The sequence below is a fragment of the Neofelis nebulosa genome, chromosome 12 (genome assembly GCF_028018385.1).
Source record: "Neofelis nebulosa isolate mNeoNeb1 chromosome 12, mNeoNeb1.pri, whole genome shotgun sequence".
NCBI lineage: Eukaryota > Metazoa > Chordata > Mammalia > Carnivora > Felidae > Neofelis > Neofelis nebulosa.
The window spans coordinates 22,048,869-22,337,226 of NC_080793.1; the positions used below are offsets into that span (position 1 = coordinate 22,048,869).

Consider the following 288,358-nt stretch of genomic DNA (forward strand, 5'->3'; position numbering starts at 1 on the left):
CAAAAGACAGCTGATAAAGGTCTGTTTTCCAAAATACACAAAGTACTCTTAAATTGCAACAATAAGAAAACAACTCAATTTAAAAATGGGCCAAAGACCTCGGGGCGCCTGGGTGGCGCAGTCGGTTAAGCGTCCGACTTCGGCCAGGTCATGATCTCGCAGTCCGTGGGTTCGAGCCCCGCGTCAGGCTCTGGGCTGATGGCTCGGAGCCTGGAGCCTGCTTCCGATTCTGTGTCTCCCTCTCTCTCTGCCCCTCCCCCGTTCATGCTCTGTCTCTCTCTGTCCCAAAAATAAATTAAAAACGTTGAAAAAAAAATTTTAAAAATGGGCCAAAGACCTTAATAGACACCTTATTAAAGAAGATAGAGAGGCAAGGAAGCATATGAAAAGATGTTCAGCATTGCAAACTAAAATGAGATACCATTACACACCTGTTAGAATGGCCAAAATCCGGGGCGGCTGGTCCGACTTTGGCTCAGGTCATGATCTTGCGGTCCGTGAGTTTGAGCTCCCCGTCGGGCTCTGTGCTGACAGCTCAGAGCCTGGAGCCTGTTTCGGATTCTGTGTCTCCCTCTCTCTCTGCCCCTCCACTATTCACGCTCTGTCTCTCTCTGTCTCAAAAATAAATAAACGTTAAAAAAAAAAAAATGGCCAAAATCCACAACATTGACCATACCAAATACTGAAGAGGATGTAGAAAACAGGAACACTAATTCATTGCCAGTGGGAATGCAAAATGGTACAGCCACTTTGGAAAACAGTTTGGCGGTTTCTTTTTTTTTTTTTAAGTTTATTTTTTTTTTTGAGAGAGAGAGGCAGAGAATCCCAAGCAGGCTCTGCACTGTTAGCTCAGAACCCAACTCAGAGCTCAAACTCACCAACTGTCAGTGAGATCATTAGTTGGGTCAAAATCAAAAGTCGGATGCCACCTATGCACCCCTTGGCAGTTTCTTATAAAACTAAACTTGCTACCATGTATTTTCTTTTGCACAATTTGCCACCCTAGAAACTCATTTTTTTTTGGTATTATTTCTCTAAAAATGTATTTTCTTTTGTTAAGATGTTATATAAGCTCCAGTTCTAACCACCCCTTTGAGTTACTCATGTCTGAATACTCCCACATGTATTTGTAATGCACTTTTTAAAAAATATAATTTATTGTCAAATTGTGTAACGTACATGTTAATACACTTCTCTTTCTTTTTCTCTTAAGCTATCTTTTGTTAATCTAATTTACAAGGCTCCAACTGAGAACTTGATAGGCAGAGGAAAAAAAGACATTTTTCCTTCTGCTTAAGAGGTTCTTTATAAGAGGATTTGTTGAAATATAGGATTACTAGCAACAAGCCATCTTCAAAATGTCTAAGGAACTTCACTCAATTACTCACAAGCCCAGTGACCTTGATTTCCCTCCAAACCTTTTAATTTCAGAAATAGGGTTCAACTGGTTGCTGGACAACACACAATATGGCCATTCAAAACTTATGGGAGGTTCCACAACTTCAATGCAGCTGATGGGTAAGAACCAAAAAAAGTTAACAGGTGAATTCATCAAGGCATCTGGCGGATGTGGCAGAAGAAGGCTTCAGGAATCTAGGTGTGGCCACCTTTATTTCTGACACAATACTGCAGGTGGCTCAGAACTTCTTAGTAATAATGAGCACAAAGGGGCTGCAGATGACCTAACCCAACTTCCTCAATTAGAGATGTGAATACCAGGGCCCTTGTGAAAATACTTTTTCCTAATGTTCTAAAGCCTCAGTAAGCAAGTTCATGTTTGAGTGATCAGAACCCAGAATTCTTAACTCACTAGATTTTCTACTTTTTATTTTCCCAAAGCTTTGAGACACTTAGGAGAAGGCACAGAAAAAAGAAGTCTTTAATAAGCTTCAGTAAAGGGGCGCCCGAGTGGCTCAATCGGTTAAGCCTCTGACTTCAGCTCAGGTCATAATCTCTCGGTTCCAGCCCTGCATCAGGCTCTGTGCAGACAGCTCAGAGCCTGGACCCTGCTTCAGACTCTGTCTCCTTCTCGCTCTCTGCCCCTCCCCCACTCACATTGTCTCTCTCTCTCTCTCCCTCAAAATGAACATCAAAAAAAATTCAGCAGAAAACGAGCCTGCTGGCAACATCTGACCGGGATCTTCATGTAGCTAGAAATGACTGGCAGATGTAAAGGCAGTTGTGAGGCTGCCACCCCAAAGGCAATCCATCTGGGCTTCCTGAATGAGGAGGCAGTCTTCAGGTTCTATTCAACGATAATACCCTAGGAGGTTTTCATTGGATAGGGACTGTTAATTTTGGCTTTGGGCTAGTCTATTCCCATCTCTGATCAGGTTTCCTCATTTGTACTATACAGATAAATGCTTTTTAATATTATGATTCTATGGAATGCCAGAATTAAGCTCAGTAATACTAGAGAATGTAAAATGAGAAGTAAAAGAATTACACCAAGCAAGTTTTTTTTTTTTTAAGTTTACTTATTTTGAGAGAGAGAGAAAGAGCCCAAGTGGAGGAGAGAAAGAAAGGGAGAGAGAGAGAGAATCCCAAGTAGGCTCTGTGCTGTCAGCACAGAGCCAGATGTGGGGCTTGAACTCACAAACCATGAGATCATGACCTGAGCTGAGACCAAGAGTCAGACGCTTAATCAATTGAGCCACCCAGGCATCTCTGAGCAAGAATTTTTAACATATGAAATGAAAGGAAAGGGTTGTTTCTTGTTGTTGTTTTTTTTTTATCCTTAGCTTTTTAAAAAAAGAAAAACAAATCATTATATTAGTTTGCTAGGGCTACGATAACAAAATACCACAGACCGGGTGGCTAAACCAACAGAAATCTTACAGTTCTGGAGAGCAGGAGTCTTGGTAGAATGGCTTCTTCTGAGGCTTCTCTCCTTGGTTTACAGATGACTGCCTTTTTGCTGTTCCTCACATGGTCATTACTCTGTGTGTATGTCCCTGGTCTTTTATCTCCAAATTTCCTCTTCTTATAAGGAACCCAGTCAGACTGAATTAGAGCCCACCCTAAAAGTCTCATTCTAACTTAATCACTTCTTTAAAGGCCTTATCTCCAAGTACAGTCACATTCTGAGGTACTGGGGTTAGGAATTTAACAAATGAGTTTGGAGCATGCAGTTCAGCCAGTAACAACCAACTATTCTAATGTTCTCATTTTAAAAGCTTTTATTTATTTTTAAGTAATTTCTACACCCAATGTGGGGTTCGAACTCATGATCCCAAGATCAAGAGTCACGTGCTCCTCAGACTGAGTCAGCAAGGCATCCCTAATGTTCACTGTAAAATGCTGTGACCAAACGCATACTTCTGGGGAGAAATTATTTTATTTTAGGACATTATTACCTACTTTAAAAAGAAAATACATACTATAATTACTTGAATTACATTAATAATATTTTACTATAGGTAACATACCTAGAAATCTAGTTAAAATGAAAAACTTTTTGTTTCATTAGTCTTCACAAATAGTATTATTAAGTAGTTTATGTGATTTCTGTGAAAATGCACTGTAGATGATCTTCTTCAAAAAAGTATATAAAAATCTAAAATATCATTCAGATTCCATTAGTATACAATCCAAAACTGAAAAGTTTAAAAGAGATTAGTCTCCTTTTATAAGGGAAAAAGTGTTGAAAAGAGCTAATTTTACTGCTGGGACCTGATTAGTTGCTCATAATAACTTTCCTAGAAAATAGTGAATGAAATATAGAGCTCAGAGGGCAAAACTCACTAAATACAAAAGGCAGACTGTCTTAGAATTCCATGTAATGAAACTTATGTTAGCTAGCTGTTTTAATTACAATTTCAAGTCTTATAGATACAGAAATTCTATTTTTTCCAGAACAAACATGCATATCCTTATAACATGACAGAGAAGAAAACAGACAGATTTTTAACTGTTGAGCCCTTTTACTTTTTAAGCTTGGCAGTCGACAATTTTTTTCCCTTTTCCTTCACAGCCTGGCATTCATCTGATTCATTAACTTCTCCAATTTGATTGCTAGGGCCATGTTTCCTTTAATCTTCAATTTCCCTGACATGAATGCCATTGTTGGTTTTAGTTTCCCTAAAATGAGAAAATGAGAGAAGGAAAAGCATCCATTAGTGCCCTTAGGGATATACCACTTCAAGAACACACATGATAAAAAGAATCTCCTTGAGTTCTATAAATCTCGGAAGCACACAATTTCTATTCCATAATTTTTTTTATCAGTACCTTGGGAATCCCGATTCCTAGGCTTAGACGTTAAAAATATATTATAGTATGAGAGATAATGTAAAAACAACAATCAGCAAAAGATTATATCAAAAAGCTGAAGATGCAATATTTATATACAAGTTACAGTACATTAAAGGTACATCGCCCTCAGATGAATTATAGTAAACAAATCTACATACTTTAGTTGATTTTCCAATCTACTAGTTCGTTAAACTTTAGCATTTCAGGTTTATATTTAAAAAAAATCAAATGTTGTAAATACATATGATATTCTTAAGAAATTATCATTAAAAATATAGGGTAGGGACAACAAAAGTGTTAGCAATATTTTAACCACAGGAATGCCAGGATGTAAAACCTGAGTATTAAAATGGAATTGTAGTTAATAACAACATAAAATAAACTGAAGCTCCACAGAGGGAGTAAATTTTTATTTGCTACTCTTATTCCAGGGTTAGTACATGTAGGGTCTGGCACATAGTGGAGTTAATGAGGAAACTGAGGCTCTGAGAGGATTTTGACTTCCCCAATGTCACATAGCGTGTATATAATGGTATTGTAATTCAAAGCCAGGTGTTTCTGATTCTCATTTATAGTTTTCTGACCTATAGCATGCCAATTTATATATAGATCACATCTCCAGCAGGCACAATATATGTCTGGTACATTAGTAGACTTCTACTGGGCCACACACAGACAGGATCTTTGTGTGGGTTAATGTATTTATATATATTGACATATTAAATACCTTTATATTCTTCTTTTTAAAAATTAGAAAGCATATATTTATTTTAGAGAGAGCATGGACACACAAGCTGGGAAGAGGGTAAGAGGGAGGAAGGGAGGGCAGGGGAAGAGGGAGAGGGAGGGGGGAGAGGGGGAGAGAGGGAGAGAGGGGGAGACAGGGAGAGGGGGAGAGGGGGAGAGGGGGAGAGAGGAGAGGGAGAAGAGGGAGAAGAGGGAGAAGAGGGAGAAGAGGGAGAGGGGGAGAGAGGGAGAGAGAGAATCTTAAGCAGGCTCCATGCTCAGGGCAGAGCCTGATGTGGCACTAGATCCCACAACCCTGGGACTCATGATTTTGGCCAAAATCAAGAGTCAGATGCTCGACTGACAGAGCCACAGGCATACCAAAACACCTTTAAATTATTCTATGTAGGGGTTGTAACACAATATTATAGATTGCTTAGGGATAGAAAGAATCAAGTCTAATTCTTTTACTTTAATGAATAAACTGAGCTGTGCAACCTTCTATGGAAATGTGATGTTAAAATACCAACATTTACAAATAAGTAAATAAAGGGTAATTTTTATATTTACATTGAGGATACTGGAAAATCTGGGTTTTTTTTAATGTTTATTTATTTTTGAGAGAGAGAGCCCAAGCAGGGGAAGGGAAAAGGGAGGGGGACAGAGGATCCGAAGCAGGCTCTGTGCTGACAGCAGAGAGCCCGATGTGCGGCTCGAACTCACAAACTGTGAGATCATGACTTGAGCCTGAAGTCAGACGCTTAACTGACTGAGCCACCAAGGCGCCCCGATCTTTGTTCTTTAAGGGAACAGAACAGGGGCGCCTGGGTGGCTCAGTCGGTTAAGCGGCCAACTTCTGCTCAGGTTATGATCTTGCGGTCCGTGAGTTCGAGCTCCGCGTTGGGCTCTGTGCTGACAGCTCAGAGCCTGGAGCCTCTTTCAGATTCTGTGTCTCCCTCTCTCTGACCCTCCCCTGTTCATGCTCTGTCTCTCCCTGTCTCAAAAACAAAAACAAAAACAAAAGCAAAAACAAACAAACAAACAAACAAACAAAAAAACGTTAAAAAATAAATAAATAAATGAACAGAACAGCTCTTTGGAAACCTACAATCACTGACATCTAGGTGCCCTTCAGCTAAAAAATTGGCTCCCTGTTCTGTCACCCTCCAGTGGAACCTACTAGTCCTCAAGCCCTACTCACACATACGCAGCTTCCAACCAGCTTTATGGAGACTTGCCTACAAAGATGAATAGACATCATTAAAAAAAAATTAAAGGGGCGCCTGGGTGGCTCAGTTGGTTGAGCATCCGACTTCAATTCAGGTCATGATCTCATGGCTTGTGAGTTCAAGCCCCGCATCAGGCTCTGTGCTGACCGCTCAGAGCCTGGAGCCTGCTTTGGATTCTGTGTCTCCCTCTCTCTCTGCCCCTCCCCCACTCATGCTCTGTCTCTCTCTCTCAAAAATAAATAAACATTTAAAAAAAAAAAAAAAGGAGCGCCTGGGTGGCTCAGTCAGTTGGGTGTCCAACTTCGGCTCAGGTCACGATCTCACGGTCTGTGCTGACGCTTTGGATTCTGCGTCTCCCTCTCTCTGACCCTCCCCAGCTCACACTGTCTAATCTCTCTCTCAAAAATAAATAAACATTAAAAACAATTAAATAAAAAAGAATGGACATCAAGTGGAGACAACAAAACACACAGGTAAAAGCCATCTGGAGGAAACAGTGAGGCACTGAAGAAAACTCAAACAAAGTAAATGAAAAATAAAAAATTCCATAATTCATGTCCTTATTGTTAAGAGAAGACATAACAACAATATATTAAGAACAGAATACTAGAGAAAGGGGGAAGAACAAAGCACAGGAGAGAGGGAAAAAAAGAGGAAGCAACTTAAAGGGGTAGGGGAGGAAAATGAGAAGGAAGGAAGAGAAGCAGCAGCAGAAGGCGAACAAAATGGGATTGAGTGAGTAGGAAGGGGACGGTAAGAGAAGAAACAATGACTGGAATTTAAGAAGCAAAACAGGTGAACATATGAGAAAGGGGGGAAAATAAAAGAGAGGGAAACAAACCATAAGAGACTCTTAATGATAGAGAACAAACTGACGTTGATGGAGGGAGGTGGGGAGAGGATGGGGTAGACTGGTGATGGGCATTAAGAAGGGCACTTGTTGGATGAGCACTGGGTGTTGTGAGTGACGAATCACTCCTGAATACTACTCCCGAAACCAATACTGCACTGTATGTTAACTAACTAGAATTTAAATTAAAATTTGAAAAGAAAAAATTAATGAAATTAAAAAAAAAATGACAACAAAGGTGAATGCCTGGAAATTAAAAAGTTGACAGATAATACTAAAGTACAATAGGAAAGAGGCACTTGCAGATCTCTGGTCACAGAAGTCAACTCTCTATTGCAACCATCCCCCTCCCACTGCAAAAGTCTCTCTCCATGCACCACCCCCAAAAACAGTCTTTCCAAATTAAGTTTCTCCTTACTATATAAAAAAAGAAAATAGTTCAAAATAGGAAGGTGAATCAATTTCCCAAAAAATAAAAAGGTAATACAAAGAGAGATGTGCAACCGAAGAAAGAGATGATGAAAGATCAAACGTTTTCTCCAGAAAGTGAGAACTGAGAGATCAAAGAGATAAGACACATTCCCAGGGGCCCACCAAATACCCAGGAAAATGAAAAAAAAAAAAAAGAAAAAGAAAAAAGACCACACGACCCTGCATCATTGTGAAATTTCAAACCACTACAGAGAAAGAGAGCATTCTGATTCCAAAGCTTTTAGAAAGAAGAGGGGGTAGACGCAAAAGATTAAGAACAACAATAGTACCAAATTCTCAATGGTAATCTTAGAAGATGGAGCAATGGCTTCACAATTCTGAAGAAAAATGAATTTCAACCCAGAAATCTCTACCCAGCCAAACAATGTGTTGGGGGGATACATGTAGTTTTAGACACTCACAAAATACTACCTCTTCTGTATCCTTTCTCATGAAGCTACTGGAGAATGTGTGCCAGCCACCAAAAGAGGATGTAAGCCAAGAAAAAACATGAGACACGGGAAAAAAGAGGTTCAGTGCTGGAGAGAGTTAAAAATTTCTAGGATCACAGCTGCGTGGCAGGCTTAATGGGCCTATCTGTCTATTATAACAAGACAAAGGGCTCCAGGAAAAAAGTAGACTGACAGGTAATCCGACACAACTGGCACAGTGGAAAAGTGTATCAAAAGGTTGTGGGAAGAGAGCATAGGAAGATTTTGCTCAGTTTCTTTACACCTATTCTAATGGGGAAAAATAGGGCAATTATTATGTCCAGGAAAAAGAAAAGTTCTGAGAGGAAACATAATAATAGTATACTATTTGACTCAGCAGGAAGCTACATCAGAATCATAATTATTTCAACAAACAGAGTATTGACTTAAGCAAAAATGGTGATATAATTAATTGGGAGGATGGGAGAGGGGGAGGTAAAGCAAAATCAAGGTGCTATAAAGAGAACTTAAATCCCACCTGCCAGTCTTTACTGAATCTAAACAAAACGGCATTAAGTATACATCTAACATTGAGAAATGTGATCGCATTGAAAAATGTGGAGTTAGATAATGAAAGAAATACCAAAAATACCTGAAGGTGATCACCTCTGTGGAGAAAAAGGGGGAAAGGCCAAAGAAAACTTTTTGAAAATATATACTTTGGAGGCGCCTGGTGGCTTAGTTGGTTAAGCATCTAACTTCGGCTCAGGTCATGATCTCGAGGTTCCTGGGCAAGCCCCATGTCAGGCTTGCTGCTGTCAGCAAAAAGTCTGCTTCAGATCCTCTCTTTCCCTCTCTCTCTGCCTCTCCCCCACTCTCACGTGCTCTCTCGCTCTCTCAAAAAAAAAAAAAAAATACACATACACTTTGGGGCACCTGTCTCAGTTGGTGGAGCATGCAACTTTTCGATCTTGGGGTCATGAGTTCAAGCCCCATGTTAATTTTTTTTTAAATTAAACATTTTTTAATTAAAAAAATAAAAATACATACTTTTAAAAACTGAGGTGAAATTCAGAGGATATAAAATTAACCCTTTTATTATTTTTAAAAAAATTTTAATGTTTATTTATTTTTGAGAGAGAGAGAGAAACAGAGTGTGAGTGGGGGAGAGGCAAAGAGAGAGAGGGACACAGAATCAGAAGCCGGCTCCAGGCTCCAAGCTGTCAGCACAGAGCCCATTGCGGGGCTCAAACTCCTGGATAGCGAGATAATGATCTGAGCTGAAGTCAGCCACGTAACCAACTGAGCCATCTATGCACCCCAAAATTAATCCTTTTAAAGTGAACAATTCAAGGGAGGTGGGTGGGAGATGGGCTAGATGGGTGATGGGTACTAAGCAGGGCACTTGTGACAAACACTGGGTGTTTTATGTAAGTGATGAATCACTGAATTCTATTCCTGAAACCAATACTGCACTGTATGTTTAACAGAAATTTAAATTAAAAAAAGAAAAAAATAAAGTGAACAATTCAGCATTTAAGTACAGTCACAGTGTTGTACAACCACCACCTCTATCTAGTCCCAAAACATTTCTATCACCCCAAAAGGAAACCTACATCCATTATGCATTCACAGTTCCCCTTCCTTCTAGGCCCTGGCAACCACCAATCAGCTTTCTGTCTCCATGGATTTACCTATTCCAGTGTATTATATAAAAGGATTCATATAATATGTGATCTTTTGTGTCTGGCTTCTTTCACTTATTTAAGTTTTCAAGGTTCATCCACATTCTACAATGAATCAGTACTTCATCTCTTTTTATGGCTGAATAATATTTGTTTATCCATTCATCTGTTAATGGACATCTGGGTAGTTTCCAACTTTTGGCTACTGTGAATAGAGCTGATATGAACATGAGTACACACGTACTTGAGAGTCTATTTTCTTTTGAATATAGGCGTGGAAATGCTGGGTCATATGGTAATTCTTAGTTTTGTTTTAATGTTTATTTATTTTTGAGAGAGAGAGAGAGCGTGAGCAGAGGAGGGACAGAGAGAGAGGAAGACACAGAATCCGAAGCAGGCTCCAGGCTCTGAGCTGTCAGCACAGGGTGCAACGTGGGGCTGGAAGCCACAAACTGTGAGATCATGACCTGAACTGAAGTCAGATGCTCTACCAACTGAGCCACCCAGGCACCCCATACGGTAATTCTATATTAATTTTACCAGTACATCTATGGTCAACTAATCTTTAACAAGGTTGCCAAGACCATTCAATGGGAAAAGAATAGTCCATTTAACAAATGGTGCTGGGAAAACTGGATATCCACACGTAAGCAAATGAAGTTGGGCTCCTACTTCACACCATACATAAATATTAACTCAAAATGGATTGGAGGCCTTGGGGAGCCTACATGGCTCAGTCGGTTAAGCGTCCTACTTTGGCTCAGGTCACAATATCGTGGTCTGTGAGTTCAAGCCCCGCCTCAGGCTCAGTCCTGACAGCTGGAGCCTGCTTCGGATTCTGTGTCTCCCTGTTTCTCTGCCCCTACCCTGCTCGCGTTCTGTTTGTCTCTCTCTCTCAAATGAATAAAACATTTAAAAAAATGGATTGGAGGTTTAAATATGAGAGCTAAATCTAAAAACCCTCAGGGATGCTTGCGTGGCTCAGGCCTCAGGCATTTAAGTGACTAACGCATGGTTTCAGCTCAAGTCATGATCTCACAGTTTTTATGTTTGGGCCCTGTGTTGGGCTCTGTGCTGACAGCATGGAGCCTGCTTGGGATTCTCTGTCTCCCACTCTCTGCCCATCCTCTGCTTATACTCTCTCTCTCTCTCAAAAATAAATAAACATTAAAAAAAAGTGATAAGATAACTCCCCAAAATTGGGAGAACATATCTGCAAATAATGTATTTCATAAACAATATCTTCTTTATACCTGGAATGTATAGAGAATACTTATTTTTAATAGAGAAGGTCTTTTTTTGTTGTTGCTTTTTTTTTAATGTTTATTTATTTTGAGAGAGAGAGAGAGAGAGAGAGACAGAGAGACAGAGAGAAAGAGCACTTGAGCAGGGGGGAGAGAGAGAGAGAGAGAGAGAAAGAGACAGAGAATCCCAAGCAGACTCCATGCTGTCAGTGCAGAGCCTGATGCGGGCTCAAACTCACAAATCACAAGATTATGACCTGAGCCAAAATCAAGAGTCAGATGCTGAACCGAATGAGCCACCCAGGTACCCCTGGAATATATAAAGAATCCTTAAAACACAGTAAAAAAAAAATAGGGGGGGCGGCGTTCCTGGGTGGCTCAGTGGGTTGAATGTCTGACTCTTGATTTCGGCCCAGGTCATGATCCCCGGGTCATGGGATCGAGTCCCACATCAGGCTCTGTGCTGAGCATGGAGTCCGTTTAAGGTTCTCTTTCTCTCTCCCCCTACCCCTCTCCCCCACTTGTGTTCTCTCTGTCTCTAGGATGGAAAAAAATAATAATAAAAACCAACTAAAAAAAAAAAAGACACCAATTAAAATGTGCAAAGGACCTGAAGAGACATTTCTTCAAGGAAGATGAACATATAACCAATAAGCACATGAAAAAATGCTGAACATCATTAGTCATTAGGAAACTGCAAATCAAAACCACAACGTGGTATCACTTCACACCCACCAGGATGGCTATTAAAACAAAAACAAAAACAACAAGTGCTGGTAAGGGCAAGAATGCAAAGAAACAGAAGCCTTCATAACACTGCTAGTAGGAATGTAAATGGTACAGCTGCTGTGGAAAACAGTTTGGCAGTTCTTCAGAGAGTTAAACATAGAATTACCACATGACCCAGCAATACAAGAGAAATGAAAACGTAAGTCCACTCAGACACTTGGCCGCATATGTTTATAGCAGCATTACTCATAACAGCCAAACAGTAGAAACAACCCAAACGTCTGTTAACAGTGAAAGGATAAACTAGTTACGGCGTATCTCTATGATGGAATACTATTCGGTCATAAAAAGCAATGAAGTATTGATATAAGCCACAACTTAGATGAACCTTGAAAACATTATGCTAAGTGAAAGAAGCTACACACAAAGGTTACCTGTTGCATGATCCCATTTATGTGAACTATCCAGAATAGGCAAATCCATAGAGAGCAAGAGAGAAAGCATTATTAGTGGTTGCTAGGGGATGGAGAAGGCTGGAATGAAAAGTGTTACTTAAATGGTATGGAGTGTTCTTCTGGGGTGATGAATAAGCTTTGAAACTAAAGGGGGGCGCCTGGGTGGCTCAGTCGGTTAAGCGTCTGACTTCGGCTCAGGTCATGATCTCGCGGTCCGTGAGTTCGAGCCCCGCGTCGGGCTCTGTACTGACCGCTCAGAGCCTGGAGCCTGTTCCGGATTCTGTGTCTCCCTCTCTCTCTGACCCTACCCCGTTCATGCTCTGTCTCTCTCTGTCTCAAAAATAAATAAACGTGAAAAAAAAACTAAAAAAAAAAAAAAAGAAACTAAAGGGAAATGCTGGTTGCACAGCATTGTGTATTCACTAAATTAAATGCCACTGAACTGTACACTTTAAAATGGTTAACTGTATTTCAAATGAATTTCATCTCCACTAAAGAAAAGAGAAAGTACTGATACGTGCTACATCAAGAATGAAATTTGAGGGGCACCTGTGTGGCTCAGTCAGTTAAGCATCCAACTTCAGCTCAGGTCATGATCTCACGGTTCGTGAGTTCGAGCCCTGCGTTGGGCTCTGTGCCGACAGCTTGGAGCCTGGGGTCTGTTTCGGATTCTGTGCCTCCCTCTCTCTCTGCCCCTCCCTGACTTGCACTCTGTCTCTCTCAAAAATAAATAAACATTAAAAAAAATTGTTTTTAAATTAAACTCGAACACATGCTAAAAGGAAAAACATGCTGAAAGAAGCCAGTCACAAGCAAATCAACATTATACTATTCTGTTCATATGAAAGTTTGGATTAGAAATCTATAGAGACAAAAAGTAGATTAGTGGTTGCTTAGGAGTGAAGGTAGGTAGATGGGGATATGGGGTTAACAGCTAATGGGAATGGGGTTTCTTTTTGAGGTGATGAAAATGTTCTGAAAGTAACTGTGGTGATGGTTGCAAATATCTGTGACTATGCTAAAAACTATTTAACTGTACACTTTAAATGGATGAATTGTACAGTATGTGCATTATTCCTCAATAAAGCTATTAAAAAATAAAAGCTATTGTTATATATAACAATAAATTGAATTAATAATTTAAAATTTTCCCACAAAAAATCCCAGGGCTAAATGGCTACACTGGTTTTTCACAGGATATAAAATTAATACACAAAATTAATTATATTTATGTACAGTAGGAACAGATCATTCAAAAATAAAATTAAAGACAATAATTCCATTCACAACAGCATAAAGAAGAATGAAATACTTTGAAAAAAAAGCACGAACCGTAAAAGAAAGAAATGATGGATTAGACTTTATCAAAACTAACAAACTTTTGTAATTCACAAGACACCATTAAGAAAATGAAAAGAAAACTCAGACTGAGAGAAAATATTGGCAAATCACATGCATCTAGGATTTATAAAAAAATTTTAACAATCTAACAATAAAAGGATAAGTCAATTCAAAGACGAGCAAAAGTTTTGTTTTTTTAATTTTTTTTAATGTTTATTTATTTTTGAGACAGAGAGAGACAGAGCATCAATGGGGGAGGGTCAGAGAGAGGGAGACACAGAATCTGAAGCAGGCTCCAGGCTCTGAGCTGTCAGCACAGAGCCCGACGTGGGGCTCAAACTCACGGACCGTGAGATCATGACCTGAGCCGAAGTCGGACACTTAACCGACTGAGCCACCCAGGCGCCCCTGCAAAAGTTCATCAAATGTATATATCCATTAAGCAGATGGAAAGATGCTCAACATTAAGAAAATACAAAATAAGGTCAGAAAGATGTACCACCACACACTTACTAGAATGGCTATAGTATCGAAGACAGGGCCATGTGTAACAACACAGATAAACCTAAACATAGAAAGACAAATACGGATCTCACTTATATGTGGAACCCAGAAGCAGAGAATAAAATGGTGGTTGGCAGGGGTTGGGAGTAAGAGAAATAGGGAGATGTCGGTCAAAGAGTACAAACTTTCAGTTACAAGATGAATAATTCCTGGGGATCCAATGTATAGCATGATGACTACAGTTAATAAAACTGCATTGTATATATGTGAAATTTGCTAAGAGTAGATCTAAGAGTAGATCTTTTTTTTTTTTTTTTAAGTATGCTTCACACCCCGTGTGAGCCCAATGCAGGGCTTGAACTCACGACCCCGAGATCAAGACCTGAGCTAAGATCAAGAGTTGGATGCTTACCTGTTGGGATGAGCACTGGGTGTTGTATGGAAACCAATCTGACAATAAATATCATATTAAAAAAAAAAAGAAAAAAAGAGTTGGATGCTTAACCAACTAAGCCACCCTGGCACCCCACTAAGGGTAGATCTTAAGTGTTCTCACTACACACACAAGGAAGTTAACCGTGTAAGATGATCAATGTGTTAATTAGCTTGAGTATAGTAACTTAACAATGTGTGTGTGTGTGTATATATAAAAAATCACCCTGTTTTATACCTTAAATAGTCTTTGTCAAGTATACCTCAATAAAGCTGTAAAAGAAAAAAAGCCACTAATAAGCATTGGTGAGGATTTGGAGAAACTGGAGCCTTCACACATTGCTAATGAGAATGTAAAATTGGTGCGGCTACTTTAGCAAACAGTCTGGTAGTTTTTGAAAAAGTTTTATATACAGAAACTTTAACAGTTCCACTCTTAGGAATCTATCTAAGAGAAATGAAAATATATATCCACCCAAATACATGTATGACAATATTTGGAGCAGCATTATTCACAAAAGGCAAAAACTTGAAGTAACCCAAATGTCCACCAGCTGGTGAGCAGACAAACAATATGTAGTACAGCCATACAGCAGAATGTTATTCAGCAATAAAAAGGAACTGAACTATTGATAAATACTATGACATGAATGGATGAATCTCAAAAGCCTTATGGTAAGTGAAATAAGCCAGATACAAAAGGCTCTATATACTGTTTGATTTCATTTAATATCTAGAAACAGCAAATCTGTAGAGACAGAAAGCAAATCACTGGTTGGCTAGCTGGGAGTAAAAATGGGGACTGACTACAAAGAGACATGAGAGAATTTTCTGGGGTGATGAAAATGTTCTCAAACTGGATTATTAGTGATGGTTGTACAGCTCTATGAATCTACTAAAAACTACATACTACACTCATACTGGGTGGATTTAATGATATATAAAGTATATTTCAATAATACTGTTTATAAAAATAACTTTTAAAAAATTGCTAGTAAGCACAATATCCTATATAGAATCTCTCTTCCCATATATTAATCAGGTAATCTTGTACAACTTATTTCCTTTCTATTATAATGTTTTACCATACAGTGGCCTCTACTGGCCAAAAGAAGAGATTTTGATTAGTTGCTTAAAAATCACTAGTTGCTTAAAGTTTTTATATTTATAATGTATCTGCTATATAAATTAGGTCAGGAATGGCTATGGTTTCTTAAAAGAGAAACCATACTAAGATATAAGGGCTGGGGCACCTGGGTGGCTCAGTGGGTTAAGCATCCAACTTCAGCTCAGGTCATGATCTCACAGTTCACAAGTTCAAGCCCTTCCTCCAGCTCTCTGTTGTCAACACAGAGCCCACTTTGGATCCTCTGTCTGTCTCTCTCTGCCCCTCCCTTGTTGTTCCCCACCCCCCAATTAAATAAATAAATAAATAAATAAACTTAAAAAACCAAAGATATAAGGTCTAAATTGTGCCCAAAGGAAAGCAGATGGGATAGAGTAGGAATGAAAGGACATAAGAAGCAGAAGCAAACTCACTGTTGCTATAAAAGAAACCTTGTAAGAATACTTTTTTTTTTAACTTATTTATCTGACTGATCTTTCCTAGTCAATCCAAAGACACATTCACAGAAAGATAAACGGAAAGCCCATTATTACAGGTTTATGATACATAAATAAAATGTAAATTAAAGTCGCCGCCTGACTCTTTCACCTTTGGAAGGCAGAGTAACATGATGATTAAAAGAGCATGAGTAAAGAGTTAGCCTGGATTCAAATTTCAGCTTCAACATCTCCTCACTATGTGACTTTGGGTTTATTATTTAATTCATCAATGCCTCAGTCTCCATTTTTATAAAATGGAGAAAATATTTTATCTCAAAGCATTTTTCGGAGTATTGCTCATCTCATAGTAACCATACAATGCATATCATGCATATAATTATTGTTATTTAAATTTAGAAATTGACAGTAAATTTTTTTTTAATTTTAACATTTATTTATTTTTGAGACAGAGAGAGACAGAGCATGAGCAGGCGAGGGTCAGAGAAAGAGGGAGACACAGAATCCGAAACAGGCTCCGGGCTTTGAGCTGTCAGCCCACAGCCCGATGCAGGGCTCGAACTCACGGACTGCAAGATCATGACCTGAGCTGAAGTCGGATGCCCAACCGACTAAGCCACCCAGGGGCCCCAATAGTAAATTTTTAAATGATCTTTAAGTTCAAAATATTACTTATTTATAAGATGCAAATTTGCCAACATTTACTGATCATCTAGTATGTACAAAGCACTTTAAGTTTTATAAGGAAATAGCTGTTGGAATACTAAAACACTAAAAACACTATTGAAAATGACTAAAGAGAGGGGTGCCTGGGTGGCTCAGTCGGTTAAGCGTCCGACTTCGGCTCAGGTCATGATCTCACGGTTTGTCAGTTTGAGGCTCCATGGCAGGCTCTGTGCTGACATCTCAGAGCCTGGAGTCCGATTCAGATTCTGTATCTCCCTCTCTCTCTGCCCCTCCCCCACTCGCACTCTCTCTCAAAAATAAATATTTAAAAAAATAAAAATAAATAAAAGAAAATGACTAAAGACATAACTATTCATTAACACTGAAAGATGTTATATTAGTGAAAAAGATTACCAAACAGTAGTAATGCTATAATCCTGTTTTTATAAGCACATATGTGTATTTATTTTTTATTTTTGAAAACACAATTTTTCTTTAAATGTTTATTTATTTTTGAGAGAGACAGAGACAGAACGCAAGTGGGTTAGGGGCAGAGAGAGAGGGAGACACAGAATCCGAAGCAGGCTCCAGGCTCCGAGCTGTCAGCACAGAACCCAACACGGGGCTCTAACTCACGAGCTGTGAGATCATGACCTGAGCCAAAGTCAGATGCTCAACCGACTGAGCCACCCAGGCACCCCGAAAAACACGATTTTTTTAAAAACGTTTATTTATTTATTTTTGAGAGTGAGAGACAGCAAGTGCAAAGCGGGGGGAAGGCAGAAAGAGACACAGAATGTGATGCATGCTCCAGGCTCTGACCTGTCAGCACAGAGCCAGATGCAGGGCTTGAACCCACGAACCGAGACATCATGACCTGAGCTGAAGTTGGATGCTTAACGAACTGAGCCACCCAGGGGACCCATGTGTATTTATATACTCACTCACAGAAATATATATGACTCTAAATCAAAATCAACTGATGGTCATTTCTTAGTAGTGTGATAAAGAAGTATTTTTATTTTGCTTTTTCTTAAGTGTATTTTCTGATTTTTGTACCATGGATATTTACTACTACTGTAAAAAAAAAAAAAAAAAAAGGAAAAGTTGAAGGGACCTCAACCATTAGTAATACACACAGATTGGCTCATAAAGTATGTAGGCCATTAGCACCCTGGATTGGAGATGGAAAGCAAGACCTAGAAGGCACGGAGTATGCACAGTGATCTTCAATTTATGAAGATTAAAAAAGAGCAAAGAATGAATAACACTTATAGATCATTAAGTGAATCTTTTTGATTAGAATGTTGTAACGGTTTAAAGTGTTGTTTCTAAAAAATACATGTGATAATTACTGTTTGGAGTAGCGTTCTAAGAGTAGAAAATTGAAAAAATACCCTTAAAGTTTTCTGGCACTGTTAAGAGGTACACTAGCAGAGTAGAAAACTACAAAGAAGATTCTCCTGGTTAGGGATGCCACAGAAAGCAGGCTCATGGGGCCATGGGAGAGGGCCACTGTTGCCTATTACAGTCACGGCAAGATTGAAATATGACCTTACTCTCAACAAATGGGCTGCAGCTGAGTGCAGCACCTTTGGTGTCCCAGGTGTTCTCGGAAAGGGTTTCTTAGTTCAACTAGTACAAATAAAGCCCACCTAAAAGTCCTCTTGAATTACGTCTCTGTTCCTAATATTATCTTTGGGCTTCTCAGCCATGAAAAAAGAAAATTCTGACTTCTACTTCCCACTTGTTGGCTGAAGTAGAAGGGGCAGGAGAGGTTAGTCGTAAGAGTAGGTACCAAACAGTAAGAATCACCTTCTGCAACCCATAACCAGCGAAGAAATTGAATCGGTTATCAAAAATCTCCCAACAAATAAGAGTCCAGGACCAGATGGCTTCCCAGGGGAGTTCTACCAGACGTTTAAAGCAGAGATAATACCTATCCTTCTCAAGCTATTCCAAGAAATAGAAAGGGAAGGAAAACTTCCAGACTCATTCTATGAAGCCAGTATTACTTTGATTCCTAAACCAGACAGAGACCCAGTAAAAAAAGAGAACTACAGGCCAATATCTCTGATGAATATGGATGCAAAAATTCTCAATAAGATACTAGCAAATCGAATTCAACAGCATATAAAAAGAATTATTCACCATGATCAAGTGGGATTCATTCCTGGGATGCAGGGCTGGTTCAACATTCGCAAATCGATCAACGTGATACATCACATTAACAAAAAAAAAGAGAAGAACCATATGATCCTGTCAATCGATGCAGAAAAGGCCTTTGACAAAATCCAGCACCCTTTCTTAATAAAAACCCTTGAGAAAGTCGGGATAGAAGGAACATACTTAAAGATCATAAAAGCCATTTATGAAAAGCCCACAGCTAACATCATCCTCAATGGGGAAAAACTGAGAGCTTTTTCCCTGAGATCAGGAACACGACAGGGATGCCCACTCTCACCGCTGCTGTTTAATATAGTGCTGGAAGTTCTAGCATCAGCAATCAGACAACAAAAGGAAATCAAAGGCATCCAAATTGGCAAAGATGAAGTCAAGCTTTCGCTTTTTGCAGATGACATGATATTATACATGGAAAATCCGATAGACTCCACCAAAAGTCTGCTAGAACTGATACATGAATTCAGCAAAGTTGCCGGATACAAAATCAATGTACAGAAATCAGTTGCATTCTTATACACTAACAATGAAGCAACAGAAAGACAAATAAAGAAACTGATCCCATTCACAATTGCACCAAGAAGCATAAAATACCTAGGAATAAATCTAACCAAAGATGTAAAAGATCTGTATGCTGAAAACTATAGAAAGCTTATGCAGGTAATTGAAGAAGATATAAAGAAATGGAAAGACATTCCCTGCTCATGGATTGGAAGAATAAATATTGTCAAAATGTCAATACTACCCAAAGCTATCTACACATTCAATGCAATCCCAATCAAAATTGCACCAGCATTCTTCTCGAAACTAGAACAAGCAATCCTAAAATTCATATGGAACCACAAAAGGCCCCGAATAGCCAAAGTAATTTTGAAGAAGAAGACCAAAGCAGGAGGCATCACAATCCCAGACTTTAGCCTCTACTACAAAGCTGTCATCATCAAGACAGCATGGTATTGGCATAAAAACAGACACATAGACCAATGGAATCGAATAGAAACCCCAGAACTAGACCCACAAACGTATGGCCAACTCATTTTTGACAAAGCAGGAAAGAACATCCAATGGAAAAAAGACAGTCTCTTTAACAAATGGTGCTGGGAGAACTGGACAGCAACATGCAGAAGGTTGAAACTAGACCACTTTCTCACACCATTCACAAAAATAAACTCAAAATGGATAAAGGACCTGAATGTGAGACAGGAAACCATCAAAACCTTAGAGGAGAAAGCAGGAAAAGACCTCTCTGACCTCAGCCGTAGCAATCTCTTACTCGGCACATCCCCAAAGGCAAGGGAATTAAAAGCAAAAGTGAATTACTGGGACCTTATGAAGATAAAAAGCTTCTGCACAGCAAAGGAAACAACCAACAAAACTAAAAGGCAACCAACGGAATGGGAAAAGATATTTGCAAATGACACATCGGACAAAGGGCTAGTATCCAAAATCTATAAAGAGCTCATCAAACTCCACACCCGAAAAACAAATAACCCAGTGAAGAAATGGGCAGAAAACATGAATAGACACTTCTCTAAAGAAGACATCCGGATGGCCAACAGGCACATGAAAAGATGTTCAACGTCGCTCCTCATCAGGGAAATACAAATCAAAACCACACTCAGATACCACCTCACGCCAGTCAGAGTGGCCAAAATGAAGAAATCAGGAGACTATAGATGCTGGAGAGGATGTGGAGAGACGGGAACCCTCTTGCACTGTTGGTGGGAATGCAAATTGGTGCAGCCGCTCTGGAAAGCAGTGTGGAGGTTCCTCAAAAAATTAAAAATAGACCTACCCTATGACCCAGCAATAGCACTGCTAGGAATTTATCCAAGGGATACAGGAGTACTGATGCATAGGGGCACTTGTACCCCAATGTTTATAGCAGCACTCTCAACAATCGCCAAATTATGGAAAGAGCCTAAATGTCCATCAACTGATGAATGGATAAAGAAATTGTGGTTTATATACACAATGGAATACTACGTGGCAATGAGAAAGAATGAAATATGGCCTTTTGTAGCAACGTGGATGGAACTGGAGAGTGTGATGCTAAGTGAAATAAGCCATACAGAGAAAGACAGATACCATATGGTTTCACTCTTATGTGGATCCTGAGAAACGTAACAGAAACCCATGGGGGAGGGGAAGGGAAAAAAAAAAAAAAAAGAGGTTAGAGTGGGAGAGAGCCAAAGCATAAGAGACTGTTAAAAACTGAGAACAAACTGAGGGTTGACGGGGGGTGGGAGGGAGGGCAGGGTGGGTGATGGGTATTGAGGAGGGCACCTTTTGGGATGAGCACTGGGTGTTGTATGGAAACCAATTTGACAGTAAATTTCATATATTAAAAAATAAATAAATAAATAAATAAATAATAAATAAATAAATAAATAAATAAAACATTAAAAAAAAAAAAAAAAAAAAGAATCACCTTCTGCAGACTATGTGCTCTTCAACATCAATAGTCGCTAAGGGTCCGCAGCTACAAAAACAAGTCTTGATTATTTGGAAAGGAATCAAGTTGGAACTAAAGTCTCCTTAAACACTCAGTAAATTCATAAAATTGAAAACTCACCTGAAAACATTTTTACAAAATCATCAGTAGACATACTCATCACCACATCTGCCTGATGAGAGGGCTCTCCATATCCAACGTTCCCACCTTTGCTTTTAAGATCAAGAAACCACGTTCCACCATCTTCACCTACACAAAATATAAAGATGTAAAAATAAATGCCCAAGTAGCTCTGTTCTTCTTAAACTTAATAACTGCTACAGTTAAAATAAATGCTCTTTTCCAGGTTAAAACCCTCAGGCCTCTCTCAAATTCAGCAAATATCCATTAAGTAGTCACATGCCAGGCACTAGGCTAGGCTCTGAATACTCCGCAGTAACATGGTTCTTACACAAGAAGAAGTGGAAGGTTAATGTGGAGTCGGGCAAGACCAGCGGAAGGTGAGATTTAAAAGTCAGGTAAGCGGGTGCCTAGGTGGCTCAGTCAGTTAAGTATCCAGCTCAGGTCATGATCTCACAGTTCATGAGATCGAGCCCTGTGTCAGGCTCCATGCTGAGTGTGGAGCCTGCTCGGGATTCTCTCTCTCCCTCTGTCTCCACCCCTCCACCTGGTTATGCTTTCTCTCTCTCAAAGTAAATAAGTAAACACTTTAAAATGAGTAAGAGTCAGGTAAGAATTAGCTAGATGAGGAACTGAAAAACGTATACTGGGACTGAAGGTAGAAAGAGAATGAAGAGTGGCATCAGATGAGCTCATGAAGTGGTCCAGATCCGGGGGGGGGGGGGGCAGTGAGCCATGTAAAAGATTCACTGACTTCATCCTAAAGGGATAGGCTACGGAAGGAGAATGACATAAGGCTGGTATTTTCAATAAATCACCCTAAAAGCAGTGCAGAGAATATACCGGAGAGGGATGAAGAGGATGCAAAAGGCAAGTTAGGATGGTGTTGGGGTAGTTTGGGAACTTGAGGACGTATGCCCGGACCGGAACTGTGACAAAGGGAATACGGGAAAGTAGGCTTATTTGAGAATTTCAAATAAGAAACACAAGATTGGGTAAATGAATATGATGAGGAAAGGTATGGAGAGTGCATAAAAATGATTTGCTAATTTTTGGCTCAGGATACTGGGTAAAACTGGTGTATTTTTTACTGAGAGATGACTACTGAAGAAAAACAGATTGAATAGGTAGTATCTGAGACAGGTGTTGGGAATGGTGTGCTGTTTTAGGCATTTTCAGATTGTTGAGGCATTTTTGTGACAGCCAAGGGAAAATGTCAAATGAAGTCTGACTAGCCTAGAAATATAGATACACAAATAATCATTTCCTCTTTTTTTTTAATGTTTATTTTTTGAGAGAGAGAGAGAGAGAGAGAGACAGAGAAAGAGAGTGAGTATGGGAGAGGGGCAGAGAGAGAGAGGGAGACACAGAATCCGAAGCAGGCTCCAAGCTCCAAGCTGCTAGCACCGAGCCCGATGCGGGGCTCAAACTCACAAGCTGTGAGATCATGACCTGAGCCGAAGTCAGACGCCCAACCGACTGAGCCACCCAGGCTCCCCTGAGTAATCATTTCCTATGGTCATTGAAGCCATTTGAGTGACTGAGGTTTTCTAGGGCAAGTCTGTAACTGGCAACGATGATTACAGACAGGGGAAGGAAGCGAGGAGAGGGGCTATCAGCGAAGTCAAGGAAGGGAGTATTTCCAGAAGGAAAGAGTGGTCAACAGTTTCAGATGCTGTAGAGTGGTGACAAGGTAAGAATGACAAAGGCCCACTGACGATATAGAAGTCACTGGGGACTTTGGTGACAGCAAATTCAATGGAATGGAGAAATATACCAGAGCAGAGTGAAGTGCACATGGAAATATGTTTGGCTCTTAAAAGGGAGAAGAATGGTGGAGGCAGAAGTGGGGCTGGGGGTTGTGTTTTGATTTGAAAATGGTATGGACTTTGAGAATGTTAAAATACCACCAGAGAGTAGGCTGTAGGATGAGCAGGTCAGAGAGAGGGCATAATTACCAGCACAATGTCCCTCAGGAGGTCACAGGACATGGCATCTACAGCTTTGCTACTCAAAGTGTGATCTGTGGGGGTGCCTATGTGGCTCAGTGGTTAAGCATCCGACTTTGGCTCAGGTCATGATCTTGCGGTCCATGGGTTCGAGCCCCGTGTCAGGCTCTGTGCTGACAGCTCAGAGCCTGCTTCAGATTCTGTGTCTCCCTCTCTCTCTCCCTTTCCCCCACTTGTGCACACTCTCTCTCATAAATAAACATTAAAAAAAAGAAGAAAAGAAATGCAGAATTCAGACTCTGCTGGAGACAGGCTAAATCAGATTCTGCATGTTAACATGATCCCAGGTGATCAATATGAACATAAAAGCTTGAGATACATGAATCTAGAGATGAACTCTGTTCTACTGGGAAGGAAGAAAGAATGATGCTCATAATGGCTGATTTGATATCAGATGGCAGGAAGCTGAAGCAATTTGTCTGCAAGTTTCTATTATCTCTGTGAAAGAGGAGGTGGGATTATCTGCTGACACTGGCAGGGATGTGGTGAAGGGAGAGCTGGGAGATTTGTGGAACACTGAGAAGGTTAAAAATAATTACCGTAGTGCTTTCAACAATATCCAAAATTATGGAACGAGCCTAAATATCTATCAACTGGATGGATCTATCAATGGATAAAGAAGATGTGGTTTACATATACAATGGAATATTACTTGGCAATGAGAAAAAATGAAGTGATGCCATTTGCAGCAACGTGGATGGAACTGGAGAGTATTATGCTAAATGAAGTAAGTCAGCCAAAGAAAGACAGATATCATGTTTTCACTCCTATGTGGAACTTGAGAAACTTTAAGAGAAGACCATGGGGGAAGGGAAGGGAAAAAAAGTTACAAACAGAGAGGGAGAGAAGCAAACCATAAGGAACTCTTAAATAAAGAGAACAAACTGAGGGTTGATGGCAGCAGAGCAGGGGAGAGAGGAAAATGGGTGATGAGCACCGAGGAGGGCACTTGTTGAGATGAGCACTGGGTGTTGTATGTAAGTGATGAATCACGGGAATCTACCCCCAACACCAACAGCACACTGTATACACTGTATGTTAGCCAACTTGACAATAAATTATATTTAAAAAAGTTAGGGGGCGCCTGGGTGGCGCAGTCGGTTAAGCGTCCGACTTCAGCCAGGTCACGATCTCGCGGTCCGTGAGTTCGAGCCCCGCGTCAGGCTCTGGGCTGATGGCTCGGAGCCTGGAGCCTGTTTCCGATTCTGTGTCTCCCTCTCTCTCTGCCCCTCCCCCGTTCATGCTCTGTCTCTCTCTGTCCCAAAAATAAAAAACGTTGAAAAAAAAATTAAAAAAAAAAAAAAGTTAGAAAAAAAATAATAAAATAAAATAAAATAAAATAATTACTGTGAAAAATGAGGCAGTAAGCTTGACTACAGAAATAGAGAATTCTCAGGCACTGCTTAGACCCCAGTTGAAGAAGGGCAATGATGAATTTCTTTACTTTTTTTTAAAGAACTTTTTTTTTATATGTTTATTAATTTTGAGGGAGAGACAGAGAGCCCACACGTGTAGGGGAGGGGCACAGAGACAGGGAAAGAGAGAATCCAAGCTCTGACAGTGCAGAGCCTGATGGGGGGCTTGATCTCATGATCCGTAACATCATGACCTGAGCTGAAATCAAGAGTCAGATGCTTAACTGACTGAGCCACCCAGGTGCCCCAGTGATGAATTTCTACTGGTACAGATCCACCGGGTGGTGTGATGGGTTTTTTCCATTTCTCCAGAAGGACTTGGCAGCCTGGGTGCAACTGTGGGGCAGTCACATAACGTGATTTATCCAGGATTAGGCTTTTGACAGATGGTGACATAAGCACAAAAAGTTCAGGAAATTTAGGACACAGGCAAGAGAGTGATTAAAGCAATGGACCATGGGTTCTAAAGGGTAAAAAGGAAGAAGAGATGAAACAGGGGAGGCAAAGGATAAAAGAACTGATAATGTCAAAGTTTGCATTCAATGGGACTAAAGTAGCTAGTTCTCAAAACTATCATTAATACGTGTTAATACTATGTTGAGAAGAAAACTACTGAGAAGTTTGAAAAAACTGACTACATGTAGACTGACCTAAATAATTCCAAAGATAAAAATGGTAAGGTGCTACGGCTAATGATAAATTACTGTATTACACTGGCTGTCATGATCCACATGCCCTCCTAAACAGGATTTTCTCTCAATTACATATGCCAAAAATGTATTCAACACTGACAGTATAGGTAATGAAATTTTATGTTTATTTATTTTTGAGAGAGAGAGAGAGAAAGAGTACAGTCGGGGAGGGGCAGAGAGAGAGGGAGACACAGAATCTAAAGCAGGCTCCAGGCTCTGAGGTGGCAGCACAGAGACTGACGCGGAGCTCGAACTCACGGTTTGCCAAAGTCAGACGCTTAACCAACTGAGCCACCCAGGCACCCTGCTATTCTTGAATGTCTACATTCTAGGGTTAAGGGTTCTGGATACAGCCAACTATCAAGGTGATTACTACTGGAGGCTGATTTTCTGCCAAGGGACATACCCTACTTTGTTTCACAAAAGTGCCAAATTACTAGATATGATTTTTACCTGAGAGTTCAAACTGATAGATTGCTTGAGTGGCTTTAACGATGTCATCAGTGAGAGAGTCCTTAACAATTCTAAATGTTTCTTCCACAGCTCCAGAACGTGGTTTTGGTGGTGGCTGTGGTTTCTCTTCTTTGAGTTCCGGAACAGCACCTATAAAACATTATTGATATAAATGTCTTTAAAGCCTAGGCAGTGTAAGGCCCCACACAGAATTAAATAATTAGCAAAAGAGACTTGCCACCAATTAGACCTGTTTGACCAAAATGACTTTAAATATATTTGGTGACAAAGTGTTAAGTCAACCTGATGAAATAATATCCAAATACATCAGTTACACATCAGTTGGTTTATATTCTCCAGGTAAAAGGCTGACTCTCAGATTACGTTGAAAAAAAACAAACCATTACTAAACAATAGTGTTTTAGGAGTAATAATCACCCCTTTATCATCCGCTCCGAGTTCTAAAACCAAATGAGAAAAGACACTAGAGTAAGTACCATGGAGATCAGAACATCAACCATGTAAACAGCAGAGCTGAACTGGAGATTGTAGCTTGAATTAAAAGCCAAGTGAACTTCCTAGTAACTTTGTTTCTAAATTTGACTTAGTTCCTTCACCCCTGGATTGAATTTGCCTCCTCCCATCAGGGCTTAGAAATGCCTCTAAAAGTACAGGTCATGTGAAAACTGGGGACAACCTGCTCAGACAGAAAGAACCTTCACAAGAGTCTAAACCACACAAAATTAGTTCCTCTTCCAGTTTCATCAGACTGGTCCCCCCCGCCCCTTTGGATGAAGATGGAGATCAGACTACAAGCCTCATGAAAGCCCCCCCCCCCCCCCCCCCCCCCCGCCTAGAAATATAAGGCCAGGGGAATGGAGGTTATAGTGTTTTTAAACTTGTATCCATGTAACCCATTGGCCGTAACCATTCAGCGTATAACGAGCCAGTAGATGTGCATGCAGTCCATAGGACTGTTCAATTGCCAAAGCATGAAGCTGTCCTCCAAAACCAACCTCTATTCCTTTATTTTTCCTCCCGGAATCACTTGTGGGCAGTTTAGCAGTTGCCCCCAGAAACAGGTGAGAACAATTCATTAATTAAATTAATTCCAAGGCCAATCTGTGCTCTAGGCTAAAAATGAACTCTCCATCTACTTTCCGACTCAAATTACACCCAGCCATATAACTCACCAAAGGTTATTAAATGAAATATAATTGGCAGCACAAAAATATTCCATAGTACAACAGAAGCAATATAAAAGTATCCCAAATTTGCTGGATATAGATTACCCTCCACTATAATGATTCCAGAGACAAAAACACCCAAGTAAACAAGAAAATCCTTCTCTTCTTACAAGTTAAAATCCAAACAGATATTAAAGATGAAATTCTCAAGATCCAATGGAGCAAAGATACACACTTTTAAATAAACTTTTAGTTTCTTACTATTTTTAAATTCATTAGAGAGTGAACCTCTTTATTGCCTACACCCATGGCAAACAACTCCGACTGCCTTGCCCTTGCTTTTTATTCATGGATAACATGCATGAATAATGATCGTAAGTATATAGCTCAAAAAGTTACCAAAGGGGTTGGAGGATGTGTAAAAAGGGGTGAAGGGGAGTAAGAGGCATAGGCTTTCAGTTATGGAATGAGTAAGTCATGGGGATAAAAGGTATGGCACAGGAAATACAGTCAGTGGTATTGTAGTAATGTTGTATGGTGACAGATGGTAGCTACACTTGTGATATGCACAGCATAAGGTATAGACCTGTGGAATCACTATGAAACAAATGTAATATTCTGTGTCAACTATACTTCAATAATTTTTTAAAACTTATCAATAAGTGGATATACTGTGTCATCATCACCTAGGTCAAGAAAGAAGATAGGGGTGCCTGGGTGGCTCAGTTGGTTAAGCATACGACTTCAGCTCAGGTCATGATCTCACAGTTCATGGGTTCGACCCCCGTGTCGGGCTCTGTGCTGACAGCTCAGAGCCTGGAGCCTGCTTCAGATTCTGTGTCTCCTTCTCTCTCTCTGCCCCTCCCCGCTCACGCTTTGTCTCACTGTTTCTCAAAAATAAATAAATGTAAAAAAAAAAATTTAAAAGAAAGAAGATATGACAAGTCCCCCAGAAGCCTGTGGTGGCAGACTGTAGCAAAAACTTTAGTGTAGCCCCAAAAGACATTTGCCAAGTGATAAATTGCATAATTTGATCATCTGGACTATTTAGACATGGCGTGATGACTTTGCGCAAGAGAATAAAACTTCAGGGGACAAAAAACAAATCAGTAATATATTTGAAAGGTACAATCAGTAGACTAGAAATATGTAAGCTTTAATGAGAAAGAACATTTTGGTTACTTAAAAAAAAAAGAGGGCGGTGCAAAAACAGATACTCAGATCAATGGTACAGAATAGAGAACCCAGAAATGGTCCCACAAACGTATGGCCAACTAATCTTTGACAAAGCAGGGAAGAATATCCAATGGAATAAAGACAGTCTCTTTAGCAAGTGGTGCTGGGAAAACTGGACAGTGACATGAACCTGGACCACTTTCTTACACCATACACAAAAACAAACTCAAAATGGATGAAAGACATAAATGTAAGACAGGAAGCCATCAAAATCCTCGAGGAGAAAGCAGGCAAAAACCTCTTTGACCTTGGCCACAGCAACTTCTTACTCAACACATCTCCAGAGGCAAGGGAAACAAAAGCAAACTACTGGGACCTCATCAAAATAAAAAGCTTCTGCACAGCAAAGGAAACAACCAGCAAAACTAAAAGGCAACCGATAGAATGGGAGAAGGTATTTGCAAATGACATATCAGATAAAGGGTTAATATCCAAAATCTATAAAGAACTTCTCAAACTCAACACCCAAAAAACAAATAATCCAGTGAAGACATGAGCGAAAGACATGAATAGACACTTCTCCAAAGAAGATATCCAGATGGCCAACCAAGACATGAAAAAAATGCTCTACACTGCTCATCATAAGGGAAATACAAATCACAACCACAATGAGATACCACCTCACCCCTGTCAGAATGGCTAATATAGGGGTACCTGGGTGGCTCAGTTGGTTAAGCGTCCGACTTCGGCTCAGGTCATGATCTCACGGTTCGTGAGTTCAAGCCCCGCATCGGGCTCTGGGCTGATAGCTCAGAGCCTGGAGCCTGTTTCGGATTCTGTGTCTCCCTCTCTCTCTCTGACCCTCCCCCGTTCATGCTCTGTCTCTCTCTGTCTCAAAAATAAATAAACGTTAAAAAAAAATAAAAAAAATAAAAAAGAATGGTTAATATCAACAACTCAGGGAACAATAGATGTTGGCAAAGATGCAGACAGGATCTCTTTTGCATTGCTGGTAGGAATGCAAACTGGTGCAGTCACTCTGGAAAACGCTATAGAGATTCCTCAAAAAATTAAACATAGAACTACCTTATGACCCAGCAATTGTACTATTAGGTATTTATCCAAGGGATACAGGTATGCTGTTTTGAAGGGACACATGCACCCCCATGTTTATAGTGGCACTATCAACAAAAGCCAAAGTATGGAAAGAGCCCAAATGCCCATCGATGGATGAATGGATAAAGAAGATGTGGTATATACATATACGATGGAGTATTACTCGTCAATCAAAAAGAATGAAATCTTGCCATTTGCAACTACGTGTATGGAACTGGAGGGTATTATGCTAAAGAAAGATAAAAGAGAAAGATAAAAATCATATGACTTCCAGAGAAAGATAAAAATCATATGACTTCACTCATATGTGGACTTTAAGATACAAAACAGATGAACCTAAGGGAAGCAAAGCAAAAATAATATAAAAACAGGGAGGGGGACAAAAACATAAGAGACTCTTAAATATGGAGAACAAACAGAGGGTTACTGGAGAGATTGTGGGAGGGGGGTAAGGGGCATTAAGGAATCTACTCCTGATCATTGTTGTGCTATGTGCTAACTAATTTGGATGTAAATTAAAAAGATAAATTAAATAAAAAAAAAAAGAGGGGTGACCAGCTGGCTCAGTTGGTGGAGCATGCGACTCTTCATATCAAGGTCGTGAGTTCAAGTCCCATGCTGAGTGTGGAGATTACTTTAAAAATAAAACCTTAAAAAAAAAAAAAAAAGATAATGACTAGCAGCCCCCATCACACCCTAACTCCATACTTACATAAACATGTAAAAAAATTACTAAACATCACCTAGACTCACAAACAATCACTGTCAGAATCCAGGAACAAATGTTCAATAACTCTAAGGTAGACAGAGTCAGCCTAAGAAACACGGAACTGCCTGTGCTTTGCCTCATGAAAGATCTCAGAGAAAGAATAGCTCTACTAACCTAAACAAAGAAGACAGGTTTTCATATTTTTAAACCACTGGACCAGACTCTGGGCTTGTTTCAACTAGAAGACTAGGATCTGTACCTCTGTTCTACAATGCTGCCTTTTAAGAACGCCTCCATCTTTCAAATCCAATTTCAAAGCTTGTAGCTCCCAAATATCAGAGGAGCAGACAGTAGGGGGAGCCCTTGTAGTGAGGCACCCTGGGAAGTACACGCCCCAAAGCAATACTGATAAAAATGGGGAGGGAAGAACCTTGGGAGCAGGGCATGAAGGGGACAGTAGGAGGTAAAAGAAGTTCCCACGTCAGCCTTGCACACAGGCACTAGCTATGTGCCTAACAGGTACCACAACAGAAACTATAGCTCTGAGAATGCAATTCTACCAGAAGGACAAGGAACAAAGCCAGAAGCAATCTATACATCCCTGTCATTTGACTCTACTAGCTCTAGAGATATTTCCTAATATGAAGATAAATTAGCAGTGGGGAAAAATAACCTGGTGCCTATGAGAAACAACATACCACAAGAGTAATGGAAAATTATTCTGAAGAGAAAAAAAATCTACCTCTAAAAATAATTTACTATGAAACCCACAAGAATTCCTCCACATGAAAACTATATGAAACGGGGGCACAAAGTCATATATAACTGGCTGGAATGAAAAGACAATGGAATAAAATGGACAAGGAAAGAGGGAACATGAGAAATGAAACATATAATAAAATTAAAATAAACATTACAGTCCAAAGGGAACAGAGATGAAAGTGTCAAAAGTCTTTTTTTTTTTTAATGTTTGTTTATTTTGAGAGAAAGCGAGAGCGCAAGTGTGCGTGCAAGCAGGGGAGGGGCAGAGAGCGAGAGCGAGAATCCCAAGCAGGCTCTGCACTGTCAGCACAGAGCCCAATGTGGGGCTCCATCTCACAACTGTGAGATCATCACCTGAGCCAATATTGAGTTGGATGCTTAATGAACTAAGCCACTCAAGTGCCCCAAAAGTCTTTGTTTTTTAAAGTAGGCTCCACGCCCAATGTGGGGCTTGAAGTCCAACCCCAAGATGAAGAGTCGCATGCTTTACCAACCAAGCCAGCCAGGTGCCCCATCAAAAGTCTTATCGGTAATTTACAGTACAAACTTGAGCAGGTATCCCAGAATGCAGAAGAAAAGAACAGTAAGATAGAAATAATAAAAGATGGTGACAACTACAGGGGAAAGGAAAAGGACAACAGGCTAAGAATAAGTGTTTCTGAGGAGAATCCAGAGCAACTGGAACAGAAGCAATAAAAAGTATAACTAAAGGAAAAAAAACAAAAATAAACTGAACAGACAAAAAAGACTATGGGTTCCCTGTGTTGTAATGGGAGGAGGGAGATCAATGAAGAAATGACAGTAGTGCTTTTAATATGAGAAAAAACACTTAAAATTATGAACATAATCTACAATATACTTCATAATTACAAATACACTATATAAAACAAATATACATAGCACAAATAACCAGAAAAGGTACAATCAAACGTTAATAGAAAGGTGAGCTGCTCCCCCTTGGGAAATAAGGGATACACACTGACCTCTGAGAGAGAGGATGTGGATAGGGACTAACCAATCACCTGAAAGATGTTAGATTCTAAGCCAGATATACTGGACTATATGAATATATTAAGGTATGTACAGAAAATGTTAAGTACAATTGCAGTAGACTGAACAAGGAAGAAGAGGGAATAAAAAAAGAGAGCTACAGTAGCAAACGCTCTCTCCAGCAGCATATGGGGAAGAAAAGCTTCAGCCAAAGGAATTTGAGTATTGTGACCTCAAGGCTGAGGGCATCCCTCATGTGGAGATGATATATGGATTGTAGTCAATGCACGTGACACATTCTGATCCCATAGGCAAAATCATTCCTATCAAAATTTGATGCCAGTAAACATTTATCTTACATTTTACTCATCTAACCTCCCTTGTTCTGATTCCACGGTCATGAAACAACCTTCTGATCGTGATTCTGTTCCCTATGTAATTAGGACCCAAGGGAGAGAATGGGCTCATCATAGCAACTGTATGCCTAGTCCATGAGATGGCAACTCATTATAAATTAATAAATTGGATTACTGGGGGGAAAATATGCTAATTTAAAGGACTTTAAGTATTCAGGAGTTAGAAAAGCAATTTAAATTTACTGGTTAAAGTTACGGGCTTAGCAATCAGAGAAATACAAATTTAAATCCTGGCTCTGCCACCTGCCATGATCTCAGATGTAAAATGAAGATAATAATACTTGTCTTGCAGGCTCGTGTTAACTGTGACAATGCATACAAAGCACCTGGCTTAGTGTCTGATGCACAGTAGTGCCCAATAAATATGTGGTGAAAAACAAAATGAATATACACGATCGATAAGTGGTTCTTATTATTTAAACTTGGAATTTAGAGAAGCTCAGATCAAAGGTTAGGGTGCTGCACAAAAATCAGGATTTTGCTCTTGCCTGGCCTTAAGCCTAGACTCTTTTTAGACTTTGATAAGATGTGTTTTCAAGTTTTCCATGCTACAAATGAAAAGTTGCCATTTTTATTAAGTAATTTTTAAGACTATCTCCAAAAATTTAGACAAAGATAAGGTAAAGGTAGAAAAGATTAAGCCAGAAAAAAGGTGGCACTAAAATGCACTGTGGTATAAGATTCTATAAATTTGCTATAAAGGTATAGAGGAAATTTGTTCTTAAATTTTCTAGCAGCCATCTAAAGAATCTGTGATCACTTAGGAGATTCACACTGCCTGTGAGATAAAATAAAGTAAGGGTCCAGGAGAAGCACAGCCATTCTTGTTAATAAACCATGAGAGAAATTCTTCTCATGGGTATTTGTTAAACAGTGTTTCTTCTGAAATCTTTCAGTAAGCTAGTGACACAATGCCAGAACACAAAAACTAAAACGTAAACTCTGGACCAATTAAGGGAGGCTATTGTTTCTGAATTATAAAAGCAAAATAAAGTAAAACCAAAATCTCCTTTGAAGTGAATTTCTCCAATAAAGCAGTCACACAGCACAAACTCTGAGAATGCTGTTAGGTATACTTTGATGTGACACATTTTTCCTCAAAGTAAAATAACACATCAACATGAAATACCTAAACACAGTGCGAAGGAAAAGAAATAAAAATCTTAAAAAAGGGTCTGTTTTCTTTTTAAGATTTTTTTTTTGAGTCAAATGAAAAGCATATATTAAGAACTTCTTACTGGTGGAAGGAAAAGACAACCTTCTTGAATTAACAAGACCACATATTACTCTCTAGTTTAAATTACAATGGATCAAAACCAGAAGGCAGCAATGTCCAATTTTATATTCTGAAAGAAATATGTAAGTTAGTATCTTTATTTTCCTACGTAAAGTATGGTCTACATCTTACCACGTGATTCCACTTTCTTGATAATTGTATCTGGGTGTTCATCTAAGAAGAAATCTGGTAACAAAGGATGGCCTGAAAAATGACCCCAAAAATAATCAGGTTACTAAGACAACTTAAATATATTAAGACTCCTAACACCTGTTTAATGAACATTATATCTGTTTTTATTGTAATAATCATTCTTGTGCAATGGAAAAGACTCCCATGAGAACTGTTAAACTACTTGACTTTCACAAAGCTAAAATACTTTTCCCATAACCCAGTTATCCTCCTCTCCAATGGCAAATTTCATCACTAAGATCCAAACAGAGTCACCTGTTACATTAAGCTCCTAGCTGCCCTCCCAGGAGGCTCTGCCCCCTTCTCATCTATCCATGCAACCTTCTGTCCTACATCCCTCCGAAGTACTCAGGACTCGTTTCTTACCTAGCCCCCTGAGAAAAGGGGGTTCCTTATTAAGAAACTTGTTTCCCATCTCTGTCTCTGTCTCTCCCTCTCAGAAGATTAAGAAAACTGGAGGTCAGGAAGGCATTTGTCTTTATTATATCCTAATACTTATCATAGTACGTATTCATCTTAAGCTCTCAACACTTGATAGGATTTTTTTTAATGTTTATTTATTTTTGAGAGAGGGAGCGTGACTTGGGTAGGGACAGAGAGAGAGGGGGACAGAGGATCCGAAGCAGGCTCTGTGCTGACAGCAGACAGCCCGATGTGGGGCTTGAAATCACAAACCATGAGATCATGACCTGAGCTGAAGTCAGAAGCTTAATTGACTGAGCCACCCAGGTGCCCCGATTGTGCACAGAATTTTACATTTAAGATTAAAAATCGTATCAAGTGGGGCGCCTGGGCGGCTCAGTCGGTTAAGCATCTGACTTCAGCTCAGGTCATGATCTCACAGTTCATGAGTTTGAGCCCCACGTCAGGCTCTGTGCTGACAGCTCAGAGCCTGGAGCCTGCTTTAGATTCTGTGTCTTTCTCTCTCTCTGCCCCTTCCCCTGCTCTCTCTCTCTCTCTCTCTCAAAACTAAATAAACATTAAAAAAAAGAGTACATTAAAAAAAATTTTTGTGTGCACAATGACCCTGTGCCTTTCAAACCTAAAGTGATAATTACATTGTACCAGGACCTAGGACACCTCAATCTGGTTCAGGTTCTGCCACTTATTAGCTGACTGCTCCTAGGCAAAGACTAAGCTCTTTAAGCCTGTTTTCCTACTGTAAATATTAACTACTGAATACTACAATTGTATCATATGTCAGGCACTGTGACACACACATTACACACATTATTGCACTTAGTTCTTACAAAAATCCTGCATGGAAGCTATTATTCCCCTAATTTTACCAATAAGGTAAAATTAGTGAAGCTCAGAGAAAGTGGGTGATATGCCTAAGTCACACAGCTAGTGAGCAGCTGAACTAGAATCTGAACCTGGGTTTCTTCTCTCAAACTCCATGCTTTTAATCCCTAAACAATACTGCTTCTCTCACAGGATTGCTGTGAAGATTAAATAGATAATGTATATAAAACTGCCTTGTAAGGGTACTTGGGGGGCTCAGTCAGTTAAGTGTCTTGATTTTGGTTCAGGTCATGATCTTGTGAGATTTAGCCCCACATTGGGCTCTGTGCTAACAGCAAGGAGCTCACTGGGGAGTCTCTCCCTCTCTGCCCCTCTGCTGCTCACAGGTACTCTCTCTCTCAAAATAAATAAATAGGGGTGCCTGGGTGGCTCAGTTGGTTAAGCATCAGACTTTGGCTCAGGTCATGATCTTGCAGTTTGTGAGTTTGAGCCCCACGTTGGGCTCTCTGCTTTCAGTGCAGAGCCCGCCTCAGATTCTCTGTCTCCCCCCACCCCCACCTCTCCCACGCTTGTGTTCTCTGTCTCTCTCAAAAACAAATAAACATTAAAAAAATTGTTTTTAAAAATTAAAACTAAATAAATAAACTTTAAAAAATGGCTTTGTTAAACTGTAAAGAGTTATTTAATTCAGTTCAAACCGAACAGACAGGGATGACGTGGAAGCTCAACCTACTGAATAATATTTAAAATACACTTTATTTTTATCTTTTAATGTTTTATTTATTCTTGAGAGAGAGAGAGAGAGAGAGAGAGAGACAGAGCATGAGCGAGGGAGAGGCATGGCGAGAGAGGGACACAGAATCCAAAGCAGACTCCAGGCTCTGAGCTGTCAGCACAGAGCCCGACATGGGGCTCGAACTCACGAGTTGTGAGATCGTGACCTGAGCCGAAGTCAGACACTTAACAGACTGAGCCACCCAGGTGCCCCTATTTAAAATACACTTTAGCACAAGTAAATAGACCCCTCGCTTATGGCTATGTTGTCTATTATTTAAATTTTTTTAATGTTTATTCAGTTTTGAGAGACAGAGCACAAGCGGGGGAGGGGCAGAGAGAGGAGACACAGAATCTGAAGAGGCTCCAGGCTCCGAGCTGGCAGCACAGAGCCCGACACGGGGCTTGAACTCACAAACCATGAGACCATGCCCTGAGCCGAAGTCAGCTGCTTAACTGACTGAGCTACCTAGTCACCCCTATATTGTCTATTATTTAACATATATTATGTTTTAGGGGTACCTGGGTGGCTCAATTGGTTGGACATTCAATATCAGCTCAGGTTATGATCTCAGAGATTGTGAGTTTGAGCCCCACATTGGGGTTGCAGCTCTCAGTGCATAGACTGCTTCAGATCTTCTGTTCCCCTCTCTGTGTCCCTCCCCAACTTGTACTGTCACTCTCAAAAGTAAATAAAACATCAAAACATATATATAATATTTTACACATACAGTCAGAATTCATTTTCACCACCAGCATCTACAATTTTGGAAAGAATGATCTTTGAACAAGGGGGCCTTGAGAACTTCTCAAATCATACCCTTGTACCAAGGACAGATTGTGTTTACTCATCTTCACCATCTATCAGTGAGTTACTCTAAGAGACTGCACTTAAGAGACAAACATTTGGGGGAGTCTGGGGAGCTCAGCTGATTAAGTGTCTGACTTCAGCTCAAGTCATGATCTCACGGTTTATGGGTTTCAGGCCCTTGTCCATGCTGGCAGTGCAAAGCCTGCTTGGGATTCTGTCTTCCTCTCTCTCCCTCTGTCTCTTTTTTAATTTAGAGAGAGAGAGAGAGAGAGACAAATATTTGGAAGGAGTCCATATATTTTTTTTAAGTATTTGAGAGAGAGAACAGGGGAAGGGCAGAGAGAGGGAGAGACAGAATCCCAAGCAGGCTCCACATGGTCAGCGCAGAGCCTGACACAGGGCTCAATCCCACTAACTGCGAGACCATGACCTGAGCCAAAATCAAGTCCGACACTTAACTGACTGAGCCACCCAGCGTTTTGTAAAAAACTCACTCCTGTATCATCTGTTTCCACGTCCTTGAACAAAGTCTTTCCTCTGATTTTAAGGCCAACTTTAAAAACCAATTTTCATTTTTGGTTTCTTTCAAGATTTGGAAATGGCTAATAGCTGATATGCCTTCCATATCTGCATATCATTTTAAAAGCCCTCAACTCACTTCTATTTTTCCTTTCTCTCTTTTAAGTCCTACCCTTCATCAGGAGGACGGCTTTTAAAAGAACATATTAATTTTATAATGACTCAAACGTGCACACAAAACGGAGGTGTGTTCCTTGCAGGAAATGCAGAAACAGACATCACTACTTTTAAAAACTGTAAGCACTGGGGCGCCTGGGTGGCTCAGTTGGTTGGGCGGCCGACTTCACCTCGGGTCATGATCTCGCGCTCCGTGGGTTCGAGCCCCGTGTCGGGCTCTGTGCTGACAGCTCGGAGCCTGGAGCCTGTTTCGGATTCTGTGTCTCCCTCTCTCTGACCATCCCCCATTCATGCTCTGTCTCTCTCTGTCTCAAAAATAAATAAATGTTAAAAAAAAATTTTTTTGGGGCGCCTGGGTGGCGCAGTCGGTTAAGCGTCCGACTTCAGCCAGGTCACGATCTCGCGGTCCGTGAGTTCGAGCCCCGCGTCAGGCTCTGGGCTGATGGCTCGGAGCCTGGAGCCTGTTTCCGATTCTGTGTCTCCCTCTCTCTCTGCCCCTCCCCCGTTCATGCTCTGTCTCTCTCTGTCCCAAAAATAAATAAAAAAACGTTGAAAAAAAAATTTTTTTTAAAAAAACAAAAAACTGTAAACATTACCTGGTTTAATTGCATAGACATCAAAATTTTTTACTCCTTCTTCTCTTAAGATGTTTTCATCAATAATAAAGTTTCCTGTAAAACTTTTTGGCTTTTTAAAAATGGAATAGGCAGCATCTGCAATAATATCAACTTTTCTACACTGGCTTTCAATACCGGATCCTCCCAGCATGTCCATAGCAGCGGTGTGGATGGCTGTGGAGAGAGCAAATACACACACAGAGAACTCCAGATCAAATAATGGGGCTCTGGAAGTAACAAACCAGACAGCTGATGTCTTTATTTCTCAGATGATGAAAATAAGGTCCGGAGAGCTTAACGGATTTGCCGAATGTTCTACTGACATAACCGGGTAGAAAACACATGTTCCTTACTCTTCACAATGCTGCCTCATACAATAGAATGGGTTCCTGAGACTCAGCAAAATTCAGTTGGACTTCTGATTTAGAATGCTCAAGAATTTGCACAGGATTCCTGAAAGTTGAGAAAGCCAGGAGGCTATAACAGAAAAAGCACTGAGCAGTAAGTCAGGTGAGTGGGATTTTTAGGCCAACTATGTCAGGATTTTTGGCAAGTCACTTTAACATCTCTGGGCCTGTTTCCTGACTCTACAATAAGAAGCTCCTTTCCTAAGTTTATTATCTCGCTCCTCTATTAAAATACAGAGATTTTGTTTCTGTCATTCATCAGGGTATTCCTCGTGGCTAAAACAATGACAAATGCATTATTAGCACTCAATAAATACTAGTTGGATTTTTGGTGGTCCCTTTTAAGTTCAGATACTTCCTTTAATACAGGAAATACTAGAAAATAGAGAAGCAAAAGGAAGAATTTAAAAATTATCTATAATTCCCCTAGCCAGAAATAATTACTATTAATATTTGCATACAGAGGCACCTGGGTGGCTCAACAGATTAAGTGTCAGACTTTGGCTCAGGTCATGATCTCATGGTTTGTGGGTTCAAGCCCCGCTGTCAGGCTGACAGCTCAGAGCCTGAAGCCTGCTTCAGATTCTGTGTCTCCCTCTCTCTCTCTGTACCTCCCCCATGTATGTACTCTCTCTCTCTCTCAAAAATAAATAAACATTTAAAAAATTTTTTAAAAATTTGCATACAATTTTTACTATTTTAGCTGCGTATAATTTTTAAATTCTGTGTTTACGAAGTAACTTGAAACTCTACCATTAATAGTACACTATTAATTATACATTGTCAAAATTGTGAACAGTAACTTATCTCAATTTACTTACATTATCTTAGCTTATATTTAAAGCAATGAAAGTCAATTTGTTTAAATGTACTTTAGGTTTCAGGGTTTCTAGTAATTCAGATAAGGTTCTCTCCATACCATTGCCAAGCCATTATTTTAAATCAATACACACTGGAAGAACTTACATAAGTCAGCCCACAAGATAAAAACTTTGTAGCTTTTGATAGCCACTGACCCCTTTACATTCATTCAACATATAGTTATAGAGCAATAAGTCAGGCATTATTGTAGGGATTGGGGACAAATGGGTTGATAAAATAGACAAAAGTTCCTACCTTCATGGTGATTACCTTTTAGCATACACCTCTACTACTAAGACAACACAATCAACTTGGGGAATCTCCAAAAGGACAGAGTTAGGAAATACATCCTGTTCCTATCTTGTAAGTATGGTTTCTTACTAGGAAGAATTTTTTACTTAACCAATAGCTCAAGAGCTCTGGTCTTGCTCTTGGTGTGACACTTCATTAATAAAAAAATAACAGCTAGGGGCGCCTGGGTGGCTCAGCCAGTTAGGCGCCCGACTTCAGCTCAGGTCATGATCTCGCGGTCCGTGAGTTCGAGCCCCGAGCCAGGCTCTGTGCTGACAGCTCAGAGCCTGGAGCCTGTTTCAGATTCTGTGTCTCCCTCTCTCTCTGTCCCTCCCCTGTTCATGCTCTGTCTCCCTCTGTCTCAAAAATAAATAAACGTTTAAAAAAAAAAAAACAGCTAATATTTATTAAATGTGGCCTATGCTGGGCATGCTGCTACAGACTTTACATACATTATGTGAATGAATTCTGTGAGGTCAGTACTGTTATTCCCATTTTACAGATGAGAGCACTCATGCACAGAGGAGTTAAAAGATTACAGGAGCTAGAGTTCAAACATCTGACAGCTTGATTTCAGAGCCAGGATCTTAACCATCAAGAGACTAAAGGGTCATACTTTGTGAACCAACATTCTTAGATTTGGTTTACACTATTCTCACTCCCATAAACCACAGAATTTTATTTTTTTAGAGAGAGAGTGAGTGTGTGCAAGCAGGGTAGAGGGACAGAGGGAGAGAGAGAGAGGGAGAGAGAGAAAGAATCCCAAGCACGCTCCATGCTCAGTGCAGAGCCCGATGTGAGGCTCAATCCCACGACCCTGGGATCATGACCTGAGCTAAAATCAAGAGTCAGATGCTCAACCAACTGAGCCACCCATATGCCCCAAACTGTAGAATTTTTCTAAAAATATTTCAGGGCGCCTGGGTGGCTCAGTCGGTTAAGTGTCCGACTTCGGCTCAGGTCATGATCTCATGGTTCGTGAGTTCGAGCCCTGCCTCGGGCTCTGTGCTGACAGCTCAGAGCCTGGAGCCTGCTTTGGATTCTGTGTCTCCCTCTCTCTCTGCCCCTCCCCTGTTCATGCTCTGTCTCTCTCTGTCTCAAAAATAAATAAAAAACATTAAAAAACATTTTTTTTAAATAAAGAAATAAAAATAAAAATATTTCAATATAGGGGTGTCTGGCTGGCTCTATCTGGAAACCACATGACTTTTGATCTTTAGGTCATGAGTTCAAGCCTCATGTTGGGTGCAGAGATAATGTAAAAATAAATAAATTTTTTCAATACGGTGCGCCTTAAGTCTATATGCCTATGTATATACTCTAGTCTCAATGTAGACTATATGAATGGTATAAGAATTCTTAAAAGCTTTAATTAAGAGTATGTCATGGATGTATACATGTGTTGTGTGTGTTCATATGTATAGACCTACACACCACATAAGAACAATGAATGATTTCTCCAAGCAACCTATGTTTACTTCAGTAATCTTTCTAAGGAAGATACAAAGGCACATACACTCACAATCAGGAAATAAGCCAGAGTTATTCTCAGCAAAGGTTTTGCAATGTCGTAGGCTGACCTAATAGGTCATAAAACTGACAACAATAGAATCAGGTTAACAATAGGATACAACAAAGGAAATTCACTGATGATTCCTGGGAAAGAAAAAAAGCAAAAGTTTTAACGAAAGCTGATATGCCTTGGATTACAAGAATCCTAAAGGTGAGCCTAAAACTTAAGTATTATTAAGGAATAATTAAAAAAATATCTAATAGCTTCCAATTGATGCTCCATTTAAAACACACAGTAACAAGTCTTCGTATCAACCAAAGATTTCCTTTCACATAAACATATAGAGTACATATCAGACTTAAAATATCAGCATTGCCTTTGACTCCTTCTCTGGAAAGAAAGTTTGTCTCACCTCTGAAACACCTGCTAGCCACCAAACACACACACATATTCTTTGGGTACTCACTGAACCAAAGATACCACTGATTATAAAGTGTTCCACTAAGAAACAAACCACCTGCCAATAACCTATTATACATCATTAATAGTAAGAGCAGCCTGATATCAAAGATGTAAAAATATGAAAACACGGGCATCTCAGAATCAATGAAATATATATAAACTGCTATTTAAACAAGTTGGTAAGCAAGCCCCTTAAAAAACAAGGAAACTAGTTTCGGTTTCTAGGACCAGAGAGGCCAGCTGCCACTTCATTACCCTGACCTCTGTGGTTAGCGGAGTTACCACGCCTATATGTAGTGTGGTCCAGGTGGCAGAGGCCTGCAGCTGCTCTGTGATACATCTGTTATCTTCCACTCGGCTGCCAGTACCAAGATCGGTGGCTGGATGCCCAGACTCCTCACCCCAGCCCACATGCAATCCTTCCCGAAGTGGACCTCCCTCTTCCACCACACTTGTTCTGACCAGCCAAGAGGTCAGAGGCAGCAGGCATTTTGAATGGCAGCTCTTCTCCCTCCTGCCTTCCCCACCCTCCACTTCAACAGAAACTATGAACTAAGTCTTGTAAAAAGACAAACTTCTGAAGGTGACCTAGTTGGGGCTTGAGATCCTCATGTTGTTCAACCACTCAGGGCTATTCTCTGATCCCTTCTCTGGATGTGTTGAATTCAGTGGGGTGAAAAGTTCTAAACCCAGAAGGGGGATTGTAGCCGGTTCAGAGAAGAAACACTGAGCCAGAGAGGACAAAGAGTGGACCAGGACACATACATTGTAGACAATGTATGTTATACTGTATCTCTTCCATTAAGTGTCATAAATCTCCTTTTCCTTGAAGGGAATAATGCTGGGAGATTACTTCTGGTTCCAGCAAGCATAGAGAGCCGCTCTACACAGTCTAGGAAGAGAAACCATGTTTTTGAAATAGAGGCCTCACAAACAGCCAGGAGCCTGGACATCCTCTCGAATCCATTTTTATTGCCTCAGTTATGAATAATGCAACATCCTAGCTAGCTTTCCAGCCTCCTCTCTCCATAATCTTACAAGCCATCCTACATTCAGATGCCAAATTAAACTTCTTAAACCTCATCAGCAACCACATCACTCTACTGCTCCTATTTTCCCTCTGCTCTCCTGCTTCTCAAATTCTAAAGTGGCTCTCTATTGAATACAAGTTAGAATTCAAGCCCCTAAATTTGGCAATCAAGACCTGGGGCTTAGCTCAAGCTCCTCCCCCCACCACCTCACACCTACCCAACAATCAAGACAACTGCCCAAGTCCAGTGGGAAATAAAAAGCTCAGAGCCTATCACATATACACCATTATCAAATTCCTTGACAGTTCCACCAAACACACGGTATTTTCCCATACCATGGCCTTGGTTGTTCCCTCTGCTAGGAGTGCCTTGCCCAATGTTCCTTCTTGCTAATTCCAACATCCCCCTGAGGTCCTATTTCGATCGATTACTTCTATTAGAACACCTCTTTTCCTGACCTTTAAACGTGAGCTACGTGGCCCTCCTGCTCTCTTTTAAAAGTATCCTGTACACAATCCCATCATGCCACATATCACAAGGTACATGACTGTAAATTCAACTTACTGTGCCATCAAGCCTAGGCTAAAAAAAATAATACCAATGGTTCTAAGTTGTCTCGTAAAACTTCTAAAATGAACATCTCAGACCTAAAACAAAGATGTTGGCAGTGAGCTGATTTCTCTTGCCAATCCTGGTGGCGACCTCCACATTCTCTGTCATGCAGTATTCTGTTTGGAGCTAGGCAGAAGGTAATCATACTGTACATTCATTAACTCATCAAATATTTACTGAATGTCTACCATGACTACAGTAAAATGAGCAAAGCAGATTCTGTCTCTACCTTCTAGAAACTTTCATTCTAGCAAGAAAGACATTAAACAACCAAGTTATAAAATCAAGAGTTTAGGGGTGCCTGGGTGGCTCAGTTGATTAACTGTCCGACTTTGGCTCAGGTCATGATCTTGCAGTTTGTGAGTTCGAACCCCACATCGGGTTCTGTGCTCACAGCTCAGAGGTTGGAGCCTGTTCAGATTCTGTGTCTCCCTCTCTCTCTCTCTGCACCTCTGCTGCGTGTGCTCTCCCTCTCTCTCAAAAATAAATAAATAAATATTAAAAAAATTTTTTAAATAACATCAAGAGTTTAATTACAAATGTTGTTAAGTGATGTGAAGGAGATGTACAGACTACTAAATCCAGTGGTCGGTCCCCATCTTATAACAACTGCTAGCAGCATTTAACATAATGAATCTCTCCCCTTCTTCCCTTAAAACACTTTCTTCAATTGGCTTCCAGGATATCACACTCTTTCGTTTTCTTCCTACCTTTCTCTCCTATATGGTTCTTCTCCTTCCTAATCTCTGAATGCTGCAATGGCTAATGGTCCTTTCTCTTCTTATGTAGCATTTACATTTGATAGCCCACAAATTGCTATCTCCAATTGCTGGACCTCTCTCCTGACACCCACACTTACAAATCCAACCATCTACTGACCATCTCCATACGGATGCATGAGCACAATGCCCCCAGATGAATTCCTAACCTTGCTCCCTAACCTGCCCCATCTGCAGCTTTCCCTGTCTGTTGGTTCCACCTTCAAAACAGGGGCACCTGGATGGCTCAGTCGGTTGAGCATCCGACTTCGGCTCAGGTCATGATCTCACGGTTTGTGAATTCGAGCCCTGCGTCAGAGCCTGGAACCTGCTTCAGATTCTGTGTCTCCCTCTCTCTGCCCATATCCCACTCATGCTCTGTTTCTCTCTCAAAAATAAATAAACATTAAAAAATAAAAATAAAAAAATACAGCAGGATGTGACCACTCTCCATCACTTTTACTGCTATCACCCCAGTCACAGCTACCAACATGTATACTGCAGTAGTCTCTGAACTGCTCTCCCTGTTTCTCCCTTTACCCAAGAATCTATTCTTTAGATCCTTTAAAAAATTCAGGTATGATCAGGTCCCTCTCTACTCAAAGCCCTGCAAAAGCTGCCCATTTCACTCAGAGTAAAAACCCAAGTCTTGGCAAGGACCTACAACATCTGATCCCCATTTCCTTATGGACACGATCTCATTTTCGACTGCTCTCCCCTCACTCTGGCCACACTGGCCTTCTCTCTGCTCTTTCATCATGCCAGGCATGCTCACCTCTTAGGACCTTTCCCCTGGCTATTTCCTCTGCCTTCAATGCTTCTCTCAGGTACCCTGTAGCTAACACATTCCTGAGGCTAACTCCAGCACCCTCTTCAAGTCTATGCTCAAACGTCACCTTCTCGAAAAATATAAACCCTTCTATTCTATTTAAAATTGCAATCTACCCTCCCAACATCTGAGACTCCCAATCCCCCTTACTTTGTTCTATTTTTTTACATAGCATTATCACCTTTTAGCATGCTATATACTTGACTCCTCTTTTTTCAACGTTTTTTTATTTATTTTTGGGACAGAGAGAGACAGAGCATGAACAGGGGAGGGGCAGAGAGAGAGGGAGACACAGAACCGGAAGCAGGCTCCAGGCTCCGAGCCATCAGCCCAGAGCCTGACGCGAGGCTCGAACTCACGGATCGTGAGATCGTGACCTGGCTGAAGTCGGACGCTTAACCGACTGCGCCACCCAGGCGCCCCAATATACTTGACTCCTCTTTATGTTAACTGTCTATTGTATCTCTCCCAATTAAACTGCAAGCTCCAAAAGGACAGAGCTTCTTGTCTGTTTTGTTCTCTGATGTGTCTTAAGCAACTCAAACAGAGCTTGGACATAACGGGTATCCAAAAATTATCTGTTGTACAAATAAAATCTAAAATTCTTAGAGTCAGACTAGGCTTTTCCTAACTTTGTTACCCCATGATTCCAAAGACCTAAAGGTGAGCAGAGTGGAGGGGTGAAGGGAAGGACAAAGTTTAGACAATGGTACCCTAAACAGTAAACTCCAAGAGTAAGGCCTGTTATCACAGGCATCTTCATTCCCCTTAATGCCTCGTACACAAGTGGACACTTCATAAGTCATCTTCAGATGCGTAACGAATAAAGAGTGCAGAGAATTGTACCTGGCATATACAAATGTTCAGAAGATGAATGAATAGAAAATGACAAGTAACATAATAGAGGTACAAAAAAGGGAAAATACTACGTTAGGTCTTTGTTATCATAGACAGCCCTTTCTAATTAACTGCCTGACCCTCACTATCTACCAATAACAGCAACGACTGAAGTGGGGGGAGGCTGAGAAAGGATGAGAGAAGGAAAAGAAGGTGAAAAAGAAAAGCACCACAAAGTGTGAGCTTTTAAAGTTCTTCAGTGTGATCCACAATAAGTAACACTTTTTACCTACATGACTAGTAATACATAATACATACATATACACACACTCACAAACATATTCATTCAAATATGAAACAGTACCGACTAACTACCTGCAATATTTTCTTTTTTATTCCATTAGAAGTAAAACAAAACAATGAAATTCTGGCTGCTACCTTCTAACTCAATTTTACAAGCCACGAAATTGATTTCATGATTCACCAATGAGTCCTGACATGCAGTTTGAAAAATGCTATAGAAGCACTTTTTCACTCTCACCTTTTGCCTCACTGCAAAGAATATCACTCTCCAGAAAAATCTTAAAAGAACTGTATCTGCTTCAGAAACATCAGGGAAATTAAGAAGCAACGAAACACGGTTCCGATCCCACAGTGGGCCAGGGAAGAAAGGAATCTTGGTCAAACAGAAGAAAGGAATTTTAAAAAATTGATTCTTGGAGCCCTCAGAAGAAAAGCAAGGTGGTAACTATAGAGGTGCTTGCAACAGCTAAATTTTCCTAGAAATTGTATCAGCAACACGCCCTCGGGCTCCATACATTCTCACCTACAGCCCCATTTCCTGAGCTTCAACACCATAGGCCATTGGCCCTTCCACTACTTCTTGAGGCTGAGGAAATCCCTTCACTCAGCAGATGGGAATAAAGATAAAAAGAAATCTCTCAATTGTCCTTAAGCTAGAACTCTGGGTATGTTTCACATGTTATATGTGGCAATTCAGTTCAAAAGTACCACTAGGGCTGCAATACTTTGCAAAAATGCCGGATTAAATGTGCTTTTCATGGTCAACTCTTACCAAACTAGTCATCTATTAGGTGAAAGGTCAAAGAAGTAGGCACAGTACCCTGGCACAAGGTCTGCCACATGGTAACTGTCCAACAGATATTTGTTGAGCAATAAATGAATACACAAAATAATTTCAGAAGGAAGAAGAATAGGAATAAACAATATAAAGGTCCTTAGAGAATAAAGAAACATGTTAAAAGACACGGTACCTAGGTGGTTCAGTCGGTTGAACGTCTGACTTCAACTCAGGTCATCCTCTCACGGTTCATGGGTTCAGGCCCTGCGTTGGACTCCTGCTATCAGGGCAAAGTTGGCTTGGGATCTTCTGTCTCCCCCCCGCCCCCCGCCTCTCTGCCCCTCCCCAGCTCACGTGCTCACATGCATTCTCTCTCTCTCTCTCTCTCTCTCTCTCAAAATTAAATTTAAAAAATTAAAAAAAAAAAAAGACACAGTGGGAAGAATCAGGAAAATACAGGATTTTGGAAATTCTATAAATGACCTGGTTTTTCAAGAAATCAGTGACGAGGAAAAAAAATTAAGTGTAACTACTATAAATGAAAAATATCACACAAATGTAATGTGTTAACTTTTTTTTTTTTTTTTTTTTTTACAGAGAAAGGGCAAGTGGGGGAGAGGGGCAAAAGGAGAAAGGGAGAGAGGGAAAGAGAGGGAGAGGGAGAGAAAAAGAATCTTAAACAGGCTCCACGCTCAGTGCAGAGCCTGATGTAGGGCTTGGTCCCACAGTCACGGGATCATGTTCTGAGCTGACATTAAGAGTCGGACACTCAACTGACTGAGCCACCTGGGTGCCCCTGTGTGAAACCTGTTTATATCCTGATGTGAATAAACCAACTGCAGAGAAAGTACCTGAGACACCTGGATAGAGCTAGAGAGTATAAAACTAAAGTGATATAAGTCAGTCAGAGAAAAGACAAATACCACAGGATCTCACTCATATGTGGAATTTAAGAAACAAAACAAATGAGCAAAGGAGAAAGAAAAGAGAAGAGACAAACCAAGAAACAGACTCTTAACTATGGAGAACTAATGGTCACCAGAAATGAGGTAGGTGGGGAGACAGGTGAAACAGGGGAAGGGGATTAAGAGTACACTTATGGTAATGAACACTGAGTAATGTATGGAATTGCTGAATCACTATATTGTACACCTGAAACTAATATAACTATGTAACTGTATTGGAATTAAAATTAAAAATTAATTAAAAGAGAAGGTAGGTAGTTATCTGTAACTTTAAGATCCTAAAGCATTTCCATACCCTAGCCCCAAAAAGAAAATATAATTTTTAAAAAGCATACCATCTAGTATTGTGGCTGCCACAAGATGAGACTGTCGGAATACTTTTCCCTCCCCAATCTTCCAATGCTTATATAGCCCTTCAGAATTCAATTACTTTCATATTTCGTCCTTTCCCGACTTCTAAGCTTTAAAAAGACAGTTTAGTGCTTTTGCCCAGAGACTAATCTTAAAGTTTTCTCTTATGCATGTCTTCTATACCAAGAGTTCTTATTTGATACCCTATATTTCATATTCTTGGTCATTCTACCACACCTCATTTACATTTAACCATACGCATTACAGGGTTTTTTGCTTGCCATTATTTCCTCTCCACTCCATTTCCCTCTATGTTGAAAAGTCTTGACTATGACCGATTTGCTGTTTGGTTAACAGCACTTCTAGATTTTTCTCAAATGTGATATCTTTGCATGCTCCTATATCTTCCCCTTGTCAATAAATGTTATCTTGACTGGGTCCCTTCCTATCAGTAATCCACGATGTTATTCCACTGCCTTCTAGTATTGATGCAATCTTTTTCCTTTGTAAGTAACATATTTTGCCTGAAAGCTTGCAAGATTTTCTTTTTATCCTTGAAATTCAGAGATTCTCCCAGATGTCTATACCACCCCCCCGCCCCCCCATAAATTCAGCCTCCCACTTGGTAAACCTTTCAACTGACACATTTAAGTCTTTGGCTAAAGGGAATTGTTTTCTTTTTCTTTTTTTTTAAATTGTATGTATGTATGTATGTATGTATGTATGTATTTATTTAATCTCTATACCAAACATGGGGCTTGAACTCATGACCCTGAGATCAGGAGTCAGATGCTCTTCTGACTGAGCCAGCCAGGCACCCATTTTCTATTTTTTAGTTAAATTATTGTTTTTCCTCTATTTGTTTTCTCCTTCTGGGGCTCCTGATATTTACATGGGAAGTCCCGTGAGTCTATTTTCTTTTTCTTCAGAGTGTTTTTGCTCTGCATTTTGAGATATCTCTTACACTTCAATGTCCAAGCTACTTATTCAGGTGTTAACAATGACCACTCAATCCTTCAACTACAGTTTTTTTTTTTAATTCAAAACACAATCTCTGTGTAGATCCAGAAAGCATTTTTATGCTATAATTCAATCTCCTAAGTAGCTGTTGCATTTAGTTTTTTTTTTTTAAGTAAACTATGACTAACATGGATCTTGAACTTAGAATCCTGAAAAAAAAAAAAAAAAGAACCCTGAGATCAAGAGCCACATGCTCTACTGATTGAGCCATGACCTTGAGATCATGACCTGAGCCAAAATCAAGAGTTGGGATACTGAACTGACTGAGCCACCCGGGTGCCCCTCTTTTTAATGAAACTCTTCAAGTGTCCCAATGTTCGATGTCTCTAGCATAGTAACTGGCTTTAAAGTCAGTCATGTAGTCCAAGTCAAAGGTAGAAGGTGACTGAAAAGAGCCTTGTATGTATAATAAAAAGTTTAACTTGTTTGCCACCTCAACCTACCCACCCAAGATGCATCTCAAAACTGTCAAGGACAATAAATGAAAATCTAATAAATGGATATATTTTTTTTAAGTACATACCTGTTTTAGGCCATAATGCATTGACTGCAATTTCACCCTTAAATTCTTCTGCCATTCCAAGCACACACATAGACATACCATACTTAGCAATGGTGTAAGCTGAAAGAAACCACAAAGAATAGGATTTAATTAATGGACTAATTTGTGAGTATAACCAATTTCTGCGGCTATACTGCCAGTGAAACAAGAACAAAAAGTTGCAAATCTGTTTAATCTAGTCAATTAAAACTGAACTTCTTTCAGTTTTACTGGGAGTTTCTATTCCAATTGCCTGTCCAAATTTTAGTAAATTATGTACAAAAAAGTACTAAGTATCTGATGCAACTATATTAAAGGAAGCACCTATACATAATTCTTATAGGTTAGCATACACACCTCAAATCATTAATTTGCTGTGAAAGTGAAAGTACTTCATAGCTTTTAACCAACTTCATTGAAGAATAAGTTATATACAAAAACACACCTACTGAGACTGGAGGGAGCTTTCTGGAATGATGGAAATCCCTATCCTGATTTGGCTATTGGTTATGCAGGTGTATACACATTTGTCAAAACTCATCAAACTGAGCCGTTAAGATCTGTGCATTTTATTGAATTTTAACTATACCTCAACGTTTTAAATTACAGATAAAAGATGAAGAATCTACTTTCCAAAGTGCTACCAATATTGCACAGAAACTTTAATGTTGAATACTATGTACAAATTTTGATCACATCATAGATACACTGACTTAATACAAAGCAAATTAACCAAACAAACCATCCCCTCAACCAACCACCTACCACAGTGCTGTTTGAACCACAATGGATTTAGGTTCAGTGGTGGACTGAGATTGAGGATATGGGCAATTTTACTCTTTTTCAAATAAGGAATACATGCTTTAGATCTGAAAGCAAAAGAAAACACAAGTCAACAGCTTTCTAACAACTTACCCACTTTTTAAAATTATATATTTAGGGGCGCCTGGGTGGCGCAGTCGGTTAAGCGTCCGACTTCAGCCAGGTCACGATCTCACGGTCCGTGAGTTCGAGCCCCGCGTCAGGCTCTGGGCTGATGGCTCGGAGCCTGGAGCCTGTTTCCGATTCTGTGTCTCCCTCTCTCTCTGCCCCTCCCCCGTTCATGCTCTGTCTCTCTCTGTCCCAAAAATAAATAAAAAACGTTGGAAAAAAAAAAAAAAAAAAAAAAATTAAAATTATATATTTAAATGTTTTTTTTTTTTAATTTATTCTTAAGACAGAAAGAGAGAGAGAGAAAGAACGTGAGCAGGGGAAGGACACAGAGAGAGGGAGACAGAATCGGAAGCAGGCTCCAGGCTCTGAGCTGTTAGCACAGAGCCCAATGTGGGGCTTGAACCCATGGACCACGAGATCATGACCTGTGCTGAAGTTGGATGCTTAACCAATTGAGCTACCCAGGTGCCCCTAAAATTATATTTTAAACTATTTCTACAAAGCAACTAAACTTGCTCAGTAATGTAGTGTACTTTTTGTTTGTTTTCACTTTTCTAGAACAAAGACAGGAAAAGCAGTAATTTTCAATCTTTGAAGTTTTGCTTACTAGCCTAACATGATCTGCTTGATGAAAATCATCAAATCCTTGGTACATTAGCCTTAAATCCAACTGAGGCTACCCTCAACTACATCCTTCCAATTCTCCCTCCCCAACACACACACACACACACACACACACACACACTTTTCGTTAAGTTAATGTATTTGCCGGCCAGCAAAGGCAGCACTGTAGTAGAGAACATGGTACGCAAGTCAGACAGACCTGGATTCATACCCTCTTTCTGCCTCTTCATTGTGTGATCTTAGGCAAAATATATTCTAACTCTCAGTTCATTTGTAAATGCTGGTAACACCTACTACCATCGAAGACTGACCAAAAGATTAAAATGAGATGATAAATATGAGGTACTTAAAACAGTACATAGGGGCGCGTGGGTGGTTCAATCGGTTGAGCATCCGACTTCAGCTCAGGTCATGATCTCACAGTTCATGAGTTCGAGCCCCCCCTGTCAGGCTCTGTGCTGACAGCTCAGAGCCTGGAGTTGCTTCGGATTCTGTGTCTGCCTCTCTCTCTGCCCTTCCCCCACTCACGCTCTCTCTCTCAAAAATAAATATTAAAAAACTTAAAAAAAAACAGTGCATAACTAACCATAAAATAAACAACTATTATTACTATTACATATGCTAACTTATTTCATCCTAGTAGGTGTGGTATTCCTGCTACCCTGGAAGTGTAGTTTAATAACAAAACTCCCAATACATTCCCAAATTTAATTTGCACCAATATGCAATGCAATATACTTCTGGGAGCAATATTTAGTTTTTATACATTTTTAAAAAAATGTTCAAAAAGATCCAATATTTTAAATTTATTAAGCTATAACATACTATATGTAGATTAATAGTTGTATAGCTTTTAGTTTTGTATCACATTCAATAATTTCTAGGATTTTGAATTAGTTCATTCTTCTCGTTAGTTTTATGAACATGTACAACATTCTCATTACCTGTTTTCAAGCCTACATCTTTTCAAGCCTAGAAACCAAATACAATCCATATCACCAAAGGGTTTTTTAATACACATTGTTTTCCCTTTCCAAAGGTGCTTTACTTTTGTGGGGGTGAGTTGGGGAGGGGCAAACAATATTACAGCTAATACTCATTAAAATAGTGAAGATGCACCTCAAAAATCTCAAGAGGAAAAAAACTCCAATCTATTCTAGGCAATAAGACCATGACCACATTGTACACTCAAAAAGTAAAGAACTCATTTCATTTACATTATACACAAGAGCTTCTCCTTTGATCTATTAGACAAAACCTTTCCACCTGCACTTTGCCTACCTGGCCCTCAGCATTACTGACCCTAAATCAGCTGCAGTTTTAACAGTAATAAGCCCTATCTTACTTACATATTAAAAACTATTAGTGCCATGCTTAGGTACTAATACTTCAGCTTAATAAAATAGTTAAGCTTACTGAAAACTTACTGTGTGCTAGGCACTGCACTTACTACTCTTACACAAATTATTTTACCTAATTAGGGTTATGAGCTCAAATGCCTATAGGGTATTTGAGTAAATGAATAAAGTAAGCTGGGTACAGGAAAAATCAACCGTTCAGAAATACTACAATTAAACTTTATTACTGAATTTCTATAAGCATTTAACATGATACCAACACATATAACACCTGAGGTTAAATATTTCATTGAAACTTAAAAATATAAATTAAGGGTCTGCCTTCTATCCCCTCTCTGGCTTCCAACCCTGTTTCTCTAAACCTTTACAACACAAGTCACAGGCCACAGGGTCCTGCGTGCCAGGGATCAGGAAACACTTTTAGATCTTTGCTGAAACCTCCAAACAGGTGAGTTCTTTGGGCCTTGCCCCCACTCTCTCCCTCACAATGATTCTCAGGCTTGCCTGAGAAAACAATCTATACCTTCCCTCCATGAATAAATGGGTGTCACAAAATAAAAAATAAAACAAAATAAAATGGAAATATTTCATTATCAAATTTCTCTTTTTCACCTTCCACAGAGGGCCAAAAACCTGACACCTTTTCTCTGGTCCAAAGGCCAATGTCAAGTCTTTCATTCAGCACTGCAATATGCCTTTAACTGGAAAAATATTTAGTTTTATTTTAAAAATAGCTGTTCCAGGGGCGTCTGTCTGGCTCAGTCAGTAGAGCATGTGACCCTTGAACTCAGGGTTGTGAGTTCAAGCCCCATGCTGGGCATGGAGCCTACTTAAAACAAAAATAAAAATTAAAAAATTAAATAAAAAAACAGCTGTTCCTAAATGGAGGAGCTTTCAACAACGAATAGAATCTTTGTTTTAAAAAAGGGTTTATATTTTAGGGTATCTATTCCTGAGATATATGTAGATATGCTATTTCAATGTACTCATATTTAGTTTTGAGTACCTTAGTGCCATATGGCTTACACGTTCCATTTGTAGTTCTTCAACTACACAAGTAGTATTCATTGAAAAAGTTAGCTGAACAAGGTTAGTTCACTATCTTATAGTTTGAAAACAGTGGTTTTTTTGTTTTCTTTTGAACTGAACCTTCAAATCTATAATTGCAAGAATGTAGATTAGGCCATCATTTTCATGTTTAGAAAATGACCATGGTATAGGAAAGGGGCCAGACTGCTCTTGCCAAATGAGTTTTCCAAAGATGTAATTTCACAAGGAATGATCAATGACAATCAAACATTTGTGTTTACATAAGTCATAATATCAACTGAAAAAACTGTCTTTGATCCAATCTTTCTATAGGAATTGAGTTGGGAATTTTATCATGGGTGGTAAAAAGTTGATTTCTGGGATGCCTGGGTGGCTCAGTCGGTTAAGCATCCAACTTTGGCTCAGGACATGATCTCACAGTTCGTGAGTTCAAGCCCTGTATCAGCCTCTGTGCTGACAGCTGGGAGCCTGGAGCCTGCTTCTGATTCTGTGTCTCCCTCGCTTTCTGCCCCTCCCCCACTCATGCTCTGTCTCTCTCTTTCTGTGCGTGTGTCTCTCTCTCTCTCAAAAATAAACATTAAAAAATGTTTAAATAAAAAAAGAGTTGATTTCTTTCAAATTAAAGCCAAAATGTCTTCAGCAATACACCATTGCCACATAATCTCATCACAGAGCAGACAATCATGTTTGTAGCTCACATGAGTAAAGCATCTAACTAACTGTGTGGTTGACACCGTGGAAGTGTATGTGGTTCTTAAAACTCATAACATAGTCCATTGTTAACTTTTTAGCAAAAGCAATTCCTAATGAATAACACAATGAACAAAATTATCTTCTGCATCTCTGTGAAACATTTCTACATTAGTTTAGTAAGTCTAAAATTAACACTGACCATTTGGGCTTAAAGTTAACAATGACCATCACAATAGCGTTATCTATAGTTATGGTTACTAAAATTTTGACAAATCTATATTAAACTTCCTAAGACGTTTCTCAACACTTAACAAGTCATTTCCATGCTCATGTCATGGATACTAGTCTAAAAAAATCTTAATCACCTCAAAATTCTCTTGATCCCTTAAATAAATAAAATTTGGTGAGTGGAGTATTTATATCTGTGGCTTCATCGTCTACAATTGAAACTGCCACAAATGATTTAACTTTTCACAAATCGTTTCCTTCTAAGCCTTAATTCAACATGCTGAGCAACAGTATTCCTGGTTAGATTATACTTTCTAAATGCTTTTTAAATGAATGTTTATATTTAATCAAAATTCTTTCACAAAGTTACCATCTGTAAAAGATTTTGATGCCCAGATAATTTCTTCATGTAACATATGACTACATCACAGAGCTGCAATGCTTATTTTAGCTGAAAATAAACACAAATCCTATTGAAATGTTAGTCCTTTTTCTAGTTCATTAAGTTTTTCACCACAATCTCTTCTATATCTTTGCCATAGTTCTTACTAGGATTTGATTCACTACACTTTCCATTCAAGAGAGATAATATCTTGCATATTGAATTTACAGAAATATGCGCCACATCCACAAAGTAGTAAACTCTAATGCATTTTTTTTAACATATGGTCCTCCTGGCATATGTCTCATTTTCCCACTTTAGACAGACACATGGGTATGAGAAATATTTTATTTCCCTCTTTAAGAAAAACAGCAAGGCAAGTACAACAATAAAAATGGCAACCTTTAAGCCTGTCCTCAGCATCCAAAAGACAGCAGACTCATGCCATCTACTGAGGCAGCTAATACTCTCACTCAGCTACAGCAGCTCAAGGTTGCCACATGAGTATGCTGTGGCCACATTGTCTAATGTTTCAATAAAAAGCCAGAAATCTGGATCTTTGTGTAAATCTAATCTTTTTCATATAGGCAACTAATAAAATTCTGAACTAGCAAAGTAGCTAGTAAAAACAAACTTTTTAAAATGGTCAAGGCCTAGTTTTGCATACCCAACAAAACACATCTGAGAAAAAAGTTCAAGACTATTAACAAACTTTACGTTTAACCCTCACAACGAATCCTGTGATTTTATCATTCCCGTCTTACAAACGAGGAAACAGAATCTGCAAGAAGTTGCTTGTACAAAGTTATGAGATAGCACATCAGAAAGGGTGGGAAGTAGGACTTGAATCCTACTCAAAGGAGTCTAACGCCAAAGCCCAAGGTCCTAACAAACTATTTTGTGTGTACATGTAAGGCAGATACATATGAGACACCTAGAAGGCAGACCAACAAGTTCTATATTGATCTATCCTTGTGTTCACATGAAAAAAAAATGGTAGAACCTGAGGGTAAATAAACAGAAAAAAAAGGAACAAACAAGAGTGGGCTGTCTGACCCATCCAGAACAGATCACGACTACATTTGCTTTCATTCTGTATTTTGTATTGCCCCAAGATAGCATTAGCCTTTGTTACATAAAATGGGATTCACAGACACCTGAAGCTAATAAATATAACACTCTATGTTTACTATACTGGAATTAAAATTAAAAATTTAATAAAAATGAAAAAAAAATGTGATTCTTAACAGGCTTCCTCTTACTTATATAACTAAAACCTCGGGTTTTTCAGAGGAAGGAAAGGTGATTGCTAGCTTGAATAATCAGAAGACTTGGTATGCATGTATATATTTATTCATGCAAATGTTTGAAAATGCTTGGGCTATACTTTAGACTTTATTAGATTCACAGAGAAAAGGAGCTCTGAATAAAACTGTTTAAAATACCATCTACCAGCTTGGAGCACTTTTAGGCCTTTGTAACAAGTGACTAGGTTTTAAATTGTATTGCTGATCTGGTTCAAATCTGTTTATAACTAGTTCTCTAAGAAAACATTGCAATGTTCTCCCCAACAACTCTAACTTACGTCAGATAGGTGCCTCTGGTGTTGACATTCATCATCAAATCCACTCTCTTCATAGGCGTTTCCAATGTGTTGGTCAAGCTAATGGCACTGGCATTATTCACCAAAATATCAATTCCTGTTTTCAAATAATCAGCTTCCTATTAATGCAATTTAAACTTTGTAACAAAAAGAAATAACATTTACACTGTATAGTTGAACCCTAAGTTGGTTCACAAATACTTCTTTTAGATAATATGACTGACCAATATGCCAATGTAAGACTCAATAGCTGTGTTAAAACACCTAAGTATTTTCACCGGCACAATGGAGATAGCCAATCGCCAGAGCTTCATGTGAAACTGTAAGGCTTAGTCCTCAGTGATTTGTAGCTTCCATTCTTATTTGTTCTCTTACCTCCTGGTCTTCCCTCCTTGTCTCCAAGAACCTTAGGTTAACTTCCTTAAAGTTCTCCCTTCTCTCTAGCATCTTTCCAAGGCCTGTCCTCCTTCCAAGCTCACTGACCTCCCTCCTAAGACCCTCACTTAAATAAAAGAGGTCCTTCCTGGTCTTGAGAACTGGGAAAAGAAAAAAGACCTAGAGTGAATTTTCAATTCTAGGTAAATCATCAAAGTATATCAAATTTGTTTTAGTAATTCATACACAAAATAAAATTAATTTAAAATAACAATTATTTATGTATATTCTGTCCAGTTCCTCTATATGTAACATATTTTGTTTACAGGTTTAATTACAAGTTTTAGTTAAATAATGTTAAATGAAAATGGTAAAATACAGAAGTATCTTAAACACTTCTCTGTTTCTACATGATTCATAGTTCTTTTTAAAGGGCACTTAATATTCCATCAAATAGAATATCATAACTTCTACTGCTGGGGTTATACTGTTGCAATAAACATTATTTGTTATCCTCTTAACTTTCCTATGCTCCTCTCTCACAGTATGTGGATAATGGCTTAAATAAGTCTATTATACTCACTAAAACATTTTTGTCATAAGCACCCTTTCTTCATATATACTAACACTATAACATTTTGATCACATCCTCATTCCCCAATTTCTACATCTTTTTGTATACAGTTTGTGTCGCTAATGTTTTCTTAAAATGTGTCCTTAGAATAACTTTAGACTCAACTACATTACATTTTATACCTTCATTATAACAAAACTCAAACTCAAGTAAATCACCTGGATATCTGAGACAAGTACCAGGCCCTGTGACTACCAACTTTCTAGAAGGAACATAATGATGGCTGCCTTCACAAGGAGTAAAGACCTGTGAAAAAAAGTTTTTCTTTTTTTTTATTAACGTTTTATTTATTTTTTTGAGAGAGAGAGAAAGAGAGAGAGAGACAGCACCAGCAGGTGAGGGGCAGTGAGAGAGGGAGACACAGAATCTGAAGTAGGCTCCAGGCTCTGAGCTGTCAGCACAGAGTCCAACATGAGCCTCGAACCCATGAACCAGGAGATCATGACCTGAACTGAAGTAGAACGCTTAACTGAGGCACCCAGGCACCCTTAATTTTTTTTTTAATGTTTATTTTTGAGAGAGAGAGACAGAGCACGAACAGGGAAAGGGCAGAGAGAAAGGGAGACACAGAATCCGAAGCAGGCTCCAGGCTCTGAGCTGTCAGGGCAGAGCCTGACACGGGGCTCGAACTCATGGACCATGAGATCATGACCCGAGCCGACAGAAGCTTACCCAACTGAGCCACCCAGGCATTCCCCTATGAAAAGAATTTTTAAATATAGGACATGCTTCTCATTCCACAAAGCTATGAGCTACTCAACCACATCAAAGATAATCATGGAGTGGCTATTCTATATAAGGCTAGGGCCTAAGAGGCAAGAAAGATGATACTCACTAAAGAAGCAGCCAGGTGGGAGCAAAGCAAAATGAGTGTACATCTGAGTGAAACACTGGACTGAGGAGTATATACACCACTTGCATAGAATTACCCTCTTCAGAGAGATGAAGGTAGCAGGGGTTAACCAGTCAATAGATTCCTTAAGCAAATCCAGACTTTATTGACTTCATCTCTCCCACTATGTGACAACAAATGACAAGTATGTTAGCAGAACAAACATCTGGGCCCACAGGCAAAGAAAGGAAATGAGAAACGAAAATATACTGGTGTGGTAAGCTGTATTTGACTTGCCAATGCTAAAGAAAAAAAAAAAAGGCTCCAATCAAGATGTAGGTTAAAATTTCTAAATTCCAAAGGCCCAAATTAAAATGGATTAGGGAACAGTGAAAAATAATACACAAACAGCATATATACGCCAGCTACAGAAGAAAAAAAGTAGCAGGAAAGAATGTTTCTGTGGTTTATGAAATAGCATAATTTACTCAAGGCTTGGACAACTCAAGGTGAGGGAAAGCAAGGTGTTAAGGAGCACCCTGTGGTAGGGAACCCTGAGGGCACAGGTTTGAAAGCATTATCAACTGCTCAGAACTTTGTTAAAGACAACTCTCCAGCACAGAGAAATATCAGGAAAAGGTAAAGTCTTCCCAACAGGCAGAATTCACAGGCCTACAGAATTCCAAAACAGAAGGCCACAATAGTAGCAACCACAGTATGCAACTAAAACCAAACAAATAAAAACTAAAGGTGTGGGATCTTTGTGAAAAAAAAACAAAAAAACAAAAAAAAAAAACACAGAGGGGGGGAAAAGGAGCATCTTAGAGGTCATCTCTTATAAATGTGGCATCCACCATAATTATGAGAGAGCAGCTGAGTGGTTGAACAGAGCTCCCTCTTTTTTTCTTTTTTTTTTTTTGAAAGAGAGAGAGAAGGAGAGAGAGAGAATCCCATGAGGGGTAGAGAGCAAGAGAGAAGTGGGGCTCATGTTCACCTGAGACGGGGCTGGAGCTCACCCGAGATTATGAACTGAGCCGAAGTCAGATCGGTTGGCTTAACCAACTGAGCCAACCAGGTGGCCCAACCGGGTTCCCTCTTAATTGTGCATTGTTATGGCAGGAAAGCAGAAGCTGATAGTTAAAAGGAAAGCAAAAAAATTTAAATACATCAAAGTGGATACTAAGGAGGAAGGAAGGAAAACTTAAGACTTCAAAACAGAGATAACTCCACTGCCAATCTATAAATTTATCAAAAAGATAAAAGTGGGGGCGCCTGGGTGGCGCAGTCGGTTAAGCGTCCGACTTCAGCCAGGTCACGATCTTGCGGTCCGTGAGTTCGAGCCCCGCGTCGGGCTCTGGGCTGATGGCTCAGAGCCTGGAGCCTGTTTCCGCTTCTGTGTCTCCCTCTCTCTCTGCCCCTCCCCCGTTCATGCTCTGTCTCTCTCTGTCCCAAAAATAAATAAAAAACGTTGAAAAAAAAAAAAATTAAAAAAAAAAAAAAGATAAAAGTGTTTCAGACACCTCTCTCAATAAAAAGTAGCAAAATATGCTGAGAGATTTTTTTCTTCCTCAAAGGTATGGAAAACACATCCGCTTAAGTGAAAATTTCTACCAACAGAGTTTAAGTTCAGAGACACAAATGCCAGATCAATAGTATGGATCAACTGGCATCTGAAAACACAGAAGCCAAGATTTCCTTTTGCTCCTTTCATTTCCTCTGTCCTGGAAAAGGAGATCATATGATTGGCAGAACTGGATTAATCCAACATTGAAGATGCTGAAGGAACGATCCCATAACCAATGGAAGACAATCGATAATGGCTAAATAAGAAATCCAGACCATCCATGTTTCTGAGTGAAAATTCTTTGGCTGGGACAAAACAGAGTATGAAAACTGAAGAGATTTCAATGTGGGTCCTTAAATTCTCTGTGGCAAGAAGAAATTAATTTGTGAGAATTCAATTTCTCTGTAGGAGCCCAATACTGCCCAGTGGAGGTGCGTCCCATTTTGACAGGCATAAATTAATGTGCTATGCTGTCATGTACTATAGAATGTGTAAGTCTTTCTGGTGAATCAGGATAGATCGCACAGCTAGAATTCAAGATGGAAGTCAAACAGGGGGTGAATTCTGGGCCTATACAGTATGGCTTTTAAGTACCTTTAACTAACGTCCTATCTTGACCTAATGTCTCTACATTTCTTGGGACCATACTGACAAGAGCTGAATTGCTGACATTTTCCAGGAAAAAGACAGAAATAAAGACAGGAAGGGCTTAGACAAAGGTGGTGGTGGCTCTCTCTGATATTCTGATGATCTCATTCTCCAGGAAGGATAAACTCACCCTCAGTTGACAGACACAACAGAAAAAACTAACACTGAACTAAAAATAGGAGGGGCACCTGGGTGGCCAGTTAAGCGTCTGGCTCTTGATCTCAGCTCCGGTCATGATCTCGTGATTTGTGAAATCCAGCCTTACGTATGTTGGGCCTTGTGCTAACAGGCATGGAGCCTGCTTGGGATTCTCTCTCCCTCTCTTTGCTTCTCTTCCACTCAAGCACGTGTGTACTCTATATACATACATACATAAAAAAAAAAAAAAAAGAACATAGGGAAAGGAAAAGCTCCTGTCTACCCCCTTTCTCTTTCTACTATCTACTTTCTCCCTTAATTCTTCCCTAAAAAGGAATGTTTAAGCTAATCAGGCCAAATCTTAATTAGCACTAATTGGCTACTTTTACTACCAGGTGAAGTTATTTTAGATAAAAGGTCCTGCACATGAACGTGGCTTCCTCTCCTTTCTCTTCCACATGTGTCCCTATCAGTAAGAAATAAATAAATAAAACCAATAATTTTGCATTCTCTTTCTTCTTCTCACATAGGCATTGACATTACTTTGCTAGGTAGGGGTTAAGACTTTGGATTTAAAGATAGAGGCCCCACTTGAGCCAAAGCTGTGTTCCGATCCTTTATAACACAGTGCTCTGCACCGAAGGTTATAAGCACAAGCCATGCTAACAATAAAATATTATCTTGTTTCAATTACCTTGTTGTCAATTATCTTTCACGTATACATACAGTCTCTGGAATACTATGGGGGATGGGGAAGAGTGATAATGGTTTGGGCAGGATTTGGACATGGCCAGGTGCCTTGCTACAATACCTTCAAAGCCTTAGCTCAATCCCCAACACCTGCCTTCTAGGAGCTTGTAAACTAACTGAGGAGGAAAAAACCCACTAAGATCTAAAGCAGTACAAGAGAAGGATCAAAGGAATGATTTAGGAATTCAGAGAAAGAAAAATACACTTCTGATAAGTCAGCAAGGTCAGGAAGAAGGTAAGATTTAACCACAGAAAGGTGGGATTTCAAAAGATAGAGAAGGGAGCATTTCAGGCAGGATTGGAGATGGAGAGGTGGGCACTAGAGAAGCCTCAGGAAGAGGAAGAGAAAAAGAGACAACATCTTAAGGCAAGGATATGGAAGTAAACTATCTGGGCAGGAGTAAAGCATTTACACAGGGGTATAAAAAAAAAAAAAAAGGAACCAAAAAAAGTCTGTTGAGATCAGAATGCGAAATACCTTGAATGTCAGTAAGTTATCTACACTTTATCCAATAAATACCAAAGAGTCATCAAATGATGGGCTACATTAATTGAGGAGAAGCAAGAAGATGGGATCTGGGAAGCTCATTGATTAGACATATGTATTGTCAAGGGCCTAACTTTATATTGAATGGTAGATTTGTTATATTATTCAAAATAATTTTTAGCAATAAAAAAAGTCATCAGATGGTTTTAAGCTGCATTTCTACATAACCAAATACTCCTACCTGGTGATCCTTCAATGACTTAGAAAATTAAAAAAAAATTTTTTTAATTTAAATTATAGTTACAGTATTCAATAATTATTTCAGAATTAAGGCACTACCTCCAAATTGCTCCACTGCTTTCTCCACAGCATTATTGATTTGCTGTTCATCTCTCACATCAACAGCACATGGCAAGGCCTTTCCTCCAGCTGCTTCGACTACAAAGAATAAACAAACAAAAACAAAGCATTGAGGCATTCAAATACTAAACTTTCCATTCTGATATGAATCAAAAGAAATAAGTATCCTATTTTCAGAAAATCAATATAAATAAATATGTCTTAGAACTACTAGTGATTCTACCCTACAGTTGGACAGACTGACTAACCCATATCCAGCCTCAGATTAGAAAAGCCAACTCTATTAAAAAACAAAAAAAAAGGGGGGCGCCTGTATGGCTCAGTCAGTTAAGCATCTGCCCCTTGATTTCGGCTCAGGTCATGAACTCACGGTTCCTGATTTAGAGCCCCTCTGAACTGACAGTGAGGAGCCTGCTTGGGCTTCTCTCTCTCCTTCTCTGTCTCCTCCTCCTGTTCGCTCTCTCTCTCTCGCTCTCTCTCTCTCTCTCTTAAAAAAAAAAAAAAGGGCACGTAAAAAATATCCTATTAAAAAGAAAAAAAGGGAAGGTAATTTTAAAAACCTTTATTATGAAAAATTTCACAAAAGATATACAACACAAAGAATAGTATAATAAACTACCATGAATCTATCACTTATTAATGATTATTAATGCTTTGCCAGGTGTTTGAGTTGTTTAATTTTTCTACCCCCGATCCTGTTTTGTTTTTGGCTGGTATGTATTTTAAAACAAATCTCAGGCATCATTTCACTCATATGTGTTCCCCTAACATAACCACAATGCTATAAACATGACTAACAAAACTAGCAATATTAACCAAAGTTGAATTTTAAGCCCTCCCTCCCAGTACTGTGTCTAGCACAATGCCTTGAATATAAGCACTTGATAACTGTGAACTGAAAGTATTAAGATAATGACTTTCAAATGGCACAGAGAATAAATAACATGGAGAGATTTCTCGAAGTGCTCACATCATCCACCTCTCCATTTCCACTCCCCCATTTTCTGCGTAGATCCAAGAACAACTGCCCTCAAGAGACATGATTTTTAATGGGAGTCTCTCACATCGCTCAAAAGTGATGGGAAAAAAAGTTTCTGAATCACTGCCCTCAGCTGACAAGATACTTCTTTAACCAGATAAAATGATTTTTAGGGTACCTTTCCAATAGCTACAATTAAACTCTCCAGTAAATTCTCTATGTATTGAAACCATGGTTAGGACATTTCATGAAATGGCACTGTCACATTCACTCACTTTCTTCAGCAGCAGTATAGATTGTGCCTGGGAGTTTGGGGTGTGCTTGGGTGGTCTTCGCAGCAATGACAATGTTTGCTCCATCCTTTGCTGCTTTCAACGCAATAGCTTTGCCAATGCCACGGCTGGCACCTGTGATAAAAACTGTACATCCTGCTAGCTTCCTACAACAGAACAAATATGACCTTATAAGAAGCGCAATGTTTTAATTACTTATTAGTAACAGGAACTTCTGCATATTTCACAATACGTATGTTTCCCCTTCTGAAACTTGCTCTGAACCTTCCTCCTTCCCTCCCTGATAGCTAATAATTCTGTGATATTGCCACTGCTGTAATATTATAACGGCTGTTGGCCAGTCTTGATATGATTTGGCAATCAAAATCTGCTCAGATACAAGTAAATCTTAAGAAATAAGGAATTATTAACCTATATAGACATGTATTTTTTTCCCCACAGAAAAAGTGTTAATAAAGCTTATTTTTGAGTGGTGGTATTATGAACAAATTTTATCATATTTTTATATTTTTCAGGATTTTTCAAATTTTCTACAATGAATACAAACCCACTTAAAAGAAACTATCTGGGGGTGTCTGGGTTAAGCATCCAACTCTTAATTTTGGCTCAGGTCATGATCTCAGGGTTTGTGACTTCAAGCCCCGCATCAGGATCTGCACTAACAGCATTCTCTCTCTCTCTCTCTCTCTCTCTCTCTCTCTCTCTGCCCCTCTCCTACTCATGCTCTCTCAAAATAAATAAATAAACATTAAAAAAAAAAAGAAATTACCTGAAAGCAAATAATTGTATAATGGATGCTCATCATTGCTCCTAATAGCCAGAGTGGAAACAATGTAAATATCCAACTGATGAATGGATAAACTGCAGCATATCCATACAGTGGAATAAATTCAACAGTAAAAAGGAAGTAAGTACTGATCCGTGCTAAATGGGTGAACCTTGAGAATATTATGCAAGTGAAAGAAGCTAGTCACAAAGGACCACACATTGTATGATTCCATTTATATGAAATGTCCAGAACAGGCAAATCTATTGAGACATGAGGACAGTGGTTGCCTAGGGCTGGGGGCAGGAGTAGTTGGGAGTTGAGAGCTGAGGGGTGTGGGGTCTCTTCTGAAGATGATAAAAAGGTTTTAAAAATTGTGGTGTTGGTTGCACAAGTCTGTTAATTTACTAAAAAACAATGAATAGTATACTTTAAAAGGATGAATTGTGTGGTATGTGAATCACATCTCAATAAAGTTGTTAAACAAACAAACCTAAAAGACTGGCAAAGAGCTCAGAGTACTGATGGAAATTCTCTGACCCAACTGTACTGAGAAAAGTTCTCTGTGCCCATTCATCTTTACATTCATCTACCATAACTTTTTTTTGTTAAGTTTATTTATTTTGAGAGAGAGCGCAGGTGCATGTGAACACGAGTGGGGGAGGGGCAGAGAGAGAGAGAGAGAGAGGGAGTGAGAGAATCCCAAGCAGGCTCCGTGCTGTCAGTGCAGAGCTCGATCTCATGAACTGTGAGATCATGATCTGAGCCGAAATCAAGAGTCGGGACACTTAACTGATTGAGCCACCCAGGCACCCCCATCTGTCTTAACTTTAAACTTTCTATTTACTTAGGTGTTAGGCAGGAAGGAAACATGTAAAATAAAATCAGGTAGGGCGTGTCTAGGTAGCTCAGTCTGTTGAGTGTCTCTCTTTTTTTTTTTTAAATCTTTTAATGTTTATTATTTTTGAGAGACAGAGAACAAGTGAGGGAGGGGCAGAGAGAGAGGTTAAGTGACCGACTTCAGCTCAAGTCATGATCTTGCAGTTTGTGAGTTCAAGGTCTGCGTCAGGCTCTATGCTGACAGCTCAGAGCCTGGAGCCTACTTCAGATTCTGTGTCTCTCCCTCTCTCTACCCCTCCCCTGCTCATGCTCTGTGTCTCTCTGTCTCTCAATAATAAATGTTAAAAAAAAATTTTTTTTAATAAAAATTTTTTTTTCAATATTTATTTATTTTTGAGACAGAGAGAGACAGAGCATGAACGGGGGAGGGTCAGAGACAGAGAGAAACATAGAATCCGAAACAGGCTCCAGGCTCTGAGCTGTCAGCACAGAGCACGATGCGGGGCTTGAACTCACAGACCGCGAGATCATGACCTGAGCCGAAGTCGGACGCCCAACCGACTGAGCCACCCAGGTGCCCCTAATAAAAATTTTTTTAAAATGCTTACTCATTTTTGAGGAGAGGGAGAGCACACACACAAGCAGAGGAAGGGGGAAGAGATAAAGGGAGACAGAGGATCCAAGCAGGCTCTGCACTGTCAGCCCAGAGCCCGATGCAGGGCTCAAACTCAGGAGAGTTCATAACCTGAGCCAAAGTCGGACACTTAACTGACTGAGCCATCCAGGCACCCCTCATGCCTTATTTATTCGAAGAACTGTTCCCAGATGGAAGGTCAGAAATGCAAGAAGACATTAAAACCAAAAAGATTAAAACAAAACACACACACACAAAAAAAACCCACAAAAACACTGGTAAGTTAAGAACAGAAATCAATTAATGTATTTATAATAATTAGTAATAACATAAATAATAAATAATACTTGTATGGTTAAAGAATTAAAATGTATTGTTACAATAATGTAAGTTTAAAACAGAGTGATTAGAGTTTAAGTTTTGTAGATCCTTACAGTTTGAGGGAGTGGTAAAATTTTATTTACTTTAGAGATTTTAAGTTATTTACACGTTAAAATTTCTACATTAAGTGGCACCTGGGTGGCTCAGCTAGTTGAGCATCTGACTTTGGCTCAGGTCATCTCACCATTCATGAATTCAAACCCCCACATTGGCTCTCTGCTGTCAGCACAGAGCCTGCTTTGGATCCTCTGTCCCCTTCTTCCTCTGCTCCTCCCCTGCTCACACTCTCTCTTTCTCAAAAATAATAAATTTAAAAAAACATTAGGGGTGCCTGGGTGGCTCAGTCGGTTAAGCATCCAACTTCGGCTCAGGTCATAATCTCGCAGTTTGTGGGTTCGAGCCCTGGGTCGGGTTCTGTGCTGACAGTGCGGAGCCTGGAGCCTGCTTCAGATTCTGTGTCTCCCTCTCTGACCCTCCCCTACTCGTGCTCTCTTTCTCTCTCTCAAAAACAAATAAACATTAAAATTTTTTTTAAAAACATTAAAAAATTTATACATTAAATGTGATAAATAGAAATCCCAGACCTTAGGGCACCTGGGTGGCTCAGTCAGGTAAGTATCCAACTCTTGATTTTAGCTCAGGTCATCATCTCACAGTTTCGTGGGATGTAGGCCCACGTCGGGCTCTGCACTGATCCTGTGGAGCTTGCTTGGGATTCTCTCTCTTTCTCTCTCTTTGCCCCTCCCTTGCTCACACTCTGTCTCTCTCAAAAGAAATAAACTTTAAAAAATTATAAAAAAGAAAAAAGAAATTCCAGACCTTGACAGTTTTGGGAGACAAGGATGGGATGCTGACACAGGTATGGCTTTCTACAAGAAAAAGGACAAGAGCGCCAGGAGCCAGCTTAGGGGATATGAAAAAAACCCCAGTAACACACTCTTGCCCGAGGCAAAGGGGGAGAGTAAGGATCTTCATCTGTTCTCTTAAGGAAGCAGACCAACTAGAGGAAGGTATATACTATAAGTTACAACAGTATTTGAATTATTGTACTAATATCTCTCTCCTCCAATAATAAATCTACTAAGTTCAAGTTCTCTTTATATTTCTTTCTTTTGTTAGACCAAATCCCTCACAAGGTATACAAATTACTATGTTAAAAATTATTTTTTTCTCTGTATATTTGGGATAAATTTGATATATAGTTAACTTCCTTTGTTAATGTTTGCATTCCATTTTAGCTTATTTCCCCTCATCTTTAGTGAAGGATGTTGTAAAACACAGACATGGTTTAAAAGTTACAACCTTATAAATATGTACACTCAAATCTCTTACCTGTAGGTAACCAGCTTCAATTACTTCTGGCTTCTTATCCTTGTAGTTCTTTTTTCAAAATATGCAACTACACACATGTATGTATAAAAACACATTGTGTGTATGTGTGTGTAATTTTCCCTTTTTTATACAAAAGGTAGTATATACAGACTTTTTTTTTTTAATTTTTTAAATGTTTATTTATCTTTGAGAGAGAGATAGAGCATGAGCTGAGGGAGGGACAGAAAGAAAGGGAGACACAGAATCCAAAGCAGGCTCCAGGCTCTGAGCTGTCATCACAGAGCCCAATGCAGGGCTCAAACCCACAAACCGTGAGATCACCACCTGAGCTAAAGTCAGATGCTTAACCGACTGAGCCACCCAGGCTCCCACCATAGACTTTTTTTTTTTTTTTGAGAGAGAGAGAGCTTGGGCATGCTAGTGGGGGAGGGGCAGAGAAAGGGAGGGAGAGGAAGAGAATACTAAGCAGGCTCTGCACTCTCAGCAGGGAGCCCAAAGCAGGGCTCAGGGCTGGAACTCACAAACCTAAGATCACGGTCTGACCCGAAATCAAGAATCAGATGCTTAACCAACTGACCCACCCAAGTGCAGGGGCACAGACTACTAAAGTGATTTTTTTAGTCTAAGTATTAACATGAAAATGTCTTAACTGTTGCTTTAAAAGCTCCATCCCTTTGCCTTTGGTCTAGCTGGACTGATTCCCAGTAGGATAAAGGACATTTTTCTCCTCACATTGAATCTAAACTTGTGAATGGCTAAAACTTGCTAATGTAGAATTAATCTACAACACAGTTTACCAAACTTCTCTGGTATCTCAAAATCAGAGTCAATGTGATGAAATTTTTATTAACAATTTTTAAAAAGAAAAACAATAACTTAAAAAAAAAACCTATACAAGTTACTCTAAAGTTCATTTAGAAAAATAAACATCCAAGAATAACCAGGAAAATTCTGAAAAAAGAAAAAAATTCAAATGAGACAGAAACCACCCTTCCCAAATATTTAAACATTTTATAAAACTAGAGTAATTAAAATAGTTTGGCAATAGTGCATGAATAGACACACTAATGTAATAAAATAGAAAATCCAGAAACAGATCCTTATACATACAAGAATTCAATATATGATAGATGTGGAGTTTCTAACAGAAAAAAAGATTAGTCAGTCAATGGTACTAATACAACTGTGCAGCGAGCCATCCGAACCAAAATGAAGTGGACTTTCTAACCCACTTCCTATGTCAAAATAGTAAGCAAAATAGTATTTCACCTCAGGTGGATGAAAAATCTGAGTAAAAACAAAAGTAATACAAATAAAAATACTAGAAGAATACTTACCAATTCAAAAGAAAATCCTAGTTTAAGATGGCCTTATAGGTTGTCACGAAACCACAAAGCCTTAAAAGATTAACTCTGACTTAGTAAAAACATGTTTTTTCATGATAAACAAATAGTATAATCAAAATCAAGACACAGTGGAAAAAAATCCAAAAATATTTGTACCACATATGATAAATTTTTTTCAAATAGCACTCTCAGAGATCAATAAAACCTAATTGTGGGGGCACCTGGCTGGCTTAGTCAGAAGAGCCTGCAATTCTCAATCTCATGGTGGTGAGTTTGAGCCCCGTGTTGGGTGTAGAGATTACTAAAAAAAATAATAAAAACTACAAACAAACAAACAAACAAACAAACCTAACTGTGTAAGCCAGAAAAAGAAAAGACACACAGGTGGCTTTAAATCAGAATTTCTCATCTGCACTGCTAACATTTTGGACAAGGTTAAGTCTTTGTTGTAAAGGGCTATCCATCCTGTGCATTGCAGGATATTTACCAGCATTCCAGGACTCTAAAGATCCAACAGCGTGCACCCCCACGCATACACAATTAGGACAACCAAAATGTTCCCAGATATTGCCAAATGTCCTATGAGGGTCAAATTGGTAAAAAGATCCTCATCCTCGCTCGTGATGCAAAATTTAACTGTAACGAAGTGCCATTTTTTTTTCAATTAGGTTTTTATGATGAAACATTTTGTTGTTTGCCAACACGTTGGATTAGAAAATCTCATTCATCCTTTTTACCTCTTTGGAGTGCTAAGGATATCAGCCATCAAAGTATATCAGGCATATACTTTTTCATTCAGGAACTTCACTTCCAGGAATTTATATATAGACACACTCAAATATGTGCAAACAGTGGATACAAGGATAATCATTGCAGCAAATATGCAGTAACAAAAACCTAGAAATGATCTGGTATTCAATGACAGGGGACTGGGTAAATAAATTATGGTACATCAATAGGATACCATGTAACTACCAAAAGAAAAAAATCCACATATACATACCTAAAATGTGTGTCCCAATACATATTATGTAAAAATGGCAAGGCCCAGAAGGGAGTTTGCTACTATTTTTAAAAGTGGTGTGTGTGTGTGTGTGTGTGTGTGTGTGTGTGTGTGTGTGTTTAAGGTGGTGTGCAAATGTTTATAAATGCATAGACTATCTCTGGAAACAAACCAGAGTAACTGGGGGACTGAATGTTAAGGATGAGAAAACACACTTTTTACCTTAACCATTAGAGCTGTTTAAGTCTTTTTGCCATGTGCCTGTATCTTTCAAGCAAATTACAAAATAGACATGTCACTCAGCTCAAGACACCTACACTTTACAAAAACAGACAACAGAATGGTGGTTGCCAGGGTCTGGAGAGAAAGAAGGAGTTGTTTAATGCGTATAGAGTTTGTTTTGCAAGTTGAAAAAATTCTGGAGATTGGCTGCAGATAGCGTGAATCTACCTAACACTACTGCACACTTAAAATTGTGGCTGCGTGGCTCAGGCCATTAAGCCTCCGACTTCAGCTCGGGTCCTGATCTCACAGTTTGTGAGTCCAAGCCCCACCTTCGGGTTTGTGCAAACAGCTCAGAACCTGGAGCCTGCTTCATGTTCGGTGCCTCCCTCTCTCTCTGCCCCTCCCCCACTTGCGTTTTCTCTCTCACTCTCTCTGAAAAATAACCATTTTTTAAAAACCGTTAAGATGGTAGATACTGTTATGTGTATTTTACCACAATGTTTAAAAAACTTAAGTGAACCGTCCCCCCCAAAAAGATACCCATACTTTAAGATTAGTTTGTTACTCATTTGAAAATCACTTTTTAAACACCCCATTATTATTTCATTATTCCAGAATTGAGCGTTCAGGAAAAGTGAAGACTCACTGGCGGTGCAGCGTTCCAGTGACCTTTCACCTAGAACTTGAAAGACCTCACAAGCCACGGAGAAACCCACGGTCGGGCCCGCCCCGCGAGTGGCGGGGTAACCCACTCTGGATCCTTTACATGTGAGAGAGATTTGCACGTGGCTGCCACCCCGAAGTACATAACTCCGGGTTACTCTCACGCATCACCGCAGATTCCATGAACACCGCGTCCAGCGCAGACCAGCACTCCAAGGAGCGCCCTCCCACCCCTCGGAACCCAAGCCATCCACTCCAGCCTAGCCGCGCACCACGCCCCTTACCCGGTCTCCTCCCGCGGCGCCCCCATCCCCTTACCCGGTGTTGGGTAACATGACTTTCCTAGGGCAAAAGTGGTGGCGACAGCAATGGCACCAGCGGCAGAGAGCGGTGTGCGAGGGGCGGGCCTTTCCTCCTCATTTACGCCAGTCCCCCGAGGCCCCACCCCGAGGCCTGCGGGGAACGGGCGCTTCAAGTACTCGCAGATCTCTGAGTGCGCCTGCGCACGCCGTGGGCCTCCAGGCTCTCGGAGCTAGTTTCCTCCTTCCCCGGCCTGGCCCCTGGAAACTAGCTCTCTGAGCTAGCGTCGGGAAAGGCAACTCCACCCCACCTCACTCGCGGGGCTCTGCGGTGACAATCGGTCTCCCGTCGGCGTCAGCCGCTACGCACGCTTTTTCCGGCTCTGTGAAGGCCTCCTAGGCGCAGCGCTTCGTTCCTGCGCCGGTGGGGTGGCCGTTTTGAGTCGTGCACTAGGGACCTTGAAGGCTAGGGTGCGGCTTCTCCTCTGCAGACACTGAGCTGCGAGTACTTGGCTCTCCCTCTTCTCTCCCTCTATGACCCGAACCTGGGAGCCTGTCCAGCTGCATGCGCTCCGTCGAATTTCCCCTAGTAGGAACCAGTTTTCCTCGGCAGGTACTTTTCTGCCAGAAGCCGGTCAGCGTCGCATTTGGACTCTCCCATGGAATCTGGACTAAAGCCTGCCGACCTCACCCAGCTCTACATAGCCCTGTGATGAGCAGCAGCTTCTGAGTCAGAACTCTGCAGGAGTCTCGCGGAAGAATGCATATTTAGCTCTGGTCCCGTAGAAGGAACATCCAAACTCAGTGCTGGAAGAAGGTGAATTCTGGGATCTTGTATTGCCTTTTTTTACATATAAAGTTTTAATTTAAATTCCAGTTAACATACAGTGTATGTAATATTAGCTTCAAGTGTACAGTATGGTGATTCAACACTTCCATACAACTCCCTGTGCTCATCACAGCAAGTGCACTGCAGTATTGCTTTTGGTAGTATCTTTGGACATTAGTTAGCTACCCTAATGAACTAAAGACCAACATATTTTTAGGGAGACATGAAGAAATTTTATTTTGAAATGATACAACAGGGCGATGAGGTTGTTATCTGAGGACTAGTTAAACTAGCTTGGAGATGGGGTATGTACTCTACCATTTACTGCAAACCCTAAACGGCTCTATTCATGTATATCTCCTGCCTGCCTCCTATAGGTATTTGAATTGACGATCTATGATATTGTCCTTAGAGACAACAGAAGAATTTCTTTATTCAATAAATATCAGCATCTAGTGCATGCTGGTCACTGTCGAGATGCAGCAGGACAAAAAAGACAAGGTCAGCCTACGTGGGAGGAATGAGGAGTGGCCAATGTGTTGTTTAGAATGTTGTAAATATTTGCTGTTTCAAAAAGAGTTGATAGGGACTGTTAGATGAAAAGCTTACTCTCCACTCAAGGAAGTGAAAAGACAACCTGCGGAATGGGAGAAAATATTTGCAATTCATATATCCAATAAAGTCTGGTAACCAGAATATATAAAGAACTCTTACAACTCAGCAACAAAAACATGAAAAACACAACTAAAAAGTGAACAAAGAATCTGAATAGATATTTCTTCAAAAAAAATATGCAAGTGGTCAGCAAGCATATGAAAAGATGTCCAACAACAATCGTTACTAGGGAAATGCAAATCCAAACTACAATGAGACTCCATTTTACATACACTAGGCTAGCTATAACAGAAAATATGGAAAATAACAAATGTTAGCCAGGAAGTGGAGAAAATGGAACTCTCTGGGCTCCTGGGTGGCTCAGTTGGTTAAGCGTCTGACTTAAGCTCAGGTCATGATCTCACGGTTTGGGAGTTTGAGCCCTGCATTGGCTGTGCACTGATAGGGTGTAGCCCGCTTGGAATTCTCTCTCTCTCCCCCACCCCCTCAAAATAAACAAATAAAAATAAATAAATAAAGTGGAACTCTCATACATGGTTGGTGAGAATGTGAAAAGGCACAAACCACTTTGGGAAACTGTTTTGCAGCTCCTTAAGTTACCACCTACTGGATATCCATATGCAAAAGAGCAGTTACACTTTTTGGGTACCTGGGTGGCTCAGTGGGTTAAGCATCAGACTCTTGGTTTCGGCTCAGGTTATGATCTCACAGTTCCTGGTTTCAGCTCAGGTGGTGATCTTCCTGAGTTCAAGCCCCACATCGGGGTCTGTTCAAACAGTGCAGAGCTGGGGCGCCTGGGTGGCTCAGTCGGTTAAGTGGCCGACTTCGGCCCAGGTCATGATCTCGCGGTCCGTGAGTTCGAGCCCCGCGTCGGGCTCTGTGCTGACAGCTCAGAGCCTGGAGCCTGTTTCAGATTCTGTGTCTCCCTCTCTCTGACCCTCCCCTGTTCATGCTTTGTCTCTCTCTGTCTCAAAAATAAATAAACGTTAATAAAAAAAAATTAAAAAACAAAACAAAACAGTGCAGAGCCTGCTTGGGATTCTTTCTGTCTCCCTCTCTCTGCCCCTCCCTTGCTTGTGCTCTCTCACTCTCTCTCTAAAAAAAAAAAAAAAAAAAAAAGAGCAATTCCACTTTGAGATTTATACCCAAAGAGAAAGAACCACCAGATGGCACTGTTATTTTAAAATTCAGAATTCTATAAAGCAAAATGTTAATTTATTAACAATATTATGGTATAATATAATCTGACTTGCATTAAGGCAAAAATAGCATGAAGAGCTACAGGGCTCCCATAAAGGGGAAATAGGATGTATAAATTTTAAATTCCTTAAAGAAAATACTTTGTATAATTAAAAAACAGGATGTGATATTCTAGGGGCTCCTGGGTGGCTCAGTTGGTTAAGCATCCGACTTCAGCTCAGATCACAGTCTCACAGTTCAAGAGTTTGAGCCCTGCATTGGGCTCTGTGCTGACAGCTCAGAGCCTGGAGCCTGCTAAGGATTCTGTGTCTCCCTCTCTGTGCTGCTCCCCCACTCATGCTCTGTCTCTCTCTGTTTCAAAAATAAACATAAAAAAAATTTTTTTAATAAAAAATAAACAGGATGTGATATCCTAATTCATCTTTTATTATTTAAATTAATTACTAATTAGTTACTTTTACCAACATTAAGAAGTAATTTTCAAACACATGGGAAGTTGAAAATGCATACTTAAATTGAAAAATTAAAAGACATGACACTGAGAACAACTTTAATCTTAAGTTATTAAGGACTCTTCTAACCCTATGTTGCATAAGAATATATATTTTTAAGTGTGTAATGCAGTAACATTCATGTTTGTTGGCCACATCCACATAAAGAAAGATATTTTCATCCAGATCCAGTAAACACAATTTTCTATTTTATTGAATCTATTATATTCTATCATATTAAGCAGATCATAACTTACTAAATTATTTTGATGACTCCAGTGGATCATAGCCTACTGTTTGGAAAACACAGTTTCAGTGTGTTATAATTTACCATTGTGATTTTTCAACTTGCCTTTTAAGATATTTAGCCTTCTCCAGTCAAATATAAAATTACTAATTAATGGTCAGAGGCCAAGAACACAATGCAGATGCTTTCAATGGCTTTGGAAGAGTCAGGGCTCTTGAAACTTTCCATTTCCTTCACCCACAGGACAGCTCACCCTGGTCCAGGTTAAACAGGGGAAGTCCCTGGGATTTTGAGGGTATGGCAGCTCCTCTGACAATGTACCAAATCTTCCCCCATTGGACCGGTAGAAGTAACTTCTGTTGCTCAAAGAATTATTACTAGTCGCTATTTTACTAGTAACTGTTGGATATTAACCTCAATGCTGTATTTTAATGTCTTTATCTTTCTGATGACTACACCAATCTAGAGAATGTGAAAATTTCCCTCTAATACCATCCTTCAGAGATAATCATTAACAGTTTGGCATGTTTCCTTTAAGACTTTGAAATTTTTATATAGGTTTTGATCATTTGTAAATCATAGGGGAGATTGTTTTGGAAACTGTTTTTGTTTTACTTAATATATCATAGACATCTTTACAAGCTTACAACTAACGGTTTACCTTGACTTTTTAAAAAGAGGTACATAGTTTTCTTTTATATAAATATACTGAAATTAATTTTATCATTCTCATTTGTGATGGACATTTTGTCTCAACATCATCCCTGTTATAAACAGTCTTGCAATAAAAGCTTCTGTGCATGCATCATTGTGTACTGTTCATTTTTCCTTAGAATACAAAAATCAAGACTGTTTGTTCAATGGATATACATAACACCATTTAGCAAGGCTGTGCTAATATAGTCAACTCTTGAACAACACTGGTTTGAACTGTGGGAGTCCATTTCTACATGAATTTTTTTTCAATAAACACGGTACAGTACTATAATCATTTTCTCTTCTTTATGATTTTCTTAATAACATTTTCTTTTCCCTGGCTTACTTTATTGTAAAAATACAGTATATAATACATATAATGTATAAAATGCATGTTAATAGACTGTTGATGTTATTGGTAAGGCTTCTGGTCAACAGGAGGATATTAGTTACTTTTTGAGGGAGTCAAAAGTTATATACGGATTTTTGACCATATGGTCATCAGCGCCTTTAACCCCTGCATTGTTCAAGGGTCAACCATAACTTAGACCAGTATTTCTCAACCTTGCTGCTATTGACCTTTTGGATTGGATAATCTTTTGTTCGAGGAGTCTGCCACGTGTATTCATATGTTTAGCAGCATTCCTGGCCTGTACCCCTTAGATGCTAGAGCCCCCACCTCCATGTATGTATGTTTAGATATATAACGTAAAATTTACCATGTTAACCATTTTTTTAAATTTTTTAAGTGTATTTATTTTGAGAGAGAGAGAGAGAGCATGCACAAGCACGAGGGGGTACAGGCAGACAGAGAAGGAGAGAGAATTCCGAAGCCCGACTCAAGCCTCCAACTCACAAACCATGAGATCATGACCTGAGCCAAGATCAAGAGTCAGACTCTCAACCAACTGAGCCACCCAGGGGCCCTCGTGTTAACCATTTTTTAAATAATTTTAATAGTTTACTTATTTTTTAGAGATAGAGCAGGGGAGGGGCAGAGAGAGAGACAGAGGGAGACAATCCCAAGCAGGCTCCAAACTGCCAGCACAGAGCCCAATGTGGGGTTCAAACTCAAAAACCATGAGATCAAGACCTGAGCTGAAATCAAGAGTCAGACGCTCAACTGACTCAGCCACCCAGGCACCCCTCATGTCAACCATTTTTAAGTGCACAGTAGCCTTAAGTACATTCACATTGTTGTACAACCAACACCACCATCCCAGCCCTTCCAGTCTTGACACTCCAAAATTGCTGAATAGCCCCTGGAGAGCAAAGTTAACCCTGATCGTTTACATCATCACGGAGGTAAATGAGAAGTCAAAAATGTCAGTGTAATAGAAAAATGAGAGGCTGAAGAGCTGTGAGAGATATTTAAGAAGACTAAAAAGACATTACAACTAAACACAACACATGATCTTAGACTGGATTCTATATAGAAAAAAATTTTTGCTATAGCACAATCAACAAATTAGAATATTCTACCCACTACAGGTTAAAGTATTAGGTCAATGATAAATTTCCTGAATTTGATAACTGTACTGGGGTTAAGAGAACATATGTCTGTGTTCTTAGTATGAAATATTAAGGAATAAAAGGAAATTAAGATCCACCTATTCGTGTGCATGTGCACACACATGCGGTGTGTAGAGAGAGAGAGGGTATGCTAAAACAAAGGTAGATAAATGTTAAAAATTGGTGATTTGGAGTAAAGATATATGAGAGTTCCTTTTTTATTACAACTTTCCTCTAAGCTGGAAATGAATTCAAACTAGAAAGCTCTGGGGGTGCCTGGGTGGCTCAGTTGGTTAAGCGTCTTACTTTGGCTCAGGTCATGATCTCATGGTTTGTAAGTTCAAGCCCTGCATCGGGCTCTCTGCTGTCAGCACAGAGCCCACTTCAGAACCTCTGTCTCCCTCTCTCTCTGCCCCTCCCTGCCCCCTTTCTCTTTCAAAAAAATAAACATTAAAAAAATTACGAAAAAAACTAGAAAGGTTTTCTTTAAGCGAAAGCAAATGCTTACAGCTGACACTATTCTTTGCCTGCCTGTGCTTTTTCAGCTCCTAGTCCTTGCTAATTTTGTTCATCCATGCTTTAGAAAATGTAACCATAGGGGTGCCTGGGTGGCTCAGTCGGTTAAGCGGCTGACTTCGGCTCAGGTCATGATCTCACAGTTTGTGAGCTTGAGCCCCGCGTCGGGCTCTGTACTGACAGCTCAGAGCATGGAGCCTGCTTTGAATTCTGTGTCTCCCTCTCTCTCTCCCTCTCCCCCATTCACACTCTGTCTCTTTCTCTCTCAAAAATAACTAAACATAAAAAAATTTTTTTTTAAATAGAAAAGGTAAACATAACTACAGTTTAGAATAAAATCCTGATTAGGGGCACCTGGATGGCACAGTCAGTTGAATGTCTGACTCTCAGCTCAGGTCATGTTTTCACAGTTCATGAGTTCAAGCCCCACATCGGGCTCTGCACTGACGACACTGAGGCTGCTTGGGATTCTGTCCTTCCTCTCTGCCTCTCTCTCTCAAACTAAAATAAATTTTTAAAAATTAAAAAAAAAATGTTTAAATCCTGATTAGTCTAGGCCAGTGGTTCTCAAACTTTAATGTGCACCAGAATCACTTAAAGAGCTTTGTAAAATGCAGGTTAATGAGACTGACCCAAAGTTTCTGATTAAGTCCAGACAGTGGAGTTGAAGAATTTGTAGTTCCATTAAGTTTCCAGGTAATGCTAATGCTGTTGGTTGGGGCACCAGAAGACGTAGGTTTGTAGTTCTTAACTATGTTTGCAAATTGAAATCATTTGGGGGTCTTTAAAAAATTCTGATGTCTGGGTCTTACTGCCAGAGATTCTAATTAAGTTGACACGGAGTACACAGGTGTTATTTTTTAAAATGTTTGTTTGTTTGCCTATTTATTTTAGAGAGAGAAAGAGTATGAGGGGAGGTGCAGAGAATCTGAAGCAGGATCCAGGCTCTGAGCTGTCAGCACAGAGCCTGATGCAGAGCTCAAACCCATGAGCCAAGCCATGAGATCATGACCTGAGCCAAAGTTGGATGCTCAACTCACTGAGCCACCCAGGCACCCCTCACACAGGTGGTATTTTTTTAAAGCCCCTTGAATGCTTCTGATATGTGGCCAAGATTGAGAGTCACTGACCTTAGTCAATGTAATCCCATGGCCCTTGCCGATGCCTTGTTTAGAAGTGGGCATGTTATCTGGTTCTGGCAAATGTGAGGTCTGCTGGGACAGTTTTTCTTATTTTAAGAAAGACAACAGAATCGGTTGCCTCTTCTAGATGTTATTTCTGGATGTGATGCTTGGAACAGCAGCATCTATGTTACAATCATGGGAGGGGGGGACTAGCCTTCCCCTTTCCTGTGGCTCCTTCAAAGGTGAACTTTCCTCTACAACATTCATGAAAGAAAGGTTAGGGTTGGGGGGGCAGTCGTCTCCAAGGTACACTGTGGGTTTTCCTCACTTTGCAGCTGCCATCTCGTAGAATTCCAAGAAACAATTCCCTCAATAGACAAGTGCTAGTTTACTTGAGTGCAAGTAGTGGACTAGGTATGTGGGTGTATGGATCATGCCTTATTTCACTTTTTTGCTTGTTGGTTTATTTACTACACCATCCGTACACAACTATTAGCCAAAGGGTTGAGGTTTACATGAGGGAATATTATTATATTAATATGTTAATATAATGATATCATATTAATAAATTATAATTATATATAAGGCAATTAACTTTTGCTTTATGTGATAATTGCTAATGCAGAGACTGATATTTGCCTACCTATTATCCATTCGCCACTTCTTTTTACCAACAATATCTATTTTTTTAATTTTTCTTTAATGTTTTTTATTTATTTTTGAGACAGAGAGAGACAGAGCATGAGCAGGGAAGGGGCAGAGAGAGAGGGAGACACAGAATCGGAAGCAGGCTCCAGGCTCTGAGCCATCAGCACAGAGCCCAATGCGGGGGCTCAAACTCACAGACCGTGAGATCATGACCTGAGCCGAAGTCGGACGCTCAACCGACTGAGCCACCCAGGCGCCCCAGTATCTATTTTTTTAATGTTTTTTATTTATTTTTGAGAGAGATAGTGCAAGGGGGGAGGGTCAGAGAGAGAGGGAAACAGAGGATCCCAAGAGGGCTCCACACTGAGAGCAGTGAGCTGGATGTGGGGCTTCAACTCAGGATCCATGGAGCTGAAGTCCATCACTCAACTGATTGAGCCACCTAGGCGCCCCTACCAACAATATCTATTATTGGAAGTGTCAACATGCCCAGAAAAAAACCTGCATCTCTCAACTTGTCTTTACCTAGGGGTGGCCATGTTACCAAATTAAGGCCAATGAGATATAAATGGAAGATATTGCAATGGACTTCTGGGAAAGTGTCTTTTTTTTTTTAATGTTTATTTATTTTTGAGAGAGATGGGAAAGCTTCTTTAAAGAGCTTCTAGGGGCACCTGGGTGGCTCAGGGGGTTAAGCCCCCAACTTCGGCTCAGGTCATGATCAAGTCACAATATTGCAATCTCATGCATGGGATTCTCCTTTTCTCTCTCCCTCTCTCTCTCTGCCCCTCCCCCACTTGCCTTCTCTCCCTCTCTCTCTCTCTCTCTCCCTCTCTCTTTCTCATGCACGTGCAAAATAAACTTCAAAAAAAAACCCAAAAATTTCTTTAAAAATAATAAAAATAAAGAGCTTCCAGTCATTTTTGTGATGTTAAGAATGAAAACCATACGCTCACATAATAAAACAAAAGGGAGGCTGGGTCTCTGATGACCATGGAATGACATAATAGCCCTGAAGCTACTACTGCTAGACTTCTTTTACAGGAGAAATTAATCTTTAGTTTAAGTCACTGTTACTTTTTTGTTTTCTGTTATATGCATCTGTACCTGAGTCTTAAGCAATACTCTGTCTCAAGACAAAAATATCAGAAGAGTACAAACCACTGCAGGGGGTTCCCTCTTGAGCTTCCCCCCAGCTTTGCTCCTTGTCTTCATATCTGCTTCATATCTGACGCTAAGAGCATCAATATTGTTCAGATTTCCTTCTTCAAACTTGCTTTTAATAACTCCATCTCCTTTTAGGAGATACCATGCCCCACGCATAGGAATTTGTCTCATATCATAAGCCATCCCCCTTTCCCAGGCCATACATTTTCCCAAATCTGAATTATTGATTCTATATAGAATATGACGTTAGTAAGAGAGTCCAGGGTTGGGTCTGGGTATTCCAAGTACAGTTCCCTTGGAGATATTTCTACCTAATTCTTCCTGGTGTCCAGTAAAAAGCTATTTGTAAAATACACTCACATCTCCCAAAGTCAGGCATTTATTCTATGACACAATACTCTACTGTCAGTATATGTATTCTTTCCAAGCTGAGAAACACTTGACTCTTCTATAATCAAGAGTGCTTCATCCCTGTTCACTGTAAAGATAGTATTTTATTTTGCAGAATGTGAATTCTTTTCTTTATCTTCTAGCTTTCAAACTGTGCCTAACAGTCATTAAAACAACAATAAACCATTCAAAGTTAGCTTAAGAATCCGGCCCATAATGGAGCCATCTATTTCTTAATGCCTACTAGTTTACTACACAAAGATAAAGCTTTGGACTGTGCCAAATTAAATTTGTGTTGGTGTCATCCTACTACCTCCCTCTACTAAATTAAATTCTTGATTAGGGTCTCATACTCCCACTGCTCCAGGAGAAGAGAGGCTATATGAAGACTTATTATCCTCTGCTAGAAGTAACCCTCCACCTCCATGGATGGGGGAAGGGATGGGGAGATTTGCTTTTCCAGTGACATAAATATTTTCATAGAGAAATGTCCCAGATTGTTCTTTTGTTTTTCTGCTACTGACCTTTTGCTTGCTTGCCTGTTCAAGGTTGAACATTTGCCTGGTGCCCTGTGGGATTATCTGCAGTTAAACATTTTTTAGAAACATATTGGGGAGGGAGAACAGCAGCTCCATCCAGTTGTCCGGCATCCCTGGAACATTGCCACTGACGCTGTAGACTATGATCTCCTTTTTGCATAGGATAATATTTCAACAAAAGGCAAAGGAGGAAAAAGAAAACAGATGTACTTGAATCAATCTATTTGGCTCCTTGTTAAATAGTTATGTCAAAAATTTTAGAGAAGGTTTGAATTAGTGGCCAGAGTGAAGGTTTTGTTCTAATTGTAAAATAAAATTTATATTTCCTATTGATGATACGTTCTCAGATACCTAAGAATGGACTATTTTGTCCCATATAAGAACTTTTACAATATTATAGGCATCTGTAATATGTATCAACTTTATATATCTATAGACAAATGAAATTCCAAGGTAAGAAAAGCAGATCAACTATACTATAGTAATATATAGTATGCTAGACCAACTATAGTATACTAAACTATATAGTATAGTAGACTAACTTCAACTCAGGGAGAAAGAGTTGGAAGTAGCAGGTTAAATGGAAAAGAAGGGAAAAAAAGGGAGTTGCCCCTTTTCCTCTGCTACCCTACCCACAGCTATTTCTTTGCTCTATTTTTATGTTTTATTATTTATTTTTGAGAGAGAGATAGAGAAAGAGAGAGCACAAGAAGGGGAGGGGCAGAGAGAGGGAGACAGCAGATCCAAAGTGGTCTCTGTACTGACAACAGTGAGCCCAATGAAGGGCTCAAACTCACAACCCTGAGATCATGACCTGAACCAAAGTCAGACACTCAACCGACTGAGCCACCCAGGTGACCCTCTGATATTTCTTTCTGCCTCCCCTTTTTTGAAAAGACTGAGATGAATCATATGTTAGTTAACCAGTTAGGGATAAAGTAAGGGAGAATCCTGTTAAGGGCTGTGGAAGGAAGAGTGGAAATAGCTGCTTGAGAAGATTGGAAATAAATATATATATATATATATATTATATATATATATAATATATATATAATATTATAAATATAATATATATAATATAATAATATAAATATTAATATTAATTAATATTATAATAATATTATATATTATATTATATATATTATATTTATATTATATATAATATATATTATATTATATTTATATATATGTGTGTGTATATATACACACACACACACATATATATATATATATATATATTAAGTAGGCTCAACATTGAGCGTGGGACCCAGTGTGGGTCCTGAACCCATGACCCAGAGATCAAGACTTAAGCTGAGATCAAGAGTTAGATGGTCAACTGACTGAGCTACCCAAGTGCCCCATAATGAAAGTCATTAATGATTACATAACTTTGAGGGAAGATGGAAGTCTAGGAAAATGAACAGAAATGAACTAAAAGCAGAGAAGAAAATTTCAAGTATAATAAAACTAGGGAACTGACATAATCCTATCACAGACTATGAAGAATACCTTCCAATTTGCACCCAAATTAAGGAAGGTGGTGAGATTTGTAAGCATTTCCTCTAAATAGTAACTCACTGCTTTTCTCAGAAAGCAAATGAGATGGTCCTTAAGATCCAACAGTAATCTGAAACTTGAAGAAATAAGCACTAGGGACCTGGCTGGACTATGGAAAAATTAAGGCCACCTTGGCATCCATTCTCAAATGATAAGGAAGGTAGAATTGACGAAGAGACAATGTAACACACATTTTGATTTTCCAGAACTCAGTTTCTTGACTTATAAGTGAAATGGGAAAGTGAGGGGCAGCTGAAAGGTTAACAGTGACCTGCAAGACAGATCTGCAACCAATGATCAAAGTAAACTGAGCAGAGTAAATAAACACTGACTATAAGATTAAAATTCTGTACGGAGAAAAAGGATCTCTTTTGTACTGCTGGTGGGAATGCAAATGGTGAAGCCATTCTGGAAAACAGTGTGGTGTTTCCTCAAAAAATTAAAAATAGAACTACCCTACGACTCAGCAATTACACTACTAGGTATTTATCCACAAGGGATACAGGTATGCTGTTTTGAAAGGACACATGCACCCCAATGTTTATAGCAGCACTATGAATAATAGCCAAAGTATGGAAAGAGCCCAAATGTCCATTGATGGATGAATGAATAAAGAAGATGTGGTATATACATATATATATACACATATATATATGTATGTGTATATATATAGTGGAGTATTACTCGGCAATCAAAAAGAATGAAATCTTGCTATTTACAATGACATGGATGGAACTAGAGGGTATTATGCTAAGCGAAATTAGTCAGAAAAGAACAAATATCATATGACTTCACTCATATGAGGACTTCAATATACAAAACAGATGAACCTAAGGGAAGGGAAGCAAAAACAATATAAAAACAGAGAGGGGACAAAACATAAGAGACTCTTTTTTAAATTATTTTTTTAATGTTTATTTATTTTTGAGAGAGACAGAATGTGAGTCGGGGAGGGGCAGAGAGCGAAGTGGGGACACAGAATTTAAAGCACACTCCAGGCTCTGAACTGTCAGTACAGAGCCCAACACAGGCTTGAACTCACTGGCTGTGAGATCATGACCTGAGCTGAAGTCAGATGCTCAAATGACTGAGCCACCCAGGTACCCCAAAACATAAGACACTCTTAAATATGCAGAACAAACAGAGAATTACTGGAGGGGTTGAGGGAGGGGGGGATGGGCTAAATGGGTAAGGGGCATTAGGGAATCTACTCCTGAAATCATTGTTGAACTATGCTAACTAACTTGGATGTAAATTAAAAAAAAAAAAAGATTAAAATCCTATAAATCCTATAACATGCTAGATTGAAACTTTCAAACTAAAAAAAATCAATCTTAATTCCAGTAAACACGAGCATACCTAGTATTCAGATTTGATTTCTTTCTTTTTTTAAAAGATTTATTTTTAAGTAATCTCTACATCCAATGTGGGGCTTGAACTTAAAACCATGAGGTCAAGAGTCAAATGCTCTACCAACTGAGCCAGCCAGGTGCCCCTTAGATTTTCTTTCTTTCTTTCTTTCTTTTTTTTTTTGTTTATATATATTTGATAGAGGGACAGAGTGCAAGTGGGGGAGGGGCAGAGAGAGAGAGGGAGACAGAATCTGAAGCGGGCTCCAGGCTCTGAGCTGTCAATACAGAGCCCAACACAGGGCTTGAACTCACAAGCCATGAGACCATGACCCGAGCTGAAGTCAGACGCTTAACTGACTGAACCACCCAGGTGCCCCCGATTCCTAATACTATACTCCAATAAAAAGAATCAGGGCTCTTTGGAAAAAAGGCCAATTCTAGGGGCGCCTGGTGGCTCAGTTAGTTGGGTGTCTGACTTTGGCTCAGGCCATGATCTCATGGTTCATGGGTTCAAGGCCCACATTGGGCTCTGCACTGACAGTGCAGAGTCTGCCTGGGAGTCTCTCTCTTTGCCCCTTCCCGATGTGTGCCCGTGTGCATGCTCTCTCCCTCTCTCTCAAAATAAATGAATAAACTTAAAAAATTAAAGAAAGTTCCTAAAAAAAAAAAAAAATGACCAATTCTAGAACTAGAGCAGAAAATATACAAGATGGGCCTGGAACATCTTGTTATGGAAGAAAGTTAGGAAGTTCTGAAAAATGAAAACAAAACAAACAGCTCACATTGAAGGAAGTATTCAAAAGAGAATAGAAGTCAACTGAAAGACCTTCCAATGGACAAAGCTGCAAAAAAATAAAGTGGTATTAGACTATAACCAAAGTAAAAATAAGTATCTTTCAGTCCATACAGATTGAATAAATAAATGGGAAGAAATAACAAATATCCTGTATAGAAGAATTCCAAATAATTTATGTAAATACTGCCCCCCCTTAAAAAGGTGGAGAATAACTCTTCATTCCTTAAGTATGGACTGTATACAGTGACATCTCCCAAAGAGTACAATAGGAAAGGGGAGGAAAATGACTCTACTGTGATCTACTCTACCATGATCTTGGTTAGGTGATGAAAGTCAAATCAACTGTGATAAGCCATGTTGATAAAACATACCCTTTAAAAAATTATTTTATATTTAAATAATCTCTACACCCAATGTGGGAATTGAACATACAACGCTGAGATCAAGAGTTGCACACTCCACCAACTGAGCCAGCCAGGCACCCAATAATACCTACCTTGGATATGGCATGATGACAATGGCACTTTATCCCTATGGTCTTTCTCTCAAAAACCAATAACCCTAGTCTAACCATGAGGAAAAAAAAACAAAACAAAACGGACAAATCCCGGATAAAATACCTGCACAAAATACACGAGCAGTACTCATCAAAATTGTCAAGACCATCAAAAACTGTCAAGGTCAGGGAAGTCTGAGAAACTGTCATAGCCAAGAGAATCCGAAAGAGACATAATGATTAAATGTAACGTGGTGTCTTGGATGAAATCCTGAATCAGAAAAACAATATTAGGTAAAAACTAAAGAAATCTTAATAAAGTATGGACTTAGTTAATAACAATGTATCAATATTGGTTCATTAATATGATTAATTTATCCTACTATGTAAGATGTTAATAATGACAAAAACTAGGTAAAGGACATGTAAGAACTCTGTACTCTGTTCACAATTTTTCTGTAAATCTAAAACTGCTCTAAAAAATAAAGTTTGTTTAAAAAGTTTAAAAATCTTGGGGCACCTGGGTGCCTCAGTTGGTTAAGCGTCTGACTCTTGGTTTTGGCTCAGGTCATGATTTCATGGGTTGTGGGATCAAGCCCTAACAGCATGGTGCCTGCTTGAGATTCTCCCTCTGCCCCTCCCCTGCATCTGTACGCACTCGCCCTCAAAATCAATAAATAAACATTTTTTTAAAAATGTTTTAAAATCTTAAAGGACTACATAGTTTTTTTAAAAAAACACATCATTTTCAATGATTGAATTCAGAAGAATATAAGGGAAATCTCCAAGGCAATGGTTCTCAATGGATTTTGCTAACCAGGGGACATTTGTGAATGTCTGGAGACATTTTTAACTGTCACATTTGGGAGGAGAGTGGTACTGGCATCTAGTGAAGAGAGCCCAAGTTGGCTGCTAAACATTCCACAATACACAAGACAGTCCACTTTCCTCCTGCAAGAATGACCTAACCCAGGGTGCCTGGGTAGCTCAGTCGGTTAAGCATCTGACCGGCTCAGGTCATAATCTCACAGTTCATGAGTTCGAGCCCCACATCAGGCCATCTCCTGTCAGCATAGAGCCTGCTTTGGATCCTCTATCCTCCTCTCTCTCTGCCCCTCCCCCCCCCACATTCTCTCTTTCTCTCTCTCTCCCTTAAAAATAAACATTACAGGGGCACCTAGGTGGCTCAGTTGGCTAGGTGTCCGACTCTTGATTTCAGCTCAGTTCATGATCTCATGGTTTCATGAGTTCAAGCCCTGTGTCAGGATCTGTGCTGACAGTGCAGAGCCTGCTCGAGATTCTCTGTCTCTCTCTCTCTCTGCCCCTCCCCTGCTCACGCTGTCTCTGCCTCTCTCAAAAATAAAGATTTAAAAAAAAAATCACACAAAAAAATTACAAAAATGTTAATTGTATCGAGGTTGTGAAACTTCTGCCCTAAGGAATGAGGTCTAGGCACCTATATCACTGCTGACAGAAATAGGTTAGATTTTGGGGCGCCTGGGTGGCGCAGTCGGTTAAGCGTCCGACTTCAGCCAGGTCACGATTTCGCGGTCCGTGAGTTCGAGCCCCGCATCAGGCTCTGGGCTGATGGCTCAGAGCCTGGAGCCTGTTTCAGATTCTGTGTCTCCCTCTCTCTCTGCCCCTCCCCCGTTCAGCTCTGTCTCTCTCTGTCCCAAAAATAAATTTAAAAAAACGTTGAAAAAAAGAAATAGGTTAGATTTTATGGATATGTGTGGGTATAATAATTTAATACATCCAAAATATGTGGAATGCACAGTAAAACCTTCGATTATGAGTTAACTTGTTCTGCGAGTGTTCCATAAGACCAACAAACATTTCTAACAAATTTTAACTTGATAAACAAGTGATGTCTTGCAATACAAGTAGTACATGATGCCCAATGTCACATGATCACAACCAAGCCAATGGTTCCTCCCCACCCCTTTCTCTCTGTGGGATTGTGAGTGACCATCTCCCGTACTCAGATGCTCGGTCTCAGGCCATGGTGTTTGGTAGAAATCAGTGATTTTTAGAATGTTGGAAAGTGCCCACAACTGGCACTAGTGTATTTTTTGTCACTACAGAGAGTCCTTTGTTCTTCCATACAAGTGTAAGCTTAGGAATGCTTTGCTTCATTCTAGGTCAGGCTGCCTGCAGATAGAGACCCTTTCCTCTGCTGCCTTATTGCCAGTTACATTAAATACAGTATATGACAAAGTTTATTAATACTGCACTGTAGTCAACATCTGTGCGAGCATGGTCCCCATGCAGAAAAAGTTTGAAAAGAAAAGCAGTAAGAATAAGGAGATGATCATAGTGGAAGTTAAGAAGGAAATCATCAAGAAATACGAACAAGGTATGTGAGTGGCCGAAACTGCAAGATTTTATAAGAAGTCTACATGTGCATCTCATCTGCAGAGGAGGAGGAGAGAAAGGCAGAGGAATCCCTCACTTAAAATGAGCTTAGGGAGATGTGTAAAATGTGGGAAACAGTGAAGAATTTGTAAAAAAGCACCACCTGAATAAGGCTGTAGCAGTGCGAGCGATAAATCTGTTTAACAGCAATACAATGTCACATTTCTGCGAAATCCTCAAAAGGAGGCAAAAGCAAGAATCATTGGATAGGTTCCTTGTTAAAGTTGCAGGAAAAGAGAAAGATTCCACTGAGCCAATAGACAGCAGTGATTCCGTTAGAGTGAAAGTCATCCTACATAAGAACCCTCCTCTCTCGTCTTCCTCACACCAGCCATGGAGGTTTTCAAAGGTAAGTGCAGGTTAATTTGTTTATTTTTCTTTATATTTTGTATTTTCTTTATTATCTTGTATTATATTACGGCATTGTAATCATTTTTATATGAATATTTTTGTTTTGTGGAATGAATCATCTGAGTCTCCATTATTTCTTATGGGGAAATTCACTTTGATATATAAGTGTTTTGGATTACAAGGATGTTTCCAGAATGATTTATGCTTGCAAACCAAAGTTCTACTGTATATGTAAATCATGAGATGATAATAAACATTTATGAAACTATCACCCAGAGAAAGGACAAGAAATGAATCATGTGCTTCTCTTGATCCCACAAGCTTTATATTTATCTTTTTATCTATCTATATTTATCTTATATTTATCTTTCCCTTGTCGTCTTTTATAAAAGTGTGTGTGTGTGTGTGTGTGTGTGTGTGTTACATTGGTTAAATTTGGTAGAAATGGTATCCTAGTACATACAATTTTCTCTGATTTATTTTTTCATTATTTTATTTATCCATATCATTGCCTATTGTACTTTATTCATCTTCATTGCTGTATAGTATCCAATTGTGTGAATATGTCACAATTTATTTGCCCCTTTCTCTTGTTAATGGACATGTAAGTTCTTTAAATATTTTATTATAAGCAGTGGTGCTATGAATATTCCTTCACACGTCTCATGGTGCACATGTGCAAGTTTCTCTAGGTTGCATATAACTAAGTGGAATTGCTAAAGTGTACATACATGTCTTTAACTTTAAATTGAAATTATTTGTGGGGCTCTTGGGTGGCTCAGTTGGTTGTGTCCAACTTCGGCTCAGGTCATGATCTCGTGGTTTGTGTGTTTGTGCCCCGCATTAGGCTCTATGCTGACAGCTCAGAGCCTGAAGCCTGCTTCGGATTCTGTGTCTCCCTCTCTCTCTGACCCTCCCCTGTTCATGCTCTGTCTCTTTCTCTGTCTCAAAAATAAATAAACGTTAAAAAAAAAATTAAAAAAAAAGTTGAAATTGTTTGTAAGAACTCCTTTTTCTATCCTAAAGTCATAAAGATAGTCTCCTAAACGTTCTTCTAGAAGCTTAAAAATTTTGCCTTTCAATTTTTAGTCATCTGGAGCTGCTCATTGCATGTGAGTAGGAGGTTGATAACTGTATTTGGAATGAGCTAGAGATCAACTTTCCACTTCCCCCCAACCCCAATTGATCTAAATACCTCCTGTGTCCTACATCAAGTTTTCATATATGGTCAGATCTGTTCCATTAGACAACTTGCCTATCCTTATGGCAATACATTTTTCTGGATTATTTAATTAAAAAATTTTTTTAATGTTTATTTATCTTTGAGGGGGGAGGGGCAGAGAGAAAGGGAGACAGAGAATCTCAAGCAGGCTCTGCACTGTCAGTGCAAAGCCCTATGTGGGGCTCGAACCCATGAACAGTGAGATCATGACCTGAGCTGAAGTCAGACGCTCAACTGACTGAGCCACCCAGGCGCTCCAAGGATTATTTAATTTTATGATATATGTATTAATACTTTGTGAGGCAAGTCCTCTTCTGTTGTTATTCCTCAAGATTGTCTTGGCTATTCTAGAATACATTTCCTCAAACTCCTGGGAAAATCTTTTGAGATTTTTATTTAAATCTATAGATATTTTTGGTAAAGTATATCTTTACAACTTACTATCTTCTGATCTATAAACATATCATTTAAGTAAGCTGGGTCGTTCCTAATATAATTTCATCTTCCTTTCCATAAGGTAGTACAAATATTTGGTTAAACATATTCCTCAGTATCTTATTTTTTTATTGCTAACAAAATTTAATGGCATCTTTTTTTGCTTTTTTGTAGTAAAATACACATAACATAAAATTTGTCATTTCTACCATTTTAAGTTCTATAGTTTTGTGGCGATTGAATTGACATTTTTATTTTTATTTTCTAAAGTAATCTCTACACCCAACATGGGGCTTGAACTCATGACCCCAAGAACAAGAGTAGCGCATATTCTTCCGATTGAGCCAGCCAGGTGCTCTATTTTTAAATGATACTTTCTAACTCTTGTTGGCAGTGATATATCCAAATGCAATTGATTTTTATATATTCATCTTATACTGAAACTCCTTACTAAACCGTTTCATTAATTTTAACATACTATTAAACTTTCTACATAATGATTTCAACTGCAAAAATGGCAATTTATTTTCTCCTTTCCAATGTCAATATCTTTTGTTTCTGTTTCTTGTCTTTATTGCATAGAAACTATGGTATAATACTGAATAGAAACTTAAGCTAAAGGCCCAAATCATAAACAAAAAAGGTTGATAAATTTTACTTTGTCAAAATTAAGAGTTTGTGTTCATCAAAAGACACCATTGGGGTGCCTGGGTGGCTCAGTTGGTTAAGTGTTGGCCTTCAGCTCAGGTCATGATCTCGAGGTTCATGGGTTCAAGCCCCATACTGGGCTCTGTGATGACAGCTTGGAGCCTGGAGCCTATTTCAGATTCTGTGTCTCCCTCCCTCTCTGCCCCTCCCCTGCTCATGCCCTATCGTTCAAAAATGAATAAACCATTAAAAAAAATTAAAAAACAAAAAGACACCATTAAGGGGCACCTGGCTGGCTTAGTCAGAATAACATGCAACTCTTGATCTCAGGGTTATGAGCTCAAGTCCTATATTGAGTGTAGAGATTACTTAAATAAATCTTAAGAAAGAAAGAAAGAAAGAAAGAAAGAAAGAAAGAAAGAAAGAAAGAAAGAAAGAAAGAAACCATAAAAAAATGGAGAGAGAAGACACATTCTGGAAGAAGATACCTACTGCAGATATTACCAAGGATACTGTCACCAGCTAGACACCAACACCTGACCTTTACTACTCATCTGCTTGTACCCACTGACCTTTGTCCCACATTTTTCCTTAAGCTCTTCTTTACAGCTCATCTCTTAACTCAGGCAAAAGACCTGAGGGGTATAGTATCTCCTGATGGAAATCCAAACTACCCCTTAAGCAATAACAACTCTGCTGACAAAGAATTCTGGCAGGCCCAGACGACTCAGACCAGTTTGAACTTAATCCCAGACTCATGCCTGTGCAGATGGACCAGAGGGTAACCCAGGGAGAGTTATCTTTACCTCCTTATAATGCTAAATCTCTGCCCCAGAGGAGCACACATTTCATTTACATAACATACAATATAAGTATAGGCATGTTTCCATAAGGCACATATGCCACCTTATTGCCCGCCTCTAAATACGGTAGAGGTGACAAGGCTCTGCTATCTAAATACTCATTCTAACCCTATTTAAAAGGAACCCATTCACCCTTCCTCAAGGAGTCATGGGCTTTGGAAGTTATTCCCTATGATCTCTTTATTTGCTGCAAGTAAAGTTTCCTTTGTGTGACAACTACACCACCTGGGTAGTTTCTATCTGTGACTCACCAAGGAGCAAACTCACATGAATTCGGTTACAATACCTACAAATAATTAAAAACCACAACAAACAGGGAAAAAAATGGGTATATAATAGTATATAATAAGAAAATTGTCTATAAGATTGCTTCTAGAAAAATTAATATATTCAAAATAAGGCATATTCTAAATAATTATCTAAATTTCAAAGATGAAGAAAGGTTTCTTTACACATCTGCCCAAAGAATTAGTTCATATAGAAGGAAAGACTGGCTTGGGGGCACCTGGCCAGCTCAGTTGGTGGAGCATGCAACTCTTGATCTTGGGGTTGTGGGGTTTGAGGCTCACAGTGCACGTAGAGATTACTTAAAAAAAAAATCTTAGGGGTGCCTGAGTGGCTCAGTTGGTTGAACGCCCGACTCCTGATTTCAGTTCCAGTCATGACCCCAGGGTCGTGGGATCCAGCCCTGTGTTGGGCTCTGTGCTGAGTGTGGAGCCTGCTTAAGATTCTCTCTCTCTCCCTCTGAACCTCTCCACCACTCAAGGTCTCTCTCTTTTAAGCTCAAAATAAATGAATAAATAAACACATGAAATCTTAAATATTCTAGAAGGAAAAGACTGGCTTGAATCCTTTTCATCATAGTTTTTCTTTTTTGGTTTTACTGATCTTTCATTTATTTATTTTTTAAAGTTTATTTATTTACTTGGCAGGGGGAAGGCAGAGAGAGAGGGGGAGAGAGAGTATCCCAACCAAGCTCTGCAATGATAGTGCGGGGCTTGAACTCGTGAACTGTGGGATCATGACCTAGGGCGAAGTTGGACACTTAACCAACTGAGCCACCCAGGTGGCTCATCATAGTTTTAAAGAAGAGAGTTAGGCTATAGCTACAGGGTTTTCTGGGAAAGGAGGGGAACTCACTAGTTCTTCATCCACTAAAGTTTTAATGTAGAAAAGTAATAGAATCATAAGGACTCAGGAAACAGATAACCCATGATGCCTTCTAAAAAACTTGTTATGGGGCACCTGGGTGGCACAGTTGGTTAGGCGTCTGACTTTGGCTCAAGTCATGATCTCATGGTTGGTGGGTTTGAGCCCCACCTTCGCATTGGGCTCTGCGCTGACAGTGTGGAGCCTGCTTGGGATTCTCTCTCTGCCTCTCTCTGCCCCTCCCTAGCTCATGCTCTCTCTCTCTCAAAATAAATAAACTTAAAAAAAAATAAATTGTTGAAGATATAATTCTGCTGACTGAAAGATAAATTTAAAAAAACATTGTCAATGAGCATTAATTCACTTAGATGTGAATATTCATAAAATATAACATGATGGTTATAATTCTCAACAGAAAATTTACATAATGTGAAGATAATAATACTCTGACAAATTGACTATAAAGAAAGAGAGTCATGACAGAGTATGAGGGTTAATTTGTTCATTTCTTAGAGTGGAATCAATAAATACATTTTTGTTTCTGAGGTTGATGATTTAAGTATATTATTTAAAGTTTAAAGATAACCACTAGTGGAAACTAAAACTAGATTTTCTAATTTACCAGAGGAAGTTGCCTTAATTCTGATACTAAAACTGTACAGACCACAAAAACTCTAAAGCAATCTCGTTTATTAATAGAGATGTTAAGACTGGAATAAAAATATTAACAAATGTACTAATGTATTTAAAAATGCATACCTTGACAAAGTACATTTTATTCTATGAATGCAAGAATGTATTGACGTGAGAAAATCTATGACAATAAATTTTCTACATTAAAAGAAAAAAGGAGTGGGGTGCCTGCATGGCTCCATCAGTTAAGCCTCCGACTTTGGCTCAGGTCATGATCTCATGGTTTGTGGGTTTAAGCCCCACATAGGGCTCTGTGCTGACAGTTTGGAGCCTGGAGCCTGCTTTGGATTCTGTCTCCCTCTCTCTGCCCCTCCCCTGCTTGCACTCTGTGTCTCTGTGTCCCTCAAAAATAAATAAATGTTAAAAAAAATTTTTTTTTAATTTTAAAAGTAAAAAGGAGAAAAACTATATGATAATCTCATGATCATATACTGTCCATCAAGATAATCTCAAATGCCAAAATACTTGATATATTGAATTGAATATCTACCTGATGAAATTTTCAGAAAGCTATAAATAGAAGAACACTTTCCTTTTGATGCTAGTGTGTCATTTATGCCAATACTTGGTAATCTTTTTACCAAAAGAGAGATAGGCCTTTGGGCAGGAGCCAAATAATAGTATCTGGCTAGAAATTAATAACATTTTCTATTTTCATTGTATCTATTTTTATTTATGATAGCTCTTATGGCAAATGATACTGGTTTTCTATATATGACAGTGATAGAAAATTTCCTTTTAGAAAATTAAGTAAAAAAAGTGAAGTGCTTTAAAGAAAAATGTTAAGTGGACAAAAGTAAAGATGGTTCATGGATTGAGAAAGAATTATGGAACTGGTATTGGAATGAGTCAAGTTTGATAGACTGCTCCAGGCCAATGTTTCTTTCTTTCTTTTTTTTATGTTTATTTTTTTTTGGGGGGGGGGAGAGAGAGAGAGAGAGAGAGAGAGAGAAAATGAGCAGTGGAGGGGCAGAGAGAGGGAGACAGCAAATCTGAAGCTGTGAGAGGCTCCTCACTCTCAGTACAAAGCCTGATGTGGGGCTTGAACCCACAAACTATGAGATTATGACCTGAGCCAAAGTCAGATGTTCAAACGACTGAACCACCCCGGTGCTCGCAGGTCAAGATTTCTTAAATGAGCCTGTGAATACATTCATGGAAGTCTAAGGGTTTTTTGTAAGAATGTTGGGATTTTTCACATTTGTGTTTATATATATATAGATCTAGATGTAGATATCTATATATAACTATATTCTAGATCATGTGGATAACCATCTTGAAACGAAGTGCTATCACGTACATTTGTGTCTACATTTGTATTTACAGTTGCTTTCTCACCCATTAGTGTCACTTTAATTGTCTTGGACTAATGAGAAAAGGATAGAGAGGCTTGGTATGTAAGTGATGTATTTGATTCAGATAGAGGACAAATGATATCATGGCATGCTAAAATGAAGGTATACAGAAAGGTATCTGATACAGTTGAGTCATTGTGACATAGCCCACTATAGTAAAGTTATAGCCAGGAAGGTATTAAGCTAATGTACAAAGGTTTGGCCTTACTAGTTGTTTAAGGACATCTGTTTTGAATGGGTGGTGCCCATTTAGTACCAGTTAATAACTATTTCAAGCATCACCTATAACAGAGAACAAGTGGAAGAAAATCTCATTGACACTTACTTGGGTTGCTCATGAGAAAAAGGAACAAAGAAGCAAGAATATGCAGAGGGGACAAGGGCAAAAATACGTTATTAGTTCTCAAGAAGTAGATGGCCTAAAGGTAAATCTGAAAAAGTATTCTGTGAGCTCAGGTTAGAAAAAAAAAGTTACTGGGCAACATCACCTGGGAATCAGCAGCATCACCTGGGAATCTGCTAGAAATGCAAACTTTGGGGACCCATCTCTGAATTAGAAACAATCAATTTCTGTTTAACAAGCCCTCCTGGTGATTCTAACTCACGTTAAAGTTTGAGAATTACTGATCTAAACTGATAATTTTTTTAAGTTTATATTTATTTATTTTGAGAGAGAGATAGAGCTAGGGAGGGGCAGAGAGAGAGGGAGAGAAAATCCCAAGCAGGCTCTGCACTAACAGTGCAGAGACCAAATTGGGCTCAAACTCAGTGAGATCATGACCTGAGCCAAAATCAAAAGTCAGATGCTTAACCGACTGAGCTACCCAGGCACCCCTCTACACTGATAATTTATCAGTGGATTTAAAATGATCAGTGATGGGTAGTTGAGGGTCATTAAACTATTTCCATTTATTTGTTTATTTGTTTTTAGCATTTATTTATTTATTTTTGAGAGACAGAGCGCAAGTGAGGTAGGGGCAGAGAGAGAGGGTGATACAGAATCCAAAGCAGGCTCCAGGCTCTGAGCTGTCAGCACAGAGCCTGATGTGGAGCTCGAACCTGAGAACCATGAGATCATGACCTGAGCTGAAGACAGATGCTTAATCAATGGAGCTACCCAGGTGCCCCCATTTATTTGTATGTTTGAAATTTTCCATTGTAAAAGATAAAAAATAAAACAACACTCAAATAGAGAACATATTCATATATTACTTCTAAAATAAAAAGTTGAAAGAAAATTTAAGTTTTATTTTCTTTATTTTGGGACAGAGAGACAGAGACAAAGAATCCCAAGCAGGCTCCACACTGTCAGCACAGAGTCCTATGTGGGGCTTGAACTCCCAAACTGTAAGATCATGACTTGAGCCAATATCATGAATCGGAATGCTTAACCGACTGAGCCACACAGGTACCCCAAAAGTTGAAAATCTTTTTTCTGTTTTTTTTTTAGAGAGAGGGTGAAAGTGAGCGAAGGGCAGAGAGAGAGAGAATCCCAGGAGGGGAAGAGAGAGAGAGAGAGAGAGAGAGAGAGAGAGAGAGAGAGAGAAAGAGAGAGAGAGAAGCAGGGCTCACTCAAAGTGGGGCTTGGGTTCACCCAAAGCAGGGCTCATGTTCACCTGAAGCAGGGCTCATGGCTACCCAAAGCAGGGCTCGAGCTCACCTGATGCGGGGCTTGAGCTCATGAGCTATGAGATCATGACCTGAGCTGAAGTCAGATTGCTTAAATGACTGAACCACTAAGGCACCCCAAAAGCTGAAATTTTTTAAAAAAAGGGATCCATATATAGAGAAATAGTAGACTAGTGCTTCTCAAATTGTGAAGAGCCATTTTTTAAAAAATTTCCAATCCTTTGTGGAGTATTACTTTTTAAAAAATTTTTTCCCTGTTTATTTGTTTTTGAGGGAGAGAGTGCACAAGTGGGGGAGGGACAGAGAGAGAGGGAGACGTAGAATCCAAAGTAGACTCCAGGCTCTGAGCTGTGAACACAGGGCCTGACTCGGGGCTCAAACCCATGAACCATGAGATCATGACCCAAGCCAAAGTCAGCAGCTTAACCAACTGAGCCACCCAGGCACCCCTTGAGTAATACTCTTGTAAAAATACAATAAAAATAACTAGAAATTGAAATAAAAAATAAATACAGAATATTAATCCATTTTTTTTTTATTAGGTTCAATAGAAATAGTATTTGTTCAATTGTTAGGAGTTTCCAGACACTTTTTCTCATTCTATTCTTTTCTTGTTAGGAACTAGTTAACAGTTTAGAGACCAGCACCATTCCACTGTCCACATTAAATGATAAAATGATAAATAAATGACTCAAGGAATTCTGTTGTTTTGTAAGTTCATAATAATCAAAGTAATAATTATGAACAACTATAAACATTGAACATTTACCATATGGTAAATATCATCTTAGGTACTTTTCATGTACTAATTTAAATCTTCCCCTAAAGCTATAAGTACTATTATTATCCCCTCTTTACAGTTGTAGAAGCTGAACCACAGAGAGGTTAAGAAAATTGTTCCAGTTTACTCTTAGCAAGTGCTGGTCTACTGTTAAAAACTTAACAGAAAATCAGGAAATGAAAGTTTAGGAGTCGTGCTAATGGAAAACAGGGAAGCCACGGGGCCAGGGTTGGGGTAGCTGGCAGTAGTGTCTCCTTCGCTCCCACACCTGGCATTGTCTCCTGCAGAGGGACAGATAGACACATTTCAGAATGGGTGGGGGAGTCTTCTACTGTGTCTGTTCAAGGTATGATGACATGTCTGTCTCAACAGGTAGCTCATTAATATTGACCTCAAAGCAATCCTGCACATCCTTGAGGATTTTGGCATCATTCTCATCTGATATCTGACATAAGTGTGATGGCCAAGCCCATGGTACCAAACTGGATGGCTCTGACCACACAACACCGATACAGGTTGGAATCCTCAGGCATTTTTTTTTTTTTTAACGTTTATTTATTTATTTTGAGAAGGAGGCAGGGCAGAGAAAGGGAGAGAATCCCAAGCAAGTTCTGTGCTCAGCACAGAGCCCACTGCAGGACTCGATCCCACAAACTGTGAAATCATGACCTGAGCCGAAATCAAGAGTCGGAACCTCAATTGAGCCACCCAGGTGCCCCTCAGGCATGTTGTTGTTAAACGCAATTTGCAATAGTGCAATGTCCATGCCTCAGCCGAATAGGTTGGTAGCCACCAGAATTCATCACTGAAAATCGTTAAACTAGGGCACCTGGGTGGTTCAGTCATTTGGGCATCCTACTCTGGCTCAGGTCATGGTCTCGTGGTTTGTGAGTTCAAGCCCCACGTGGGCTCTGTAATGACAGCTTACAGCCTGCAGCCTGCTAAGGACTCTGTCTCCCTCTGTCTCTGCCCCTTTCCCACTCTCTCTCAAAAATAAACATTAAATTTTTTTAAAATTACTTAAAAAAAAAATCTTTAAACTTCTAGTACTGAGAAAACCTCTCCTCCTGGGGCATCCCACAGGGGATGGCAATAGCTGGGAAATTCGGCTCCAGTAGGAGCTGGCCCAGTGCGATGCTACACAGACCAAGAAGATTTAAGATTCTAAACTAGGTAGTCTGGTTCTAGAGCACATCCTTAATCATTATACACTATTGTTCATTTGATTGTGTAGGCAGAGGTATTCTTCTACTTAAAGTGTCCTTTTTCTAGTTCTTTGAGAATTAGTGAATGGAATTCACTTTGTGAGAGCAGAGGTTATCAGCTTGAAATCAAACAGGAATATATTTAAACATATCTGAAAAGGTGTGCCAACCTCCACTTCCAAGAGTTCTACTCCTGCAGTGGGGCCAAGGAGTTTCCCAGATTAAGAACCCATCTTCAGGGCAGAGAGTGGTGTGCACCAGTTTTAAGGATAAAATGTCAGTGCCTAGGGGAATGATGACACTTGGAACACTACGGTGATTGTTAGTTGGTTCTCTGGCCTAGTCCCCACAAATTCATGCTTAAATCCTAAAAGATTTCTGTGAATAAAAATGGAAAGGGCTGTTTCATTAAAAATTTTGAGGCACCTATGTGATATAATATGACAAAAAGGGGAAAGGAACGCTCCCATTTCGGAAAAATGCTCCAGAAAATCCAATGCAATTCTGATATGGGCTGGTAGGTCCTACTACAGGATGGTGATAGGAGACAGCACCTTCCACGCAAACATTGGAAACCTCTGAACCAGGTGGTCATGTTAGGAGCTTCATGTGCAGATGAGTATGTCAGGGCCAGGTACAGGTTGAAGAAAGTGGACATGACTCATGGTGGTAGAGCAGTCAGTAGGAGACGCTTTCAAGCTTCCTCCTGATAGTTGGGAAGGCCTTAAAGCAAGGTTCACAATTCGAACAGATTGGGCAGTCTGTGAGGCTCAGTGTGCTAGCTATTATAACCCTGTTTGACTAACTACCAAGGTGATGTAGCCTGAAAAATGTGAATTATACTCCCACACATTTTTCTTAAGCCTTGAAGTTTATTATTGCTTAGCTATTGAACAAATAATAAGTTTGAAGGGAACACTCCTCAAGTTTTCTTCTGAAATAATTGCAGATTCATACAAACTTTAAAAAGCAGTGCAAAGAGGTCCTGTGTACTCTCTACCCAGTTTCTCCCAATAGTAACATCTTAATTATAAGAAAACCAGGAAATTGATATCGATGCAATCCAGAAATCTTATTATTCAGATTTTGCCAGTTTTATATGCACTTGCATGTGTCTAAAGTTCTATGTAATTTCATCATGTGTAGACTTGTATAACCAGTCCCATAATCAAGATATAGAACTGTTCCATCACCACAAACATCCCCTTGTGACTCCATTATAGTGCCATCTGTCCCCTTGTCTTTCCATACTCTCCCACCCTGGTCCTAACCCCTGGAAACCATTAGTCTGTTCTCCATATATATAATTTTTTCATTTTGAAAATATTATATACAAATGGAATCATAATGGGTACCTTTGGCATTTAGCTTTTTTTACTCAGTACAGTTTCTATTTTAAGGAATACATATTAATGATTATATTTTCTATTTGTCATGGGATAATATATTAAAATGTTCTCCTTCCAGAAAAAATAATAAAGAATTATCTCTCAAAAAAATAAAATAAAATAAAATATGCTCCTTCCAGATTCGCCTAAAGGCTGATCTTATTTCTGACCTATACTGGCATCTTTCTATTACTTGTATGTCTTAAGAAGTCTTACCTGTAAACATGAATAGGGTAATGTTAGTTAAAGGTTAACTATCAATGCATAATGGAATGCCTTAAGGCAAATGTTCAAAAGCTACATTTTGTCCAAACATAATAGTGGATAAAGTGGATGTGTGTGTGTGTGTGTGTGTGTGTGTGTTCTCAGTGAAGGCATTTCAGGGGAATTTCTTATTTTTTTTTCCCCCAGGGGAATTTTTTAGACAAATTAGAACAAAAACAAAAAGAAGCAAAATCTTAGAAAATTTATAAATTAAGTTATTGTAACTGTCTTACTTTTCAAAAGTTTAGAGCAAACAGAGAACACAATATTCTCTTCACCATCAAAAAGCCACTCGACAGGACATAAAGTTCCCATGACCAGCTAGGTCTTGTGGATGATATCTGATCATTCCGGAACCTCAGAAACTTTTGCTGAGATTATAGAAGGCCATGGTTTTCCCATGCCATTTGGACTATGGGAATATCTAGGATTCTAAAAGTGGTTCTAGAAGACCTAACTTCTATTCTGCCTACTGTTTTGAATCAGAGGCACTCACAAACCTAAGGCACTCAATCAGTGAGAAGTCTTTGAACTTAGGACCAAAAGGCAAGAGAAATAGAAAGGTTTCACCTTGCTTTCTGTTGTGAGCTGTTTTCTTCTATCTATGCTTCTGTTGTAAAATGGGATGTTAAGTGTTTAGGAAATGTCAGTTTTGTTCATTAGTCAGATATGCTATCTTTACATTGGAGACTTTCCAGAGCTATTGTTAGTAATAGGAACAATGAGCTTCAGATCGATTTCACATTTATTTTTTAAAACTGAAATCTGTCAGCTATCTTAAGGCATGGGGCTAAGAGAAAGGCAACTTAAGAAAATGTAAATCAGAACAGCCTTTTTGGAATCATTTTGGCAATATTTATGAAACTTGAAAATGTTTATACCTCTTTGTTCTGCAATTCTACTTCTAGGAACCTATTCCTCAGAAACACTCATATGTGCAGAGATGCTCATATATATTATGTTCTTTGCAATATTGTTATTTTTAATTAGCAACTCTAAATTTCCACTATTTTGGAAGAGGTTAAATTAATTATGGTACATGAAATTATGACCTAGTATGCAGTATAAAAACAAATTAAGTAGGAGCACTTGGGTAGCCCAGCCTTTTGAGCATCCAACTCGTGATTTTGGCTCAGGTTATGATACCAGGCTCATGGGATCCAGTCCCACCTTGGCTCTGTGCTGAGTGTGGAGCCTGCTTAGGATTCTCTCTCTCTCCCTCTCTCAGCCCCTCCCCTGCTTGTGCTCCCTCCCTCTCTCTCTTTCTCTCTCTCAAAATAAATAAGTAAGCATTAAAAAAAATAGCTTGTCTTGCTGAATTTTTAAAATCTGTCTGGCAATGTAGGGTGCAACTTAATATTGTATTTAACATATAAAACAAAATATATTTTATCTTTTGGAAAGAGAGATTGAAGTTAGATACAGTTCTTTAAAAGTAGGTTCCCTGAATTAGATACCTGAGCTATCTGAAAATTGTTTTTTGCCAATAAATAATAAAGTGATTGAGGAATCCATTCAACCATGAAGGCTGGAATCTGATTTCTTGGTTATTCCTGCAGTGCTCGGCACATAGTAAACACTCAATAAATAATGCCTTAATGATGGATGAATCGACAGTTTAAGTCGTTTTAGTAGCACCTACTTATTTAAAAGCAGGATACTAGCAAAGATAGAGGATGATTGAGTGTCTTGTTACTTGCTTTTCAAATGAGGAGGCTGGGGGGGGGGGGCAGCCCCTCTCTTCCTGGTCAGGTTAAGAATTTGGTCGAGGACAGCCTTTGGTGGCTCATGTTTTGATGAACTGTGAATTGGGAAATCATTGAATTTCAGAACCAAACAGCATATAAAAGGGAAAACGATCGAGGTGCCACTACTTAGATACAAAATTTTGCCCAGACGAGAGGAAAGAGATCTAGTGGCAGTGAAACTGTGGGCAAATCACTCTACCAGTATCTACATTTTCACGTGGAAAAAAAAAGGGAATCATCACTCCGTCATAGGATATGTTTCTTTACATGAAGGGATATGAAAACCTGTATAAAATACTGGCAATATAGTGGCCCTTCCGTATTGTGCAACGACTATTTCGTGTAAATCCAAACCCAGACAGTAGGGTCGAATAGAGACTAAAACTGTACACAATTGAGAGGTTCTTAAGTTACGGGCAGTCTGTTTCATCTCATTCATTTTAATCTCAACCTATCGGGCCACTGGGAATCCCAGAGATCCACTCATAGGACCCGGCGGACGACCGGCGGGTCCCGCACTGGAGTTCGCACCCGCCCGGGTCCTGAACCCAGGCTTCCGTGGGTTGCAGGGCTCGGGGCTTCGGAAGACCACTGCCCGCGTCTTGCCTCGGTGCTTGGGGTCGAGCCACCGCCAGCCTCGCTCACCAGGAGCAATTCTGGCGCGGTTCTGGGGTCCTGGCGAGACACTCCTACCTACACTCAGGAGTCGGGTCTCCAACGCTCTTCCCGCCGGTAGACAGCGGAGTCGGACCCAGGCAGCCCGAGGCAGAGTAGCCGGAAGGCCGGCAGGGCCCGCGGGTGGGCGGGCGGGACTGCAAAGCGAGAAGCACAAGGAGCGCGCTCCCGTGAACGCAGGAGGGAGGCAGGGGCGAGGCGCGCGCGTGCGCTGGGACGAGAGGCCGGGAGGCGGAGTCCTAGGGCAACGGCAGGAAGAGGGCGCCCTGGAGCCGAGCCGGAGGCCGGCTGGGGGCGGGGTGGAGGGAGGGCGTCGACGCTAAGGGGCGGGATGAGGCGAGGCGGGGACGCGCTTGCGGGGTGGGGAAGGTGGGGGCGCGGCGGTGGCGGGAGCGTCCCTGGTCTCCGCCCCTGTTTCCCACTCTCCTTCCACCTCCCACCCGGCGGGGCTCCGGAGAGGCGCCGCTTGCCAGTCCCCGGAGCCGCCCAGCTGCCGCCGCCTCCGCCCTCCGCTCGCGGTGAGCCCGTCAGTCCCCGCACCGTGCGCTCCTCAGTCTGGGCCATGGATGGGTAAGTACTCGGTGGCTCATCGGCTGCGCTTGCCCCGCTTCCTTTCGGCTCTCGGCCGGACGCGCCGCGGCCGGGGAGCCTGGCGCGGCGTTGGCGACCGGAGGAGCTGCCCCGGCCGAGCCCGACGGCGGGGCTTCCGCGCGGCCCGAAATCGTGGAGGGGCGGTCCGCCGCCGCCTCTCTTTCCCCCACGGGGCGCCCCCGTAATGTCCGCCCCTTCCCACCCTCACACCCGGAAGCGGAGGAAAGCCGGGTGCAGCCGCCGGGTGCCGCCGCCGGGTGCCGGGGTCCGCCCTCCGCGCGCAGAGTCCGGAGAGCCCGGCCCGGCCTGCCGACACTTCCTCTCAGAAAATGGTGCGCGGCGCTGGGGGAGGCGGAGGCGGCGCTTGGGGCGGGCGTCCTCCCGCTTGGGGAGTTGCTGTTTACCGGTGAGGTGGGGCGAGCGCCGGAGCTTCCCCTGGCGGGGAGGCGAGCGGCCGCGGAGAGGCGGATGGCGAGTGCACGCGTCGGTGCACGTCTGGGCGGCGACCTGGTCCCGAGGCCAGTGCCCCCCGCGGATGTAGACGTGCGGGGAGGCGGGGGGGTACCGGAGGAGGTCTCCCGACTTGGGCTGTGAGCTGTGCCAACGATATCTGTATACCGGGCGTCAGGACTTGGTGACTGTGGACGCTCTCCCCCACAACCCCCCAAAAGAAGCCCCGTGAATTTCTTCAATTTTCGGGGAGCTCTTTAAAAGTTAATGAGGTCCGTGACCAAAATAAAAAGATTTGGAATCGCCGTTATAAATATTTGTCTGAGGACCCAGGGATTTGGCGTGGGACCTGACAGATAATTTAATGTTTAAGGAAACGACTGGATTAAGATCTTCATAGATTAATTATTGTAACATATGTACATCAAGATTTTTAAAATATCTCCAGCTCTATTAGAGCTTGCAAATCCTCTTACTTATTCCTATTATGTAGGAATTATTGAGGTTTTGTTTGGCCTTTTACTTGCTTTTGAGGACAAGATATCTGCAAACCCCTTGGTTGTAGAATATATGAAACTTGCTTAAACAGTAAAAGCCTTGTGCATGTTACCATATAGTTGATGATTGTTGCCATGCTGTGTAAAGACAATGGAATCTTCCAACAATTTTTGTCTTCGTTAGACTTCATTTACGTATTTTCACAATAGGAAGTGTATGGAATATTTGGATTAACTCATTTGAATGCTAATTGCATATTGCCACTGACTTTAGACAAAGTGCGATTTTAGATTTCATTCATGGTTGTGATGTTCTTTATTTTGTTTTAATTTAATTGAAGCTATTTTTATTGTTTAATTGAAACTTTTCTGAGAGCATTGTTGAAAACTCACTGCACATCACCTTATTCAGTTACACTTTATATGGGTGCATAATTTTGCTGTTTTAATTATTTGTGTAATTATGCCAGTATTTCAGTTTAGGGAGGTTGTGAAATTGGTGTCTCACAGTGTGTAGTGTGTTGTCCGTTAGATGATTTGACTTGAGCTGTGGACGCAGGCTAGCTTTTGGTTGGAAAATTGGAAAATTTATAGTGATAATAAAGAGGACTGGGGTTCTGCATTTTGTGCAGTGCAGACTTACTCTTTTGGATAGTTTAATAACTCTCTCTTCACCCTTTATATGTTATTAAAGCTAAGAATGAGTTGTTTATTCGTTGAAATATGTGAGGCAGTAAGACAGATCCTGGAAGGTAAGTTCAGGACTGATACAATCTTAATTTTTATGCACAGTTATTTGGCACATTTAAATTTCAGACAAATGAATTTCAAGTTTTCACCAAGTCTAAGGAAAAAATTTTAACCTATATGGTTGTTTAAAACAAGTAAATTTGCATCATTGAGCAAGCCAGATTCATAAATTTGTTTACTTTTATTAAGTAATAGAGGTAAAAGGTTCTTAATAATATATCGAATTTAGAGCTTTAGGAGATACGGAGGTAAATTGTAATTGAAGATGGTTTCTTGGGGGTTAGAAGAGATGGATTTTTGCTTGGGAGAACTTTATAGGGTTTCTACACCTTGTGGTTAAGGGATGTGGTTTTGAACACAGTGAATTTTTGCTTCTAGAGGTTAATTAACTTTTTGCATTTTCCCACAGCCTGAAAAAGGTCCTTTTTCATTATTTCAGATAGTTAAAAAAGAAACAACAAACCACCAGTCATTGTATCTTTCTAGTTCTTCCTCAAATTCCAACTGTCTTTTGTGTGTGTGTGTGTGTGTGTGTGTGTGTTCATTTCCTCCTGAGATAATTTATACTTAAACACAGTTTTGATGTGGTAGAGCTTTTTTTTTTAAAGCAGATCTTTGAAATTTTTCATGTCTGAAATTTGATGTTTGCATTTATTTTAGTTCTGAGAGACTATCTTAGCTGTATTTTGGTGAGCTGTTTTGGGTGGTAGATGCAAATTTGCAAAATACCTTCTATTTCTGTAAAAGCCACTCAGTGGTTTTATTTCATTTAGAATTTTAAACATGATAATTCAGACCAGTGATTTAAAAGAATGAAATTTGGTGATTTTTAAGTTTTGATTTGGATTTGTTAAATAGAGGCAAATGTATATAAACGTATTCATGTTATTGAAACACACCTATACTTTAATAAATACTAAAAGAATTTGATCTATTTGTTTCTTACATTGCGGTTAAAGCTTTGCTTTTATACTCTGCTGTTACTAGACTGACCCATCACTTTTCTTTGTATTAACATTTCATAACTCATCACATTCTTATTTTTATTAATTTTTATTATTATAGTGCTTTTCCTTTTTTTCTTTAATCTTATTATCTCTGTCTTTTAAAAACTTGTTCTCTAACTTTGTTTTCCATTTTCTCTTTTTACTTTTTCCATACAGTGTTGTTACAGATCTTATAGCAGTCGGTTTAAAGGTAGGACTCTTTTACTATCCTTTCATAAGCTTTTTTAAATCTTAGTTTCAGCATTTTTTTTTCCAATGGTGAACTCATCTCACCTGTTCATAAAATTATCTGTTTTACTGTGTGGTAATAATCTTTCATTTTTATTTAGCTCCAAAATAAGTGGATTTGTAGCTGATTTTGGATTTTATATATTTATGAAGAGGTGCTACAGTATTATCTTGTATATCTAAAATGTGAACAAAAAGTTTAGCCCATAGTTTTACTTGAACTATCAGAGTGAGTGTGTTTGATTTTGGTTTGTTCTGGCTTAGCAGTTAAATGTAACCTAGGCTGTGTTCCCCTGTCATGTTCTTTCTTATATCTTCTCTTGGATGTGCTTAAGAGTAATACAGTAATAGTAGCAGCTAAGGTTTCTCTAATTCCTACTATGTGCCAGCTTGCTTTACACGTATTTCACTAATTAATAACAGTTCTTCAAGGTAGATATCAATAAATTCCCATTTTAGAGATGTAAAATAGGTTCAAGGTGTGGTGCACCAAAGTTCAAACCCATGTCTTCCTGGTTCTAAAGCTGGACGTTTACCCCACACCCCATTATAACTAGCTGCCAGTAATAAGGGTTCTGTCTAGAAGGTGAGCGGCAGGAGAGCTGGATAATTAGTATTTGACAGTAATAATTCTTCTAAGTAATGTCACATCAGTTTAATCAGTTTTCTTGTTTATTGAATTCTAAACTATAAATCAAGTAAACAATGTTCATCAGTATGAGGTTTTTAAATATAAATGGATGTTTTAAGGTTTCCTTTAGCAATTTGATATTTGATAAACCTGTTGAGAATCTAGTTCTAGAGGCCACTTAATAGTTTGAATTACTGTAGAAAACGGAAATAAATAATTGATGTTTATATGTATTTTATGTAAAGTTGTTTAATCACTTTCTTCTCATCTCTTCATCATCTCTTCTTGCTAGCAATTTCAGCACTTCCACATTTGCAGTTATTTTATGTGGTGCTGCTCATATTCTTGAAACATCTTAAAAAATAAGCATAGGGGCACCTAGGTGGATCGGTCTTGTAAGCATCTGACTCGATTTCAACTCAGGTCATGCGTGATCTCCTCGTTCGTGAGATCAAGCCTCATGTCGGGCTCAGTGCTGACAGCATGGAGACTGCTTGGGACTGTGTCTCCCTCTCTCTCTCTGCTCCTTTCCTGCATGCTCACTCTCTCAAAATAAATGAATAAACTTAAAAAAACCCCCACAAATACAGCAAATAGCATATGAAACGAACAGGATTCTGAGACTAACATAATTGGGAACTACTGCTTACACTGTCTTTTGAAGTTGGGTTGAATTAGCTTGCTTTGGCAAACTTTAAACATATTTTATGAATTGAAAATAAATGGAGGAACCTCTTAAGTATGCTTCTCATCGTCGTCTTTTTTTTTTTTTCTCACCGCAGATACTCAAGTCATTTTCTCTTTTGAGAATGACGCTAAAGAGAATGACATGGAGATTAGAAATTGCAGGCTCATGTCTAGAATCACTTTTGGTGTCTCTGTATGTCCCTGTGGGGGAAAGGATATTTAAAGTGAATATTGTTTTGGTCTTATCCAAAATGTAATTCGTGATACTAGTTTATCTGGCAAAAATGAGTAAGTGAGACATTTAAAAAACTTACCATTTTGAAATTGAGAAATTATCCTTGAGGGACTGTTATGCCTGTTTTATTGTGGGAAAAAAAAATATCTTGATGATAAATAAAAGAAAAAGACCAGGCATAGCCACTGGATTTGAATACATGATTTGGATTTCTGACTACCTGTTTAGTAGCAAGCACTTTGGAAACAAAGGTCAAATCCTACTCTGAAGAAACAATATGCTGATTTAGTTGTTTCACTAGTCAATCTATATTTTTATAGACTTACATACTGGAAATGTCTATAAAATTACTCATTATATGGAGAATTTCTCCTAAGATTGTTCTGCTTCTTTCTTGGATCCCATCCAAGGAATTTAGTTACCAGGTAATAGGCTAATAAGGCTCATAATTTGTCTCGATTGTATAAACCAAAATTAGCAAATTTAAGTAAGTCTTTTGAGAATATCAGTTTCTTACCTTTATTTGCTATCTGAATATGATGATACAACAAATAGTTTCAGCCACTGGCAAGAGTGGATTTCAGGTTATGCTCCACAAGTTGCTTTCCCAGACTCAGAAAAATAATATGGATTTCATTTTTAAAGAATTAAAAATACTCAATATAAAATCTTTTATCTTAGAGAAACAAAATGGAATTGTTTTTAGAGATGAAGTTATTGACTATGATATGTCATGAAGGCAGGAAATTTTGATATTTTCTTCACTACTGTGTTTCCAATGTCTGGCACATAATCTCTCAAAAAATACCTGATAAGTGAATGATAGCAAAATGGGCACCTAGTTTGGTGACAAACGTAAAATGGAACCCAAGCCTTCTGATTTTGCTGGTGTTTCCTCAATTAGGTGTTACTGTAGTGAGAAAGAATTAGATTCATTTTTTAGATTGGAATTTTCTTGAATACAGATAAACATTTTCAAGCAGTTTAGGGACATACCATGTTTGAGATTTACTTATGTAGTTGTATACCCTGGATACAGGGTATCAGTTTTTGAGCCTTGCCTAAATTATGCAGGAAAATTAATTTTGGGTACTTCTCACAAAGTATTTGCTTTGTTGTCTCATGTTATTTCATGTTTTAATATGCTTTTAAAAATAAGCGGGGGCACCTGAATGGCTCAGTCAGTTAAGCACCCGACTCTGGATTTCAGCTCAGGTCATGATTTCAGGGTCGTGAGATCAAGCCCCCAGTTGGGCTCTGTGCTGATACTGCAGAGCCTGTCTTGAGATTCTCTCTTTCTGCCTCACCCCTGCTTGCTGGTGTGCTCTCTCTCTCAAAATAAACATTAAAAAAAAAAAAAAGAAACAGTGTTATCCTTTATTTTAAATTCTTTTGAATGAAGAACCAACTAGGTGACTATGAGTGATAATGGACAAGTTTCAAGAACTTTATTATACTGGGTGCCTGGTTGGCCCAGTTGGAAGAGCATGTGACTCTTGATCTTGGGGTCATGAGTTTGAGCCCCACATTGGGTGCATACATTACTTACATAAATAAAACTTAAGAAAAAAAAAAGAACTTCATTATACCAGATAAACCAAACTGTCTGCATTGTGGGTAACATAGCTTTTTGTGTGTGTACCTAAGTGTATTTAAAATTTCCAGCTTATAGGTCATGACCTCATGATGCATGAGTTTGAGCCCAATGTCGGGCTCCTTGCTGACCATGCAGAGCCTGCTTGGAATTCTCTCAACCTCTCTCTCTGCTCCTCCTCCTTTTCTGTTTCTCTCTCAAAATAAATAAATAAACTTAAAAAAAAAGTTTCCAGCTTACACTTTTACTAGTTGGTTTATCTGAAACTCACATATTTCCCTTATTTGTAGTTATGTTTTCAAAATGCTGTAGTAGCTATTAAAACAAATGATTGATTAAAAAAAAATTTTTTTTTAAATAAAAAAAATTTTTTTAAAAATATTTCTGAGAGAGAGTCCACGTGCATGCATGGAGGAAGGGCAGAGAGAGAGGGAGACACACAGTCCGAAGCAGGCTCCAGGCTCTGAACTGTCAGCACAGAGCCCTGTGTGGGGCTCAAACTCACAAACTGTGAGATCATGACCTGAGCCTAAGTCGGGCCCATAACCAACTGAGCCACCCAGGCGCCCCACAAATGATTTTTTTTAATGATGATTTTTTTATATGTTTTCTGGGTTGTCTTCCTATTTTATTTTATTAAAGTTTATTTATTTATTTTTGAGGGAGAGGGAGAGAGAATCCCAAGCAGATGCCACACTGCTAGTGTAGAGCCTGTCGTGGGGCTCAAAATCACGAACCCTAAGCCAAAATCAAGAGTCAAATGCTTAAGAGACTGAGCCACCCAGACCCCCATTGTCTTCCTATTTTAATTCATTAGATGCATATAGAAAACCTCATGTTTAGGAAAGACTATTGGTTTCTGATAATTATCATGCCTGTTAGTATAAAGGGAAGAACAATATAACGTATTTAAATTGATTTTGAAGATTGGGTTTTTGGTTTTTTTTTTTTTTTTGCTTGACCAGAGCTTAGCAAAGTACAGACTGTGGACCATATCCAGCTTTCCACCTGTTTGGTAAATAGTTTTGTTGGAGCACAGCCATGCTAATTCCATACTGTCTGGTGATTTTCATGATAGATGGATAGAGTTGAATAGTGGTAGCAGAGATCATATGACCACAAAGCTTAGAATATTTACTTTCTGGCCCTTTTCAGAAAAAGCTTGCCTGCTGCAGTGCTTGAGCTATACAAAATAAAGAAGGCCTTTACTGGATTTTTTTTTTTTTTAATTAAATCGGGCTGTAATTTGTATAGAGTGAAATGCAGTTTTCAAGGGTACAGTGCAATAAGTTCTGAGAAATGTATCCACCTATGTTTCCTACTCCCCAGTCAAGGCCATAGAACATCATTCCAAATTGTTTTGTTGCCTTTTTTCAGAGTCAGTTTAGGCAACTGTTCTGATGTCTATTAATTTTTCTGTTTTTGAACTTTTTATAAATGGCATAAAATATTTATATGTCATATACACAGTATAAGCTCTTTGATGTCTGGTTTCTTTTACTCAGCAAAATGAGTTTTAGATTCAACCATGTTGCATGTATCAGTAGTTCATTATTTTTTATTTCTGAGAGTATTCCTTTGTGAATGTATTACAATATTTAAAAATCTGTTCTCATGTTGATAGACATTTGGGTTCTTTCCAGATTTGGACTGTTGTGAATAAAGCTGCTTTAAGCATTTGTGTATGTCGTTGGATAGATGTATGCTTCATTCTACACCATATGTAGGAATAGAATTAGATATGCATACATTTAAATTTGTAAGAAACTGTCAAACTGTTTTGTTAAATGTTGTACCATTTTATACTCGGACTAGCTTTGTATTATGGAGTTTAGGTGGCCTACATCCTTGTCTACAGTTGGTATTGCCAGTCTTCACTTACCTATTCTAGTGAGTATAACCAGAAAGGCTGACAGTATCTCATTATAGTTTTAATTTGCATTGACCTCATGACTGATGGTGGTGTTTACCTTTTCATGCTTTTCTGCTGTTTCATGTATTTATTAGTCATTCACTTATCTTTTGTGAATGTTCATTAAGTCTTACATATTTCTTAATTTATTTTTATTTTTTTAAGTTTATTTATTTATTTTGAGAGAGAGAAAGAGAGAGCATGCAGGAGGAGCAGAGAGAATCCCAAGCAGGTTTCACACTGTCAGCTAGAACTGTGAGAGCATCACCTGAGCCAAAACCAAGAGTCTGATGCTTAACCGAGTAAGCCACCTAGATGCCCGTCCTATCTATCTATCTATCTATCTATCTATCTATCTATCTATCTATCTATCTATCTATGTTTACTTATTTATTTTGAGAGAGAAAGAGAGCACGGGCAGCAGTTTATTTATTTTGAAAGAGAGAGGGAGAGAAAGAATCCCAAGCAGGCTCCACACTGTTAGTGCAAGGCTCTGTGCAGGGCTTGAACTCCCAAACCGTGAGATCACGACCTGAGCAGAAGTCAGACGCTTAACTGACTGAGCCACCCAGGCGCCCCTGTAAGATCTTTTTTCAAATCCAGTCTGACAGTCTTTTAATCGGTATATATAGACTCTGCACACTTTAAGGGATGATTTAGTTGGATTAACATCTATCTTGTTCATAATTGTTTTCTGTTGTTAAAATCAACCAAGTAAATTTGAAGATCTAATTGGATTTACTAAGGGGTTTATGAATCAGCATTCCAGCTAAGTAGAGAGGAGCTTCAAGGTGTTGTACAATGTAGGTTTTTATAGGAAGGAAGTGGGGCAAGCTATTAGCAAAAGAAAAGAAAGGATTGTTCAGGCAAGATCACCTTCTTTTACAGGGGTCTTACTATGTAGATTACTTCATCTTCCTTTGAGGGATTGAGAGAGCCCTGTGACAGATGACCTGATTGATGCTCATCAGAAAGTTCCTGACTGACCAATTAAGACTCCAATTCTGAGGGAGGTTGAAACTGCTAGTAGGTTAGGTATTAAGTCCAGACTTGGTGATTTGTTGTAAGTGGTGCCATTTGGGGCCTGCAGTTTTGTTTTTTTCTTTCTTCCTCCCTCCCTCCCTCCCTCCCTCCCTCCCTCCCTTTCTTTCTTTCTTTCTTTCTTTCTTTCTTTCTTTCTTTCTTTCTTTCTTTCGCAGTTTATTTATTTTGAGAGAGAGAGTATGTGTGTGTGTAAGTGGGGAAGGGGCAGAAAGAGAGGGAGAGACAGAATCCCAAGCAGGCTCTACACTGCCAGCACAGAGCCCAATGCAGGACTCAAACCCATCAAATAGTGAGAGCATGACCTGAGCCAAAACCAAGAGTCGGATGCTTAACTGACTGAGCCACCCAGGTTCCTCCTCATTCTACTTTCTTAATGCGTGCAGGGTTTCTTTTTTTTTTTTTTTTTTACATTTATTTATTTATTTATTTATTTTTCAACGTTTTTTATTTATTTTTGGGACAGAGAGAGACAGAGCATGAACGGGGGAGGGGCAGAGAGAGAGGGAGACACAGAATCGGAAACAGGCTCCAGGCTCTGAGCCATCAGCCCAGAGCCTGACGCGGGGCTCGAACTCACGGACCGCGAGATCGTGACCCGGCTGAAGTCGGACGCTTAACCGACTGCGCCACCCAGGCGCCCCACATTTATTTATTTTTTTGAGACAGAGAGAGACAGAGCATGAACGGGGGAGGGTCAGAGAGAGGGAGACACAGAACCCGAAAGAGGCTCCAGGCTCTGAGTGGTCAGCACAGAGCCCGACGCGGGGCTCGAACCCACGGACTGTGAGATCATGACCTGAGCTGAAGTCGGCCACCCAACCGACTGAGCCACCCAGGCGCCCCAACGTGCAGGGTTTATGATGAGAAAGAAACCTTGTAATTCTTATCTGTATTTCTCTATATGGAAGGTATTTTCCCCCTATGTGTTTTTCCCCCAAGATCGTCAATATTTTTTCTTTATTTGAACTGTATTTGAAATAGGGTTATAAGGATTTTCTGTATATTCTAGGTATAAGTCCATTTTCAGATATATGTACTGTGAATATTTTCTCCTAGCCTTGTGGCTTGCCTATTCATTTTTTAATGGTATCTTGATAAATAGAATTTAATTTTGATAAATTTATTTTTTGGTTATGGCTTTCTATGTCTTGTCTAAGAAATCTACTTATCCCAAGGATATAAAAATATTCTATTTATTTGTTTTAAGCCTGTACTTTGAACTTTTAAGAAAGGTTAGGTTTGAGATGAATCTCAGACTTGTTTTTGTGTGTGGTGTGTGGTAGAGATGGAGATTCACTTGTTTCCATATGGTTATATACTGAGTTTGACACATTTGATGAAAAGATTTTCCTTTCCATGATGAATTGTATTGGTACCATTATTTGAAAATTAGTTCACCTTTGTGAGTGTGTCTATTTCTACACACTGAATTCTTAACCATTATCTATTACTGTGTTAATGTCACACTGTCTTGATAACAGTAGATTTATAGTGTCTTAAATTCAAGTAGTGTTAGGTCCTCCCAACATTGTTCTTCTTTATCAGTATTGTTTTAGCTATACTAAATCATTTGCACTTTTCTTAAAAATTTTACAATCTTCTTGTCAGTTCCTATTTAGAAACTGGGATTACTGGGATTGCACAGACTATCTAGATTAATTAGGGAGACATTGATGTTTCAACCATACTGAGTCTTGTTACCTGTGGAATAGAGTATCTCGATTTTTTTTGGTCTTCTCTAATTTCTTTTAGTGCTGTTTTGTAGTTTTCAGTGTACAAGTTTATATGTATGTTTTAAATGTATCCCTTTTTTTTTTGTACGGTAAATTGTATTTTCAATATATAGAAATACTTCTTTGCACATTTACTTTGTAACTTATGGCATTGCTGTTACTGTATTTTTTTAACTGCTTAGGATTTTTTTTTTTTTGTACATGACCATGTCATCTGTGAGTAGAGTTTTATTTTTTAAATTTGAATCTGGATGATTTTTTTTTTTTCTTGCCTTAATCCAAAATTAAAACCTCCAATATAATGCTAAGTAGAGGTGACAACATCCTGCTCATAAAGGTAAGTAGTCTGTCTTTGTTACCTGTAGGTTTTTCTTAGATGTCTTTCTCATGTTGAACAAATTTTTCTATTCATTGTTTTTTGTTAAAATGAATGGGTGTTGGATTTAGACCTTTCAAGGAATTTGTCACGTTGGAGCTCCTTATCTTGTTAATCCCTAGGATCTGTAATGATTTCCATCTTTTCAGTTCTGATCTTGATAATTCATGGTGGGTTTTTTTTTTGTTTTTTGTTTTTTTCTGATTGGTATAGCTAGAGGTTTTCAATATTAATGATCCTTTTTAAAAGGCAATTTTTGGTTTCGTTTATTTTCTCTTGGTTGACTTTTCTGTTTCATCACTTTTACTCTTTATTATTAAGATTTATTTTCTTACATTTTCTGTGGGTCAGGAATCTAGGTATGGCTTAGCTGGGTCCTCTGACTTTGGGGCTCTTATGCTAGACTGCTATCAAGGTGTTGGTAGATGCTGCTGTCATCTTCTGGGGAAGAATCTGCTTGCAAGCTCACTCACGTGATTGGCAGGAGTCAGTTCCTCCTGGGCTGTTGACCTGAGGGCCTCACTTCCTTATTTGTTGGCTAAAGGCTGCCCTCAATTCCTTGCCATGTGAGTCTCTCCATAGTGCAGCTTGCCTCAGCAACTTGCTTCTCCCAAGTAACCAAGAGACAGAGTAAGAGTTAAGCAGAAGTCAGTCTTTTGAAACCTAATCTGGAAGGGAATAATCTATCACTTCCGCTAAAGTATTCTGTTCATAGAAGTAGGTCACTAGGTGTAGCCTACATCTAAGGGGAGGGAGTTAGGCCTGGGTGTGAATGCTAAGCAGTATGGACCATCTTAGAAATGTGCTTGCTACTCCAGAAGAGAAATTGTAGGGTGGTGTAGGGATAATACACATGTTCAGCTTTACTAGATAGTTCCAAATTACTAATGGCAGTGTTTGAAAGTTACTGTTATTACAAATTCTCACCAGTACTTGGTATTTTCACTTAAGATACTTCCAATGTAATAATTTTAATGCTATAAATCTTCCTCTTAGCATAGCTTTAGCCACATCCCAAAAGTTTGATTTGTTCTGTTTTCATTTTTATTGAGAGTAAATAAAACCACAAGAAAGTAGAAGGAGATAATAAGTAACAACTGAAATGTACAAATTCCTTGAAAGACAGAAAATAGCAGATGACCAAAACTGACATGAGTTGGAAAGTATTCCCTTTTTTTAAAAAAGAGTTTGTATGGGGCATCTGGGTAGCTCAGTCACTTGAGTGTCCAACTTCAGCTCAGGTCATGATCTCATAGTTCGTGAGTTCAAGCCCTGTGTCAGGCTTTGTGCTGACAGCTCAGAGCCGGAGCCTACTTTGGATACTGTCTGTCTGTCTGTCTGTCTCTCTCTCTCTCTCTCTGCCCTTCCCCCTGCTCACACTCAGTGTCTCTATCAAAAATAAATAAACATTAAAAATTTTTTTTAAAGAGTTTGTATAAGATTAATATTTCTTCCTTAAATGTTTGATGAAATTCAGTATAACTGTTTGTGGGTGCATATTCTTGTGTGGGAAGGTTTTTAATTATGAATTTGGTTTTTAAAAATAGATCCTGTGTTAATTCAGATTTTAAATTTCTTTAGCTGTATCCCACAGATTTTGATATACTGGGAATTTCTAAATATTTTGGGTTTTTCCAGATATCTTCATGTTACTGGTTTTTTTTTTTAATAGTACTTTGAATCATTTCAGTCTTTTTACATTTCCCGAAAATTTTCTTTTAATTTTTCATTTTTAGAGAGACAGAGAGAGCTTGAGCAGGGGAGAGGGACAGAGGGAGAGAGAGAGAGAATGAGAATTTTAAACAGGCTTCCTGCTCATTGTGGAGCCCAATGTGGGCTTCATCCCATGACCTTGGGATCATGATCTGAGCCAAAATCAAGAGTCAGTCGCTCAACTGACTGAGTCATCCAGGTGTCCCTCCTGAAATTTGTTTTAATGTCAAGTATATGGTGTGTATGAATGGTCTATATACACTTTAAAAGAATATATAGTTTACTTTTGTTGAGCGTATTGCCTTTTAAATGTCAATAAGATAGGCTGGTTGATAATTCAAGTCTTCTGGGGTGCCTGGTTGGCTCCACTGGTAGAGCATCTGACTCTTGATCTTGTTGTGAGTTTGAGCCCCATGTTGGGTGTTGAGATTAGATTTCTAAAAAAAAAAAAAAAAAAAAGATGGCACCTGGAAGGTTCAGTTGGTTAAGCGTCTGGCTCTTGGTTTTGCCTCAGGTCACGATCTCACATTTCATGGGATCAAGCCCCGGGTTGGGCTCCACACTGTCAGCCTGGAGCTTGCTTGGGATTCTTTCTCTCTCTTTTCCCCTCCCTCTCCTGCTTGTGTATATTCTCTCCCTCTCTCAAAATAAACAAACTTGGAAGGAAGGAAGGATGAAAATTCAAGTCTTCTGATATCCTTTCTGATTTTCTTTTTGTTCTGTTAATTACTGAAAGAGGAGAGGGTATTGGAATTTCTATCTATACTTACAGATTAAAAAAAAATTCTTTGTAGTTGTGTCAGTTTTTGATTTGTATTTTTGAGTCTCAGTTATTAGATGCACTCATATTTAGGAATGTTCTATTTTTTGATGAATTGACTCTTATTATTTGAAATATACATCTTTATTTTCAGTAATAATTCTGCCCTAAAATCTACTTTGTCTGATAGTAATGTAGTTATTCCATTGTTCTTGTAATTAGTATTTGGTATTTGGTATATCTTTTTCTTGTTCCTTTTCCTGTTCTTTTAATTTGCTTTTGGTCTTTAAGGTAGGTTAAGGAATAGATAAGCCAGACAGACAACAAGGTAAAGTAGCAAGATGGTGGTATTAACATCTCAACAACTTTAGAGGTTGAGTTCCAAAAGACTGGCTTCTCTTGCTGTCTACTTTATTCACTCTGATGAAAGTGAGGTGACATATTAGCTGCCTGGTGGTCCACATACAAACTGAATACTGCCAGCAGCAACTTGACTAAACTTGGAAGTGGATCCTCCATTTCCTCTACTGAACTTTGAAATTATTACAGCTTGTGAGAGACACTGAGTCAGAGGATCTAGCAAAGTCATGCCCAGATTTCTGACTTATGGAAATTGAGTTAAAAAATACTTGTTTTTTATCAGCTGCTGAATTTGGGGGTAGTTTGCATCTGTATGTAACTAATACAACTACTTAACTCAAAGTGGTAAATAAATATTGAAAAAAATGAATAATAAAATAGCTTATTAATATCCAAATAAGATTGCTTATGTAAGTGCAGATACTTTTCAGTTGTCAGTCATTATGCATATGACTTTTTTATATGACCACATTATCTCTTTCTAATAGCTTACCATGGTTTGTATGTACTTTGATTTTCCTTTTTAAAGGTTTTCTTTTTTCTTAGTGTACTAATGTGTATTTCATTGATAACCGTATTTTTTTTTTTTACTTTACACTAAATTTTTTTAAACCTTTTTATTTTAATGCAAACATAGGTTGCAGAATAGTACAAAAAACCTGTGTAACCATTACCCAGTTAGCTCACATTTGCTCCATTTGTTTCATCACTTATATTCATTTGTTAATATTCTCTACACACACACACACCTTTCTCTAGGTATACATACATCTCTACATATATCCTTTTTTTTCCTTCTGAATTGTAAATTGGTTAATGTGATTGTCATCTAGGTTTCTCTACTATTAAGTTACTAATTTTCCCTCATAATCAATAATTTGTCAGTAGAGTCTTTGAAACTTCATTGATATATTATCTTAATTTATTTAAAGTTTATTTTTTTTAGTAATCTCTATATCCAACATGGGGCTCAAACTCATGACCCCCAAAATCAAGAGTCACATGCTCTTCCAACGGAGCCAGCCAGGCATCCCTTATTTTACTTTATTTATTCTCTAACTCCTAAATACTTCAGAGTATATTACCTAAAAACAAAACTTTTCTTTACATTACTATAGTATAATTATGAAAGTCAGAAAATGTCAAAAGGTTCCTCAGTCCTTTTTTTTTTTTTCTTTTTCTTAAGTTTATTTATTTTGAGAGAGAGCACGCATGAGCAGGGGAGGGACAGAGAGAAAGAATCCCACTGTTGGCGTGGACCCTGATGTGGGCCTTGAACTCACAAACCATGATGAGATCATGACCTGAGCTGAATCAGATGCTTAACTGACTCAGCTACCCAGGCACCTTGGTTCCTCAGTCTTTTTGATTCATGACATTGACATTTTAAAAGAATACAGGCATTTTATTGTGTAGGGTGTCCGTCACTTTGAGTTTATCTGTTTCTTCATAGTTAGATTTAGGTTGTATATTTTTGGTAGGAATACCATAGAAGTGATATTATGTTCTTCTCAGTGTATTGTATTAGAAGGCAAAGGATGTTGATTTGTCCTATTATTTGTAATGTTAATTTTAATCACTGGGTTAAGGTATTTGCCAGGTTTTTCACTGTAAGTTTATTAATAGTTTTTCTCTCTGAAGTTTGAAAGTTTGGTTGATCTCACCTGTAAAGCCATCTGGGCCTAGGTTGGGAGTAGAAGGTGAGAGGTCTTTATTTACAAATTCACTATCTTTAATTCTTATGGTTTAATTGAAGTTCTGTGTTTCCTCTCATAGTAGTTTTGGAATTTTATATTTTGTAGGAATATATTCATTTGATTATTGATTTCTTAAGTTTTTATTCTGCAGTTCATAATACTCATGTTGATTTTAATCTCTTTAGTCTTTTGTTATTCTTTTTTTATTCGGAATTGTTTTTTCTCTCATTGATCAGTTATGCTAGAGGCCCAGGTTGGTGTTTTTTTAACGTTTATTTATTTTTGAGACAGAGAGAGACAGAGCATGAATGGGGGATGGTCAGAGAGAGGGAGACACAGAATCTGAAACAGGCTCTGGGCTCTGAGCTGTCAGCACAGGGGCCCGATGCGGGGCTCGAACTCACGGATCGCGAGATCGTGACCTGAGCCGAAGTCGGCGCTCAACTGACTGAGCCACCCAGGCGCCCCAAGGTTGGTGTTTTAAAAGAACCAGCTTGGGGCGCCTGGGTGGCGCAGTCGGTTAAGCGTCCGACTTCAGCCAGGTCACGATCTCGCGGTCCGTGAGTTCGAGCCCCGCGTCAGGCTCTGGGCTGATGGCTCGGAGCCTGGAGCCTGTTTCTGATTCTGTGTCTCCCTCTCTCTCTGCCCCTCCCCCGTTCATGCTCTGTCTCTCTCTGTCCCAAAAATAAATAAAAAATGTTGAAAAAAAAATTTTAAAAAAAAAAAATAAATAAAAGAACCAGCTTTTAGTTTTTAGTAATCTTTAAGTGATTTTTCAGTTCTTGATTTCATTTGTTTTCTGTTATTTAAAAATTTTTCTTTTTTCATGTTTGGGTTTGTTCTTTTGCTCTTTTTCTAAGTTTTTTTTTTATTATTTTTTTATTTTTTTAACGTTTATTTATTTTTGAGACAGGGAGAGACAGAGCATGAACAGGGGAGGGTCAGAGAGAGGGGGACACAGAATCTGAAGCAGGCTCCAGGCTCTGAGCTGTCAGCACAGAGCCCGACGCAGGGCTTGAACTCATGAACCGCGAGATCATGACCTGAGCTGAAGTCGGCCGCTGAACCGACTGAGCCACCCAGGCGCCCCTTTCTAAGTTTTTTTAATTGGATAGTTAATCCACTTATTTTTAAATTTCTTGTTTCGGCTGTAAATTTATCTTAAAGTACTAAAGCTCGATCCCACAAATTTAGTATCTGTGTTTTCATTGTATCTTAAATATTTTTATACTTAAGACTTTAAAATTTTCTTTTTTTAATTATTTTATTTATTTTAAACGTTTATTTATTTTTGAGAAAGAGAGAGAAACAGAGCATGAGTGGGGGAGGGGCAGAGAGAGAGTGAGACACAGAATCTGAAGCAGGCTCCAGGTCTAAGCTGTCAGCACAGAGCCCGACATGGGGTTCAAACTCATGAGCTATGAGATCATGACCTGAGTCAAAGTCGGACGCTTAACCAACTGAGCCACCCAGGTGCCCTGAAAAAAATTTCCTTTTAAACCCAAGATTATTTACTGGTGTTAAAATTTTAGTTTCCAAACATTAGCTACTCTTTTATTGTCTGTAGTTTTATTTATTTCAAAAAAAAATTTTTTTTAATGTTTATTTTTGAGAGAGAGTGAGTGTGTATGCACAAGCAGGGGAGGGGCAGAGAGAGAGGGAGACAGAGAAACTGAAGCAGGCTCCAGGCTCTGAGCTGTCAGCACAGAGCCCGACGGGGGGCTTGAACTCACGAACTGTGACATCATGACCTGAGCTGAAGTCGGACGCTGAACTGACTGAGCCACCCAGGCACCCCGTAGTTTTATTGTAGAGCCTCTGTTCACTATATTCTTTTGGATAAAATTGGTATTTCTTTTACAAACTAATGCAGGAGTTGGCAAACTGTGACTCAAGGGCTAAATAAGAGTTCATTGCCATCTGTTTTTATAATACATCCTGCAAGCTAAAATGGTTTTTACACTTCCAAATAGTATTAAAAAAAATCAAAAGATTACTATCTTTCATCCCAAGGTTTATAGCAGCACTATCAACAATAGCCAAAGTATGGAAAGAGCTCAAATGTCCATCAATGGATGAATGGATAAAGAAGATGTGGTATATATATATATATATACAATGGAGTATTACTTGGCAATCAAAAAGAATGAAATCTTGCCATTTGCAACTACATGGATGGAACTAGAGGGTATTATGCTAAGCGAAATTAGTCAGAGAAAGATAAAAATCATATGAATTCACTCCTATGAGTACTTTAAGAGACAAAACAGATGAACATAAGGGAAGGGAAACAAAAATAATATAAAAACAGGGAGGGGGACAGAACAGAAGAGACTCATAAATATGGAGAACAAACAGGGTTACTGGAGGGGTTGTGGGAGGGGAATAGGCTAAATGGATAAGGGGCACTAAGGAATCTACTCCTGAAATCATTGTTTCACTATATGCTAACTAATTTGGATGTAAATTTGAAATAAATAAAAAAGAACAAAGATTACTATCTTGTGACAGGTGGAAAATTGGTAAGATTTGAGTCTCAGTATTTGTAAATAACTTTTCATTGAAACACAGCCATGTTGTGTTTTGTCTATGGTTGCTTTTGTGTAGTTGTGGCAGAGACTCTATGGCCTGTAAAGCCTAAAATGCTTAATATTTGGCTCTTTATAAATACAGTTTGCCAAGCTGATACAGTATCCTTTTTGTAAGTGTATATTCTTAGGTGGATGTCTGGTTTTGCAGTAAGTGTATCTGTTAGTTCAAGGTATTAATTGTATTATTTGTTTTTTTCTGGTCATATGTTGTATGTTTTGTTGGTTTCTTTTTAAGTTTATTTATTTATTTAGAGAGAGAGAGTAAGAGCGAGCAGGGGAGGGGCAGAGAGAGAATGAATCCCAAGTAGGCTCCACACTGTCAGCACAGATCCTGATGTGGTGCTCAAACTCACAAACTACGAGATCGTGACCTGAGCTGAAATCAAGAGTTAGATGCTTAACTGAGCCACCCAGGCACCCCTGTTCTATTGATTTCTAATAGGAATGTGACATTTCAACTCAACTGTTGATTTATCCTTTTTTCCTTATTATATTTCATCATAATAATTATGGTCCAGAACTTTAGTCTTGGGTTATTCATACTTTCTCATTTTCTCTAGAACTCAACTTTTTTTTTTTTTTTTTTTCCATAACAGTTTAAACTTCAAGGTATCTGATGACTTTTGTTTTTTAGGTCTCTTGTATCATCTCTTAGATTTGTTTTTCAATTGCTTGAGTACTTTTTTCCAATAGGTTTATAACATGTATCTTTGTGTGGCAAATTTAGTAAGGCTTTGTATCTCTGAGAATATTTTTAGAAAAGAACAATTTAAAAAGCTTTCTTCGGGGCGCCTGGGTGGCGCAGTCGGTTAAGCGTCCGACTTCAGCCAGGTCACGATCTCGCGGTCCGTGAGTTCGAGCCCCGCGTCAGGCTCTGGGCTGATGGCTCGGAGCCTGGAGCCTGTTTCCGATTCTGTGTCTCCCTCTCTCTCTGCCCCTCCCCCGTTCATGCTCTGTCTCTCTCTGTCCCAAAAATAAATTAAAAAAAAAAAAAAAAAAAGCTTTCTTCTAACTTGTCCTGTCACTGACACCTTTGGGTTCTCAACTGCAGTCTGTAGCTTGCTCATCTCCACATTATGTTCTAAATGAAAATGGGACAGTGTTTATAATTTTTTGGACAAATGCTTTTTTTAATGTTTGTTTATTTTTGAGAGACAGAGACAGAGCGTGAGCAGGTGAGGGGCAGAGAGAGAGGGAGACAGAGAACCTGAAGCAGGCTCCAGGCACTGCGCTGTGAACACAGAGCCTGTTTCAGGGCTCGAATGCACAATGCATGAGATCATGACTGAGCCAAAGTCGGATGCGCAACCAACTGAGCCACCCATCGCTCCTGGACAAGTAATTTTTAACCCAGAATTCTTTTACTAAGTCAAATGAGTAGTTACGAGGCTACAACTATGAGGATAGAATTTTCAGACCTGCATGGGCCCAGAAAGTTTGCCTTCTGTTTACCATCATTTAGGTGGTTACTTAAGGATATACTGTGGCAAAATGATAAACTAAAGACAATGAAGACAGAAGTTGAAGAAAAAGTTGAGCCAACCCAGAAGTGTAAAAAGAAGGCTCGGGTTAACAGTTGTTCAGAAGGCCTAGAAAGCACTCTAGATTGAAGCAGGGGGAAGTAGGATTTAAGGAAGGAGATTTTGGGAAGAAAAATGGGGACTGGATTGAATGATTGGTATCTTCACAATCCTGTGAGGAAAATAAAGGCACTTAAAAATAATCATGGAGAGCAAAAAAGGAAAGAAAATCATGATCTGACTATAAGCCAAATTAGAATGCGGCATGGTGTTAAGATATTGAATGTAACAAAGAATCCATTTGATCTTGATTTTAGGGATAGTTTTTTTCAAGTGGTCCTTAGGTTGTAACATTAGACTATAAAGTAGAAAGTGAAGTGTGGTAAGGATTATGTTCCCTTGAACAGTATTTACATAGTCATGAAAATGTAAATGCTGTTTATTGATTTTTCAGTTTTGAGTCAAACTTTGGGCAGGACATGATTGGTGGAAGCCTAGAATGCTGTTGTTGCAGGGCAGAATGTAACAACTATAACAAGATGAAAGTGAAGCTGGCAGAGGGAGGGAAGGAGAGAACAGATTACTTGTGCTAACAGCTTTATCTTTCAAAGTAGAGAATCAAGAGGTTGTCAAATTGGCAAAATAAGGACTAAAACTATAAGGTTACTATTTAAGATTTAAAGGTAACTTATATAAGAATTAAAATTAATAGTATATATTTCACACCTTAAGAAGGCAAGAAAAGTGGGAAGTTTAAGAGATAAATTTTTAAGTTTTCATATTAGAGGTCAGTTGGTTTATTTTTAAAGTTGGTAACTCAGAAGTAGTGGTATAACTATTATCTAGGGTTATGAGGATGTCCATTAGAATAACTGAGAGCTGTTTAAAGATTAGGATTAGGTTGGAGAGATTTGCTTTATCATATAAACTTGTTTGTAATACTTGTTATAGAACATGAATTTGATGAAAATAAAAGTTCATAAATAAAAGTTAAAAGAACAGAAGTAATTCAACAAAAATAAATTTAATTATGTTTACATAGAGAACTTTCATTTGCAGTGTTGTTTTAGTCTTCCCCCAAAGGTAACAGTTTTATTAGTTTTATAATTTACACTTACAGTATCTTATATGCATATAAAGGCAGATATACATATTTTTCTTCCTCCTCCAATACCAAAGGCAGAACATTTATATACATTGTTCTACACTTTCATTTTCTCACTAAAGTGTAGGGAATCTTCCTTAGAATTCCCCCCATTCTAATTTTTTAACGGCTATAACATATTTTGTGGATATAGAAGTTAATTCATTAGGCCCTTACTGATGGACTCATGTTATTATTTCCAGTATAGTGCTATAATAAACTATTCCTCATGAATAATCTTCAGATTCTTTTTCTATATTTTAGGGAGAGAGTATGTGAGTTGGGAGAAAGGCAGAAGGAGAGAGAGAGAATCTTAAGCAGGCTCCACACACAGCGCTGAACCCAATATGGGGCTCAATCCCACAACCCTGGAATCAGGACCTAAGCTTCGCTTAGAAAGTAGTGGAGTTAGGATTTGAATCCAGAGGGTATGCTTTCATAGCCTGTGCTGTTCAACGCATTTAACCCTACAGCACTGTGTCCTGTCTTTGATCTTAGTGGAGGCAGCACAGAGCCTCTGGTTTCTCCCCTTTCACATTCATGACTAATGCGATAGTAGCAGCAATGACCATGGAAATAGAACCTGAACTAAAGAAGTGTGTCTGGGTTCCAGCCTTACCAGAGAGCTACACGAAAAATCAAGATCTGTTTGGCCATTTGGGCTTGGCAAATGTACGGAAAATAGTTAATGTAGCAGGCCGAAGACTGCTATCCTTGGAAAGGCTGCTTGTAAGGTTGGCCCTTGGCTAGAATCCTGGCTGGTAAACAGTTCCCTACATTGATATAACTTATCCTTAAATGATAAGAGTGGCTTATTGTTCCTAGAATGTTTGTGTAAATGATATGGTTTATACTTTCTGGAATTTTTGGTACATGCTGGACAGAGGGTGTCTGTGTGACCCAGCTCCCAATAAAAGCCCTGGGCAGTGAATCTCTAATGACCTTCCCTGGTTATCACATTCCACATGTGTTATCACAGTTCATTGCTGGAGGAATTAAGTATGTGTGGCTCCATTGGGAGAGAACTCTTGGAAGCTTGCTCTAGGTGTCCTCCAGATTTTGCCCCATATGCCTTTATCTTTTGTCTACTTTGTTTGGTGTCCTTATAATAAGTCTTAGCTGTGAACACAACTTTCTGCCAAGTTCTGTGAGTCCTTTTAGAGAATTACTGAACCTGGAGTTGGTCTTGAGGCTAATTTTACACTTCAACATTACAGTGTTTGTTGTGATTTGGGCAATAGGGGTATGTGTATATATGTGAAGGTGGAGGTTGGAGGATCATAGAGAATGAATGAATGTATATGGAATTTGAGAGCTTTGTATCTTTGGGAGGTTAGCAGCAACAATAGTTGAGACTAACACCAGAGAGTTTCCTTCTTCACATGCAGAGGGAATACTGGCAGATTAACAGTGCTTTGTGCTCAGTCACTATTGCAGACAGGAACTTCATTCAGCAGCTGTATTGCTAGTGATGACATTTAGAGCAATAGCATCAACAATGAAGGAATAGTAGAAGCTGCAGAGAATCAACCTTTTAGACTAAGCTAGCAGTCCTCAGATTTTAGGATTTGTCATTAAGAGAGGACTCCTGCCTAAGAAAATGAGACATTTTCTTGAGAAGTTGCATGACAGTTTTGGGTGACAGAAGAAAGAGCCAAATCCATAATCATAGATTTTAACATCTCTCTCAATTGATAGAATAAGTAGACAGACATCAGCATTCTTTCCCCCCCCCCAAGACATCAGCTTTCTAAGTACTGCTTTTGCCCCTCTCCTCCAGATTAAAAAAAAAAAAAAAAGCATTTAATCCCTATCTTGCTAGGTGTCAGTATATAAGAAGTCCTTTATAAAAAGGAACTTTGCATATTTATTATAACATTAGACCAATTTTACAGAACAGGATACCAAACCTGTGATGTTACTGTAATCTAATACCTTAGATCAAACAGGTGGTAAGTGACAGATTCAAATAAAGGTTTGTTGGCAAAGTATATGATCTGAATACCATCCTAAGTCTGTATAATTTGGCTATTACACAGTTCAGAGGTGCTTGCAGATCACTAAATGATGCAAAAATAAATTTTATTTTTTTAAGAAATTTTAAATGTTTTGTTAACATTTTTGAGATGATAATATGGTAATGGTCTATAGTAGAACTGGCCAAAAATCCTCATGCAATGTGTTTAATTGAAAGATCCAGTTACAGAGCTTGAGACACATATTGGCAAAATTTTAAGAGTTGATTATTTTTCAAAATGAAAATAACTCCTTTCTCTCTGATTAATTAATACTTAAACATGACAGAAAAGCCAGATATGATAATCCCTGCTGACATTTAGGTAAACTTGCTCTTAGACTTTTACATACAGGCTCATGGTACATATATATTTATTATTTATTTTTATAAAAATAGAAAATATGTATTATAACTAATGAACAGTGTTATATTAATTGGTATGCAGATTGATAAGTATTATTTCATCATTTTATTTATTTAAAACAATTTTTTTTTTAGTGTTTGTTTATTTTTAAGAGAGCCCAAGTCAGGGAGGTGCAGAGAGAAGGGGACAGAGGATCCAAAGAGGGCTCTGTGCTGACAGTAGTGAGCCTGATGTGGGGCTTGAACTCATGAACTGCAAGATCATGACCTGAGCCAAAGTCAGAGGTTCAGCAAACTGAGCCACCCAAGTGCCACATGTTTCATCATTTTAATAACCACCTAATATTTCATTGCATGGATATATTGTAACTCATTTAACTAATCTCTTATTATGAACATAGTGATGAGTTAATGTTTTTGGCAGTTCAGTGTAGCAATTAAAAGCATGAACTCTGAAATTGCCCTACATGGGTTTGAATATTTTTTTTTTTAATTTGTTTTAATGTTTATTTATGAGAGAGAGAGACAGACAGAGCATGAGTGGGGGAGGGGCAGAGGGAGAGGAGTGGGGGAGGAGCAGAGAGAGAGGGAGACCCAGAGTCTGAAGCAAGCTCCAGGCAGAGTCCAACATGGGGCTCAGACTCACAAATCAAGAGATCATGACCTGAGCCATAGTCAACACTTACGACTGAGCCACCCAGGCACCCTGGTTTGAATCCTTATTTGCACTTTATTTGTACTCTTTATTTGTAGTATGATTTGTCTGAGTTACATAACTCATTTGTGCCTTAGTTTCTTCATTCCCAGAATGGTGTTATCTTTCCACCTCTGTTCTGAGAAACCTAAGAAATTGTTAGGTTTTGTTTACAAATGTATGAGGAGAGGAAAGTTGTAATGATTGGGTTAATAAAAAAACTTGCAAGTGTATATATATTTCAGAAAATAGGTGTCAATATAAGTATTACTACTGCTAGGGCAATAAATAATATTAAGTATGACAACTAGCCAAAACCCAGACCTTTGTTATTTTTATGACTCCTTTGTTAGAAATAGCATTTGTAAACAGTTTCATGACCAGAGTTGTGTCTTTTTCAGCGGCTATAATGGAAGAGAGAACATTTTTTCCTTGCCTTGCTGAGATTTCTTTTACATGTGTTTATAAAGGCTTGTGGTTTCAAAGTTATGCAGTAATATTTCATTAGTTATCACCGTGAGGGAAAAAAGGTAATTGAAAGAGGCTCAAAAGTTAAAATGTGGAAAGGAAAAGGGTAGAACTAGTATTTTTAACCAATTATATATGACATAATATTTTGAACCAGTTGGTCACCATAATAATATTGAATGATTAGAATTTTGTGAGGATTTGATATTTCATTGATTCTCAGGCACAGTTTTTTATTAACATTTCTGACATCAGGGTGCATCCATACGTTGATAGCGTATTAGTTGATAGTGACAATTTTTAATTGGCAGTACTTTTTCTTTTAAGGTGTTAGATAAAGTTTTGGGTCTTAAAATTAAAGGCTTCTTAGATTACATGAAATATGTATGCTAGAGCGCATAGAACACTACGTGGTGTGTAGTATGTAATCAGTAAGTGTCCTTGTTTTTATTTTGCTCTTGTTAAGGATGATTACATGCAGCTGGTCTCCAATTATGATGGTTTGACTTAAGATTTTTCAACTTTATGATGACATGAAAGCAATATGCATTCTGTAGAAACCATACTTTGAAGTTTGAACTTTTCTTGGGCTAGTGATAAGCAGTGCGAAACTCTTAAGATGCCTTGCAGCTGCTGCAGCAAAGAGCTGCAGCTCCCCGTTAGCCGTGCAATCACAAGGTTAAACAGTTGATACAGTTAAAACCATTCTGTACTCATTCATACAGGCATTCTCTTTTTCACTTTCAGTATAGTATTCAATAAATTACATGAATTATCCGACTCTTTATTATAAAATAGACTTTGTGTTAGATGATTTTGCCCCACTGTTGGCTGTGTAAAGTGTTCTTGCCCCACTGTAGGCTATGTAATTGTTCTGAGCGCGTTGAAGGTAAGTGAGGCGGGGCTAGGATGTTCAGTAGGTTGGGTGTATTAAATGCATTTTTGACTCAGGTTATCTTTATGATGGATTTATCAGGACGTAACCTCATTCATAAGTTGAGGAAGGTCTATATACATATCTTTGTATATGGTTGTAATGTAAAGTAAGGTCTAGATGTGGAATAAATCAAAAGGTTGGCATAACATACTAGAGGAGAAATTTGTTTATTATACTCTAGAGGAACAGATATGTAGGATGAAAAATAAACCAGGCCTAGATTGTTTTTAAATTTTTATTTATTTTAGAGAGAGAGAGAGTGTGAGCAGGGGAGGGACAGAGATAGAGAGGGAGAGAGGGAATCCCAAGCAGGCGCCAGGCTCAGCAACCATGAGATGGTGACGTGACGCTCAACTGACTGAGCCCCTCACATGCCCTTAAACCAAGCCTAGATTTTAATTGTACCATTTACCCTCTAACGTATGTTAAATGACATAACCTGATTTTTATAGTTTCTTTGAAGGATGAGAATTAGAGAATATGAATATAATCTTAAAAATGTCTGTAGACTAGGGGTGCCTGGGTGGCGCAGTCGGTTAAGCGTCCGACTTCAGCCAGGTCAGGATCTCGCGGTCCGTGAGTTCGAGCCCCGCGTCAGGCTCTGGGCTGATGGCTCAGAGCCTGGAGCCTGTTTCTGATTCTGTGTCTCCCTCTCTCTCTGCCCCTCCCCCGTTCATGCTCTGTCTCTCTCTGTCCCAAAAATAAATTAAAAAAAAACGTTGAAAAAAAAATTAAAAAAAAAATGTCTGTAGACTAACCACAGGGCAAGAATATTTTACAGTGTTAGCTATTTGGGACGACCAGGACTTTTCTACTTCTTTTTTTCTCTTCCCTTCCACATTTAATTCATTAGCAAATCTTTCCAAATATATTCACACTCCAGCCATTCTCCACAGTAACTGGCGCTCTTTTGGCCCCTTATCTGGATTGTCATTATAGTTTCCTAACTAGAGAAACTAGAGTTTCTGCTTCCCTCTTTGTGTTATTACAGACTGTTCTCAACACAGTAGCCAGAGTGATCTTGTAAGAAGTAAATCAGATCATATTATTCCTCTGTTCAAAAGTCTGTGTCCTTCATTTCACACAATAACATTTTTTAGAATTGCCTTCAAGGCCACACATATTATGACACGCCCTCCTAATCTCTATTTGTTTTCCCTTTGCTCACTTTGTTGCAGTAACAGTTGCTTCCTCAGAGTTTTCTAGAACATGCAAAGCATTCTAGTCAGTTTCCTCTGCCTATAACATTCTTCCTTCAGATAACTACATAGCTTACTCCTTACCTCCTTTAACATTTTGCTTAAATGTCACTTTATCTTGTCTTTCCTTTACTGCCTATTTAAAATTGTAATCCTCTTCATCTCTGGCTGCTCCTTATCCTACATTTTAAAAACCACTTATGACTAAAACATATTACATAGTTTAATATTTTTGACTATCTGTTTCCTTCTGCAGGATTGTAAACTCCATGCATAAAGGGCAGGGTTTTTTTCTTTGTCTTGAACATTGCTATAGCTTTATGTTTGTAGAATTTGCCCCATTGTTGTCTTTTTTACTCTCACTGTCCTAAAATCTCAATAGTGGTAGACTTGGAAAGTAAAATAGCACAAGAGAACAGTTTGGCAACTGTTTTTTGGGGGGTGGTAATTGTTTTTTAAGAATAATGTTGGCTCAGTTGGTTAAACGTCCGACTTCGACTCAGGTCATGATCTCACAGTTCATGAGTTCAAGCCCTGTGTTGGGCTCTGCCTTGACAGCTCTGAGCCTGGAGCCTGGAGCCTGCTTCGGATTCTCTTGAGCTCGCTTGCGTGTGCGTTTTCTCTCTCTCTCTCTCTCTCTCTCTCTCTCTCTCTCTCTCTCTCTCTGCCCCTCTTCTGCTTATGAGCTCTCTCTCTCTCTCTCTCTCTCTCTCTCTCTTCCTCTCTCTCAAAAATAAATAAATAAACATTAACCAAAAAAATATGTTTAGGTATAGTCACACATTTAGTAGATGATGAGTGTTAATGGGGCCACAGTGTTTGGGAATATGATCTCCAAGTCATTTGCAAGGGTAGAGTTACCAACAATAGCTAGTCCCTTTGGGTTTTGGATGTGCTTTGAATAACAGGAGGCTGTGAAATGGTGAATGTTAACAAAAGGCTGAATTAGGAAAAAAATACTTGAAGTTACATACTGCCTCACAGTTAATCTGAAAGCCTCACTGAATATTGTTTATTCTCTTCTCTGTGTAGTTTTTATTCATTTTTAAATTCCTTTTTAGACAAGAAAGTTTTGAACATAGGTGCCATGTAAAATGTTATAGTAGGTTCTGTGGAGGAAGATATAAAGGTGAGTAACCAGGAGATCATAATCAACAAGTGTATATACTATGATGAGACTTTACATAATATCACTTTTATTCCTGTTTATGGAAAAATGTATCCACAGGATTAACATGTGTTTGTGTTCTGGGAAGTGTTCATAGAGCCTCACTAAGACTATCTGTTAGAAATTTAAAAGGGGGGGCTAGCTTGGCTTCATGGTACGACTTGGATATTAATTTCAGTATTTAAGATTCTTTTGTTTAAAAAAAGTACTAGGATCATAGACAATTCTGAGATAATTTTGATAGCCATTTTTTTTTTAATGGTCATAGTATCTTGATAGGCTAAAACAAATGATATCTTATTCTTGAATTATGTGTGCATTTTTGATATGATCTGAAGATTAACTGTGAGTTAATGGTTTATATTTCAGAATCTTCCTTACATGTTACTTTAGTGGCTGTTTCTCAGTTGTGTGGATTGCTTTCTATCATAATAATATTGCTCTAATGCTAAATAAGACCACTCTCCATCAAATTTGATAATGAAACACTTTATTTGTGCTGCTAATTACAGTATTGTTTTGCTTTGTTGGTCCTGTATATTTCATTATTCTTCAATAGGAGAGAACTTCAGTAATTGGTACCAGAGGCAGTGAAGCTGATTGGTGTGTTGACTTAGCCAGAGAGCTAACAAGTCCAGAAAGCAACTGCTGCACTTACGTAAATTTACTGTGTGTTTCTAAGGAGACGGTTGAGCCAGTGTTTTCATGCAGCCCACCTTCTGTGATGTCTTCATTTGGCTTGTTAAAGCCTTTTGTGTAATGTTAATTTGTTTCTCTGTGGTACAGGGGTCTTCATTCTGCTCATCTTCCACCCATCTCTTAAACCATCCTCTCTCATGGCAGTCATCCCTTGCGAGAGATCCTCAATTTGCCTAGTCTGCATCGCTCTTCCCTTACTTTAATGGAAAATTGCTTTTCAGACACTTAGGATATAAATATTAAGTATAATTTTCAGAAATTTGTTTTGTACTGAAGTAATCTGTAATTATAGATGGTGATGTGTTTTCAGGAGAAAGAATTTATGTCTAGGAAAGAAAAGTTGGTTTTTAAAAGAAGGGAATGTTTAATACAGAACTAATTGTGTTTTTCTCCTCTTTTACAGAGCTTTACAAAGTAATATGGCTTTTGGGATTTGAGCTTTATAATATTAATAACCTTTGTTTTCTATAATTTGAAAATGAATTCTTGGGGAAAAGCTTAGTACATTTTGATTATCAGAATACTTTTTCTGTGACTGAATTTTCAAATGTAAGCCCTTTTGTTCTCTTTGTCTTGTGTTTATCAGACCCCTGTTAGGGTCAGAAACTTACCATTTTTTTAAAAGTATCGTAACTATTTGAGAGATGTGTGGTTTATTTTATATGATAGTCAACCCTTTTTCTGATGTAAAACAGGATTTTCAGGTATGAAACTTTAGTATCAAATATTTTTTCTTTTGTGATAAAGTATAAAAATAAAAATAGTCATGGGGCTTCTGGGTGGTTCAGTTGGTTAAGCACCCAGCTATTGATCTTGGCTTGGGGTCTTGATCTCACAGTTTGTGGGTTTGAGCTCTGCATGGGGCTCTGTGCTGTCTGCTGCTTGGGATTTTCTCCCTCTCCCTCTTCCTCTCCCCCCCCCCCTTTCAAAAATAAAGAAAAAGAAAAATACATTAAAAAAATAAAACCAGTCATTCCAATACTTCACTCAATACTATAGTGTTTGCTTTACTTATAAGTTGCTCCTGTTATTCTTGAAAGATCTTGTAGAATTTTTAGACTTAAATATAATTTATTTATTTTAATGTTTTTATTTTTGAGAGAGAGAGCGAGCGAGCAAGTGCGTGTAGGGCAGGGGCAGAGAGAGAGAGGGAGACATAGAATCTGAAGTGGGCTCCAGGCCCAGAGCAGTCAGCACAGAGCTTTGATGCAGGGCTCGAACACACAAATGCAAGATCATGATGTAAGCTGAAGTTGGGCACTTAACTGACTAAGCCACCCAGGTGCCCCTTATATGTGTTTATTTTGAAGACTCTGCAGTGTTCATCATTTTTTTATTATGGCAGTTTATATTTTGTGTGGAAACATAGAGTGTGATAGTTAAGATGTTACATTAATTTATTTAAGGTGTCATATAAATTTAACTTAATTATTCTGGTTTTTCTATACTTGAATATTTAATCACATTTTTAGGTTAAATTTTTCTTTTATAGTTAGAAGTCCAAATGGTAATTCAGAGGTTAAGAATACAGTTTTTAAAGATCTGTTAAATGAATAGTTTTATTATATTTGATTGATTCATCATTTAACCTTGAGAGGAATTAGGCCAACTGCAAAGTTAGGGGACATAGTCCACAGAAGACTACCCTCACTTATAACACCAACTGTAAGTTCTGGGGGTTTCCCAAACCAATGCTGAGGTCCCATAATTTGCTAAAAGGATTTATGGAACTCAATGAAAGCTGTTATACTCATGGTTAGTGGTTATTACAGGGAAGGGGTATAGATTTAAGTCAGCCAAGGGAAGAAACACATACGGCAGAGTCTGGGGAAGTACCAAACACAGAGAGCATCCTTTGTCCTCTCTCTGTGGCATCAGGACACATTACTTGACCATCATCAGTGTGTGGTAGTACTTATGGAGTATTGTCAAACAGGGAAGTTCACTTGTGCTTTAGTGATTAACTATATATTTTTATTGAGAAGCTCCTTTGTGTAGGCATAATTGATTGCCCTTGAGGCAGATCTCAGTCTTTAGGCATGAGCAAAAGCCCATATTTACCCTAAATTACATCGTTGATTTTTTTGGTGTGGTCAGTCCCTTGTCAGTGACCTAAAGCCCTCAAGTTAAAAAAAAAAAAAAAAAAAAGATACTTCTTTCAAGCGTGACCTTCCAGGACTTTAGAGATACTTCCCAGAAGGAGAGGGCAAAAGCCAGACCTCTAATTGGCAAAGTTAAATTCTTTCCTACACAAATCGTGAGCCAGACTCTGAGTAATACTAAAATGTTGTGGGAAAAAATAAAATGAGGTGGTCATGTGCTAATTCTAACAATATTTGAAAGACCCCTATAGAAATAAAAATGCTTCTTCCTAGTCACGTGTAGTGTAGTAGTAACTTTAAGTTACTCTACATCGTTGAGTGGAAACGAGATTTCTTGCAGTCTTACTTTATGCTCACAAAGGACGAACTGTTTATTTCATTTCTGAATATTCATTTTGAATAGAATACAAAGACTGCAACAGTGTGGCAAAAGCTTATCAGTTATAAAAGGATTACACACAGGGGCATGGATTCATATTATAATGTTGCAGAATGTACTTAAGATAAAATGAATTATAAAAATAAAAAATCAGGCTGTTTAACATCTACAGATTTATCCTGAGATAATTGAATAAGTAAGCAAAGATGCTTACATAAGGATGGTTATAGTGAAAATTTTTACTTTTTTCTCTTAACAGATCTTACCAGTGTTCTGCAGGAAAAGTCCTAATGTCCAGGCAGATACATGCTTTATTCTTTCTCATCCTCAGAGGTTAATCATAAAATGGGACTTTATTAGCTCTCGTATGCAATCCTATACAAAGAATGTTTCAATTTTATTTATTAGAAATGGATTTATATTTTAAGAGTTTGTTACATAAAATGTGAAAAGTATTGCTTTCAGTTTTTAAGCATGTTTTATCAAAGCCAAGTCTTTCGTTAATTGTTTGCTGTTAGGATGGGGAGGTGACGTTTCTTTTTAAAACTTTAGAAAGTTTTCTTTATTGAAAGAATGTTACCTTTCACCTTTAGGAGATTGTTATCTAGTACTAATTACATTGAATACAAGTAACTACTGACATGTATAGCTTTTGAAAAGGACTGAGTAATTAATCATTAGTGTTTATCTGCTAGTGTTTAGTGATACCTTATGTATTAGAAACATTAATCCTCAGAGGACGGTGATGATGGGTAGCATTATTATCCTCATTTTACAGATGAGTAAACAGCCTTAGATTAAATAACGTGTAGTATCATACAAAGGTAAATTTAAGATTGTGGAGTCTGTTCGAACCTAGATCTGGTCTACTCTAGAAGACTATTTTATTTTAGTCTTTTAAACCATTTCACTCTTATATTTCTGTGTTTATTAAAACATCTGTTTATAGTGGTCCTCAGGTGGGTACACATTAGAGCTTTGGAAATATACAGGTTCCGCCTTAGCCTAGACCTATTGGTTAAGAATCTTTGGGGTAGGACCTGCTATCTGGTGTTGATTTTAAACTGATTATATGGGATTCTCTCTTTCTCTCCCTTTGCCCCTCTCCCCCTATTTGAGCACATGCTCTTTCTCTCAAATAAAAACAATTTTTTTTAACTGGTTATATGATTGTAATGTATAACCAAGGCAGAGAGTCATTACATATAATATACCTGACACTGTCCTATAGACTGTGGGGAAATACAATCAAGTGTAAGACACAATAATAGACTGAAAGTGGCTGAAAAAAAAAACACAAAACTTTGCATACATATTTGACAAAATGTGTGATATTGATAGCTATACATATAGGAAGAATACATTATGCAAGTGTACTAACATCCTAAAACATACGTACATTTTAATCCCGTAAGGCAATCAAAATTAAGCTCAGCCTCTTCATTTTGGGGAAAGGAAAATTTTCAAGGATGTGATAGTATTTACTTGTGATCATTATGTAGGAATGGATATGTAGTGAAGGGATAGTGTTTGAGGTGGGAGAATAGCATAACGAGGCAAGAATAAAGATAGTGTGTCTGGGGCAAATTACAAGACAGGAGTGTTACTGTGCGTAGGAGGAGGTCTGGGTTAGAAAGAGCTTTTAATGGCCATATAGTAAATTTAGAATTGATTCAGTAAGCAACAGGGAATAATTTCATGTTAATGGTCGATTGGTGATTTACTTGTTAGGAAACCAGGTAACAGTTTATTGAATAAGATGGAAATAGAACTATGAGTAACTCAGTTCTCCCCAAATTGAAACTGAAATAGCTTGTGTGCATTAAGAAGACTGCAGGGAAGTTTTTGGATTCTTTGCTGTCAAACATTGTGTGGGGCCTTTGTTAACAGTCTGACACTTTCGCCAGTTGCATTTAAGTAATCTCATGTGCCTGCAAGGGAGGGCTTTCCTGAAAATTTTTTCTGTGTGGCTTTTGGATACTTAAAGTCCAGATTAAGAGTTGGTTCTTTGCAGTAGGTAACTTCTTTGGATGGTGGAAAGGTGTGTTTTGCACTTTTGGCTCTCCTCTTTGTAATGTCTGACTTTCACGACACTGCTTTATTCTTTTTTTTCATCAATCTATCTTTTAAATCGTTTGGTAGAATTCTTACTTGCCTCTCCTTTGAGCTGTTATATCCCTTTGCATTTTATTTAGGAGAAGCTATTTTCTTAATTTTTTATTTTATTTTACAAAGTTCTTATTTGCTCATAATTTAAAGTTGTATACTTTTTCTGGTGTATGTTGTCTGGCTTTTGAGTCTTCCCTTCCTTTACCTTATGTACAGATTCCCATAAGGAACTCATAGGATTGTTTTTCTTTGAATGTTGCCTGTCTTTGAAGGGATGCCTTCTGGATCACCATTGTACGGAACAGTAGTGTGAGGCATGAACTCTGACAATGAGCTGTAGTAATTGACAGCTTGACTAGTCTTGTCTTATCCCTTCTTGAGGGTTGATCGAGCACAGGTGTTGGTGATGACTATTTTGAGCCAGCAAAAAGTCTCAAGTCAAGTAGGAATCCTCTGGCTTAGAATGATACATCTGTTTTGTTCTGTTTTGTTTTGTTTTTTATTTTTTATTTCAAAAAATTTTTTAAATGTTTTATTTATTTTTGAGATAGACAGTGTGAGTGGAGGAGGGGCAGAGAGAGGGAGACACAGAATATGAAGCAGGCTCCAGGCTCTGAGCTGTCAGCACAGAGCCCGATGTGGGGCTCAAACTCACAAACCGAGAGATCATGACCTGAGCCAAAGTCAGACACTCAACCGACTGAGCCACGCAGGCGCCCCTGTTTTGTTTTTTGTCTTAACTTTTTATTTGGGAAAAATTTCAAGATTCACAACAAATTGTAGAGATACTGTGGAGGGATCCTGTGTACCCTCCCAGGTTCCTCCAATGGTTACATTTTAATTACAGCACACTATCAAAACAAAGACATTGATAAAGTGCCTGTTTATTATTGTTTCATTTTGTTGCATGTGTAGATTCATGTAACTATCAGTACAGTCAAGATACAGAACTAATCTATCACCACAAAGGTCTCCCTTCTGGCATCCTTTAATTACCCACTTCCTCCTCCCAACCATCTCTGCTCCCTCACAACTGTTGGTCTCCTTTCCATCTCTATAATTCTGTCATTTTGAGAATGTTGTATGAATAAAATCGTAGAACATGTGAATTTTTGTTTTGAGAATGTGATCTTTTGAGATTACTGTGTATGTTTCATTTTAAAGAAACCACCAAACAGTCCAGAGTGGCTGTACCGTTCCTATCTTCAGTGTATGAGAGATCCACTTTCTTCCACATCCTCACCTGCATTTGATATGTCACCTTTCCTTATTCTAATTGTTCTGGTAGGTGTGTGGTGATGGCTTAGTCTTACATTTTATTTGAAGTGCTCTCTGTGGTTTTAAAATTTGCATTTCTTGGGCAACCTGCGTGGCTCAGTCGGTTGAGCGTCTGGCTCCTGATTTGGGCTCAGGTCATGATCCCAGGGTCATGGGATTGAGCCCTGCTTCAAGCTCTGTGCTGAGTGTTGGAGCCTTTAAGATTCTCTCTCTCCCTGTCCCCCGCTTGTGCGCTTTCCCTAAAAACAAACAAATAAAGTGCAAATACTGCATTTATTTTTTTTAAATTTCCATTTCCTTAATGTCTAATGATGTTGATATTTGATATTTTCATGTGTTTATAGGCCATTTGTATATCTTTGGAGAAATGTCTTTTCAAATGCTTTTTGCCTGTTTATTATTATTATTATTGGGTTATTTGTCTTTATTTAGTTTTTGCAAATATTTTCTCCCATTCTCTGGCTTGGTTTTTCATTCTTTTTCTTTTTAATGGTGTCTTTGAAGAATGAAAGTACTTTTTATTTAAATTGCAGTTAACATAGCCTAATATTAGTTTCAGGTGTACAGTATAATGATCAGCATTGCCATACAGCACCCGTGCTCATCACAGGTGCACTCCTTAATCCCTGTCACCTGTTCAGCACATCCCCCTTCCACCCACCTTCTTCCTGGTAATCATCCATTTGTTCTCTATAGTTAAGAGTCTGTTTCTTGGGTTGCCTCTCTCTCTTTTTTTTCCCCCCTTTGGTCATGTGTTTTGTTTCTTAAGTTCCACACATGAGTGAAATCATATGGTATTTATCTTTGGCTGACTTATTTCGCTTAGCCTAATACTCTGGCTCCACCTGTGTCATGGCAAATGGCAAGATTTCATTATTTTTTATGGCCAAATAATATTGCATTGTATATATATGCAACATCTTTATCGATTCATTAGTTGATGGACACTTGGGCTGTTTCCATAATTTGGCTATTGTAGGTAATGCTACTATAAACATTGAGGTGCATGTATCCCTTTGAATTAGTATTTTTGTATTCTTTGGTAAATACCTAGTAGTGCAATTGGTGGATTGTAGGGTAGTTCTATTTTTAAGTTTTTGAGGAACCTCCATACTCTGTTCCATGGTCACTGCACCAGTTCGCATTCCCACCAACAGTGCAAGAGGGGTCTCCTTTTTCCACATCCTTGCCAACACCTGTTATTTCTCGAGTTGTTGATTTTAGCCATTCTTACAGGTGTGAGGTGATATCTCATTGTAGTTTTGATTTGTATTTCCCTCAGATAAGTAATGTTGAACATGTTTGCATGTGTCTGTTGGCCATCTATATGTCTTCTTTGGAAAAGTGTCTTCATATCTTCTGCCCATGTTTTAATTGGATTATTCATTTTGGGGGTGTTGAGTTGCATCAGTTCTTTATATATTTTGGACACTAACCCTTTATTGTGTATGTCGTTTGCAGATATCTTCTCCCATTCCATTGGTTGCCTTTTAGTTTTGTTGATTGTTTCCTTCTCTGTGCAGAAGCTTTTTATTTTGTTGAAGTCTCAGTAATATATTTTTGCTTTTATCTCCCTTGCTACAGGAGAAATATCTAGAAGAAGTTGCTATGGCTGATGTCAAAGAAGTTAGGATTTTTATGGTTTCAGGTCTCATACTTAGGTCTTAAATCCATTTTGACTTTATTTTTATATATGGTGTAAGAAAGTGGTCCAGTTTCATTCTTTTGCATGTTGCTGTCCAATGTGTAATTTTGTTTTCACCATATTCTTGAACTCCATATAAATGCAGTAGTATGATACAGTATATATTCTTTTGTGAATGACTTCTTATGCTTGTGAGATTTATCTATGTTAGTGTATGGGGCAGTAATTCATTCTCAGTGGCGTAAATCATCGAGTGCATTTACAACAATCTATTTATCCATACTAGAGTTGATAACGTAGCTGTTTCCAATTTGATGAGTAGAAACAATGCTGATGAGAACATTCTCATGTGTTTAGGTGCACATAAGCATGAACTGTCTTGAGTGTATTCATAGGAATAGAATACATAAGGTTTGTAGGATAGTCATATATTCAACATTAGTATATTGGGTCAGTTTTCCAAAGTTGTGCCAACTTGCACTCCCACTAGCAATATACTAGTTCTGATGTTCCACATTGTTATCAACTCTTGATATTGTCAGTCTTTTTTAATATCTAATATTTTATTATGGTTTTAACTTACATTTCCCTGATGACCAGTGAGGGTAAGCATCTTTTCATATGTCTATTGGATATGGTTTTAGTCATTTAGATATAGCTTAGATATAACATTTGTTTCTCATTCACTTATAGTGGTTGGTGGCTGTTCTGAAGCTGTATGTGTTCTTTTTCTGGGAATCAGGTTGAAAGAACAGCCCGTATTTAAGGGGGAAAGAGGAAAAAATTAGCAGAAACTAGTAATATCTTTTGAAGCTTCTGCTTGGATTTAGTATGGGTCATGTCTATTCATATTTCATAGGCCAGAGCATATTGTAAAACTGTGCTCAGTGTCAGTGGGTGAGGGAAGTATTCTCCCACAGGAGACATGGCAAGTTATGTCACCATGGATGGGGGTGAAAAATCCTTTCACAGGAAAAAGGGAAGGCACAAATACTCTGGAACACAAGTAAAGTCTACCACTTTGTTAGGTGCCTATGGAACTCTTTTGTTGTTTTCTTTTATTTGGACTTTCTTAGTGATTGCTAGTGAGGATTTTTTTTTCTCCTTTTTTCTCTTTCTTAGTAAGTTCTGGATATAAAATTTGTTGGTTATGTGTATTGCAGATATTTTCTCCCACTCTGTTACTTGCCTTTTAAATCTCCTAATGTCTCTTATTAAATAAAATTCTTAAAAAAAAAAGCAAAACACCTGACATACAGCATTAGTTCCAGATGTACAACATAATAATTTGACATTGTGTATATTGTAAATAAAATTAATTTCAATGTCGTCAAGTTTATCAGTATTTTTCCTTCATAATTGTGCTTTTGTTTCTTGTTTAAGAAATCTTTCTCTACTCCAAAATTATGAAAATACTCTTCTGTTATCTTTCTGGAAGTTGAGATTGTCCTTTTTATTTCATCTTATGTGCTTCTTTAATTTCTTCTTGTCGCAAGCTGTCTGTATAAACTCGTGAAGAACGAAAGGGAATAATTTCCAGATGTTTAATACAAGAATTGTTTAAGTAATTGTATTTCTGTTATGCAAACACATCAGTGCTTTGCCTTTCTTTAGCAAAGGCTGAAGTTGTTTCCTACAATGGTACTCAACACCTAAACATTAAACATATTTTGGAGCATAATTACTATTCTGATATTTGTAGGATAGTTTAAGGATTAAGTTTTATCATCCAGTAGACCAAAATATTTGATCTTCAAAATTGACCAGGTTAAACAAACAGTAACATTGGAAATTGGTTGATTTTAACTTTGTACATGGCATTTATTGTCCATTGTAAATGTAAACTTTTAAATCTTGGTAATAGATCTTAGAGTTAAAATGAGAAGGCTTGTCTGACTTGTCTTTTTGCATTGACAGTTCAGCTTGCAATTGGTCAAAACTCTCATCAGCAGAAAAGAGTAAATTATTTAAACAGTAGTTGTTTAAGAATTAGTACACATTAAAGATCATTATGAAGATTAATGGATAAAAAAATCACCAATTATAAAGGGTTTCAGCTATCACCAAATATAGAAGTAAATTGCATCTTTGTGTTCAACTTTAAAAAACACATAGGAAAAAATATATGAATAAAAAATGAAAAATAAAAAAATATGTAGGTATCAAGTCAGGATTCTTAACAGGTGCTACACAAATTATTTCCACATGAATACTTAAGAATATACTAAAAAAAACTTAACATATTTTAAAATACTAAGTATATTTAAAATATACCAAATATACCTTAAAATAAGTTACAGAAAAAATTTCAGGACGCAACCCCTAAGTATGGTTTTTGGTACTTCAAATGAAACATCTGAAGATTGGGTTTGTTCAAAAAGGGATGAAGGATTATGTCCCCGATTATATGATAGCAGGTTGGCTTTTTTTTGTTTGTTTGTTTTTTGGTATATATAACTAACAACCATGTGGATATGCAGTAATTTTTTTTCTGTGAAATTCACTTCTCCAACCTTTAAATTTTGTGATTCTTGAGGATTTCCCTTTAAAGGCCTTGATATTCAAACAGAAGTAATAATATTAACTTTTAATATTTTTAGTAGTAAATGTGGACCATTATCCAAGACTTGTTTTATTAACAATATTGCCCTTGCTTTTCAGCGGGGATCTGATGAGCTTCTTTCTTCTGATGTCATTGACGGACCCTTTACCATGAACAATTCTACTTCTACAGGTGTGTATGGTGAGTTTTCGTTTTTTCAGAATCTAGAATGTTTTCTTTCCATGAGTTTCAAAAAATTTTTTTCTTCGTTTGCTCATCTGAACATTTATTGAAATGCCATTATTTATAACAAAAACACTTATTGCAGTAAAGTTCAGTAAACATTTATTGCGGTAAAATTTATTGTAGGAAAGTTCACATAGATGAAGTTAGCAGTTGTGGCCCTTAAATTTTAACTTGTGTCTAATTCGGTAATTCCTTTTTTGATTGATGTTCTTTGTGTTACATAATTGTGATAAAACTGTCAATATGTTGGTGACCCAGAACAATTGAGTAAAAGAGCTGGATTTAAAAGCTTGTGTTTAATGATGATTTAGAATAATAGAAGTATTAAAACTGTAAGTTTACATGATTTTAAAAAATTGGAACATAATTTACATTCCATAAGTTACCACATTGTTTAAAAATACATGTTCTTAAAATTTAGGGACTGTGAAGTTAACTGGAAGAGTGCAATACAGGAGGGAGGGTGAACAGTTAAGAGGCTATTGCTGGATAGGATTTCCCAGTTAGGGATGGTAATTAGTACTATATAGCACTAGCAGTTGTAATGGAGAGAATTAGAGAATTCACAGAAGGTGAAATTGATAGTAACTGGTGATTAATTGAATATTTGGATAAGGGATTCCATTGATGATTTATTTCCAGGTTTTGGACTTGGATAATTAGATAGATGAGTGGTGGTGCCATTCATATAGAAACTGTAGGAAGAACAGAGTTGGGTAATATGGCAGGTTCTGATGTTTATATATTGAATTTGAAGTTCCTCTGCAACATCCACATGGAAATGTTGGGTAGTCATTGGGTTCTTCCCAACATCACAAGAGAAATTTGGAAGTTAGTATCATCCACAGTTTAAAAGGCTTGAGAGTGGAGAGTGTCAGAAAAGGCAAGATTTTTATCCAAATGTTTTTGGAGATATAGGAAGCAGGAATGAGTGAACCTCACTTTCCAGACCCTCAGCCACATGGTGTTTGGGAGAGTGAACAGCTTTTATGTGAGAACTCTATAAGAGAAGAAGGTTAGTTTCAGTTGAGGGAAAAGATAGAAAGAAAATTCACTGAAGAGATTAAGAATGTCTAGGAATTGGTTAACCATGGTACATTGCTCTAGAGGACTAAATGGATAGATTTTATGGGCAGGACAGCAGCAGAGGATTTGTTCACGTAGAAGTGTGAACAGATAATATGAGCATGAGACTAAAGCAGCTTTCTCAAACTGGAGCTGGTGTCAGAGTCACCTGGAGGGCCTATTAAAGCATGGTTGCTGAGTCCATACCCAGAATTTCTAATAAAGTAGATCTGAGGTGGGTCCTAAGAATTTGCATTTCCACAAGTTCCCTGATAACAGTGATGCTACTGCGGAGCCACACTTTGAGAACTGCTGTATTAAGGAAATACTAGAACCTGATATTTCTAAACCTGATTATCCTCTTGGTGTAGGATGCTAAAAAAATGTCCTTATTCCTAGAGTTACAGTACACCTAGGGTGGGGCCCATATGTTTGTTCTTTTAAAAACAGGTCACTTTGTTTGTTTGGTCATGTTTATGAACTACCAGGATGGATGACCAGGAGGATTTTCATCCTGGTTGATTGATTACTTAGGGAAAAAAGAAATATGAAATGTGAGTTTAGCTGGCAACAAGAGTTTGTTGTGTTTTTTGCTTTTATGTTTTGAATTTCTTCTTATATCCCATTCCATTCTGTGTTCAGCCCACCCTATTTAATAGCTATTTCTGCAAAGCTCTATAAATGGTAACTTCTCAGACTTTATGACTAAAAAATGTCTGTTTCATTATCACTATTGAATGTTAGTTAGCTATTTAGAATTTTAGGTTGACAGTTACTTCTCTCTACACTTTGAAGGTATGATTCTGTTATTCTTTTAGCTTCTATTATTGGGAAGTTTGTGAGCAGGCTTACTACTCTGTAGGTAAAATTACTTCTCTGTAGTTATTTTTAACATTTTTCTCTTTATTTTTGTTCATTGGTTTAGCTGTTTGTAGGTATGGATCACAGGTTCTCAAACCTGGATACTCACTAAAATAGCTTGAGGGAAACAAAGATACTTTGACCTACCCCACACCAATTCTAAAATCTCTGGGGGGTGTAGGTTTAGGCACTGTTTTTCTTTCTTTCTTTCTTTCTTTCTTTCTTTCTTTCTTTCTTTCTTTCTTTCTTTCTTTCTTTTTTTTTTTTTTTTTTTTTTTTTTAAGCTTCTTAGGTGATAATCTAAGGTTCAGCCAGTATTAAGGACCATTGCTGGAGACTTAACTTTCATTTATCCTGTTTTGGAGTGACCCAGCTCTTCACAGAACTGCCTCCTGTGGGCACCTGGGTGGCTCTGACTTCATTTTGGCTCAGATCATGATCTCTCTCTCTCTCTCTCTCTCTCTCAAAATAAATAAAATTAACCTAAAAAAAGAATCAGCTCCTTCTGTAACTCCAGTTAGACATGTATAAGACCCATTTCATTCAGTCCTGTATTTGTTTTAACCTCTTATATTGTCATGTCTTTTTCCTTGAGGTCCTGTATTTTGGATAATTTTTTTAAAATGTTTTTCTGATTCACTCATTCTCTGTTCAACTTTGTCTAGTGTACTGTTTAATTCTTCTGTTGAATATTTGCATATATTCTAGTGTTTTTCCTTGTGTGAGTAATAGTTTTTAGCTGAATTGTTTTTTCTTCTGTGAGAATCTCTAAGGTGTTTTGTGGTTTGCTCTGCTAGATTTTATAAGGTACCACCAGCCCCTACATCTTCTAACGTATATGTTAATTTATTACCTTGGAGATTCTTAAGCCAGAGAGGAAGAGAAAATTCAGAATGTAAATTCCTGAACAGAGATAGGCTTCCTTTTTAAATGTTTCTGGTAGATGGGAAATTTCTCCCCTTCCCTCGCCTACCCTTCTTTTTCTTTCTTTCTTTCTTTCTTTCTTTCTTTCTTTCTTTCTTTCTTTCTTTCTTTCTTTCTTTTTATGGGAAATTTCTAATTTTAGTTTGCTTTTGCTGAGAGGTTTGGCTGTTGACACCTGGAAATTTTACCTTTTTTTTTTTTGAGGTCACTTACAAAAATATTTTTATGATATTTGACCTAATATTTGCAAACTTCAAAAACTTTAAAATTTCAAGATTTTGGTGTTCCATTCCATGACTATATTCTAATCGATTTTGAACAAATTTGGAGAGAAAGGCTTTACTGCTCATTTACAAAGGAGTTTAATCCCTGTGTAAGGTGATTTTTTTGGTTTTTTTTTGCTTTTAGTTTTTAGTTTTGAGAGAGCATGAACAAGGGAGGAGCGGAGGGGAGGGGAGACAGAGGAATTGAAGCATGCTCTGCACTGACAGCAGCAAGCCCAGTGTGGGGCTTGAACTCACGAACTGTGAGATCATGACCTGAGCTGAAGTTGGATGCTCAGCTGACTGAGCCACCTAGTGCCCCAGGTATTTTTTTAAAAATACAAAAAATTTTTTTATTTTATTTTTTATTTTTTAAAATTTACATCCAAATTAGCATATCGAGAAGCAATGATTTCAGGAGTAGATTCCTTAATGCCCCTTATCCATTTAGCCCATCCCCCCTTCCATACCCCCTCCCGTAACCCTCTGTTTGTTCTCCATATTTATGAGTCTCTTCTGTTTTGTCCCCCTCCCTGTTCTTATATTATTTTTGTTTCCCTTCCCTTATGTTCATCTGTTTTGTCTCTTAAAGTCCTCATATGAGTGAAGTCATATGATTTCTGTCTTTCTCTGACTAATTTCACTTAGCATAATACCCTCTAGTTCCATCCATGTAGTTGCAAATGGCAAGATTTCATTCTTTTTGATTGCCGAGTAATACTCCATTGTATATATATACCACACCTTCTTTATCCATTCATCCATTGATGGACATTTGGGCTCTTTCCATACTTTGGCTATTGTTGGTAGTGCTGCTATAAAGATACAAAAATTTTTTAAATTGCATTGATAATGGGTAGAATCACAAAATTTTTGTGGTTCTAAATGTGGATTTAAAAATAATTTGTAAAATTTGACAACTATAGCTTCTTTCTATTAGTAGAATATTGCTTGTTTGGTAAAGGAGTTATGTATGCACCAGACCAATTGCACATACACGTCTGCCCCTGGGACTGTCAGAACAGTATTTTTGTCATGACACGGTTGCACCAAAACTTACATTTGTATTACTGCCTCATAAAAAGTTGATGTTGAAGGTAGAACTTTTAAAACTCAATTTTCATTAATGTTGGATATTTCACTTTTGATAGAATGACTTCCCAGAAGCTATACTTTGATTCCTTGAGATGATTCAACATTAAACCTTTATTGGGTAATAACGGATATTTCAGTGTTAGCAGATAAAACTGATAAAATGTAGCTGTTGGCATAGTTCTGTTAATGGGGTCAACATATTAACACCTTTACACATGGAGAAGAAACTTTGCAAGTAAATTAATTACAAATTTATGGATTTACTGCAAGATATAAAAATTGGAATGGTGATGAACAAAATTGTGTCTTTCTGTCTGGGAACCTGACCTGTGATTTCATATTTGTGGGTCCTATTTTATGTCTTTTGGTAATTATGAAAATGTTCTACATATTTCTTCATGAAATGTATACCTTTCCTTTTAAATTTAATCTTAGGAATTACGGCATAGATGGTTTATTGTGTACCCCAATACTTTTCTGTTTTCTTCTGTTTTCTTTAGTGACAGAACCCTAATTTTCATCTGGGCACATTGTCTCCCAAATTAAACAGCTACTTTTCAGTCTTCCTTACAGCTAGATGTGGTCATGTGATTAAGTCCTGGCTAATGAGATGTAAGAGGAAGTTATAGAAATTACTTCTGGAGCATTTCTACACGGGTATACTTTTTCCTCTTTTATCCTACTGCCTGTGGGAGTTCCAGTTTCCATTTTAGAGGATGAAGTTGAAGGCTGCACCCCAACAGAAAGACAAGTAGAGCCTGAGTCACTGATAACTTTGTATGTCACCATTCCACGTTTGGAATGTCTACATTTAGACTTTTTACATGACTGACAAGTTAACTTTTTTTTGAAGCAGCTGTTATTTCAAATATATTATTATTATATGCAGGACTAGGATTTTGGATCACAATGAACAACTGAGGCAAGCCCTATTATCACTTTGCCATTTTATTTTTAGACTTTATGTAAGCTGCGGGGGCAGGATGGGGCACGGTGGAGGGGAACCCAAGCAAACATGGCAGAATTGCTGAGTTGAATAGACAGATCCAGGTTTGAAAGGCTGAGGCTAGGAGCTGTGGAGGCAGGGTATGGGAGAGAAGGGAGCTCTGTGAGAAAAGTGCTCTAGAAATCTACCTTTGAATCTATTGCCAAATAGTAAGCCACACATGCCTTACTGCTAACGGTACACCAGCTCTAGCGTAAATGCTACCATTCTAAACCCACACTAACAAAGCTTAAAAACAGACTCCAGGGGCGCCTGGGTGGCTCAGTTGGTTAAGCGTCTGACTTTGGCTCAGGTCATGATCTCATGGTTTGTGGGTTCGAGCCTTGCATCGGGCTCTGTGCTCACAGTTCAGAGTCTGGAGCCTGCTTCGGATTCTGTGTCTCCCTCTCTCTCTGCCCCTTTCTCGCTCGTGCTCTGTCTCTCTTCTCTCTCAAGAATAAATAAACATTAAAAAAAATTTTAATTAAAAAAAAAAAAGACTCCAAAATAATTGCCTGATATGAAATTACCTTTTTTTCCAGAAAAGAGTCTGGCATGTTAAAGTTATAAAACAAATCCTAGTGCTCACAATGTTGACTGTTCAGTCAAAAATTGCCAAACATAGAAAGAATCACAAAACTGTGACTCATAACCAGGAGAAAAATCAGTCAACAGAAGCAGACCTAAAAAATGACAGAGGTGATGAAATTAGCAGATTTGGACTTTGAAATGGTTATTAAAAGTACGTTTAAGGATTTAAAGGAAAATATTAGTATAAGACAGAAAAATGGAACCTTTAAAAAATCAAATATAATTTCTAAAGGTAAAAATGCATCTAAAAAACACATGGCATTGCATTAATAGCACATTATATAGTTATATAATGATCGCTGAATTTAAAGACATCAGTAGAGGGGCACCTGGTCCTCCTGGTCAGTAGAGCACACAACTCTTAATCTCGAAGTTGTGACTGTGAGCCCCACGTTGGGTGTAGAGATTGCTTAAAAATAAAATCCTCAAAACAAACAAACAAACCACAATAGAAATGAAAGCATACAGACCAAAAGAGGTTGAGGAAGAAATGAATAGTTTAGTAACCCATAGAACAGAAATTAGGTGGTCTGACCATATATGTAATTAAAGTTCCAAAAAGAAAGATGGGGGTAGGGAAGCAGATATATCTGCCTCCCCCAGTGACTTCTAGTGGATTTAAAGGCCTGGTGCTCTTTGCTTCTTCCTTCATTTTTCCTCTTTTACCTTATTTGGGAGTGAGGCATCAAAAACTAAGACATTAGAAAACAACTGTATCTACAGGGAAAATTAGAAAGTGATAGTATATATGCCTAGGCAAAGGCTCGGAAGAAACCAGAAAAGACCTTAAGTTTACACTTGAGGCTGATTCTTGGTACAGAGAAATAGCCTACAACAATCAAAAAAAAGAAAAACAGTAACAAAACTGGAAGACCCTGAGGAAGGGGAAGAATCTGATTTCCAGAGTTACCACAGCCACAAATTTGATGCAAAACAGGAGTATAAATATCCAAGAAGCTTAATGAATTCCAAGTAAGGTGAACTCGAGGACACCTCCCATGAGACACATTATAATAAACTTTCTGCAAAGAATCGTGAAAGCAGAAGGAATCAACTCATCACACACAAGGATCCTCAATGAGAATATGAGCACATTTCTCATCAGGAACTTTGGGCGCCAGAAAGCAGTGAGCCAATCTATTCAAAGTGCTAAAAGAATTAAACTGTCAACCAAGTGTCCAATACTTGGCAAAACTGTCCTTAAAAAGTATCTTTGTGTTGGGAATGCAAGCTGGTGCAGCCACTTTGGAAAACAGTATGGAGGTTCCTCAAAAACTAAAAATAGAACTACCCTACGACTCAGCAATTGCACTACTGGGTATTTATCCAAGGGATACAGTGTGCTGTTTCGAAGGGACACATGCACCCCAATGTTTATAGCAGCACTACCAACAATATCCAAAGTATGGAAAGAGCCCAAATGTCTATCAATGGATGAATGGATAAAGAAGGTGTGGTATATATATACAATGGAGTATTACTCGGCAATCAAAAAGAATGAAATCATGCCATTTGCAACTACATGGATGGAACTGGAGGGTATTACGCTAAGTGAAATTAGTCAGAGAAAGACATAAATCATATGACTTCACTCATATGAGGACTTTAAGAGACAAAACAGATGAACATAAGGGAAGGGAAACAAAAATAATATAAAAACAGGAGGGGGACAAAACAGAAGAGACTCATAAATATGGAGAACAAACAGAGGGTTATGGGAGGGGGTGTGGGATGGGGGATGGGCTAAATGGGTAAGGGGCACTAAGGAATCTACTCCTGAAATCGTTGCTTCACGATATGCTAACTAATTTGGATGTAAACTTTAAAAAATAAAAAATAAAATTAAAAAAAAGTATCTTTGTGTTTTGGGGTACTGGGTGGCTTAGTTGGTTAATTGTCCAACTGTGGCTCAGGTCATGATCTCATGAACTCCTGAGTTCATGAGTTCAAAAAGTATCTTTATGTTTTATTTTAAATAAATTGGATTTAAAAATAAATTAGGTCATTTACATGTAACATACCTGGCTCTATGGGCCAGTCACGAATTAAGAAAAAAAAGAGAGGGGCATCTGGTTGGCTTGGTTGGTGGAATGTTCAACTCTTGATCTTGGAGTTGCAAGTTCGAGCTCCACATTGAGTATAGAGATTACGTGAAAATAAAATCTTTTTAAAAAGAGAAAGACATTAAGACATTTCCAGATAAACAGAAGCTGAGGGAGTTTATTACCACTAGACCTGCCCTGCAAGAAAAACTCAAAGAAGTCCTTTAGCTTGAAAATGAAGGCCATGAGACAGTAACTCAAAGCCATGTAAAGGAATAAATATCTCAATGAAAGTAAATACAAGGGCAATTATAAAAGTTAGTATTTTATTATGTGTGTATGTATTTATTTATTTATATCCAAGTTAGTTAGCATATAATGCAATAATGGTTTCAGTAGTAGATTCCAGTAATTCATCCCCTATGTATAACACCCAGTGCTCATCCCAACAAGTGCCCTCCTCAGTGTCTCATACCCATTTAGCCCATCCCCACACTCATAACCCCTCCAGCAGTCCTCAGTTTGTTCTCTGTATTTAAGAGTCTAAAAAGCTAGTGGTTTTTGAACGATTATAACTCTTCCTTTTATTTTCTGCATTATTTAAGCTGTTACTTTTTTTCTGTAAGTTTTAATTTTAATCCCACTTAGTTAACATACAGTATTGTATTAGTTTCAGGTGTACAGTATAGTGATCCAACATTTCCATACATCATCCAGTTCTTATCACAAATTCACTCTAATCCCCACTGCCTATTTAACCCATTCCCCCTCCCCTCCCCTCTGGTAACCATCAGGTTGTTCTCTGTAATTAAGATTCTGTCTCACAGAACCACCATCTTCCAGTAATTCGCCAAAATGATCAACACAAAGGGAAAGAGGAGAGGTACTCACTATATGTTCTCTAGGCCTTTTAGAAAACATGGAGTTGTTCCTTTGGCAACATACATGCGAATCTACAAGAAAGGTGATATTGTGGACATCAAGGGAATGGGCACTGTTCAAAAAGGAATGCCCCACAAATGTTACCATGGCAAAACCGGAAGAGTCTACAGTGTTACCCATCATGCTATTGGCATTGTCGTAAACAAACAAGGGCAAGATTCTTGCTAAGAGAATTAATGTATGTATCGAGCGCATTAAGCACTCAAAGAGCCGAGACAGCTTCCTGAAGCGTGTGAAGGAAAATGATCAGAAAAAGAAGGAAGCCAAGGAGAAAGGTACTTGGGTTCAACTGAAGCACCAGCCTGCCCCACCCAGAGAAGCACACTTTGTGAGAACCAATGGAAAGGAGCCTGAGCTGTTTGAACCCATTCCCTATGAATTCATGGTGCGATAAATGTAAAAAAAATAAAAGACGTCAAGACTGTAAAAAAAAAAAAAAAAAAAAAAAAAAAAAAAAAATCTGTCTCTTGGTTTCTCTCTCACTGTTTTTTTCCTTTTGCTCTTAGTTCCATATATGTTTCTTAAATTCCACATATGAGTAAAATCGTATGGTATTTGTCATTCTCTAATGGACTTACTTCATTTAGCATAATACTCTCTGCCTACATCCATGTCAGTGCAAATGGCAAGACTTTGTTCTTTTTTATAGCTGAATAATATTTGGGTGTGTGTGTGTGTGTACACATACATACATATACCTATATACATATATACAGAAGATGTATATATACCACATATTCTTTTTTTTAATGTTTATTTATTTTTGAGACAGAGAGAAAGACTGAGCGCAAGTGAGGGAGGGGCAGAGAGAGGGGGAGACACAGAACCCGAAGCAGGCTTCAGACTCTGAGGTTCAGCACAGAGCCTGACTCAGGGCTTGAACTCACAAGCTGTGAGATCATGACCTGAGCTGAAGTTGGACACTTAATCAACTGAGCCACCCTGGTGCTCCTATATACCACATATTCTTTATCCACTTATTTATTGATGGACACTAAGGCTGCTCCTATATCTTTGATATTGTGAATAGTGCCGCTTTAAACATATAGGCCACATGTATCCCTTTGAATTAGTGCTGCTATAAACATAGGGGTGCAGGGGACGCCTGGGTGGCTCAGTCAGTTGAGTGTTCGACTTCGGCTCAGGTCATGATCTCATGGTTCGTGGGTTCAAGCCCTGCGTCGGGCTCTGTGCTGGAGCCTGCTTTGGATATTGTGTGTTTCTCTGTCTCTGGTTCTTCCCTGTCTGCTCCTACTCTGTCTCTCTCAAAAATAAACATTAAAAAAATTTTTTTTTAAACACATAGGGGTGCATATATCCCTTTGAATTAATGTTTTTGTATTCCTTGGGTAAATACTCACTAGTGTGATTGTGGGATCATAAGGTAGTTCTGTTTTTAACTTTTTGAGGAACCTCCATATGGTTTTCCAGCGTGGCTGCACCAGTTTGCATTCCCACCAGTGGTGTACAGGGGTTCCTTTTTCTCCACATTCTCACCAATACCTCTTCGTTCTTGTGTTACTGATTTTAGCCATTCTGACAGATGTGAGGTGATGTCTCACTATAGTTTTGATTTGCATTTCCCTGTTGGTAAGTGATGATGAGCATCTTTTCGTGCGTCTGTTAGGCATCTGGAGGTCTTCTTTGGAAAAATGTCTGTTCATGTTTTCTACCCATTTTTTAATTGGGTTATTTATGGGTTTTTTGGGTGTTGAGTGTTGTAAGTTATTTATTTTTAATGTTTATTTTTGAGAGGGAACACCAGCACGAGAGGGGGAGAGGCAGAGAGAGAGAGCGGGGTAGACATCCAAAGTGGGCTCTGTGCTGACAGCAAAAACTCCGATGCTTGACTTGAACTCAAGAACCCTGAGATCATGACCTAAGCCAAAGTCAGATGCTTAACCAACTGACTAAGCCACCCAGGCGCTTCTATAAGTTCTTTATGTGTTTGGGATACTAACCCCTTGTCAGATATGCTTTTTACAATTCTCTTCTCCCATTCTGTAGATTGCCTTTTACTTTTGTTGACTGTCCTTCACTTTGCAGAAACTTAATTTTGCTGTAGTCCAAATAGTTTTTGTTTTTTGTTTCCCATGCCTCAGTTGACATCTAGAAAGAAGTTGCTAGGGCCAGTATCCAAGAAGTTACTGTCCCTGTTCTGTTCTAGGATTTTTATGGTTTCAGACCTCACATTTAGGTCATTAATCCATTTTGACTTTATTTTTGTGTATGGTTTAAGAAAGTAGTCCAGTTTCGTTCTTTTTCATGTTGCTGTCCAGTTTTTCTTTTTTCTTTCTTTTTTTTTTTTTTAATTTTTAACCTTTATTTTTGAGACAGAGAGAGACAGAGCATGAACGGAGGAGGGGCAGAGAGAGAGGGAGACACAGAATCAGAAGCAGGCTCCAGGCTCTGAGCCATCATCCCAGAGCCCGACGCGGGGCTCGAACTCACGGACCGCGAGATCGTGACCTGAGCTGAAGTCGGACGCTTAACCGACTGAGCCACCCAGGCGCCCCTGCTGTCCAGTTTTTCAACACCATTTGTTGAAGAGACTTTTTGTCCTCATTGGATATTCTTTCCTGCTTTGTCAAAGATAAATTGACTATATAATTGTGGGTTTATTTCTGGGTTTTCTTTCCTTTTTTTCTTTTCTTTTTTTTAAGAGGGAGGGGGAAGAGAGAGAGAGAGTCAGAGTCCTAAGCAGGCTCCAAGTTCAGTGTAGAGCCTGATACGGGGCTCAGTGCCACAATCCTCGGATCATGACCTGAGCCTAAATCAAGAGTTGGAGGCTCAACTGCCCCCTGCATTATCTCTTCTGTTCCATTGATCTGTGTGTCTAATTTTTGAGCCAGTACTATAGTGGTTTCATTACTACAGCTTTGTAATGTAACTTAAAGTCTGGAATTACAATTCCTCCAGCTTTGCTTTTGCTTTTCCAAGATTGCTTTGGCTGTTCAGGGTCTTTTGTGAGATTGTTTGTTGTAGTTCTTTTTTTTTTTTTTTTTTTTTTTTTTTAATTTTTTTTTTTCAACGTTTATTTATTTTTGGGACAGAGAGAGACAGAGCATGAACGGGGGAGGGACAGAGAGAGAGGGAGACACAGAATCGGAAACAGGCTCCAGGCTCTGAGCCATCAGCCCAGAGCCTGACGCGGGGTTCGAACTCACGGACCGTGAGATCGTGACCTGGCTGAAGTCGGACGCTTAACCGACTGCGCCACCCAGGCGCCCCTGTTTGTTGTAGTTCTATCAAAACTGCTCTTGTTATTTTGATAGGGGTTGTATTAAATGTGTAGATTGCTTTGGGTAGTGTAGACATTTTAACCGTATTCCAGTCTGTGAGCATGGAATGTCTTTCCATTTCTTTGTGTTGTCTTCCATTTCTTTCATCAGCGTTTTATAGTTTTATAGTTCTATAGTTTATAATTTATAGTTAAAGACCTAAAGTACAGGTCTTTAACAAGAGACTGCCTTTTTTAAGGAGTTCTTAATCTAAAAGCATGTGACTTGTTTGTAGCTCCACATTTGTTTTTCCATGTAACTTAGGAGACTAACACATTTAAAAGAATTAGTTTGTGTTTTGGGGCACACAGTGTATAAGGATATAATATTGTGGCGTCAACAACAGAAGGGTATGGGGACAGGTGTAAAGGAGCAGAGTTTTTGCATATTAGTGAAGATAAGCTGGTATAAAGTCAGATTAGAATGTTATAACTTGAGGATGTTAATGTAATCCCCATGGTAACCACAAAGAAATTAGCTGTAGAATATGCACAAAAGGAAATGAGGGTACTCAAAGTCCTAGAGGCAGCAAGTAGAATGGTGGTTGCCAGGGGCTGGAAGAAGAGGGAAATTAGGGAGTTACTGTTTAATGAGTATAGAATTTCAGTTTGCGTGATGAAAAGAGTTATTGAAATGGATGGTGGTGATAGTTGCACAACATTAAGAATGTATTTAACACTACTGAATTCTGCATTTAAAAATGGTTAAGGGGCATCTGACTGACTCAGTCGGTAGAGCATGTGACTCTTGATCTCAGGATTGTAAATTTGAACCTCATGTTGGGTGTAGAGATTACCAAAATAAATAATTAAATAAATAAAATCTAAAAGAAAAAGGTTAAGGTAGTGAATTTTCTTATGTGATTTTACCCTAGTTTAAAAAGAAAAGAAAGAGAAAAAAGGTATGCAATGCTGTCTATGGAAAGGTCTGTAAGATACGTTGAGTGTACAAAAACCTGATGCAAAAAGAAAAAAAGATAATTGACTATTTAAAGCAAGATAAGGGAAATAAATTTTTGGGGTTATAGCATATGTGAAAACTAAAATATGACAGTAACATAAAGGTTATGATGAGGGAGATAGACCTATGCTTTGAAAAGTTCTTACGTTGTACCTAGGTGATATCATTTAAAGGTAGACCTTGGAAAGTTAAAGATGCATATTGATTTAGCCCCAGAGCAGTCACTTAAACAAAAGTAAACAAAGTGTAAATATTCCAGTTAAAAAGATTGTCTGCCTTTTATGTGTCCAGTATATGTTGTTGTTGTTGTTTTAATGTTTTTACTTACTTTTGAAGGAGAGAGAGGCAGAGTGAAAGGGAGACACAGAATCCGAAGCAGGCTCCAGGCTCTGAGCTGTCAGCACAGAGCCCGATGTGGGGCTCAAACCCACGAACCATGAGATCATGACCTGAGCCGGGGTCGGACGCCTAACCGACTGAACCACCCAGGCGCCCCCAGTATATGTTTGCATGTATGCATGCAGTACATGTATGCATGACATATTATGTTTTCTTGATAAATTGATTCTTTTATTACTATGAAATGTCTCTCTATCCCCAGTAATATTCCTTTTCCTGAAGTCTACTTTGTCTGATAGTAGTACAGCCACTGCATTTTATTATGATTAGTGTTTACATATTTATCTTTTTCCATTCCTCTTACTTTGAACGTGAGATTTTTATATTTAAATGCATTTCTTCTGGGGCACCTGGCTGGCTCAGTCGGTAGAGCATGTGACTCTTTTTCACAGGGTTTTGAGTTCAAGCTCCACATTGGGTGTAGAGATTACTTTAAAATAAAATTTTTAAAAAATGGATTTCTTCTTCACATCACATAATTGAGTCTTGCTTTATTACACTGATGAACTCTGCCTTGTATTTGGAATCTTTATGTCATTTCCACTTAATATAATTATGTGACATGGTTAGTTTTAAGCCTATCATCTTGCTATTTGTTTTCTATTTGTCCCATTTATTCTTTGTTATTTTTCTTCCTTTGTTTCTTGGCTTTCTTTGTACTGTTGTGTGTGTGTGTGTGTGTGTGTGTATTTCATATTTATTCATTATTTACCATTTTGTATTCCATTGTATTTATTTGTATTTCTTGATAAATATACGTATCTTGAATATACATGTATATTTACCTAGTTACAGAGCTTCAAGATATATAAAGTAAAAGCTAATAGAACTAAACAGAGGAATAGGCAAATTCACAATTATAGCTGGAGATTTCAAAATCCCTGTCTCAGTAATTGATAGCATAGTAAACAGAAAATCAGTTAGGACACAGGACAGGGGTTTATATTTCCTGTGATCTAAGACTGATTTTTACATTTTTAAATTGTGAAAAAATAAAACAAAGAACAATATTCTGAGATACCTGAAGCTTATAGGAGGTACTAATTTTGATGTTTATTCATAAAACTTTATTTGAATGGAGGCACACTCTTTTATTTCTGTCCATATGGCTGCTTTCATGCTACCACTGTAGAGGTGAATAGATGCAGCAGAGATTGTATGACTCACAAAGCCTAAATTATTTATGTAGCCTTTTAAGAAAAAGTTTGTAGATCTCCTAATATAGATGTTTTCAACACTAACAACCAACTGATTTTAATTGACAGTGGAGTAGTTTCTGCAACACCATCAGAATATGCTTTTTTGGAAGTTCACATGACATAATCACCAAGATAGGCTATATGTGCATCCTAAAACAAGTCTCAAAGTGAATGCATTAAAATTATTTATAGTTCGTTCTCTTTAAAATTATATTAGAAATCAAAAACGCATAATCCTCAAGTATATGGGGGAAAATTTTCCAGTTTATTTAAAAATTAACATTTAACCCATGAATCAGATAAGTCACAAGGGAAATTAGAAAATATTTTGAGGTGAATTAAAACAAAAACACAATTTACTAAACTTTGAAGGGTTCAGCTAGAACTGTTTTTAGAAGTAGGAATTTACAGCTTTGTTTACATTAGAAAAGTGTAAAGTAAATCATCTAAGCTTCTAAGCATAGTATAAGAAAAACAAGTTAAACCTCCAGGTTTAAAGGAAGAAAATATTAAATATAGGAGCATAAATTAAGGACATAGAAAACAGTAGAGAAAAATTAATGAAACCAATAGTTGTTTTTGTATAGGTCAATAAAATTGATAAACCTCTAGGTAAGACCAAAAAATGAGAGAAGACAGAAATTACCAACATCTGTTGGTAATTTGTTTAAACCCCACCCCCATTGTGATGGTATGTGGAGATGGGGCCTTGGGAGTTGGGCCCATTGTGGGGCCTTCACAATGGGATTAGTGTCCTATCAGAAGAGATATTAGAGAGCTTGCTCTTGCCTCCACCTCTGCTATGTGAGGACACTGAAAAGGTAGCTTGTCTTTAAGCCAGGAAAAGAGTCCTTATTCGAAAGTGACATTGCTAGTACCTTAATTTTGGACTTTTAATCTCCAGAAGTATGAGAAAGTAAATTTCTATTGTTAAATGACCCTGTCTGTATTTTGTTACAGTATCCTAAGCAGGCTAAGACAGATATTAAGGAAATATTATGAACAATTTTAAGCCAATAAAATGAATGAATAGGCATTCATTCAATGTAGATGAAGTGGACAAATTCCTTGAAAAATACGGAGTATCATAACTGGTACAAAATGACTAGAAAACCCAAATAACCCCTATACTTGTTTTAAAAATCAAATTGATAATTAAAAAGTTAAGATCCAGGGACGCCTGGGCGCCTCAGTTGGTTAAGTGTCTGACTCTTGATTTTGTCTCAGGGCATGATCTCGTGGTTCCTGAGTTCAAGTTCTGTGTCAGGCTCCACACTGCCTCTCCCCTACTCGCCCTTCCCTTGCTCACTACACCCCCACCCCCACCCCCGCCACCCGCCCTTCTCTCTCTGAAAATAAATATAAATTTTTTTTTTTTTTTATTTAAGACCCAGTGGTTTTTTTAAAGGAAGAAACCATACCAGTGCTACACAAACTCCTTCAGAATATAGAAGACAACACTTTTGGGGCTCCTGGGTAGCTCACTCCGCTGAGCGTCCAGCTCCTGATTTCAGCTCAGGTCATGATCCCAGGGTCGAGAGATTGAGCCCCACATTGGGTTCCGTGCTGAGCTCGGGGCCTGCTTAAGATTCTCTCTCTCCCTCTGCCCCTCTCCCCCATTCTCTCACGTGTGCTCTTTCTCTCAAATAAATAAAATGAAAAGAAATTAAAAAAAACATTTTCGAATTTATTTTTATGAAGTTAGTATTACCCTTGATACAAGAGGGAAAATAAAATTACAGATTAATATCTCTCATGAAAATGGACCCAAATATATTTAGAAGGCATTAAGTCAAATTCAGTGTGTGCTGTAAATTCCTACTTCTAAATTGTGTGTGTGTGTGTATATTATATATATATACATGGAGAGGAGGTCATATATCATGACCAAGTCAGATTTATTCCAAGAATACAAAGTGGTTTAACTTTAGAAAATTAGTACAATATACTCTATTAACAGAATAAAGAGAAAAACTTTATGATCATATTAATATGTCCTGAGAAGGCATTTAAAATTCAACTTTGACTTTTATTCATGATAAATAAGACCTTCAGCCAAATAAGACCTCGGCCAGGAATAGAAGGGAACCTGTTTACCCTACTAAATGTGTGAAGCTACAGCAGACAATATACTTAATGGTGTAAGACAGTCGTGTCCCCTGAAATCCACAGTAATGGAAGTAATGTTCACTCTCATTATTTCTATTCATCTTTGTACAAGAAGTCCTAGCCAGCTCAATAAAACTAGAGTAAGAAATAAAAGGCATCACATGTTGGAAAGTAAGCAATAAAACTGTATTATGTAGAAAATTCTAAAGAATTTAGCATGGTTGCAGAGTATAGGGTCAGCATACCAATATGTGCAAGACCATTACACTGAAAACCACAGGACGTTAAGGGAAATTAAAGAAGGCGTAAATAAATGCAGAGAGAAATAATGATGTGTATGTTTTAGATGACTCAAAATTATTATGACATGAATTCTCCCCAGTTAAATACCTGATTTCAAGAATTGCTGTTAAGGGGCTCCTGGCTGGCTTAGAACAGCATGCCACTCAGTCTTGGGGTCGTGAATGCAAGTCCCACTTTGGGTATAGAGATTACTAAAAAAAAATAAACTTAAAAAACAAAAATTGCTGCTGCGCCTGGTTCAGTAGGTTAAGTGTCTGACTTCGACCCAGGTTGTGATCTCATGGTTCTTGGATTCAAGCCCTGCATCGGCTCTGCACTGACAGTGTGGATGAAGCCTGCTTGGGATTCTCTTTCTCTCCCTCTCCCTCTGCCCTTCCTGCACTTGCTCCTTCTTTCTCTCTCAAAATAAATAAATAAACAAACTTAAAAAGAATTGCTGTAAAGCTATAGTTTTTGTTTTGTTTTGTTTTGTTTTGTAAATCTATAGTTACTAAGACACTATGGTAATGTCAAATGATAGCTGTATAGCTTGAGGAGGTGAGAGTCTTAGAGGGAGGACTGACTACAAAGGGACACCAGGGAACTTTTGAGGATGATGGAAAAGTTGTGTATCCTGATTTTTGTGGTCATATGGATATATACATTTGTCAAAAGTTGTCAAACTCTGCATTTAAAATGTTACATAGATTTTATTGTATCTAAAGTATACCCTAGGGATGCCTGGGTGGCTTAGTAGGTGAAGCGTCTGACTTCGGCTTAGGTCATGATCTCACAGTCCACTGGTTCGAGCCCCGTGTCGGGCCCTGTGCTGGCAGCTCAAAGCCTGGAGCCTGCTTCAGATTCTGTGTCTCCCTCTCTCTCTGCCCCCTTCCCTGCTCAAAAATAAACATTAAAAAAATTTTTTTTAATAAACAAATAAATAGATAAAGTATATCCTATTAAACTTGCATTTTTAAAAAGATCCAGATTTCTAGGATAGTTTTCCTGGTGGATTTCTCCAATTTTGAGATGGAAATACATGAATTTTAAAAAGCTTCTTTCGGGGCACCTGGGTGGCTCAGTAGGTTAAGCATCTGACTTCTACTTAGGATCTCATAGTTCGTGGGTTCAAGCATCACATCGGGCTCTGCACTGACAGCATGGACAGAGCTTGCTTGGGATTCTCTCTCTGTCTCTCTCTTCTCGCTCTCACTCTCCCCCTCCCCTGCTTGCACGCTGTCTCAAAAATAAATAAATAAACATTGAAAAAAATAAAAACCTACTTACTCTCTTTGGAACCTAATATATAGCAAGTATTCAGTAATTTTCAGTGTATCATTCAGCAAAATATGAAATTTTTACAAGTGAAGTATTTTGAATGCTGATTTTTATAATAAAAATTTTGGAAAGTCTCATGTTATTTTTTTGTACAGAGAACAATTCTTCAAAGTTACGTGTTTAATACATTAGAATTTCCTTGTTTTCTGTTGACTTTTATTAAATGATGCCATATATTTGCTTATGTATTTTCCATTTTCAGATTATTATATTTATCGAGTCTTTGGCTATCACCTTTTCTGGGGTCATTCTTAGATTTTTAGCTTTCATAGAATAATTAAATTTTTAGTTAATTTGGACAGTGTCTTAAATTTTCCAAAGTAAGCACTTATAAGAAAAAAAAATCATTGTTACCTATAATCATCATTTTAATACCAAAAAAGTAGAAAGACTATCACTTCTAGATAAAAATCCTTCTTAAGAAAATCGTGACATATTATTGATTACTATGTGCTAGGCATTACACCTTGTATCTAAATATGTTATCTAATTTACTTTTCAAAATAACCCTGTTACACTCATTTTACTGGAAAAGAATTTGAGGCTCAGCTATTTCAGGTAACTTGTTAGAACAGGATGTCTGATTTAATAGCCCATGCTCTTAACATTGCTCAGGCACTTTTATAATTCAGAACAATTAACAACCTAAAATGCTGGGTTTTTGTAATTAAGTATCTCTTGATAAAATTTGTCAGCAGGGGTGCCTGGGTGGCTCAGTCGGTTAAGTGTCTGACTTCGGCTCAGGTCATGATCTTGTGGTCTGTGAATCTGAACCCCTCATCAGACTCTCTGCTGACAGCTCAGTGGAGCCTGGACCCTGCTTCGGATTCTGTGTCTCCCTCTCTCTCTGCCCCTCCTCCGTTTGTGCTCTGTCTCTGTCTGTCTCTTTCTCAAAACTAAATAAACATTGAAAAAAAAATTTTTTTAATTTGTTACCATAGGTCTTTATTTGATAGTACAACACGAATTCACATAGCAAGTGTAGGCATTCATTTTTGCTTACACAGTTTTACAGAGATGATGAAAACCTCTGTTAAAGAAACCACCTCAGGGTGCCTGGGTGGCTCAGTCTGTTAAGTGTGGACTGTTTGTTTCAGCTCAGGTCATGATCTCATAGTTCATGAGTTTGAGCCCCACAAGGGGCTCTGCACTGACAGCTCAGCACCTACTTGGGATTCTCTCTGTCCCTTTTTCTCTGCCCCTCCCCTGCTCAGGAGCAGCCTTTTCAGTGTTCTTCCATTTGTTTTTGGAATATTCTGGGTAAACTGATAAAATCTCCTTGCATCTAGGAGGTTTTTCCAGTCTTTAACACCTTGTGCTAGTTAAGAAGGCACAAGATGGTGGTAGTGCTATCTTGCCATCGATGCAAAGGAGGGTGCAAAAGGGCATACTCCATGCCTAGCTTTCACTCCTGTTTAGGACGTGATGATTAGTGTTCTAATTTAATGACAGTTGTCATTATAATCCACATAAATCTGCACATACTTTCAAAATGTATGTCCGTGTCAAGTGGCTTGCTTTTTTCTAGGAATGGTAAGACATTTTGAGATGTTTGTGCTAAAAAAAAAAAAAAATTACCTTTAAACTTCAGTTTGAATGACGTTTTCACTTGCTAGCTGTGTACAAAATCATTTAGTTTCTGAACTTCTGTCTCTTCATCTGTTAATATTTAACTCAGTATATTTTTATTTGTCTACTCAAATGAGGTAGTATAAGTGAAAACAGTGTGAAAACTAGAAACTAAGGGACATTTCAGGTGGTTGCAAGCTGGTCAGCGTGTTTAGAGCAGGATAGTGTGGTCGGTCGATAGGATGTTGAATCTGAGTGGGGGTGGAGGAGGGACTGAGGCTAGAGGGAGGTAGAGTAGAAGTGGAAATGATCATAGGTGAACTTAGTGACATTGCGAATGGACATGAAAAATGTTAGTGATTTTGGAGGGAAAAATCAATATTTCTGGGTGGTTGAGAGGAGAAGAAATCTCTTGACTCACAGATTAATTTGCAATAAATATTTAACTGCCTATTTTCCACAGTCTCACTAGGCATTTGTTATATACAGGTACAGACCACTAAGGACCTGAAGGAATCAGTAGTATTTGGTGTCTGGGTAGGATGCTGCCTGCATTCATGAACAGAGAATTTGGGAGTGAGTGCTGATTTGGGTATTAAGTCAAGCTACTCACTTGAAAGCATGTTGACTTCTATGCCACAGATATGGGGACACAGTATGGCCATATAGTTTTTATGTGGTCCTCATGTTACTTATTTATAGCCATAGACATCTGATTGCAAAGTTCCATTAATGTTTGGAAAAGTGACAATTTTAGACATTTGGAAAGATTGTATTTTCCTCCTAATAGTGCTAAGTATGGTACTGTTTAGCATTTACACACACACACACACACACACACACACACACACACACACACACACTGTAATGAAACAGGGCTTTCAGATAATTTGCATTCAGTCTTATATGGTGCTTTTTTTCCAAGGAAAAACATTTCTGAATCTTATGTACATAAATTTGAGTATTCATTACAGGCTTATCAATTCTAGTTATTGTCAGTGTTAAAAGAATTTAAGTAAAATCTAGCTGTAACTGGGATAATGGATTTTTTTATTGTGCAGCAGTCTTCTCAAACCTCAGATTGCATCAAAATCATTTGGAGGGCTTGTTAAAATACAGGTTGCTGGGTGCCACCCCTTCCTTAGGTTCTGATTTAGTAGGTCTGAGGTGGGGCTGAAGATTTGCATTTCTAATAAGATGCTTATGTTAAGACCTACTGTTACATGGTAAGGAATAAGATTGTCTTAGGAAACCGCAATTTAGCTTCTAAAAAACACTTTATAAATAGATTAGTAAAAACTACATAATGCCTGAGAAATAAACTTAATTTTCATAATGATACAGCTCAAATCCAAATCCCCTCAGGATGTGGTAAATATAAAATTTCTTTTATAGTCTTTCCTGAAAGTTAATTGTTCATATTTACTTATTTAGCACGGGAACAAGTTAGCAGAATATCTTTAAAAATACATTAAAGACATTATAAACATTATTCTCCATTCACAATAGTTGTTTAGAGGAATTTGATCTCTCTCTATATTAATTTATTTATCCAATACTTTTCCTTGAAATTAAAAACCAGACTTCAATTTTTAAAAAATTTAATACTTGCCATGAAAAACCAAAACACCCATTCATTGAAAGTGGATGGTTTTCCACTGTCCTTGTCTCTGATCAGCCCTAGAGTTTCCCTGAATTTCAAAAACTAAAACTGTTGGAGATGAAATGTGACAATAGGGTTAATGTAGTATGTCAACCTAAATTAGTTTCAGTAATTTGAAAAAATCTTATATTTTTTTAGCTAATGGGAATGACAACAAGAAATTTAAAGGAGATAGACCTCCCTGTTCGCCTTCTCGTGTTCTCCATCTTCGCAAAATTCCAAGTGATGTCACCGAAGCAGAGGTCATATCATTAGGTCTACCATTTGGCAAAGTAACTAATCTTTTGATGTTGAAAGGAAAGAGCCAGGTATGTAATATTTAAAGATTGAACCACAGTGATTATCTCTGGGTACTAGTGTTAAAGGTGACTTTTATTTTCTTGAACTTTTCTGTATTTTCTAAATTTCATTTTATTTACATAAAGTAGTTTTTTAAATAGAATTTTTTTTATGTATGACAGGAAGCAACAAACAAAAATATTAACACAGGACATAGGATTATCTCTTTTTCAATGACTTGTCCTTTTCTTCCTGAACAAAAAAATTTTATATTCTTAATTACAAAATAGTTTATGAAAATACCCTGTGATTATCAGAAGACCAAGACACAGAGAGGATATAAATTATGCCTCATTTGGTAGTTAAAGAATAAGTTTTCCAAAATCTGTATAGAAATGTGTGGTATATTTTAGTTTAGAATTAATATATAACTTCTTTAATAATTCAAAAGAGATTGTTAGAGGTTCTTCATTTCAGAAGTTAATAGGTTTTTCTTAAGATGAATCAGGAAACTTGCTTTTGTGGTGACCATGACAAAAATATAATACTTGTTATGTTGATTTGAGTAATCACCTGCTTTTTTGTTCCAACTCAGACCCCATTAGGATGAATTCTTTAGTTCTTTCCCAGTTTTTGGTTGTCCTGAAAATCTTTTAAACTGAGCATTGCTGGTAAGAAGAAGACAACAGATTTAAGCCCTAAACATTGTGTAGTACATTGTGATAAGACCCTATGTTCTTACACTTTTGTAAATAAGTTTAAGAAACAAATATATTTATAAACAGATTGGTATGTGTTTGGACATGACAGAGATTATCATGTCTGATTCTGGCCCTTTAGTGAAACTAACGTTCCTGTTTAATTTGGATGAGGTTATTTAAATCTGGAGAGGCTAAATAACATGTTTTAGTATTCAGCTCTTGTATGTTTACACATTTATTTTACATCTTCTGGAAATCTTACATGTGCCTGGATCTTTATTTTAACTCAGTTGCCACTAGTGAGAATATATGGTTTGGGTGGTTTTAAAAGAGCCAACATGGCCAAGTCTAATGGCTGTGAGATGTATCGTGTATGTGTATCATGTACATTATCATGTTTCATGCACTGTATCCTGTATATTCTGTTAGATGGTTGTGAGGGGCAGCAATGTCACAATTTGTTTTTGTCTCTGCTATTGGTTCTGGGTTTATTATTTATCTGCAGTGCTATTGTGTTAATTGCTTATCTTTCAGTCATAAATCATGTTTAGAAAATATTTTGTTATATACTTTAGCAAGAGAGTGATGTGAGTCATTAGAACTACTTGTAGCTGTAATCTTTCTGATGGCGCTTAGAGGTGGGAATGTTGAGGGCAGCATACGGGATATTTTCGCCAGCCTTTCTGTGGTTAGTGACTTCTGGGATTTTTTTTTTTCCACCCCTTATTATGAAAATTGATTTCTTTGGATACTTTAGAAAAACCTAAATAATTCCTACTGGGGTCCATGTGGAAAAAGTTCTTTTTATGTATGAATTTTTAGGTTGTATATACTTTCAAGAAAAATTTTCTCTAATAATCATGTATTCCAAAGATATTGTTTAGCTTTTCCTTTGTGTAACTAATGTTAGACATTGAGTTTAGTTTTTGCATTTATGAAGGGGTTTTCAGAAAGATACTCTCCCTCTATATAGTGAATATTATTAGCAAAAAGTTTACATATTCTTTGTTGAAAAGGTGATTAAAAACCAGACAGGAAATGTTGCTATTGCTTTTTGGTTACCTTGATCATTTTTATCTTCCTTAGTAAAATTAGTAAAAGCATATTACTAATACAGATAATGGTTTTAAAGTGCATTTCTTGAAGATAGTAGAATTTATTTGTTTATTGAGGATCAGTTAATTAATGATATTTGATCTATTGTGGTGTGGCTAACATTACTACTTCATAGAATGTTGTTAATTAAAGCATTTAATTGGTTCATTTGTGACATTTGATGGATACAGTTAAGCATCACATTTAACATTTGTCAGGTTAATATTCCTTTACTGGAATATTTGCCAAATAGAAACACTTAGTAAGATAACTATAAACAAATAAATAGTTTGACTTACAGATATTTGCCATTTCCTATGTTCAGGAAATTTTGTTAATAAATATATATTTTTATAAGTTGTGTTTTATATATAATTTGAAGTGGTTACTGTACACTTGCTAATTACATACTCTGTTGTAGTAAAAAAGAATTGAGTTATCAAACTAGAAATTTGCATGGACTTGGATCAGGAGTTCTTCCTATACATTTTTAATTTGAGATGTTCATTATAGGTAGTTCTGGGGGCTCAGAATGGTTAGTATTTCATCTTCGTAACTAACCATTATGATAGGGTGGCAGAACCTCTCACGGAAGTTTCGGAGTTCTTACAGCTGGAAGAAGCCATGTGTGGAATAAGACATAGATCTCAAGGAGTCTTTTCTGATCTCAGCTCTTCCTGTGTTATTTTTCAGATATCTAATATTCATACAATGATTACAGGTGTTAAAAGATGAATTCAGTTGAGTAAATTTTAAAGATTTTATTGGCTTTATTCAAGGATTCGTGAATTGGGTAGCATTTCATCTAGCAGATAGAAAGGAGCTGTGAAGAGCAGTGCATAATGAAAGGCTTCTGTAGGCAGAATAGGGTGGGACAAGGAAGTTACTAGTAGAGTGAGTTGTTTGAGGCAAGGTCATCTTCCTTTAGGGAATGGTTGGGGTCTGTAAGGCAGATAACCTCACTAGTGCTGACCAAGTAATTCCAGATGAACTGGTTTAAGATTCTAATCTTGGGAGAGGTTGAAACTATAATTGTTAGGTATTAACTCCTGGTTTGGTGATGTGGGCTTAGCCGGGCTTAGTACAGGTGACTTCATTTTGGGCTTGTTGCCTCTGTATTTTTTAACACAGATCTCAGAAAAAGTCACTTGAATGATTCAAATCAATATTCACTTAATGTAGGAAAGATATTATCCCATTTCCCTAACTTGAACAATTGAGCCTTTACACCTGAGTTCTGCATTTAATTGTATCATAAACTTAAGTGTATCATAAACAGCTATTTAATTAAAAGGTAAAAGAGCAAATCATTATGCCCTATCTTGGAAAGTTCTTATTTAGGAAAGAACTATTAAATTCTAACCCCTGAAAGCATCCATTTTACAGTACTGATGCTCACCTTTATTTTCACCTTTTTAATTATTTCTAGATTTTAGAAGAAAGAAAAAAGAGGAAAACCAAAAACCACATGAAATCATTTATTCAACTGGCAATTTCCCAGTCCCAAATCCTTTATTGAGCTCGACTTTTCATATGTATTTTCATTTAACATCAGTGGTACACTTTGAAGCAAGAGTTTTTTCATAGTTCTTAGCTGTCTTTCAAAAACATGAGCTTTCACTTTACTTTCTTGTGTTTATTACAGGCTTTCTTAGAAATGGCTTCTGAGGAAGCTGCTGTTACTATGGTGAATTACTACACTCCTGTTACTCCTCACCTTCGAAGCCAGCCTGTTTTTATTCAGTATTCCAATCACAGAGAACTTAAGACTGACAATCTACCTAATCAAGCTGTAAGTATTGAAAACATTTAAAAAATTAGCTACAAAAAAAAAAAAAAGCTACAAGAATACATGGTATAATAGCTTAAGATTAATTTTCTATTTCTCAGAGAGGAAAAAAAATCATGTTCCTTCCTGTTAGGATGCTTTATTAGTAAAGATTATGTATGTAAATTCTTACCTGAAGGCTTAAGTAGTGCCATTTAGAAATATGTTTGAAGTTGCGGTGCTAGAAATGACAGATACTGGGGGTATAGCTCAGAGGCAGAGCATTTGACTGCAGAAATGGCAGAAATTTAGTTTGCCCTTGAAACTTTTTTCACGAGTAAGAGAAAAAACTTACATTCTTATCTCTTAAAATTTCAAGTCCAAAAGGAACTTTTTATAGAATACTTAGAATATATAACAAAGGCATTAAGAATTTCAGTGCCGCTTCTATTGTGATGTTAACATTAAGATGTTAATAAGAATTTGTATAGATATGTTCATTAAATGGTTTTTGACTCTTCTAGGTGAATGTGGAATGTAGAATATCAACATCTCTAACCTCATTTTTCAGTTTTTATTTTGATATAGTTCATATTGACTATAGTTCATCTTCTGTGTCTCTCCAGGTTGATTTGTAGTAGCTAAAATAGTAATTTGAAGTTACTTAAGGGTAAGAAAAATTGATCCACAAAGCAAGAAAGAGGCTTTTTTATTATGTTATGAGCATGTTTGGGCCCTATAGTCTTGCTCTAGGCAAAAGAACTCCTCCAGCCCTTTGATTCTGTGCTGAAAGTCATTATAGTGCAAGCTACTGAATTTAAATTAGTTTTCCACATTTTTAAAACAAAGAATTTTTCTGTGCATAATCCTTAGCTTGTTCTAAGAGATATTAGTGGCATATAATAACCTATATAAACTTAGTAAATGAGATGTTAGATATTTTTAAATAGTGTAGACTTTTGTAAATGAAAAATTGACTTAAAAATTCTAAATAGCATCCTTTAGCATGGTAAAACATTCAAACAGTCCAGAAAAGTAAAAATGACAACAACAACAACACAGTTGTCCAGAGACAACTAATTAACATTTGCTAACAGTTTGGTGTATATTCCTTCTCTATCCAGGTGTATTTTTATCTGTGTATATAATTTTACATAAGTGGAATCCTAATGTTTTGAAAGCTCATATTTTTTTTTTATAATGTGTCATGGATATTTTTTTGATGGCTATAAAGGCAGAATTACTTCACAGTTTTTAAGTGAATGCATAATACTCCCTTCTATAAAACAGCCATAATCTATCCAATGTCTTGTTAATAGACATTGAAATTGTTTCCAGTTTTACACTTTTTAGAAATAGCACTGTAGCAACATTCTTACATATCCTAGCACACTTGCAACATTTTCTTACTAGTTAACGTTTATGGCAGTGAAATTGCTGGGACTAAGCATATGCATATTTTATATTTTGATATATATTTCATGATTGCTTTTTTTTTAATGTCTATTTTAGAGAGAGAGAGGGAGAGGGTATGTGTGCAAGTGGGGGGGGGGGGGGGGTTGGGCAGAGAGACAGGGAGAAAGAGGACCCGTAGCGGGCTCTGTGCTGACAGCAGAGAGCCCAATGGGGGGCTTGGATTAATGAATGGTGAGATCATGACCTGAGCCAAAGTCAGTCACTTAACTGACTGAGCCACCCAGGTGCCCCACATGATTTCTTTTTTTAAAGAATATGTGCCAGCTTAGGGTGCCACTCATATGTGTAAGCAAGCAGTTTTCCTGTCGTCTTTATTAGAGGATGAAATCATATCTTATTGTTTACTTAATATTTATTTGATAACTTATAAAGTATAGTGATTTCTGTTGATGCAGTTTTTTTCCCCATTTTTAACACTGTGGTAAATTACATATAAAATTTACCATTTTGATCATTTGTAAATGCCGAGCAGCATTAAGTACATTCATATTGTGCAATCCATCACCACCATCTTTCTCCAGAATTCTTTCACCTTGGGACACCAGGTCATGATCTCATGGTTTGTGAGATTAAGCCCTGCTTTGAGCTCTGTGCTGACAGTGCAGAGCCTGCTTGGGATTCTCTCTCACACTCTCTCCCTCTCCCCTTCCTCCTTCTCTCTCTCTCTCTCTCTCTCTCTCTCTCTCTCTCTCTCTCAAAATAAGTAAATAAACTTAAAAAAATAAATTCTTTCACCTTCCCAAATTGAAACTCTATGCCCTAAACGCTAATTCCGCATTCCCCTGCCCCCCTAGCCTCTGGCAGCCACAGTCTACTTTCTGTCTCTCTGAGTTTTGTCTACTAACGCGGTTTTAAAAATATTTTTACACAATAGTCAAATCTCTTAAGATTGTATTATGGTTTCTGATTTTGATACCATGCTCATCAGGACCTAGTATACCAACATTAAAAAAATTGTTTTTGGGGTGCCTGGGTGGCTCAGTCGGTTAGGCGTCCGACTTCAGCTCAGGTCGTGATCTCGCGGTCTGTGAGTTCGAGCCCCGCGTCGGGCTCTGTGCTGACAGCTCAGAGCCTGGAGCCTGTTTCAGATTCTGTGTCTCCCTCTCTCTCTGACCCTCCCCCAATCATGCTCTGTCTCTGCCTCAAAAATAAATAAACGTTAAAAAATTTTTTTTAATTTTTTTTTACCTGTGTTTTCTTCTCATATTTTTATGTTTTAGTTGTTTTTATTTAAATGTTTAAATTTTTGTTTTATTAGAAATATTTTGGAGGTGGGGAGTGAGGGTAGGCTTTGATCTCTTTTTTAACTCCCATTGACCAGTTTCTCCTTTATCGTTTTTTTGAATAACCCATTTATTATCTACTCGTGTGAAACTTGTTCTTTGTCCTGTTCTAGTTTTCTGTACATTTGCTGTACCTACTTAAAACATGCATGTATACCCTTCTTAGGCATGCATACACATTCTGCTTGCCTGGCTCTGATATACCCTCATATCTGTGCTACTCACATGGTGTGCATTCCATGTCTAATCCAGACTACCTTTTGTATTCATTTCTGTTCCATTCCTGTTTTCATCTCCCTAGAGCTAATGTCTCCAGTATTAATATTTTGTAAGGCAAAGCCCTCTTTTATACTCTCTTTTCAGACATTAATTAGCTATTGTATTTTACTTATGTCTCCATATATAATAGAATTATTTAGGTAACTTCTACCCCCCCAAAAAAAACACAATTGGAATTGGGTTGATTTTATAGATTAATTTGAGATAATTAACATTTATATTGCTCTATGATTCTTTTGACTAGGATGTATTTTGACTCCTGTCTTTCACTAGAGTTTTAAATTTTCATTCATGTAAGTCATGGCAGTTTTCTTATTAGTGTGATTCCTAAATATGTTAGAATAAGTCTTGAACAAGGAATAAACAATTTAATAAAACTCTTAAAGACTGGATTATTCTAAAGAGAAACTGTGAGGCATTCCAGTTGCTTGGCAACCAAAGCCAGCTGAAATGACCTAGTTAATTCTTCGATAGCCTTGATTTCTTCCTAGTGCCCTTTCCATTTTGTTATTTTTGTGCAATTTTTATACATTGATGTTTGATAAAATATAACAGTTTTTCTTTTATTCAAAGTCCTACACCAAAGTTGAAGTCAGAATTTAAGGTACTTGTTTGCATATATAAAATATACCAAATGTCTTTTTTTTTTTTTTTCCGATAGCCCTGGGAAACTGATAAATCACTATTTCATTATCTTTTATTCTCTGAATAACAAGGTAACCCAAAACATGCACATAACTTCTTTTCCAGCCTATGGACATACTTGCCAGAGAGGGTCAGGTGAATATCAAATATTTTTTAAAATTTATTTATTTATTTGAGAGAGAACACAAGCAGGGGAGAAGTGCAAAGGGAGGGAGGGAGAGAGAGAGAGAGAGGGAGAGAGAGAGGGGGAGGGGGGGAGGGAGGGAGGGAGGGAGGGAGAGAGAGAGAGAGAGAGAGAGAGAGAGAGAGAGAGAGAATATGAATATCTTAAGCAAGCTTCGCACTCTGCACAGAGCTCAGCCTGGGATCATGACCTGAGCTGAAATCAAGAGTCAGCTGCTCAACCAACTGAGGAGCCCTTCAAGTATCTTTATCTTTTTATTTAAACTAAAATTATAGTTGGGGCACCTGGATGGCTCAGTCAGTTAAGCATCCAACTCTTGGTTTTGGCTCAGGTCATGATCCTGTGGTTTAGTGAGTTCTAGCCCCACATCAGGCTCCAAGCTGACAGTGCAGAGCCTGCTTGGGATTCTCTGTCTCCCTCTCTCTTTGCCCCTCCCCCACTTGTGCTTTCTCTGTCTCTCTCAAAATAAATAAATAAGCTTAAAAAATATGTAAACTAAAATTATAGCTAAAAAATTTAGATTGTATTTTGAGGTACAGCATTTGAGAAATGGTTTTATTAATAACCATCATTAGGGTATAGACAGTTTTGTTTTATTTTGTTTTTTTACCTTGTGGGTGGACATTTATAAATCTGCAGAGATAACCATGGAAAGATTTTGCCTAAAAATGTTTTCTTAAAAAATCATCAAACTCTACACTTCAGATCTGTGCATTTTATTGTACATTCATTTCTATCTCAATTTTAGAAATGTCTTTTTCACGTTATCCAGACATGTTTAAATTTTCTATGAAGTCTATTTGTCCTCCCCTCACCTTGATGAAATACTTGCATTTCCAGTCATGCTACTGCTGTTTCCTTTATTAAGTTATTAAACTATTCCAGCGAGTTTGTTTAGAAAACATTTAAAAAATTATCTCCCATAGTAGGAATTCTGCTGCCTCATAATTTTTAGCATCAAATACACAGAACATAAATCTATGTGAAATAATCTCTTTATATTAAGAAAATATTTCTCATTTTCTCCCACCCCCAACTTTTCTGTTGCCCTCTGTGGAGAGTGTGCCTCAATTTTATTTTTTTTTTTTACTTGAATGTTTTGTCTAATTAAAAACGGAAACTACAGAGTTATTTATTAAATAAATCTGTCTTCAGGTGTTATTTTCTCAGATTTTTATTGTCAAAAGCATTTCTTGCATGCCTGCTGCTCAGAGACCTTTGTACTCAGTGCTCTGTGAAATACTAATGCAGAATATGTTGAGAACTCTAGAATGACTAGCACAATAGGTACCGTGGCTTCTCCTATTTCTCTGTTGTGGTACCCCCCATGCCAAAAAGGATGAGTGAAGGAAGAGGAGCTATGATAAAAATAGTAGTATCAGTAGCAGGAAGCATATGTGTAGAATTGTTTAATAAAAAGGATTGGTAGAATGATTGATGGCATAATGAAGTAAAGTCAGCAAGGTTAAGTTTACTTTTGGTTGTGCAGGCTTAGTTTTGTAAAGATTTAATCCTCCTGATCTAAGAAAAAAAAGAACCATTATTCCATTTAGAACTTCTCTATGTTGAAGTCTTTGCCTAGACGTTCTAGAGTTATGTTTGGTATGGTAGCTGCTAGCTACATGTGGCTAAATTTAAATAAATTTAAAAATGAAAAATTTAGGCATACCTGGCTGGCTCAGTCGGAAGAGCATGTAACTCTTGATCTTGGGGTCATGAGTTCGAGTCCCACATGTTCTTGTCTGCTAATTCTACCTTCTGGGTCTTTTTAAAATTAATTATTAATTGACCCACACCTTCTGCTAATTATAGACTCAAAGTGGAAGTCTGAATCAGTTTTCAAACTTGAAAACAATAGAACCCATTTTCCAAATAAACTCTTACTGAGGATCCCAGTGTAAAATATATGAGATAAACTGCTGTTTTTGAGGCAGGATTGGGATGCTCAGTATTCCATACACATGGCTGTTTTTATAAGAGCACAGTTTTGAAAACAAATGATATAAAATTTTCAAATAATTACGCATACATTATTCTCAAAGATAATGATGTTTTAGAAACTGAATGTTGGGCAGTTTGAATATTACCTGATACATAAAAATCTATATGGCCTAAAAATGCTGGCAAAAAGTATAAAAAAGGAGTTGCATATAAGCATAAAAGTGGAAGTTGTTCTGGGGCACCTGGGTGAGTCAGTGGGTTAAGTGTCTGACTCCAGGTTTCAGCTTAGGTCATGATCTCATGGTTCATGGGTTCCAGATCCCCATCAGGCTCTGTGCTTCTGGTGTGGAGCCTGCTTGGGATTCTCTCTCTCCTTCTCCCTCTTGCTATCTCTCTCAAAATAAATAATAAACTTTAAAAAAAAAAAAAGTGGAAGTTTATTAAGCATACACAAAGTTAAAAGCCAATCTTCAGAAAGATTCTTCTTTTAATGTTATTTATCATAGCATAATGTCTCACATTAGAGAGATGATATAATAAACTAAAAATTAAAATAATAAAAGCAAAACACAAGAAATGTTCATTTAAAATTGGAAGTGAATATATGTAAAAAAGTGGTGATTTTTTTTCATTTTGTGGCACAGACTAATTATCACCATTCTTAAGGAATGATGAGAATAGAACAAAGAGATTGATGAAAACTTGCATTTGATTTCATTAATCATTAACCATGCTTTTTTCCCTTAAATTTTCCTTCCTTCACCCACTTCATTTTCTAAATAATGGTTTTAAATTTTGAGGCAGTCATAAAATTGAAAGAGTTACAGATACAATACAAGTTTTGATTTCTTCAAGCATTTATGAATAAGTTGCTTACCTGATCGGTCTTCATTGTCCAATATTTTAGTGTGCATTTCCTATAAGCAAGGACATTTTCCTACACAACCAAAATATAGAGGTCAAAATTAGGAAATTGACATTCAGTCCTCAGTCCCCATTCAAGTTTTGCCTATCATCCCAGTAATGTTTGTTAGAGCAAAACAAACATTATTTAGAATCACATGTTCTGTTTAGAAGTCACATCTTTTAGTGTTCTTTAGTCTGAAACAGTTCCTCAGTTTTTGACTTTCATGACCTTGATTTGACACTTTGGATAATTATAGGCAGTCTGTTGTCTTGATTTCCCTCAATTTGAGTTTATCTGGTATTGCCTTGTGATTACGTTCAGTGTATATAGTTTTGACAGGAACATCGTGGAAGTAATGTCCTTTTTTTCCTCATTGCATCATATCAGGTGGCACATAATTTCAGTTTGTTGCATTACTGATGTTGTGCTCTTAGATTCCTTGATGAGGCTCGTGTTTGGCTTCTCCACTGTAAAGTTATGACTTACAAAGGAGGAAAGAGGAATATTTTGGGGGAAGGTACTTTAAAGCAGTATATATATACTTCTTACCAACTGTCAACTTATACCAGTATGGATTTAAGGTTTCCTGTTTTATTTGATGGGTTGTTATTTGTTACAATCACTATTTTGATTCTCATACTGTCCTATATTTGGCCAGTGGGAGCCACTTCAGGAAGCTGTCTTCTATCTTTTGGCATGTTTCCATAAATATTTGAACAGTTCTTTGCATCCTAGTAAAAACAAACAAAAAAAACCAAAGAAACAAAAAAGTTACTCATTTTGTACTGTCTTTGCTCCAGCTCTGGAACTCGACTTGTTTTAGGGCACTCTGGTCTTTTTATTGGAGCACGCTATTTCGAAACTCATCTGCCGAATGAAATCTTGCCATTTGCAACAATATGGATCTACCTAGAGGGTATTATGCTAAGTGAAGTAAATCAGACAGAGAAAGACAAATATGTGATTTACTTATATGTGGAATCTAGAAAATAAATGAAAAACAAAAAACAAATTCTTAAATACACAGAGCAAACTAGCGGTTGCCACACAGGAAGGTGGTTGGGAAGAGGGTTTGGCAAAATAGGTGAAAGGTATTAAGAAGTACAGACTCCCAGTTATAAATGTCATGTAGATAAAAAGTACAGCATAAGGAATATAGTCAATAATATTGTACTAGTGTTGTATGGTGGCAGATGGTGACTGCATTTGTGGTAAGTATTGAGCAATATATAGAATTTTCAAATCACAATGGTGTACACCTGAAACTAAAATAACATTGTACGTCAACTGTAATTCAATAACAACAAGAACAATAGAAATAGGAGACGTTTCCAGGAGTTTGACAGAAGTGGGGTTCAGAATTGTGTTTGAGACATTTTCAGATTTTCGTCAAGTGTTTAAGTACCACTGTTTACAGTCCTCTGTGTGACTCCAGACAAACCATTTAACCCATCTCAGACTCGGTTTTCTCATCTGAAAAAAACGTAATAATACATGCCTCATAAATTGTTGTGAGAATTAAAGAGAGTTGTATAGTGAATGCATAGAATGATACCTGCAATTAGTGCTCCATAAATGTTCTATTATAAGTAAATATTGTCTTCTTGCTAAAAAAAAATAAAAGCTTGTCTGCCTGCCCCTGCTTGGGTTCTTACATCCTATTTTAGGTTGCCCCACCATTGAATTACCTTCTTACCCCGGTCAGGCCTTCATGGACCTCCTCTTCACCCTGCTTGGACTGTCTTCACTACATTGGTTCACACCATGTGGACCCTTTCCTAACTCTCCTTGGGCTCTAACAGTCCTGCCAGGCTATTCTCTTCTGGATGCATTTCTTACCCTTTTCATACTCCTCAGGTTTGATGTCTAGCACTGAACCACCCCCACACTAGATACCTTTCTTACCTTGTTTGGGCTCAAGTTGCCCTTGCCAGGCAGCCTACTATGTAGATGCTGTCCTCATCGCTCAGGCTCTGATGCTCATGCCAGGATGCCTTCCTATAGGGATGCATTCCTAACCCCCTCTGAACCACCATAGCTCCATATTTGCGTCTATCATATGCCACCCAAAGGTTTTAGAACTCAGTGGTTCAGGGAGGGAAAAAGAAGAGGGACTTGTGGTTTTTAAGTCATCTTTAATGTTACTTTCACTTTTTTTCCTGTTATTTAAAAATTAGGAAATAAAAATCATCTCCACATTTTCCTTTTTTTTTTTTTTTTTGCCATGTGTTTTTTTCATTTCTTCAAGTAACTTTAAGTACCTTTCTTAAATATTGTGTCATTGTGATAAGAAAGCAAGTCTTTTGAATCTTAACTGATCACAAATTTAGGATATGTGCATCTAGAGAAAGTAGATATGTATTTTTTTCCTTATTTTGGATTGTTTTATAGAGAGCCCAAGCTGCACTGCAGGCTGTCAGCGCTGTCCAGTCAGGAAGCCTGGCCCTTCCTGGAGCTCCTACCAATGAAGGCACAGTCATACCTGGGCAGAGCCCTGTGCTCCGAATAATTATTGAAAACCTCTTTTACCCTGTTACTCTGGAAGTTCTTCATCAGGTAAAGTGGAACAACACTCTTAAGAGGCAAATGTGACCTCTGTAGCTTTTGATGTTTATATCTTAACTTTCTTTCTTTTTTTTTTTTTTTTTTTTTTATTTTGGCTGGTATATATGTTTAAATAATAATAACCTTAGCCATCCTGTTTTATGTAGGAAATAGCATCTATTAGAGATAATTTTTTTTAATGTTTATTTTGAGAGAGAGAGAGAGAGAACATAAGTGGGGGGGACAGAGAGAGGGAGACACAGAATCTGAAGCAGGCTCCCGGCTCTAAGCTGTCCGCATAGAGCCCGATGCAGTGCCCGAACTTGTGAGCTGCGATATCATGACCTGAGCGAAGTCGGACGCTCAATCAACTGAGCCACCTAGGCACCCAGAGATAACTTTTCTATAGCTTCATTTTTCTAACTTAAATACTTGATATAAAAGGGTATGTAAGAAATTCTTTTTTAAAAATACATAAGCATGAAAATGAACAAAGCATAGAATCCTATTAAAAACACACTGATAGTAGTTATTCTATTAACTCTTTCTTACATTTGAGTATTTTCATTTTAAAAACTCTGAAAGGAAAGTATGTGGTAACTCTTCATGTATAAAATGGAAGCATCATGTTAAATACTGACTGATGGTCAACATAATTTTCATAGACTACCCATTAATATGTCCAAACTGTTGTGATAAAAGGCACCCCACCACATCATGGCCTACTATGAGAGTGTCGAATTTAAGAACTGGAAGGTAACTAAGTTACATAATTTTGTAGTGAATAAAACTGAGACTCAGATAATTAAATATTGTAGAGAGTAACTGAAGAGACAGTTAGAACTCAAGCCTCCTAATATGAAGTCCAATGTTGTGTTTTGTATGCTTGCTATACATATATATATGTGTGTGTATATACGTATATGTATATATATGTATATGTATATATATATGTATGTGTGTGTATGTATTTCCAAAAGAGGGCAAGAAAGAAGAGGACAGAAGATCCAAGGCGGCCTCTGTGCTGCCAGCAGAGAGCACAGTGTGAGGTTTGAACTCATAAACTGCAAGATCATGACCTGAGTCAAAGCCGGCTGCTTAACCAACTGAGCCACCCAGGCACCCCTGCTTGTTACAGTTTTAACTAATACTCCATATATACGTATCCTCAAAATGTAACGTACAATTACTTGGTAATCTGTATGTATAAACATTTGACATCTAGCCCAAAAACTTCAATTAGTTTTTGTCCTCTTTTGCTGCATATTGATTCCATCTCCTCATAGTTGTCAAGCCATACACTGTAATGTTAAAACACTAAAACGGGTACCTGGGTGGCTCAGTCGATTAAGCATCCAACTTCAGCTCAGGTCATGATCTCCTAGCTTGTGGGTTCAAGCCCTGCATCCACCTCTGTGCTAACAGTTCAGAGCCTGGAGCCTGCTTCGGATTCTCTCTCTCTCTCTCTCTCTCTCTCTCTCTCTCTCCCCCCCTCTCCCTCTCCCTCTCCCTCTCCCTCTCCCTCTCCCTCTCCCTCTCCCTCTCCCTCTCCCTCTCCCTCTCCCTCTCCCTCTCCCTCTCTCTCCCTCCCACTCTCCCACTCTCCCACTCTCCCCCTCTCCCTGCCCCAATCCCTCGCTCAGGCGTGCATACTCTCTCTCTCAAAAATAAATATTTAAAAAATTTTAAACACTAAAACATATACTTATTTTCATATTTATATCTCAGTATGTACTGCATAGTGTGATGCCAAGTCAGTCCAGAATCATTTAACTGCTTTCCAAACCTTTGGCTTTGCACTACTAAGTGAAGAGTCATAGGGATGTATATGTGCATGTGTGTTTAAGAATTGAAGTACTTTCCGGGGCGCCTGGGTGGCTCAGTCAGTTAAGCGTCCGACTTTGGCTCAGGTCATGATCTCACGGTTCGTGAGTTCAAGCCCCGCGTCGGGCTCTGTGCTGACATCTCAGAGCCTGGAGCCTGTTTCAGATTCTGTGTCTCCCTCTCTCTCTGACCCTCCCACGTTCATGCTCTGTCTCTCTCTGTCTCAAAAATAAATAAACGTTAAAAAAAACTTAAAAAAAAATTGAAGTACTTTCCATCCTATTCTCACATTTTATAAATTAGGAAACTGGGGTCCTTAAAGTCACGTTACTTTCCCACAGTCATTGTACTAATTGGCAATAAAGTTCAGATACATTTCCCAACACAGTTCCTGTGCCATGCATATATATATCAAAATATACCATTTATTAGGCCTACTGTGTTCCCTATAGTAGTTTTATGCATACCATTTTCTAAATATACGCATTTGTGAAGCATGTCTAGGAAAGGCCTTAACAGTACTATCCATAGCCACCCTTCTTCCTTACAAAGGTTTCAGCAGTTGCTTAGGTGATTGGCTTCTTAGTTCTGATGACTTTTCTTGTCCTATGTTTATCCCAGAGTGTCATTGAGCACTGTGATCCATCAGCAGTGTTTGTTTGCTTTTGTAACGGTAACATCGAAGCTACTACTAACTTACTAACGCTGTTTTACAGAAGATGTTCTTGCACCTGTGGCTCAACAGTGCCATCATTCAGCCTTGAGTTTAGCTAGAGTCTTGTGGTTCTGCCCTGTCATTTCATTTATTTTTTTCCTGAGAGCAGTAATAAACCTTGTTTCTCTCCCAAAAGATCATGGGGTCCTTCAGAGTGAAGAGGAGTAATTCTGAGAGTCCTTAATAGTAAGCAGGACTCTCAGCCTTTCAGTTATCACACTTCCTTGTTTAATCCTCTTTTCCCTTGCTGTTGGAATGAAATCAAAGCCCTTACCAAGGCATTAAGGTCCCACATGCAGACCTCTCCCCTTCTCTTTAACCTCATTTCCTAACACCCTTCTGCTTATTTAGCCACTGGCTTTTCTGGCCCTTTGCCCCCAGTTTACTCATGTCTTAGTCCGTTTCTATCTCCTGTTTCTTTCCAAAACACTTGACTGAGACGGTTACTTAGTTGAACCTACATCATTCAGTTTTCAGCTCAAATTTGCCTCCTCAGTCTTTCTCTCATTGCATTAACTGAGCCCTCTCCCCTAGCACTCTGTGTCATTAGCCAACTAAAGTGTAGTATAACATGATTAAGGATACAGGGTCTGGAGCTGGTTTGAATCCTGGCTCTTCCGCTTACTACCTCTATAACCCTGGGCAACTTACCTCTCTGTATCTTTTTCTTATTTATATAATGGGGCTGGACATGGTGTCTATCCTTTATATATCTTTATATCTTTACTGTGAAGGTATCTTTATATCTTTATTGTGAAGATTACATGAGTTAATGCATTTAAGGCACCTAGAAATATTAAGGTATACATTAGAAAGATACATATTAAGTGCTCAAGAAATGTTAGCTGTAATTATTAGACACTAGTAAATTGCACTGTAAGAAACTGATCCTTGCTCTGGTCTTGTGGGTAAGATATAATTTCCTAAGTAATAGCCTAAAAATGTGATGACTATTGTGGTGGGATAATACATGGAAGTATGGAGTTGGTTGCACCTGTTGTAATTAATTAGCGTATTATTTTATATTTTTGCTGAAGAGTTGGCATTAGCTAAGCTCTTCTCTGACATCTCTTGAAGTTAGTGTTTTTTTTCTTTAGCTCGTGGTAAGGGGAGTGAGTGAGTGAGATGAGAGTGGTGCTATTTCAGGTGAGGAAAGTTAACGGAGGTTTTCAATATGTTGATATTTGAGCAGAGGCTTAAAGTATGTGGTAGAATAACACAGAAAGAACAGCAAGTGTAAAGTGTCTAAGTGCAAGGGTGCTTAATGTGTTGAAATATCAGAAATAAGGCTATGTAATTGCAATTGTAAAAAGTAGGAAAACTATAAATGATAGAATCAGAGAAGGGGTTAGGATCCAGATGATGCAAAGCCTTTATAATCTTTACACTATGTAAGATGGGAAGCCATTAGAGGATTTTGAGTAGAGGAGTAAGATGATAGATTTATGTTTTAATGGAATCACTCTTGTTGCTGTGTTAAGAATAAATTGTAGGCATAGGTGGAGGATCTTAGCATAGTCCAGGTGAGAGATGGTGATGACCCATGTGAGGATGTGGTCTCAGGAAGTGGTGATTATGGATATATTTGGAAGGATTTGCTGATGGGTTGAGTAATCGTGGATTATGAAGAAAAAGTGGAGTAATCAAGAATGCCTTCCAGATTTTGGGTGTGAGCCTCTGGTAAAATAGAGCAATTTTATACTAAGATAGTAAAGACTAAAGGGAAAAGAAGATTTGGGGCGGGGGTAGAGGTAGTGTTTTGGACAAGATAATTTTGAGATACCTATTAGGCATGCAAGTGGTTGATGTTGAATAGACAATTGGGAAATAAGTTTGGAATGAGTGTAGGAATTCAGGGCTGGAGATTTGGTTATCATCAGCATATGGGTGGTAATTAAAGCCATTGGATTGGATTGCATAATCTAGAAAGTGTTTGTAAGTTAGGAAGTCATTTCTCAACAATTCCATAATGTAAATTCAACCTTGCATACTAAAAAATTTCTTTGTGTACTGAAATAGTACAAAACAATGTTCTCATGTAGTCCATTACTTCCAAATACTGTTATTTATGGGAGTTTTTTATGAATGTCCAATAGATGAATGTCTTCAAGATAAAGAACTGATCTTTTTGAATTGCAGAGTAAAGATAAATAACTTTAAAAAGCAATTATTAAAAGAGTCAGTACTAGTAATATACAATTCTGGTTCTTAAATCTCACTGTTTCATTGGGGACAAAAATTACTGTAAACAAATTATGGCCGATACACTAGGTTTTTTGGGTTTTTTTTTTTAGTGTGTATTTATTTTTGGATGTTTGACTGAGCCACCCAGGTGCCCCAGTACACTTTTTACAAGTGAATACTAGTGAACTTTTTTAGTTTCTGATAAGTGCTCCATGTATAAACATCACCATGAAGATTAATTTTACCTGAATTTGATCTTTGGTATTCTCTTCATCCCCCCCCTTTTAATGTTTGTTTGTTTGTTTGTTTAGAGAGAGTGAGTGTGCACATGTGCACACAAGCAGGGGAGGAGTAGAGAGAGAGGAAGAAAGAATCCCAAGCAGGCTCCATGCTGTCAGTGCAGAGCCTGACTTAGGGCTTGACCTCATGAACCGTGAGATCATGACCTGAGCTGAAATCAAGAGTCAGGTGCTTAATCCACTGAGCCACCCAGGCACCTCTCTCTTCATCCCATTTTAAAGTCTTAAAAGATTAAATGCACAGGAGACATCAAGAGTTGGGTCTGTGTGTTTGTGTTTATGACAGAAAAATAAATATATTAGAGAAGTAGAATCAAAGAGTCAAATTATTACTGTAATCAATAATAATAAATCCATATATATTAAACTTTCCTGAATGTTAATCTTATGAGACCAAATCTGTTTAAAATTGTTGGTAGATTATTACTATTGGTATTACTGTTGGTAATTATGAAAAGTTGTTAAAAATCACACTTGAGGGGTGCCTGGTTGGCTCAGATGGTTAAGCGTCCGACTTCGGCTCAGGTCATGATCTTGTGGTTTGTTCGTGGGCTCAAGCCCTGCATCAGGCTCTGTGCTGACAGTGCAGAGACTGCTTAGGATTCTCTCTCTCTCTACCCGCCCGCCCCCCCCCCCCCCATTCCTCTCCCACTCGTGCTTTCTCTCTCTCTCAAAATAAATTTTTTAAAAAAATCACACTTGAGGCATTAGCCTAGATTCCCTGGTGTTGCTCACTTACTTTGTTCAAAAGTATCAGATTGATGTTTAAAGCTACTCTGTCAGTACATACAATCCAGGGGACTCTAGGTAACTGTCCGTGGTTAGCCAGTTCCACCCATTTATATTCTGTTAACACATTCAGTTAAAAATCACACAGCCAAACACAGCAGTGAGTGAGGATGTGCATCATGTTAGTGTTCATGTTAAATGAGAGAATGTAAACATTAATAAAATCTGAAGGTTAAGTGGAAATTTTCTAGGTTCTAAGCATAATTTAGTGTAAAATTCCAGATTTGAGAGCAAATTGTATGTTCTTACTACTTCATTAATGAGATGTTTTACATGAAGAATGTTTATTATTTTCAAAAAACTGCATGTTGCTGTAATTCCAATCAGGTCTAAGTATAATTCTTTATCAGTTCATAATAAGCATTTACCATGTACTTGTTTATATGCCAAGAATTTTACTCAATGATATAGAAAGATTAAGACAAGGTGTGTGTGTGTGTGTGTGTGTGTGTGTGTGTGTGTGTGTATACATACACACACACTTTCAAGGAGCTTTCAGTCTAATTAAAGGAGACATACGTAAACAAATGTATAGCACAGTATAAGTAAAACAAAAATATGTATGAGACCAAGAAGGGAGTAATAAGAAAGAGAATGAACTCTGTTGATACTTGGGAGAGGCTGAGAATTTTCTGGTGGCATTACTTTCCTGAGCTGAGTTTTGGAAAAGATAAATGAAAATTTACTAGGTATTAAGCATAGAGTTCTAAGAAAAAGGGAATAGCCATGTGTATAGGCATAGATGTCTGAAATCCCTTGGTACATTTAGAGAACTAGACACAACTGCACATTGTTGGTATAAATAGTGTGATATAGAGTATCAGGAAATGTGGTTAGAGAAGTAAACCAGAGCAAAATTATATATGATATAATCTTACTTGTAGTTTAGAATACTACCTGTGGCTGCAGTAAAAAAGTCTATTACTACTCCTTTACCCAACACTCAGATTATGCACTTATATAGATTGGGGTGTTGTTTGTGATCACCGTATCACCAAGGATGGAAATAAGAAAATACAAGACCTTTTCCCAGGAATGCTTGTATCTTAAAGAAAGATACAACATAAAATCTATATTCTTTAACAGTCAGCTGAGAAGATAAGTGTGGTATTCTTTTATAAATTTTAAGAATATTATCTAAAACACATAGGGTGTACTGAGGAAATGCCTGTGACAGGACCAGAATTTTCATTAAAAGAACAAAAAGAAATTCCTAATGTTTTCAGAACAGTTAAATGAGAGATTAAGATCAGTTGTTTGTTTTTTGTTTGTTTTGAGAGAGCGAGGGCACTAGTGAGCAAGGAGCAGAGAGAGAAAGAGGGAGGGAGAATCCCAGGAGGGGCAGAAAGAGAGAAGCAGGGCTTGCCCAGGGCTCTTGTTTTACCTGAGAAGCTGATCTCGTGCTCACCAGAGGGGCATGAGATCACTCTAGGCGGGGCTCAAGCTCACCCGAAGCAGGGAATGAGATCACACAAAGTGGGGCTCAAGCTCACCAAATCAGGGCTCAAGCTCACTTGATGTGGGACTCAAACTCATGGAATGTGAGATCCTGACCTAAGCCAAAGTTGATGCTTAATGACTGAGCCACCCAGGCGCCCAAGATCCCAAAGTTCTAAACTCTGAAATATGACCATAACTAAATTAACTGCGTTGTTTTTTTTTTTAAGGAATTTCAACAAAGAATCCTCAGACTAACTAATTTTAAGTAATAACATTTTTTGATGAGCCCTTCTAAGACAAATTGGTTCTGCAAATCTTGTTCAATGGTGTTATCTCCTATAAGAAGTGTTTGACTCTAAGCTGATTATCTGTTAGCATTTTGCCAAAAATGAGTATTTGGACTTTAGGACAGTTTATTTTATTTGGGGGTTGTAAAGTATACATAAATTTTACCATTTTAACTGTTTTTTAAGTGTACAGATCAGTGACATTAAATACACTCTCATTGTTTTGCAATTATCACCACTCACCTTATATCTCCAAAAAGTTTTTTGTCTTCCTAAATTGAAACTCCCACACCCATTAAACAATACCTCCCCATTCCCCTTTTCTCTCAGCCCTTGGCAACCACCATCCTACTTGCTGTCTATGAATTTGACTTCTTTACATTATATAAGTGGAACCATGGATAATTTGTTCTTTTGTGACTGGCTTACTTCACTTAAGTGTCTTTAGGGTTCATCCATGTGGTAGCATGTATCAGAATATCCTTTCTTTTAAAGGCTGAATAATATTCCTTTGTATGTATTTAACACATTTTTGTTTATCCATTCATCTGTGGATGGACATTTAGGTTGCTTCCATCTTTTGCAAATAATGCTGCTACCAACATGGATGTACAAATAAATACCTCTTTAAGTCCCTGCTTTTGGTTCTTTTGGGCTTATACTAAGAAGTCGAACTGTTGGATCATATGGTAATTTTTTTTTTAATTTTCTTGAAGAACCACTATCCTATTTTCCATAGCAGCTACATCATTTTACATTCCTACCAACAGTGCACAAGGGTTCTGTTTTCTCCACATCCTCCCCAACCCTTGGTATTTTCTGGGTTTGTTTTTTGTTTTTGATAAAAGCTGTCCTAATGAGTGCGAAATCTCATTGAGTTTTTATTTGCATTTCCCTAATGATTAGTGGTGCTGAGCATCTTTTCATGTGTTTACTGGCTATTTGATTATTTTCTTAAGTCCTTTGCTGATTTTTGTTGTTGAATTATAGGAGTTCTTTATATATTTTGGATAGTAACCCCTTACCGGATATGATTTGCAAATATGATCTCCTGTTTTGTGGGTTACTGTTTCACTCTGTTGATAGTGTCTTTTGATGCACATAAGTCTTAAATTTTGATGTAGTAGAAGTTGCCTATTCTTTTGCTGCTGTGCTTTAGGGTATTTATTATTGATCATTCTTTCTAAAGGTAATTAAAAGGGAGGAAGGACTATTTGGCTATTAAGGACATTCATATATAGTATTTGATAATAGTGATAATAGTAAATTCTTACCAGCATAGGGAATAATTATCTTTTTATTCTTAAAAGTGGACGGACAAGCTTCTGGCTGATTAAGATCCACATTTAAGATGGGATGGGATATAAGAGGAAAACAAAGTGCATTGTAGTAACCGTGGCTATTGGTGATGGAGTAGAGCAAGTATATTGTAAGAACTTTCTAGGGTAACCAGGTATCTGTCAGGAAATCTCCACACTGTGTTTATTCCTCTTCTCCAAACACACTTCAGAGAGGCCTTCTTTGACCAGTCTTGCACCTTCCCAAGTTACATTCCAGTTCACTCTTATCCCTTTTCCTTTTATTTTTATTCATAACACTTTTTTATGATGAGACATTGTTTTTCATTTATCGTCTGTCTTTCCTTAGGGCATAGACTTTTGTTGTTATTCACTGCTGATTTCCAAGGCCTGGAACAGTGCTCTTTGAATATTGAATGAATTAACAGAGTGGCCTGTAGAGGAACATTTTATAGTTTGTCTGCCTATAAAAATCTTAAGAAGATGGGGCGCCTGGGTGGCGCAGTCGGTTAAGCGTCCGACTTCAGCCAGGTCACGATCTCGCGGTCCGTGAGTTCGAGCCCCGCGTCAGGCTCTGGGCTGATGGCTCGGAGCCTGGAGCCTGTTTCTGATTCTGTGTCTCCCTCTCTCTCTGCCCCTCCCCCGTTCATGTTCTGTCTCTCTCTGTCCCAAAAATAAATAAATTAAAAAAAAAAAAAAAAAAATCTTAAGAAGTTGATGCTGATTCTCAAGGTGAAATAGTTGATCCATATGACTCTTCCACTTCCATTCATATGCTTTGTAACACCATTATCTCTTACCAGTAATTAATTCCTACTGTAGTCTCATGTTTTTCGTGTTGTGCCATTTATCACATGCTATAAAATAGGTTAAATATTTGAGTGCCTGTTGTGCATCAGGCACTGTTTTAGGCCATGCGTGGATGTTGAAACATTAACATCTTAGGCTTGATTTAAGTCATTTTTGTACCAACAATTTTGATAGAGGAAATAGAGGAAATTGTTTTCATTAGGGCTGCCTAGGTGGCTCAGTCGGTTAAGCGTCTGACTGTTGATTTCGGCTCAGGTCAAAATTTCATGGTTCGTGAGTTTGAGCCCTGCCATCAGGCTCTGCGCTGATAGCACAGAGCCTGCTTGGGATTCTCTCCCTCCTTCCCTCCCTCCCTCTCTCTCTCTCTCTCTCTCTCTGTTCCTCCCCCACTTGTGCTCACTCTCTCTCTCTCAAAATAAATAAACTTAAAAAAAAATAGACAAAAATGGAATTTATGAATTGAGTTATATTTATAAAAGTACATTAGCCTAATTTTTACCTTAGATTTAACCTGTGAACTTTTTCCAGATATTTTCTAAATTTGGCACAGTCTTGAAGATTATCACCTTTACAAAGAATAATCAGTTTCAAGCCTTGCTTCAGTATGCTGACCCAGTGAATGCACATTATGCCAAAATGGTAATTACGATCTTTTTTCATTTTTCATTTGTTAATTAGTCTTCAGTGATACCAAAGAATGCCATCATGTCTTCTCCCTTGCTGCAATTTACTGTGTGTTTTTAATTGTAGTAAAACATACATAATGTAAAATTTACTGCTTTTAAATGCACTGTTCCATATGCTTTTTAAAATGATAAGCTAAAGATTTCTTTCTTCATATGAAATGGTTTCAAATCATTTATCACTTCTCAGATCTTTGGGACTCATTTCTGTCATATTTTTAAAGTCTAGAAGTGGAGCACAGTATTCCTGATAAAATCTGAATAATAAAGTAGAATTATCTTTTTTCTTGTATCTTCATTTTGATTCATTCGCCCAAAGATTGTAATTTTGTAACTGTATTCACTGCTGAATTTTGTTAAGCTCTGATTTTGTGAATATACAACATTTTAGGAAGCTTGCTGCTGTTGGTTTATATTGTCTTTTTTTTTTTTAGTACATGAGTGCTTGACTTTTGACAAGTAGAAAATTTCATATTCAGTTTGATTATATTTTACTCATCTCCTATTGAGATCTATTCTTAACCCTAATTCTATCTTTTATCAGTATCTGAATTATTTCTAATTTCTTCTCAAAGATTGGGACTAAGGTTTTTACTAGTTTTCTGTACCACACACTGTCTGCCATATTAGGAATATGGACTTTATATTTGCTGTACCCTTTACCTGCACATATTACTTTGTACCTTTATGATGATGTACTCATCAATGACTGTTTATAAGTCAGTGTTTTTTGTATATTTGCATTTTTCGTGTTTTGGGGTTTCTGGTATCTATTTTTATAAATTTGAGCATTTGTGAAAGTCAAGTGGCTACATATATTCCTTTGATAAGTTTTCATTATTGTGAAGGGGGTAAGAATTACTGATCTTTGGTCTTATGTCAGAACTAATTGCAAAATTTCCCTCATTTATTATTCAAAGTATTATAAAATAGATTTACAAGAGAAAAAAAGAGATAGATAATATTTCATATGTTGTGGTTTCATCTTAAACTATGTAAAGTGTGCTAAAAAATACGATGAAATATAAAATCAAGTCATTTTTAAACATTTGTTGTGGACAAAATAATCATAATGGTAGCTAGTACGATGCTCAATAATGTGTAAGTTTTCCACGCTTTTACATTTCTCTCCTTTCATTTGATCTTACCATAGACAAGAAAGGGATTATTATGACATTGTGAAAAACTGAGAGATTTTCTTTTTCTCTCTTAGGTTCACACAGTTAGTGACCTAGGTAAAAGTAAACACAAGTCTTTGGCTTTTAGTCCTTTACTCTCTGCTTTACACCTAATTGCCACTCTGTGTCAAAGTAGAGGCTACTTGATTTATCAGTGTTGTTGTCTTGCAAAACCTCAGTCCCTTTCTTACATGCTTTAGGCTCTGGATGGCCAGAATATCTATAATGCATGCTGCACTCTGCGTATTGACTTCTCCAAGCTCACCAGCCTTAATGTGAAATATAATAATGACAAAAGCAGAGACTTCACTCGTTTAGACCTTCCTACTGGTGATGGCCAGCCATCCCTTGAACCCCCTATGGCTGCTGCTTTTGGTGAGTAGTTCCATTTTGGGTCGCAAAGCAAGCTTTCTGGTTACAAGTTTTATACATTAATCTATGTATATTATATCAACCTTTTTCTTCTTGGATTCTCTCAGGATTTCTAAAGGAAAGAAAAATCTTGCAACAAAATGTGTCCTTTAATTAAATCTTAATATTAGTAGATTCTGTTAGTTGGCAAAACAAATGAACATCTGAAATTGAGTTGAAAATTTATGTTCTAACATTAATCTTACTCATTCTTTATAAGCCAAACAACCATTTGCTTTAAATTAATGCTCATAAGTATTAACATTGCTTTAAATGTGTTGACTTATAGCCACGGATTATTGGTATCTGTGTTCTTGAGAGAAATACTTTTCTCCTTTTGAAGTAGTGGTATTTTATTTATTTTTAAATATTTATTTATTTTTGGAAGAGAGAGATAGGGAGTGACCAGGGAGGGGCAGAGAGAGGAGGCAGAATGCCAAGCAGACTCCATGCTGTCACTACAGAGCCCGATGTGGGGCTTGAACCCATGAACCATGAGATCATTACCTGAGCTGAAACCAAGAGTTGGACACTTAACTGACTGAGCCACCAGGTGCCCCTGAAGTAGTGTTATTTTAAATTTTTTTTTGTTTTTTAACATTTATTTATTTTTGAGACAGAGAGAGAGCATGAACAGGGGAGGGTCAGAGAAAGAGGGAGACACAGAATCTGAAACAGGCTCCAGGCTCTGAGCTGTCAGCACAGAGCCCAACGCGGGGCTCGAACCCACAGACCGCGAGATCATGACCCGAGCCAAAGTCGGACGCTCAACCGACTGAGCCACCCAGGCGCCCCATGTAGTGTTATTTTTAAAAAAGGGCCTAAATTAGTGGTATGTTCTTCCTGTGTTCAAAGAAGGGGATTTATTTTATTTTGTTTTTTTTATAAATCAGAACTCCCATCTGTAACTTAAGTTTGTGTGAAGTTGTATTGTTGCATTATAATTATTAAAATGACAACCTTCTGGGGCGCCTGGGTGGCTCAGTCGGTTAGGCGGCCGACTTCGGCTCAGGTCATGATCTCGCGGTATGTGAGTTCGAGCCCCGCGTCGGGCTCTGTGCTGACAGCTCAGAGCCTGGAGCCTGTTTCAGATTCTGTGTCTCCCTCTCTCTGACCCTCCCTGTTCATGCTCTGTCTCTGCCTGTCTCAAAAATAAATAAAAACATTAAAAAAATAAATAAATAAATAAAATGACAACCTTCTGAATTATCTCTGCAAATGTTGGTTTGAAGGGCTTTTTTCTTTTATTTAAAATTAGTTACCAATAGGGGTGCCTGGGTGGCTCAGTTGGTTCAGCGTTTGACTTCGGCTCAGGTCATGATCTCGTGGTCCGTGAGTTCGAGCCCCGCGTCAGCCTCTGTGCTGACAGCTCAGTGCCTGGAGCCTGTTTCAGATTCTGTGTCTCCTCCTCTCCCTGACCCTCCCCTGTTCATGCTCTGTCTCTCACTGTCTCAAAAATAAACATTAAAAAAAAATGTTTTTTTAAATAAAATTAGTTACCAATATATTTGTAACTAATATTTGTAACTTTTGTAACTTTTAAAACAAATCTTGTAACTTTTTGTACAAATTGTACAAAAAGATTTGTACAAATCTTGTACAAATTTGTAACTTTTAAAACAAATCTTTATGTAAAGGAAGAAGCAATGGATGGCCCAGTTGGGTATATTATTAGGTTGATAAATGCTACTTTTGGATTTTGCAGCCCTTGAAGGTGTGGTTTATTATCTAGATAAAGTATTAAATTTTATTACCTTTTGTGATTAGTTTTCATTTCCCAGATGACACCAATAAAATATTGCTCATTGAGACCTTAAGTGATATTTAGTCCATATTTATTTTATAGGTGAGAAAAATGAATCCTTAGCCACATGTCCAATTTTCTGGAAAATAGTTTGTAACTTTATTTTCAAGTAAAAGCTTTCTGTTATTTATAACTGAGAAAGACAAGTGAATTGTTCAGTTCATGTTCCTGAATTGTTAAAGTTTCTGTCTTGGTCTAACCAAATTTTTGTGTTTTATACTTGTTACCAGCCTTTACTTACATGTCCGATTTGGCAGAGCCAAAGGTCTTTGTAATCACAGTTTCAGGAATACATGATAGAAATTGAGGCTGTCGTTCAAGTTTACCAAAACTTTGCTATCAAATGCAGAACTGTACTTATTCCAATAATTGAATATATATTTTTGATGTAATTATACATTATGGGAGGAGGACATTTTTCAATTATGATCAAGAATTTTGGTTTCTGAGTATAAAAGAACAGAGTAGTAACAGCCTTTTTCATCGTTTTAATAAATCCTTAGTCATTGCAAAGTAATGTCTTCATCTTAAGAGAGCTGATTCATCAACAGAGAACAATACTTTTTTGCATATTATGTGAAAGTTTACTCTGCCTCTTGCTATAATATTTAACATGATTCACTGTTCCCTCCTCTTTTCTCTTGGCTTGTGCAATACCACTCTCCTGACTTTTTCCTCACTATCTCCTTTTTTTAAAGGTTCTTTACTGCTTCTAGGGTTAAGTCATAAGCACTCTGTCCCTGTTTTTAGTGATAATACACTATACCTTTAGAAAATCTTCTAAAATATGCAAATATATATTTTAACACCCATGTAGTATCATCCAGGTTAAGAAATAATATATTTATATATCCTGAAGAAGCAGTGTTTGTAGCACTCTCATTGATTATGTATGTTCCTTCCCTTCCTGTCCCAGGATGATCAGTCTCAAATTTGATGATATTCATTCTTTTGCTTTTCTGCTTTTTCCTTGTGTATGTTTTTCTTATCACTCATTATGCAGCTCTAAGTGTTAATTTAAACATTTTTTCTCCTTTATTTAGAATTTTATGTAAATGGCATCATGCTCTTCATTTTCTTTTGTTGACTTGTGATTCATCCATATTTATATATATATATATATATATATATATATATATATATATATATATATATATATATATGGCTGTTGCTTATTCATTCTCAGTACCATCAAGTGTATAGATATCTATTGAATGAATATACCACAGTTTGTTTATCCATTGTATTGTTGATAGTCATTAGGATTGTTTTAGTTTGAGGTCATTATGGACAATGCTGCAGTGAGATATTCCTGATTACCCATGAGGTTAAACATATTTTTATTTGTTTATTGGCCATTCTCCCTTATGAATTTTCTGTTTTAACTTTTTTTTACCTATTTTTGTGTTTGCTGTCTTGTTTCTTTCTTTTCTTTTTATTTTTCTTTCTTTTTTTTTTGGTGGAAATTCTTTTTATATATATCCCACACAATAGTCCTTTGTTGGCTATAGCTATATGTGTTTCAAATAGTTTCTTCCATTTTTGGCTTATTGGTTTATTCTTGTTATGGTATTTTTATTTAGTCAAATTTATTTGCCATTTCTTTTATATTTATGTTTTTTGTGTCTTGTTTAAGAAATCCTTTGTTCCTCTGACATCATAAATATATATACCTACATTCTAAAGTTTATAGTATTTTAGTGCCACTTGGGTGACTTAGTTGGTTAAGCATTCAACTCTTGGTTTCGGCCCAGGTCATGATCTCAGTTTTGTGAGGTCGAGCTCCGCGTCGGGCTCCATGCTGACAGTGCAGAGCCTGCTTGGGATTCTCTGTGTCTCCCTCTCTCTTTGCCTCTTCCCCACCTGCACTGTCTCTGTCTCAAAATAAATAGACTTTATAGTATTTTAATAATTTTAGAAATAGTTTAAGTTGCAAGATTAGTACAAAGAAATTCCCTTATATCCAGAAGCATCCAAGATTCCTCAATTAACATCATGCCATATTTACTTCATCGTCTCTCTGATTATATGGAAGAGGTGGATAGTTGTTTTTTCTTTTTCCCCTCAATTATTAGAGAGTTAGTTGCAGGCATGATGCCTCTTTACTTCTTGATATTCAGTGTGTATTTTCTTTTTTTATTTTATTTATTTATTTATTTATTTAATTTTTTTTTAACATTTATTTTTGAGACAGAGACAGAGCATGAACGGGGGAGGGTCAGAGAGAGAGGGAGACAGAATCTGAAGCAGGCTCCAGGCTCTGAGCTGTCAGCACAGAGCCCGACGTGGGGCTTGAATTCACGGACCGTGAGATCATAACCTGAGCCAAAGTCGGACACTTAACCGACTGAGCCACCCAGGCGTCCCTCAGTGTGTATTTTCTAAGAATAAGGACATTCTTACCTAAACACAGGTCACTTATCAAAATTGGGAAATAAACATTTATATAATACTATGATCTAATCCATAGACCTTTTAGAAATTTGCCTGTTGCAAAAGTAATGTTCTTTATAAGAGAATTTTTTTCTGGTAAAGACCCAAACCAGTATTAGGCTAATTTATTTGGAGTCTCTTTAGAGTCCTTTAATTTGGAACATTTCCTCACTCTTTGTCTTTCATGATACTTGAATTGGTGAAGATTTCAGGTTGGGTATTTCATAGAATGTCTCTCAATATGAGTGTGTGGGTTTTTTTGGCTAAAACAGTGTTGTGTCTTTCTCAGTTGGTTACATCAGGAGACATAGGATGCCAATTTATCTAATTCATGACGATACTAACTTTGATCACTTACTAACGTGATTTCTGCAGTTTCTTCCCAGTAAATTACTATTTTTCTCTGTAATTTGTAGGGTGATACATTGAGACTATATAAATATCCTGTTCCCTATCGCTTTTCACTCTTGAATTGTATCATCCATTGCCAAATATTGTTGTTACTGTGATGGTTACCTTATTGGAGATTTGTTAATCTCATCATTCCTTTAATGCTTATTAGCTGTAATTTTATTATAAAGGACTTTTTTCTTACCACCACTCCCTTCATTTATTCATTCATTTTGAATAAATTTGACATCTAACATTGTGTGAATTTAAGGTGTGTAACATGTTACTTTGATACATTTATATGTAATAATGTCTGTCTAAATTCATTATACTGTGCATTAGGTCTCTATGCTTATTTATTACTCATTTATTTTTTCTTGTCAATGTGGTCTTACAGATTTTTTTATCATTTTTAATTTAATTTTCTTTTAATTTACATCCAAATTAGCATATAGTGCAACAATAATATCAGTAGATTCCTTAGTGCCCCTTACCTGTTTAGCCCACACCCCCTCCAGTAACCCTGTTTGTTCTCCATATTTATTAGTCTCTTTTGTTTTGTCCCCCTCCCTATTTTTATATTTTTTGTTTCCCTTCCCTTATGTTCATCTGTTTTGTCTCTTAACGTCCTCATATGAGTGAAGTCATATGACATTTGTCTTTCTCTAATTTCACTTAGCCTAATACCCTCCAGTCCCATCCACATAGTTGCAAATGGCAAGATTTCATTCTTTTTGATTGCCAAGTAATACACCATTGTGTATGTATATATATATATATATATATATATATATATATATATATATATACCACACCTTCTTTATCCATTCATCCAGCGATGGACATTTGGGCTCTTTCCATACTTTGGCTGTTGTTGATAGTGCTGCTATAAACATCGGGGTGCATGTGGCCCTTCGAAACAGCACACCTGTACCGTTGGATAAATGTCTAGTAGTGTAATTGCTGGGTCGTAGGGTAGTTCTATTTTTAGTTTTTTGAGGAACCTCCATACTGTTTTCTAGAGTGGCTGCACCAGCTTGCATTCCCATGGTCTTATAGATTCTTATTCTGTGGGTTTTATGCTGTGATTTTTCATTTTATGTTCAACCTGTCCCAGGTTTGGCCAGTGGGAGCCCTTTCACAGTGGCTTCTATGACCCTTGACATATCCCCGTCTTCGTTTGAACATTTCCTAACTTTCTGGCTGAAGATATTTCAGCTCTTCTTTACCTTCCCTCCCTTAGTGCTGCAATCGGCTACTTCTCCATTGAGGCCTGGTTCCTTTTAGTTAGAAATGGTTTTTTGAAATCAATACTCAGGCATTAGATGTGCTCATTGTTGATAGGAACATCATTGCTTCTAGGCACTTTAAATGAACATTACTGGGATTCATATGTATGTGTAGGTCATAAATGTATTTCTCTGTGCTTCATAAATATATGTCTCTGTGTGGTTAAAAACCACAAATTTTAACTAATACCTCCAATTCCAATCCCTGCACCCTTTTCATACTGTTAGCTCCCTGCTTCAAGAATGAGATATTTAGTTTCTATTAGCTTCAATGTGTTTACTTATTTGCTCAATCTTGTAATACACAGAGCGTGGTTTCAGAGTTGTTAACACATAGCATTAACTTCAGCTGAATATTTGCTTAAGTAGTTTTGTGGGTATTATTCATGGGTCTATTTATTAGTCTCTCCTTTAATCATCACCACAAGTCTCAATACCTGACAGAATAAATCTTTTTACCTTATTTTTCAAGAGTGTCTTTGCACTTCTTCATCATTTTACCTATGAATTTTAGGGTCAACATGTCACATCCTCAAGGAAAAAGCTGTTAGAGTTCATTTGGATTACGTTGACTTTATAAATCACATAGAAGATAATTAACATCTTTACAATGCAGTCTTAACCGTCTTTGAACATTGTACATCTCTTCATTTTTTTGAATGTTCCTTAATGTCTTTCCAAAGAGTTTGGTGACTTCAGGTGACTCCACAAATATGTGCATGCTTTGTTATATTTATTCCTCAGGACCATACTTTTTAAATGTTTATTTTTGAGAGAAAGAGTGCAAGCGGCGGAGGGGAAGATAAAGAGGGAAACACAGAATCCGAAGCAGGCTCCAAGCTCTGATCTATCAGCAAAGAGCCTGACGCGGAGCTCGAACCCATGGACTGCGAGATCATGACCTGAGCCAAAGCTGGACGCTTAACCAACTGAACCACCCAGGCGCCCAGGATCATACTTTTTAGATTCTAATTCTAGACCTACTATTTATGATCTGTGTGACTTGGGGCAAATTGTTTAACTTCTCTGCACTTTTGTTTATTCATATGTGAAATGAGCATGGGGCGCCTGGGTGACTAAGTTGGTTTAGTGGCCAACTCTTGATTTCCTTTAAGGTCATGATCTCTTGGTTCATGAGTTCGGGCCCCACGTCAGGCTCTGTGCCGATAGCATGGAACCTGCTTGGGATTCTCTGTCCCTCTCTTTCTGCTCCCTCCCTGCTTGCATGTGCGCTCTCTCGTGTGCTCTCTCTCTAAAATAAATAAACATTTTTTTAAAAAGCTATCTAAAATAGTCAAAGTATTTACAATAATTTCTTAATGAAAGACTTAATGTAAAGCTGCAGAAATCAAGCCAGTTTGGTAGTGTATATAGGATAGACATATAGATTTACATTAATGGAGCAGAATACAGAGTCTAGAAATAGTCTCATTTATATATAATACATCTGTTGATTTTTCAACAGTGTAAAATTCCAGAGGGAAAGAAAATCTTTTCAAAAAGTTTTTAGACACATAGGTATTCATACTGAAAAAATTAAAAATGTTTTACTTAAAAAAAGTACCATACTGACAAACTGACTTTCTTGAAATAGATCTTTAGACCTATACTGTAAGGTTTAAACCAATGCAGAAGAAGTTATATACAAACCTAATGGTAACCATATACCAAAACCCACTAATAAAACATTCAAAGAATAAAGAGGAAGAAATCCAAGTATATCACTAAATAAAATCAGCAAAACATGAAAAGAAAAAGGATCAGAGAAAATCAGAAACAGCCACAGAATAAGTAATAAGATGGCAATAAACACGTATCTATCAATAATTACTTTGTAAATGGACTAAATGCTCCAATCAAAACAGAGATTGACAGAATTGATTAGAAAATAAGACCCATGTAGGGTTGCCTGGGTGGCTCAGTTGGTTGGGCGTCCGACTTCGGCTCAGGTCATGATCTCGTGGTTCATGGGTTCGAGCCCTGCGTTGGGCTGTGTGCTGACAGCTCAGAGCCTGGAGCCTGCTTCAGATTCTGTGTCTCCCTCTCTCTCTGCCCCTCCCCCACTCACACTCTGTCTCTCTCTCTCTCTCTCAAAAATAAATAAACATTAAAAAAAAATTTTTTTAAACAAGACCCATCTAAATGCTGCCTACAGGGGACTCATTTTAGACCTAAAGACACATTCAGTTTGAAAGTGAAGGGATGGAGAAACATCTGTCATGCAAACAGATGTCAAAAGAAAGAGAGTAACAGTACTTACATTGGACAAAAACAGACTTAAAAACAAAGACTTAAAGAACAAATAAGGATGTTATGTAATTAAAAAGGGGACAATCCAACAAGAAGATACAAAAATTATAAATATTTATGCACCCAGCATAGGAGCACCCAAATACACTATAAAACAGTTATTAACAAACATAAAGGAACTAATTGATAGCAATATGCTAATAGTAAGGGACTTTAACACCCCACTTACCCCAGCAGACAGTTCATGTAAACAGAAAATCAACAAGGAAACTGTGGCTTTGAAGGACATACCAGAACAGACGGATTTAACAGATACATTCAGAATATTTCATCCTGAAACAGCAGAATACATATTATTTGCAAGTGCACATGGAGCATTCTCCAGAATAGACCACATATTAGACCACAAAACAAACCAGCAAATTCAAAAGATCAAAATGATACCATGCATCTTTTCTGAGTATAATGCTATGAAACTAGAAGTCAACCACAAGAAAAAATCTGGAAAGACCATAAACACATTGAAGCTAAATAGCATGCTAATAAACCATGACTGAGTCAACCAGGAAATAAAAGAAGAAATTAAAAAGTACATAGAAACAAATGATAATGAAAGCACAACAGTCCAAAACCTCTGGGATGCAGTAAAAGTGGTTCTAAGAGGGAAGTTCATAGTAATACTGGCCTGTCTCAGGAAGCAAGAAAAATCTCACATAAACAACCTAACCTTATACCTAAAGGAGGTAGAAAAAGAACAACAAACAAAACCTAAAACCAGCAGAAGGACGAAAATAGATTAAAGCAGACATAAATGATAGAGAAACTAAAAACAAAAAAAACAGTAGAACAGATCAATGAAACCAGGAGCTGGTTCTTTGGAAAATAATCAGTAAAATTGATTATCCTTTAGTCAAACTTGCCAAGAAAAAGAAAGGACACCAAATCACAAATGAGCGGAGAAAAAACCAACACCACAGAAATACAAACAATTGTAAGAGAATATTATGAAAAACTATATGCCAATAAACCGGGCAACCTAGAAGATATGGTTAAATTCCTAGAAACCTATAAACTATCAAAACTGAGAAAGAAAGAAATTGGAAATTTGAACAGTCAGTAACCAGTCAAGGTATTGAATCGGTAATCAAAAAACTCCCAACAAACAAAAGCCCAGGACCAGATGGTTTCACAGGCAGTTTCTACCAAACACTTAAAGAAAAACTCATACCTTTATGTTTCCGATTCTGTGTCTCCCTCTCTCTCTGCCCCTCCCCCGTTCATGCTCTGTCTCTCTCTGTCCCAAAAATAAATAAAAAATGTTGAAAAAAAAAAAAAATTAAAAAAAAAAGGGGCGCCTGGGTGGCGCAGTCGGTTAAGCGTCCGACTTCAGCCAGGTCACGATCTCGCGGTCCGTGAGTTCGAGCCCCGCGTCAGGCTCTGGGCCGATGGCTCGGAGCCTGGAGCCTGTTTCCGATTCTGTGTCTCCCTCTCTCTCTGCCCCTCCCCCGTTCATGCTCTGTCTCTCTCTGTCCCAAAAATAAATAAAAAATGTTGAAAAAAAAAAAAAAAAGAAAGAAAAACTCATACCTTTTGTTCTCAAACTATTGCAAAAAATAGAAGAGGAAGGAAAACTTCCATATTCATTCCCTGAGGCCAACATTATCCTGATACCAAAACCAGATAAAGACCCACTAAAGAGAACTATAGGCCAATATCCCTGATGAACATGGATGCAAAAATTCTCAATAAGATACTAGCAAACTGCTTTAAACAATACATTTTGTTTTTTAAATCACGATCAAGTGGGATATTCCTGGGATGCAAAGGTGGTTCAATAATCATATTTCAATCAACATCATACATCACATCAGTAAGAGAAAGGATAACCATATTATCATTTCAGTAAATAACAGAAAAATCATTTGACAAAGCACAACATCCATTCTTGATGAAAGTGCCCAACAAAGTAGGTTTAGAGGGCCTAATGTAAATAAGGCCATGTGTGAAAAACCCACAGCTAACATCATCCTTAATGGGGAAACACTGAAAGCTTTTCCCCTAAGGTCAGGAACATGACGAGGATGTCTACTGTCAACACTTTTATTCAACATAGTACTGGACGTCCTACCCACAACAATCAGACAACAAAAAGAAAGAAAAGGCATCCAGTTTGGGAAAGAAGAAGTAAAACTTTTAATATTTGCAGATGGCATAATACTATATATAGAAAACCCTAAGACTCAACCAACAAACTGCTAGAACTGATAAATTCAGTAAAGTTGTAGGATATAAAATGAAAGAACAGAAATCTGTTGTATTTCTGTACACCAATAATGAAGCAGCAGATAGAGAAATTAAGAAAACAATCCCATTTACAATTGTACCAAAAATAATTTAAGATATCTTATGTAGGATACCTAGGAATAAACAACTAAAGAGGTAAAAGACCTGTACTCTGAAAACTGTAAAACACTGATGAAAGAAATGGAAGACAACACAAAGAAATGGAAAGACATTCCATGTTCGTGTATTGAAAGAACAAATATTTTTAAATGATTGTAGTACCCAAAGCAGTCTATACATTTAATGCAATCTCTATCAAAAACCAAGAGCAGATTTCACAGAACTAGAACAAACAACCCTAAAATTTGTATGGAACCACAAAAGACCCCAAACAGCCAAAGCAGTCTTGAAAAAGAAAAGCAAAGCAGGGGACATCATAATTCTGGACTTCATAGGTCAATAGACCAGAAGAGAAAACCCAGAAATAAACCCACGATTGTGTGGTCCATTCATTTTCAACAAAGCAGAAACAAATATCCAATGGGAAAAAGCGTCTCTTCAACATACAGTGTTGGGAAAACTGGACAGCAACATGCAAAAGAATGTGTGTACACATGGAATATTATTCAGCCATAAAAAAATGAAATTTTGCCATTTCCAATGACATGGATGGAGGTGGGGAGTATAATTCTAAGTGAAATAAGTCAGAAAGACAACTACCACATGATTTCAGTTATGTAGATTCTAATATATAAAACAGGAAAAAATAAGAGAAAGACATCAATAAACAGACTTTAAGTTGTGTTTGTTTGGTTTGGTTGTTTGGTTTTGGTTTTTTTGTTTTTGTTTTTTTGGTAATCTGTTTACCCAACATGAGACTTGAACTCATCACCCCAAGCTCAATAGTTGCATGTACTTCTGACTGAGCCAGCCAGGCACCTGAACTCTTTTTTTCTTTTCTTTTTTTTTTTTTAAAGTTTCTTTATTTAGAGAGAGCACATGGGAGGGGCAGAGAGAATCCCAAGCAGGCTCTGCACTGTCAGCACAGAGCCTGATGCGGGGCTTGAACTCACAAACAGTGAGACTGTGACCTGCGCCAAAATCAAGAGTCAGTCACTTAGCCACCCAAGCACCCCACCCCCAACTCTTACTTACAGAGAACAAACGAATGGTTACCAGAGCGGGGGAGGGGGTTTAAATAGGTTATGGAGATTAAGGAGAGCACTTGTAGTCATGAGCACTGGGTGATGTAGGGAATATAGAAATGTTGAATCACTGTAATATACACACGAAACTAATATTACACTGTATGTTAACAGTGCTTCAAAGATACCATCAAGAAAATCAAAGGCAGGGGCAGGTGGGTAGCTCAGTTGGCTAAGTGTCCGACTCTTGAGTTCAAGCCTTGCATTGGACTCCGTGCTGACAGTGCAGAGCCTGCTTGGGATTCTATCTCTCCCCCTTCTCTGCCCCTCCCATGCTTATACTCTCTCTCTCTCTCTCTCTCTCTCTCTCTCTCTCTCTCTCAAACTTTAGGGTGGCTCAGTCATTTGAGTGTCCAACTTTGGCTCAGGTCATGATCTTGCAGTTAGGGAGTTTGAGCCCCACATCAGGCTCACTGCTGTCAGCCTGTCAGTGCAGAGCCTGCTTCAGATCCTCTGTCCCCCTTTCTCTGCCCCTCCCCTGCTTGTGCTCTCCAAAAATAAATATTAAAAAAAAGTAATAGAATAAAGAAGTAAATTTATTTTTTTTAATTTTTTTTTTTTAACGTTTATTTATTTTTGAGACAGAGACAGAGCATGAACGGGGGAGGGTCAGAGAGAGCGGGAGACACAGGATCGGAAGCAGGCTCCAGGCTCTGAGCAGTCAGCACAGAGCCTGACGCGGGGCTCGAACTCACGGACCGCGAGATTGTGACCTGAGCCGAAGTCAGACGCTTAACCGACGGAGCCACCCAGGCGGCCCAAGAAGTAAATTTAAAAAAAAAAAAGGAAATCAAAGGCAGGCTACAGACTTGAAGGAAAACCTTTGCAGCACATATATCAGACATAGTAGTTATATCAAGTTATGTGAAGACCTCTTATAACTCAATAGGAAGAAAACAAACCAAGAAAAAATGTGCAAAAGATATGAAGATAGGGTACAAAAAATGGCATATGAATGTCGACAAGCACCTGAAATGATGCTTATCCCCAGTCATCAGGGAAGTGGAAATTAAAATCACTGTAAGATAGCGGTACATGCCCTTTAGAATGGCTAAATTTTATAAGGTTTACTGTATTAAGGATGTGGACCATCTTTCACTGGTGTACTGTGTTGGTGGCAATGTAAAATTTAGGCAAGACCACTTTAGCAAAGACTTGGACAGTTTCCTTAAAAGTTAAATGTGTGCCTGCATTATGACCCACTCATTCTACCTGATCACTTATCCAAGAGGGATCAAAGTTCATATCCACACAGATACCTGTGTAGAAATGTCCTTAGCAATTTATTTGTAATGACCAAAATCTAGAAATATTTTATTACAGGTGAGTATTTTAAAGTACAGTTTGTCCATATGATGAAATGCTATTTAAATACACAGGAATATATCAGTAAGGAGAACCAGATTATTTTGATTGAAAGAAGCCAGACAAAACTTTATTCTGAATTAAAGAAACCGGATTTTTTAAACAACACCTATTGTATGATTCTGTTTATGTGTAAGTCTGAAAAATGCACACTAGTCTATAGTGACAGAAAGCAGATCAGTGGTTACCTAAGGACAGGGTTTGGAGGGAGAGTGATTACAAAGGGGCACAAGGAAATTTTTGAAATGAAATATTTGTTATCTTGATTGTGATGATAGTTTCACATGTTTTAACTATATGTCAAAACTTTACATAATCCCTTTTAAAAAAAGAAAAGTGAGTCCTATCAGTTTCAGTCTAATGCTGACTGAAAAAGCCCTCCAAACTTCCTTTTTCTTTCAGAGTAAGTGCTCACATCCTTATGTTGGATTACAAGGCCCTATACCATGCACTCCAATTTTACTTTTTAAATATCTTTGTCAGTACCCTCCCCGCCCCCCTCCACCCCACTCTTTCTGCTCACCAAACTGACAGTCCCTCCAGTGTATAAAACATTTTAAGTATGTTCCCACCTCTAGATTATTCCAGTTATTCCCCCTAGCTGGAGTACTTTTCTCTCGGGTACCCTCATTTTTTTTCATGCTGCCTTTGACCTACCCTGACTAGCCCTCAGTGCTCCTGATTCTTCCTATTCTATTTTTTTAAGGTTTTTTAATGTTTGTTTATTTCTGAGTGAGATGGGGAAGGGCAGAGAAGAGGGAGACACAGAATCCGAAGCAGGCTCCAGGATCTGAGCTGTCAGCACAGAACTCAACACAGGCCATGAACTCAGAAACCTGAGATCATGACCTGAACCAAAGTCGGGCATATAACTGACTGAACCACCCAGGCACCCCTATTCTGATTTCTATAGTATTTATCACTTTCTTACTTGTAGTTTTTTACTGTATTTATTATTTTATTTTTATCACTAGAATTAAGCTTCACCAGGGTAGATTTTTTCTTCTATTTAGTTTATATATATTTTTATACCTGACATGAAATAGGCATTCAAAAATACTTGTTGAAGTAATGTTTTTTGTTTATTATTCTGTTTTTCTTGCTGTTTTTGGAATCTAGTACTGTTTTGTGTTTGCATCTATGATTTTTAACTTTCATACTTATTTTACCAAAATCTAAAGTTAACTGATAGTGTTCCCTTTCCTTACATAACTTAAGAACTTTTAGGGAAGTTTAACTGCTTTTACCCTCTTTTACTCCTAACTCATGATATTATTGTTACATTTTAAAATTAAAACTTTTTTTTTTAATGTTTATTTTTGAGAGAGAGAGTGTGTGAGCAGGGGAGGGGCAGAGAGAGGGAAACACAGAATCTGAAGCAGGCTCCAGGCTCTGAATGGTCAGCACAGAGCCTGATGTGGGGTTTGAACCCACAAACTGTGAGATCATGACCTGAGCCAAAGTTGGACATTTAACCAACTGAGCCACCCAGGTGCCCCTTAAAATTTTTTTAATCAGGCAACTTGTTAGTATTGTTTTATATAATAAATATTCGTTTAGATCAAACCATATGTAACTGTAGACTTTTTATTCCTTCTTTATTTTTTTAATGTTCATTTATTTAGTTTCAGAGAGAAAGAGAAAGGGAGCGCAAGTGGGGGAAAGGCAGAGATGGAGAGAGAATTCTGCACTGGCAGCGTAGAACCCGATGTGGGACTTGATCTCACAAACCATGAGATCATGACCTGAGGTGAAATCAAGAATCAGATACTCAACTGACTTAGCTGCCCAGGCGCCCCAACTTTTTATTCTTTCTTACAACTCAGATATGCCATCCGGATTCACTTACCTGAACAGTATCCTCCAGTATTCACTTAGGAAAGTCCATGATAACATATTAGAAGTTTTCAAATTTTTGTTCAAAAATGTCTTTATTTTGTTGTCAGTTTTAAAAGATCCTTTTGCTTACTGTGGAGTTTTAGATCAACAGATGTATTTCTTTTTCTTTTCATTCAGTATATTAAATCATTTGATGATGTTCTGGTTTTCATTGTTGCTCTTAGAAAGTCAGCTGCGTCAATTTAACTACTGCTTTTTTCTCTCTGGCTATTCTTCAGACGTTTTCTTCATCTTTGATGCCCTGTGGTTTCAGTGTGATGTGTCTGTGATGTGTTTATTCTAATTGGAGCTTCCTTGAGCTTCTTGATTTGATGGGTCATTGCCTTTTATTGGTTATAGAAATTATCTTTTCATATATTTTCCCTTCTCACAATTTCTTTTCTTACTCTATTCTGAGGGTCTCAGATTTTCATATTTTCTATTTTATCTCTCTAAAATGCATTCTGAATAATTCCTTAGGACCTTTGATTTCACAAATCAAAGTTTTTGAAACTTTGTCTAATCTGTTGTTAAGCTCATCCAGTAATTTAGATTTCATTAATTGTGTTTTTCATTTCTAGAAATTTTATTTTGCTCTTTTTAAGTGTCTTCTGACCTACAGTATTTTTTGGCATATCTTTTATTTCTTCAAGTGTACTATCTAAAATCTTGATCTGATAAATCCTGTGTCTGTCTCTGTTAGGTTTTTCTTTCCTTCTTTTAAATGAGTTATTCATTTTACTTAGAGAATTAATTGTATGAGTTATTTGGGATCGTGGTATACTCCTCCAGAGAGAATTTGTTTGTCTGCAAAATTAAAGGCTCTGTGTTTAGGACCATTTCAGTCTAAATCCATAACTTCATTAGTTTTATTTTGGACTCCTAAGAAATGTGAATTTGAGCTGCTGCAAATTGTCAGAGCTTGCTTTTGGTTAGGCCTTTTCAGCAACTTTTTTCTCCCTTTTCTACTAGACATGAAGGCACTTTTTCTTGTAGTCTTGTCTGAGGGTGAGAAGGGTAGGTTATTAAGGTGTACACTTCCAGATTAATGCCATAAAGGTCATCTATTGACTTCCTTCCTGGGGCCAATCCTGGAATTTTCATCTTGTCTCCTACCCCATGAGGCTGACAAAACCAAAGCTCAGTTTCTTGGGGCTTGGCTTTTGACCTCGTTATTCTTTATCATCTTGTTGGCTGTTAGATTTTTAAAAAAATCTTTACACTCTTCGGGCATTTTCTGCATGAAGGTTGGTCTGTTTATTTAATCTGCTACTGAGTCCACATTTTTAAAAAATAATTACGGAGCATTATTTTTTTTGTAGTACACACTCTCTGTAGTATTTTAAATGGCTCTGTATTTTGTCTAGCAACTCATAATTTAAACATTCTCCAATTTGGACATTAAGTGTGTTTCTTTAGGGTTTTATTATTATAAATATTATTGATAAACTGATTTCACAGGTAAAAATGTTAACAATTTTTATTGCCTTAATTGCTGTTGTAGGGGTACATTTTCCAGATGTAAACAATTGTTAGTCACTCAACTCTTAAGCCTTTTTCATAAAAGTTTGTATAATCTTTTCATAAAGATACTAACCCATTGTCTAAAGGTTACTTTGCTAAAATGTTTCTGTTTCTGCTTATTTGGGAGAATGTTTATTTATAGAAACTATCAATGATTCTTTTGTCAAATTGTAACAAATGTTCTTATTAATCATATTTTACTTGGGAGCAATTACTTAAAACTTATCCCTGTTAATTGTTTGCCAATTCTTTTATTTATCACTATTTAGCATTCTGGGATACTTACCTCAAAATTTTTCCTCATTTCTCTAAAACCTACTAGTCTCGCAACCTCATAGCCCCCTACCATAGCCATCTGTATTAGTCTTTTTGTGTGTTTTTTTAAATGTTTATTTTTGAGAGAGAGAGGGAGAGAGTGTAAACAGGGGTGGGGCAGAGAGAGGAGACAGAGGATCCAAAGCAGGCTCTGAATGCCAGCAGAGGGCCTGGTGCCGGGCTCGAACCCACGAACTGCGAGATCATGACCTGAGCTGAAGTCGGACACTTAACTCACTGAGCCATCCAGGCGCTCCAGTCTTCTTGTGTTTTAAAAATACCTCATTTGCCCTCCCCCCAATTTCAGTAGCTTACAGCAATTAACATTTATTTCTTTCACACCCCTGACATTTATGCAGCTGTGAACCCATTCTTGCAGCACTCCTTCACATGTATTTGTGATCTAGTGCCCAGTTTAAAAGTGTCATTACATTTGAGACATGGCATTCTGGTGCCAGAGAGTAAAAAATAGGAGAGCTGATGTAAACCCGTAATGCCTCTTGAAGGTTCTTTATAGAGAGGTGGTGTATGTCATATCGCTGTGTACTCATAATTAAGTGCAGTGGGAATTGCATAAAGATGTGTGCAAGTCACAGTACTAGCCAGAGTTATACGGAAGGGGCAGGTAAATACTTGTCAACAATAATGCAATCTACTATATATATCTCTTCATATGTTTAACTTTCTAGCACAGATTTTCATAATTACTCATATCCATATTGAAGCCTCTTTGTTAAGTCTTTATGCCTTAAATATAGTTATTTCTGTTGTAAAAATGAATCATTTTAGGAGCGCCTGGGTGGCTCAGTTGGTGTCCGACTCTTGATTTTGGCTCAGGTCATGATCTCACAGTTCTTCGATTGAGCCCCACATCAGTCTTTGCTCTGGCAGTGTGGAGCCTCCTTGGGATTCTCTCTCCCTCTCTCTGTGTCCCTCCCTTTCCCTCAGAATAAATAAATAAACTTAAAAATTTTTAAATCATTTTTCTGTATGGTCTTGAACCTACTTGAATATAACTTTAACAAGGACAGTTCTTCCTTAGCACTAGAAAAATGCTTGACTCTCTGTGTGCTCTCAATAAATGTTACGTTCCTCTTATTTCATCACTTAATTCTGTCAGTTATCTCATTTTTTGTATCTTCACTTAACTGTCAGTTCTCCCTGCCAGCTCTATCCCTGAAGTCTCTTAATGACTATATATTTTCTTGAGTTATTTTAATAAATCACAACTACATATTTAACAGATTCTGTTAACTATTTTTAATGAAGAGAATAAACTTTTTGAGTTTTTAATTCCTCTGGAAAATACAGCCTACATATTTCTTCCTGTAAATATGCTCATCAACCTATCATTAAAAAGAAAACAACCTCTCCCTTTGACTCTTAAAGTCTAACTTCTTGGTATTGCTCTAAAACTTCTTTACTTTTTATATTTCTTATTCTCTTTGACTTCTCCTGAGCCCCCACCCACTTAAACACTGTTCTTCTAGATCCTGAGGGGTTATAATTCTCTGTTTTGTTTTTTTTCTATTTCTAAGGCTGTTCTCTTTTTCTTAGAATGTTCGTCTTCTTCCTCTATCACTTAAATGTACTAATACTCCATTCCATTTTTGGAATCCATTAAAGTATCCATTAATACTCTCTTCCATTTTTTCTCTTCTGTCTTTTTTAAAAAGTGTAACTTTTTTTCATACGGCTTTCACGTTTATTTCTACATAGATGATTTACAGATCTGTGTCTTACTTTTTCTAAGTATGCCTTCTCATTTCCACTTGTGTCTTACCATCACCTCAACCTTGACATGTCTGAAATCACATTGTCTTGTGACTAGTATTGACTTCTCCATTGGAACTAACTCCTGTTTTTCTGGATGGTCACAGTCCCCAGGCTTCTGGAAAGAAAGGAAATAATACTAGCATTTGTTTAGCATCTGGTATGCAGTAGGCACTGTGCTTTTCAATTACATAATGTCTAGCTCAAGTTTTACTTCCTGAGACACCTCCAAACAATCACAGTGAATCCTCTGCATTTCCTTCTTAGACTACTTGCAGTACATTTGTGTTTAAACCATTAGATCTTCAGTATATGAATCTCTTGTAATTCATACAATAATATTATTCATATTATTCATATTATTGTATGAATTACATAATTCATACAATTGTAGTTTGTAAGCCTTTCAAAAGTGAGGATTTTTATTTCACATTTTCATCACCACGGAACCGTCTAGGTATAGTACATTTTAGTAAGTATTTGACATAGAAATTTTCACATAGAAATAGTGCTCTAAATAAGGGCATGAATCTCAGCCTAAGTAACAAAACAAAATAAATGAAAATGAAGTAACTAGTAACTCAAAACTAAATAACAGCTAAGCTGTACTCTTGAACCTTGAGCCCAGGTGAAAGAGGTTAGGTTCTGGAAGGGGCAGAGGCTCTTTACTTACACATTAGGTATCACCTTTTGAACAAATCTTTATTCCATAACAGTATCTCTTTATCAATAGTATACCATCATAAAATTTTTTTTATTGCTTTGATAACCATATCTATAGAAGGTAGAATATTTACTTTAGCTTTTCTTCCCCATTAGGTGCACCAGGTATAATTTCTTCACCATATGCAGGGGCTGCTGGATTTGCCCCAGCCATTGGATTTCATCAAGCTACAGGTGACTTTTTAAAGTTGAATTTGAAACAGTTTTTTAGTGATCTGTATGTTCTAAGAGCTTATCAAGATGAAAAACATCACTATATTTGAAGGATTTACAATAAAAACATTATGTATATCAACCATAGGAATGGCTCATTGTATGATGCACAGCTTCCTTGTCTTTACAGCTCATTCCCTGTGGTTCCATTCTCAGTTCCCAAATTCCATTATATGTCCTGCATCATTTATACTTGTTATTGACACAGATATACTATAGGTTGACTATATTAAGTAGCCTGACATTTGCCTTTTAGATTACTCTATGAAATGTATGAACTGCTTCTGTCTTTGCTAATAAGCTTATCAATTACATGTTGAATGGACCTGTGTCTTATTTACATTTAGGTTCTTAATGCCTTTGATGGCCTTCAACACATACTATGGAGTCAGTAAATACCTGAATTAATAAATATTAAATATTAAATCCTTTCTTATATCATTAATGGTTTCAGAGGATTACCATAGAGAGTATGCATGCTGTTTATTTTAGGAGATATATATATTTTCTTAGCTAATAGAGATAATTAAGAGATAGCAATTGGTTAATACTTTGATAATGACTCTCTCACTCTTTTCCAAATAGTAAACAAAATAAATTCGATCATAAGCTCAGGAAAAGAAAAAATTTACTTTATGATTTTCTCTTTAATGCCTAAAGAAAACACTATGGTTGGTGATTAGAAGAGTGGCATAATGTTAAGCCTAGTGTACATATGACATTTCCAGTTTCCAGCTGATTTATGAGTATAACTGTATTTTAAATTGCAACATAACTCCTTTCTGTCAGTAATCTTCATATTCTGCCCCTCTAATCTTGGGAATTTTAACTACTATCTTTGATAGAGAGGATGAAGTTGACTAAAAGAGAAAATATGATAAGGTTGACATTTAAGTTTTATGTTTTTGGTGGTTTTAAGAAATCTTAATACATGTTTAATTAAATGAATATTCTACCTATTCCATTAAAATGAAGGCATTATACATTATTTTTATTTATTTGAAGCTCCCCAAAGTTTAATTGATAAACATTTGGGAGTAGTGATATATGGTTTCCTTCATCTTAGATATATTTTTTAAATTTTTTAATGTTTATTTATTATTTTGAGAGACAGAGCATGAGCATGGGAGGGGGAAGAAAGAGGGGGAGACACAGAATCTGAAGCAGGCTCCAGGCTCTGAGCTGTCAGCACAGAGCCTGACACGGTGCTCCAAAACATGAATTGTGGTATCATGGCCTGAGCCGAAGTATGCTTAACCGACTGAGCTACCCAGGGGCCCCTTGATATTTCTTTTTGACACACACCGTGTGTAAATCACCACAGATATTAAGGAAGAGGGAAAAAAAATGCATTTAGGAGACTCCTGAGTTGATAAGACTTAAGCTTCAGTAGAGGGTAGATACACACACACACACACGCACACACATACACACACCGCATACGTACATAACATACTACACACCGTACCATATAGCTACGTTGTACTACTGGTGATATGTAATAAACCTACACAGGTTATTCAGAAGTTGCAGTGTTGGATTGGAGGGGCATGGGAAGAGGCCATGTAAAGGACCCATTGAATATCGATTTCATGGGGAAAATATCCAGCCTGAGTAAGTGGTCTGCAGAGTTTTAAAACTCAGGAGGATGATGGTCATAATGACCTCATTGGATGGTCAAGCAGAATAGTCTGAATGTAAACTATATTGTTTAATTATGTGATTTGTGGGAAAGTGACCAGACCGTATTATAAGGAACTTTGAGCTTAAAGAATCAAGAAATACCATTAAGGAACTGGTTTATTTTACATAAACTAGAGATTTTGCCTTAGATAATTTTTAAGCTGAGAACACAAATAGTAGGACCTTCTGTAAAAGTAAAGTGCTATTTTAGGCATAGTATATAGTGTTAATATTCCAGTATTACCAAACTTGAAATAGTTCTGGACTATCTAGGGGAATAGAGAGCTCTGAAAATTCTCACTACAGAAGAATACTGAACTCTATAAATCAATTATTGATGGTTATAATATTTATATAGCACTTTACAAGGTTACAGGTATTTTTCCCACAAAATACTTCTCTTATACAGAATGTTATGTATTCTGAATGCCTGGTATACAGTCCAGTGATTTTTAGTGAATTTACAGAGTTGAACAGCCATTACCACAGTCCACTTTTAGGACATGTAATACTTCCTAGTCACAAATATGACTTTTGCTGAAGGGCTTTTTTTTTTTTAATATAATTTTGTGGTAAAAGCCAAATGAAAAAATACATCTACCTTATAGGGATGTGCTAAAATATCTTTGAAGAAATGGAGCACTTAACAGTTGATAGATCCTCTAACGACTTTTAAGACCAGTGAATTCAGTTGCTCTGCAAAATTCTGTATTATATAACAGAGTACTGACTGTGATGATGTCAAAGAATAAGGATCTTGACTTCTAGGCTAACTGGCCTTTGATATTTTTATGGTAGCTTTGACTTATTTTCTTCTGTATTTTTGCTTTCATCTTCATTTATTTACTTAAGTTATATCCAGTGTTGTAATTCCCCAGATAACCAGTATATGAAATGCTTTTGATGTTTTAAAAAGGTATATCAGTCCCAGCTGTTCCTGGAGCTCTGGGCCCTCTCACAATCACCTCCTCTGCTGTCACTGGAAGGATGGCCATTCCTGGGACTAGTGGTGTACCAGGAAATTCTGTTCTGCTTGTCACCAATCTCAATCCGGATGTGAGTTGAAAATTATTTTATAATTTTACTCTTTTCAGGAGGAGGTATCATAGCTTCTGGTCTAGGGTTATATTCAAATGTTTAAGTTTGTTTCAAGGATTTTTATTAAAATTCATCACTGGTATATATAGAAGAAGCATATAAAATCAGTGCTTTAAACAAAGTCAGCTGCTGTTTTTATAAGTAAACTTACTTTAATTGTTTTACTTAGACACTTATATTTTGTGTTATCCTTTTCAAACAGCTTATCACACCACATGGGCTTTTTATCCTATTTGGTAAGTTCTTTTTTGCTGTTTTTAATGTCTGTAATGTGGATTAAACATGTTTCGTCATTCAGTAATATTTATCGATTGTCTCTATGTGCTAATAAATAGTGTGTTTGACACTGAAGATAGAGAAGGAAATAAGTAAGACTTAGTAAGTAATTACAATTACAATAAAGTTTTATGAAACGGGAAATAGAGATTGTAATAGGAACGTGTACTTAGGAGACCTAACCTAGCTGAGAGAATCAAAGGTGGTGTACCAATAGAAATGATAGTTAAGCTGACTTGTGAAAAATGAGTAAGCATTAGCCAGGCAGAAAGGAAGGGCAAATGTGCTTTCCCAGATGCTAGCAATGCGTGAGAGAGCTCCTGGAACATGGAAGTGAAGGAAGCCACTTCCCACTGGAAAGTGTCGAAACTGAACAGATGAATACGGACATGGTCAGGAAGAGCTTTGTAACTAAATTAAGGAGCTGGATTTTTAACCTAAGAGCAGTGGGAAACCGGTGAATAGTTTTAAGCAGAGAAGAGGCATAATGAGGTTCAGGTTTTAAAAATAGTCTCCAGGGGCGCCTGGGTGACTCAGTCAGCTGAGCGTCCAACTTTAGCTCGGGTCATGGTCTCACAGCTTGTGAGTTTGAGCCCCACATAGGGCTCTGTGCTGACAGCTCAGAGCCTGGAGCCTGCTTCGGATTCTGTGTCTCCCTCTCTTTCTCTGCCCCTAACCCCCTCACATTCTGTCTCTGTCTCTCTCAAAAATAAATAAACATTAAAAAATAAAATGAAAATAGTCTCCAGACTTTCTAATAGTGTTCCTCTCTTAGTCCAAAAAAAAAAAAATGTTAGCATGTACTCCTAGTTTATATATGATTATTTATGAACTTTATCCACCTTGTACTGTACTCATTATGTATAGTATAATATGCACAAATAGAAATATAAGAACAACGAAATAAGTAATCAGTATTTTACGGATTTTTATTAACGGTGAAACTTCATAAAAAACTTACTAACATTTAGTGAGAAATATTATTTAATATGTTTCATTATTTAAAATCTTTTCCATTTTGAATCTGTATTCTCAGGTTTGATTCCAAGTTCACTTTATTTTAGTGCTTGATCTTAAAGGTTGTCATAACTGGAAATGATAGCTCATAAAGATAAGCAATTTAAGTGGAAATGTTTCATTGTCACTGTACCTTATGATTTAGTAATTTTTCAGTCTAATCCACTCGTTTTCATTGTACTTTACCTAGAAAAGTTCCATTTTTTCCTCTTGTTAAATAAATCAGCTGATGTTGACAACTGCTGCATTAGAATATTTTTTTAACAAATGGGGTTAACAAATGGCACTCTTTATTTGGAAGTTTTAATAGGCTAGAAAATCGTTTCAAATTTTTGAGTGGATAATAGGTTTTTAGACGATCTTTTTGAGGTATAATTTATAACCATATAGTTCACCTGCTTTAGGTACATAAATCATTGATTTTTAGTAAATTTACATCATTGTGCAGCCATTACTACATCCAGTTTTGAACATTTCTATCATCCCACAGAGATTCTTCATACTCATTTGTAGTTCATAAAAAAGTAAAGTTTTTATTCATGACACATTCATGTGATTTTCAGTAACAAAATTTTGTATTAATGATAAATTTTCACATGTCTCTTTAATAACTAATGTACATTTCTTTCTAAAAGTAGTTAATTTCTTACTCGTTTAAAAAAGTATCATCCTCGGGGCGCCTGGGTGGCTCAGTCAGTTAAGCGTCCGACTTCAGCTCAGGTCACAATCTCGCGGTCCGTGAGTTCAAGCCCCGCATCGGGCTCTGTGCTGACTGCTCAGAGCCTGGAGCCTGTTTCAGATTCTGTGTCTCCCTCTCTCTCTGACCCTCCCCCGTTCATGCTCTGTCTCTGTCTCAAAAATAAACGTTAAAAAAAAAAAAAATTAAAAAAAAAATATCACCCTCAACTTGAAGAACATATTGTATGTATTATTTTTTTAATGTCTATTTCAGCCACTTGTCACTTCTGAGGACAGCTAATTTGGAATTCAGAATACTTGTCTTTTTTTTTTTTTTTTTAATTTTTTTTTTTCAACGTTTTTTATTTATTTTTGGGACAGAGAGAGACAGAGCATGAACGGGGGAGGGGCAGAGAGAGAGGGAGACACAGAATCAGAAACAGGCTCCAGGCTCCGAGCCATCGGCCCAGAGCCTGACGCGGGGCTCGAACTCACGGACCGCGAGATTGTGACCTGGCTGAAGTCGGACGCCCAACCGACTGCGCCACCCAGGCGCCCCAGAATATTTGTCTTTTTTAAAAGTACCATTCATCTCTGACTTTAGTTGCTGTTAGGTGCTTGCCCACCGGATAACCAGCACTCCTTTTGTGTCCCTTGAAGATACTCATAGTCATTCTTTTTGTCACATAACAAAGTGTGGTTATGGTGCTACTGATATTTAAGTAGCACCATATTTTTTTATATTTTTATTTTTTATTTTTATTATATTGGTGATACCCTCTAGCATGTAAACTGCAATCTATTTTGATATATTGAATTTAAAAAAAAACAGTATTTTTCCTATTATAGAAATTTCTGCCTATAATTTCATGCATATATTAAAAAATTAGTAAAATATAGTTTTTCATATTAGCTTATATAATCAACTCAGTATAAATATGAGTTTGACTATTTTCCCCCTACACCCCAATCATTTTACCAGTCCTTTGGAATATTAGATCCACTTTGGGGAAGACTAATGCAGAAAAATTGGTTGTATTGAGGTCAGTTGGGAGGCTGTTACGGTAGTTTAGATGTGAAATGATAATGGTAGCTTTGATGGTGGTGAGGATGGGGAGAAGTGGACAAATATAAGAGATCTTTAGGCCATAAAATCAATGGATGCTGGTGATTGGGTGATTGACTAAATGGAAAGGAAAGGGAAAAGTTAAAAGATGAGTCCCAGGTGTCTGACTGGAGCAAATATATGAATGATGATAATATATATCGATAGAGTTGGTGAACACTGGAAGTGGGGAGAGAAAAGGGGAAATGAATCCGTTTGGGACATACTAAATTTGAAGTGTTTATGGGACATCCAAGTGAAAAGGATTGAGTACATTAATAGATCTAGAACATAGAAGGCAAATTTGTTAATTTGGGAGCACATGTGTGGAATTGCCCAGGGAATATGTATATGAGAAAAGAAACCTTCTTTAAATGTATGAGTAAAATTGAACATTAAACAGGCATTTTTTTTGTTTAATTAAGGTTTTGTTTTGTCTTTTCCATTAGGAGTATATGGTGATGTACATCGAGTGAAGATTATGTTTAATAAGAAAGAAAATGCCTTGGTTCAGATGGCAGATGCAAGTCAAGCTCAGCTAGGTACTATGGTTAATAGTAGTAATGAAAGCCTCCTCCTTTTGTATGTGAATTTGCCTATAAAATAAATTTCTAGGTGGTAGGACTATCATTTTACTGAAGGGTACCTTCTTATGCAAATGTCTTCATTATTATTTGAGCCTACTTCTGGTTTAAGATTAAAAAAAGAGGGGCACCTGGGTGGCTCAGTGGGTTAGGCGTCTGACTCTTGATTTCGGCTGAGGTCATGATCTCACAGTTGTGAGATCGAGCCCCACATCAGGCTCTGTGCTGGCCATACAGCCTGCTTGGGACTCTTCTCTGCCTCTCTCTGCCCTTCTCCCTTTCAGGCTCGAACTCTCTTTCAGGGGGGGACAAAAAAAGGTTAAAAATAATTGTTGCTCTTTGAAGTCTGAAGTTTGTTTATCTACTTTAACATATTGTTGATGTTTGGACCTTTATAAACTCTAGGTTTTTTCCATTAAGTATAAACTAATAAATGTGACTTTTTTTTTGTTTCATTTAATTTTGTTTATTTATTTGTTTTTCTTCCAAATTAAGTTTTCTGTAACTGTTTCATGGCTTAAAAGTTTGAGCAAACTTCATAATAATGGTGTAAGAAAGTTGCATTCCATGGCCTTATAGTTCATAGTTACAGTGGCTCTTAAAATATTACTACTCAGATTTTTTTATTAAAAGAATGTGTTGCCAGGGGTGCTGGCTGGCTCAGTCGGTAGAGCATGCAACTCTTGATCTCAGGGTTATGAGTTCAAGTCACTTTGGGCATGGAGTCTGCTTTTAAAAACAAAAAACAATGTGTTGCTTGAGATTAAAATACTTTATTCAATAACCATTTCCTGAGTACTTGTTCTGTGCACTATGGAACTTTCTAGCACTCTGCTAGAAAGATAGTTATTTTTGGTTTAATTGCTTCTCTTTTCATCATAGTAAAGTCATTTAATACATTTCTATATGTAAGAGTTTTTGAATTTAAAACTATTATAACACCCAGAACTGGCAATATAATTTTAAATGATTAAATAAAAGAATTTAATGATAATTTAGACAAATTTTACAAGAACTTTATCTTAATACCCAAACTTTTCTTAATTTTCTTCTATGCACTAGCCATGAACCACCTGAGTGGGCAGAGACTTTACGGAAAAGTGCTTCGTGCTACACTGTCCAAACATCAGGCAGTTCAGCTTCCCCGAGAGGGACAAGAAGACCAAGGTCTGACTAAGGATTTTAGCAATAGTCCTTTGCATCGCTTTAAAAAACCTGGCTCTAAAAACTTCCAGAATATTTTTCCACCATCAGCCACTCTGCATCTTTCCAACATCCCGTATGTACCTAATTATTATTCATTTAGATGATTAACAGTCTACAGTATATGGTTTGGGAGAGGTAGAAACTCTGAAATTATTGTAACGTAGCATTTGTCCTAGGCACCAATTTCTCATAAGATTACTTATTTACCATCATGTCTTAAAGTCATATCTCTAGTCATACACCAAAAGTGAAAGATAAGTTTCTTTCCAAATGGAGAATTAGCAACTAGTTACCTTTCAGTTATAAAAGGGCATAAAATAAGTTTATGCAGAAATATTCCATTGGTACATACTTGTTCATCCCTTTGTATAGAAGTAAAGAATTAATTAACATAACAAACTCAAATAATTTATGTGTCTAATATGGTAAAAATGAATTTTCTATTCTTTACAAGTTGCAAAACCATGCATATGTTAATTACTCTGGGGCACATGGGTGGCTCAGTCAGTTAAGCATTTGGACTCTTACTTTTGACTCACATCATGAAGTCAGGGTTTGTGAGTTTGAGCCCTGCACCAGGCTCCACAATGACAGCACAGAGCCTGCTTGGGATTCTCTCTCCCTCTCTCTGCCCACCCCACCACCTCGTGCATTGGCGCATTTCTTCTCTCTTTCTCTCTCTCTCTCTCTTTCTCTCTTTCTCTTTCTCAAAATAAAAAATAAGCTTTTAAAAAAATAGGGGTGCCTGGGTGGCTCAGTCAGTTGAGTGTCCAACTTTGGCTCAGGTTGTGATCTCACAGTTTGTGAGTTCAAGCCCTGCATCAGGTTTGCTGCTATCAGCATAGAGCCCGCTTCAGCTCCTTGGATCCTCTGTGTCCCTCTCTCCATCCCTTCTCCACTCCTGCGGTCTTTCTCTCAAAAATAAAATAAATAATTTTTTAAATGTTTATAAAAGCTAAAAATTACTTTATTGTGACTACTCCATTTTAACCAGTGTTGTAGGAGACTTGTTCTTTAGTCATCATCTTTTTTTTTTTTTTTTAAGTTTATTTATTTATTTTTGAGACAGAGACAGCTGAGTGGGGAAGGAGCAGAGAGCAAGGGAGAGAGAGAATCCCAAGCAGGGTCTGCACTCTAAGCACATATGAAGATGGCAGTTGTATATAACTTAATCTAATACATGAAAAGAGAATAAACTTTGGAAAGAGTGGCGTTGTGTATGGCCATGTGTGTAGAAATTTAAAGACTTGAGGGAATGGAGAAGGGTAAAAAAGTTCTAGAACATTATTGAGAATGAGAATGGGGATGAATAGGAATAGAAAGTAATCACCCAAAATAATGTTGAGTGCTCAGGCTGCCAGCTAGTCTCTGGGTAGGCTACCTGAAGGAACCTTGAATCTGAATTGGACGATGGCTCAAATCTCATGCCAGCTAAGAAACTGGAGGAGTCCCTTAAAAAATCTCTAGGTTATGTGGATCTAGAAATGTAGCAGCTCATCATTATGGAGACAGAGTGACAACATATTTGGATACCAGGGCAGGCTCTTGTCATTATTACCTTCTTAAATACATTATCTAGGGGCTGGTCTCAGGTTGCAGCCTACATAGGATGTGTAGGCAGAAGAGGGAGAGGACATTAATATTTTCTGAACCATCTACCAAGTTCTGGGCACCATGCTGGCAATTTACATGTGTTACCTCATTTAATCTCCATATAATAACCTTTTAAAAAATGTTTATTCATTTTTGAGAGATAGTGTGCACGAGAGCAGGGGAGGGACAGAGAGAGGGGGACAGAGAATCCATAGCAGGCTCTGCACTGACAGCAGAGAGCCTGATGCAGGGTTTGAACTCACAGACCAGGAGATCATGACTTGAGCCAGTCAGATGCTTAATTGACTGAGCCACTAAGGTGCCCCCATTTTAACCATTTTTGAATGTGCAGTTTGATGTACACTCACATTAAGTACATTCAGATTGTACAACCATCACCTCTGTCCATCTCCAGATTCTTGTCATTATCCCAAATTGAAACTCTGTACCCATTAAGAGTAATTCCCCATTTCCCTCTACTCTCCAGTCCTTGGTAACCACTATTGTTTCTTTCTTTCTCTGTGAATTCATACCTAAAAACCTTCGAAGTAAAGTCATTTGTTTCATTTTATCAGTGAAACTCAGGTTAAGTACCTTACTCAAGGTCATACACCAAATGAATGGGAAATAGAATGTGAACTCAGATCTGTCTCCATGCAGAACCAATCATTGTCCTCCTGCACCATCCTTACTGGCAGTTATAAGATGAGATACAGTGTTCTTAAGACAGTATGGCAGTTAAATCATCTCATAAGAAATTAGTGAATAGGACAACTGCTATGTTGGAATAATTTAGTCAGTTGACTCTTATGTGATAGGCCACTATATTAGTTATCTAAAATGTTTATTAGCTGATACTGTTACTGTGATTCAGGAATCCAGAGTGGCTTAGCTGGTTAGTTTTAACTTAGAGTGTCTCAAAAATTTGAAGGTTTAACTGGGGCTACAGGATCCACTTTCAAGGTGGCTCACTTACTTATGAATCTAGTTGTTGACAGGCAGCCTCAGTTCCTTGCCACAAAGGACTTCTCCATATGGGTGTTTGAGCATCCCTCTGAAAGAGTAGCTGGTTTCTTCCAGAGCTGATGATTCAAGGGAGGGCAGGGTGGGAATTGCAATGTCTCTTAGCCTTAGAAGTCTAACACGTCAGGACCCCTGGGTGGCTCTGTTGGTTAAATGTCCAACTTCAGCTCAGGTCATGATCTCGCAGTCGGTGAGTTCAAGTCCAGCGTCAGGCTCTGTGCTGACAGCTCAGAGCCTGGAACCTGCTTTGGATACTGTGTCTCCCTCTCTGTCTGGCCCTCCTCCACTCATGCTCTGTCTCTGCCTCTCAAAAATGAATAAACGTTAAAAAAAAGAAGAAGTCAAACATAGCGTTTCTATGGTACCCTAAAGGTTACAGAGGACATCTCTTCCTTATGGAAGAGGAGTATCTAAAGGCCTTGAATACTAGGAGGCAATAGTAGTGAGGGGAGGGGGAAGCATCTTAGAGCCTGACTCCCACATATATGTATTCAGAATTATCCTAAAAGCCATTAAAAATGTAGACATCTGGTCAAGAGCCAACAAGTCAGAACTGGGAAGTAATTTTGGAAACACTAGAAGTAGTTTTGGAAATACCATTAACATTAATTACTGAAGCCAGTGGTATGGGTAATTATCGCTTTAAAAGAAATACAGATAGATTTTCTTGTTCTTTAAATACCTGCCCGTGTTTTTAAAAATTTTTTTAATGTTTATTTATTTTTGAGAGAGAGAGCACAAGCAGGGGAGAGGCAGAGAGAGAAGGAGACAGAGTGTGAAGCAGGCTTCAGGCTCTGAGCTGTCAGCACAGAGTCTGACGCAGGGCTTGAGCCCATGAACCATGATATCATGACCTGAGCTGAAGTCGGATGCTTAACTGACTGAACCACCCAGGTGCCCCAATACCTGCCCGTATTTTATGCAAAAGATTTTAGACCAAATTACATTGTTTTAGAACATGTATGTGTCAACTTTGAACATCTTTCAGGGCAGTTCCAAAAGCCCTTTCAGGGCTTTATTGTCTTAGAAATGTGAGATACTCTGAAGATTTGACAATTGAAAATTAATCTTTGGTTCATTTGAGAACTGGGGCTAAGATAGTTGACACTCTCTGTGATGTTTTCACAGCCCTTCTGTTACAGTGGATGATCTGAAGAACCTTTTCACAGAAGCTGGGTGTTCAGTGAAGGCTTTTAAATTCTTTCAGTAAGTCCATGCTTTCAAGAAATACATTATTTTAAGTGGTGTGCAAATTTTAAAGGTAGTTCAATGAAGTCTTCTAAGGTTGGGGAGATTTGTGGGTAAAATTAATTCTACATACTTTTTATATTTCTTCCATTATTTTCAGGAAAGATCGCAAAATGGCACTCATTCAGTTGGGATCTGTGGAAGAAGCAATCCAGGCCCTCATTGAACTTCATAACCATGACCTTGGAGAAAATCATCACCTCAGAGTTTCCTTCTCAAAATCTACAATCTGATTTTTCTGTGAATTTTTCTCCTAAGACTGGACCATAATTTCAGTAAAACCTTCAGACATAGACTGAAGCAACTCAAGACCAATTCTGCCTCTTTCACAAAAATAACTCTGAGTTTGATATCCAAGTATATTCAGAAAATTAAGGGACGTTCTTTTTTTCCATTTTTCCCCCTTGCCAGTATGTGATCAAAGGTTCGTTTTTTCCTTTGTACCTTAGTGTCTATGAAAATAACCTTCAGGAAAAAAAAAAATCAGGAAAAGAATTTTTTTAATAATTTAATTCCCTGTATTAAATTGGATTTCAAGAGGACAGTCTTTCTTTTAGTTTGGGTCCAGATCAGCCTTATACAACATTTCTAAACTCCTTTGTACTTTGGAAAAATTTAAACATACAGGCTTTTAAAATTACTTACAACAAAGTTTTTAACTTTATGATTCAGAAGTTCGACCCCTATAGGAAATTATGTTCACTTCTAAATTATATCGGTTGTTAGGCATATATTGATAGGTATTATACATAAACAAACTGGGTTGTATTGGAAGAAAATTTATAAACTTGCACATTTTCTTTCAATTGTTTCTTTTTTTCACTGTAAGACACTCCTTTAAAGAATACATATCTTTAATTTTTTAAGACTATTTGGAGAAATGAAGTGTCTCAGTTGTCCCCAAAGGAAATTAAGTGGAATCCAAGATCTGTTAAGGTGTCAAAAGAAATAGTAATTTTATGAGGAAAAATCATGGTTTAATTTTCAAAATGATACTATTTGCCGAGTAATATGATCTTCGAAAATTTAAAAAGAAAAATAATCCTACTTATAAACTACTTTTTTATAATTGTTTTCAGAAAAAAAAGTTTACAAGGAAAATATTCAGGTCTATCATATGGTTTGACAGATTTTTTAAAAGTTATTTTTGGTAAGGTCTTCTTTTAGAAAAAAATTAATCTCAAGGGTTTTTTGTACCACTATAATCTCTAATACTTATTCAGAATTACTGTGTATTTACTTAATTTCTTATTATGTGCCTTATTATGTGCTTATGATACAATAGGTTAGAATTTTATCTAAGTATCTTGAAAGCTATATTGTGGGCTTGGTGAGCATTTTGTTTTTTCTTTCCCTGTTTTGGTAAGGATTTTAAAGTTTTTTCATTGCAATTTTAAGTGGTTTTCAATAAGTAATAGTTTTTATTCAAATTTTTGGTGCTTTGGTGCAGAGATGGGGTGGGGAAGGGTGAATGGTTTGGGGAATAACTCAGTTGCACACCTGTAGGCCTCTTCACTTTGTGACCAATAGTGGTCATTGCCAGTTATAGCATACCAGTTTGGGACTATAAAATATAATTTCAGTTTCTGAATCTTGTCTAACCTTTATCACCCATTAGAATTTGTCTCAGGATTACTTGGTTTTTCTCAGTACAGTGCGATGCTTTTCTTTGTTAATGTAACTTTATTACTAAGTGTCCACATTATATGGGGTATGAGAAGGTGGGTCCTTTCTCATACTCTGTCCCTTTCTCTTTTTGGTTGAGTGTAAGAATGCATTTTGATGTTACTTCAGTGATTCTATAATGTAAAATTATTTCTTTTTAATAAGAAACTTTGCATTTGTTCATTATTTTTTCAATGCTTGATTAGATTTTTTTAAAGCAGAATTTGTCATAGGGGTCATTTTTGTCCATCCCTTTTACACTTTTCAGATTCTCAGAGTAGCTCATCTCACCTTTAAAAAGAATATCTCAACTTCTTTACTATATTGCAGCCATTAATTCGAATGTTGGAAGATTTTTACAGAAGAAATTTTACAGAAAATTGGAGACTACAAAAGATACTATAGGTTATAAAAAACAATTCACTTCACACTGAGGAGCAGGTATGTGATAGACTAGGAAGGAGACCACTAAATTGAGATTCATTTCAAATGAATCCATTTTAGCATTGGCTGAATAGATAGTAATAATTAGCTATATAGTTTTTATTTGTTTCACTTTACAAAATGTGTGTTTACACATTTTTACCCCTCTGGTAAGAGGGGAGAGGAAAAAAAAAACTTCTTTTTTTTTTGAGAAATCTCCCCAAATTTGCTTCTTTTTTCCTTCCATACAGGCACTATTATAATTTTCAGTGTCACATTTATTGGATTATTTTGTTTGCTTTGAGTTAGGAATTACTGTGTAATTTTAATTCATGATTCTCATAACATTTAGTGTCAGTGTAGCAGAAAGGAGATAGTAATAGTGTTGAATGTGAATTTTGAAGTAGGGAATGGCCTTTAAATCTGAGAGAACATTTGAATCTTTTTCAGGGATGTGTGTGTGTGTGTGTGTGTGTGTGTGTGTGTGTGTGTGTGTGTGTAGGTAAGTATGTATACATATACATGCACTCTTCTAATGTACATACATATACACATTACATACATTTTAATTTATTGACAAAATCAAATTAAGTTTTGGAAAAGTGAGATATTCTTGTCTAAAACAGTATGTTTGAAATCTTCAATTTGTGTCTGAAATTAGCTGTAGTGCATGGATATTGTCCATATTGAGTTATTTACTATTTGAATTATAGAGGTCTACAGTATTTGTTGGCATAGTTTCTGTAGAGAGATTTAAAGATATCAGGGTGGTGGAAAAACTAGATCTTCATACTTTTGTTTTGGCATACATTTATTCATCATCTTCTAAGCAATGTTTATTTTCACTGTTGAGCTGTCATAGTATCCTATTTTTAAGTTTATTTACTTTATTTTAAGGACTATTGTCTTAATCACTTTTGGAGGTGTCTTGACTTGTACACAAAGTATATATATTCAGGTCTTCAAAAAATAGCAGTACACGTTCAGCAATAGCAATGTATGCCAAAAAGTTTGAGATTTAAATAACTTGCATAGCAGTAAAATGTGTTTTATGTGAGACACAAATAGAAAAATGACCCAGTATCTTAATATCTTAATCAATAACTTACTGAAGAATATCAGAATTCCCCAGTAACTCCGATAGAATGCCATATAGTCTTTAAAAGTAAATATTATGATGTTATTTTTAGTAATGTTTCTTATTCTGTAGTTAAAAGTTGCAGATCTCACAATTTTTAGACACATAATTTCTGCCTGCCTAATTCCTTAAGGGAGCAATGTCTTATTTGGCTCCACCTAGGATGGTGGTCATTGGTTCTGCTTCAGATGATAAAGAGATAACTCTCATAAATGTCATTAGGCAGTGGAATTTATATAATGAATATATTATCATGTAATTTTTGGTCCCACTAAATATTTTTGGGCAGAAGGTGACAAGCTCAAAAGTATGTGTTTTTCCCCCCCTTGAGTCACTTAAAAACCCTAAGTTTGCCAAACTATCAACCTCTCTCTTAGAAAACCTAATGTGTACTGCTATTTTTAAACCAAAAAGACAGCATGACTATGCGTAAAAGCATTTTTCTTAGCCTTTCGTCTTGATCAGTCGTTAACAAGAATAAAACTGCCAGACTTAAAATATTCTATTATTGTGCTAAAAAAATACAATTTAGATTGCACAGAAGTTTTCCTTTAAAGAAAATAGAACTCAGCTGTCCTTCAAAAGAGCTGTGTTGTTATCTACAAGACTATTTGCAGTCTTTTTTCACAGCAAATTCTAACAGTTATGAATGGTTTAAAGAGTAGAAAATTACTAAAATATTAGTGGGGGGTTTTATAGAGGGAAGAAAACAAAACAGGACCAAAGTTTATGTGCCTTCTTCAGTAGTCTTAATTGACCTTTTCTTCCTATTTGAGACTAAGGTAGTTATCAGTATTCTGGTTTTCAGGAAATATGTACTATAAAGTTTTAAAAGAATGTTATCTCACAGACTATTCATACAAGCAAAGAATTGTAACTGTAGAAATGAGGTTTCAGTTACACTTCTGCCTTTATCACATGATATTCATTATATAGCATTGTGCAGGTCCAAGAATGAGCCGCTCTAAATCTCTGTGGTCGTCATTTTTGTTTTTGTAACCTGAGGCATATGTTCCAGAAAACAGGGATATTTGTCTGGTCCAGTGACCTTGGTGATAATAGTCATGATCGAAAGCTGCTTATAGCAAGCTTAAGTCAGCACTGTAAACAGATTTTGTTTTTGTTGTTGTTATTTTCAGTTTTTGAATCTATGTAGTAGTTGTATTAACAAATATTTAAATAGATATTTTTGATGTCATTTAAAAAACAAAACATGTTCTGGCCTTTTCCCCCCTTACCATTGTTACCCAGATCTTTTAAAAATTCATCCCATATCCAGAAAGTACTAATTATAGATTGCTGACCAAGCAGAGTTTTGCATCAAAATGTCACCTCATTGCTCTGACCAAAGACTTAACTATTCTGGTTTTAACTCCTCTCATTAAGCATTTTTTCCCAAGCTCCTTTCTGCAAGAAGACCCAGTGCAAAGCGGCCTTTACTTTCTACTTCCTATTGGTGAATAGACTACTTAGAGAAAATGGGAGTATAAATGTGAACAGAATGGATTAGGATGACAAGGGTTTGATGGGCATTTTCAGTACTGTATTTAAGAAAAAAAAAAAATAGCACAGCTAGGAGCCTCTGACATTGTCTTGTGTTTTATGTGGTCTGTTCATAAAATTCCCTTTTTCAGTTTATAAGAATGTTCATCTAACAGAAGAAGATGCTGTAAATATTTGTAACAACATTTTTTTTAACCAGGCCAAAAAAGAAAAAAAAAAGGTTTTTGGGAACAAGTTAACATATAAAGTGGTTTTATATAAAACATCAATTGTCTTGTATATTTTGATAAGCAGCAGTACCAGCTTTCATTTGTAACACAGTTTGTGGCGTTGGAAGAAGAGGATTCTGTGATTAAGTGAATTATGTTATAAATGCAAAGAGAAGATAAAATATTAAAAAACATATTTTCTAAATGCGTAGTGCATGGTTAATTCAAGCTTCTGTACACTACAGTATATTCCATTTTCGTTCAGTTTGTATATTTGCTGACAATTACTTGGTATCTCTAATCTCTTTTCCTAACAAGTATAGCATTGTAGCATGCCTTTTAATAAATGTCATGACATCTGTACTCTCTTAAAATTTTTCTGTGTTCTTGTGTCTGTACTTTGGGTTTCTTCTTGTCTTACTTGTAATTCTAATGATGTCATATTTTCTTTTCTTTTTCATAGCCATCCATCTAAACTTGTCATAGTTAGGGATCATAGCAAGCACATATTCATACAACTTTAAAAACTGATGAAACCCTAAGTCTGCTAACCACCTCTCTTTTAATTAATTAAGGAATGATCTTTAATTATGAGGGGCATAGTGCTTTTCTAATAGTCCTACAATGCAACAACTTCTATGGCCCTCTCCCTGTAGCGCAAGCATATTGGCACACTTGCATGAGTTCTCTTTCTCTCTCCTCTCTCCCTTTCTCCACCTTTCTGTGTAAGTGTCTAATACGCACAACTCTTCATATAAATGCGATTGCCAAACAAGAGTTGGAACACTTTTTCCAGTTCGGTTTTTGGCTTCCTGTGGGATTAGTATACATACTCGAAACGTGAGGTGTCATTCCAGACCAAATTTGTGTTGCTTTTAGTTAAAAGGTAACACAGCTACAGCTGCCTATATATTGCTTTTACTTAGACAAAAGTATTATTTCTGTGTTCTTTAAAGACCTATTGGATTGTAGGAGTTTTCTTTAATCTTATACTAAGGATCTTTTGGAAGTGGGAATTTATTTTTAATGGGATAGGAAATTAGGTAACCACTATTGATCTTTGCTGGCTAGCCTGTAAAATCTCTTGTATCCGTAAATGTAATTACTTTTTTTTTCCAGCATTACAGACATTTTTATCAACAAAAGATAAAATAACACTATGGCCAAATGAGGTTTTAAACTTGCTTTTCTGTGAAATGCTCATTTACACAGTAGAGGGCTTACAACCATCCCTGAGTCATGTAGTCTGGAAATAAATGGATCTAAGAGACCACCTAGTTCAGTTTACACTTTTTAAAGATCAGCAGTGCAGAGAAGGAAGTGACCGGCCCAAGGCCACGTGACAGTTAATTGCAGAATCTGGACTAGAACCCAGGACTCTTTGGCATTACTCAGTACTCAGTGTTGCCCCTAGGGGTTCTGTCCTGCCAACTGTTGGGATTGTGATCTTGAATGTCTGTACGCAGGATTGAGGTACTTATATGCTGTTCTGGAAACTACTAAGACCAATTTGAAAGCATTGCATAGTGGTGGGGGTGTTTCTGCTGAAGAGTAAAAAAAATGCTTACCTCCTTTTGAAAAGTTTAAGCTGAAAATGTAATTACAAGTTGCAAATTTGAGAACTCTTAAAAACAGTTGCTGTTTGTATTACTTTGCTAGGGCTGACATGACAAAGTACCACAGACTAGGTGACTTAAACAAAAATTAATTTTCTTAATTCTGGAAACTGAAGTTTCAGATCAAGGTGTCAGCAGGGTTGATTTCTCCTGAGACCTCTTTCCTTGGCTTATAGATGGCCGTCCTCTCCCCGTGCCTTGACATGGTCTTTCCTCTCTTGTGTAAATGTGGAATGTCAGCCTAAATCCATAAACCAAATAGTCTTAAACTCTTGCCTTCAATAGCAAGCCCCCAAAATGGATCCTGAGGCCTCTCTAGGCAATTCTAGTCTGAATACACGTGGCTAAAACTATCCTATAGCTAATTATTAATATGTAGGAACACATACACTGCAATAATTATCTAGTCTTCACTTTTTTAAAAGATTTTTTTAATTTTTTTTTTTTTTTATTTACTTATTTTAAAAGAGGGAGAAAGAGCATAAGCAGGGAAGGGGCAATGAGAGAGAATCCCAAGCAGGCTCCACACTGTCAGCGCAGAGCCCAAGGCTAGGCTCTAACCTAGCCGTGAGATCATGACCTGAGTCGAAACCAAGAGTTGGACACTTAACCGACTGAGCCCCTCTTCACTTTTAGAAATGAGCCATTTCAGAGCAGTGACCATTTCTAAGATATACCAATACTAGAAGGACAGTTGAAGAAATCAGAGGACACCATCAAAGCTATGTCAGATTTTTAATGACCAACATTTGTTGATTGAACTAGGACTGAAAATTGAATTTAGGAATAGTTCAAAGTGTTAAACTCCACTCTTTGCAATCTGAGTGATTGTTCCTACATCATCAATTTTTTTTTTCTGTTCTCCTATTTCAGCTTTTAGTGGAAATTCATCACTGTGTGTTTCTAGCAAAATATACTGAACTGATAAAATTCTAATAATTTTGTTGGAAATACTACACTTACAAGCCATCGGGTTTGAATGTAGAACTTTCAACTCTGCTGGTACAAAGAAAGTATAGTTCACCAGGAAAAATTAATAATTCTGGTGTTCCATGCAGGGCCATTTAACCAAATGAAAGCTGGTATTAGTTGTATTAATTAAAGTAAACTTTAAGGCATCAGGCATTATTAGAGATAAAGAGATTTCATAATGATCTATAAAATGGAATACTTTATAGTTACGCAAAATATATAATAAAACTGCATAAAAGCTACATGAAGAATCTCACAGATGTGATGTTGAACAAATAAAGCCGTACACAAAAGAGTAGATAATGTATAATTCCATTTACATCAAAAACAAGATAGTGGTTACCTTTGGAAAGGTGATAATTGAGGGCATGAGAGGTTCTGGTGTGTGGTTAATGTTTGATTTCTTAACCTTTGCACCAGTTATCCAGGAGTGTTTACTTTCTGGTGATTCATTGAGCTTGGACACTTTAGGTTTGTACATTTATCTGTGTGTTATACTTCAATTAAAAGGATTTTGAGAGGCGCCTGGGTGGCTCAGTCAGTTAAAAATCCGACTTCAACTCAGGTCATGATCTCACAGCTCATGAGTTGGAGACTCGTGTCGGGCTCTGCTGACAGCTCAGAGCCTGGAGCCTGCTTCAGATTCTGTGTCTCCCTCTCTCTCTGCCCCTCCTCCACTCATGCTCTGTCTCTCTCTCTCTCAAAAATAAACATTAAAAAAATTTTTTAAAGGATTTTGAAAAATGTAATTCAGCAAGGAGCTATAAACCATTCTTGGTGCTTAACCTAGCTGATTATTCGATCCTAGTAAGTAAGACCTGTTGTCAAGTACTCAAGATACCATGAACTGGGTTTCACAGTGTAACCCTCCTGAACATGTACGGCATTTCTCTAACCATGGCATACCTATAGGAAAAATAGTACCTTCAACAAAACAAAAAGCACAAACTGTTTTCAAGTAAATTTTACATTTTTGAACAATTTTACACGCAACTCATTCAGAAAAGTTCTCATTAATAAATAGTTTTGTTTTTGCAACTCTAAGCCTGATCATGTGGGCTATTTGATGTCTAATCCCATATATCCACCAAGAAAAGCCAGAAAGACCCCTAGCTCACTAGCATCCTTAAAGGAAGAGACTTTATACAAAAGGCTTAGCAAAACTTCTTGTCGTTAAGATTCTCAAATATATACTAATCAGTGTGATGAACCCCCATGTACCCAATACCCACTGCAACCAGTGACTGATTTGGTTTCATCTATTCCTCTCATTCCTTGGATGATTTTGAAGCAAGTCCCAGTCATCATATGATGTCATCTGTAAACACTTAAGTATGTGTAAGTACATATGTTGTAGTTGCTGATAAAGTCTTTCAATACAGTCTATAGCTTTCCTTTCCATCATTTTGATGTTGTTCCCTTGCAACTTAATTGTTGAAGAAATTGAGCTATTTACTATATAAAAATTCAGTCTGGATTTCACTGAGCATGTATGTCCCATGATGTTACTTCTTTAATGTCTCCCCACTTCAGATTTTCTGTAAATTGGAAGCTACTGCTTTCCTCACCTTCCTCCTGACCTCCCTCCTTTTTTGGGGGTGGGGAGAGAGAAGAATACTTCATAGATAGCATTGGGCATTTAAATGTGTCAAAATGGTACTAGCCATTGTTGACTATCCTATAAATTCATTAATTTGTAAGGATAACAAAATGGCAAAGTTCTGTCCTGCCTTTTGCATTTATTATTGTGATTACTTTTATATAATAAGAGAAACTTCCCATATCAACAGACAAGGTAAACACTTGATTCTTGGCCTTTACTTGCCTGTTTTCAAAATGATTGTTTTGTTTTCTGTCATCCTCCAAAACTTTATTTGCCTTGGTGTTTTTTTTTAAGCCTGTGCTTTTGTGAAAAATTTCAAACATTTGTGAAAGTAGAAAGCTTAGTATAAGAAACTTCATGTTTCTGTCACCTAACTTGTACAATTCACATTCAGTGTTTTCTATACCCATGCACACTTGGTAGATTATTAATAATTTAAACCATTTTATATAATAGTTTTCAAACTGGTAAAAAAGTTTATAGTATTTTTTAATTGTTTATTGTGAGAGGGGGTGGGAGGAGGGGCAGAAAGAGAGGGAGAGAGAATCCCAAGCAGGCTCCACACTGTCCGCACAGAGCCCATTGTGGGGTTCAGTCTCAGAAACCATGAGATCATGACCTGAGCTGAAATCAAGAGTCAGACCAACTGAGCCATTTAAGTGCCCTTGTTTATTTTATAGTATTTTTAAAAGTCTACCTAATTTGTAATTTTAGTCATTTTTTAATATCTTTTTTTTTCAGTTGTGCCTTTCTGTTTCTTCAGCCATCTTGCCAGAAGTATTTTTAAAGAACTTGCTTTTCGTTGTTTTGATCTCCCAAATAAATTTGTTTTTTAGCTTGTTAATGCTTTATTATTTTTATACTACCTTTGATTTTATTTTGTGTTTCTTCTGGAAAAGATTTTTGATATATTAATCGTAGCGGTATACTCCAATTTCCTAGTTTATCCTAAGGATTTCTACTGCATATCTATTCTTTGTGACAAAAGCAATAAATATGAGAAAATATGAGAGAGATAAAATGATTTGAGTAGGAATAAAAACTTACTTTTTTTAAAAAAAGGTGCGGGGGTGCACCTGGGTGGTTCAGTCAGTTGAGTGTCCAACTCTTGATTTCCTCTCAGGTCATGATCCCTGGGTCACAAGATTTAGCCCCACATCGGGCTCTGTTCTGAACATGGAGCTTAAGATTCTCTCTCCCTCTGCCCCTCTCCCCTGCTCATGCTTGCTCTCTAAAATTAAAAAAAAATAATAATAAAGAAAGTTTAGGATGTCCCAATGATTCTCTCACCCCCCATACCTCTTACTGTTGTAGGTTTATGTAGACCAATTTCATAGACACATATATTTTCTGGGAAGCTTCAAGTTGAAAAGTTACTCTAGCCATGCCATCAAGGAACATAGTAATGGTGCAAAGGCCTGGTGTGTCTTTTGTTGTAGCTTTGATGCTGGCTTACAAACTAGTTCTAAAGAATCTACCTGATTTTTCTTCTCTCCCTCTTCCTCCTTTGGGTAACAGGAAATTTTTTCTTCAGATTTCAGTATTAGCTCAGCTATGTGCTTGGAACAGGTTGGTTGGTTCTCAGATACTATGAAAAATGTGGCTTGTGTGACTTCCAAGGCAATGTTCTCTGTGTTGACAGAAAGCTAGTTTACATCCACTTTCAGGTCACAGCAAGGCCCCTTTCTGGCAATAGAATATTAGGCTGATGAAACCTGACTTGGTTATCTGTAACAACTTCCTGGCAGCAGTAGGTGACTTCAGAGTGCATACTGTAGTTGGTTATTATTGTCTTTGCATGATCATTTGGTTAATAGCCGTTTTTTGTACTAGACCATAAACTCCATGAAGACAAAGTCATGGTGCTGTTTTAAAAGCCAGCATTGTATGTCCAGAACCAACTGCACTACCCTGTGTACTTAACAAATACTGGTTAAACAAGTAAATATATATATACGTATGTATATATATGTATATATATATATATATATATATATATATATATATATATGAAGAATCTACCTGATTTATTGATATCTAGTGTTTTTAAACATCTCTCAATAGGGTCCAAGAACAGTGGCTATCAGTTTCAGATTTTCCAAAACAAGCATAAGATCTGTATATTCAAAACATGGCTTCCAGGGTTTTTTTCTTTAAACACACACACACACACACACACACACACACACACACACACACACACACACAAAACAGATCTTCAAGCTACAAAATTGTTTGCTTGTGTGCCTGATGTATGATAAGTTAGCTCACTTTTAGATTAATTACTGTGGGGGCACCTGGGTGGCTCAGTTGGCTCAGGTCATGATCTGATGGGTTGAGTTTGAGTCCCGCATCAGGCTCTGTGCTGACAGCTTAGAGCCTGGAGACTGCTTCGGATTCTGTGTCTCCCTCTCTGCCCCTTCCCTTCTCACACCCTGTCTCACTGTCTCAAAAATAAATAAACATTAAAAAAAATTTTTTTAGGGTGCCTGGGTGGTTCAGTTGGTTAAGCATCCGACTTCAGCTCAGGTTATGATCTCATAGTTTGTGAGTTTGAGCCCTGTTATCAGGCTCTGTGCTGCCAGCTCTCAGAGCCTGGAGCCTGCTTTGGATTCTGTGTCACCCTCTCTCTCTCTCTGTTCCTCCCCGGCTCACACTCTGTGTCTGTCTGTCTGTCTGTCTCTCTCTCTCTCTCTCTCTCCCAAAAATAAATAAACATTAAAAAATTTTTTCTTTTAATTTTTTTCAGATTAATTATCCTGAATTCTCACAAATAAAGGCATGAAGATTAAAGAGATTACAGGATTCTAATGATAACCCCTGTTCAGTAAGTAGCAGTTTTTCCTTAAAGCACCCATGCAGAGACCAGCATATGGTAGATTATCTGTTGAATAAATAAAGAGTTGCCATTGCCTTGCAGTGGTAGGAGTTTATGATGGAATCAGCCCTAAATTCTTTACCTTGGCAGTGCCCATCCTCCATTCCTGAACTAAAAATACTAAGACCATTATAGATAGAACCCTGGTGTTTTCTGGTAACTTTGGAAACTGGCTATTATAGACCAACAATCTTGTCTAAACCAAGCGGCCAGCTGATTAATGAAATACACAGAAAGCTGAATAAATACAGAAGGAAGTGGGGGGGGCCATGCCTCAACCCACAAAAATACCTACTCTCCACATCAGGGCTTCGGGGATTTTGTGACAAACTCCCAACAGCACAATTATCTTTTACGGTATTTGTATTTGCAGTATTTGCAGATCCCTACCCTTACTGAGACTGTTGCTTCTAACCTATACATTTTTGGGGTAGCCATAATTTCTTCGATGATGTCCCCCAGAAGCAAAGGTTTCCTACATCTGGTCAGTCCCAAGGAACCCAAAACATTCCCCTGCGTAATGTATTAGATAGTTGGTTTCTTTTCCACTTGACTTGTACATGGCTGCCTTCTGTGTCCTCACGGTCGTGTGTGTGTGTGTGTGTATGTGTGTGTGTATGTCTTTCTGTATAAGCACACCGGTCATATTGGATTAGGGCCCACCCATCTGACCTCATTTTACTTTAATTACATCTTTAAAGGCCCTATCTCCAAATATAGTTACACTCTGAGGTACTGGAGGACTTTAACATGAATTTGGTGGGTGGGTGAGGGTGGGGGCACAAATTAGTCCATAACACACTTTCCCCTAGGAGTGCATGACCCTGCTAAGAGAATCTTCAGGACCTTAGGAGCCAGAGTTTCAGAAAAACCGTCTTTTCCTTAATCTTACTATCTGTGGTCTGTGCTATCTGTGTAGGAAAAAAATTCAGAATTGAGACTACAGAGGTTTGAAAGTAAAATTTTTTAATTGTTAAAAACATAATTCTCCTACAAAAATAGACACGAGTTAAAGTTTTATTTAACTCAATGAAGGAGCTGGCAGGATGACAAACTGTGTAGAAAAGAACTACGTTTCATGTAATCAGTGGGAAAAGAAATTCTAAAATGAAATTTCTAATTTAGATATAAAACCAGCTAATCTTCAAGCAATTAAACCACAACACTTGGGGTTCTCTTCTCTACTGGACATAGATGTGTTTTTTTAAGTTTATGTATTTGCCAGAGAGTATGAGCAAGCTGGGGAGGGCAGAGAGAGAGGGGAGAGAGTGAATGTGAGAAATAAGCCCACTGACCCAATCAAAGGAGGGACATGGAGACTCATTAAAGCACAGTGAAGCCAGGCTTTAATCAACATTCTTGCAAGAGCCGTGTCTGATGGACAGGCACACTCTGGTAGGTTAGTCTCCTAGTGTGCGGGTCCCTCCCCTGATTCCTCATTGGCTGAGGACTACAGAGGCTACACCATTAGCCCGAAGTTGCCTATGCCCATGTAAGGCAAAAAGTAGTCTGATTGGAACAAATGTACATCCCCTCACATGATGCAGAAACTTCAGTTCTTTGGCACATGCTCATTGCAGGGCCCACATGAAGAACCAGGAAGTGAAGTGTCTAAGGATTTGGGACTCCATTGTTGGGAGAGGTTCGTACATATTTCCAATAGGTTGTAAACCTATTAACTAGACAGCACAGCTTTTTGTTTTATTTCTGAAAGTGAAACCTTTCACTTCTCACAGAGAATCCCAAGCAGGATCCGTGCTGTTAGCACAGACCCTGACATGGGGCTCGATCTCATCAATATGAGATTGTGACCTGAGCTGAAATCAAAAGTCAGATGATTAATCCACTGAGCCACCCAGGCACCCCTCTACTGGATATATATGCTTTCTCAAATCACACCTTAATGGCATTCTATAAGTTAACCTCTAACATTACAGGATTGTTAGTCACATAATCGTCCATTGTGTACTAATTCAAAGCTTTAGATCCTTTCCTGCATACATAAAATCACCACTTAGAATCTAATACATGTTGTCCTTCATCCTGAGTCTCCTTGAACAACTTTGCCAGCTATGGATCTTAAATACTTCTGAGGACTGACTTCTGGCATGATGTCATAAGGTGCTCCACTGACCTGCTCCCCAGTAAAAGTGAAGCTACAAAAAAAAAAGGGGGGGGGGGGACAAGGGGACTCCAGAAATGTTCCTAAAGGCAAACAGCACATAAGGAAACATTTATTGAAGAACAGCTAGGTAAGAAAACATAATAAGAAAGGTGAGAGTCTGTGGTATTTGAACCAAGATGACAACCTGTCCCCAGGTCCCACACTGCTGAGACCCAGAACATCCCCAGTAGCAGAACAATACCTTTTCTCATCCTTCTCACAGCCACCTATCGCTGACACTAAGTCCAAGTGTGGTCAAGAAGTAGGGACCTTCTTCTACTCAGCCCCTCTTTGTGGAACGGAGGCTCTTCCTCAGGTGTGGCATGTTGAGAATACTGGGTCCCTGTCACTTTTGTCCTGGCTTGTGACACAATGGTTCCATGCCAGGAAAGGCAAGCCAAGAGGACCTTAGGCTGCTCCCCGTTGACACAGACTCCCCCTTTGACAAAACTTGAGTCAGGCTCTTTTTTTTTTTTTAATGTTTACTTATTTTGAGAGAGAGAGAAGGTGTGCACGGGACAGCAGCAGAGAGAGGATCCCAAGCAGGCTCTATGCTGTCAGTGTGGAGCTGGACACAGAGCTCAGGAACCGAGAGATTGTGACCTAAGCCGAAATCAGGAGTCAGACTAAGCCACCCAGACACCCCTAGTCGACTCTTTATTCTCAAATAGACCTCATCCTTGGGCCTGTCCTCATGAGCCCAATTTTTACCAGAATCCTGCTAAATCAGTTTAGGGAGAATCCTTTGTTTTCATTAGCCTGACTTTGCTATTCTTCTGTCTTCATTAGGGTGACTTTTATTTTTCCAGGAGTCTCCTGTGTAGGTAAATAGTTTGATTTTTCATATAAGATCTTAAAGAAATACTCATCAAGTTTTCAGTGGAAAACAATAATTTTTGCCCTTGAGTCTTGAGTCTTCCCCTTAAAATCCTTACCTTGCTATTTACACCATTCCTGGACTGTGATATTGTGACCTTCACCCAATCCTAACCAAGATTCCCCCCTCCCATTACTTCTTTGAAAAATCTGTCTTAAATCAAACTTCCACCTAATTCTGACCTTACTCCCTCTATCTGAGACCATCTGAGACACAGCCAAAGCTTTTTCAAAGCTTGCTGAGGTAAGCAGTAAACTAGCTTTGTCTTCTCAATAGGTATGTTGGTGAAATTTGAAGATCTGATTTTTGACACTGCTTTTGCATAGAAATTTGATTTTACTTTGATTTTATGTTTATTTAAGGAGTCTTGAAATTATAGAGACACTGCACCCCACACACCCACATTTACGTAGCTCTAGTGCCCACCCATATTTCCCTCCAGGAGGCCTGTGCCTGGTTTCCTCATGATTTGGAGGAAATTCTGGTCAACCAGGATGAAGAATCTTGTATGCCAAAACATGTGTATTAAGTTCAGCTTAATTTTACTGTTGCCTTTTATGTGTCAGATTCTGTGTTGGGCACAGAGATAAATAAAGCATATCTGCTACTGAGCTCACAGTATAATCAGAGAGGCAGACACATATACAAATAAGTATAATAAGAAGACCTAAATGTCAGGATGAATTAGGATGAAATGTTATGAGGAAACACATAGATGAGGTATCCGGGGCGCCTGGGTGGCTCAGTCAGTTAAGTGTCCAACTCTTGATTTCAGCTCAGGTCATGATCTCACGGTTCGTGAGTTCACTGTACTGACCTCGCTGAACGTGCTTGGGATTCTCTCTCTCTGCCCCCCTCTCTCTCTTCCCCTTCCCCACTTGTGCACATTCACACATGCTTTCTCTCAAAATAAACAAATAAATTAAAAAAAAAAAAAAGGGCATCCAATTCAGTGTGGGCTGTAGGAAAGGCTTCCGGGAGGAGGGGAAACCTGAACAGGGTATCTACAAGAGGCAGGAAAAAGCCAGATGGATGAGAAGAAGGGCATCCAGACAATGGGGAGAGCATGGTACCAAGCTGAAAAGCAGCATGGTGTGAATGGAAAGCTAACATTTAAGTATTGCCAATTTTAGGAGCTTAAAAAGTCTGCAGCTAGGAAGGACATGAAGCTAGAAACATGGGTGGAGTCTTGATTTTATCTTGTGCACAATGGAGAGCCGTGAAAGTGCTTTAATCCTATGCTGTCCAGTATGGTAGCCACCAGCCATGTGTGGCTCATTTGAAATGTGGCTAGTCCAAATTGAGATGTGCTGTAAGTATAAAATAAACCCTCGATTTGGAAGACTCTGTACAAAAGAAGAGTGTTAAATATCTCATTAATAACTTCATATTGATTAAATGCTTAAATAAGACTTTGGTACATTGGGTTAAATAAAATACATTATTAAGGGGCGCCTGGGTGGCCCAGATGGTTAAGCGTCCGACTTCGGCTCAGGTCATGATCTCACAGTTCGTGGGTTCAAGCCCTGCATCAGGCTCTATGCTGACAGCTCAGAGCCTGGAGCCTGCTCTGGATTCTGTGTCTCCCTCTCTCTCTGCCCCTCCCCCACTCGCTCTGTCTCTGTCTCAAAAATAAATAAACATTTCTTAAAAATTTTAAATAAAATACATTATTAAAATTAATTTCATCTGTTTTTTAAAATGTGCCTGCTAGAAAATTGTGAATTACACGTGAGGTTCAAATTTGCGGCTTACATTATATTTCTGTTGAAAAGTATGGCTTTAACTCCTTGGATGAAGACAGAAAAAGGTTGAGAGTATGATTGCTGAAGCCAGACTACCTGGGTTCAAATCTTAGCTCTCCCGTTTAAGAGCTGTGTGATCCTGGGCAAATTTCTTAGTTTCATGGTATATTAGTTTGCTAGCTGCCACAACAAAATACCACAAACTAGGTGGTTTAAACAACAGAAATCTATCTTTTTACAGTTCTGGAAGCTGGAAGTCCCAGACCAAGTTGTCAGCAGATTTAGTTTCCCCTGAGGCCTCTCCCCTTGGCTGGCAGACTGTCCTCTTGCTGTGTTCTCACATGGCCTCTCTGTGTGTATGCATCCCTGGTCCGTTCCTCTTATTCGGACACCAGTCCTGTTGGATTAGGGCCCCACCCTCGTGACCTCATTTAACCTTAATGTTCTCCTTGAAGACCCCCATCTCCAGATACAGTCACATTGATGGTTACGGCTTCCACATATGAATTTTGGGGAACACAATTCAGTCCACTGCACTTGGTCCTTTGGTTGCCTCTCTATAAAATAAAAAGGCACCTGGCTGGCTCACTTAGTACAGCATGCGACTCCTATCTCAGGGTTGTGAGCTCAAACCCCACCTTGGGTGTAGAGCTTACTTAAAAAGAAAATGAGGATCATAATAATGCCCTTCTCATATAGCTGTTGTGAGGCATTAATGAGTTACTGTTTATAAAGTACTTAGGATAATCCTGTAATACCATAAACGTTATCTAGAGTTACCTATTATTGAACAGTCATCCAACAGTCCAGGAAATGATCCAAAAGCTCTACATTTACCTCCAGTGAATAGCTATGACCCCTTTCCCTGAGATCCTAAGGTTGTAGCCCCGATACAAGAATGAAGTTAGAAAATCCAGTTGAAGAGAAAGGTTGCTATGTTCCTTTGCCTCTGCCATAAGACCTAATTATCTTAGCTAGGTGTTTGGAAGAAGCCAAAGATGTCTTAAACTGGGGAAGCGGGTCCCCACCCCATAATAAGATGATATTATACCATCATCTTACAGAAATGTCAGCTAAACAGTGGTTTGGCCAGAAAACGATGGAAATTAGCATACAGCCAGAGAAACCTTCATGGTTTCATGCCACGTTCCTACTCTGACACCAGGCAACCCACACACGGTCTAGCGGGTCATCTGGAATTAATGATCTCAGTGGGCATGAAAGGGTCAGGTGGACAAGGAAACCCTGCCCATCCATCTCAGACCCAAAGCCTGAAATCTAGAATGTCTTCACAATAAAGTGTTTCTTATCCTAAATTCACCGTCCTCATAGAACCAGATACGCCCTCCACCTAGGCCAGGAATTTGAATTTAAGTAAGGTACTGTCAGCACGGTAAAGCCTCTGCGGATATTCTTGGCACTGTTTTTTTCCTATTTAGAGCAGTTTTTCCTCAACTCTTCCTTATTCTCCTTTGATAATCTTATAACACCCCCCACAGCACTCTTTAGGCTCATTAGACAGTTTATACTAATGTAAACATCACGGCTAAAAACAAAGCAATGGCAATTTTTGAAAACAAATGTATTTTGGTCTTTAAACACTTTGTGTTTTTATGTATGTATGTATGTATGTATGTATGTATGTATGTATGTATGTATTTAAATATGAAATTTATTGTCAAATTGGTTTCCATACAACACCCAGTGCTCATCCCAACAGGTGCCCTTCTCAGTGCCCATCACCCACTTTCCCCTCCCTCCCACCCCCATCAACCCTCAGTTTATTCTCAGTTTTTAAGAGTCTCTTATGTTTTGACTCCTTCCCTGTCTGTAACTTTTTTTTTTCCCTTCCCTTCCCCCGTGGTCTTCTGTTAAGTTTCTCAAGTTCCACATATGAGTGAAAACATATGATATCTGTCTTTCTCTGACTGACTTCTTTCACTTAGCATAATACCCTCCAGTTCCATCCCTGTTGTTGCAAATGAAGAGGATTTCATTCCTTCTCGTTGCCAAGTAGTATTCCATTGTATATATAAACCACAACTTCTTTAGCCATTCATCAGTGGATGGACATGTAGGCTCTTTCCATAATTTGGCTATTGTTGAGAGTGCTGCTATAAGCATTGGGGTACAAGTGCCCCTATGCATCAGCACTCCTGTATCCCTTGGGTAAATTCCTAGCAGTGCCATTGCTGGGTCATAGGGTAGATCTATTTTTAATTTTTTGAGGAACCTCCCCACTGTTTTGCAGAGCGGCCGCAGCAGTTTGCAATCCCACCAACAGGGCAAGAGGGTTCCCGAAAAGCTTCGTGTTTTTAATCTTAGTAAGGTAGTATCGGTGTGAGTGCTGAGTGTACTGGCTTCCACAACAAGCCTTGTGTCTTATGTACGTGGAAGGCACAGCCTGCCTCTATTTGGTTTCTGTGGCCCGAGGTGCAGACAAATCAGCTTGGCCTCATACGTTGATGGAAATGATACAGTGGCATACGACACCGGGTCTCTTCTTTACGATAAACAGGGAATTACTTCATCCCTAGATTTCCAGTGTGCTTTTCTAAACGTTTTCTTATGCAACTGACAAGCGTATCACTTAAGCTGTTCTTGAGGCATTTTCTGGCAAAGACTGAAAATCAGGAAGGAAGAATTTCCCTCCCACCCTGAGTTTCACAAAGGAAATTCGGGTCTACCTCCCCACACACAAGGAAAAGTTAGCCTGAGTTTATCCAGCAGCTGGACTAGAATGAGGTTGGAATTTGTTTTTCTTGGAAACCACTTTCAAAATTCTTGTCCTTTAGAACATCATCAAGATGAGCAAATGAAAAGACATTCAAATATCAACTGGAATAATCTAGAAATCAATTTTTGTAACACATGCTTAAAGGAATGAACAAGGTTGGTATTTGAGCCTTTATAGCTCAGATTCAATGTCTTCAGGGCTTCAATTCTATATTCCAAACAAAACAAGCTCAATTGCAAGCTAGCCATTTTTGAAAAGTTTGAAAATGTTAGCCTCACCCTGAAGTAGGATAATAGTTTCTAAATTTGGCCGAGTGAATTTCTTTGACCACCCACAAACTTCAGTATGGAACTGCAGAAATTTGTACAAATTTAGCGTTGGAGTTCAGATATTCATAAAAATAGGCAAATCAGTTTTCTACCTACCCCCTGATTACTATGATGGCCTGCAGTCCCCAGCAACCTGCCAGGGACTCTCAAACCAAGTCTTTGTCCGTGTGTGTGTGTGTGTGTGTGTGTGTGTGTGTGTGTATTAATTTTGAGAGAGACAGGGGAGGGGCAGAGAGAGGGAGACACAGGATCTGAAGCAGGCTCCATGCTGACAACAGAGTGCCCCCTGCGGGGTTTGAACTCAGGAACCAAACCAAATCATGAAATCATGACCTGAGCCGAAGTTGGATGCTTAACCGACTGAGACACCCAGGTGCCCCAATTCTTTGTCCCTCTTAACCTCTTCCCTCGTCTGTTCAGTTTCTTCACCCCTCCCCCCTGCCCCCGAGATCTCTCTCTATCCACAATCCATTATCTATATCCATCCTCCATTCTCTCCTGCTTTTTCCACCTCATCTGTACTGGATTTTCCTTTCAGCCTTTAAAACATGCTCAAGTCTCTCCAGTCTTAAAACAAGGAAATAAAACTCCCAAAGCTCTTTTGCTTTACCCTTCTACTTCTCATCTTCCCTTTCACAGACAAACCTCCAAACAGAATTGCCTCTGCTTCTTCATCTTTCTATCCTCATCAAAGCCCCCTGTTTTTTTCTTTTGCCACATCCTAAGAACTCCAAATCAAAACGTGCTTTAAAAGAAAAGCCTCCACTCCCCTTAAAACAAAGATGACTTACTTTGTGTTTGCAGTGGGAACAGTAGCACAGATGGTGCCAAACACGCAACACAAATGACACCCTTTGGCTAACAAATGCGCACCGATTTCCACCTCAGTTCTGCAGCTTGTTCTGACTGCTTGCCCATTCCATATTCTCCACATGCCTCACAGCCTAGAGTGTCACACTTGAATCTCTCTGTATTTTGTATTAAAAAATGAATTTTCACAATAGAATAAAATTTTTTAAATTTTTAAAATGTTTATTTTTGAGAGAGAGTGACAGAGAGAGAGAGAGAGAGAGAGACAGAATCCAAAGCAGGCTCCAGGCTCTGAGCTATCTGTCAGCTCAGAGCCTGACATGGGGTTCAAACCGGTGAACCTCAAGATCATGACCCAAGCCCAAGTTGGATGCTTAACTCACTAAGCCACCCAGGCACCCCAAAATCAAAATATTTTTTATGTTTTCCCCCATTCTGAGATTCTGATATGCATGCACACTTCCCACTTCGTGGTTGAGCATCACTGATCTAAATTTTTAGGGAAATAGTAATTCCTTTTTTCTTCTAAGTAGACTGTGGGCCCCAGCCTTTCTGTATTAGTAGCAATGACATCTCCAGAAAGTATAGATGATTAGAATGGAAACATGGCCTTGCAATTAGGGCTTCTGAATGCCACGTGACCTTTTCTCTCACAGTGGAAATGTCATTGTCATGTTTCTCTTTTAATTTGTGACTAAGAATGAATGTCATCACCCACAATCTCTTGTTCTTCTGGTGACCAGTCACTATATAAATAACACAGCTACATGTAACTAAATTTCCCAAGATTGCAGACCTATTTAAAGAGAGATGGTCCTTTATTTAAGGAATAATGGAGATAAAACCTAAAGAGGTAACGTCCTTGGTGATACCAAGATGAATTTGAAGAGAACTTCTGGCCATTCATTCATTCAGCACACACTAAAGTACTTCCTGTGTGAGATCCTGTGATCACAAAGTCAAATAAGGCAAGACTCTTGTGCCCTGGTTAGAGGGAGAGAGAGAACTAAGCAGGCATTTATTAAACATTGGAAGCAAGGGGTTCATAAAACATGAGAGGAGCACAATGGAAGAGGAAGGAGCCAGAGTGACGTCTGGGCAGGGTCTCGAATGATATAACAGTCAGAAGGGTCTAGGTGATGCTGTGGTAATAGATAAACCCTAAAAATTCACAACTTTCCAGCTATGAATGAAAGTTCATTTCTATGAGCTGGGCAACCATCCTTTAACATATATATATATAAAACTTTAACTTTATATATATATATAACTTTAACTTTTATATATTTATATATATTTTATTTATATATTTATATATATATATATTATATATATTACATATATATATTATATATATATATAATATATATATATTTAATGTTTATTTTTGAGAGAGTGAGAGAAAGCACAAGCAGGGAGGAGAGGGAGGTGGGGGACAGAGGATCCAAAGCAGGATCTGTGCTGAGAGCAGAAAGCCTGATGTGCGGCTCAAACTCACAAACTGTGAGATTATGACCTGAGCTGAAGTCAGATGCTTAGCCGACTGAGCCACCCAGGCGCCCCACCCATCCCCTATCATATCATCTAAAACACATAACCTCCAAAGTCTCCTCAGCAGGGGAAGAACAGTGACTCTCGAATGCCCGAGTCCTTAAGTGCCTTGTCTGAGAAGTGACACATACTTTTAACGTACAATACTATTGTATGGGACACACTCATACTGAAACAGCATTTGTCGTTTACGAATTCAAGTTTAACTGGGCATCCAGCATTTTTATTTGCTAAATCTGGCAATAGTTAAGGAAAAGTTTGCCAACATTTTGTGAATAGTTGCCTCCCCCAGCAGCAGAGACGGATGCGTCCTGAGTGTCAGCCTCACATGTTGAGTTACACAGTCCCCACAGGCACCAAGAGCTCTTGCTGGCATATAGGTTCTGCCTGGGCAGGCAGAGGAGAGAGCTTGGGCAGTGGCCAGAAGACCATAGCTGTTGAAGGAAATGCAGAGCTGCCTGCGTGGGTGAGAGAGCTGTTTCGGCACTGACCAAGCCCTCTGGAGCTTTCTCCATGCCAGAGCCTCCCACACACCTGGCCTGGAAGCTCACATGGGTTTCCAGGGCCAAAGTGGGTCCCATCTGCTCAACTGCAGAGGGAAGTGTCCTTCTGGGGACTGAGTCTGTCCAAACGTCCTAATGGCCACCCATCTAGAAGCAGGGCACAGAGCAAGTAACAGTGTTACTGTTCCGGGATGGTGCCCTCTGTACAAACTCCCATCAAAGGCACAGGGGTCCATCTCCCAAGCTCCAGCATCCAGGCTTGGACTTCAGTATGGCAGAACAGGGGTATATTTCAGAGTACACTCTGGCAAGCCTGCCCCCGTATTTGCAGAGCCCAGGGCAAGAGTAAACACACCTCATATGGAAAAACATAACTTCCTAAATATAAACTTGAAAAATATGTGAAAAGCTCTGGCTTTTATACAGCTAAAAGTTGGCAGGCTATTAAAGATGACTACCAATATCACACATGTCTGGGTGTTCTGTTGAGAAGTCAGTGATGTTTGGATAAGTAATAAAATAAAGACATTCATAATTTATAATTTGTATATATGTATATTCCATAAATTTTAAAAATTCATTTCAGCAAAATTATGTTGATATATTAAAGATTTTCACATAATTTGTATTCCTTTGGCAGTAATCATCCAAAGCAGAAATTGGCAAACCTTTTCTATGAAAGACCAGACAGTAAAAATTTTAGGTTTTGTGGGCCATATGGTTTCTGTGAAAACTACTCAACTCTGTCACTGTAACATGAAAGCAGCCACAGACAACATGTAAACGATGAGCAGTATAGCTGTGTTCGAATAAAACTTTATTTACAAAACAAAAACAGGTGGTGGGCCAGATTTAATCCTGCAGGATTAAAAATCTTTTTTAAATTGTGTTCCCAGGGTACAGCATTTAATATATGTTATATTCAAAATCCTGTTAAAATTAAGAATAAAATTCAAATCATGATTAGTCAGTATCAATATTTTAAGTCAAAATCACTTAAATAAAGCTGACTTTTAATGTTAAAGATTTGGTTAAATCTTATTAAGTATTTTTATAAAAATGAAACTATTCACGATTCTAGCCATCAGTATTCATTTTGTTGCCAACATAAAGAACTGGTATTATGGTTCATATACATTGGATCTAGATCTATATATTTACAAATTTAAAAGTCATATGAACTGGTAATGTTGCAAAATATTTTGTCAGCCATCATAAGCAAAACTGTGCAAAAACTGCAAATCTCCAAATATCTTTAGAGCCAAGAATTGGATAAAACATGAAAAAAAACCCCAACGTGGGCACTGACCACTACTGGGAAATGGTACCTCATCACGTCAGAATCTGACATTTGTACCGTCCCAGAGAAGGGATTTATATGGTAGCGAATCTGTCTTCTCTCCTTTTGATGTACTTTCAGTTTTCAGTCCTTCCTGTAGTTTGAAGCGTCTACATCTTAAGTCAACAGTGATACAGTGAGAAACTTTCAAAGCATTTGGAAGCTACTGCCTCTTGTTTAGGAATATGGAGCATGAGAAGCGGAGAAACATTTCCTAAGTCTGGACAGGGTTGATCACGGGGTCGATGTTTAGAGTTATGGAGTGCTTATGCCAATGCTAAGAGTAGGATCCTGAGTGAGAGGGCACTTTGTGTGACTTTCAATAAGATAATTTTAATGTTCATGCCAAGTCTTTCTTTTCTTCTTTAAAATTTCTCTGTATTAAAACATTCCACTTTCCCAGGAGGCCACGGAAGATGGCAGAGGGCAGGTCCTGGTGCTCCATGGCCCAGGCATCTCCCAGGGCGCCTGGCAGCCATTGTGGCCAAACAGGTACCACTGGGCCAGGAGGTAATGGTCACTTGCTGTGAAAGCATCAACATATCTGGCAATTTCTACAGAAACAAGTTAAAGTACCTGGTCTCTTTCTGCAAGAGAATGATCTCCAGCCCATCCTTTGGCCGCTACCACTTCTTTGCCTCCAGTTATTCTTTATGAAGGTGTGAGGCAGGCTGTCTCCAATACCAAGGGAGGCCAGGCTGCCCTAAGCACCTCAAGGTGTTCGATGGGCCCCACTGCCCTACAACAAGAAGAAGCAGAGGGTCAGTTCCTGCTTCCCTCAAGGTTGTACGTCAGTAGCCTGCAGGAAAGTTTGCCTGAACTGGGCACCTGGCTCTCAAGGCTGGCTGGAAGAACCAGGCAATGACAGCCACGCCGAAGTAGAGGAAGAAGGCCACAATCCATTATCTGAAGGAAGAGCAGCTCACAAGATTAATGAAACAGGCCTGAAAGAAGGTTGAGAAGAAAACTGACAAATAGAGGTCCTCAAGACTCTCAGACTCTGGTCTGAGTCTAATAAAGACTGTTCATTAAGACTGTTCATTAAAAAAAAAAAAATCCATAATTTACACATATTATTTTTATGATTAGATGATGAAATGCTATTTTGTACATTAATAAATTTAACTTGGGGCATGCCTTGCTGCTAAATCTACCCAGTTGGTAGAGCATGCAACTCTTGATCTTGGGGTTCTAAGTTTGAGCCCCGTGTTGAATGTAGAGATTACTTTAAAAAAATCTTTAAAAAAATTTAATTTTTAAGACTACGACTGTAACATGCAGGGTCCTCTGAAAAGCAGGGTTCAGGATGGGGACTCCTCTTACTACAATTAAAGAGTATCCTGACTTGGAGACATTTCCTAGAGAAGTGACAGCATGAAGGCTTAGGGCTGGGAATAGGCAGAATTTTCCTTTTAGCTTCATTTTAATGTATGCCTTTCTTTTGTATGTCCATGACAAATCAGACACCTCCATTCCCCAGCAAATTTCTTTTTTAAAAAAATATTTATTTGTTAATTTGTTTAGAGAGAGAGAGCATGGGAGCAGGGGAGGGGCAGAGAGAGAGAATCCCGAGCAGGCTCCATGCTGTCAGCACAGAGCCCGATGCAGAACTTGATCTCAGGAACCGTGAGATTGTGACCTGAGCTGATATCAAGAGTTGGACACTTAACTGACAAGCCACCCAGACGCCCAGCAAATTTATTCATGTGTAGACTTTTTTAGACAAAAGCCCTTTTCTATCTTGTGTTCCCTCTTGGGACCCCATTTTCACCTGTTGAAAACATACCTGTCTTTTAGGGTCTTGCTTGAAGGCCTTCTTAATGATACCTTTCCTAATCTTGGAGACCAGAAGCCCCTTTTTTGAGGCCCCCATAGGTCTTTGTTGCAGCCAGACAAATGCTTCTTGAAAACTAGGTTGGTGTATATGCCTTCCAGTCCTTCCTACCTCTTTGCAGAGGCTACAAATATAGTGTGTGGTTTAAGGAGACCATGGATTCTCCTTGCCTAGTACCTCCCACCCTAGAGAGGTCCTGGGAGCCAGCCTAAGGTGACTTCAGCCTCATTATTCCTCGGGGAGGTGGAGAGTTGGTTTCCAGAAAGCCAATGTTTATTTATTTTTGAGAGATAGAGAGATGGAGTGTGAGCGGGAAATGGGCAGAGAGAAAGAGGGAGAAACAGAATCCAAAGTAGGTTCCAGGCTCTGAGCTGTTAGCATGGAGCCCAATGCAGGACTCCAACCCAGGAACCACGAGATCATGACCTGAGCCAAAGTTGGATGCTCAACCCACTGAGCCACCCAAGTGCCCCAGAAGTCATCACATTCTAAAAGACCAGAGGATCTTTCTACCCCTTTACCAGAGGGTACACACAATGGACTGCATCTGAAAAGGTAAAGTGTGATGGGTGTGCATTTAAGGTTGTATACCTGAGTTATACAAAATTTGAGTGTATTACAAGGGTCTACTATCAGCACCTGGGGGGAAAGAGCCACTTGATTCTACACTAGTCAGACTATTCTCAGAGTATTGTGTTCAGCTTTGGATATAAATAACTCCTTGAGTAGATACAGTTTAAAGCAACAACAACAACAACAACAACAACAACAACAGGGGCACCTGGCTGGCTCCCTCAGTAGAACATGCTACTCTTGATCTCAGAGAGATCAATCTTGTGAGTTGAAGCCCCACGTTGAGCGTGGAGCCTACTTAAACGTAAAAATAAAAATCAATCAATCAAACGAAACCAAAAGGAGTTACTTAAGGTTACTTTAGGGTTTTGGAATAAACTCTCCGCACTCACAGATAATTTTTATATCAAATTATTCTTTCTCATCATGGTAGCTACTTCTTAAACTCGATTTGCCAATGATAAGAGAATGATAAGAGATTCAAAGCCACACCCTCGAATATCATATGGAAAGGGAGGCGAGCTCAAATGAGTTAGGATTCGTGGAAATGCATGTTCACTAAATTGAGAAGAGAGTGATTCAGAATAGCCAGTATGCTCATAAGCTATTATCACACCTGCTGTTTTTGTGACTTGCACCCTCTTTCCTGCTGATAAAATATTTCTCTGTATTTCCATCAGGAACCACTCACTCCTCTCCAGCTCGGTCTTTGGGATTTGGATGCGGTTGACCCCACACTCAGGGTGAGCCCCGGTGGCTCCAGGCTAACTATTGGCCCTATTATCCGGTAAGATGGTGTGCTTGGTTTAGCTAAGGGTACTTGTCCCCAGGCGTAAACAGGCTCAAGGCTTTTGTGTCACTCTTGGGGAAGAGAAGCTTTCTCTGTCCACTGAGCTTGAAGCTGAGAGGATTTAAGAACTTCTATGGCAAGAACCACGTTATGATTGTCAGGGAGAAACTGAGGAGCAAGCAGAGCCAAGAGGACAAACTGGATTCCAGAACACTGTTTCAGTTTGGTGATGACCTTGGGTCAGATCTGTTTGTGAATATTTTAGGTTATGGGAGCCAATAAATTCCAGTTTTGATTTCAACATTTTGGATAATTTAAAGTCCCTCGAACAAAGAGTCTCTTAAACAGTACACAGCAGGGCTATGAGGGAGAGGGACCTGGGAAAGAAGAACTTTAACAGCAGCTGGTGAGTTGGTAAGTTATCCTGTTTGAGCAGGTGCAGTGGGTGCAACTTAGATGATGTGTGACAACCTCACATGACATGTGAGCATCTACGATTCCTGGCCTGTCAGCCCAACATTGTGGCTGATATTGGCAAATCGAGTTTAAGAAGCTACCATGATGAGAAAGAATAATTTGATTTAAAAATTATCTGTGAGTGCGCAGGGTTGATTCCAAAAACCTGCCAGGGAAAATCAAAGCATAAGAAATCTTTTGAACTGGATAATACATGCTTTCTTTTCCATTACCCACTTTGGCACAGATTCAAAGTTTCTCACTCATATCCATTTTAAAGCAACTGTGTGAGCAAGTCAGTACAACGCGAGGTGTCTCAGAATCCTGGAGACAGTTTGGGAGACAGTCACCTGGGGATATATCGTCTAGGAACCACTGAGCCCTTGAATGAACAGGAAATTAGACATGTCAGGAGATGAGTAATCTGAAGCTTTTCCACATTGGCCTGCTCCAAGGATGTGCAGCTGAGGTGAATATTAACACCCACTGACAACACAGGACTGACAGTGACTGACTCCACTCCTTCCTTCCTTCCCCAAATATGTAGAACACATACTAGGTACCAGGAGTTGCCAGATACAAGGATAGCTGGTTAACAAAGCACTTGCCATGCCCTTGAGCAACTTATAGTCCATGAGAAAGACAGACACGTGAGTGCTAAAAGTACTTTACAGGGGGACTTTCAGAAGTAGAAATGTAAACTTAGTATTTGTGTGTTTCACTGAGTGTAAATTATATCTCAATTTTTTTAGGTGAGGGGGAGAAAAAAGGAATCATTTGAAAGCACTGGCAATCCAGGCAGGGAGTTGTCAGACCACCAATATAGAAATGATTTGTGACAGATATAAAGCAGATGTGATCAGATTAATAAACATGTGAAAGAGCCAATGTACCTACACCCCCATAAAGGCAGAGAGAGAGGATCTCCAAAAAAGTGTGTACTTTCTGTTTAAAACTCCAGAATAGCTCCAAGTGCAGAGACAGCAGGGACCGGGAGAAGGAACTGGTATGACAATGGTAACTAATTCATGAGCTGTAAACATCCGTGCTTTGAAGTGGCAAGTTTAAAATTTTTTCCTCAAGTGAAAATTTGGAGTAAAGCTTATTGCTTACCAAATAAGAGGAGAGTCATGAGGGGCGGCTGGGTGGTTCAGTCAGTGAAGCGTGTGACTTTGGCTCAGGTCATGATCTCGTGGTTCGTGGGTTCGAGCCCTGTGTCGGGCTCTGTGCTAACAGCTCAGAGTCTGAAGCCTGTTTCAGATTCTGCGTCTCCCTCTCTCTGCCCCTCCCCCACTCACGCTGTCTGTCTGTCTCACTCTCTCAAACATAAATAAATGTTAAAACAAATTTTAAAAAGATGATGTATGGAAACCAATTTGACAAAAATTATATTTTATATATATTTATAATAATTTTATAATATATATAATATATATAGATGATATCATATTATATAGATATAGATAGATGAGAATCAAGAGTCATGATACAAGAGGCTCCCAGAGAAGGCACTAGAGCCAGAGAAAGTAGCAGTTTCCCCTTCCACCCCCAAGACCACTGGAGCTAGGACCACTGTAACCAAATCTTCACTTACTCCTAAGAAAGCACAGATTCCTGGGGCTCCTGGCAGGCTCAGTCTGTAGAACACATGACTTTTGATCTTGGGGTCATGAGTTCAAGCCCCACATTGGGTGTGGAGCCTACTTAAAAAAATAAAACTCTTAAAAAACAAAAAACAAGCAAGCAGAAATTCTCACCAGGACAGAGGAAGTATATCCAAATCTCTAATTCTAAATAGACAAGATTCCCTTGGAAAAAATAAGAACAGTCAAAAATCATGAAACAACTGAGGAAAACCAGCAGAAGAGTCCTTGAACTACAAGTCAGTGAACAACCTCCTGATGAAACAGAGTTAATCAGGAAAGAAAAGAACTTTAAAATACCATAGTTGGTATACTAAAGGGAATTCAAGATGCTATCACATCTACAGAAATAAAAACCATTTTTATAAAAAAGAAACAGAGGGGGCGCCTTGGGTGGCTCAGTCGGTTGGGCGTCCGACTTCGGCTCAGGTCGTGATCTCACGGTTCATGGGTTCGAGCCCCACGTCGGGCTCTGGGCTGACAGCTACGAGCCTGGAGCCTGCTTCGGATTCTGTGTCTCCCTCTCTCTGCCCCTTCTCTGCTCATGCTCTGTCTCTGTCTCTCAAAGATGAATAAACGTTAAAAAAAAAATTAAAAAAAAAAAAAAGAAACAGAGTTCTTGGAAATTAAAAGCATGATTGCTAAAATAAAAAAATATTTCGACAGGGCGCCTGGCTGGCTCAGTCGGTAGAGCATGTGACTCTTGATCTCAGGGTTGTGAGTTCAAGCCCACATTGGGCATGGAACTTAAAAAAAATATATTAAAAAAAATTTCAACAGATGGACTGAAGAGCAGAACGGGTACGGATGAAGGTCAAATTAGTGAACAGAGTGACCTCAGGGTGGTCTCAGGTAGAATTAGTGAGATAGGCTGGTCTCCCACATTCAGTGGATAAAGCCAAAGCAGAGATGGGTCATGGAGCCTAGAGGCACACTTTTAGAAATTGCCTACCATAGGGGCGCCTGGGTGGCGCAGTCGGTTAAGCGTCCGACTTCAGCCAGGTCACGATCTCTCGGTCTGTGAGTTCGAGCCCGGCGTCAGGCTCTGGGCTGATGGCTCGGAGCCTGGAGCCTGTTTCCGATTCTGTGTCTCCCTCTCTCTCTGCCCCTCCGCCGTTCATGCTCTGTCTCTCTCTGTCCCAAAAATAAATTAAAAAAAAACAACAAAAAAAAAGTTGAAAAAAAAAAAGAAATTGCCTACCATAAATCCCAGAAAGGATATACGTGAAAAGAATTGAGAGAATGAAAGAATCAAAGAATCAAAAGAAAAAAAAATGTCTCTGCCAAAGAAAGGCTCAAATCACAAAATAAAAAGGTCCAACGAGTATTAGGTAAGAATAATGAAAAACTACATCTGCATGACATTTCTGAATTCCAAGGGGAAGGAGAAAAATCCCTAAAATTCGTGGTGGGTGGTGGGTGGTGGTGGGGGGGGGGGGGGGTCAGGGAGACACATCACCTAGAAGGAGCTGATCACCAAATTAGCCTGGGGTTCTCATCTGCAACACTAAAGCTAGAAGGCTAAATTTCAAGGGAAAATTCCAGACCCCGTTAAACTACTTTTTAATCATTTTGATTTCAGAATTCTATACTCAGTTAATCTACAATCGAATTTTGAAAGCAAAATCAAGACATAGTTGGACGTGCAAACATTCAGAAAGTTGCCTATCCAGTAAAACTTTCTGAAAGACATGCTCAAAGATGTACCAGAAGAAGTTTAAAGAAGAGGAGGGGGAGGAGAGAGAGGAAGACCTAGGACGTAAAAAAAAGCAAAGAAACCGAGTAAACTTGTAGCTAAGTGCATTGCAAAACCAGAGAATAAAGTGTTTATATTTTGAAGGTTGAACAATTTGCCAAGGTCAGTGATCTGGGTTTCACCGTCAGCTGCTCTTTATCACACAAAATCTGTAGTGGGCTTCCTCCGCAATTGTGTTTGTGGATGCTGGGCGTGCCCTACTTCTCCTTAGGGCTGTGGGTGGCTGCGCAGGGTCCTGGGGCTGATCCTGGGTCCGGAAATGGGCTGTCAGCAGGCTTCCTTTCCGGGTTTGTGGAACAAACAGACCGACAGCTGAGGCTTCCTCAAGTGAAGCAGGTGACTCTGTGGGGGCCTGCACATGTGTGTGTGTGACAGACGGGGTGACAGAGCCCCAGTCTCACCGAGGTCAAGGGGAAGATGGACAAATACTGGAATGTGAACTTCAGTCTGTTAGAGGGTCTGGAGTTGGTTCCCAAATCCACGGATGTGCTCCTCCAGCTTCTGCTGGTGGGATCACGGGGAGTCTGAGTCCCATTGGAGAGCAAGTGCCGGTGGGAGGTGAGAGGGAAGGGCATTGCTCTGCCAGGGGCCTTCCCTGCTTTCCTGAGCCATCTCTTCCCACCCATGTTTTGTTTTGTTTTGTTTTGTTTTGTTTTGTTTTGTTTTGTTTTGTTTTTAAGTATTTATTTATTTTTGGGGAGAGCGCAAGTCGGGGGAGAGGCAGAGAGAGGGGGACAGAGGATCCGAAGCAGGCTTGGTGCTGACAGGCTGACAGCAATGAGCCGGGAGATCATGACCTGAGCTGAAGTCGGAGGCTCAACTGACTGAGCCACCCAGGCGCCCCATGGTTTTTGTTTTTTGTTGTTGTTTTTTTTTTTAAGTACAATTTGGAATGGATAATCTTCCAAGGTTTTGTTTTTTTTTTTAACGTTTATTTATTTATTTTGAGAGATAGAGAGTGGGGCAGAAAAAGAGGGAGAGAGAGAGAATCCCAAGCAGGCTCTGCGCAGTCAGCACAGAGCCCGATGCAGGGCTCCAACTCATGAACTGTGAGCTCATGACCTGAGCAGAGTCAAAGCTTAACCTGCTGGTCCAGTAGGTGCCCCCCAACCCATGCTTATTTTGCTTTTGTAAGAACACTGGCATTTTGGGTGGGCTGTGTGTCTGATAGCCCTGGTTCCAGCCCACCCGTGTGCAGCAGCAAATAATGTATTTGCTACCCAAGTTCCACAAACTAACTCCAGGCTGAGTGTATGGTTTGTGTGCCTGTTTGGAGGGAGGGAGAGACGTGTTAGAGAGGGCAGAATAATCCTGCTGTTCCTTACATGGCAACGAGGGGTCTGGGAGTCCCTGAGCATCCAAGAAGGAGAAGTCTAGAAGTCTACCTTTGCTTGACTTAAGAGACAGCCAGCACCAGGGGCATTTCTCCAGAGACAGGTCCCTGTTATCAGTCTCCACACATCTGCTTGAGATGACACCTCTGTTCTGGGAAGGTCAATGTGGCTCCTTTCAAGGTCAAGGTGGCCTTCTGGTGTTCTCAGATATCTTGTCAGCTAGGGTAGCTGTGTGTGGATGTACAGTGGGGTGATATAGAGGGATTCACTTTTATCTGCTTCTTTTATTTATTTTTTAAAGTTTATTTTGAGAGAGAGAGAGAGAGAGCACATGCGTGCATGTGCATTGTGGGGCGAGGGGCAGAGAGAGAATCCCAAGCAGGCTCCTTGCTGTCAGGGTAGAGCCCAACTCAGGGCTTGAACCCACGAACCATGGGATCATGACCTGAGCCGAAATCAAGAGCCAGACTGAGCCACCCAGGTGTCCCCACTTTTATCTGTTTCAAACACAGTTTTCAATCAGCATAATTTAAAATGTTAAACAAAATTCAGGCAAGTTAATTTGAAGATTTAATTGGCTTCATTAAGTGATTCATGAATTGGGCAGCATCCCATCTAGCAAGTCCAGAAGAACTCTGAGGACTTGCACAAAATGGAAGGGTTTTATGGGAAGGAGGGCGGGGCAAGAAAGTTATTAGTAAAAGGACAGGATTGTTTCAGGCAAGGTTGCTTTTTTTTTTTTTTTTTTAAGTTATATTTATTTATTTTGAGAGAGAGAGAGCATGAGAAGGGGAGGGGCAGAGAGAGAATCCCAAGCAGGCTTCACACTGTCAGCCGCGGAGCCCAGTGCGGGGCTCGAACTCATGAAAGGCGAAACCATGCCCTGAGTGGAAACCAAGAGTCAGATGTTCAACTGGCTGAGCCACCCAGGCACCCCAAAGTCACTTTTCCTTAGGGGAAAGAGCAAGGGATCTTATCATGCAGATTACCTCATCTTCCTTTGGAGGTGGAGAGGGCTCATGCTACAGATTCATTGGCTCTTCTGGGAAAATTCCTGACTGACCCATTGAGACTACATTTTGGGGGGAGGTTGAAACTGCAATTAGATTAGGTATTAAGCTTCCGCTTGGGGAGTTGGCCCACGGGACACCCTTTTGGGCATGTGGTTTTCTTTTCTTCAAACATTAGAATCATTCCTGTTAATGCAAACTTTAAGCAAGAAGTTCAGTGCCAGAGTATATCAAACTCATTACAATAGGATATTTAAGCCATTCCTAAAACAAGCCTATAAGCACTTCACTTAACATTTGCAAACGTGCTGGTGGTGTTCCCAAGCCAAACTGTAGGAAAAGCAGTACATCCCTTCTGGTCGGTCAAGCAAGGGATTTTTCCAGAAGAGTTCCAGAATATTTGGTACCCAGCCTCCCTGTCCCCTTCTCCTTCTGGCCTTGTACCCAGAGGAGCATCCACTGGGCAAACCCCAAACTTTACATTGGAAGCAGACATAGCGAAGGGGAGCCTGAGGAAAAACCCTAGAGATGGTGGACCAGTGTTCCCTTTCTATTTGCCTGTCTTCTTCCTTCCCACACCCTGGCTGTTTCCCAGTCCACTCAGGAGTCTCTTGGGATCCCATCCACTTATGTCTATGGGGGGATGGGGCTTTTCCAGGGAGCTTTCCTATAATTCTAATCCCACATAGAGTTACCAGGATCCAAAACTGATTTGGAAAGGCCTACGTGTTAGTTCTTGTCTGGTAAAATAAAAACTGGCATCTAATTTTTTTTTGCCACTGACTTAAAAAAAAAAAAAAGATTGTAATCATTTTGAAATGTACAGTTCGGTGGCATTAAGTACATTCACATTGCTGTGCACCCATATCCACCATCAGCCACAGAACTGTTTTCATCTTGTAAAACCGAAACTCTCTACCCATTAAACACAAATTCCCTGTTCCCCTCTACCCTCAACCCCTGGGCAACTACCCTTTTCCTTTGGTCTCTAGAAATTTGGCTACTCTAAGTACCTCATATGAATGAAATCATACAATATTCATCCCTATAAAAGTGGCCTATTTCACTTAGCATTGTGTCATCAAGATTCATTGATATTGAGGCACATGTCAGAGTTTTCTTCCTTTTTAAGACTGAGTGATATTCCATTGTATGAATATACGACATTTTGTTTCTCCATGAATATTTGGGTTGTCTCAACCCTTTAGCTATTGTGAATAATGATGCTTTGAACATGGTGTACAAGTTGTCGTTGAATGTTTCAATTGTGCAGCAAGATACATTAAAGATAGACTTCAAAATTTCTTAACTTTGGTGATGGAGACAGGATCAAATTAGCAATTCTAGAACTATCAGAAACTTCTTTCCTGTGCTTCCAAAGAGTAGAATAATTTTGTCCTGCAAGGAGTCCCTTTAAGAAGCTCTCTTCATCTTGTATGCCTGTTTGAGGTCCCTTAAAAACACTTCAGATATTGGTCAGTAGTCTCAATATTTTAGCTGGGATTCAAGCATTTGTCTAACTATACAAAGGCCCTCTGATGAGTAAATTACTATAAAAGTCTTTTTAAAAAATGAAGTTTAAAATGATTTTTTGGGGTGCCTGGCTGGCTCAGTCGGTAGAGCATGTGACTGTCCATCTTGGGGTTGTTAGAGCCCCACGTTGGATGTAGAGATTACTTAAAAATAAAATCTTTAAAAAATAAAACTTTTGGGGCACCTGGGTGGCTCAGTCGGTTAGGCGTCCGACTTCGGCTCAGGTCATGATCTCACGGTCCGTGAGTTCGAGCCCCGCGTCGGGCTCTGTGCTGACAGCTCAGAGCCTGGAGCCTGTTTCAGATTCTGTGTCTCCCTCTCTCTGACCCTCCCCCGTTCATGCTCTGTCTCTCTCTGTCTCAAAAATAAATAAACGTTAAAAAAAATTAAAAAAATAAAATAAAATAAAACTTTTTTTTTTTAAGTGTGGAAATTGACAGTGTTTTGGAGAGCCAGGTAGCTGGGATTTGGGAAGCCTGAAGCCTAAAGAAGGAGCTGATGGTGGTGAGCAGCCTGTATGCAGCATGTACACAGATGAGGAGAATAAAATGCTTTGATTTGGTAAGAAGTGTACTCTCCATCTTTTTCAACAATTTCTACATAGTCATTCTCAATTGAATCTTAAAACATTATAAAATCTGCACATTATATTAATATGTACAAATAATAACTTGAAGTGTACCTATAATTAAATTTTTATTTATTTATTAAAAAAATTTTTTTTAATGTTTATTTATTTTTGAGACAGAGAGAGACAGAGCATGAATGGGGGAGGGGCAGAGAGAGAGGGAGACACAGAATCGGAAGCAGGCTCCAGGCTCTGAGCCGGCAGCCCAGAGCCTGATGCGGGGCTCGAACTCACGAACCGTGAGATCGTGACCTGAGCTGAAGTCGGACGCCCAACCAACTGAGCCACCCAGGCGCCCCTAAATTTTTTTTTAAATGGTATGTATTTTTAGTTTTTTCACCCTACCTCCTATCTCTTTTGGTGGATATTTTTGTGGAGATCATGTGGCAAATGTAACCCAATACATTCCTCAAAGCTATCTGGTTTGTTGATGTCATCCTTTCTTGTTTGAAAGCATTGTTGCATATTTAATTGTGTGTGTGTGTGTGTGTGTGTGTGTGTGTGTGTTTGTATCTTTGACCACTTTACTAGGGTTTGGGAAGGTGGGGGAGAGAGAACTTTCAGGGCTTACAATGCCATCTTGAAACCAAAAGTCAAAAGGTTTTTTTTTTTTTTTTTTAATGTTTTTATTTATTTTTGAGAGAGAGAGACAGAGTGTGAGCAGGAGAGGGTCACAGAGAGAGAGAGGGAGACACAGAATCCAAAGCAGACTCCAGGCTCTGAGCTGTCAGCACAGAGCCTGACAAAACCTACAAACCTTGAAGTCGGATGCTTAACTGACTGAGCCACCCAGGCGTCCCGAAAGTCAAAAGGTTTTTGATGAAGTTATAAAAATCTAGATATGGACAAAAAGAGCTCTCTCTAAATTTCTTTAAGAAGGTGTTACGTGTTGGCTTGTTCTCTTAAAAGCAGAATATTTTTCTTAAGCTAAATATTTTCTCAGCAATAATCCCACTGCTGCAAATTTAATGCTAGTTTAATATTGTTTTAATTCTAGTGACACATATCGACCAGGAGATTATTTTTCATTTTGTGATTCCATGAACTCACTATTGGGTAAGAAGTAATTCTTTTTACAAAAAAAATATTTGCTTGAAAGCAAAAAAATGAGCCAACAAAATAACTGATGGGAGCCACAAATCTAATGTGGAATATGAATGACATGGATTGTGCTAGTATAAACTTTTCAAAATACTAAAAACATGAATCACATAAATATAAAAAGAAAACCTAAGATTTTATTCAACTAACTAACTCATGAGGGACTGAGCGAGATGTTGACTTCAAAGGAGAACTAGTGGGGCGCCTGGGTGGCTCAGTAGGTTAAGCCCCTGACTTTGGCCCAGGTCATGATCCCACGGTGCGGTTTGTGAGTTCCAGTCCCACACTGGGCTCTGTGCTGACAGCTCAGAGCCTGGAGCCTGCTTGGATCCTGTGTCTCCCTCTCTCTGCCCCTCCCCCACTTGCACTCTGTCTCTCAAAAGTAAATAAACATTAAAAAAAAATTTTTTTTTAACGGCCAACTAGTAAGATATCAAGGTTCAGAGGAAAATTTGAAGAATTTATGTATATGTATATACATATACATACATACATACATATATATACATATATATACGTATATATATACATATATACGTATATATATATATAGATAGATAGATAGATAGATAGATGTCTGTTAGGTGTGATGAGATTAGTCAATAGAAAGTCTACCTAATACCTAATAGAATTAGGTAACATCTGGAAAGGTTACCAGATAACACCCAACACCTCACTGAAAAGACCCAGTAAACTTGCCCATTTCCAAGTTTTGTACTATTTTTCCTGATATCATCAATTAATAAATATATGTATACATACAGACACATATACACAAATATATGTAATTGTATTTATTTACTCTGCAGGACATGGCAGAGAAGAAGTATAGGTTGGTTTAAAAAGGTCATAAATGAGTGTATCTTTGTGGAAGCAATTACATGATTTCAAAGTTCATGAAGAGTTAACCTTAGCAGAACTTTTGTCTAAATTATAGAGGACAGACCACAGTATCCCCACTGCCCATCTACCACTCCCCAAAGTATGCTCTTATCTTTGCTTCACAAAAAAATAATTAGCAAGAAAGCCTGCTGCAAAAGAGCCTAGGCAGTTTATTTTTAACTACTTCTTTTTAAGGCTACACAAGTTTGGCCCTTATATGGGTGTGTTCATGGGTGATTAGATTTAGAGCAGGCTCATGGTAGAGAAAGCACGTGAAGATATGGGTTTAGGAGTGGGAGGCCCTGCTCTTGGACAGGCATAACAAGCTCGAAGCCTTCAAACTGGAACTTATTTCCCCCACCCTGCAGCCTCTCCCTACCCCAACTTGCAAATATTCCCTTTGGGTCTCAATCTCAGTGACTCCCACCACCATCATCAACCCAGCTGCCCAAACCAGAAATTTAGGCGACATCTGTTAATTTCTCTTTCCTTTTCCTTCACATTCTACTGGTCACAAAATCCAGTGGATTCCACCCAATACCACTCTGATTTGCCACTTCTCATTGCCAATACCCTGCTCCTGGACTTGTCCTCTCATGCCTGGAATCCTGCAGCAGCCCCAGACTGGTCTGCCTGCCTCCCTTGTCCCAGTCCCACAGAGCAGACATGGGAGCCTTTCCTGATGAGGTCACTCTCTGCTTAAAACCCTGTTACAGCTTCTGAGCAACCTCCTTTCCTTGGTTTATGAGGTCGATTTTATCTCTGCAGCTCTAATGCCTCTCTCCAACCATCTGTTCCTACTCTAAGGAGGTCCTCCCCATTTCTAGAATACACTCTCAAGTCCCTGTGTCTCAGCATTTGCCCATCTTACCGCTTGGATTCCCCTCCCACATCCTTTTCAGCCTTAGCTTACTTCCTCAAGAAGCCTTCCGACGCCCCAGGCTGAATATCCTGGGTGCAGTAGGAACTCCTGTTAGCTCCTCCCCCACCACAGCTCGGTTGCCTGGTGTAATCTTGTCACCTGGTTGTTTGCCGCGCTTGGGTGGATTGGGTACTTGGCTTCTTGCCCTCTCACGTTGCCCTTGGAGTGCCAGCCACTTCACCCCAGGTCTCTTTTCCCCTCCTCGAAGATTCCCGCTCCTTCTGCCTCTCACCCCTCTTCCGCTGCCACCCGGGGTGCCACCCTGATCCCCAGGCAGGTTCCGATCTCCAGTTCGTTTCCTACGCTTGAAGCACGGCAGACGTTTCCTCCTGGCACGGTCCGGGACTCTAGGGTCAGCTATGTCATTGTGTGCTGGATATCTGTTCCCAGTTGCGGAACCTCCGCGCGGACCGTGTCTCTCTGACCGCTGTGTTCCCCGGGCCACCTCGCGCCAGGCGCGCAGCAGGTGCACGGGGAAGTGAGGGGCGCGTAGCAAACGAACGTCTGGCGGGCGCGCAGAGCGCGCAGGCCGCGCGGTGGGGGGAGGGCCCGCGCCCTCCTCGGGACCCCGCGGCGCTCTCCGCGCCCTGCGCGGCGCCGGAAGCGGCCGGCCGGCCCCCTCCCCGCGGCGCCCGCCGCCTTATCTCGGCGCCTCTGGGCCGCGGGAGGAGTCGCGGGCGCGCCAGGAGGGACGCGGCGGCGGCGGCGGCGGCATGGGCCGGGGGCCCCGGGGCGCGGGCCGCCCGCCTCGCCGCCTGCTGCCGCTCCTGCTGCTGCTCGGCCTGGCCCGTGGCGCGAGCGGAGCGCGGGGCGCCGACGGTGAGTGCAGGCGAGGGACGGGCAAGGCGCAGGGGCGCCGGCTGGGTGCCTCGCTGGGCCCTCGACGACGCCGGGCGCGCCCCGGACGCTTCCCCGCCCCCGGGCCGGGCGGGCGCGGTGCCGGGGCGTGGAGCGCAGGCGGGGCCCCCTCCGGCCGTTGGGGCTCGGGAAGGCGGGCAAACGGACGGAGGAGGGGCTCCCCGCCCTCGCCCCGGGCCGCCGGGGGGCGGGGGCGTGTGGGGGGGAAACCTGTCGCAGACTGCCTCGCCCTCGGCGCCCGGGGACCTGGGGCGAGGCGGGGGTAGGCGGGAGCGCGAGCCCCTGGGGAGAGCCGCGCCCGGTGTGGAAGGGCGCGGAAGGGCGTTCCGGCTGCACTGTCACGCTTCCTGCCCTGCTGTGGCTTTTGCACGACAAATTCTTTACCCCAAGCAATTTTCTTTCTGCCTTTTAATTTTTTTTTCACCTTAATGAAGACCCAGATGCTAATGTGGTGAGAAAGAAGTGCAAGGAAGTTTACAGGAATAAAGCATTCCTTAACCAAGTCATTCATCCAACACATGGGCCTTGAATAGTTTCCCTGTGCAGGATGTGATGTCCTTGCGCTGGCCCTCATTGAGCTCGTATTCTGGAGGCCACAGACAAGCAAGTCAACCATTTCCAGACAATTGGAACGTATTGGAACGTATTGTAACACGTGGTGCGAGTTACACAGAGGATTCGAACCCTTAAGGGCGGTGGTATTTACCCAAGTAACAGTAACGGAAGGCAGACTGCCCTAAGTGCTCCGAGAAGGTGTAGGTGGTCAGAGGAGAGCAAGATTAATTCTAGCTTGGGGAATCTGGTGGCATCATGGATGAGAGGACTGTTGAACTGGGCAAACAAGGCTTGGTAATATTTGGGTATGTGAAGATGAGGGAAAAGGCGTTCCAGCTCATAGCAGAGGGTACAGTCAGCTCTCCATAAATACGTATTGAACGAATGAATTCTACATGGAAGGGACAATGTGAGGATTCACACGGAGGTATAAAAGCATGGGGCCTGTGATTTCAGTCTGACTGGAATGTAGAAGATGGGTGGGAAATTGATGTGGAAAAGCAGATTGAATTCAGCAGAAGCCTGAGCACCTTAACTGGCAGACCCAGGGATTTAGACTTAGCTGTTCCTGGGTGCTGGGAAGCCATTGGAAGTAATTGGAGGTTTCCGTATAGGGAGTGACATAAAAAGTGAGAATAAGAAAACCCTCCAGCTTTCTTAGTAAAACCATTCATCCTAAGGTGGAAGGGAACTTCCACGAAGGGAGATATGGGGGGATTTTGTGGCTCCGACTCCTGTTCCCCCAAATTCTCTTTACCTTTTTACTTTTACTACAACTTTTACTATCGCTGGCGGACATTTCTCTTGATGGCTTAACCTTCTGGGATGGCCATTTTGGTACATCAGGTATTCTGGTAGGCTTTCTAACTTCCTTCCCGGACTTTGTGCATGTGGCAGAGTGCAGACAAACTTGTAGATGCTTGGGGCCAATTTCAGAACCTGTGTGAAGATTCTCTAGCCTAGGAAATGCTCCAGCATGGTCCCATCAAGTGACTGGGCTAAGACAGTGGAACAAAATTACTACCTAAGGTCATCCTTAAAGGCTACTATTGGGTGAGTTTCGGGAAATGGAAGTCAGGGTTGCCCCGCTGAGCCTCCTCTCCCTATGTAGGCATCCTTCTTCATTTCCAAATGTGAAGAATCTGGTTTTACTAAGGGCATGTTTCCTTCCAGTGGACAATGTGGGGCATGACTGGAGGCTTAGAGGCACTGAGGAAGTTGTAATAGCTGGCCTGGAATTTCTGAGGACTGGCCCCACTGTAAAGACAGCAGGAGAAGGAGACTGAATGGAGATAATGAAGTAGAAATGGAACGGAAGGACCTAACAGACATTAAGGTGCAAGAGAACAGAAGAGAAAGGGGACACTAAGGTTTGGGAACTGCGTGAACTTAGATATATGGTTCTGTAGGAGGAGGAAGAAGGTTTGGGAAGAAAGATAAGTCATTTTGGATTCCTGAATTTGAGGTGATGTTAGGGCTTCTGGAGAGGTTGAACTCAATAGGGCATTAAGACTGGATGATAGGTGTGTGCCAGTGATGGAGACTTGGTGGTCAGTTGAAGCCTTGAGGTTAACAAGAGTAGAGCAGTGAGGTTGAGAGCTAGATGCAGAGAGCTCGAGTGAGTGCAGAGACATCCATTGGCTCTTAAAGATATTCTTCAAAGGGGGGCACCTGGGTGGCTCTGTCGGTTAAGTGTCTGACTTCGGCTCAGGTCATGATCTCACAGCTCACGGGTTTGAACCCTGTGTTGGGCTCTGTGCTGACAGCTCAGAGCCTGGGGCCTGCTTTGGATTCTGTGTCTCCCTCTCTGCCCCTCCCCCACTCATGCTGTGTGTGTCTCCCTCTCAAAAATAAATAAACACTTAAAAAATTAGAAAAAAAATGATACGCTTCAAAGAAATTAGAAGGAGGGGTGTCTGGCTGGCTCAGTGGGAGGAGCATGCGACTCTCAATCTCGGGTTGTGAGTTCGAGACCCACATGGCATGTAGAGATTACTTAAATAAATAAAACTTAAAAAAAAAGAAGAAAGAGAAGATAGCATTCGGCTGGCTGGTGGTGGTAAAGAAGACACAAGCACGATTTAGAATGAAGGGTATCATTCCGTAGAGAGGGAGACACTGAAAATTAAAAAATAAATGAGGTATTTAATGGAGCATGTCAAAAAGCAAAATTGGGCTACAAGTGGGAAAGCTTAGTCTCTGAGAGGGGAGGGAGGGAGAAGAATGGAGAACTGCCCTTCCTTCCTCCCGAGCTGTCTACTTAGTGAGTGCTATTCATATTTCAAAACCAGCCCAGTTGTCTTCCCCCCCCCCCCCCCCCCCCCGGGAAGTTGTCCAGTTCCCTTGCAGCACCAGCGGTACCCTGCCTGTCCCTGTGTACCATACTTGTATGGGATACTCTCACACTTGTGTATGTATTTATATGGTACCCTTACTCTACACACTGATACCATATTGCAGTGTAGTTGTTTACTAGACTAAGAGCTCCATGTGAGTAGAGATCGTGGCCTGTATTAGGAGTTTGGTATGAAAGTAAACGAAGCCCACCCAAATGAGAACAGGCGAGGGCTCTTTATATAGAGTTTGCTATTATAGCAGGAGAGTCAGCCGGCATCACTTACATTTATCAGACTCAAAAACAGGCAGAGGTGTATAAAAGCTTGATAGTGGATCAAAGGGGAAGGGGAAGGCTTCCGGTGTGTCCGAGTCAGAGGCTGTTGGCATGGAGAAGCTGGCAGTGGCTTTACTAACAGCAGGCGTTGTTCGTGATTGGTTACGGGAGTATATTTGGCTTTCTCTGATTGGTCCTAAGTTTGAAGTGAGGGCAACAGTTAGGGAAGCCGGCTGTTATTGATTAAATCCTGACCAATTTGGGACTTACAGCTACAGAGGTTGTGGTTTGACTTCCTGGACTGATGGCTGCAGATTGTGGGTCAGCGTTCTATTTTTGTATATGGTCTGGCCATTGTCTGTTTATAGATTCAGTCTCTCATTGGTTACATGTGCTGAATTACATTGAATTGTTATCCAAGGTGCTTTGGGGAGGAAAGAGTGGAGGAGCTCTATTCAGAGGGCCTGAGTGTGAGGGAAGTGCGAGTTGCACAGTTGGGAGAGCAGGAGGGTGTTGGTGGGTGGGTGGGGTGCCAAGCCCAGGGGAGGGAAGGTTAGGAATGGGCTAGGATGGGAACCAGTCAGTCCTGTTTCTCTCCCTTCTCTGGCAGGGCTCTGAGGCAGGAGTGGCAGGGGCCTTGTTGGCTCAGGACTGGCTGGGGTTCGAAAGGCCAGAAGGAGGACAGGCAGAGGCCTTGAGAATCTAGAGGGAACACTGGGGCAGAGGCCTGAGGAAATTGTTCTTGCTTTGTAAAGTGCACATGATGTCACTAATCATGCATATCATAGGCCTCTTATTCACTCTGTCATCCTGAGTCAGAGCAACAGTCACTCTTCAGCCCCAGCCCGGGGGTGGTAGTGGGGGGGAAGAGAAATGGTTGGGGGAGGGAGGGAGTTGTTTTGGAATGATTTACAGTTGCTCAAGGTGAGGGAGCCGAATTCCAGCTGATGAAGAAGATCCTGCCTGTAGCCTGTCTTCCATCTCCAGGGACCTGGCCCTGGGTACGTCTTCAACCTTCCGGTCAAATCCTAAAATGGGTTCCCCATTCTCTGTAGCCCCAGGTAGCAAGTGGCCTATTGGCAGAGGAGACAAGGGAAATGAATTGCATGGATTAAAAAGAAGTTTTCCATCTGGTTGACAGTGTGAGTCTGGTGTGAGGCAACGCTTAGTGGGTGACATGCTGGATGTGAACCGAGGGTGTGGCCTCAATGAAGCGCTCCTTAACTCAAAACCTTTGAAATTGGGGCACTTAGGGTTGGTTCCTGGTCTGTAGGCCACGTGTGCGGGGCCCCACCGTGAGCTGGTGTTGGTCAAACAGGAAAGGGGACACAAGAGGGCAAAAGGGCAAAAGGAAGCTGAGGGCCCTATAACCATTTTCCACAAGAAAGGACTGCAGCTTCCTGATGTGGAATGTCAGTCCTGGGTTGGGGTGGGGAAGAGAAATGTATGGTGGTCCACATTGTCCTGCAAGGATCGCTTTGCCCGAGAGGAGAGTGCACTCTGTCTTGGCGGATTTTAAAGCAGAGGCTATGGTTTTTTGTTTTGTTTTGTTTTGTTTTGTTGGGGATGTGGAAAGGAGAGAATTTGAGGTTTCTCAAGTTCCATTCATTTCAGGAATTTGATGCAGTCCTTTAAGAGCAATGCAATTTTGGGGTGCCTGGGTGGCTCAGTCAGTTATTCCTCCAACTTCGGCTCAGGTCATGATTTCTTGGTTCATGAGTCCAAGCCCCACATAAGGCTCTCTGCTGACAGTGCAGTGCCTGCTTTGGATTCTTTCTCCCCCTCTATCTCTGCCCTTCCCCTGATTTCTCTCTCCTCTCCCTCTCAATAAATAAAATAAACTTAGGGGTGCCTGGGTGGCTCAGTCGGCTAAGTGTCCAACTTTGGCTCAGGTCATGATCCCACTGTTTGTGAGTTCAAACCCCACATCAGGCTCTGTGCTGACAGCTCAGAGCCTGGAGCCTGCTTCAGATTCTCTCTGCCCCTCTCTCTGCTCCCTCACTGTCTTTCACTCTCAAAAATAAACATTAAAAAAAAAGAAAGGAAGGAAGAAAAAGAGCAGTTTTACATAATGTGGAAGACTTGGGAATGCTTTTCCAGAGTTTTAGCTGGATGTTTTAGTTTTAAGCTTGTTTGTTTCCTCAGGTCATTTGCAGTGTTTCCACATATGGCCACAAGTATATCCTGAGAGACAGGATCTCATGAAGCTTGTGCAGTGGATTTGTTTGGTATGACTGTGAATAGCTGGGGATTAGATTAAGATTTAAATGGAAGCACTCCATTTGTGATTTTAAACTACCTTCTTCCCTTGGCAGTGGACACAATCTCTTCATTGTGTTGTCAGAGCCCATGTGCTGTTATTTCATTTAAATCGTTGCTTGCATATAGAAATACAGAGCAAGGGCGCCTAGGTGGCTCTGTTGGTTAAGTGTTAGACTCTTGATTTTGGCTCACGTCATGATCTCACGGTTCGAGAGTTCAAGCCCTATGTTGGGCTCTATGCTAATAGCATGGAACCTGCTTGGGATTCTCTCTCTCTCTCTCTCTCTCTCTCTCTCTCTCTCTCTCTCAAAATAAACTTAAAAAAAAGAAAGAAATACAGAGCGAGAATGTCTTGCTCAGGCTGCCACCCTCCATTCCATCCTGAGGTTTGGTCTACTTGGTGCTTAGAGGAGAGGAGGGGGTGGTGAGCAGGGCTGAAAGGGTAAGGACGCTGAACACTTCCAAGGTCTGAGTCAGGTGTTACCCAGAAGGCCGGAAGGATGTGGAGAAGACAGAGGGGGTGATTATGTAAATTAAGGTATTATGGATTCTAGAATATCAACCCCATGAATAGGTAGGCATCTGTCCACACAAAGATACTGCTTTGGGTTTTTGCACAAGTGCAGTTTTCCATCACCCTCTTCATTAGTATAATTGGGAGTTGGCTAGCTGTCACTATTTTCATTTATTCATTAACGGAATTGTTGAGTGGTGGTTATAATAGCATCTAACATATTCTAATTGCTTTATGTCTATTAACTCATTTATTCTTTATTCCTCACAACAGCCATATGAGGTGGGCTTTTATTATTCTCACATTCAGAATTATAGGAAACTGAGGCACAGAGACCTCTCAAGGATTACACAGCCAGCAAGTGGCATAATGTCTCTTCCCCCTGCTCTTAACCACCGTGCCAAATAGCAGGCACTGCATCTTGCATGACCTGTTTCTAACAATAATTGCAACATCAACGGAAAGAGGCATAAATATTCATGTAAATTAGCCCTTTGTTTAGTGCTTTAGAGTTCGTACAGCATTTATATGTTTCATTTAATCCTCGTGACACAATTCCATCTCACAGATTAAAACTGGAGGACTGACAGTTTAACTTGCCTGAGATCACCTAACCAGGGAGCAAGAGAGAAGTCCTCCAGTCTAGGTGGAGACACCAAAAGCTGTCTCGTTCTCTCACTGTTGAATGTGATTTTAGCTGGCTTAGTTGATAAGGAGTGCTGAAGGGAAGTGAATCTAGGTCGTCCTTGCTGGGGGCACAATAATAGTAACAAAAAGGGCTTAGCCTTTTTGTCTGTCTAGACCTTAGAGTCCCCATTGTCTCTGCCAGTAATTCTAGGTATCCCTAGGGTGGGGGATGGGGGTCCCTCACCTCCGTAGGAGTGCCCTTGGTTACTGCATGGCGGCCACCTCTTCATGACAGAATTAAGTCATCCTTGGTATGGATGTGAAGCTGCCTCCCTACACCTCCCCCCCCCCCCCCACTTCCCCTCATGCAAAGGCATGGTAGTCTTTCTGTTGGCCTGGAGAATTCCCATTCTTTGGAAATATCTCTGTCACCTTGTCCAGCTATGCTGTGCATCAGTTTAGACTGATGAAAGATCAGTGGTGAAAGATCTTCAGGGTTGCCTTTTCTTTCCCCAGGATTCTGACCCAAGTCCATGAGGTTGAACCAGACTTGCAGTGCTGTTAGTGTGGTGGACCACACTAGGAGCTCCACCCAGGAGCTTCTTGAAATGCAGATTCTCAGGCCCCACCCCGTACCTACTGAATGAGAATGTCTGGGGATTCTGGTGTTCCCCGCCTCCCCACCTCCCACCTGGGGATTCTGTTTTAACAAGCTCTCCCAGGTCGGGTGACCAGCTGTCTTGGTTTGCACCTTAATGAGGTGTTTTCTGGGTCATAGGATTTGTAGTATTAAAATCGGGATGAAGGGGTCACTCCACCTCTATGTGATTCTTAACTGAGCTACAGGCTGGTGAACAGTGGAACTGTTGTGTGCTCAGATGTGGCCCTCCCCGCACTGTCTTTTCTCCCCGCCCTTGGATTAGAGTTGTGCTTCCTGCCCCTTTCTTTAGGATAAGTTGTTTTCCGCCGCCCCCCAAGAGGCTACTTAGTTCCTCAAGCAATTAGAACTCAGAAGCTGCTGTGTAAGGCCCTACAGACTAGGTTAATTATGGCTGAATAACAAGATTTAGCTGAAGTCCTTCTTCCTCTGGAAGCTGCTTTCCCTTCTGCAGGTAGTCTGAGAAGCCTTTGGTAGCCTCGTGTACATCTTGTCTTTTTTTTTTTCCTTTTTTTGAGACACAGAGAGACAGAGCCTGAGCAGGGGAGGGGCAGAGAGAGAGGGAGACACAGAATCGGAAGCAGGCTCCAGGCTCTGAGCTGTCAGCACAGAGCCCGATGCGGGGCTCGAACTCACAAACTGAGATCATGACCTGAACCAAAGTTGGATGCTTAATCGACTGAGCCACCCAGGTGCCTCTACATGTTGTCTTCTTTGCTGGTATGGGGAACAGACATTTATTGAACCAAACATGCCAAGTACTGTCCTTTTGGGGTTATACTTTGCTAAATTATTCCTAGTGGGTCATTAAGATAGGTACCCTAGGGGTGCCTGGGTGGCGCAGTCGGTTAAGCGTCCGACTTCAGCCAGGTCACGATCTCGCGGTCCGTGAGTTCAAGCCCCGCGTCGGGCTCTGGGCTGAGGGCTCGGAGCCTGGAGCCTGTTTCCGATTCTGTGTCTCCCTCTCTCTCTGCCCCTCCCCCGTTCATGCTCTGTCTCTCTCTGTCCCAAAAATAAATAAAAAACGTTGAAAAAAAAAATTAAAAAAAAAAAAAGATAGGCACCCTAATGATGGGGTTTTGGGGTGGTCGGGGTTCGGAGTCGATGGCCAAGAAAGAATTCTTGAAGACATCTTTGGTGCAAAAAGGTGATTTTATTAAGCTACGGGGACAGGATATGTGGGCAGAAAGAGCTGCACTGGGGTTGTGAAGAGTGACTATATACCTTCAGGTTAGGAAGAGGTTAGGGACAGCATAAGTCTCTAAGGTATTTTGGAAACAAGGTTTCCAGGACCTTGAGGGGCTAACTGTTGTTAGGAAAACGTCATTTAGTATTGCTTAGTAAAACCTCAGTCATGAGACACTTGAGATACATATCAGGGGCCACATATTTGGAGTATAATTGCCAACAAATACTTGGGGGTTAAAGATAAAGGACGTTTGCAAAGGAATTTTTATGTGTTTAATGTTTAAGGAGACTCAGGATCCTGGGGAGGGGGGGCAGTCAGGATAATGTTAAGCCAAGGTTCTCTTTTGCCCCTAGCAAAGTGTCATCATTGAGGCAGCTGAGCTCCTACAGGGAGGTCACTCTGCCTGTTTCAAAGACTTGTCATTGGGCTGTAGGCAGTAAGGGAATTTAATTTTTCATTTGCCTTTGTTTCCCACAACCATGGCAAGCACTTAAACTCCCTTACATCTTGATGAGGCTGATATTAGGGTTCCAGGAACGTACACTGAAGGAGACTCCTGGCCTGCAGGATTGTGATCTTTTTCAGTCAACCATTTGTTTTCTTTCCTTTCCTTTGTTGTTGGCCAGCCAGGAGTGTCTGAGGAATATCACACACATCCCACCTAGGGGATGGGGGATGGGATGCTGTTACTTTATACTTTGCCCTCAGCTTGCCTTATGTTCCCTCATCACTAAGGGTGAAGTCTCAGATGATTAGGGAGGGGGCAAGGACTTTGGAGCCCACTTAAACTCTTCTGCTCAAAATGTGGTTCCCCTGGGAGCTTGTGAGACCTGCAAACTATAGAGCCCCACCCAGACAAGCTGAATCAGAGCCTGCAGTTTAACATTGTCTGTCCCCAGGTGATTTGAATGCTCTTTAAAATTTGAAAAGCCCAAAGCCCTTGTTTTACAGAAGAAAAAACTGAGATCCAGAGAGGTTCAATGATTTGTTAAAGGTCATACAATGAATCAGACTCAGCTAGATTTAGGATTCAATTTGGAGTCTCAGGTCCAGTGCTTCCTTCCCCCTGCCCTCCCACCCCCCCACCCCTATCTGACTGCCTTCTTATAAGGCCTTATTTTGTCTGGTTCTGTTTATTGAATGAACTTGAACTTAATTCAATTTATTTAAAAAAACTTTACATTCTGTCCTTCACTAATTCAGACTGGACTTCCTTTAATTTATCTGAGTGGGTGGCACTACTTTATTTCTTAATTTTTTTGTGTGTGTTTATTAGATTCAATCAAGGATTGAATGAAATAATCCTTTTCTATCTGATACAAGTTTCTGGAACTGGATGTATAAAAATGCTTCCATGTTTATAAAGACAAATATTCCATATAAGAAAACAACTCAGACATTTTGTTATTTTGTTGTTGGTTTCATTAATATGGTATTTATTTCTGTTATTGCACAATACATACACAGAAGAATGTTCATCATTATATGGTTGATCACAGTGGATTTGTGGACTTGACCAGGATCCATTTTTTCAAAAGTATTTCCAGAATTTTGGTTGCGTGTGGTTATGAATTGACAGTGTCCTACAGCACTGTTTAAAAATGTTATATGTTAAAATGGTTACATATATTTACCTGATGGACATTTAGGTATGGGGATGCATTCTCACTTCAGCTCTGCCTGTTGCCCTTATAATCCGGAGCCTCTCTGGTCCATTTCTCCAGGTTGTACAACTCTGTTCTATTCCAGGGTTAGCGAGGGCAACTGGGTATCCCATACTCCTTATCCGTATTTACACCTAGTTCCTTCACTTTGAGCCTGTCCCTTACTCCTCCCCTCTAAAGTGCTCAGTGGCCCCAATTCCTGAGCCTTTTGGGGTCAGCTCTTAGTTCCTCTTCTCAGGACATTCCCGTACGTCCATCTCTTCCATCTTATGAAATATTGTTGACATCCTCATTTGCCATCATCTTGTCTGCCAAAGTTTATGCCTTTCTGGTCCTAGATGTCATTCGGGGGGGGAGGGGGGTGGCTTTGAGAATGTATTAAATCTGCAGTGTTCAATTGGAAAGTCATTTGTAATAGAAAAACCTTTTAAAAAAATGTTTATTTTAAAAAGAGAGAGAGAGAGGGAGAGAATGAGTGAGAGAAGGGCAGAGCAGGGGGACAGAGGATCCAAAGCAGGCTCTGCGCTGCCAGCAGTGAGCCTGGCGTGGGTCTTGAACTCATGAACTACAAGGTCATGACCTGAGCCAAGGTCGGATGCCCAACTTACTGAGCCACCCAGGTACCCCTGTAATAAAAAAAACTTTTATGTGTATTTTCTTACAAGCTCTTTTTTATTCCTAATGTTGTGTGTTTGCATATGCTTTTTTCCTCTCACCAATTTCACTGAGTTATGACTACCAGTCTTTATGATGCACTGACTTTGGGGAAAGGTTTTTTTTTTTTTTTTTTATCCCAATGAATTTGAATATAGTTTTTTTCTTTCTTTTTTAAAAGATCTTATTTTTCAGTAATCTCTAAACCCATTGTGGGGCTTGAACCCACAACTCTGAGATCAAGAGTTGCATGTTCCACTGACTAAGCCAGCCAGGTGCCCCTGATTTCTTCTTTACTAATTCCTCACCCTCTCCCCAGATAAACCTCTATTTTCTTTTAGGAATTTATTTTCCCCCTGAATTTCTTGCATTAAAATTCTAAGGGGTGTGTGTGTGTGTGTGTGTGTGTGTGTGTGTGTGTGTGTGTGTGTGTTTCCTGGCTGGCTGCTTTCTTTCTCTCTTTGAAAGTACCAAACCATGAAAAACCCAAAAGTTTCTGCAGTAAATACCTTCTTATATCTAGTATTAAACATTCAATTTTGCTATCCTCTTAGTCCTGAGAATTTTTAAGAGGCTGTTCTGCAGTTCCCAAGTAGGTTTTTTAGGGGGGACACTCATCTTTTGTTTTATTTTGTAGTCTTATCACATGGTTACATGGTAGTCAGATAGAATGTCCTCTACAATCTCTACTTTTTTTTGCACCTTGTTGCATTTTTTTGTAATGGTCTGGGATATAACACATTTTGTAAATATTCTGTGGTTAATTTCATATCCCTTAGTGATAAGCAGTGGTTTGTCTCATTTCTGTGTTATATTTGTTTTAAAAGAAAAAGCAGGCATGGTTAATGAGCAGTACAGATCTTCCTGAGTTTATGATTGGATTACATCCTAACTTGAAAATCTCCTAAGTCAAAAATGCATTTCATACTCCTAACCTATCAAACATTGTAGCTTAGCCATGCCTACCGTAAACTCGCCCAAAACAAGTTTGCCTACAGTTGGGCAAAATCACTTAACTATTTTATACTGAAATGTTGAATATCTCATGTAATTTATTGAATACCATACTGAAAATGATAAACAGCATGGCCGTGTGGGTGCAGAATGGTTCCTGAGCATATGGGTTGTTTACCTTTCTGACTGGGAGCCGCAGCTGGCTGTCACTGCCCAACATCATGACAGAGGGTCACTGCGTATCACTGGCCTGGGGAAAGATAAAAATTCAAAGTGTGTTTTCTACTGAATGTGTATCACTTTTGCTCCATTGTAAAGCTGAAAAGTTGTAAGGTGAACCATCGTAAATCAGGGATTGTCTGTCCTTGGAAATCTCCCCGTCTCAGTTGCTTAGAGCAACCTGAGGGCTAAGTCTTTATTAGCTGGGTGGTAATGGGGCCAAGGCTAAGATGGAATTTCATGCTCAAAGTCTGTCCTCATTAGGCCACTCCTGAAATTACAGACACTCTGAGGACAACGTGATATCCCACATAGCCTCAGGTAGAAATTCTTGATCTTGGGGCATATATGGATCACGGTCTGGTAGATTTGTGTGCGTGTGTGTGTGTGTGTGTGTGTGTGTGTGTGTGTTAGCCTCACACATTTTTACTGCCTATGTGAGTAATTGGGATCTGGTCATCTGGCTGGGACCTGGCTATTATCTCAATGGCACTTTTTTTCTAAGTTTATTTATTTTGAGAGAGAGAGCAAGAGTGAGGGAGGGGCAGAGAGAGAGGTGAGGAGAGATAGGATCCCAAACAGGGTCTGCACTGACAGCACGGAGCCACACGTGGGGCTCGAACTCACGAACTGTGAGATCATGACCTGAGCCAAAATCAAGAGTTTGACTCTTAACCGACTGAACCACCCAGGTGCCCCTCAATGACATTTTAAACACATTCATTTTTTTCCCTAAAAGAAAAAATGATAGGGTAATAGATGAGTTCTTCTGCCTTCCACTTGCTCTTTGAGTTGTAGCAAGTAGGATTACAGGTTCCTTTATCCATTTGGTCAATAAAAGTATATTGAATGTTTTTATACTGTGCCATGATGATATGTGGGCAAATGACATAATCCCTGTCCTTGAGGAGAAGCTCATTAATAAAATGCAGCTGGGAAGACAGAGCTGGAACAGTGTATAATAACAAATTTACATGGTGGATGTGGGAATTTACAAGGGTTAGTGGAGCACAGAGGAAGATACATTTAATTTCCCCCAAGAACGGAGGAATGGGGAAGACCCCAGGGAGAATGTGATGTTTAAGGGGTGTCTTGAAACAGGAATGGGTGCAAGCTGGAGAGAGAAGGTGGGATAGGCATTCTAGTTGAAGGGCAAACCGTGACTACAGCATGAAGTAGGACAGTGGCTAGCATGGGTGGGAAAAAGGGGTCGTTGGCCTCCTGCCTAGAGAATACTGTGTGTGGTTTGGGTTTGGAAACAGTGAGGCTTGGAGGGATTAGCTTAGAGTTGGACTGTTAAGAGCTTTGATTGCCAGGTAGAGATATTTGCACTTTACTCTGTGGTCAGTGAGTAGCTGTTTTGTTGCAGGTTTTTAAGGATGGGATCAGATCTATCTTTTATAATTTTGCAATTCAAATTTTGGTTTTTCATTGTAAATGTCTACTACCCAAAATAGGACTGAAGTTTTCTTTTCCTGGGGCACCTGGGTGGCTCAGTCGGATAAACGTCCGACTTCTGCTCAGGTCATGATCTCACTGCTCAGGTCATGATCTCACGGCTCATGGGTTCGAGCCTCATGTGGGTCTCTGACAGCCCAGAGCCTGGAGTCTGCTTCGGATTCTGTGTCTCCCTCTCTCTGCCCCTCCCCCACCCATGCTCTGTCTCTGTGTCTCAAAAAAAATGTGGAAGTTTTCTTTTCCTGAAATATACAATTTATGATTCAGGTTTAGATGTCTGTGCCACTTGCCACAAACATGCTACCTGCAAGCAAACAGAAGGGATGAAGATGTGTATTTGCAAGTACGGATTTGTGGGCAATGGGAGGACTCACTGCGTTGGTAAGTTCTGAATCCCGGGTCAAGATGAAAAGTTGAATCAACTAATAAGATTCTCTAGTATTAAAGAGCTTATTACTTCCTTGTGGGGAAAATGTTGTTTTGTTCACGTGTTTTTCTTACAAGAAGTTTTGTCTGTTATAATACTCCTTTCCTTTAGTGTTTCCCCAAACCCCTTTCTTTAGCATTTCCAAGGACGTATCTTTCAATGTTAGAGGGTTGTTGAACTTGAATCTCTGGCAACTCTCTGACCTAACACAAATTTGAAATGTTTCAAGTCTTGAGTTTAACTTAACTTGAATGAATGTTGTATTCCTAAATTTCTCCTGGTTGTTTTGGTGAAAACGATGAGTATTAGTACCCTGAGGAAAAACAAAATACAATTGCCTATTGGACTTCTTGGCTAATTGGTGAAATACTGTTGCTTAGAGTCTTATGACTACCAGAATCCATCCTCCAGATTTTTTATAGTTGTAGCCCTTTGGGGTCTTGGGTGTCTTAAAGGAATACAAAGACCTTTAGTCTAGAAGTGTCTAAGATTATTTTTTGCTTCATGGTGTCCACTATGCCATGAGAGTTGGGCAATATCCAGGTTCAAGCCCAACTCAGAGAGAGGGAGAACCTCACAGCATATTTATAATAGTGAATGTTGGGAGAACACAGTTTTCTCCCAGGAACCTTATTACGTGCAGTACAAATATTGATAGTTGTGCACTGACAGTGTATACAACCTTGTTGTGATATCTTTGGGTTTTTTCTACCTAAAGAAAAATAATAATTCTGAGTTCCAAAAGTCATATTCTACTTCAAAGATAACATGCTTTCACAGTCACACATCACTGCCCATTCCTGCAGACTGGAATGGTGTCACCTTTGACCCTCTTTCTTTAGGATTCTGTCCGGAGAATCGTGGCTGCCTTGCAGTCTGAGGCTCCTGACGAATTTCCCCCACCCCTCTCCTCTGGCAGATGGCTGGCAGGGGCTTGGAAATGAGGTTGGAATCCAGCATGGACAAGCTTTTTCTGTTCCTTCCCCTAATACAGTCCCCCTCCCATGTAAGCCACCCCACTCTCGATTCTTCTTTGACTTCTGAGTAGAAGCTTCTCCTAATGGGATGAAGGGGCTTTATTAATTCATGTGACACTCGCTCTCAGACACTGGACCCTGCGTATCCCAGTACTTGGCCTGCTGAGACCACACCGTAGCATGAATACGTGTCTGCCAGGCCTGCTGTAACCTGGTGTTAAGTCAGGGGACCCAAGAAATTTAGAATTCTCTACAAACCCAGTGTCCCTGCTGGGAAATCTGCAGGGGAGACGAGTGTCAGAAACAATAGCAAAGGGCAGGAATATGCCATTTTGGGTCTGAAAGCCCGGTGCAGTGCTCATAAGCTGGGCTGGAAACTTGGCCTGGCTGTGACTTGAGGGTTCTGTTTCTCTACCGTTCTGTGCAGATTTCACCGTAGACGGTTTTGACAATGAACTGTGTTCCATGTTCAGTTACATTTCCAAAAAGATAATGCCTATAAGGAAAATGAGGGGGAAGAAAAAAAAAAGGAACACTGGATTTTGGGGAGGGTACTTTTTAATGCAATTGTGAGACGCGATTGAAGTGCTTTGAAGGAACCAGTGCTGTAGTGAAACACCAAATAACAATCCGAAGAAGTTGATGACCTCCCCTGCTCCCCCCAAGACAAAACAAAACTAGCTGGATAGATCAGCTCTGAAAGAATGAATAAGAAACTGGTCACAGGAGTTCTGATGTAGAGTCCAGGGCAGAGTCAACAAAAGTCTGGCCTGCAGGCCAAATTTGGCTGCTGCCTGTTTTTGTAAATAGAGTTTTATTAGAACACAACATTGCTCATCTGTTTACTTATTGTGGTGGCTGCTCTCGTGTTCCAAAAGCATGGAAGCAGAGACTGATGATGGGTCCTTCACTGAAAAAGTTTGTTGACCCCTGAGCTACGGAACAGAGACAGGAGGGAGGTTTACTTTCATTTTACATCCCTGTCAAATTATCGAATTAAAAATATTCAGGGCAGGCTTCTGTGGGCTCATCAAGCTCCTCTCTTTCAGCTCCTTCTCACTGGGTGACTAATATTATTCACATGGGTCATTGACGATTAGCAGGAGCTGTTATTAGCCCTGCTCCCGGATGAGGCTTAAGCACTAATTCCATTGTGTTTCCTGGTAACTCAGAAGTAACGAATTTTCCGGTTAATCACTGGATGCAAAATCGTCCTATTCTGCCTTTCATGAAAAAAGCAAGAGAATGGTTGGTGGAGCTGGAAAAATGGGTTGCTGCGGATTCGTTTCCCCAGGCCTATGATAAAATCTTTTTAAATACGGAGAAGTTGAAAAAGAATCCCCTTCGCCCAGTCTTCAAAAAAGATGAATGATCAGATTAAGATGTTGGGTTTCTCTTGTGGTTTTATATACACCTCGTGCACGCTCCAAGGGGCCCGTGCCCTATCATGTGAGAGGCCTGGTGAAAAGAAAAGAGGCTGGGGGATAGACCACTGAGACGTTGTCAATGCAGTAGCAACTCCTGAGTCTGTAGCACAGCAGAACAGTCTGGGTTGTTGAACATGGTATGGATTGATAGCCCTTTCTGTGTGTTATTTCAATGTATCAACAGATAAAAATGAGTGCCAGTTTGGAGCCACTGTGGTCTGTGGAAACCACACATCTTGCCACAACACGCTCGGAGGCTTTTATTGCATTTGCCTAGAAGGATATCGAGCCACGAATAACAACAAAACATTCATTCCCAATGATGGCACCTTTTGCACAGGTACTCAAGAAGGGGGCTGCAGGGATGGCATCCTGGTGATGGCGGGACAGTATCTGCAGTGGGGAGGAGGGAGGTGGCTTGGCTGGGACAGGGTGTGATTTAAAGGAGGAACCCTCCTTTGTTTAGAAGGTCCATGAGCGGGGTGCCTAAGTGGCTCAGTTGGTTGAACATCTGATTTTGGCTCACGTCATGATCTTGTGGTTTGTGGGTTCAGGCCCCTGTGTCGGGCTCCGTGCTGACAGCTTGGAGCCTGGAGCCAGCTTCTGATTCTATGTCTCCCTCTCTCTCTCTGCCTCTCCACCGCTCATGTTCTGTCTCGCTCTCTCTCTGTCTCAAAAATAAATAAACATTAAAAAAAAATTAAAAAAAAAACTAGATAGTAAAAAAAAAAAAGAAAAAAGGTCCATGAGGGAAATTTGGATGTGGACTGAGTATTAGTTAATATTAGGGAATTCTTGTTAATTTTGTTAGCTGTGATATTTGAGATATTCTTAATTTTATTATTTTTTTAATGTTTATTTTTGAGAGAGTGAGTGGGGGAGGGACAGAGAGAGACAGAGAGAGAGAGAGAGAGAGGGAGAAAATCCCAAGCAAGCTCCACGCCCCTTGCAGGGCCCGTTTCGGGGCTCAATCCCACAACTGTGAGATCATGACCTGAGCCAAAATCAAGAGTTGGACGCTTAACTGGGACTGAGCCACCCGGCCAGGCACCCCAGTTTGCGATAATATTTCTATTTTGGGAGATGCATGCTGAAATATCTAGGAACAGTATTATCTGCTGTTATTAGGATCTATAAGGAATCTTAAATGACAAGATGTAAATGTTGAATCTTGAGGGAGCGGGTCTATGGGAGTTGTGTATAGTATTCTTTTTCTTGTTCTATGCATTTGAGCGGTACTCTTAGAGATGGTATGCCATCTGCAGGTGGGGTGTTCTTGGGGTGACGCTGGCACTCACCACTGTGCACACTGTGGGCCCCGGGGGTGGGCATTCAGATGTTGGCTTCTGGGAGATCAGAGCACAGCCCTGTTAGAGATGGGGAATGAGGTGTGAGGCGTGCAACTCTTTGGGTCTCAGTTTTGAAGCTTCGGGCATATGTTGGTTGAATACAGTGGGTCGGCAAAATCCTAATTTTCAATGGGCCCTCTGTTAGCCAGACTCTATTTCCCAGCATGTATGACACTATAGGTCTTTGGTTTTCTAACAAAATCTATGAACAGTAAGGAAGAGGAAAGTCAGGAAAAGACTCCTGGTTCTAAGATGGTTTTGCATAGACTTAATGACTCTGCTTAAAAGCTTTGTGATATTTAAAGATTTTCAGAGAAAAGGAAGGGGGAGGAGAACATGTTTTATCTCCTTACCCACCAGGAAGCACAGATCCTGATGCTCTGATTCATTCTCCTTCTTGACCTGTACCAAGGTCAAAATCCCCCAAAGGGTAGCACATTTGATTTATTCTTGGCATCAATGAACCACATTCCCTTAGAGAAAACATTTTGGGATACATTGTTGTTTTAGGTAGCAGACCACTTGCTACATGATTGCCAGAGTGCAATCCTGCAAAATTAAATTAGATACATTAAAAAATATATCAATTTTTTTTAAAAAAACCTTACAAGATGATGATGTTATGTTCAGCTCATTCAATACACATTTCTCATGCACGGCCTGTGTGCCATGGCTGTGCCAGCGGGAGGTGATGGCAGACCATTAATTTCATTAGAAAGTGTTAGTTGTAGGTAAGCAAAGGTTACTTTCTGGAATCTGGAATCCACTGGGGCTCTTATCTTGAAAGCAGGGAAGGGATCAGGGAACTTTCTGGAGGACATGATACTGGAAATTGTGCTTTCAAGGCTGTGGGAGTTGGCCAGGAAAAACTTTTATAACTGTGTAGAAGACTATAGTTCCCAAGGATGCATTTGACTTTAAAACAATAAGAAGAAGGAAAGAAGAAGAAGAAGAAGAAAGAAATATTTTATGCAGGGGCCAAGTAGATGTCAGCCTAATAAGAACCAGTCTTTCTGGAACAAAATCCTAATCTAGGCTCTGCTTCTATTCTACTTCTTGTAATTATTTAGTGATCTTTCTTTTTTTTTTTTTTAAATGAGATAGGGGTGCCTGGGTGGCTCGGTCGGTTAAGTGTCTGACTTCAGGTTATGATCTCACGGTCCATGAGTTCGAGCCCCGCGTCGGTCTCTGTGCTGACAGCTCAGAGCCTGGAGCCTGTTTCAGATTCTGTGTCTCCCTCTCTCTCTGCCCCTCCCCTGTTCATGCTCTGTCTCTCTCTGTCTCAAAAATAAACGTTAAAAAAATTTTTAAAAAAATGAGATATAATTCACATACCATCAAATTCACCCTTTTGAAGTATACAGTTCAGTGGTTTTTCGTATATTCACAAAGTTGTGCGATTATCACCACTATCTAATTTTAGAATATGTCCATCATCTCAAAAGAAGCCCCATATCCATTGGCAGTCATTTTTATGACCTTTCCTTTTGAAGTCTCCAGTTATGACTTTGTAAAAGCTGGTGGATGACTTTTGTCAATGATACTGAGTTTGTATCAGAAGCACAGTTGCCACTTAAAAAGGGGGGAGGGGCGCCCCTGAGTGGCTCAGTCAGTTGAGCATCTGACTCTTGATTTCGGCTCAGGTCTTGATCTCATGGTTCATGAGTTCGAGCCCTTATATCTGGGCTCTGTGCTGACAGTGCAGAGCCTGCTTGGGATTCTCTCTCTCTCCTCTCTCTCTGTCCCCTCTCCTGCTCATTCTCTCTCTCAAAATAAATAAACATTAAAAAAAAAAAGAGTCACAGTTGCCACAGAAATGTCAGTGGACTTTATCTGGGGCAGAGGCTTAGCCAGTTTTGGGGGCATCAGCAGTTATCTGGTGTTTGTCTGGAATCACAGGATATGGATCCTAATTCCTGAATTCTGAGAACTCCTGTGACCTGGTGTTTATTGTACTTTGCAGAGGTTAAGCCAATTTTAGGAGCTGGTTGCAGGTAGGCCTCTTTGGATGTCACCAGCGAGAGGTGAGGAATGAGTTGTAGGGGTTCTGGTTACAGAGAACCTGCAGATGTTTTGGTCCCCAGGGCTGCCCCCAAACAACTTCTGGGGAACATGGAAACTTTGCAGGGGAAGAGGCTGTGTGGCACCTCCAGTGGGAGGGTGGTTTGGCTCGGGTGACCTGACAGTAAGTCCAGAGAAATGAAATTGATGAGGGAATATGCGGGCACTGTCATGTCCCTGCCAGCACAACTCCAGAGAGGCAGGGCCCTATCAGGGCTGCTGCAAACTGCAAACTGTCTTCCCTGAACCTTTGAATTGCCCACATCTTGGGAATCCATCTTGACTCTGATGGCAGCCACAGCCTTCTTTCTTGTCAGCTCATTTCCCACAGTATCATGGGACTGATACCATTTCTTCTGGAGAAATGCGATAGCATTTCAGCCTTGACTGCGAAATGGGGAAAAGGGAAGGGGGAAAAAAAAACCTAGAGGGAGTGAATGCCTTGCTATTCCAGCAGTTCCTGGAACCTTCTGCTCAAAGCCTGTTTCACGTAGGTCTGCCTATGCTAAAGTAAACCCCTTCATTCTAAGAGGTAAATCCCTACCCCCGCCAGGACAAGTCTTTTGGTTTCTCTCCCAAGTCAGGAGCCTATTTTCTGTGTGAGCCTTTGCCCACAAGCTTCTCAGCTGCCCTGTTGTTTCAGGTCCTGGAGCCGCCTGCTGTGGCCTCAGGCACAAATGCGTAGTCCCAGGAGACTCTGCTGGCTCTATGTGGGGTATTGCTCAATAAGCTTGCAGCTGTCCTGAGGTTTCTCCTGGTGCTGTCTCCAAATGGGATTTTGCTCCCCAAATACTTTTTATGTGTTTTTAAAAATTTTTTTTAATGTTTTTTATTTGAGAGAGAGCGAGAGAGAGACAGAGGGCGCATGAGCAGGGGGAGGGGCACAGTGAGAAAGGGACACAGAATCGGAAGCAGGCTCCAGGCTCTGAGCTGTCAGCACAGAGCCCAACGAGGAGCTCGAACTCACAAGCCATGAGATCATGACATGAGCTGGAAGTCAGAAGGAGGCTCAACGGACTAAGCCACCCAGGCGCCCCTCCCCAAATCCTAATCCTTTGTTTTAGCTTGGTTTCATTACTAAAGTGTTATGTTTCACTACTCTGAAAGAGGGAAGAAGCAAGAAAAGATAAACCTAAGGAAAAGTGCACTGGGGGACTATTGCTGCCCACTTCCCAGAGCGCTGCTCATAACCGTTGGCTCCTTGCCTGCCTTCCCTGTGGAATCCCCCTGAAGTCTCCTAGTAGTGGTAGGTGATAGCTTCAGGCCCCTGCTCCTAGGAAGGAGAGAGAGAGGCAAAAGGTTCTGAATCAAAAGATAATTAAACCAAAGCTCCCTTCCTTAAATGCTAGAGGCCTTGACTAAGGCACCATGTTTTCTCTTTGGGAGTGAGGGGGCATACCTGAGCTCCCCCCACAGCTGAGCATCCCCCTCACTTCACTCTTGCCTCTTGCTCGCTCAAGCCCCAGAATATGGGTATCCCATGTCCTTTCCCAAGGCCCTGTTGAATGTAGTAAAATATGCACACATGGTTCTTTTTTGCTCCACTCGTTTAAAGTTTTTGGGAGGAGTAATTGGGACAGGAGCTTTGGAGCATCTATAAAGTAGGTTTTCCTAAGCAAACTATTGATATTGGCAAGATTGTGAAGGAAATGGGTAGCCCTTTGAGTTCAGGCTGTTTGTTCATGATCAGTGCCTCTCTGAGCATGATGTTGGAAATGGTTCTTCATTTATTCAGCTATTACATTAACAAAAGTTGTGTCAAGAAGGATGGAGCTGTTACCCTAGGATGGAACTCTGGAAGAGAGTAGAGGTGAATTTAGTTTTGATTGTAGTGATTGTTTCTCCTAAAACAAGACAGAGCAGGGGCAACTTGCTGGCTCAGTTAGTTGAGCGTCCAACTCTTGATTTTGGCTCAGGTCATGATCCCAGGTCATGATCCCAGGGTCATGGGATCAAGCCCCATGTTGGGCTCTATGCTGGCCATGGAGCCTGCTTAAGATTCATTCTCTCTCTCTCTCTCTCTCTCTCTCTCTCTCTCTCTCTCTCTCTTTCTCTCTTTCTCTCCCCCTCTCTCTGTCCCTCTCCCCTGCTCATACTCTCTAAAATTAAAAAAAAAAAAAAAGGATAAGCCAGTATGTTTTTCCCCATAAGAAGGAATATAGCTTTAAAAAAAAGAGGAATATAGTTTTGTTTTTTTCCATTTATTAAAAAAATCACATATTCATGTAGAATAGTCAAGCAGTTATATAAAAACATAAAGGAGAAAGAAAAAAGTCATCTAATATTAACTCAGAGGCAACAGCTCTTTTTTTCCATTAAAATTTTTTTTCAAGTTTATTTATTTTGAGAGAGAGGGGAAAATGCATGCACAAGTAGGGGGAATCGCAGGGAGAGAGGAGAGAAAGAGAATCCCAAGCAGTCTCTGCACCGTCAAGTGCAAAGCCCAAGGTGGGGCTCGAACTCACAAACCGCGAGATCGTGACCTGAGCCAAAATCAAGAGTCAGATGCTTAACCAATTGAGTCACCCAGGCACCCTTAATAATCTTGGTTTTACATGAGTATTTGTGTCTCTCTAAACATGGTTTTTTAAGATGTAGGCTTTGAGCTGAACTTCACATTTGAGGAGGGAAAATGGCAGGAAGAAAACAATTACTTTCCAGGATGTGGGGAAGTAATTTTTGTCTTACCTTCATGGAGTTGGAAGGAACTAGTTGTTAGTTGTTGATGTGGAGAAAAGCAGGCTGTGAGAGCATTTCATGAATGTGAAAGTTCTTCAGTGCATTTTTCCTCATGGAGTTCATTCTAAGTCTTCAGATTTTAAAGGCTTCTGCAGGCAAAGGCTTGTGTGTTTTTTTTTTTTTTGTGTGTTTTTTTTTTTAATTTTTGAGAGAGAAAGAGAGAGAGAGAGAAAGAGAACGAGCACGGGAAGAGCAGAGAGAGAGGGAGACACAGAATCTGAAGCAGACTCCAGGCTTCAAGCTATTAGCACAGAGCCCAATGCAGGGCTCAAACTCACGCAGTGTGAAATCATGACCTGAGCCAAAGTTGGATGCTTAAGCGACTGAGCCACCCAAGTGCCCCAGAGCTTGTGTTTAATGGGGGATTCACAGACTTGCCTCTCTGGCACTCTTGCCAAAGCTAAAGTCTTGCCTCTATGATACTCCTTTTCTACCTAAGGGCCCTCCAGATGGATCTTTTGATTCTGTTTTAGAGCATTCAAATCTAGTGGAACAAGCCATGTGGCCACTCCTCAGACCGCAGCCAAGAAACCCATGAGAGTGTGTATATGTGTGTGTGAGCATTGCTCATGGTCACATTCAGGGTTTGGTGAGGGTTCTGACGGGGTGGCTTATGCTCCAGGGAGAACTGAGTCAGTAGAAAGGCAAGGCCCATTCATACGTTAGCTCACACGTACTGAGGAACTAATTAGCTTCATTTTACAAAAGTGTTTAGAATGGTTAAGGAACAGACCTTAGTCCATCTAGTAAGTAGCAAGATCAGTTCTCAAACCTGAGTCTGACTTTTGAACACAGGCTATTGGTTGAAAGGATTAAATATAGAATGCCAGGGCCCTAGGACCAGGTCAGTTTGTCCTGCTTAGTTTTGCTACTTTCTGGCAAGGAATTGTCCTGGCTGTGGATGAAGTTAAATAATCCTGTATATACAATGGGACAAGGAAAAATTTCCTCCCTTGATTAGTTAAGTACGTTGATAAGGTTGCTCACTTGCTCAGAATGTTTTTTCTTCACAAGCAAACATGGTATAACCTTGGAGGCCCATGGAATCCACCACATGGAGAAATTATTCTTTATTTTATTTTTATTTATTTTTTTAATATGAAATTTATTGTCAAATTGGTTTCCATATAACACCCAGTGCTCATCCCAACAGGTGCCCTCCTCAGTGCCCATCACCCACTTTCCCCTCCCTCCCACCCCCATCAACCCTCAGTTTATTCTCAGTTTTCAAGAGTCTCTTATGGTTTGCCTCCCTCCCTCTCTAACTTTTTTTCCCCCTTCCCCTCCCCCATGGTCTTCTGTTAAGTTTCTCAGGATCCACATAAGAGTGAAAACATACGGTATCTGTCTTTCTCTGTATGACTTACTTCACTTAGCATAACACTCTCCAGTTCCATCCACATTGCTACAAAAGGCCATATTTCATTCTTTCTCATTCTTTCTCATTGCCAACCCTCATAGTATTCCATTGTATATATAAGCCACAACTTCTTTATCCATTCATCAGTTGATGGACATGTAGGCTCTTTCCATAATTTGGCTATTGTTGAGAGTGCTGCTGTAAACATTGGGGTACAAGTGCCCCTATGCATCAGTACTCCTGTATCCCTTGGGTAAATTCCTAGCAGTGCTATTGCTGGGTCATAGGGTAGGTCTATTTTTAATTTTTTGAGGAACCTCCACACCGTTTTCCAGAGTGGCTCCACCCGTTTGCATTCCCACCAACAGTGCAAGAGGGTTCCTGTTTCTACATGGAGAAATTATTCTAATGAGCTTAACATGTTTATCCAGCTAAGATTCTAGAGTGGATTAGAAAAGGGATGGTTTGTGAACATTAAGAGGTCATTAAGAGTCAAAATCATATCAAACTAATTTCAGGGACCGATGGTAGATACTTGTGGACTTCATTAAGGCAGCTGATATCTTTGACAATGTCTGTGGACAAGATAGAATTATTGATTGGATAATGGTACAAACCAATTGCAATGGGAGACACAGTGTGGCTAGTACAGTCCTGGAGCCAGACACCTGGTTTCAAACTCTAGTGTTTTGACTCCTTAACCTGTGTGACTTCAGTCCAGTTACTTACCCACTCTATGCTTCACTTACCTCATCTGTAAAGTGGGGATACTAATAGCGTCCATTGTAAGGATTAAGTAAGATGAAAAATAATTAGTAATAAATAATGAAGTGTTTAGAACAGTACCTGGCATGTGCAAGTTGATATGCAGAGGTCATTGCTATTAGCATTCATTATAACAATCATTGTTATTAGGCTGTTGAATGACTGTACACAAAGCAAACTGATTAATGACCGTAGTGACTCATACAGAATTGATTAGTATGTAGAAACTCTTAAGTCTTTTCCATACCCTCACTACTTAGCCACATTTTTGCCCTGTAGTACTTGTACTGCCGATTTTTAGAAGTCTACTGAAAAATCCATTTATTCTCACTCTCTGTCTTTTGAGGAGTCTGGGGTAGGTGGGCAGGCTGGAAGATGATTTCTGTGTCAAAGGTATATGTATGCATTTTACAAACATACTCCTACTTGGAATACAAGATCTTGATAAGCTAAAACGATAGCTCCAATTCTAGGAACACATGCTGGATCCTGGAGTGTTGAAATCATCTCTAAAGTTTGTGATGGATTGAGATTGATTTTATTTCATACTATTTACATTTTAAGAATCCTTTGGTAACTATTACCCCAAATTCCATGATTCTGTTATCAACAATTAACTGAGTTTTCACTGGTTTCATTTCTTACCACTCTTTGTTGATAGAAGTTGTTTGTTTTTTTAATTATGTTTTCCCCTTTCTTCACAGTATTTATTCTGATGTTTTTCACTGGCTTGAATACTTTTCAAAGTCTTTTTCAGAAAAGAAATGCCAATAGTATAATTTCTGAGATCCTTCATGTTCTGAAATGTCACTCCTTGGCTTAAATATAGTATAATGTCTTGTTCCCTTTTCCTTAGAATTCTATAAATATTACTCTATTATTATCTGGTTTTCAGATAAGAAGTCCTAGGTCAGATTGTTTTCTTTTCCTCATAGATTACCATTCCTTTCTCTCTTCCTTTATAGATTTTTCTTTTATTCCATGAAATTCAGAATGACTTTTGTTTTCAACATTCATGCCTGTCACCTCAAAAGGCTGTTTGGATGTGAATACTTAAGCAGAGGAAATTTTTCCTTTGATATTAATTCTTATACATCAGCACCATTCCCTTCCACAATTCCTCTTAAATGGATACTGAATATTTTGGATCTGTCCTTATTTATTGTCCTATAGCTACTGTCTCATATAATTTCTTTTTCTTTCTTTCTTTAAAAAATGTTTTTATTTTTATTTTTGAGAGAGAGAGAGAGAGAGAGAGAGAGAGAGAGAGAGAGAAGGAGGAGGCGGCGTGGAGAGAGAGAGGGAGACACAGAATCCTTAGCAGGCTCCAGGCTCTGAGCTGTCAGCACAGAGCCCAATGCAGGGCTTGAACTCGTGAACTGCAATATCATGACCTGAGCTTAAGTCAGATGCTTAATCAACTGAGCCACCCAGGCACCCCCGTTATAATCTATTTTTCTGTGTTTTTGGAGAATTCTTCAAGTTGGAATTTGCAAGTTTATTTCTCAGCAGTGATTAACCTGTTATTCAATGCCTCTATTGGGTTTTTATTTTTGGCATTCATATTTTGTTTTTAATTTCTAAGATCTCATTTTTTTTCCAGAAGCTCCCCTCTTTTTTCATTGATTGTGGTATCTTTTTTTTTTTTTTTAGAGAGACAAAGAGATCATGAGTTGGGGAAAGGGGTAGAGGCAGAGAAAGAGAATCCCAAGCAGGCTCTATGCTCAGTGCAGAGCCACACATGAGGCTTGATCCCACAACCCTGGGATCACGACCTGAGCTGAAATCAAGAGTCAGATGCTCAACTGACTGAGCTACCCAGGCACCCCTCCTTTTTTTTTTTTAAGATTTTATTTTTAAGTAATCTCTGCATGTAACATGGGACTTGAACTCACAACCCTGAGGTCAAGAGTCACATGCTGTTACAACTGAGCCAGCCAGGCACCCTGATTATAGTATCTTCATTAATCTTCTGTATCTCTTCATATGTGAAGAGTGTTTTGGTCATCTATTACTGCGTGATTTGTACTCTCCATCTCCTCTCCCCACACTTCCTTTTAATGGCTTGAAACAACAATTTATTATTACTCACAATTCCATGGCTGGGTGGTTCTGTCACTCATGTGGAAACGTTCAGCTGGTGGCTGGACTGGGCTGGTAGTTAATAGAGGGCTTCTCTCACATTCTAGGGGCTTGATGCTGACTATCAGGCCACCTTAGATTTCCATGTGGCCTCTCTCTTCACATGGTATCTCATTTGTAGGGCATCCTCTGGCCTCTCTCCTAAGCATGATGGCTTGGATTTCCTTACAGCATGGCCACTGGATTCCAACAGATGGAAAGAGGAAGCTGTCACTTGTCTCTACTGTTAGTTTCAGAGCAGGCATAGCGTTAACTTCTGCATTCTATTGTCCAAAACAAGTCTCAAGACCAACCCAAGGGGAGGGGAAATGGATTCCACTGTTGAATCCCCAAGAAAGAGAGGGGAATGGCCGCCATCTTTGGAGACAGTCTTCCAGATTTTCCCGTAAGTCTGATACATTAAAGATATAGGCTGATCAGAATTGGTAGCTTGTATGGACTCTTTCAGCAATTAAATGAATTTCTGGCTCTCAAACAATGATCAGCGAGTGATGAGGAGTTCATTGGTCCAAGACCAAAAACCAAACAAAAGGGAGAATATAGTGAATTTTAATAAAGTCATAATTAAACAAATTTTAAAGGGTTCTGATATTACTTTCTTCCTTCTTTTATGAAATTATGGCTTTAGTAGTTTTTGGAAAACAAAACAAAACAACTCTTTATCTGGCAAAATAGAATATTGGCCACTTTATAGTGGCCCTTTCAAAATTACTGGCCTTTAAAATCCCAGAGATGGTTAAGAACCAGGTTTTCTTCAGTCCTGCTATTCCCTTGGTCCCCACCCCCACCTGGGTTCTTACAAGTGTCCTGGGAAAAGTCCCATTTCACTTAAGGTATTTTTTTCCTCTGGGTGAAATAGGAGTGTGAGTGTGTGTGTGTGTGTGTGTGTGTGTACATGTGTCTGATGGAATTCCTAAAGTTTTTAGTTTTGTTTTCCTAAGCCATTTCTTGGGGAAAAAACTGCCAGCTGGCAGAGAGGTTTCCTCTTCAGTGTCTGAATTACCATGTGGTTTTTACCTCTATACCTGATACTTCTGGCAGTCAAGAGGAGAATCGTCTGCCAAGGGGCATGTCTTTTTCCTCTTGAAGCCTGTTTTAAGCTCTTGGAATCTTGGTAAAATTGGTGAGACCTTTCTGAATTTTCCTCTGACGACCTGCCTCACCATCCTATGCTCATGAGCTGGAAAGCATTTTTCACTCTGGTTTAAATTGTTTTATATTTGGAGTTCTACTCCAGGTATTTTAGTATGAGGTAGAGGCCATCCTTATTTTGTAGTAATTGGATTTCTTTCAGCATGCTTTTTTTGGGTTCCTTTTGTTGGTGTCAGAGAGTTGGTGATGGTGGTTGGTTTTAGTGTATTTCCAGAACACATCGACAAGCATTTATGGAACACCTTTTAGTACTGTCGGTGTAAAGGACATATGAAAAGAACCTTTGAAGAATAAAATAAAATCAATGATACCATTGTAGACAAATGCATCCATTTTTGTAAGGGTAGATTGAGAATATGAGAAATGGCAGTCACAACAATGCCCCCTGCCCCTGTTTTTTCCTTTTTCTGTTTTTCTCTCCCTTCTTATATTTGGGTCTCAAGACATAGATGAGTGTGAGGTTTCCGGCCTGTGCAGACAAGGAGGACGGTGTGTGAACACTTATGGAAGTTTCGAATGCTACTGTATGGATGGGTACTTGGCAAAGAATGGGCCTGAGCCTTTCCACCCGACCAGAGACGCCACGTCATGCACAGGTGGGTTTCTGCCAAAGAAGGAAGCTTCTGAGGGCGAGATTCTGTTCTCAGATGACTTTCTCCTGAGCTGAGCCTGTGTCTTTGGGGTTGGGGTTGGGGTCTGTGTTGGGGATGTGAGTGGAGATTATCTATTCCTTGGCACAGCTGTACAACCTATGAAATAAAGCCAATGATACAGGGTAGAAGGGGGCTATCTTACATTTTTAAAAAAGCTACAATTTTTAGGGATTTTTAGCAGTAAATAGAAATTATGCTATTAAACATGATTTTAGGTAGTAAATATAGCTGATCTGGTAAGGACCAGTAGAAGAAAATTGACTCTGGAAATTCCAAAGCCATATATATCTTTAGGTATTTTGCAATTTAAATTTTTTACTTTGTTGGGCTAGGCTTCTCTTTAGGGTGAATTAGTGAAGGCTGACTGCCAAATTCCATCAGCTTTATGCATGTATGGATGCTATTACCTATGGAAGGCCAGAAGGCTGAATAGAGACAATCATTGGAAACGTGCCCAGAAGTCAAATGGAAATTAATCAGTCTGTAAAATATGACTCAGGTGTGTGTGGAGGGAGGGGGATGATGGGGCAGAGGTGGAGGGAGATGATGGATTTTGAAAATTTATATTCACATAGTAATGAATTTGACATTAATTTATTTTCAGAAATAGACTGTGGCACCCCTCCTGAGGTCCCAGATGGCTATATCGTAGGAAATTATACTTCTAGGCTTGGCAGCCAGGTTCGTTATGCTTGCAAAGAAGGATTTTTCAGTGGCCTGGAAGATACAGTTTCAAGCTGCACAGCCTTGGGCACGTGGGAGTCCCCAAAATTAAATTGCCAAGGTGAGTTTTCAAAAGGTCCAGGTTCCCAGATTGTATCATTTTGAGATTGTTTTCATATTTCTTTCTAAATTTCTCTTTAGGGTAGTGAATGAATTAAATAGATCCAGTAAATCCCTGTTGTTTGTAATAGGTTTACAGTTGATTCTCTTGGTATTTTCTGGAATAGTTATCATCTGCAAATAATGATAATTCCATCTTTTTTTTTAAGTTTTATTTTTTAAATTTTATTAGAGAGAGACAGAGACAGTGTGAGTGGGGGAGGGTCAGAGAGAGGGAGAGAGGGAACCTCAAGCAGGCTCCACACTGTCAGCGCAGAGCCTGACATGGGGCTCAAACCCATGAAACATTTGATCATGACGTGAGCTGAAACCAGGAGTTGGATGCTTAACCGACTGAGCCACCCAGGCACCTTTTACTTTTCTATGTTTATGAAAGTTCTGTTTCTCTTGATTGACCACAGGCTAGTATTTTCAGAACAAAAATTTAAATAGTAATGTTGACTTTGAATATTCATTTCTTATTCATGACTTTCATGGCTTTGGTTTTAGTTTTTTATGACCTTAGCTTTTTGATGTTATGGGTATCTACTTATATTCTTATGCACACCGATCCAGTGCTATGTGCCAAGTGCTCTTCTAAGCACTGTATATATGTTGATTCATTCAATCCTTACAGTAACCCTATGAGGATGTACTGTTATTATCCCATTTTACAGGTGAGAAAAGTGAGGCTTGGAAAAGTGAAGTTATCAGTTCAAGGTCAAGGTCATGCAGCTAGTGATAGAACTGAACTTGAACTCAGGAATTCTGGTTCCAAAGGTTGTATTCTTAATCATGCTGGGGTACTGCTTCTGTTTTCATGATGTTGGTGGCTTTTGGTTTGTTTCTTCCTTTTGGCTTTCTCTCTTTTCATTTATTACAATTATGCTAGTTTTTGGCATAACATAATCTTAAGGAAGCACCTATCCCAACTTTACTAGGGCTTAAAAGAATCAGAAATGAGTTATTTTTTATCATGT

General features: G+C 38.9%; 3 protein-coding genes, 1 long non-coding RNA gene and 1 pseudogene across 42 annotated transcripts in view; 4 read left to right on the forward strand and 1 right to left on the reverse strand.

Annotated features, from left to right (window-relative positions):
* Positions 1–3,161: 3,161 nt before the first annotated feature.
* Positions 3,162–71,013, reverse strand: HSDL2 (hydroxysteroid dehydrogenase like 2). The gene is made up of 11 exons (XM_058694513.1): positions 70,871–71,013; positions 63,345–63,508; positions 62,070–62,168; positions 56,285–56,399; positions 50,197–50,300; positions 49,414–49,512; positions 37,852–38,046; positions 33,670–33,741; positions 25,906–26,055; positions 21,337–21,465; positions 3,162–4,080 (listed from the first exon to the last, which is right to left on the reverse strand). The coding sequence occupies exons 1-11, from the start codon at positions 70,885–70,887 to the stop codon at positions 3,968–3,970; spliced, it is 1,257 nt and encodes a 418-aa protein (XP_058550496.1). The 5' UTR covers positions 70,888–71,013; the 3' UTR covers positions 3,162–3,967.
* A 217-nt stretch (positions 71,014–71,230) lies between these two features.
* Positions 71,231–75,038, forward strand: LOC131491488 (uncharacterized). Its single transcript, XR_009251477.1, has 2 exons — positions 71,231–71,668; positions 72,058–75,038. It is a non-coding gene; the product is annotated as an uncharacterized LOC131491488 (long non-coding RNA).
* Positions 75,039–102,202: 27,164 nt separating this feature from the next.
* Positions 102,203–235,450, forward strand: PTBP3 (polypyrimidine tract binding protein 3). 11 transcript variants are annotated; one of them, XR_009251488.1, is made up of 16 exons: positions 102,203–102,417; positions 105,299–105,332; positions 141,087–141,168; positions 162,920–163,089; positions 166,502–166,648; positions 175,731–175,895; positions 186,058–186,168; positions 187,591–187,765; positions 207,130–207,207; positions 209,846–209,985; positions 210,230–210,263; positions 213,553–213,645; positions 214,750–214,966; positions 218,638–218,715; positions 218,858–219,181; positions 230,636–235,450. XR_009251488.1 is itself a non-coding variant. In XM_058694536.1 (15 exons), exons 1-15 carry the CDS (start codon positions 102,410–102,412, stop codon positions 218,988–218,990), a joined length of 1,665 nt encoding a protein of 554 aa, XP_058550519.1. In that variant the 5' UTR covers positions 102,203–102,409; the 3' UTR covers positions 218,991–223,900. The 11 variants fall into 11 exon arrangements, 10 of the variants coding, with proteins under 10 accessions (XP_058550519.1, XP_058550520.1, XP_058550521.1 ...); XM_058694536.1 differs by lacking the exon at positions 230,636–235,450 and having other exon boundaries at positions 218,858–223,900; XM_058694537.1 differs by lacking the exon at positions 230,636–235,450 and having other exon boundaries at positions 141,087–141,159; positions 218,858–223,900.
* LOC131491493 (large ribosomal subunit protein eL21-like) lies at positions 149,855–150,390 on the forward strand (annotated as a pseudogene).
* An 8,561-nt stretch (positions 235,451–244,011) lies between the features above and the next one.
* Positions 244,012–288,358, forward strand: part of SUSD1 (sushi domain containing 1) — a 305,056-nt gene continuing 260,709 nt past the window's right edge. For 25 of the 29 annotated variants that reach the window (XR_009251485.1, XR_009251480.1, XR_009251484.1 and 22 more), the window contains exons 1-5: positions 257,860–258,100; positions 271,772–271,885; positions 274,520–274,675; positions 286,347–286,499; positions 287,161–287,340. Coding sequence is in view for 19 of the 29 variants with exons in the window: in XM_058694525.1 (XP_058550508.1) it covers positions 257,995–258,100; positions 271,772–271,885; positions 274,520–274,675; positions 286,347–286,499; positions 287,161–287,340 (709 nt within the window). In the remaining 10 variants the exon portion in view is untranslated. Of the gene's footprint in view, positions 245,209–245,869; positions 246,014–246,674; positions 246,942–254,173; positions 254,310–257,859; positions 258,101–271,771; positions 271,886–274,519; positions 274,676–286,346; positions 286,500–287,160; positions 287,341–288,358 lie in introns of those variants that run through there. The other 4 variants (XM_058694526.1, XM_058694528.1, XM_058694527.1 and 1 more) reach the window with 4 other exon arrangements.

Coding starts and splice junctions, on each gene's coding strand:
- HSDL2 (XM_058694513.1), bottom strand. Junction 50,301..56,284: donor ACCAGAGGCACCTATCTGAC/GTAAGTTAGAGT, acceptor TTTTGCTTTCAG/ATCTAAAGCATGTATTCCTT. Junction 33,742..37,851: donor TGTCTATGCAATTAAACCAG/GTAATGTTTACA, acceptor GTCATTTTTCAG/GCCATCCTTTGTTACCAGAT.
- PTBP3 (XM_058694536.1), top strand. Junction 105,333..141,086: donor TTATAGCAGTCGGTTTAAAG/GTAGGACTCTTT, acceptor CTTGCTTTTCAG/CGGGGATCTGATGAGCTTCT. Junction 214,967..218,637: donor CTGCATCTTTCCAACATCCC/GTATGTACCTAA, acceptor ATGTTTTCACAG/CCCTTCTGTTACAGTGGATG.